Source organism: Coregonus clupeaformis, chromosome 20 (genome assembly GCF_020615455.1).
Source record: "Coregonus clupeaformis isolate EN_2021a chromosome 20, ASM2061545v1, whole genome shotgun sequence".
NCBI classification, from domain to species: domain Eukaryota; kingdom Metazoa; phylum Chordata; class Actinopteri; order Salmoniformes; family Salmonidae; genus Coregonus; species Coregonus clupeaformis.
In genome coordinates this window covers 39,092,896-39,296,018 of record NC_059211.1, presented here as the reverse complement: position 1 = coordinate 39,296,018, position 203,123 = coordinate 39,092,896, and the positions used below count along the sequence as shown (strand labels likewise).

At 43.9% G+C, this 203,123-nt stretch overlaps 1 protein-coding gene across 1 annotated transcript; it reads left to right on the top strand.

The window, feature by feature from the left end:
* The first annotated feature begins 1,377 nt into the window (after window positions 1-1,377).
* LOC121533381 (inactive N-acetylated-alpha-linked acidic dipeptidase-like protein 2) lies at window positions 1,378-201,281 on the top strand. Its single transcript, XM_041839270.1, has 13 exons — window positions 1,378-1,871; window positions 39,309-39,582; window positions 53,241-53,360; window positions 76,414-76,564; window positions 101,983-102,126; window positions 107,487-107,579; window positions 109,922-110,127; window positions 110,986-111,114; window positions 153,681-153,827; window positions 169,761-169,850; window positions 191,534-191,627; window positions 194,905-195,103; window positions 199,615-201,281. Exons 1-13 carry the CDS (start codon window positions 1,381-1,383, stop codon window positions 199,799-199,801), a joined length of 2,325 nt encoding a protein of 774 aa, XP_041695204.1. The 5' UTR covers window positions 1,378-1,380; the 3' UTR covers window positions 199,802-201,281.
* Window positions 201,282-203,123: the final 1,842 nt, after the last annotated feature.

Here is a 203,123-nt window from a genome sequence, read left to right as displayed (position 1 = left end):
ACGCTATGCCAGTCCACATGGGGAGTGGCATTGTGTGTGTGTGTGTGTGTGTGTGTGTGTGTGTGTGTATGTGTGTGTGTGTGTGTGTGTGTGTGTGTGTGTGTGTGTGTGTGTGTGTGTGTGTGTGTGTGTGTGTGTGTGTGTGTGTGTGCGTGAGTGAGTGTGTGTGTTCTGAACTACTGGTCGACGAGGGTCAGTATTAAAGTGAACTTTGTCCCTTGGTAGAGAGGGGATCTTTTATCTGACTCCATGCAGAAATAATGGACGTTTAGTAGAGCATTGAAGATTGATGTGGGGAAACTCTCAGGCTAATCTATGCTTCATTCTTACCATCAATCAATCAAATGAATTTCTAAAGCCCATTTTACATCAGCAGATGTCACAAAGTGCTTATATAGAAACCCAGCCTAAAACCCCAAAGAACCACATGATGTCAGATCCAGGCATGTTCTTTTTAAGCAAGGAATTAGCTTTTCTTCCTCCTCTCCCTGAAACACCCACACAAAATTAAATATCAATTCTGACTACAAAGTATTCAACGTTAAAGGGACCATGTTAAAATGAAATACATTTGCTGCTTGTGTGTGAGTGTGTGTGTTTTGGTGTGTATGAACAGAGACAGAGTACTAGTAATGGATTTGCAACTCCAAATAGTTTCATTTGAAGTGAGATATATATTCTTCTCTTTTAGATAAATCTTTCTCTGAAGAAAAGTGTTGCTCAGAGAGATCACTTAGTGTTCTCTTGCTGCTCAGGGTGGTGCAGTATAACTTTCATAGCAACAGATTTCACTCTAATGTCTGCTTAAAGAAAATCTTTAAAGCAATGTCTTTGAAAGAATAAGTGGCTTTGGTGTATTTTTGAGTTTCACAGCAGTTTGGATTTTTTGGTTATTATCGATTGGGCTGCTGTTTGGAGTTTGATAGCAGTGTCAGTAAAAGGGACAGTTAAATTTGATGGTATACTAAGACACTGGACTCCATTTTATTAATTTGATCCCACTCAAGTCATCTCCGTTAATGATCTACTTTAGCAGCTGTAGTGAACTTAGCATACTCTTATTGGGCTCCGTGTGAATGCTCTTTACTATTTAGTTAGGGCGCTGGAGTTCAACCCCTGGGTTAGCAGCCACATAAATACATCACCTTTGAATTGTTATGGTGATGAAAGCCCAGGAAACAATGTGTGTGCCGTGTGTGTCAGTGGTAATGCAGTGCATAGGTCCAACTGCACAGGCTCTCTTAGTGTAGGCCTGTATGATATAGTGAAAGGTTTAGTTCATCAGTTTGGTTGATTAGCTGTTAACCAACCCCTCATTCAGTGCTCTTGTTAACCTGGGTTAACCTCTGTGTAATCTGTATGTATCCAGGTCTTGAAGGCATGGCGTACAGGAAGGTGCGTGCGGCCCACGCAGGGTCTCTAGAGCGGGAGGAACTGCAGGCATCTGCCTTGGACCTGGAGTGGGACATGGAAAAGGAGCTACAGGACCCCGGACTAGGACTGGACCGCTTCCAGCTGGAGTGTGTGGAGCATCGGACCGTGGGCAGCGCCAACCGTGCTGATCCAGACCCAGACCTCGAGCCCATCCAGCCCTCTGTGTCCGTCTCGCCCCACGGAAGGTTTGAGCGGCTGCAGGAGGACCCCAACTACATCTCCCACTTCACCAGGGCTCCACCCAAGGGCCAGCGGAGAAGCAGCTGCAGCCTGGTAAAGTACCTGCTAGCGGGTGTAGGGCTCTTTATCCTGGGGCTGCTGATAGGCCACTACGCCCACAGCACGGACCAGCCCACTCCTGAACCCCCAACCGACACAGACCTCCTGGAGGAGCTGCTGAGGGACATCACAGCTGAGAAGATCCAGGCTCTGCACAGGTAGGTAGGCCTTTTCACACATATACCAATTACCCCGTGATTCCCTGTTTTGCCTCAATGCCTGCAAATCGTTTAGAGAGAGAGTGTATAATATTACAGGTAATGCATCTTCTTAGTGTGGAGGCATTATGCACAGCAGCAGCAGAACAATAAGCAGGCGAGGTGAGAGGATTTGTATGAAAATTACATTCATTTGGAAGTGTTTCTCTGAGAAGGAAGCTCTCCCAGGTCATGCAAAGGTGATTTAGAGCACATTAATTGCTGCCGATCTCTCAGCCAATAAACCTGCGGTCCATTCTGAAAGCCTTCCTCTGTCTGTGGAAGTTAGACATTCTTAGGAAGCAGATGTGGGCTTTCCTGGAACAGTCTCTCAGGGACCTGCATCCTTCTAGCAAAGACAGTCTCCCAGCCAAACACTGTAGCACACTGTATCCCCACTAGTGACAAGAAGGCCTTGTTCACTCCATGCCCAGCTGTGTATAGCTGACAGGCAGGGACAAGGCCCAAGCAGGTACTAATGTTAAATTAAATGCAGACAAACCTCTGGTGGCATGATATTGTTTTGGTGCCAAGGATCATGGAATACATGTATATTTGTGTCAGAAAGATAACTTAGTTTCCACTGAACTGAGACAATCTGACTCCCAAACAGGCTTTGCTGTTTTTTTGTATTTATTATTTATTTAGTCACATTTATTTTTCAGGCGGCAGGGCCAACAGCAGAGCCCAGATTCTCTTGGAGAAAGACACAATATAGTAACCTCAAGTAACACTATGATCATGCATTCAGCCACCAACTGAAAATTCTCAGTATTCAGACCTTGGATGTTGTTTACCAAAATAATTGCATTATTTACGTTTGGGGCACAGAGCTTAGCCGCGGGAAGATGTTTGGGGGTGAGGGCTATATCAGCCCGCTAATATGGGACTAGTAAAGGCCCAGTGCACTACTTTTGTGACGAAAAATAACACTATTTATTTTTTTTTAAATCAGGGTGTGCTTCAGCACCTTCAGCACCCCTACTTCCCGCGGCTATTGCACAGAGGGAATCCTGCAATCTCTCTCACAAAGTGATGCTAAATGGGGAGAGGGGATATTGTTGCAGCTCAGAATGTTTAGAAAATAGAATAAAATTGGTAAATGAAATGGTTTTATCCTCAGTAATTCTCCCAAATTAACTAATGGCATTCTGTACTGCTTGGATGCCTCACCTCTTTCCACTTTATTTGTGTCCACTCAGATTTCTGCAGGATGCTAGTAGGCTACAATTAACTTTATTTAGTCAGTGTACAGTAAGTTTTTGTGTGCTTGGTGACTAGCTATACATAAATAGAAGTGTGGGATTGAGTGTGCTATTATGAACTGCAGTATGTAATAGTCCTACTGATGTTTGGGTATTTTCTCCATTGTGCTCCTGCCAAAAGACCATTGTTTTCTCCTGAATAGACTCTTATGCTGAGACGTGAATATTTATTTGGCTCATCACAGTATGCGTTTTCTTGTTTTACCATTTACACTTCAGAGAAACGTGCAGGCGCAAAAACAGTCTCAGTGAAATTGGATTAGCCCAAAATCCCTGGAAGAAGTGAATTTCCCTCTGTTTGTGTCTCTCTAATGCTATTCTTTATCTCCCCGAGACACTCACACACCAATTATGCCCTGTAATTGATACAGTCCAGCATGTTGGGAGCAATTCTCATCCCCACCAATTGAAATAAATAATCCCAAAGTCAGATTAAGGGTCATGTCTACAGACGGATAAGGAAGGGGGGGCTTGTGTAGAAAAACATAAAAACTGTTTGGACATACTGGTTACTGTAACAGAGGAAACATGTTGGCTCTGGAAGACCTAAGAAGATATTGCTAGGGACCTTTGGTCTCCTGGTCAATTCCATCTCCAAACGGAGAGGGAGGCTACAAACTGTCTAGGTTTAGTGTCAAAGATGGTTGACAGCTTATAAAACAGGCCAGAACACAATACACATAGTACCATGCCCAAATACTGTAGCTACCCACAGGGCACAGACGTTAATTCAGCATTTATTCCACGTTGGTTCAACGTAATTTCATTGGAATTATGTGGAAACAACGTTGATTCAACCAGTGTGTGCCCAGTGGGTATGGTCATCATGAAGAATGGCTTTCTGCCACCTTTGGGCTAATAGTAAAGATATTGTGTGATGTGGTGTTATGGGTCATTGACCTAGATTGCCCATAACATTGTCAGTTCTTCTTCTATTCCCCATGGAGACCATTTGAATGAAAAGACCCGTGGATGAAGCCAGACTGTTTCTCTGTGCAAATGTAGTCTGTTTTGGGTTGGTGCCAAATTGAATTTATATAGACAATCTTCCATTAATCATCAACTGGAGCCATATTAACCCACCTGGTAGGGTGCCAATCAGAGACGCTACAGGAGAAACTTGTGAGTAAGCACAGCGTTTAGAAATTATTAAGTTGATTCTCTAACAGGTGGAGCAGCTGTAAAACATGATGTTATCTTGACATATGACAAATAGATACAGTAAGATTCTTCACGTATTGTACCACAAATGATCTTTCTGATCTACCTTTAACACATTTGGGGTCGTAGTTCTATGAATATAGAACGATGCCCAGAAATGAGACTCACACCTCCATATACTTGTGGACAAACAATAACTTGTTCACCCTACGTGGGTGTTATGGCTTTTGTAGCTCTGACTAGAATACATCTCTTTCTCTCTTTCTCGCTCCCTCTCTCTCCCTCTCTCTTCATCCCTCCCTCTTAATCCATCTCTCTCCACTGGGGGGGCTGTGAATGGACTACACCACAAGATAATCTGGGGCTTCTATTATGACCTGGTGATAGGACTGGTAACATTCCTTCAGTAGAATAGTACAATACTTAGACTTATTGAGGATATTATGCATTCTTTAACAGACATGTCATTATGATTGAATGCTTTTGAATAAATAGAACGGAATATTGTCGTGGGAATGTAGTGTCATATTATGAGAAATGCTTGAGCTGCAGTCTCTCCATGGGTAACATCCATGGGAATTGAATAATGACCTAATTGGGTGTCAACATGAACCATTGCGAAGTCGGCATAAAGCTATTATAGTTTGACACTTATATCAATAAAAGTATGTTTGGTATACCGAATAATGTAGGATGTAAATACAAATCTAAAAAGAGATTTAAAGAAATGGAATGGAAAGATGTTGTATATGGCCATATACAGTATTGTCTGCATACTTTTTTGTGCTGTAATAATTCTTAGTGTGCTGTAAGGTATGATCTGTGTGTGTCTATTGTGTGTGTAAGAGAGAGTAAGAGAGAGCATGAGAGACTGTGTGTGTATGCGTGCCCGCATGCAGCTTTTGCTGAATCTGTACGACCACTGCTCACTCAAGGCTAAGACCCATTGTTAGGTACAAGTTGAGATCGATTGCCGTAGAATGAAATTGATATTCCCTGGGTGTGTGAAACAATATTAATTGCAGTGTGTTACAATGACCATCAATAAGCAGGAGAGTCCTCTAGTCCCACTGCCACTCCCAGGACAGCGGGACAGCGCTTTCTTCTTCTTAAAGAGATACTACATTTGAGCAGACAGATGGATTATGGTATGTTTAAATTGCATTATATTTTCTCCTGGCACAGCTCCTACTTCCTGGTGGAGCAGGATGTAAAATAAAGTCAAACGTCATCCATTTGGTGAACATGGACCTTGCATAGTTGTCGTCTGATGGGGGAGGGAGGCAGTGACATGATGAGGCAGGACAGAGACTGGTCAAACTCTCTCCAATGCAAGAGTGTAGAAATAATGAGGACTTGAAAAGTATTGTAAGCCAAAATGGCACTACCAATATTTCAACAATCACCAGAAATTACCAACATCTCCCTCAACATTCAGGTCAATTCAGGTCAATTTTTAGAAGCAGTGAAATTATTTTTTTAAATAACTTTTGGCAACAAGCAGGATGAGCCCTCGCATGCACGGCTTTGGCTCACTCCAACCAAACTTTCACGAGTGGGAAGCCCAGCATGCTGGTTTGTGAAAAGCAATTAAACTAGGGAGCTGGTCTCTGTGGTGCAAGGGAGCAGTAGGCTACGGGTGTCAGGAGTCAGGAGTCAGAACCACGGCCCATCAGCCATGCCGGACGGATCCACTGTGAGCCTATGATATTTAAAACAAACAGTGATTAAGCAGGAGATTACCAAAGTGACTCTGGCTGCTGAGGTCATTTTGGTCATTAGATCGTTTTGGGTGACACCAAGGTAATGACTCCCTCCTGCCTGCTGCACGCCACACTCAAACACTGCAGTCATATTTCACTCTGCCTCCTCTGCCCTACTCCTGCTTTCTGTAAGCAGTCCAGCCCTTCCCTGCATGACAGCACTCACATATTTAATAATCGACTGTACCTCAGAATTGGACCAGACAACATTACAGATGGCAATTACTAAACAAAACGTGTAACTTCAATTGGACCTTTATGATATAGGCTAAACTTCACATAATTGTGCCAGCCATAGTCTCTGACTAGTAATGCAATGATATTATATAATGTTCAGGGGGAAAACATATCCTGTGTGAGCCAGAGGGAAAGTCATCAGAGTGCTTCCAACTACCTCTATTCAGCTGTGGTCACGAATGGTAATGTGAAGAGATGAGAATAAGTCTTTTTTTTATTTGAGTGACCTTCATGTTTGTTTGCATCCGAGTTCATGTACATTGCAGTCCAGTTACCTGTCCTGACGGTACTACATCAGAGAGAGCGAGAGAGAGAGAGAGCGAGAGAGAGAGAGAGAGAGAGAGAGAGAGAGAGAGAGAGAGAGAGAGAGAGAGAGAGAGAGAGAGAGAGAGAGAGAGAGAGAGAGAGAGAGAGAGAGGCACAATCACCATTTGGTGTCGCAAAGTATTGGCAAGGTAGTATGGGTTGCACCTGCATCACTCGGTCGCGTCATTGCCATTGTTATCAACGTTCTACAGACACCACACCAAAGGTATAACGGGGGCTAATGACTTTGAAAAGGAGCTAAAGACTGTTTCGCCAGTGATGTATTCGAGTCACTAAACCTTGTGTCCGAATTGAGTCCCAAGTCCCCTTTGCTCGAGTCCAAGTCTGAGTTACCAATGGTCGAGTCACAAGTCGAGTCACGAGTCCCTATGGCTGAAGTCGAAGTCCCAGTGCCCAGCTCAGTGGCAAGATCAATAAATTGTTTGCTATCCCTTGTCCTTTCTTTCTGTGGAACCACATTTTTGCATATAAGCTATTGGTAATGTTACCAGGGCCACATTCAGTTGAAAAAACATTATCAAACATTGCAGATAGAAATACATGAATAGAGACAACATTATTCCTTATTCAACATGTCAGAGAGGCATGTTTGTTCTACATAGCATATTTCCTTCTGAACGTTCCAAGAGCTTGTTAGCTATAGTTAGCTAATAAGGTAACATGACTGAACAAGATATACCCTAAACAAATGGTTAATGGTCAGGTCCACAAGTACCCTACGGTTAGAACGACCTGCGTTATGCTTAATGAATGTGGCCCGCCAATGCACGATAGAAAGGTTGCGCCGGTATTATTGGTCATGTCTTTTGAACAAGAATCAAGCAATTTTTTCTGAGGAAAAGAGGGAGTCTTGGCTACGTTGGCTACAGACATGTACAGTACCAGTCAAAAGTTTGGACACAGATACTCATTCAAGGGTTTTTCTTCATTTTTACTATTTTCTACATTGTAGAATAATAGCGAAGACATCAAAACTATGAAATAACACATATGGAATCATGTAGTAACCAAAAAAGTGTTAAACAAATCAAAATATATTTTAGATTTTAGATTCTTCAAAGTAGCCACCCTTTGCCTTGATGACAGCATTGCACACTCTTGGCATTCTCTCAACCAGCTTCATGAGGAATGCTTTTCCAACAGTCTTGAAGGAGTTCCCACATATGCTGAGCACTTGTTGGCTGCTTTTCCTTCACTCTGCGGTCCAACTCATCCCAAACCATCTCAATTGGGTTGAGCTCGGGTGATTGTGGAGGCCAGGTCATCTGATGCAGCACTCCATCACTCTCCTTCTTGGTCAAATAGCCTTTACACAGCCTGGAGGTGTGTTTTGGGTCATGGTAGCCATGCTGGTTAGGTGTGCCTTGAATTCTAAATAAATCACTGACAGTGTGACCAGCAAAGCACCCCAACACCATCACACCTCCTCCTCCATGCATTACGGTGGGAACTACACATGCAGAGATCATCCATTCAACACACCGCGTCTCACAAAGACACGGTGGTTGGAACCAAAAATCTCAAATATGGACTCAACAGACCGAAGGACAGATTTCCACCGGTCTAATGTCCATTGCTTGTGTTTCTTGGCCCAAGCAAGTCTCTTCTTCTTATTGGTGTCCTTTAGTAGTGGTTTCTTTGCAACAATTCAACCATGAAGGCCTGATTCATACAGTCTCCTCTGAACAGTTTATGTTGAGATGTGTCTGTGACTTGAACTCTGTGAAGCATTTATTTCGGTTGCAATTTCAGAGGCTGATAACTCTAATGAACTTATCCTCTGCAGCAGAGGTAACTCTGGGTCTTCCTTTCCTGTGGCGATCCTCATGAGAGCCAGTTTCATCATAGTGCTGGATGTTTTTTGCGACTGCACTTGAAAAAACTTCTTGAAATGTTCCGTATTGACTGACCTTCATGTCTTAAAGCAATGATGGACTGTCGTTTCTCTTTGCTTATTTGAGCTGTTCTTGCCATAATATGGTCTTGGTCTTTTACCAAATAGGGCTATCTTCTGTATACCACCCCTACCTTGTCACAACACAACTGATTGGCTCAAACGCATTAAGAAGGAAAGAGATTCCACAAATTAACTTTTAACAAGGCACACCTGTTAATTGAAATTAGTTTCCAGGTGACTATCTCATGAAGCTGGTTGAGAGAATGCCAAGAGTGTGCAAAGCTATCATCATGGCAAAGGGTGGCTACTTTGAAGAATCTAAAGTCTAAAATATATTTTGATTTGTTTAACACTTCTTTGGTTACTACATGATTCCATATGTGTTATTTCATAGTTTTGATGTCTTCCCTATTATTCTAGAATGTAGAAAATAGTAAAAAATGAAGAAAAACCCTTGAATGAGTAGGTGTGTCCAAACTTTTGACTGGTACTGTATATGAAATGCAGTGGCAAAAGTGGGAGAGTTAAGCGAGATTACAAATTCAAAGACAGACTACTTCTCTCTAACCATAATCAAAGGAGAGAAAAACATAGCAGGGGGGAGGGGTTTCTAAGCTGACATGGAATTGTTTTAAGATGGTCATACTAAGGATCATTTAGCTATTTGATTTTGAATTTTAGGACCCCTTTAGGTATAAAAAATAAAACATAAAAAAAATTATTTAATAAAATATTGATTTTGGCCTTTCCTACTATAGCCCAGAGAAACGCATTGAATAACACATTCATAAATGACAAAAAAGACAGTAAAAAAATAAATCATAATAAACAAGGTTTTGAAGTGTTTGTCCTATATCTATGAGATATAAGAAAGCTCAGAAAATATATATTTTCTTTTTTTTACACATATTTAACCCCTTTTTGGGTAGGCACAAAACTACCTTCATACTCCCATAAAAAAATTTGAACCGGTACCTGTTACCTTCAGACGAGTCCCTAGACACTTGTGGGGGTTTTAGAGCAAAACGTAGATCAAACCGTTCGGATGCTACAGACGTTTTCGTGAGAAGACCGATTTTCGGGATGTCTCATGGTCTGACAAACACCGCTTTAGCTCTGCCACCTTTCACTGCAGATGCAGAAGTGCGACATAGGCGGATGCGGTGGATTGAGGCATCCAATGCAAAAATACAGATATCTCTACCTTAAACTGACAGATTTTAAAAGGGATTATTTTTATTTTTATGTTACTTAGATTGATGCCTAGTTATAGTTTTTTCTGGGTCTATTTAGTCAGGCATAGTCTCATCAATTGCCACTGAAAAATAGGTGTTTGACAAATATAGTAGTGACAAAAATTTTTGGGATGAAATTAACACTGCACTGATTCTCATCCCAATTCCAACATAAGGACTGTCCCTTTGTAACTAAGCTAATAAAGTTTCCCAAGAAGACATGAATAATCAGGGTAGTTTAATGCAGTTGAATGTACATATCTATACTGTATTAGGGTGCTCTACTTCATATCTACTTCTTCTATACTGCATGTCCGCACAGACCATCAGGCAATTACTGTGACTGGGTCTAACTGTCTGGTGACATCCTGGTCGATATTTCCATTAGGGGTTAACGTGAAGGTGCATCATGGGATAGAGGAGGTCATTAGATCTACACAAGTCTCCTGATTACCATATTTGTGATCATAGTCAGATTTGATTGTCCATTGGAAGTCAAAGGTCACCATCACAGTTATAATCCATCCCAGTGAGTGGAAGTTCAAAAGTTCATGAGTAATAATAATGAGGTGGGTGAACGGCGCCAAGAGGTTGGGGAGATGTTTTATTGAAGATCTCGCTCTGAGGTTTTTATAAAACAGGTCCCAATGCAGCTCAGGTACCACAACGACTGAGTGAATGACAGTTCTAGCTCTACACAGCTGTGTGGGGGTGACACTGCTGGGGTGATTCTTACACATACAGTAGCAGACTTTGAATACATTTCAAACTCTCCTCCATTTTAGCTGCACCATTTACTGGTTGTATTTTACAGTGCCGAAGCCGCCATGCTTTAGAATGGCCATTCATGATTCACCGTAAACTATTGAAACCAAATGACAAAGTTTTAAATATTTTAGTGTTGAACGCTCTTATTCTAATTACAAAACATTAAATACTAGATTTGAATATCTGTTTTCAAATCATATTAACCATCTGTTTGAATACTCTTTAATCGTGATGGGCATTGAGTGATATGTTTTCAAACTGAACATTTGCCATCTTTTCCTTTTTATATTTTATTTTGTCTTCCTCTCCTCTTTCCTACTACAGCTACTCTCTCCCTCTGTCAGTTGACATCCATAAAGGCTGTTAAGGGTGGCTATCCTGACAATGTCTTTTTTCAAAAAGGGATGACTTGATTATTGTTATTTCCTGTGGTAGTCAAAGCCTCTGTCAGTCAAAATGGTGTAATTATCATGTTCAACAGACTCAGTTTATCAATAGATGATGACGTCAATGGTTTTACTTTCCACTCTGCCAGTGCTGTCTCCTCTTCTCTGTGGTAGGAGATCATGTAGACGGTGGTCAGGTTGGTGACCAATCTTACTGCTGCTTGCTCACTCTGTGACTGTAGTGGTGGAAGGGTCAATGTGATGTCTCTGTTTTTGTATCTTGCTTGCCCTTTTGTGTACCCCGTCCAGTGCAGCTTGCTGCTTCTTTGTGCAGCCTAACAGCAACACACTGGCATACTCCAGGCATGGTTGGATCAGAGTGGTGTAGATGTCCACAAGTCAGGAAATGTGAGACGCCTTAAAGCCTTTTTCACTGCCTGGGCAATGTGTTGGTCCCCACTGAGTTGGTTGTCCAAGTGGAAGCCCAGATTTTTTGTGCTTGTTACAACTGGAACAGCCTGTCTACCCAGGATTAGTGGAGCATGTTTGGAGAAGGGGATTCTTAGTTCAATGGGCTTCTTTCTATTTTTTTTTTCATCTTTAGTTAACCAGGTAAGCCAGTTGAGAACAAGTTCTCATTTACAACTGCGACCTGGCCAAGATAAAGCAAAGCAGTGCGATAATAAACAACAACTGTACAGTGTGTGCGAATGTAGTAAGTTATGGAGGTAAGGCAATAAATAGGTCATAGTGCAAAATAGTTACAATTTCATATTAACACTGGAATGAAAGATGTGCAAAAGATGATGTGCAAATAGAGATACTGGGGTGCAAATTAGCAAAATAAATAACAATATGGGGATGAGGTAGTTGGGTTGGCTAATTTCAGAATGGCTGTGTACAGGTGCAGTGATCGGTAAGCTGCTCTGACAACTGATGCTTAAAGATAGTGAGGGAGATAAGTGTCTCCAGCTTCAGAGATTTTTGCAGTTCATTCCAGTCATTGGCAGCAGAGAACTGGAAGGAATGGCGGCCAAAGGAGGTGTTGGCTTTGGGGATGACCAGTGAGATATACCTGCTGGAGCGCAGACTACGGGTGGGTGTTGCCATGGTGACCAGTGAGCTATGATAAGACGGGGATTTGCCTAGCAGTGATTTATAGATGACCTGGAGCCAGTGGGTTTGGCGACGAATATGTAGTGAGGGCCAGCCAACAAGAGCGTACAGGTCACAATGGTGGGTAGTATATGGGGCTTTGGTGACAAAACGGATGGCACTGTGATAGACTACATCCAATTTGCTGAGTAGAGTGCTGGAGGCTATTTTGTAAATGACATCGCTGGAGCATGTTGTTGTCTGCCGCACATTCCTCTTAGCTTTAATTGTTTACCAACAGAGAGGTGCACCCTACCGAGCAAGCCTTAACAGACCGCTCTGCCGCTATATTCTCTTCAGTTATTTTTGTTAGGTGCCCTTCCACTCAACTACATGGCTATATCCCAAAGGGGAGATAGTTGGCATGCAGAAGTATTAGACAGGGAATAATGAGGTAGTTTCACTAGAGGGCACTGTCTCAAATATAATGTATGCCTACATGTGGAAAGTATACATCTTTGAACAAGTGCCATTGAGAATTCACCCATTTGCATTAACTATCTTAATAATAATAATTAGGTGGATTCTTACATTTGTCCTATTTTAAAAAATACAGCCAGGGATCAGCTATTATTGAAGGCGACCCTGGAGCAATTAGGGTTAAGTGCCTTGCTCAAGGGCACATCAACAGATCTTCCACCTAGTCAGCTCAGGGATTCGAACCAGCACATTTTCAGTTACTGGCCCAAAACTCTTAACCGCTAGGCATTACATAGGCATTATGTCTGGGTAACTACTGTATAAGGGAATACCTGATAATTGTATGTCAGTTGTGAAATAACAGGTTGATTACCATACAGAAGAATTTGTGCTACCACTGTTGAGTTTCCTCCCAGACATGCTTTGTTGAATCATCCACTCTGTGCCGAGGTAAACGATGACAATGCTTTGAGTTTTAGATAGGGAGTGACTAGCAGGGAGCAGGCTGCTCAGCATGGCAGCGCTAACTGTGCTTGTTTGGTTTATTTTACAGCACTGTCGAGAGACAGTCCAGCGGATAATAGTCAATGGGCCTCTGGAGAGTTACTGTGAGTGACAAGCATTGTCTCAACGAACAACTCCACTGCACTGTGGGTAAATTGTCTAATCCTTTCATGGCCTAACTTTAGAGGCCAGGAGATAGAGCCAGGAAAGGAAAGGGGGATACTAGAGGTTCTCGCTGTTTCGTTGCAGGGCCATGGTCTAAATGGACTGCCTGGAATACAGTACAGTATGTGCAGGGTTGTACTCCCCCCTCTAAAGAGCCTTTTACTGCAGCTGTGCTGTGGCAGGGAGAGAGGCGTTGGAGCTGAACCCTGAGCCCCATCAGGCGTCCTGCGTTTGTGTGCATAAACACAAAGCTCTTCAGATAAGAATCGAGACCCTGGCCTTCTATGGCTAATCGTGAGCTGAAGTCAGCCTTGAAGAAACAGTCAAGGTGCTGTCATCAGGATCTGTTTTATCCTCCTGCGAACACACTCTGGGAGCAAGGCCCTGTGCTATTTAGAGACAGCATGTTAATAAAACATCATGCTGTTCATTTAAGTTGAAAGGCAGCTCGACCCCATTTTAAGTTGAAATGCCTTAAAAGCCCCATCACACATTCTTATACATTCTTGGTACAAAGGATGAAGTACAGTGTTAGGCTTTGATTTGTCATAGCAGGGTCTTAGAAGTAATTCTGAAGCTGCAATGAGTTGTTAATATCACTGTTTGTTTACCTGTCTTGTTTATTTGGGGAGGTGAGGCTCTGTGATAATATTATGATGAAATGAGGTGTCAAGTGTTTCTGTACACTGTTCCACAGAACGTATTAAGGATATGTGTTGTTTTATGCATGACTATAGCCTAAAGAGCTCAGCATTGCATTGAGGAACTATACTGGGAGCACACAGAGGACCCACCTCATGTTTTGTGCCAAAGCCAGTGGAGAGAGATCTTACATGGGGCTTTTTGAAGTTAACTTGCCTTCAGTGCCAGAGAAATTGAAAATAATTAACACACACATCATGGCAGGTAGTTATTTTCCTGTTTTATCCAGCCAGGAAGAGGACATTACATATGCTTTCTAGAGAAACTACTTCAGAGTTCTGCCTTCAGAGTTGTTTAGATACTGTAACATCAATATGGTCGCAGCTGTAAAAAAGTTTTTGTAAAGGGATTTAAATATTTTAGGATTATAGATTATGAAATTGAGCCTGAAGTTATATTTTTCTGTTTTAATAACATAATTTTTTTGTTTTCTTCAATAATTTACATCGCCTTGCATGTGTGTCTCTGCTTATGCAAATGTGGGAAGTCCATATCTAATTGAAGCCCATTAATGTCCTGCAGACATAGCTGCTCCTCTGAGCACACCACATTTAGACACACATACTCTGTTGTGTAGAGGGAGTAGGCCACCTGGTTCCTGCCTTTTAAAACAGTGAGCTTCCACACCACCAACGACAGGTACAATAGTGTGTGTCAGACACAGACCAGACACAATCCCTATCATATTTGTGTGGCAACAGCATTACAAAATGTCCCTCAATACACAATACACTCTAAACAAAACCGTCTTCACACATTGGATGTTGAGATAAATTCTGTCCTCTTTCCAATGTAGCCCATTGCCCTCAGATATGATAATCTCTTTCCCTTCATCACATAGACATAGTGCTGTGATGTTTTTGCCATAGGCCTCTGCCACATATCAGCTGCAAATGTTCCTCCTTGCTGCTTTTTCTTTTATCTTCACCACATGAACTGAGTGCCAGTGATTTGGAGCAGAGTGAGAGCGGTACATGTGTGCCGTGGAGAGGTCCCCTCCCTGTCAAGGTGGCAGTGACACACGGTTGTCTCGCTCAGGCCATTCCATTTGGGACAGCACTGTGGACGTTTGCCTTCAGATGTCACCTTGGCTCAGATGTGAGCTTTTGGCCTAGATTTAGTAGGCTTGTTGCTGCCTGGCACTGTTCACACACACCCACCCTACACACACACACACACACACACACACACACACACACACACACACACACACACACACATACACACGCACACGCACACTCACACACACACAAAAATTATCTTCTTTCTCCCTGGCTCTCCTCCCTTCCTCCATCCCTCTCTCTTCCCTCCCCACCTGGAGACCTGGCCTCCCCTGTAACCCTGAGTTTTAATTGCCTCCCCTAGATTATGATTAATCCACCAGACCACTCCAGCAGGCTCCCCCAGGACTCTGACCACTCTAGGACCTTTCATCCCTATGTACTGGAATGCACTATTGTGTAAAAACTATTTAAGGCTTCTGCATAAAATAAAAAGTTCCCATTTGATCATTGACTCCATTGTAATTGGATACAGTAGATTAAACTCTAAAATATATGTCTTTGTTGAAATTCAGTTTGTCATTGATACTACATTGCGTTCAGATGTCAGGTCAAATTCAGAGCTCTCTAGCCCCCTATTTTCTGTCAGCTTTTGTTTTGCCTACATTTACCATAGAAGCCTTGGGTGGTTTGGGGATTAATGAAAGGCAAGGAATTCTAAACATTAATTTATGTCTGGCACAATACAATGTACAAGCAAGTGTCTTCACTGACATTTTCAACCTCTCCCTGACAGAGTCTGTAATACCTACATGTTTCAAGCAGACCCCCATAGTCCCTGTGCCCTAGAAAGCGAAGGTAACCTGTCTAAATGACTACCGCCCCGTAGCACTCACGTCAGTAGCCATGAAGTGCTTTGAAAGGCTGGTCATGGCTCACATCAACACCATCATCCCGGAAACCCTAGATCCACTCCAATTCGCATACCGCCCTAACAGATCCACAGATTACGCAATCTCAATCGCACTCCACACTGCCCTTTCCCAACTGGACAAAAGGAACACCTATGTGAGAATGCTGTTCATTGACTACAGCTCAGTGTTCAACACCATAGTACCCACAAAGATCATCACTAAGCTAAGGACGCTGGGACAAAACACCTACCTCTGCAACTGGATCCTGGACTTCCTGACGGGCCGCCCCCAGGCGGTAAGGGTAGGCAACAACACATCTGCCACGCTAATTCTCAACACTGTGGCCCCTCAGGGGTGTGTACTTAGTCCCCTCCTGTACTCCCTGTTCACCCACGACTGCGTGGCAAAGCACGATTCCAACACCATCATTAAGTTTGCTGACGACACAACAGTGGTAGATCTGCTCACTGACAACGATGAGACAGCCGTCAACGACCTGGCAGTGTGGTGCCGGGACAACAACCTCTCCCTCAATGTGAGCAAGACAAGGAGGGCCGAACAGGCCCCAATTAACATCGATGGGGCTGTAGTGGAGCGGGTCGAGAGTTTCAAGTTCCTTCGTGTCCACATCACCAACAAACTATCATGGTCCAAACACACCAAGACAGTCGTGAAGAGGGAACAACAACACCTTTTCCCCCTCAGGAGACTGAAAAGATTTGGCATGGGTCCCCAGATCCTCAAAAAGTTATACAGCTGCACCATCGAGAGCAACCTGACCGGTTGCATCACCGCCTGGTATGGCAATTGCTCGGCATCCGACCGTAAAGCGCTACAGAGGGTAGTGCGAATGGCCCAGTACATCACTGGGGCCAAGCTTCCTGTCATCCAGGACCTACAGTGGGGAGAACAAGTATTTGATACACTGCCGATTTTGCAGGTTTTCCTACTTACAAAGCATGTAGAGGTCTGTCATTTTTATCATAGGTACACTTCAACTGTGAGAGTTGTAAATTAAGTAATTAATTTGCATTTTATTGCATGACATAAGTATTTGAGACATCAGAAAAGCAGAACTTAATATTTGGTACAGAAACCTTTGTTTGCAATTACAGAGATCATACGTTTCCTGTAGGTCTTGACCAGGTTTGCACACACTGCAGCAGGGATTTTGGCCCACTCCTCCATACAGACCTTCTCCAGATCCTTCAGGTTTGGGGCTGTCGCTGGGCAATACAGACTTTCAGCTCCCTCCAAAAATTTTCTATTGGGTTCAAGTCTGGAGACTGGCTAGGCCACTGCAGGACCTTGAGATGCTTCTTACGGAGCCACTCCTTAGTTGCCCTGGCTGTGTGTTTCGGGTCATTGTCATGCTGGAAGACCCAGCAACGACCCATCTTCAATGCTCTTACTGAGGGAAGGAGGTTGTTGGCCAAGATCTCGCGATACATGGCCCCATCCATCCTCCCCTCAATACAGTGCAGTCGTCCTGTCCCCTTTGCAGAAAAGCATCCCCAAAGAATGATGTTTCCACCTCCATGCTTCACGGTTGGGATGGTGTTCTTGGGGTTGTACTCATCCTTCTTCTTCCTCCAAACACGGCGAGTGGAGTTTAGACCAAAAAGCTCTATTTTTGTCTCATCAGAACACATGACCTTCTCCCATTCCTCCTCTGGATCATCCAGATGGTCATTGGCAAACTTCAGACGGGCCTGGACATGCACTGGCTTGAGCAGGGGGACCTTGCGTGCGCTGCAGGATTTTAATCCATGACGGCGTAGTGTGTTACTAATGGTTTTCTTTGAGACTGTGGACCCAGCTCTCTTCAGGTCATTGACCAGGTCCTGCCGTGTAGTTCTGGGCTGATCCCTCACCTTCCTCATGATCATTGATGCCCCACAAGGTGAGATCTTGCATGGAGCCCCAGACCGAGGGTGATTGACCGTCATCTTGAACTTCTTCCATTTTCTAATAATTGCGCCAACAGTTGTTGCCTTCTCACCAAGCTGCTTGCCTATTGTCCTGTAGCTCATCCCAGCCTTGTGCAGGTCTACAATTGTATCCCTGATGTCCTTACACAGCTCTCTGGTATTGGCCATTGTGGAGAGGTTGGAGTCTGTTTGATTGAGTGTGTGGACAGGTGTCTTTTATACAGGTAACGAGTTCAAGCAGGTGCAGTTAATACAGGTAATGAGTGGAGAACAGGAGGTCTGTGAGAGCCGGAATTCTTACTGGTTGGTAGGTGATCATATACTTACAGTGGGGAAAAAAAGTATTTAGTCAGCCACCAATTGTGCAAGTTCTCCCACTTAAAAAGATGAGAGAGGCCTGTAATTTTCATCATAGGTACACGTCAACTATGACAGACAAATTGAGAATTTTTTTTCCAGAAAATCACATTGTAGGATTTTTAATGAATTTATTTGCAAATTATGGTGGAAAATAAGTATATGGTCACCTACAAACAAGCAAGATTTCTGGCTCTCACAGACCTGTAACTTCTTCTTTAAGAGGCTCCTCTGTCCTCCACTCGTTACCTGTATTAATGGCACCTGTTTGAACTTGTTATCAGTATAAAAGACACCTGTCCACAACCTCAAACAGTCACACTCCAAACTCCACTATGGCCAAGACCAAAGAGCTGTCAAAGGACACCAGAAACAAAATTGTAGACCTGCACCAGGCTGGGAAGACTGAATCTGCAATAGTTAAGCAGCTTGGTTTGAAGAAATCAACTGTGGGAGCAATTATTAGGAAATGGAAGACATACAAGACCACTGATAATCTCCCTCGATCTGGGGCTCCACGCAAGATCTCACCCCGTGGGGTCAAAATGATCACAAGAACGGTGAGCAAATATCCCAGAACCACACGGGGGACCTAGTGAATGACCTGCAGAGAGCTGGGACCAAAGTAACAAAGCCTACCATCAGTAACACACTACGCCGCCAGGGACTCAAATCCTGCAGTGCCAGACGTGTCCCCCTGCTTAAGCCAGTACATGTCCAGGCCCGTCTGAAGATTGCTAGAGTGCATTTGGATGATCCAGAAGAGGATTGGGAGAATGTCATATGGTCAGATGAAACCAAAATAGAACTTTTTGGTAAAAACTCAACTCGTCGTGTTTGGAGGACAAAGAATGCTGAGTTGCATCCAAAGAACACCATACCTACTGTGAAGCATGGGGGTGGAAACATCATGCTTTGGGGCTGTTTTTCTGCAAAGGGACCAGGACGACTGATCCGTGTAAAGGAAAGAATGAATGGGGCCATGTATCGTGAGATTTTGAGTGAAAACCTCCTTCCATCAGCAAGGGCATTGAAGATGAAACGGGGCTGGGTCTTTCAGCATGACAATGATCCCAAACACACCGCCCGGGCAACGAAGAAGTGGCTTCGTAAGAAGCATTTCAAGGTCCTGGAGTGGCCTAGCCATTCTCCAGATCTCAACCCCATAGAAAATCTTTGGAGGGAGTTGAAAGTCCGTGTTGCCCAGCGACAGCCCCAAAACATCACTGCTCTAGAGGAGATCTGCATGGAGAAATGGGCCAAAATACCAGCAACAGTGTGTGAAAACCTTGTGAAGACTTACAGAAAACGTTTGACCTGTGTCATTGCCAACAAAGGGTATATAACAAAGTATTGAGAAACTTTTGTTATTGACCAAATACTTATTTTCCACCATAATTTGCAAATAAATTCATAAAAAATCCTACAATGTGATTTTCTGGATTAGTTTTCTCATTTTGTCTGTCATAGTTGACGTGAACCTATGATGAATATTACAGGCCTCTCTCATCTTTTTAAGTGGGAGAACTTTCACAATTGGTGGCTGACTAAACACTTTTTTTCCCCACTGTATGTCATGCAATAAAATGCAAATTCATTACTTAAAAATCATACAATGTGATTTTCTGGATTTTTGTCTTTTCAGATTCCGTCTCTCACAGTTGAAGTGTACCTATGATAAATATTACAGACCTCTACATGCTTTGTAAGTAGGAAAACCTGTAAAATCGGCAGTGTATCAAATTCTTGTTCTCCCCACTGTATATACTAGGCGGTGTCAGAGGAAGGCCCAAAAAATTGTCAAAGACTCCAGTCACCCAAGTCATAGACTGTTCTCTCTGCTACCGCATGGCAAGCGGTACCGGAGCACCAAGTCTAGGTCCAAAAGGCTCCTTAACAGCTTCTACCCCCAATCCATAAGTGTGCTGAACAATTAATCAAATGGCCATCCGGACTATTTACATTGATCCCCCCCACCTTTGTTTTTACACTGCTGCTACTCGCTGTTTATTATCTATGCATAGTCATTTTACCCCTACCTACATGTACAAATTACCTCAACTAACCTGTACCCCTGCACATTGACTCAGTACCGGTACCCCCTGTATATAGCCTCATTATTGATATTTTATTGTGTTACTTTTTATTTTTATTTGTACTTTAGTTTATTTAGTAAATATTTTCTTAACTCTATTTCTTTAACTGCATTGTTGGTTAAGGGCTTGTAAGTAAGCATTTCACGGTAAGGTCTACACCTGTTGTATTCGGGGCATGTGACAAATACAATTTGATTTGATTTGAAGTCATGATCAATGGGAGAAGCCTTGCCTCGCTTGAGACGGGTGACATTAACAGTCTAGGAGCCGCGTCTCTTTCTGCAGGTGGTTTGCCATTTTGAGCTCATTCTCAGTGTGTGTGCAGATGTCTTGAATATAAAAGTCTTTAGAAATCCCACAGGTGGTTATGCCAGCTCTGTCTATAGCATCATTGGAGCATTCTCATTGGAGCCCAGCAGGTCAAATAAAAGGGAAATTATGTTCTGCCAACCTGAGCCGAACAAACATATATATTTTGTATTTTAGAACAGGAGCTATGTCGGCGGCACAAAACACATCCTATGTGGTGTTGTTAAAGTCATTGACATTTCAACTGTGATAACTAATATACCGGATGTAATCTTATTGTGTTATTTCCCTCCTTCCTCCGTGTAAGCCAGGTCAGGTAAGGATAACAGCGGATGACTCACATGGAAAGATCAGTGCGATGGTTGTGCGTGAGTATTAGCCTCAGAATGAGGGTCTCACCCCCTGAGAGCCCAGTGGAGAGACCCTGGACCCGTGGGGGTGGGGGGTGCAGCTGTGTGTGCTATCTGTTAGTCTGCAGCCAGGGAATAGCCCTCTTCTCCCCTGGCTCCTGCTGCCTGCCTGGGCCACATCATGCCCCCACCCACCAAAGACGCTTCATTCTCCCTTTGCCAGGCTCTCGCCTGTGCTTTGGTAAAAATGCATTCTGTCCCGATAATCATATTTCACCTCTGTGAAGGGGAGCTGGTTAACGTTAAAGACCTTACTCGACGACGACGCAGCGAGAAAGGAATGTGTTAGAAAGTGATAAGGAGGGCCCATCTAATACAGGGGAGTGCATTTCCCCCGACAACCTCCTTACCTTGGTGCTAATCTCCCCCACTATTTGATGTTTACACTCTGTGTAGAGCCTCCATCTCCTGGTTCATGGGCTATTAGTTTAGTCCTAATCCCCCTTTGCATTAGCATTGATCCCCAAATAAAGTCCCTATTTAGTGCACATCCTACAGTCCCCAGTACACCCAGGTTTAGAAAACACTAGTCAGTGTGTAGTGAAGGTACTTACAGTTGTGCTGCACAGTGAAGGAATGGTGGGGGCAGATAACTCAGTATGCTGAGTGGAGGAGGCTGCTCTCTATGGAGCAGAGCAGAGCCGAGCAGGGCTGTGTGGTGTGTGTAAGAGAAAAGGCATGGCTTGTCACTGACTCAGATGCATTGCCCCAGTAAGGCTGTGTGTTTACTGCCGGCTCCCTCAGGGCAAAGCACACAGGGCTGCAGTGCCTCCGCTATCAGTCATGCAACCTGCAAACACCCCCGTCCCCACTACGATACGCCACAAACCCACAGTGGCACCCACAATCCATCTTAGTGCAGGGGACGTGCTTTGCATCAAGGGTAGCCACATGTCCCAAATTGTACGGGACATTCTGACTCTTTGTCCAGCAACCAAATAATCATTTACATTTTAGTCATTTAGCAGACGCTCTTATCCAGAGCAACTTACAGTTAGTGAGTGCATATAATAATAATAATAATAATATGCCATTTAGCAGACGCTTTTATCCAAAGCGACTTACAGTCATGCGTGCATACATGTGCATACATTTTCATGCTGGCCCCCCATGGGAAACGAACCCACAACCCTGGCATTGCAAGCGCCATGCTCTACCAACTGAGCTACACAGGGCCAATCATGTCACGCATTTTATCAATAAATTCAAACACCACCAATTTAGAACAAAGTTTGATTTGTCCAGTATTTCAGTCAGACATTCCAACCTATCTCTTGCAATCACGTTGCGCTTATGAAAATATATATAGCCTATCATTAGTATATGGTAGCCTACTGGTGATGTTAAACACTTCTCCAATCGTTGCTGAGATCTGATATTCTGCGCAGCGAAAGACGAGACATGGGCCAATGTCATAGACCTATCATCAGCCAATCACATTTCTCAAATCCTTTCGGCTAAATTCCAGCTAAACTTGGAAAGGACAGTTGCCTAACTACTTACAAAAAGAGTGCTTCTGACTAAGAGTTACAAAAGTAAGTAAATACGCGTATTAGACTGAAAGATATAAGGTAATTTCGTCAAACTTGTGAGGTTCTCCATCCTCATTAGTTGCTCATTCAACATATTTGCTGATACTTCATCCCGTTTTAAAAGTCTCCCTTCCTAACTGTTTTACATTCCCTGGCAGAGACCAACCAGAAAGGTTTCCTTGGCCAAATATTCCCAGATTTTCAAAACACAGCCACATATGTGGTCTCTCGTTTCTGCATCACCAAATTTGGCTTCAATTAGCTCTGCAAGGTCAATCCGACGTTTGCTGTGGCTGTACAGTAGAAGTCAGAGCATTCATACTTCTTCAAATCAAATCAAATTGTATTTGTCACATACACGTGTTTAGCAGATGTTATAGCGGGTGTAGCGTAATGCTTATGCTTCTAGCTGCGACAGTGCAGTAATATCTAACAATTACACAACATATACCCAATACACACAAAAAAGTAAGGAATGGGATTTAAGAATATATACAGTACATATATGGACAAGCAATGACAGAGCGGCATGGACTAAGATACAGAAGAATATTATAGAATAGAATGCAGTATATACATATGAGATGAGTAGTGCAAGATATGTAAACATTATTAAAGTGACTAGTGTTCCATTTCTTAAAGTGGCCAGTGATTTCAGTAGGCAGCAGCAGCCTCTAATGTGCTAGTGATGGCTATTTAACAGTCTGATAGCCTTGAGATAGAAGCTGTTTTTCATTCTCTCGGTCCCAGCTTTGAGGCACCTGTACTGACCTCGCCTTCTGGATGATAGTGGGGTGAACAGGCAGTGGCTCGGGTGGTTGATGTCCTTGATGATCTTTTTGGCCTTCCTGTGACATTGGGTGCTGTATGTGTCTTGGAGGGCGGGTAGTTTGCCCCCGGTAATGCGTTCGGCAGACCGCACCACCCTCTGGAGAGCCCTGCGGTTGTGGGCGGTGCAGTTGCCGTACCAGGCGGTGATACAGCCCGACAGGATGCTCTCAATTGTGCATCTGTAAAAGTTTGTGAGGGTTTTAGGTGATAAGCCACATTTCTTCAGCCTCCTGAGGTTGAAGAGGCTCTGTTGCGCCTTCTTCATCACACTGTCTGCGTGGGTGGACCATTTCAGTTTGTCGGTGATGTGTACGCCAAGGAACTTTAAGCTTTCCACCTTCTCCACTGCGGTCCCGTCGATGTGGATAGGAGGGTGCACCCTCTGTTGTTTCCTGAAGTTCACGATCATCTCCTTTGTTTTGTTTCTTGCGCTTCTTGGTTTGCACCGCACCATTTGTAGTGATTCAGGGCTAATCTATAGCCATCCAGCTAATTACAAGCAACTGGCTAAATGAAAAGCCAAGACCTTAACTCTTCTGAGATGTTGGAGTCTATTTCCCTGTGCTTGACATGGGAAATAGACATGCACCTTTTTCCCACCTGCATCTCCATCCCGAATCTCCCCATTGCCCCCCTGCAAAATTACCCTACATTTAGGCTATTGTTTATATGTGTGTTTCACACTATGTTGAGGGACATTTTAGTATAGTGCTTGTATGGATGTCAACCCCAATACATGTTCATGTCATCATTCTACAACTCCCGGAAATTGAGCTTCTACTTCAAAAAATCCACCTTTCCAGAAATAAGTCTCTCACTGTTGCCGCTTGCTACAGACCCACCTCAGCCCCCAGCTGTGCCCTGGACACCATATGTGAATTGATTTCCCCCCATCTATCCTCAGAATTCGTACTGCTAGGTGATCTAAACTGGGATATGCTTAACACCCCGGCCGTCCTACAATCTAAACTAGATGCCCTCAATCTCACACAAATTATCAAGGAACCTACCAGGTACAACCCTAAATCCGTAAACATGGGCACCCTCATAGAGATCATCCTGACTAATTGACCCTCTAAATACACCTCCGCTGTCTTCAACCAGGATCTCAGCAATCACTGCCTCATTGCCTGCATCCGTAATGGGTCCGTGGTCAAACGACCACCCCTCATCACTGTCAAACGCTCCCTAAAACACTTCAGCGAGCAGGCCTTTCTAATTGACCTGGCCCGGGTATCCTGGATGGATATTGACCTCATTCCGTCAGTAGAGGATGCCTGGTTGTTCTTTAAAAGTGCTTTCCTCTCCATCTTAAATAAGCATGCCCCATTCAAAAAAATCAGAACTAAGAACAGATATAGCCCCTGGTTCACCCCAGACTTGACTGCTCTTGACCAGCACAAAAACATCCTTTGGCATACTGCATTAGCATCTAACAGCCCCCGCGATATGCAACTTTTCAGGGAAATCAGGAACCAATATACACAATCAGTTAGGAAATCAAAGGCTAGCTTTTTCAAACAGAAATGTGCATCCTGTAGCACTAACTCCAAAAAGTTTTAGGACACTGTAAAGTCCATGGAGAATAAGAGCACCTCCTCCCAGCTGCCTACTGCACTGAGGCTAGGAAACACTGTCACCACCGATAAATCTACGACAATCGAGAATTTCAATAAGCATTTTTTTACGACTGGCCATGCTTTCCACCTGGCAACCCCTACCCCGGCCACCAGCTCTGCACCCTCCGCTGCAACTTCACCCAAATTCAGATAGCTGATGTTCTGAAAGAGCTGCAAAAACTGGACCCCTACAAATCAGCTGGGCTAGACAATCTGGACCCTTTCTTTCTAAAATTAGCAGCCGAATTTGTAGCAACCCCTATTACTAGCCTGTTCAACCTCTCTTTCGTATCATCTGAGATCCCCAGAGATTGGAAAGCTGCCGCGGTCATCCCCCTCTTCAAAGGGGGTGACACTCTAGGTCCAAACTGTTACAGATCTATATCCATCCTGCCCTGCCTTTCTAAAGTATTTGAAAGGCAAGTTAACAAACAGATCACCGACCATTTCGAATCCCACCGTACCTTCTCTGCTATGCAATCTGGTTTCCGAGCTGGTCATGGGTGCACCTCAGCCACGCTCAAGGTCCTAAACGATATTATAACCGCGATCGATAAAAGACAGTACTGTGCAGCCGTCTTCATCGACCTGGCCAAGACTTTTGACTCTGTCAATCACCGCATTCTTATTGGCAGACTAAATAGCCTTGGTTTCTCAAATGACTGCCTCGCCTGGTTCACCAACTACTTCTCAGATAGAGTTCAATGTGTCAAATCGGAGGGCCTGTTGTCTGGACCACTGGCAGTCTCTATGTGGGTGCCACAGGGTTCAATTCTCGGGCCGACTCTATTCTCTGGGTATATCAATGATGTCGCTCTTGCTGCTGGTGACTCTCAGATCCACCTCTACGCAGACGACACCATTTTGTATACATCTGGCCCTTCATTGGACACTGTGTTAACAAACCTCCAAATGAGCTTCAATGCCATACAACATTCCTTCCGTAGCCTCCAACTGCTCTTAAACGCTAGTAAAACTAAATGCATGCTTTTCAATCGAACGCTGCTTGCACCCGCCCGCCCGACTAGAATCACTACTCTTGGCGGGTCTGTCTTAGAATATGTGGACAACTACAAATACCTAGGTGTCTGGTTAGACCGTAAACTCTCCTTCCACATTAAGCATCTCCAATCCAAAGTTAAATCTAGAATCGGCTCCCTATTTCGCAACGAAGCCTCCTTCACTCATGCTGCCAAACATGCCCTCGTAAAACTGACTATCCTACCGATCCTTGACTTTGTTGATGTCATTTACAAAATAGCCTCCAACACTCTCAGCAAATTTTGTAGCTCAGTTGGTAGAGCATGGCGTTTGCAATGCCAGGGTTGTGGGTTCTATTCCCACGGGGAAATCTTGTATGAAAAATAAAATGCACTAACTGTAAGTCACTCTGGATAAGAGCGTCTGCTAAATGACTAAAATGTCAAATGTAAATTGGATGTAGTCTATCACAGTGCCATCCGTTTTGTCACCAAAGCCCCATTTACTTCCCACCATTGTGACCTGTACGCTCTCGTTGGCTGGCCCTCACTACATATTCGTCGCCAAACCCACTGGCTCCAGGTCATCTATAAATCTCTGCTAGGCAAATCCCCGCCTTATCTTAGCTCATTGGTCACCATAGTAACACCCACCCGAAGTATGCGCTCCAGCAGGTATATCTCACTGGTCATCCCCAAAGCCAACACCTCCTTTGGCCGCCATTCCTTCCAGTTCTCTGCTACTAATGACTGGAACGAACTGCAACAATCTCTGAAGCTGGAGACACTTATCTCCCTCACAAACTTTAAGCATCAGTTGTCAGAGCAGCTTACTGATCACTGCACCTGTACACAGCCCATCTGTAATTAGCCCACCCAAATACCTCATCCCCATATTGTTATTTATTTTGCTCATTTGCACCCCAGTATCTCTATTTGCACATCATCTTCTGAACATCTATCAATCAAGTGTTAATACTAAATTGTATTTATTTTATTGCCTTACCTCCATAACTTACTACATTTGCACACACTGTATATAGATTTTCTATTGTGTTACTGACTGTATGTTTTGTTTTTCCCATGTGTAACTCTGTGTTGTTCTTTTTATCGCACTGCTTTGCTTTATCTTGGCCAGGTCGCAGTTGTAAATGAGAACTTGTTCTCAACTGGCCTACCTGGTTAAATAAAGATGTACCGCTCTCACCTACCGTCAATCAAGCATGTCAATGCGGAGCTATGCTGAGCTCACCGCATTGTTAAAACATTTGGGAGGCGCACGGCATCACTGTACGGAGCTCGATTTGGCCTCCGAAAGCCTCCAGAGGTACTGCCATTGCGTCACACCTTCTGTACGGAGCATCCGGACCACTTTTACAGATCAAACATAAATTGGCTGGGCCTTCCCGAGTGGCGCAGTGGTCTAAGGTACTGTGCCACTAGAGATCCTGGTTCGAGTCCAGGCTCTGCCGCGACCGGGAGACCCATGGGGCGGCGCACAATTGGCCCAGCGTCGTCCAGGGTAGGTTTGGCTGTCAGGGATGTTCTTGTCCTATAGCGCACTAGCGACTCCTGTGGCCGGGCGCAGTGCACGCTGACTCGGTCACCAGCTGTACAATGTTTCCTCCGACACATTGGTGCGGCTGGCTTCCTGGTTAAGCGGGCACTGTGTCAAGAAGCAGTGTGGCTTGGTAGGGTTATGTTTCGGAGGACGCACGCCTCTCCCGTGTCTGTACGGGAGTTGCAGCGATGGGACAAGACTGTAACTACCAATTGGATACCCTAAAATTGGCTTTTAGGGTGTAGTGCTGCTGGAGCTCAAAGGAAAACAAAATACAGGATAGCTATATAGTTTGTTAACACCATCTGCTTTAATTTGCTCACGAAAAAGTGATTGAATAAGATCTAAATGCATATTCCCATGAAACGGATTGAGATCAAATGATTGGCATGCAGATGCAGTTTGGACATGAAGAATGTGGCCAACATTTTGTATTCATATAGTCTACACTGTCCTGCGAATGTCCTGCAAAATCATCCTGTTGTCCCGCATTTGGGTACTTTAAATGTGGTCACCATAGCGTAGCTCCAAGCCATATCCAAAATCCCAGCTTGAGTCTTTGCTCATTCTGATTTGAATAATGTGGGGAATATGGTTTAGCAGGTGGCTGTAAAATGTTGTTTTTCATTGATCATCAATCATAATTATCAGTATTCTGCACTATGACACATGGCACAATGATTATGGGAATTGCAATAAGCCACTTGCTGTTCAATCATAGCTGATTCAGCCACCATATGCTTTCTGATTATTTAAAGAATGTAGTGTCCTATATGTCAATGACAAGGGCTTCTACTGCTGGCTGGACAGCCACTGAAGGCTAGTGTCCCGTTGACATACTGTGTCTCTGAATCCCAATTTACGCTCCAGTCATTTCACATCTCCTTTGGCAAGGCTCCAGCATGCAGCAGTCTCTCAAACCCAAGTCTCTGTGCCAATGAGAGTCACTCTGATAGATAGGACTCACGACAGAATGAGGAGAAACCCATTATGAGAAACTCAAGAGAGTTGAAATACAATACTGGATGATAAGTTATTCTCCTGGAACAATATGTTGGATTTGTTCCAAAGTTAGAGATGGTTGACTGCCTTGCTGATCTCCTTGTTGGTCTTTGCTATTGGAGGGTTTGGTTGTTGGTGGGTTCATGGTCACTGGGTCCTACTTCTGATGATTGGAAGAAAGACTTCTGAGGCTAAGTAGCCACTCTGGAGGCATTCAGCTGCACAGCACCAAGACCAGGGCTAGCGTTACTTCCTCACAGGCAGCTTTGAATTCCAGAAGCACAGAGTGACATTCAATCCTTATGTGTGTGCCTGGGCAGGGTGTGTGTGCCAGAAATATGAAAGTGAAGCACAGCTCCTGAATCCAAGATTATTCATCTGTCTGCAGAGAGGAGTTTCTGTATCTGGCAGTGGCCTCTTTCTTTACCAGGCAACGCAGGCCTTCCTTCCCAGTGCTGATATGAAGCTGTCCATGTTAATGTATCCGTTTCACACACAGAACATTAATGCAATGTGAACACATGACATGTGGTAGGGGTTTGGGTCAAGCCCCATAATGCAAAAGATTGATGTCATGGATCACTGGGTAGACATGGTTGTTAACATGGCGTACAGTAGGCCTGTCTAACAATGTGCAAATGTCAAATTGTATTGTTAGTCATAGTGTATCATAAAGCCAGTGGTCAATGCAGTGAAGCAGAAACAAGCTGTGATTAATCCTTGAAGATCCGTGCACAGTATATGTATTCATAAAGAGGTCTGCAGCCCTCCCATGGGATTCAGGCAGCAGTTGGCAATTCTATCTTTTAAAAGACACCTCTTGACCGCGGACAGTTAAAATATGGGGTTCAAGCTCTGCTTCTCATCTTCCGTGTGTGGTTCACCACTCCACTGGGTAACATCTTATCCTACGGGTCAGTTTGACCTCATCACATTTAAATAATGAATGATGAAAAGCATAATTTTTTACTATCAGATTTGAATGAATATCTTATGAATTGCCAAATTGACCAGTAATGCCATGTGGTTGTTTCTTTTATGTTTTTTTTTAGACATAATATGAGAGTTAAAGAGGGAGAGTACATCTAGAGACACCATGTAGTGATTCTTCCCTCTTTCTCTCTCTCTCTCTCTCTCTCTCTCTCTCTCTCTCTCTCTCTCTCTCTCTCTCTCTCTCTCTCTCTCTCTCTCTCTCTCTCTCTCTCTCTCTCTCTCTCTCTCTCGTTCCCTCAGTCCCCTCCCTCTGTAAAGCATTTCTATTACATTCACCTGCAGAGATGACTTTCTGCCAAGCGGAATTCCTGTGCCCATTTTTTATTTTAATTAGGGCGGTGGGATTTGCTTTCTCTGATTCCTTGAAAAAAGGAGTTACATTGTTACTCTCAATAACTTCCTTCCTCTCCTACAGACTTGTCGGCCTGATTATGTTGAAAGAGGAAAGAAAGACTACGTAGGGCTTTGAGAGTGGTAAAACCGGACACGTTACCTAAACCCAACATGATTTTGTGTTCTACGTGCATTTGTGGTCATGTTTTATTTCCCTCCCTTTGAGCCTCTGTGGGTTGAGGCATTGAGCAGTGTGTGTTGCAGAATGCTAAGTCCTCCACTGGAGTTTCTGTGAGGGGGTGGATTTGTGCTAACAGCCAGAGCCAGTGATTAAAACACAGAGGGGCCAAAGAGAGGCTAAAGGGCAGGAGTTACTGTAATCCAGGGAAAAGCGACCTCCTTACACACACACACATGCTTGTCCTGATGCCAGTTTACTGACGGCCTTTTGGACACTAGAGAGTCCGCGGGGAGTGGGCAGCTCTGTTGGGTTGATACAGGAAGGGTACATCTCATTGACAAACTGACACAGCTCTCAAAGGCTGTGGCCCTGAGCCAGATAGTCCACTAGGAGTGAGGTAGTCCTTCCTGCTTGGTGGAAGAGAAGGCTCTTCACCAAGGCCATATCTTCAAAGATGTGTCTTCTCAGCATTGATTGTCAAGGGAATTTGTCCTTGTCCTCCTTACTTATTTGCTTGCTTACGGTGACGAATGTCTATCCAATATCTATCCAACCAGGCAGATCTGTGTATGTGTGCACGTGCGCTGTGCATGTAGGCTGCATAAGTGTGTGAGCGCATCCATGCTTTTATGTTGGTATGCTTGTTAGGAACATAAGCATATTATACATGTGTTACTTTGGTGTGCTGTGTACTGTGTGCTCATGTGAGGTTTTAGTTTGTAAGGGTTTGCAGTAGTTTCTAAGGCTTGTCTCTCACCAAGAGTAGGTTGTCTTACTTTATCTTTAGAATCTACCTCTGTTCCTCTTCCCTGCGCTCCCCGGCTCACTGAGCTACTCCAGATGAATAGAATCTGTGGATAACTTCCTGGATTGGAGATAAGATATTCTCCCTCTGACAAAAACACTGGCAGATCGGTGGAAGAGACTTTCACAGCAAAAACAGATTTAGTTTTTCCTTGTTCCTAGCTGTGTTTCTAAAATGCTATTATTGGTGCACGTCTCAGCAAATTGGGCACACTTTAGTATAAAACACTTTGTGCCGTTAGGCCTAAATGTTTGTTAGGAACACTGACACTGAAATGGTGACATGCAATGGTGTTAACGCTACACTTAGACATCTATTATACCATATTATACCATATTATGCTATATTATGGTAAAGCAGGGTAGAGCCAATGGAAAGGGATTTTATTGGTGTGCGTGAATATGTAATGCAATGCAGCACAGTATTTAATGATGCATATATTTGATTTACAATACATGCTCTACAACCATTTATTTTGATACATATGTACATACAAACGGGCCACGTATTTCATGGTGATTCTGTTCCCTGTAATCAAACACAGCCATATTCACATGAAACAAACACATTGAACAATAGTTGTAGTCGATGAAATGTGCATCAAAATATGCATTATGTTAGCCTTTTAATTGTGTAAGAGAAATATTGTATGTCTCATGCCCCAGAACATAGGAAACACACACTCTACGCTCGCATTGTAGTTCTACACCTGAACTGATGGCTTTTATCGCCAAATATGGATGTTCCCTTTGTTCAAAGGAGCTGTCTGGCACACCCTTCTTTTCTCTATCTCCATCTCACTAAACACAGTGTTGTCACCTCCTCTCAGGTTGGATGGATCCATTTCCAGCTGCAGGATGTGATCACAGAGACGCTTAAGCAATGTCAGAGGAAGGCCCTCAAAATTGTCAAAGACTCCAGCCACCCTAGTCATAGACTGTTCTCTCTGCTACCGCACGGCAAGCGGTACCGGAGCGCCAAGTCTAGGTCCAAAAGGCTTCTCAACAGCTTCTACCCGCAAGCCATAAGACTCCTGAACAGCCTATCATGGCTACCCGGACTATTTGCACTGCCCCCCCCATCTTTTTACGCTGCTGCTACTCTGTTAATTATTTATGCATAGTCACTTTAACTCCACCCACATGTACATATTACCTCAACTACCTCAACTAGCCGAACATTGACTCTGCACCGGTACCCCCCTGTATATAGCCTCCCTACTGTTATTTTATTTTACTTCTGCTCTTTTTTTCTCAACACTCTTTTGTTGTTGTTGTTTTATTTTACTTTTTTATTTAAAATTAAATGCATTGTTGGTTAAGGGCTGTAAGTAAGCATTTCACGGTAATGTCTACACGTGTTGTATTCGGCACATGTGGCAAATACAATTTGATTTGATTAGATTTGATTGTTCTACATTACCCATGCAGATGTGTACGTTATGTCAGGAGCTTATTTTTGGGGCTGCGTGCTGAAAGACAAACGCTCGCCTTCATCTGAAGGGTTCATCAGGAGTTTAAGAGCAGTCTTTTGTTTCCCTCCTACAGGCTTTGACATCAGCGTCTGTGGATGATTCCGGTCCTCTCTGTCCATTTCTGTGTAGTATTGTCAAGGACTAGGCTATTATTTGTTCATGATATCAGTTGTCATGGCTCCATTTCAACGCAAATGTGACGCCCAGTTCAAAATTATGATAATAACAGATAATAATCTTTCTGTTATCTTTTTCTCATTATGCCCTAAGTACAGATTTATACCAAGTCTTGTAACTAGACAATATCCAAGTATGGCAAACTAACAGCAACTATGCTGGAGGAAAAGTCTAGCACAGTGGTCACCAACCTTTTCTGAGTCAAGATCACTGTCTGAGTCAAAATGCAAGCCGAGATCTACCGCTCAGATATTTTTAAAACATGACTTAAAAAAATGTAAGCCTAAGCAACATGGACCTATTAAAAACGGTTCTGTAGCAATGAGGTTTGTGCAGTAGGCTACAGGCCCAATACATTATCACTGCATATTGGCTATGCTTGAATTGCCCTGCCAATGTTGTTCTTCTCAGACCACTTTGAAATTATATTTCAAAATTTGCGGTATATGATCACACTGATAATATATCATTTTGAGAGCTTGGAACTGTAAGGTTCTATCTGCAAAAAGATGATTCTGAGATAATTGGCTTTAAAGTTCCGAACCCTCATTGGTTTGAAAAGTGTCAGCAATTTTTATATTTTATTATTTTGAACTTTATAACATGAATTGGGGTATTTAGAGCACTATATAGGTAGAGAACATTGAACAGAACACAGCTGTGTCAATAACTCAATTTGGACAAAAATGCAGATAGAACCTTAGTCCCAAGCTCTCGAAATGTTGTTGTATTACTTGTGAGTGAGCATAATAATTTGCTTTTTTTTTTAATTTTACTGGACTGATGGCCTGCATCTGATGGTCCATCTGAGGGGAGGGAGGGAGAGAGCAGCGGAGAAGCTGCCTCTTACCGTCCCTCCGCTGAGACTGACCAAAAAAGGCACACAGTCTTCCAGCTGATGGCGAAACTAAGTCACACTGCATTATTTCTGCATTAATTCATGTTGGTACTCCTATGACCAGAGAAAGTGAATTATTCCTCGATATTAAAAAAGACACAAGCCGCTAATAATAACAACGCAAGCTTATCGATACACTTTGCTACTCATTCATTGCAGCTGCAGTGCTGGTTGTAGCGTGAGTGGAAGTAGGGAGAAGCACGTTTTATGGCTTATAAAAGTGTTGACAATGAAGTGCTGAATAACAACTTAAACAGTAACTTACTCATAAAAACAGCAGCTGTTCATTGTATTTTATTGACAGTTTCTCTCTAGTAATGGTTTTAAAAGATTGGAAATCTCACAGTAATAACTTTGCTGTACGTTCGAGGAAACTGCAGACACAGTGATCTGAGCTATCTGATTGGCCAGTGGTAGGCCTATAGGTGCACTTGATTTGCTCTCTGGGCCTGCCGGGTAGGCAGAGTTTTACCTTCAGACACATTAAATGGTTAAAAATGGGAACACTTTGCCTTCCTGGTGCTAGAGCAGCTGAATCATGTGCAAAACAAATAAAAAAAGAGTGTGAAATGAAAACAATTAAAAATAGGAACATAAGGCTTTATCGTTGGGTTTTTTACAGAAATGTTTGGTGATCGACTAGGAATGCCTTGGAGATCGAACGGTTGGTGACCACTGGTCTAGCATTTTAATATGCAGTACGGTCGATCACCTCATCTTAAGGTGAAATATAGAGGAGTCAGACACTCTGCGTTGAAACACAGGTGGGTATAGCCGGCCAGGTAGGGATATCTCCCATCTTTTCCTTTGTCAGCGCTTCAACAGTGAAGCCTCTCTTGGGACCCAGATATAGAGGGGCAGGGAGCTATAGCACTTTTTTAAAGATCAGGGGCCGGTCCTGCCAGCATTATCATCCATAATAGCATTATGCCACGGTTCAACAGCCACAAAGACAGTTTCTATCAATTGGCCAGGCCCTGGTCGACAGTACCCCAGATACCCCCGGTGACCATATCTACCACAGACACGAATCCACCAGCTGTCAATCACCGTCACTCAGATGCATTTAATTAGGAGAGCAAGATGGCAATAACAGTGAGCCAGGAGCCAGGTCTTATTTTGGGTATTTATTTACTCAAATAGTGGTCTGGGAGGATAAAAATGCCTCCAGTAAAGATTGTCCAAATACAATCCCACACAAACAGAAGCTTTTATTTTCCCATAACGCATTACAGTATTTGTGAAGGGAAGTTGTGAATTTTGTAGGATTAACAACCCCAAGTGACAACTCAATAACCCGGCTGACTCTAAAGTAGAGTAGAATATTGTTGTTGGGGAGAATGTTTAGTGTAGGTCCTAGTCTGCAGGGTGTATGTATCTATCTATAACAGTCTCCCTAACAGATGGCCCAAACGGAGCTCTCTGCCATCTTCTAGTCTGCGGGCCGAGTGCGTCTCGACCATCGCCAGGAGCAGCAGCCAGTGCGTTTGTGTGTGTCAGAATCCCAGCTCTCTTCGCCGGCTGTGAGGAGGCTTCAGTCAGCCAACCAAGCTGTTGAGTGGCACCCTGTGGTGTGGGACTTGGGCCCCAGTCCTGTGAATCATGTTGTCTCAAGTGGTGCTGTGTGTGATGACATCAGGTATCCTACGTATCCCACCTCTCCTCCCAAATGGTATTTAACTACCACTGTTCTAGGAGACAGTGACCCAGGCCAGGTAGTGGTGTACAAAGATGTGGACTCCTCCACCTAATAGTGATGTCTGAATGACTCGTTCCTAACCATAACTGCTGCGAGGCTGGTTTACCATGATTATTGGGAATTGGAATACAGTTGTGACTGCAACTCCCCATTGATGACAGCAGAATGTAAGAAATGATCCATATCCAAACCTAGGTATTCCTTTGGATTGTTGCAGGAGTGCCGTCTTTGTGTTTAGTGGCCAACATGTTCAGGATTCAGAGAAAGTGGGATGTTGACGGTCCAGAATTGACATTTTGGAGGAAACGCATGGCAGAGACACTGATGAAGATTTCTGGTATCTCAAATTAGGGCCACTTATCTATTTAGAATAGCCCAACGTACTGTATCATTCGGAGCTCAACCAAGTGTAATAGCATGTATTTGGGGCCATTCTAATGCTCATGAATCCCTGGAGGCGTTTGACTGTTGTTCACTCATCTTCCAAGCTGGGTGGTGGATGTCATTTTCAAGGTGTTCAGAGATCTGTTTATGACTGACTGGTTTATTTATTACTGTTTTCCTCCTAAACTTGCCCTTTCCTAGGGTCAGGAACAGGGGGTCTTTCTGTCTACGTTATTTTGATGTGTCACTCCTGAGGTCAAAACAAGAGATACTGTTTGGAAATGTCAAACCAAATAATGTGTAGAATTGTAATGTAATGTCTTTATATTCAGTGACACAGAGCTAGTTTCAGTGTAATGCTCTGGTACTTCTTACCTTTAATGGGATCAGTAAAACACAATATGAATACTATGGTTAAGAGAATTGTCCTTTTAGCCAGTCTCTTTTGGCCTTTATGACGTGAGATGTGTTTTAGTTGTCAAATAAACAGACTTTTATGCAGACTCCATTAGATGTCTGTATTTGATGGGGACATTGAATAATGTCCTCAGAACCTTATCTCCCAAACAGATAGAGTCCTGTATTTACCCATTTCAGGTTAACCCTTCTTGTTAAAAAAGTTGTCAATGTGCTGTTCTTCCTCTTTTTTCATTCATCGTCTTGGAACTGGAATTGATTATTTATTTCTAATATCACCAACAGTGGGTGGATAAAGTGAATTTCTCCTTGTAATATTTAAAACAAAAAAGTTCAAAGCTCAGACTAAAATCCCAAGTTAATAAGAGGTCTGGGTAAAACGTTTTGGTTTTATTTAAAGAAAACTAAATTCTGCTTCAGTCTTTTATTTCTGTTCTTTTGCATCATAGTACTGTGTCTCTTGGTAGATGAACATGAACAAATTGAATCAGTCATGATTTAGACGATAAAATACATCAGTATTCCTTGAATGTAAGTTAAATGTGGTTTGGCTCAGTTATCTGCTTTTACATCATTTTGGCATGATCAATTACAGTGCCTTCGAAAAGTATTCAGACCCCCTGACTTGTTCCACATTTTGTTACGTTACAGCCTTATTCTAAAATTGATTCAATCATTTTTTTTCTTTCATCAATCTACACACAATATCCCATAATGACAAAGCAAAAATAGGTTTTTAGACATTTTTGCAAATGTATTAAAAACAAAAAATTGAAATATCACATTTATATAAGTATCAGACCCTTTACTCAGTACTTTGTTGAAGCATCTTTGGCAGCGATTACAGCCTCGAGTCTTCTTGGGTATGACGCTACAAGCTTGGCACACCTGTATTTGGGGAGTTTCTCCCATTCTTCTCTACAGATCCTCTCAAGCTCTGTCAGGTTGGATGGGGAGCATCCCTGCACAGCTGACTAGTCTCCCAGTCCCTGCCGCTGAAAACATCCCGACAGCATGATGCTGCCACCACCATGCATCACCGTAGGGATGGTGCCATGTTTCCTCAGGAACAGGGGGTCTTTCTGTCTACGTTATTTTGATGTGTCACTCCTGAGGTCAAAACAAGAGATACTGTTTGGAAATGTCAAACCAAATAATGTGTAGAATTGTAATGTAATGTCTTTATATTCAGTGACACAGAGCTAGTTTCAGTGTAATGCTCTGGTACTTCTTACCTTTAATGGGATCAGTAAAACACAATATGAATACTATGGTTAAGAGAATTGTCCTTTTAGCCAGTCTCTTTTGGCCTTTATGACGTGAGATGTGTTTTAGTTGTCAAATAAACAGACTTTTATGCAGACTCCATTAGATGTCTGTATTTGATGGGGACATTGAATAATGTCCTCAGAACCTTATCTCCCAAACAGATAGAGTCCTGTATTTACCCATTTCAGGTTAACCCTTCTTGTTAAAAAAGTTGTCAATGTGCTGTTCTTCCTCTTTTTTCATTCATCGTCTTGGAACTGGAATTGATTATTTATTTCTAATATCACCAACAGTGGGTGGATAAAGTGAATTTCTCCTTGTAATATTTAAAACAAAAAAGTTCAAAGCTCAGACTAAAATCCCAAGTTAATAAGAGGTCTGGGTAAAACGTTTTGGTTTTATTTAAAGAAAACTAAATTCTGCTTCAGTCTTTTATTTCTGTTCTTTTGCATCATAGTACTGTGTCTCTTGGTAGATGAACATGAACAAATTGAATCAGTCATGATTTAGACGATAAAATACATCAGTATTCCTTGAATGTAAGTTAAATGTGGTTTGGCTCAGTTATCTGCTTTTACATCATTTTGGCATGATCAATTACAGTGCCTTCGAAAAGTATTCAGACCCCCTGACTTGTTCCACATTTTGTTACGTTACAGCCTTATTCTAAAATTGATTCAATCATTTTTTTCTTTCATCAATCTACACACAATATCCCATAATGACAAAGCAAAAATAGGTTTTTAGACATTTTTGCAAATGTATTAAAAACAAAAAATTGAAATATCACATTTATATAAGTATCAGACCCTTTACTCAGTACTTTGTTGAAGCATCTTTGGCAGCGATTACAGCCTCGAGTCTTCTTGGGTATGACGCTACAAGCTTGGCACACCTGTATTTGGGGAGTTTCTCCCATTCTTCTCTACAGATCCTCTCAAGCTCTGTCAGGTTGGATGGGGAGCATCCCTGCACAGCTGACTAGTCTCCCAGTCCCTGCCGCTGAAAACATCCCGACAGCATGATGCTGCCACCACCATGCATCACCGTAGGGATGGTGCCATGTTTCCTCCAGAATTGACGCTTGGCATTCAGGCCAAAGAGTTCAATCTTGGTATGATCAGACCAGAGAATCTTGTCTCATGGTCTGAGAGTCCTTTAGCCACCTTTTGGCAAACTCCAAGTGGTCTGTCATGTGCCTTACTGAGGAGTGACTTTCGTCTGGCCACTCTACCATAAAGGCCTGATTGGTGGAGTGCTGCAGAGATGGTTGTCCTTCTGGAAGGTTCTCCAATCTCCACAGAGGAACTCTGGAGCTCTGTCAAAGTGACCATCGGGTTCTTGGTCACCTCCCTGACCAAGGCCCTTCTCCCCTGAATGCTAAGTTTGGTCGAGCGGCCAGCTCTAGGAAGTGTCTTGGTGGTCCAAACTTCTTCCATTTAAGAATGATGGAGGCCACTGTGTTCTTGGGGACCTTCAATGCTGCAGAAATGTTTTGGTACCCTTCCACAGTACTGTGCCTCGACACAATCCTGTCTCTGAGCTCTACGGACAATTCCTTTGACCTTATGGCTTATTTTTTGCTCTGACATGCACTGTCAACTGTAGGACCTTATATAGACAGGTGTGTGCCTTTCCAAATCATGTTCAATCAATTGAATATAATCCATTTTAGAATAAGGCTGAAACGTAACAAAATGTGGGAAAAGGGAAGGGGTCTGAATACTTTCCGAATGCACTGTATATCCTTTCAGGGTACATACATCTACCTCTGTGCCACATTTGGGGCTTTTATCACAAGGTTTACTATTGGGTCCACATTTTCAATTTAGCCGCACACCACTAGTATACAGAGGAGAGATACTTTTTTCAGTCTTCCATATTAACACAGAAATTCTGGTAAATTGAGTTTTTTTTGTTGGAAACTAGTTGCTTGACAAATTCATTTTTTTCTTGTTGAAATTATGACATTTTTGACCTGTTGATGCTTTTGGGTTAAGACCAATTTACCAAGACTGGTTCAAAATACATCATGGAAAAAAGTAGACTTTATTCTGTCACAGATATCCTGAACACCGGTAGTGTGAATAATAACTAAAATTAACTATGTGTTAATTAGCCAAATTGATAATGAGTAATTGCTTTGGTAAATCTGTTTCCAAAGCATCTGCCAGGATTCCTGTCACACTCAGTAGTAAACAGACATGCATAACTACATCTCTTTCTCTGTCTCCCATCAGGGCTTTCATTAGCATATCAGACGACAGCGATGAGGCCAGGGCTAAGCACCTGTACCAACAGTGGACAGACCTGGGCTTGACGGACGTCCAGCTGGCCAATTACAGTGTCCTCCTCAGCCTGCCTGGCCCCTCCTCCAGCAGAATTGTGGACCGGGCCAGCCATGAGTGTTTCCTGCCAAGCGGGAGTCAGTGTGACCCCAGGAACCACAACAACAACCCCACAGCAGACCAACACTTCTCCTACGCTGCCTACTCTGCCACAGGCAGTCTAGAGGTACAGCACACTCACCCTGTCTTATTCTCTGGTGGACAGCAGAAGGCAGTAACCCCAGGCTGGTTAATGCTATGTTCCCCAGTCATCTCCTGGTTCTCCACCACCAACTATTGTCACCATCTGTGTGTGCGGTATTCCCGACTTGGACGGTAGTAGCAGCCCTGCCCTCTACCTGGCTGGTTCCAGTTAGCTTTGTTTCTCATCCCTGCTTCTCCATCACAGCTGTGATCACCCAAAAGGCCACAGCGAAAGGTCAAAACTAAAATGTTAAAGTTGGTCCACAGTTCAGGTATATCAAAATCACAGCCCAATTTTCTGAGTCACAATACACATCCCTTCTCTGCAGAATATGAGCGCACTGCTGGCTACAGTCAGAATATTTACAAGACACAGGCGCAAATGCATCCTTGAGATTGAAGGTTAATCCAAGTCATTATGCAAATCTGTCCACACACTTGCAGACATAAGAAATATAGCAGGGCTATTTTTAGAGGTTATGCTTTCTGTCTCCAGGGCAACACAGAGAGAGAGGGTCTGAAGGAGATGGCTGTTATCCCCTTGAGTGCTGAGTGGGCTAAAGGCACAGGAGAACAGTTGGAGAATACAAAGTCTGAATGCAAAGTACACTCCAAGCCTAGTCCTCTGCATCTGTCTCCCCAAAACAGGAGTCAAAGTCATCCATCACCGGCCTGGTTCCATGCACTGTTCAGTGTGCTGCCTTGAATTAAATGGCATTTGCAATATCTAAACGTCAGTTTAGAAAAACAAATATGGCTAGTTTGATGGATGAAAGGCCTGGGGACTCCATAGTAATGTCCTGGGCTGAGGCTCCACGGGATCTGTCATCTCTGAGCCTGTCGCGGTGACAGAGGGGTCAGTGAGCAATTCGCATTATTCCACTCCCCATTCTCAGCATCACAGAGAGAGAGAAAGAGTAAAAAATGCACCACCTCTTACAGGAAAACATACTGACAGTTGTAACCTAATTGAACATATATGAAATATACATGCATTAAAAGCCTACCTTAACACAAGCCAGCCATCAGAGGATGTATAGAGAGAAATAGAAGTTCAAGTGGCAATGGAGATCAAATTCACTGTGCAGCTATACATTTTTAAAGAGCGGACATTATGAAGTTAATCACAAAGATCATGCTGTTCCACACTCAGTCTTTTACTAATGGCATAGAAATAGATTCTGTTTCATGAGTTTGTGGGGTTCATTTGGTAAAAGTCCTATTTAAAGCTGGGCAGTGACTATCTTTCTCTCAAACAGAGAAAATATGTGATTCTCTCTTTATCTTAGTCATCCAACTGTACTTTACTGCCTTGTCACATCATCTCTAACTTTACAATGAAAATTACTCTGGAACAATATAGCGAAGGAATGTAGACCGGAAGAAAACAACATCATCAACATCATTAACAACATGGAGTATAACGTGACCATTTTAGCTTGGTCGAGCTGTACGTCCTCAGCAGTCAGACCAAGATTCTCCTCAGGGTAATCAGGCTCTGTTTGAAGAATGAATTACCATTTTTTGAGCCCTGCAACACATTCATAAACTATACTCTTAGAAAAAAGGGTTCCAAAAGGGTTCTTTGCAGAGAGATAGGGTTCTACCAAGAACCGTTTTGATCTGAAGAACCCTTTTTAAAAGACAAAGGTTATTTTTAAGGCAAAGGGTTCTATGTATAATTTCTTACATCCTAAGAACCATTTTTGGAAGAAAGGGTTATTTGATGATTCTTTGGAAGGCAAGATGGGTTCTACATAGAACCATATACAGTGGGGAAAAAAAGTATTTAGTCAGCCACCAATTGTGCAAGTTCTCCCACTTAAAAAGATGAGAGAGGCCTGTAATTTTCATCATAGGTACACGTCAACTATGACAGACAAAATGAGGAAAAAAAATCCAGAAAATCACATTGTAGGATTTTTAATGAATTTATTTGCAAATGATGGTGGAAAATAAGTATTTGGTCAATAACAAAAGTTTCTCAATACTTTGTTATATACCCTTTGTTGGCAATGACACAGGTCAAACGTTTTCTGTAAGTCTTCACAAGGTTTTCACACACTGTTGCTGGTATTTTGGCACATTCCTCCATGCAGATCTCCTCTAGAGCAGTGATGTTTTGGGGCTGTCGCTGGGCAACACGGACTTTCAACTCCCTCCAAAGATTTTCTATGGGGTTGAGATCTGGAGACTGGCTAGGCCACTCCAGGACCTTGAAATGCTTCTTACGAAGCCACTCCTTCGTTGCCCGGGCGGTGTGTTTGGGATCATTGTCATGCTGAAAGACCCAGCCACGTTTCATCTTCAATGCCCTTGCTGATGGAAGGAGGTTTTCACTCAAAATCTCACGATACATGGCCCCATTCATTCTTTCCTTTACACGGATCAGTCGTCCTGGTCCCTTTGCAGAAAAACAGCCCCAAAGAATGATGTTTCCACACCCATGCTTCACAGTAGGTATGGTGTTCTTTGGATGCAACTCAGCATTCTTTGTCCTCCAAACACAACGAGTTGAGTTTTTACCAAAAAAGTTCTATTTTGGTTTCATCTGACCATATGACATTCTCCCAATCCTCTTCTGGATCATCCAAATGCACTCTAGCAAACTTCAGATGGGCCTGGACATGTACTGGCTTAAGCAGGGGGACACGTCTGGCACTGCAGGATTTGAGTCTCTGGCGGCGTAGTGTGTTACTGATGGTAGGCTTTGTTACTTTGGTCCCAGCTCTCTGCAGGTCATTCACTAGGTCCCCCCGTGTGGTTCTGGGATTTTTGCTCACCGTTCTTGTGATCATTTTGACCCCACGGGGTGAGATCTTGCGTGGAGCCCCAGATCGAGGGAGATTATCAGTGGTCTTGTATGTCTTCCATTTCCTAATAATTGCTCCCACAGTTGATTTCTTCAAACCAAGCTGCTTACCTATTGCAGATTCAGTCTTCCCAGCCTGGTGCAGGTCTACAATTTTGTTTCTGGTGTCCTTTGACAGCTCTTTGGTCTTGGCCATAGTGGAGTTTGGAGTGTGACTGTTTGAGGTTGTGGACAGGTGTCTTTTATACTGATAACAAGTTCAAACAGGTGCCATTAATACAGGTAACGAGTGGAGGACAGAGGAGCCTCTTAAAGAAGAAGTTACAGGTCTGTGAGAGCCAGAAATCTTGCTTGTTTGTAGGTGACCATATACTTATTTTCCACCATAATTTGCAAATAAATTCATAAAAAATCCTACAATGTGATTTTCTGGATTTTTTTTTTCTCAATTTGTCTGTCATAGTGGACGTGTACCTATGATGAAAATTACAGGCCTCTCTCATCTTTTTAAATGGGAGAACTTGCACAATTGGTGGCTGACTAAATACTTTTTTTCCCCACTGTATCATATTTCCCCATGCTCTATTTACATTTTCATTTACATTGTCGTCATTTAGCAGATGCTATTTTTTTTTTGGGGGGGTGGAGTAAGGAGGGGTAAAATGATTACTTTATCCTATCCCAGGTATTCCTTAAAGAGGTGGGGTTTCAAGTGTCTCCGGAAGGTGGTGAATGACTCCGCTGTCCTGGCGTCGTGAGGGAGCTTGTTCCACCATTGGGCTACCAGAGCAGCGAACAGTTTTGACTGGGCTGAGCGGGAACTGTGCTTCCGCAGAGGGAGGGAGGCCAGCATGCCAGAGGTGGATGAACGCAATGCCCTCGTTTAGGTGTAGGGACTGATCAGAGCCTGAAGGTACGGAGGTGCCGTTCCCCTCACAGCTCCGTAGGCAAGCACCATGGTCTTGTAGCAGATGCGAGCTTCAACTGGAAGCCAGTGGAGTGTGCGAAGGAGCAGGGTGACGTGAGAGAACTTGGGAAGGTTGAACACCAGACGGGCTGCGGCGTTCTGGATGAGTTGTAGGGGTTTAATGGCACAGGCAGGGAGCCCAGCCAACAGCGAGTTGCAGTAATCCAGACGGGAGATGACAAGTGCCTGGATTAGGACCTGTGCCGCTTCCTGTGTAAGGCAGGGTCGTACTCTGCGAATGTTGTAGAGCATGAACCTACAGGATCGGGTCACCGCCTTGATGTTAGCGGAGAACGACAGGGTGTTGTCCAGGGTCACGCCAAGGCTCTTTGCACTCTGGGAGGAGGACACAACGGAGTTGTCAACCATGATGGCGAGATCATGGAACGGGCAGTCCTTCCCCGGGAGGAAGAGCAGCTCCGTCTTGCCGAGGTTCAGCTTGAGGTGGTGATCCGTCATCCACACTGATATGTCTGTCAGACATGCAGAGATGCGATTCGCCACCTGGTTATCAGAAGGGGGAAAGGAGAATATTAATTGTGTGTCGTCTGCGTAGCAATGATAGGAGAGGCCATGTGAGGATATGACAGAGCCAAGTGACTTGGTGTATAGCGAGAATAGGAGAGGGCCTAGAACTGAGCCCTGGGGGACACCAGTGGTGAGAGCACGTGGTGCAGAGACAGATTCTTGCCACGCCACCTGGTAGGAGCGACCTGTCAGGTAGGACGCAATCCAAGAGTGAGCCGCGCCGGAGATGCCCAACTCGGAGAGGGTGGAGAGGAGGATCTGATGGTTCACAGTATCAAAGGCAGCAGATAGGTCTAGAAGGACGAGAGCAGAGGAGAGAGAGTTAGCTTTAGCAGTGCGGAGAGCCTCCGTGACACAGAGAAGAGCAGTCTCAGTTGAATGACCAGTCTTGAAACCTGACTGGTTTGGATCAAGAAGGTCATTCTGAGAGAGATAGCAAGAGAGTTGGCTAAAGATGGCACGCTCAAGTGTTTTGGAGAGAAAAGAAAGAAGGGATACTGGTCTGTAGTTGTTGACATTGGAGGGATCGAGTGTAGGTTTTTTGAGAAGGGGTGCAACTCTCGCTCTCTTGAAGACAGACGGGACATAGCCAGCGGTCAAGGATGAGTTGATGAGCGAGGTGAGGTAAGGGAGAAGGTCTCCGGAAATGGTCTGGAGAAGAGAGGAGGGGATAGGGTCAAGCGGGCAGGTCGCAAGATTTCATCTGGAGAGAGAGGGGAGAAAGAAGTCAAAGCATAGGGTAGGGCAGTGTGAGCAGGACCAGCGGTGTCATTTGACTTAACAAACGAGGATCGGATGTCGTCAACCTTCTTTTCAAAATGGTTGACGAAGTCATCTACAGAGAGGGAGGAGGGGGGGGGAGGAGGATTCAGCAGGGAGGAGAAGGTGGCAAAGAGCTTCCTAGGGTTAGAGGCAGATGCTTGGAATTTAGAGTAGTAGAAAGTGGCTTTAGCAGCAGAAACAGAGGAAGAAAATGTAGAGAGGAGGGAGTGAAAAGATGCTAGGTCCGCAGGGAGTCTAGTTTTCCTCCATTTCCACTCGGCTGCCCGGAGCCCTGTTCTGTGAGCTCGCAATGAGTCGTCAAGCCACGGAGCAGGAGGGGAAGACCGAGCCGGCCGGGAGGATAGGGGACATAGAGAGTCAAAAGATGAAGAAAGGGAGGAGAGGAGGGTTGAGGAGGCAGAATCAGGAGATTGGAGGGAGAAGGATTGAGCAGAGGGAAGAGATGATAGGATGGAAGAGGAGAGAGTAGCGGGAGAGAGAGAGCGAAGGTTGCGACGGCGCATTACCATCTGAGTAGGGGCAGAGTGAGTAGTGTTGGAGGAGAACGAGAGAGAAAAGGATGCAAAGTAGTGGTCGGAGACTTGGAGGGTAGTTGCAGTGAGATTAGTAGAAGAACAGCATCTAGTAAAGATGAGGTCAAGCGTATTGCCTGCCTTGTGAGTAGGGGGGCGGTGAGAGGGTGAGGTCAAAAGAGGAGAGTAGTGGAAAGAAGGAGGCAGAGAGAAATTAGTCAAAGGTAGACGTAGGGAGGTTAAAGTCACCCAGTACTGTGAGGGGTGAGCCATCCTCAGGAAAGGAACTTATCAAGGCATCAAGCTCATTGATGAACTCTCCAAGGGAACCTGGCATGGAATTTAAATGAGGAGATAGACAGATGGGTCAGGGGAGAAAGAGAGAATGTCCACTTGGGAGAGATGAGGATTCCTGTGCCACCACCCCACTGACCAGATGCTCTCGGGGTATGCGAGAACACATGGTCAGACGAGGAGAGAGCAGTAGGAGTAGCAGTGTTTTCTGTGGTAATCCATGTTTCCGTCAGCGCCAAGAAGTCGAGAGACTGGAGGGTAGCATAGGCTGAGATTAACTCTGCCTTGTTGGCCGCAGAACGGCAGTTCCAGAGGCTGCCGGAGACCTAGAACTCCACGTGGGTCGTGCGTGCAGGGACCACCAGGTTAGAGTGGCAGTAGCCACGCGGTGTGAGGCGTTTGTATAGCCTGTGCGGAGAGGAGAGAACAGGGATAGACAGACACATAGTTGACAGGCTACAGAAAACGGCTACAATAATGCAAAGGAGATCAGAAAGAAATGAACTAAACATCTGGGAAAGTGAGAGAAAGGGGCCTCCCTCACTTACGTTTCACTGAAGCACCCAAATACAACTCTCCCAACTTCCACCTCAGAAACTATAATTGTTGTAAACTACAGCGGTTCAATGTTTTCTAGGAATAGACTAACTTAGTTTATTCAGCTAGCTAACTTGGTACATTATTCTTCTGTGAAAACCGTCCAGGGCACCGAATCCTATGACGCCACAGCCAATTAGCATGCCAGCCTCCAACAACACGGTTTAGCACCAATACTCAGCCACAACAAACCACCAGTGTGTCAACACGCCAAGCAGATCATTCGTGTCCGTGTCTAACGTTGTGTAAAGTTCTGGGTTAGTCCCGACAGCTTGAGCGAGTCCGTTGTCAACTTATTCAGCCAGTTAGTTAGCTAGAATAGTTTGCATACTAGCTAGCCATTGCTCTCTGCCCCCAAAAAAAAAAAAACTCCTCCCACGGCACGAACACACAGAGAGAGCCAAGCTAACGTTAACTCGTCACCCATGTCCCGAATTCCCTTGAACGACTCTGGTTACCAGTATGTAAAAACAAAACACAAATGTAGGTTATAACTTACCCCTAGCAGCTACTGTTAGCCAGCCAAGTGCAAAGCTAGCCACTGAATCGACTTAGCCAGTTCGCGTCTGTTCGCTAGGTCGTTCCAGCTATTGTTTAGTTAGCTATCCAGGTAGCAACAAGCTAGCTACATTGTGTTTGGCACTCGCTATAGGCGGCATGCATTTTTTGTTAAGAAATGTCATTTTAAAGATGAAAACATTCTGCCCACACCTCAACAGAAATGTGATCACATTTGCCATTGCGCTTTCTTTTAGCAACTATCATGGCTCAGTTCCAACATCTCCAAATCACACAGCAAATGAAGGCATTGTTTTTACCATAAAAAGTAAATAGAGGGCGTTTTCCAGGCGGGGTTGTTCACGAACGCACAAATATAGTTTATCAATAAAACATGCAAATCAGGGCCGGACTACCGCATTTGGGCCCCCAGGAAAAAATATAAAATAAAACAATTGCAGGGTGATTTTCAGAATTGTTTGTTTTAACATTTTTCTGCATGTATATTGATTGATTGATACATTTTATGCTACACAACGATACATTACATACATTTTTGTAAACTAAACAAGTCTTTAAGTAGTTGGACTTATTGCACCTATTACTGAGATGGTTGTTCCAATTTAGATCACTGAGGTAGTCTCAGTATTTAATCTTCCCTACCCTGGCAGTCATTCTAAATGCAGGTTGCTTGTGATACAACATTTCGCTTGTTGGATATCTTAACTCTGGCTGGATTCCGATAGGAATTACACATCATTTTGCAGGTCAGCATAATGTGTCTTGCAGGCCTGATGTGGTCTGTAAACCAGCAGTTTCCTAACACCACTGTGTTAGGGTATAACTAGGCCCTCAACAAAAGGCCTTATGACATGCATTCGGAAAGTATTCAGACCACTTGACTTTTTGCACAGTTTGTTACGCTACAGCCTTATTCAAAAATCCATTAAATAGTTTTTTCCCCTCATCAATCTACACACAATACCCCATAATGACAAAGCAAAAACAGGTTTTTAGAAATTTAGAAATTTTAGCTAATCTATAAAAAATACAAACCGAAATATTATATTTACATAAGTATTCAGACCCTTTACGCAGTATTTTGTTGAAGCACCTTTGGCAGCGATTACAGCCTTGAGTCTTCTTGGGTATGATGCCACAAGCTTGGCACACCTGTATTTGGGGAGTTTCTCCCATTCTTCTCTGCAGATCCTATCAAGCTCTGTCAGGTTGGATGGGGCGTTGTTGCACAGCAATTTTCAGGTCTCTCCAGAGATGTTCGACCGGGTTCAAATCCGGGCTCTGGCCGGGCCACTCAAGGACATTCAGAGACTTGTCACGAAGCAACTCCTGAGTTGTCTTGGCTGTGTTCTTAAGGTCGTTGTCCTGTTGGAAGGTGAACCTTCGTCCCAGTCTGAGGTCCTGAGCGCTCTGGAGCAGGTTTTCATCAAGGATCTTGCCGTTCTTCTTTCCCTCGATCCTGACTAGTCTCCCAGTCCCTGCCACTGAAAAACATCCCCACAGCATGATGCTGCCATCACCATGCTTCACCGTAGGGATGATGCCAGGTTTCCTCCAGACGTGACGCTTGGCATTCAGGCCAAAGAGTTCAATCTTGGTTTCATCAGACCAGAGAATCTTGTTTCTCATGGTCTGAGAGTCCTTTAGGTGCCTTTTGGCAAACTCCAAACAGGCTGTCATGTTCCTTTTACTGAGGAGTGGCTTCAGTTTGGCCACTCTACCATAAAGGCCTGATTGGTGGAGTGCTGCAGAGATGGTTGTCCTTCTGGAAGGTTCTCCCATCTCCACAGAGGAACTCTGGAGCTCTGTCAGAGTGACCATCGGGTTCTTGGTCACCTCCCTGACCAAGGCTCTTCTCCCCTGATTGCTCAGTTTGGCCGGGCGGCCAGCTCTAGGTAGAGTGTTGGTGGTTCCAAACTTCTTCCATTTAGGAATAATGGAGGCCACTGTGTTCTTGGGGACGTTTAATGCTGCAGACATTTTTTGGTACCCTTCCCCAAATCTGTGCCTCGACACAATCCTGTCTCGGAGCTCTACGGACAATTCCTTCAACCTCATGGATTGGTTTTTGCTCTGACATGCACTGTCAACTGTAGGACCTTATATAGACAGGTGTGTGCCTTTCCAAATCATGTCCAATCAATTGAATTTACCACAGGTGGACTCCAATCAAGTTGTAGAAACATCTCAAGGATGATCAAAGGAAACTGGATGCACCTGAGCTCAATTTCGAGTCTCATGGCAATACTGAATACTTATGTAAATAAGATTGATGAGGAAATGTTTTTATTTAATCCATTTTAGAATAAGGCTGTAACGTCACAAAATGTGAAAAAAGTCAAGGGGTCTGAATACTTACCGAATGCACTGTATATAATGTATTGTCATAAATAATTACATTTTAAAGGCTAATTAGGCTGGTGGAACCGTTCATAGAGGGTTCTAGGAAGAACCTTTAGATGATAGAATGATTATTGGTAGAACCCTTCATAGATGGTTCTCGGTAGAACCATATACAGGGGGTTCTATGAAGAACCCTACATAGAGGGTTCTACCTAGCACCAAAAAGGGTTCCCCCATGGGGACAAACTGAAGAACCCTATATGGTTCTACTTAGCACCTTTGTTTTCTAAGAGTGTACACTACCTGCCTCGGCCTCACTCATTAAAGTACTGTATCATCAGTCACATGGAACTGCCTAGAACAATATCCTAGATATTCTCTTATCCATGCACCGGTACACTAAGACAACTACAGTAGACCAAAATCATATGTCGCTGTCTCTTTTTAGTGGGGATTTCCATTCATTTGAGATTTGCTCCTCTGAAGGAAATAGTGTAACAGTACCTGTTTAAAAATGAATGCATGGCCTTGCCTCATTACACTTTCTGTAAGTCGTCTTGTGTTAATATTTCATAGCATGGAAATCTAATTTCATATAGACACAAAGACATTTAATTCAGCCGTTGTTTCTGTCAAGCTGGCTCTGGAGAATTGCAGTGTTTTTAATCTGAGCAAGGAGCAGCCAGAGCAGAGCAGGGTGGAGAAAATAAGGCATACTGCCTCTTCTGGCTCTGATTGTGTTAACTCCACATAATAGCTTTTTAAATACATGAGCCTGTGCCAGGATGTCTCCTGCTGGACCCAGAGCAAACAAAGACATCCACCAAGGGAATTGATATTCTTACTTGTTCAGCAGTACTTCTTTGGACAAGTGGTGTTTGAGTCCCCCTTCCAGTCTCCCTGTTTTAGTAAACAATCCCAATGTTTATAATGTTTGTAATGCTCTACTGTTGCATGTAATGCATGGCTCTCGTTCTGGTATGATTATGTTACAGTAGAAGTGTTCAATTTACATTTCATTGAGAGGGAATTGAATTTGCAGGACATGTTGCCACCCTCTCTGTCTGAGGCATAATAACAGCCCCTGATTGAGGTGGCAATTCAACTCCTCAACATGATAATAGTTAATTATTGGGGGATTTTTGCTCCTTTCAATCAAGTGATGGAAAAACAAACATTGCCTCCCTCATCCACCACATAGGCCAGATGAATAGTGAACGGAGAAGAATTCATCTGGTGTACAGAAGAAATATGCTCAGTGCAGCAAGCAACATCGTTAATTTAATTACGTCTGGAAAGAAAAAAGAGATTCTCAGTCAGACTAGAAATCTCTCTGCATTTCAATTTGGTGTCAGTTCCGTGGAGTTTAACGGAGCGCTTTTATGATGCAAATGCTGACAAGGGTGATAAATCTCCCACTCCCCTGTTCTCCTCATGCAAACAAGATGTACTCTGTGTCACGCCCTGGCTCTGGGGACTCTTGTATGTTGAGCCAGGGTGTTAGTTTCGTTGTGTAGAGTCTATGTTTCGTGTTTCTATGGTATGTTCTAGGTTATGTGTTTCTGTGTTGGCCGGGGTGGTTCTCAATCAGAGGCAACGAGAATCAGCTGTTGCTTGTTGTCTCTGATTGGGAACCATACTTAGGCAGCCTTGTGTGCACTTGTTATTCGTGGGATCTTGTTCCGTATTTGGTTTGTGTTATTGACCGAGGACTTCATGTTTCATTTTGTTGTTTTGTATTTTGTAATCATTGTTTAAGTTCTCATTAAAGAGATGTACGCATATCACGCTGCGCCTTGGTCCACTCATTATGACGATCGTGACAGAAGATCCCACCAAAACAGGACCAAGCAGCGTGCCCAGGAGCAGACAGCCTGGACTTGGGAGGAGATCTTGGACGGGCAGGGCTCCTGGACTTGGGAGGAAATCCAGGCCGGTATGGATCACCGTCCGTGGGAGGAGACGGTGGAGGCGCGCCATAGAGAGGAGCAGCGGCGCCAACCGGGCCGACGTCGGACACGCAAGAGGCAACCCCAAGAAATGTTTAGGGGGGGGCACACGGCATGGACGACAGGGCTGCTGGAGGCAGCTACAGGGCGAGTTTGGGGATTAGGAGAGGAGGCCACCGGGTTTGGGGGGCTGGAAGGGAGGTTGGCGGAGCCTAGAGGTAGAGCAGAGCCAACTCCCCATACTCAGGCTAGGCAGTGTGAGACTGGGCAGGTTCCGAGGTATGCGGAGCTGCGTACTGTGCTGCGAGTGGTCCGGCACAGTCCGGTACGTCCTGTGCGAGCACCACGCACGTGTCGTGCTAAGGTGGGCATGCAGCCAGGACGGAGTGTGCCGGCTCAACGCTCGTGGCCTCCAGTACCCCTCCTCGGTCCCGGATATCCTGCGCCAGTGTCACGTGCTGTAGTGCCAGTGCGAGTACACAGCCCTGTACGTCCTGTGCTGATGCCTCACACAGAGTGTGTAAAAATAGGCATTCAGCCAGGACGGGTTGTGTCAGCTCTTCGCTCCAGACCTCCAGTCCGTCTCCACAGCCCGGTCCGGCCTGTTCCTGCCCCTCGCACCAAGCCTATGGTGCGCGTCGCCAGCCCGGCCCGGCCTGTTCCTGCCCCTCGCACCAAGCAAATGGTGCGCGTCGCCAGCCCGGCCCGGCCTGTTCCTGCTCCCCGCACCAAGCCTATGGTGCGCGTCGCCAGCCCGGCCCGGCCTGTTCCTGCCCCTCGCACCAAGCAAAGGGTGCGCGTTGCCAGCCCGGCCCGGCCGGTCCTGCTCCCCGCACCAAGCCTATGGTGCACGTCGCCAGCCCGGCCCGGCCCGTTCCTGCTCCCCGCACCAAACTAATGGTGCGCTTCGTCAGCCCGGTCCGGCCCATTCCTGCTCCCCGCACCAAGCCAATGGTGCGCGTCGTCAGTCCGGTCCGGCCTGTTCCTGCTCCCCGCACCAAGCCTGTGGTGCGCGTCGCCAGCCTGGTCCGGCCCGTTCCTGCTCCCCGCACCAAGTCAGTGGTGCGCGTCATCAGCCCGGTCCGGCCCGTTCCTGCTCCCCGCACCAAGCCAATGGTGCGCTTCGTCAGCCCGGTCCGGCCCATTCCTGCTCCCCGCACCAAGCCAATGGTGCACGTCGTCAGTCCGGTCCGGCCTGTTCCTGCTCCCCGCACCAAGCCTGTGGTGCGCGTCGCCAGCCCGGTCCGGCCCGTTCCTGCTCCCCGCACCAAGTCAGTGGTGCGCGTCGTCAGCCCGGTCCGGCCCATACCTGCTCCCCGCACCAAGCCTGTGGTGCGCGTCGTCAGTCCGGCACAGCCCGTGCCCGTTTCACCGGTGCCTGGTCAGGTACCGGTCAGCTGCTCCACACCGGAGCCTAAGCAATCCGCTCCACCGATGTCCAGTCCAGCTCCAGCCAGCGGGGCCAGACCAGACCAGGGGCGCTACGGGGGGGTTGTTAGAGGGTGGTGGTCACGCCCGGAGCCGGATCCGCCTCCGAGGAGGAATGCCCACCCGGCCCCTCCCCTGTTGGGTTTATGTTGGCGCGGTCGCAGTCCGCGCATTTGGGGGGTACTGTCACGCCCTGGCTCTGGGGACTCTTGTATGTTGAGCCAGGGTGTTAGTTTTGTTGTGTAGAGTCTATGTTTCGTGTTTCTATGGTATGTTCTAGGTTATGTGTTTCTGTGTTGGCTGGGGTGGTTCTCAATCAGAGGCGAGAATCAGCTGTTGCTTGTTGTCTCTGATTGGGAACCATACTTAGGCAGCCTTGTGTGCACTTGTTATTCGTGGGATCTTGTTCCGTGTTTGGTTTGTGTTATTGACCGAGGACTTCATGTTTCGTTTTGTTGTTTTGTTGTTTTGTATTTTGTAATCATCGTTTAAGTTCTCATTAAAGAGATGTCCGCATATCACGCTGCGCCTTGGTCCACTCATTATGACGATCGTGACACTCTGCTTACCGGCATCGCGTTTCATTTGCCCCCAGGCCACATGAAAAATGAATTGGGCCCAGGTAATGCAGCAGGAGAGTCCCACTCAGAAAAAGCATCGCTGCTGTGACTCCTCGCTCAACTCCACAACTTTTCTTTAACTTTCAGTCTTGCTCCTCCAGCACACAGACAGACGTTTGTTCATTAGTCATTATTGTGCCTTCCAAACCCCTCCACAGGTGTGATTGTGGATGCCATTTGCAAAATGATTGCACCTATTATTCCGATTCAGTTGCAGTTAATCTTTTCTGCCTTTTGTACCAATGGTTTAAAATAGTCTGATATTTATTTTCTCCTTTCTCCATTTAAGGCTGTGGTAGTGGATGTGCAGTATGGAGGTTTGGAGGACATGAGAAGAGCCAGAACTACAATGAATGTCACCAAACAGATTGCACTATTAAAACTTGGACAAGCGCCCTTACTTTACAAGGTAAGAATCAAAGGTTGGACATCCATCAAATTTCCTTTTCGATCAATATCTAATAATTCAAGATACAGGGGCAGGCTGGTTGGTATGTGTTGTGTTGACCCCCAGGGTGTTGTCAGTTTGCCTGACGACTCATACTGAATTAAATGCCACTGCTTTATCTATCGCTATGTGGAGAAGAAATGCTAGTGGGCATGGCGTTTGGCCGGAGCGATGTGGTTGGGTAGCCAGGCTAGATGGCAGTGGTCTGAGCAAAAGGATAGATCTCTGCTAAATGACGAAAATGTAAATGTAAATTGTAATACAGAATCTCATATGATGTTTGCTCTATTACAATGATATAATTTGTATCTCTCTATTTTTACCCAAGATGGATGTTCAGTATTTGGCTGCTCCATGGGCATGTAGGAAGTCTCAAAGAGACTGTGAATAGCGTTGAACCACATCCAATAACCGAGCCATGCCAATGTCAGTCCAATGTCAGGTTGACGGTTTACTGATAATGACACATTATTCATCATGATTAATGCAATGGAAGGGTTCCTTTTTGTATGTCTTATTTGAGAAAATGTTTTGAATTCAGAGAAAGTAGCCTAGTGATCAATTGTAGCTTTTAGTAGAATATTTATTGCATTTTTTATTTATTTTTTACTTTAAAAAATATCAACCATAAACCTTGTACAGTATCTTTTTTATCACTTGAGTTAACTTGTTTTAGGACTTATGGTAGCTTGTTTGTTCTGTGTTACCTTGTTATTGTTGTTGTGGTATTCCGTCTGGAAAACAAGTGCCACAATATGTTCTTTGCACAATGGACTATTTAGATAGAAAAAGTAGCAGGATCAGTAAATGGGGTCCAAATTGTGACCTTAAATTTGAACTGTTAGTTTACTGATGCATTTGGAGGATTTTCTCAGAACCTCATTGCTCTGTAATCACCCAAAATGAACTGTTCCTGCTTTGTTTAATGTTGGGGTGTTACTAGGAGATTAAGAACAAGCATCTCATCATATCCAGCACTGTGAAAGTGTTTACCCTTTGCGCCTCTTTGAGCAGCCCATTTGCATGGAGTACCTTGATTTAATCTGTTCCTCTCCAGATGCAGCATCATTTAGAGTGCTGTATGTTTGTTTACCTAGCATGCCCCCAATTTTCAGTCCTCTCCGCTCAAAACATCACACGTGTTGGTGTCATTATTGATTTTCACAGACTAGTTACAACCTCATTGATAAATGGATAAGATAAAGCACATGTGCACCAGCAGGCTAATTGTACATATTATCCTGTTTTTGAATGTCTAAGACCTTGTATTTGGTCATTTAGAAGAAAAATGACCACTGAAGGTTGATTGACTTATCTGAGGTGTTTTCACCCTGAGATATTGTGGCGGTGCTAATAGCTTCCTGATCAGTACCTAGCCATTTATTGTGTTTTCCTCTAACTGTGAGATAGGACTGTTGCCTTAGTGATATACACAGTATAGTGGATGTAATTTCAGGAAGCTATGGCAATGTAATTTATTTATAGTTTTCATATATGTAGACCGCCATTCGAGATAACAGTTCCCTGACAATATAAAAGCAGCACACTCAATTTTCTGTAAAATCTCTTTCCTTTTTTGGCAAAATCAGTCTCTGAATGAACAGCACGTAATATCGACCTTTGCATCATTTAACATCTTGTTTAAATTCTAATGATACACACAACACTGAGGCATCATTTGTTTGGGAAGGATTATTGATCTTTAACAGTGAGTACGCACCAATGGAGGCTGCTGAGGGGAGGACGGTTCATAATAATGGCTGGAATGAAGTCAATAGAATGGTATCAAACACATCAAATACGTGGTTTCCATGTGGTTGATACCATTCCATTGACTCCATTCCAGTACAACATGATAACATGAAACTCAACAGGAAATGGAAAATACTGGAAAATAGTCTGGCTTCTACCTTGCCATTTAGAAACACCTTTATTTATTCATCAGAGGTGTAATAATCCTGAGATTCTGAGCTAAAAGCTTCCTGATCAGTATCCCATTCACATGTTATCCACTACAGATGTAGAATCTTAATTTGATCACTCTTTTGATGCTGAGAATGCAGGAAATACTGATCAGCTTCATGATTTACATAAATCCACTGAAACCCCACACTAAAACACGGTTACATTAACAGTATTACACTTTTTATGTAGCCAGCTAATGGCCTAACCATCGATCAAGCAACATTATGGACTAAACGTTCAAATCCTGTTGCTGCAGGATTATTTTGATGTGACAATATACACTCAGTGGCCAGTTTATTAGCTACACCCATCTGGTACCGGGTCGGACCCCCCTTTGCCTCCAGAACAGTCAGAATTATTCGGGGACTCATGCTGCTTACGCCAAATCTTGACTCTGCCATCAGCATGACGCAACAGGAACCGGGATTCGTCGGACCAGGCAATGTTTTTCCTCAATTGTCCAGTGTTGGTGATCGCTTCTTCTTGTTTTTAGCTGATAGGAATGGAACCCGGTGTGGTCATCTGCTGCAATAGCCCATCCGTCATTATTTGCCTGTTTGTGGCCCGCCTGTTAGCTTGAACGATTCATGCCATTCTCCTTTGACCTCTCATCAAAGAGCTGTTTTTGCCCACAGGACTGCCGCTGACTGGATGTTTTTTGTTTGTCGCACAATTCTCTGTAAACCCTAGACACTGTCGTGTTTGAAAATCCCAGGAGGCCGTTACTGAGATACTGAAACCGGCACGCCTGGCACTGATGGTCATACTACCCTCAAAGTTGCTTAGGTCACTTGTTTTGCCCATTCTAACGTTCAATCAAACAGTAACTGAATGCCTCGATGCCTGTCTGCCTGCTTTATATAGTAAGCCACTGTCACGTGACTCACTGTCTGTAGGATGGAACCATTTTGGTGAATGGGGTGGTGCACCTATTACATTGGCCACTGACTGTAGCTCAAATTTAAGATCCTACATCTGTGGGAGGACTGTTATATACCATATGGTGTTGATAGATGGCATAGCATAAAACAGGTACAAAATGTACAGCTACTGCATACACTCTGATCATACCACAGAGCCTGTGAGAGGTATAGTAGCACTATAATAATATGCCATTTAGCAGACACTTTTATCCAAAGCAACTTACAGTCATGTGTGCATACATTTTTACGTATGGGTGGTCCTGGGGATCGAACCCAATACCCTGGCTTTACAAGCGCCATGCTCTACCAATTGAGCTACAGAGGACCACACTATCCATGCTTTGTCAAGCCTCTCTCCTTTCTGAAAAAAGCAGGTAAATGACTGACTGATTGGCAAAGTTATATTGATGTTTGGATCATTTAACATCTTGCTTAAATTATAATGGCACACGCAACACTGAGGCATTATTTGCTAGGGAAGGATTATAGATTTTTAAAGTGACTGCCCGCTCATACTCCATAAGGTTCCATTCTATACTCACCCTATTAGATAATCATAACGCAACGTAACATAATCTACAATGTTTAGGTGACTTTAATAAACACTAAAGAGTCATTATCAAGCGGATCATGCACGATAGTAGATGACACGGATGGGTGTCAATGACAGAAGCCCCATTGGTATCTCTCTCCCACCAGCCTTTTCCCTGTTATGTAAGGGTCAGATATACAGTGGGGTCCATAATTATTGGCACCCTTGATAAAGATAAGCAAAAAGACTGAATAAAATAGTACAAATACTGAGCTATATTGAATACTTAATTGAATACTAAATTAATGATATGTGTACCCATTGATTCTTGAAGAATAACGTATAAATGCCTCATGAGCTTAGTTTGAATGTCATACCCCATCAGAACCCAACATATAAACTTGAAAAAAGATATGGATCAAAGTGATTGAAAACCTGTGGTTTGAATTAAAGAGGGAAGTCCAAAAGCACAGATTAAGAATATCAAGGATCTGGAAAAATTCTGTATGGAGGAATGGTCAAAGATCGATCCCAACGTGTTCTCCAATCTCATAAATAGAAAAAGGCTCACTGCTGTTATCCTCGCAAGGGGAGCCCACTGGGAAAAAACTGTTTGATTCAACTTTGATTCCACGTCATTTTAACAAACAAATGCAATGTGATGATGTTGAATCAACGTGGGGAAATTATTGGATTTGCAAAAAGTCAATTTAAGGGAATGTGGTAATTTTCCACCCAACTTTTAACCTAAATCCAATGACATGGTGCCAACTCCACCAAATGTAAATCAAAACTAGAAGTTGAACTGACTTCTTTGCCCAGTGGGAGGGTGCTAGAGTATTAAAAACAGGGCTGGCAATAATTTTGACCCCTATTTTTTTTAGATTTGTTTTAATGACTTATTAAACAAAATCTCTTTCTCTGAGCAATTGTATTATTAGTATAAAATAATATAATTTCCCCAAAAAATATATCATACAATATAGCTCAGTATTTGTATTATTTATTTTTATACAGTATTTTTTAAATCATCTTTATGAAGGGTGCCATTGATTATGGACCCCACTGTATCCAAGCCTCACCTCCAGGCTGTGATTACCATTCATTGGCTGCTTCTCTCTCATTAGCCCCAGACATTGAGCTCTAAATGATTGAGCATAGAGGATGCCTGTCTTCGAACACCCTAACCCTTTTTCTCCCACAGATGTGATTAGATTGTGAAGCCTGCAGGATCAGGTGTAATTGGCACACTGCATGGCAAGGGTTATATGCGTTTATGTCCAATGCCCTCAGGGCATCATGTCTCAAGGACATTAGTAACAAGACTGAGAGGAGTGTGAGGGTTCCATGCTTGACTTAAAGGTCATTTTCCTCCCAATGCCACTCTTAAACAGTGAGAAGTAATAGCAGATATAATAGAAGTGGTCCTTTCTATCTATATTAGGTGCATGGACTAATAGATGTCGATGTCTGTTAATTTGTGGTTCTGGTGAATGATGGAGAGGGAGTACTAAAGTTCACATTGCAAAGTAATGCAGAGTGCTGCATTAAAGTATCCTGATTCTCCATTTCAATGAGACAGGCATACTGGGTTTAGCATTCTCTCTCAATGAATGCTTTTTGTGCCAATGAGAGCAATTACTGACGAAGTGCACAGCTTTTAAATATGTGGTTAAATGATGCTTTACAGGTTGAAATAGTATCAAGGGATCATATGTTAATGAGACTTGCAGGAACTAATCATGCATATGTTTTCTTACTTTCTCATTCTTATGGGGAAGGAATATTTACATTTTACTCATTTAGCAGACGCTCTTATCCAGAGCGACTTACAGTTAGTGAGTGCATACATTTTCATACTGCCCCCCCCCCCGTGGGAATCATACCCACAACCCTGGGTAATTATCTGCATCATTTCCAATCCCCCATATATTTTGTTGTAAATATATACAGTACCAGTCAAAAGTTTGGACACATTCAAGGGTTTTTCTTAATTTTTACTTTTTTCTACAATTGAGATGGTTTGGGATGAGTTGGACCGCAGAGTGAAGGAAAAGCAGCCAAGAAGTGCTCAGCATATCTGGGAACTCCTTCAAGACTGTTGGAAAAGCATTCCAGGTGAAGCTGGTTGAAAGAATGCCAAGAGTGTGCAAAGCTGTCATCAAGGCAAAGGGTGGCTACTTTGAAGAATCTTAAATCTTAAATATTTTTAGATTTGTTTAACACTTTTTTGGTAACTACATGATTCCATATGTGTTATTTCATATTTTGATATCTTCACTATTATTCTACAATGTAGAAAATAGTAAAAATAAAGAGAAACCCTGGAATGACTAGGTGTGTCCAAAATGTTGACTGGTACTTTATATATATACATACAGCGCCTTGCAAAGCATTCATCCCCCTTGACGTTTTTCCTATTTTGTTGCATTACAACCTGTAATTTAAATTGATTTTTATTTGGATTTCATGTAATGGACATACACAAAATAGTCCAAATTGGTGAAGTGTAATAAAAAAAATTACTTGTTTCAAAACATTCTAAAAAATAAATAACGGAAAAGTGGAAAGTGCATATGTATTCACCCCCTTTGCTATGAAGCCCCTAAATAAGATCTGGTGCAACCAATTACCTTCAGAAGTCACATAATGTGTTAAATAAAGTCCACCTGTGTGAAATCTAAGTGTCACATGATCTCAGCATACAGTGGGGAAAAAAAGTATTTAGTCAGCCACCAATTGTGCAAGTTCTCCCACTTAAAAAGATGAGAGAGGCCTGTAATTTTCATCATAGGTACACGTCAACTATGACAGACAAAATGAGAAAAAAAAATCCTGAAAATCACATTGTAGGATTTTTTATGAATTTATTTGCAAATTATGGTGGAAAATAAGTATTTGGTCAATAACAAATGTTTCTCAATACTTTGTTATATACCCTTTGTTGGCAATGACACAGGTCAAACATTTTCTGTAAGTCTTCACAAGGTTTTCACACACTGTTGCTGGTATTTTGGCCCATTCCTCCATGCAGATCTCCTCTAGAGCAGTGATGTTTTGGGGCTGTCGCTGGGCAACACGGACTTTCAACTCCCCTCCAAAGATTTTCTATGGGGTTGAGATCTGGAGACTGGCTAGGCCACTCCAGGACCTTGAAATGCTTCTTACGAAGCCACTCCTTCGTTGCCCGGGCGGTGTGTTTGGGATCATTGTCATGCTGAAAGACCCAGCCACGTTTCATCTTCAATGCCCTTGCTGATGGAAGGAGGTTTTCACTCAAAATCTCACGATACATGGCCCCATTCATTCTTTCCTTTACACGGATCAGTCGTCCTGGTCCCTTTGCAGAAAAACAGCCCAAAGCATGATGTTTCCACCCCCATGCTTCACAGTAGGTATGGTGTTCTTTGGATGCAACTCAGCATTCTTTGTCCTCCAAACACGACGAGTTGAGTTTTTACCAAAAAGTTATATTTTGGTTTCATCTGACCATGTGACATTCTCCCAATCCTCTTCTGGATCATCCAAATGCACTCTAGCAAACTTCAGACGGGCCTGGACATGTACTGGCTTAAGCAGGGGGACACGTCTGGCATTGCAGGATTTGAGTCCCTGGCGGCGTAGTGTGTTACTGATGGTAGGCTTTGTTACTTTGGTCCCAGCTCTCTGCTGGTCATTCACTAGGTCCCCCTGTGTGGTTCTGGGATTTTTGCTCACCGTTCTTGTGATCATTTTGACCCCACGGGGTGAGATCTTGCGTGGAGCCCCAGATCGAGGGAGATTATCAGTGGTCTTGTATGTCTTCCATTTCCTAATAATTGCTCCCACAGTTGATTTCTTCAAACCAAGCTGCTTACCTATTGCAGATTCAGTCTTCCCAGCCTGGTGCAGGTCTACAATTTTGTTTCTGGTGTCCTTTGACAGCTCTTTGGTCTTGGCCATAGTGGAGTTTGGAGTGTGACTGTTTGAGGTTGTGGACAGGTGTATTTTATACTGATAACAAGTTCAAACAGGTGCCATTAATACAGGTAACGAGTGGAGGACAGAGGAGCCTCTTAAAGAATAAGTTACAGGTCTGTGAGAGCCAGAAAACTTGCTTGTTTGTAGGTGACCAAATACTTATTTTCCACCATAATTTGCAAATAAATTCATTAAAAATCCTACAATGTGATTTTCTGGATTTTTTCTCTCTCAATTTGTTTGTCATAGTTGACGTGTACCTATGATGAAAATTACAGGCCTCTCTCATCTTTTTAAGTGGGAGAACTTGCACAATTGGTGGCTGACTAAATACTTTTTTTCCCCACTGTATATACACCTGTTCTGAAAGGCCCCAGAGTCTGCAACACCACTAAGCAAGGGGCACCACCAAGCAAGTGGCACCATGAAGACCAAGGAACTCTCCAAACATGTCAGGGACAAAGTTGTGTAGAAGTACAGATCAGGGCTGGGTTATAAAAAAATATCTGAAACTTTGAACATCCCACGGAGCACCATTAAATCCATTATAAAAAAATGGAGAGAATATGGCACCACAACAAACCTGCCAAGAGAGGGTCGCCCGCCAAAACTCACGGACCAGGCAAGGAGGGCATTAATCAGAGAGGCAACAAAGAGACCAAAGATAACCCTGAAGGAACTGGAAAGCTCCACAGCGGAGATTGGACTATCTGTCCATAGGACCACTTTAAGCCGTACACTCCACAGAGCTGGTGGCAGCATCATGCTGTGGGGATGTTTTTCATCGGCAGGGACTGGGAACTGGTCAGAATTGAAGGAATGATGGATGGCGCTAAATACAGGGAAGTTCTTGAGGGAAACCTGTTTCAGTCTTCCAGAGATTTGAGACTGGAACGGAGGTTCACCTTCCAGCAGGACAATGACCCTAAGCATACTGCTAAAGCAACACTCGAGTGGTTTAAAGGGAAACATTTAAATGTCTTGGAATGGCCTATTAAGAATCTGTGGTATGACTTAAAGACTGCTGTACACAAGCGGAACCCATCCAACTTGAAGGAGCAGTTTTGCCTTGAAGAATGGGCAAAAATCCCAGTGGCTAGATGTACCAAGCTTATAGAGACACACCCCAAGAGACTTGCAGCTGTAATTGCTGCAAAATGTGGCTCTCCAAAGTATTGACATTGGGGGGTGAATAGTTATGCATGCTCAAGTTTTCAGTTTTTTTGTATTATTTCTTGTTTGTTTCACAATAAAAAATAATTTGCATCTTCAAAGTGGTAGGCATGTTGTGTAAATCAAATTATACAAACCCCCCAAAAATCCATTTTAATTCCAGGTTGTAAGGCAACAAAATAGGAAAAATGCCAAGGGGGGTGAATAATTTCGCAAGCCACTGTATATATATATTTTATTTATTTATTATTTTCTCCTAACCCTACCACCCCTCCCTTAATTGGGGTAAACTAATGGACAACAAAAACACGTAAGCTTCTACTTCCATCTTATACATACTATATACATTTTACGGACACAATGTATTTCACAATAGTTATCTTTTGTTTGTTTTTAATCCCATCCTTCAGCTACTCTTAACCCCTCCCATCTATCTCTGAAGACCATCCAGTTTGATTTCTGTTTGCCATATAGTTTTAACTGTGCTGTTTCACGAAAGTTCTGAACCTATATAGATTTTATGGACACAGTATATTTTACATTAGTTATCTTGTTGTTTTTAGTCCCACCCTTCAGCTCCACGCAACCCCTACCATCTATCTAAAAAATGTATTTATATTTGTCATATATTTTTCTACTGTGCTGTGATGTTTCACAAAAACCTAAACCTTTATATTCTCATAGTTTCTACAGATTGTAAATTAAAGAAACATTTTTGCTAAAAGTATTGTTATATTATTGATCGATTGACTATCACTTTTCAAATCACCCAGCAGTGCTATTTGCAGAGTTAGCATTCCTGGACCTGCGACCAAAAACAAGCTACATTTAGACAGAACCAAAACAAATTATCTAATGATTCTGTCTCTTCGCAGAACAATCTACAACCAACATTCTATTGGTTGTAAGAATTTTGTATAATAATTTCAATTGAATCGGTACATAAAAATTCTCTTCCCAACTATTTTGTAATCTATATGGCACAGCTGTCATTTTTTTGGTCCTTAAATGAAACTGGTATACTTTTTTATTTATCATAATTTTCTTTAACCAATTTTGGTCTTTAATGCAGGGCCAACAGACAAGTTCCTTACTTTTTCCCCCTTCCACTTGCCTCTTCCATTTTTGCGGTAATGATGCAATTAGTTGGTTGTAATTTTGGGTAGAGAAGACATTTCCATATATTTTTGTTAGCTGCTTGTGTGACCGAACACAACCAGTCCTATTTATGATATAATTTACAAAGATTATACTTTTTTTTTTTATTATTATATATGACTTTTTTTTATTATCAATTATTATATTTGAGTTTAACATAATATTTGTTGTATTATTTGTTCTGTCTTTTCTGGTGGATTAAACTGAAATTACAACCAACTTTCTATGGCTTGTTTTAAAAATAGCTATATTTTGGAGATGATGTCATTTTCAAATAACCAAAAGTGAGAGGTTGTAATCTGAATAAAGGGGAAAAGGCCATTCTTGAACATGGTGAGACAATCTTACTAATCTGCTAGAGAACCAGTTCGGATTTAAGTATAATTTTTGTATGACTGAAGCCTATAGTGAGAGGTCTAATTCTTTGATATTTAATCATTTCTGCCCTCCGAATTCATATTAATTATATAAATAGGCCCATTTAATTTTGTCTGGCTTGACATTCCAAATAAAAAATTTTTTTTTTTTGCTCATATAATTTAAAAACAGGTCGCTAGGTGTAGGTAAGGCCACAAGCAAATAGGTAAACTGGGATATGACTATAGACAGGTATTTTCCTTTCCATGGTAGCAAGATCTTATCTATTTTTTTCTAACTTTCTATAAAATTGTATTGTTGTGAGAATGTCTTTCTTTTGGGATATGAATATTGAGTATGTCCAAGTCACCGTCAGACCATTTTATTGGTAAACTACACGGTAATGTAAAAGTTAAATTTTTTAGTGATCCAGTACGTAATATAGTAGGTTAGAGAAAGTATCTAGATCCTCTATGAGGCTATGGAGGTATCCAGATTGTGGATTTAAAAGAAAACATGAATCATCAGCATATAATGACACTTTTGTTTTTAAGCCCTGGATTTCTAGACCCTTGATATTATTGTTGGATCTGATTTTAAAGCTAACGTTTTGATGGCCAAAATAAAAAGATATGCCGACAGTGGACAACCTTGTTTTACTCCTCTTGACAGTTTTTAATACTTTCTGAGAAGTAGCCATTATTTACTATTGTCACGATCGTTATAAGAGGAAGACCAAGGCGCAGCGTGGTAAGCGTACATACTTTTATTTAATTAACGTACTTGACACACGATCAAAACAAAACAACAAACGATACGTGAAGTCCTAGGTTAAACACCAAAACAAACCTTACGGAACAAGATCCCACAAATAACTAGTGCCAACAGGCTGCCTAAGTATGGTTCCCAATCAGAGACAACGAGAATCAGCTGCCTCTGATTGGGAACCACCCTGGCCAACATAGAAACTCCACACCCTGGCTCAACATATAAGAGTCCCCAGAGCCAGGGCGTGACAGTACCCAAAAGGCGCGGACTGCGACCGCGCCAACCAAACACAATAGGGTAGGGGCCGGGTGGGCATTCCGCCTCGGCTCCGGGCGTGACCACCACTCTCTCTCTACCCCCCCGTAGCGCCCCTGGTCTGGTCTGGCCCCGCTGGCCGGAGCTGGACTGGACATCGGTGGAGCGGATTGCTTTGGCTCCGGTGTGGAGCAGCTGACCGGTGCCGAACCAGGCACCGGTGGAATAGGAACGGGCCGGACTGGGCTGACGACGCGCACCACTGGCTTGGTGCAGGGAGCAGGAACAGGCCGGACCGGGCTGGCGACGCGCACCACTGGCTTGGTGCGGGGAGCAGCAACGGGCCGGACCGGGCTGGCGACGCGCACCACTGCCTTGGTGCGAGGAGCAGGAACGGGCCGGACCGGGCTGGCGACGCGCACCACTGGCTTGGTGCGGGGAGCAGGAACGGGCCTGACCATACTGGGAACACACACCACTGCCTTGTGCGGGAATCAGGAACGGGCCGGACCGGACTGGTGACACACACCACTTGCTTGGTGCGAGGAGCGGGTCTGGGTTTCCACATAATCCTCCGCTCCCTCTGCTGCCTACTCAGTTCCTCTCGCCGTGCCTCCACACTATCCTTCTCCCTCGTGACCAGTGACCCCCGTAACCTGGCGGCCTCCTCTGCCAACCTGCTGAACCGCTCTATCGCGGCCTCCCGCTGCCTCGTCGTCCACGGCGTGAGCCCCCCCTAAATTTTTTTGGGGCTTGTCTCTCCCCCATGCTCATGGCCTCCATCCCTCTTGCCAGACTCTCACTCATCTCCTCCCAGGTCCATCCTCTCTCCTCGTCACGCTGCTTGATCCAGTAGAGGTGGGATCTTCTGTCACGATCGTTATAAGAGGAAGACCAAGGCGCAGCGTGGTAAGCGTACATACTTTTAATGAGTACTTTTCACCAACAACAAAACGATACGTGAAGTCCTAGGTTAAACACCAAAACAAACCTTACGGAACAAGATCCCACAAATAACTAGTGCCAACAGGCTGCCTAAGTATGGTTCCCAATCAGAGACAACAAGAATCAGCTGCCTCTGATTGGGAACCACCCTGGCCAACATAGAAAACACGAACTAGAACAAAACATAGAAAATCACACATAGAAACTCCACACCCTGGCTTGACAACTATTTTACACCTAGGGTTACTATACATAACTTGAACCCTTTGTATAGAGATTCTCCAAAATTGAAATGTTCCAGGCATTAATGTATAAAGAACTTCTTTCAAAATATTGTTTGGTGAATCATGGGTGACTCCGTCATTTGTAACAAGTTTCAGTAAATTCTTTTTGGTAGCATTTTTCCATCCAGTTCGCTTAATTTTTTATAATATATTACACTTGATCTTTCTTGAATAAGTTCCTCCATTGCTCTGTAACTTATTGTCGAATGTCAACCCAATTATATTTTCATTTAAATATGTTGCTTTTGAGGAAACATACACACTTTTCTCCAGAAAGTCCTTAGCATGCACGCTTTTCTTCAGATTATTTTTTATTTTTATTGAATATTAAAACATACAATCTACTTGCAGTGAAGCCGCTCAACATTTACATTACATTCAGTCATCTAACAGACTCCCATCCAGTACGACCAACAGAAGCAACCAGGGTCAACGCCCTGCTCAAGGGCACATTGGCAGATCTCCCACAAGTTCAAAAACGGGGACCCGAACCAGCGACCTATCAGCCACCGGTCAAAGCTCCCAACCGCCAGGCCACCAGCCCTCCAAGATCCCCCAAACAGTTCCCCCGTGGGCTGCCCCTCAACCATCCGAGACCCCCCACTCCCACTTGTCTTCAATTCCACATCCCATTCCTCAGCTTCCCTCAGCCCATCCCACCTACCTCTGCTGGCCACCCTCTTCGGATTTCTACGCACCATGTATCTTTCAACTATGCTGTGATGTTTAACACACAATTTGAATCTATCTAATCAAATAGAATCCACAGATTGCGAGTTGAAGATAAATACTTTTACTAAGAGCATTAGTATATTAGTAATTGGTGAGTTTGTTAGTATAAGTCAAATGTTATGCTCCTTTCTCTTGAAGGACAGGTGGTGGATGAAAAATAATGGCTATGGATGGTCTCTAGAATTAACAAAACATAAGCTAACTCTTCTTATGAAGACCTTTTTCATAATGCATTGTAGACTCACTTGCCTTTGATCCATCCATAGTCATAAGAACAAAGGCACTGCTTTTGCAATTAAAAAGCTTTTATCAGCCACACATCAGGTTGTCATGTTGCCGAAGCACTCTCTGTTTTCTCTCTCAGCACACAAGGTGTTAGAGGTTGTTGCCATTTAGCCAGATGCCTCTGTGATCCATGAGCAGGTATTAGAATGCCAACAAGGATTTCAAACGTTATGTCTGTCACTGATTTCTCTACCCCCACAAGTCAAGCCTTTCCAGATCCATGCAGGAAGGGAAACTACTGTACCCTGCTAACATTTCCCTAGTAGCAGACTACATTCTGTTTGTATGCTACTACAAGTATTGAAGTACACATGTCTGTAGACAGATAGGAAGGGCAGATAGAAAGCCTTGGCTCTGTGCAGCGCCTAAATAACCTGATGAAAGGGTACATTGAAAGGGACAATGACATGACATGATATGCATGCCATTGCAATTTTCCTACAGTGTATATTAAGTACATATGCAATACAATCTTCTAATAGGCTATTGTCATGGTTCCACCTGTCACCAGAGGGCAACAGAGACCGTCCTAGAGACTATTATGACACTCAGGTGTTTTCTATTTTCTAATTATGAGTTCCCTTTTAAGAGAGGTGTATTTGTTTCCCTTTGCAGTAGCTTAATTTGTTAGTCATGTTAGTCATTTGCCTCCTGAGTAAGTTTTCTAGTCCTAGTGTTTGTTGTTTTCTCAGCGTTACTGTAATCCTGCTGTTACCTATTCTCAGTAAAGTACTTACATTAACTTTTACCACTGATTTCTCGTTTGGTCTATTCTCTGCTCCTGTGTCCAACCTCATGATGTCACAGCAAGCTACTTCCACCAACATGGACCCAGAAGAGATCACCATCATCAAGAATGTTATAACCCACCAAGGAGCACTGTTGGGATGGCAACAAGAACAACTCTCCCAAATATCTGAGACCCTTCGGGCACTTACCAATTCCCTCCTACCACGGCCCAACCCCAACCCAGGGGGAGCCAATGCCCAAGTCTCATCGCCCAGTACTACAGGCGTTGCCATTGTTCTTCCAGGGAACCTGCACCGGGAACCCAAGATCCCTGCCCCCGAGCGGTACGACGGTTACCCGGGAGGATGCAAGGGGTTCCTTACTCAGTGCTCTCTGGTGTTTGAGTTACAGTCCTCCTCGTTCCACACCGATCGAGCCATGATCGCCTACATCATCTCTCTACTCTCAGGCTGGGCCCTGGCATGGGCTATGGCGGTTTGGGAACAGCAGACACCATCCTGCAGCTCCATACTAGCCTTCACTGCCGAGTTGCGACGAGTCTTTGACCACCCAGTCGGCGGACGAGAAGCAGCAAGCCGACTGTTCAGACTCCGCCAAGGGGACAGACCAGTGGCTGACTTCGCCATTGAGTTCTGCACCCTCGCCGCTGAGAGCGGGTGGAATACGGAGGCACTGGTTACCACTTTTCACCAGGGTCTGTCTAATCCAATCAAGGATGAACTGGCTGCTCGAGAACTGGGAGAGGATCTCAAGTCACTGAAAACACTGGCAATCAGGAGTGACAACCGCATCCAAGGACGTGTGAGACAGCGCTTTTTTGACACTACCGGTATCCCGGTTTCCTGAGCACCCCAAGCCTCTCGAGCACAGCATTGAGGAACCCATGCAGCTGGGACGCACACGTCTGAGCCCACAGGACCGTGACAAGCGCATGCGCAAAGGCTGCTGCCTCTGTTGCGGAGGTCTCGGCCATTGCCGTGCTCCATGTCCACAGTTGACAGGAAATTCCAGGGCTCGTCAGGTCAAGGGGAAACCCTGACGGGAGTTGCTGGAGGCAGGGTTCATTCACCCTTCTATATCCCCAGCTGGTGCAGACTTCTTCTTCGTGGGTAAGAGGGATTGATTACAGAGGGCTGAACAGGATTACTATTAAGAATTGTTACCCTCTACCCCTGATGTCCGCCGCCTTGGAGTTGGCTCAAGGGGCCCAATTCTTCACCAAGCTGGACCTCTGCAATGCTTACAATCTGGTGAAAATCAGGGAGGGTGATGAATGGAAGACTGCCTTTAACACCCCTAGTGGCCACTATGAGTATTTAGTCATGCCCTTCGGATTATCTAACTCACCGGCCGTCTTCCAAGCATTGGTCAATGACACGCTTAGGGATATGTTGAATCGGTTCGTCTTTGTTTACCTCGACGACATCCTGATCTTTTCCAAGATCCTTCCGGAACACATCTTGCATGTCCACCTAGTCCTGAGGCGTCTCCTGCAGAGCCAACCATATGTCAAGATTGAGAAATGTGAATTCCACGCATCCCAAGTTCCTTTCCTGGGTCACATTATCTCTACCGCCAGCATCCAAATGGACCCCGTTAAGGTTAAGTCCAGCGGTTCCTCGGGTTTGCCAATTTTTACAGGCATTATATATGCAACTTTGGTGCGGTGGCAGCACCTCTCACGGTCCTAACCCGCAAGTCCAAGACTTGTTTTTTCTGGAACCCTGAGGCTGACAGGGCATTCATGGAGCTCAATGGACGTTTCACCTCCAGACCCATCCTCATTCATCCTGATCCTACTCGTCCCTTCGTGGTAGAGGTGGACGCCTCGGACACCGGAGCAGGGGCGGTCCTTTCACAGCGGTACGCAACTACGATGTAGGCAACCGGGAGCTCTTGGCAGTAAAGTTGGCTCTTGAAGGGTGGAGACACTGGTTGGAGGGGGCACCTCATCCTTTCGTTATCTGGATGGACCATAAGAACTTGGCCTCCATTCAAGAATCCAAGAGGTTGAACGTTCGCCAGGCTAGTTGGGCTCAGTTTTTTAACAGGTTCAACTTCACACTAGCCAAGAATCAGAAGGCAGACGCCCTGTCCTGTCAGCACGATGTCTCTAATGAGCAGAGGGACTCCGAGCCTTGAGACCCTGGTCCGACAAGCCCAGAACTGAGAACCTGACCCCGATGGGGGTCCCGCTAACAGGCTCTATGTTCCGCGATCAGTCCGGTCGCAAGTACTACAATGGGGACACATCTCTAAATTGTCTGGGCACCCAGGGGTTAATTGGACACTGGAGTTCCTGAAGCGGATATTCTGGTGGCCCAACATGACTGAGGATGTGAGGTCCTTCGTGACAGCCTGCACCACCTGTGCCCAAACTAAATCTTCACGACAGTGATGGCTGGATTGCTCCAACCTCTGCCTATCCCCAGCCAGCCCTGGTCCCACCTGTCTGTAGACTTTATCACAGGGTTACCTCCTTCCCAAGGGCTGACCACTATCCTGGTGGTCGTTGATCGGTTCTCCAAAGCAGCCCATCTCATCGCTTTGCCCAAGTTTCCCTCAGCGAGGGAGACCGCTAATCTCTTGATTACCTATGTCTTTCGATTACACGGACTTCCCCAGGACATTGTCTCGGATCGTGGACCCCAGTTCGTGGCGTGGTATTGGAAAGCCTTCTACTCCCTGTTGGGGGCGTCGGTGAGTCTCTCCTCTGGGTTCCACCCACAGTCGGAAGGGCAGACTGAGCGGGTCAACCAGGAACTGGAGAAATTCCTCCGCTGTTTTGTCTCTTCTCAGGCCGTCAACTGGAGCAAGTTCCTCGTCTGGGCGGAGTATGCTCACAGCACACTGCCGAACTCATCCACTGGACTGTCGCCGTTTGAGTGTCAGTTCGGGTTTGCCCCCCATTTCCTGAACAGGAGGCCGAAGTGGGGGTGCCATCAGCTGAGGAGTTCATTCGCCGACGTTGCGGCACCTGGATCAGAGCATGACCCACCTTGCTCCGCTCCTCTGTCTGACATCAACACCAGGCAAACTGACACCGAAGGCCTCTTCGGCTCCTCCAACCGGGTCAACGGGTATGGCTGTCCACCCGTGATCTTCCCTTAAAGGTGGACTTGCGGAAGCTCGCTCCGTGCTACGTTGGACCATTCAATATTCTGAGTCGCATCAACCCGGTCACCTACCGTCTCCAGCTTCCCAGGTCTATGAAGGTCTGTCCATCCTTCCATGTCTCCCAACTCAAGCTGGTACGAACCAGTCCCTTCTCTCCCCCCACACCTGCCCCTCCGCCTCCTCGACTTATTGATGGCCACCCGGCCTACACACGTCTGTTGGAGGCTCGTCGGGTCCGAGGTGCCCTGCCGTACCTGGTGGACTGTGAGGGTTACGGTCCCGAGGAGCGGGCGTGGGTGCCTGCCCAGGACATCCTGGGTTCGGGATTTCAACTAACTCCGTGGTGGTCGCCCTGGCTCCGCAGCTGGAGCCGCTTCTAAAAGGGGAGCGGGGGGGGGGTACTGTCATGGTTCCACCTGTCACCAGAGGGCAACAGAGACCGTCCTAGAGACTATTATGACACTCAGGTGTTTTCTATTTCCTAATTATGAGTTCCCTTTTAAGAGAGGTGTGTTTTCTGTTTCCCTTTTCAGTAGCTTGATTCATTTGTCATGTGTGTTTGCCTCCTGAGTACGTTTTCTAGTGTTTGTTGTTTTCTCAGCGTTACTGTAATCCTGCTGTTACCTATTCTCAGTAAAGTACTTACATTTACTTTTACCACTGATTCCTCGTATGGTCTATTCTCTGCTCCTGGGTCGAACCTCATTATGTCACAGATATAGATAGCATGGTTACAGATTTAACACTTTTAAACAGTATGGGCTCTATTTTTGGCTGGTGTTAAGCAAGCACAATTGTCAAACGCATGCCCGTTGGCAGTTTCAACCTGTTAAAGACAACGCTGTACTATCCTTGCGCCAGGATTGGTAATTTACCTGTCTTATATGAGCTCGCTTGCGCTGAGGTGGGAGTGGTGGCAGTATCTGAGGTGTGTCCTTAAAAACGTGTGCCAATTTCAGGCAGAGCTGGTGGGGATATTTAAGACCAACCAAAAGCTGGTCTTAGCAGTAACATGGTTGGTTATGGCATGGATTTTGACAGTGGAAGCGTAGCCTATTCAGCCATGACTCACAGGGCCATATGCGCATGGAACAAGAGAGATGTGCTTTTTGTGCCTGTAAACCTCGTATTTTAGAAACATTTTATTAAAACCCTGCCTCATCAAACCTCTCAATGAAAACTTTTTTTTTTGTCCTGCCCAATGCATTTACCAAGTAGTCAAGACTATCAATAAAGGGTTTGGCTCGTGAGACCGCTTTGAAATAAATCTTAATCACCAAAGCTTTATTAAAAGTTCATGTTTGGGTGCAGCAAAACAGTGAGCAGAAATTCCCTTTTAATCTATGTAATTTACATTATTTTAGCCAGTTCCTAGTATTATTTTTGATGTGCATAAAAATAAAACTCAATATAGGCTACATGTCCATCTGGAACGACAGATGAGATGAAGCCGGTGAGGTGACCCATGTATTTAGAAACATTAAGATATATTTCTGTAACAATTGCTTTTTTTCAGTTTCATTTAATAAAAAAACAAGCCCCCAGTAGGCTACCCTTACCCTACTGTTCAACAGCAATGAGTTGGGTATCTTTCTTATACTGGCCATGCATTGGCCAAGTAGCCTATCCATAAGGTTTCTATATGTTCTACTCGTGAGGCTTTGCCATCATGCTTTTGCATTATTCACAATTCACATAGGCTTACCTGCAGTGCATACTCCATTCGGCTAGTATCCATCCCCATTTCCAAAGAGCACCTCTTGTCTGGTTACGAAAGACGTGCTCCACCAAACATATTCAAATTATTCAGTCCTATAACACCATATCAACGGACAATGGTAGGCCTAGGCTATATCCTGCCTAGGCCTACCGTTGCCTCACATATATAATTACATTTCCGGGAACCTAGTATTTTTAATTTGAGGAGAAGCCTATCCTCATTTAATTCAATTACAACAATGTTGACTGTCAACACTCCAAACATATTGAGCAAAACAAATTTTTTTTGTGTTGTTATTTCTCTTTACTGTAGCCTATGCTATTTAATAAACTGTATAGTATCAATCCACAATATACTAGGACAATAATATTATGTGCTCCCAGCCGAATTGGAGTTGATGACAGTGCAAAGGCAGTCAGTTACCTACAGAGCTTGAGACAAAGGATTGCAGTATTAAGCCATGAAACGCGTTGATTGGCCAGTGAGTGGACAAGCCCTCATCACGTCTACTATTTATTTATTCATCAAAACCTTGCCCTTTTGCACAACCGTCAGCTATTGCGCTCATAATTCCTGCTGTGAAAATAGCAAAAATATTTCTGACACATCCCTGGACCTATAATGCTACTGCCAGCTCTAAGATTACCATTGCGTTATGTTTGTTAAAATAGAGCCCTGAATGTACCATTTACATTCTGCGTTGCATATGCTGAATTTCAAATGTTTCAAAGGCTGAGACAGATTTGGCCTAGATACGCAGCCTTCACCTCAGTCTGAGCCTCTGGCATAGTCTTGCATACGTCAAATCATATCAAATTTAATTTGCCACATGCGCCGAATACAACAGGTGTAGACATTTCAGTGAAATGCTAACTTACAAGCCCTTAACCAACAAAGCAAAGTAACAAAACAAAAAAAAGTGTTAAGCAAAAAAACTAAACTAAAAAAAATTTAAACTAAAGGGGGGCTATATACAGTGGGGAAAAAAGTATTTAGTCAGCCACCAATTGTGCAAGTTCTCCCACTTAAAAAGATGAGAGAGGCCTGTAATTTTCATCATAGGTACACGTCAACTATGACAGACAAAATGCGAAAAACCAATCCAGAAAATCACATTGTAGGATTTTTAATGAATTTATTTGCAAATTATGGTGGAAAATAAGTATTTGATCACCTACAAACAAGCAAGATTTCTGGCTCTCACAGACCTGTAACTTCTTCTTTAAGAGGCTCCTCTTTCCTCCACTCGTTACCTGTATTAATGGCACCTGTTTGAACTTGTTATCAGTATAAAAGACACCTGTCCACAACCTCAAACAGTCACACTCCAAACTCCACTATGGCCAAGACCAAAGAGCTGTCAGAAACAAAATTGTAGACCTGCACCAGACTGGGAAGACTGAATCTGCAATAGGTAAGCAGCTTGGTTTGAAGAAATCAACTGTTGGAGCAATTATTCGGAAATGGAAGACATACAAGACCACTGATAATCTCCCTTGATCTGGGGCTCCACGCAAGATCTCACCCTGTGGGGTCAAAATGATCACAAGAATGGTGAGCAAAAATCCCAGAACCACACGGGGGGACCTAGTGAATGACCTGCAGAGAGCTGGGACCAAAGTAACAAAGCCTACCATCAGTAACACACTACGCCGCCAGGGACTCAAATCCTGCAGTGCAAGACGTGTCCCCCTGCTTAAGCCAGTACATGTCCAGGCCCGTCTGAAGTTTGCTAGAGTGCATTTGGATGATCCAGAAGAGGATTGGGAGAATGTCATATGGTCAGATGAAACCAAAATATAACTTTTTGGTAAAAACTCAACTCGTCGTGTTTGGAGGACAAAGAATGCTGAGTTGCATCCAAAGAACACCATACCTACTGTGAAGCATGGGGGTGGAAACATCATGCTTTGGGGCTGTTTTTCTGCAAAGGGACCAGGACGACTGATCCGTGTAAAGGAAAGAATGAATGGGGCCATGTATCGTGAGTCTTTCAGCATGACAATGATCCCAAACACACCGCCCGGGCAACGGAGGAGTGGCTTCGTAAGAAGCATTTCAAGGTCCTGGAGTGGCCTAGCAAGTCTCCAGATCTCAACCCCATAGAAAATCTTTGGAGGGAGTTGAAAGTCCGTGTTGCCCAGCGACAGCCCCAAAATATCACTGCTCTAGAGGAGATCTGCATGGAGGAATGGGCCAAAATACCAGCAACAGTGTGTGAAAACATTGTGAAGACTTACAGAAAACGTTTGACCTGTGTCATTGTCAACAAAGGGTATATAACAAAGTATTGAGAAACCAAAGTATTTGGTTATTGACCAAATACTTATTTTTCACCATAATTTGCAAATAAATTCATAAAAAATCCTACAATGTGATTTTCTGGATTAGTTTTTCTCATTTTGTCTGTCATAGTTGACATGTACCTATGATGAAAATTACAGGCCTCTCTCATCTTTTTAAGTGGGAGAACTTGCACAATTGGTGGCTGACTAAATACTTTTTTCCCCCACTGTACAGGGGGGTACCGGTGCAGCGTCAATGTGCGGGGGCACCGGCTAGTCAAGGTAATTGAGGTAATATGTACATGTGGGTAGAGTTAAAGTGACTATGCATCAATAATAAACAGATTAGCAGCATAGTAAAAAATGGGGACGGTGGGGGGGCAGTGCAAATTGTCCGGGTAGCCATGATTAGCTGTTCAGGAGTCTTATGGCTTGGGGGTAGAAGCTGTTGAGAAGCCTTTTGGACCTAGACTTGGTGCTCCAGTACCGCTTGCCGTTCAGTAGCAGAGAGAACAGTCTATGACTAGGGTGGCTGGAGTCTTTGACAATTTTGAGGGCCTTCCTCTGACACTGCCTAGTATAGAGGTCCTGGATGCCAGGAAGCTTGGCCCCAGTGATGTGCTGGGCCGTACGCACTACCCTCTGTAGTGCCTTGCGGTCGGAGGCTGAGCAGTTGCCATACCAGGCGGTGATGCAACCAGTCAGGATGCTCTCGATGGTGCAGCTGTAGAACTTTTTGAGGATCTGAGGACCCATGCCAAATGTTTTCAGTCTCCTGAGGGGGAATAGGCTTTGTCGTGCCCTCTTCACGACTGTCTTGATGTGTTTGGACCATGATAGTTCATTGGTGATGTGGACACCAAGGAACTTGAAGCTCTCAACCTGTTCCACTACAGCCCCGTCAATGAGAATGGGGGCGTGCTCAGTCCAATTTTTTTTCCTGTAGTCCACAATCATCTCCTTTGTCTTGATCACGTTGAGGGAGAGGTTGTTATCCTGGCACCACATGGCCAGGTCTCTGACCTCCTCCCTTTAGGCTGTCTCATCGTTGTCAGTGATCAGGCCTACCACTGTTGTGTCGTCGGCAAACTTAATGAAGGTGTTGGAGTCGTGCCTGGCCATGCAGTCATGGGTGAACAGGGAGTACAGGAGGGGACTGAGCACGCACCCCTGAGGGGCCCCCGTGTTGAGGATCAGCGTGGCAGATGTGTTGTTACCTACCCTTACCACCTGGGGGCGGCCCGTCAGGAAGTCCAGGATCCAGTTGCAGAGGGAGGTGTTTAGTCCCAGGATCCTTAGCTTAGTGATGAGCTTTGAGGGCACTATGGTGTTGAATGCTGAGTATGTGAGTATGTATTTGTGTGTACGTGCACGCACATGAGTATGTGCACGTGTCCTAGTGAATATGTTATTCTGCGTGTTACTGTTATTCCTTCTGTGCATCAAATGTCACAGATTACCTCCGGTTTAACCTACATTTCCACATACCTACTCTCTTTAAGTAATGTGCCACTCTCCCCCAGCATCCGGTTATATGATCAATGCATTTCAGTGCTATAGCTCCATCTCTAGGGCACTGTCCACATTGATGTGCATGGAAATGTCTGTCTGTATCTGTCAGAGCTATCTTGGTGTCAATGTTATACAGTATTGAGATGCTAAGGAAATGGGTTAGCCTGTGTGGAGGTATAATAGTCAGTCTGTTTTCTGTATGTGACTTTGAATCTGTTTCTTTCAATGATTGCCTTTGTCTATTGTAGAACATAACCGTTTTATAAGACTGCTGTGTGTATTTCTCTCCACAGATTTCTTTCCTGGCAGAGATGGGTTTTGGGGGTGTACTCCTCTACGTGGACCCATGTGACAGCCCCAGTGACCAGAGCATGTGGCACAAAGCCTTTGGGGTCACCCTCAACCCCGGGGGAGACCCCTCCACCCCTGGATACCCCAGTATTGGTGAGTGAGTGTGCTGTACCCCCTCTCTGAAGATGATCCTGGATCAGTATGAGGTGAATCAATAAGTCATGACCGTCAGACAGTTCAGAGAGTGACCACAGAACACCCTATTCTCTACACAGTACATCCTTCTCATTTTAATAGGAGCTCCTCTGGATTCCCTCTCTTATATTTCCTCTTTAGATGCTGAAGCATCTTGCGCCAAATTTGATCTTGCGCAAAAGTCTAATGCGTGCACAAAGTCCTCAGAGGCCCTCTGTGTTGATAATATATATGGTGTGTGTGTGTTTGTGTCCGGGTGGAGTACAACCAGGGAGAGAGAAAGAGAGATTGAATAGATAAGGCATTCAAAAGTTGCTTTGTTTGTTTTCAGATAGTGACTTGACAATGAGGTTTAGGATTAATAGGAACAGAACAGTGGAAACTGAAACTGTAAAGCCAAGAGAATGTCCAAGTAAACAATAACAGTATCTAAGATATCTATTACAAATCCCTCAGAAATTGATACAAACATAATGATAATACTGCATATATTCTTGCATGCATGATTCTGTTCTTAACGCTCGTCACTGGTACAGAAAGCAGAGGCTCTTGAACCCTCCTTACCGGTCTCATATCGCGTGAAGAAGACATGGCTGCCATGTTAGTGTGAGGCAAATTCACACCCCTCTCTAGACTCTATCATCACTCTCACTTCAGCCTGTCACTGGGGGGCCTGTGTCATCATCTTTAGTAATCACTTCAGATGTCTAGCACTCAGCACGCCGACCAGCATGTGGCTTATCATTACACACCAACCTGTCTTTAATGTCTCATATCATTATCAATAGCAACGACTCCAGTGTCAACTCCTGCAGCTAGCAAAGGCCTCACGTGACTCGCATTCTCTCATTAAAATACTCCTCTCAGAAACCTGAGAAGAGGAGAATTGATTCAATAAGCATTACAATGCCATTAAGAGCATACACAGCTTATTCTCTGCCTTTTCTGCGTAGCTGCATAATGAATAATGGTGATATGATTGTTTCCATGATAATAGAGAATAGTTTCTTTACTCAGTTGATTTGTGTTAGTAATGTTGGCTACATCTGGCCAGAATCTAAATCACAGCACATTCTCCCTCTCTGAGTCACTGTCCATGATCCTGGTCTACTGTAGTTAAATTCTCACCACATGACTGTGGTCCTCTCTGGCTCCCTTTCTATCTGGCCTCAGCCTCCTGGCCTGCCTGCCTGCCCTGGCTGGCTGGCTGCTCGTTGGGGACGCATCATTACTGCTGAAGTACCTTTGTCCTGCTAAGGGTCTGAGTAACACGGTGGCAGGACACAGATGAGGCTGCTAACAGATGCCTGGCCAGATGTTGGATGTCTGCACTTTCACCAGTACCACCGGTTGCTGCATCCAAGTGCACCACCTGGAAGATGAGGAGGTGATGGGAGAGGACACTTTACTACTCCTTACGGCCATCCCACTGGGCACGAACGTCATTCCAATGTCTAGGTTTGATTTACATTTGGTTGAGTTGTCAACCAACGTGAATTTATCGTGAAATCAACAACAAATGTCACCATGTCATTGGATTTAGTTAATATAAATAATAATATAATATGCCATTTAGCAGACGCTTTTATCCAAAGCGACTTACAGTCATGCGTGCATACATTTTTTTTTGTGTATGGGTGGTCCCGGGGATCGAACCCACTACCTTGGCGTTACAAGCGCCGTGCTCTACCAGCTGAGCTACAGAGAACCACGTTGTGCTGTGTTAAAAGTTTAGTTAAAAGTTGTGTGAAAAAAAAACTACATTCCCTTATGTTGACTTTTTGCAAATCCATTTTCTATGTTGATTCAACGTCATCACATTTATTAAAAATTTTTGACGTGGAAATAACGTTGATTCAACATATTTTTGCCCAGTGGGATGCTGTCTTCCATAAAACACATACTATAATAAATGTTTTGAGCAGATTAAAAAAAAATGTTGCTAAACCATTTGAATATAATCCTTTATTCTGTCCATATACTGTAATGCAGATAGAAAATATGGTCTAGGCATAACGTTACAGCCTTCTATTTGTCCTCGAATAGCCACAGCAAGTCATTTAATATTCATAAATCAATAGACTGTAGTGGTATTCAATACTTTTCATTTTCTGTTTTTGCTTTGATTCCGTAGTTCATTATTCATCAATTGGCATGTCAGTAGTCTGTGTGTTGATTTTTTATTAGAGAAATCCTTGTAGAATTATCGCTGTGCTGTATTGTCACATTGCCTGCTGGGAAAGGCAAAGTAAATCAAAGCACTCTCTTTTGAAACATGCTGTTTCTCAGTTTACTCCTGAATGTGAAAGCTGCGGTTGCTCACACAGAGGGAGCATGTGTAGGGAGGGAAATTGAGACAGATCTGCCAAGACCCACCAAGCAAATTGTGTTTGCTTACATATGTACAGCAGGTGTTCCTGGGCTGCTTTACATTACACTGGCATGGGATCCATCCCTGCACTGAGAATTGTAGTTGAGCTTTGATACCCATGGGTTGGCTGTGTTCTGAGGGCAGTGGTTCTGTGCAGAACATACCTACATTTACACTGAGTGTACAAAACATTAGGAACACCTGCTCTTTCCATGACATAGACTGACCAGGTGAATCCAGGTGAAAGCTATGATCCCTTATTGATGTCATTTTTTAAATCCACTTCAATCAGTGTAGATGAAGGGGAGGAGACAGATTAAAGAACGATTTTTAAGCCTTGAGACATGGATTGTGTATGTGTGCCATACAGAGGGGTGAATGGGCAAGACAAAATATTTAAGTGCCTTTGAATGAGTGTGTCAAGAACTGCAATGCTGCTGGATTTTTCAATCTCAACAGTTTCCCGTGTGTATCAAGAATAGTCCACCACCCAAAGGACATCCAGCAAACTTGGCACAACTGTGGGAAGCATTGGAGTCAACATGGGCCAGCATCCCTATGGAATGCTTTCGACACCTCGTAGAGTCCATGCCCTGACGAATTGAGTCTGTTCTGAGGTTAAAAGGAGGGGGATGCAACTCAATATTAGGAAGGTATTGTTAATGTTTTGTACTGTCGTTGTACATTTATATTTTAGTCATTTAGCAGATGCTCTTATCCAGGGTGACTTACAGGAGCAATTAGGGTTAAGTGCCTTGCTCAAGGGCACATCGACAGATTTTTCACCTAGTCAGCTCGGGGATTCAAACCAGCAACCTTTCACTCTTAGCCGCTAGGCTACCTGCTTCAACACAGTAACAGAGTGCACTGTGAACCAAATGCACAGAATATTTGCCCATTCAGACTGTTCCTGTGTTTGAAAGGGACATATTTTGACATTTTTCCATGAACTGAACTGATGACTGGGTAGAAAAACAAAACAAAACAAAAACAAGAAAGGCTGCTGCAGCCACCTGAATATTTATATGCAAGTGAGGCAATAATTGATTTAGACATTTTTATCTGAAGCGTCTTGTCTTTTGCCAAGCTGTAGCAATTTCCTCATCCATTTGATTCAGTTGCCATGTTATTTATGTTGTTTGGTTTGGATGAATTTTCAGCTCTGTTTACCAAATGATGACTGCTGCAGGCCACAAAAACGGCTGTGTGCATTAAAGCCCCACGCTCTTTATTAGTTGACTGCTGTGCTTTTGGGGAGAGGGGGTTACTGATCGCATAATTGCATTAACCTTTAAAGTGAAGCTGATGTTCCCTCTCTTCTCTCTCTTCCTCCTCCTCTCCATATCTGAGAGAAAGATAGCAGCACCGAACAAGTGGGAACTTCAAACAATTTTTACATGTTAATTTCAATTCGCTGACAGGTGGGTCTATTCACATGGAAAGAATTGTATCCCTTGGGTTATTTAGAAACCTTGTTGAAGTCAAAAGAAGCCTTTGAATAGAAATGTAGTCATTTGCATATTTATTTAAATAGGCAGCTGCTATGGTACCAATGTTTGAGGCTTTAATGAACAAATGGCTGCCATCGCTAACTGGGAGGTACGCGTTCTCCATGCAATGTCACTTATGGCCATCACAATGTGTCTAATCTTTTCCCCTTTTCACTTCTTTCTCTACAGTCCCATGTAGCTCAGTTGGTAGAGCATGGCGCTTGCAACGCCAGGGTTGTGGGTTTGTTTCCCACGGGGGGCCAGTATGAAAATATATGCACTCACTAACTGTAAGTCGCTCTGGATAAGAGCGTCTGCTAAATGACAAAAAAGCAATGCAAATAGTCCGGGTAGCCATGATTAGCTGTTCAGGAGTCTTATGGCTTGGGGGTAGAAGCCTTTTGGACCTAGACTTGGTGCTCCGGTACAACTTGCCATGCGGTAGCAGAGAGAACAGTCTATGACTAGTGTGGCTGGAGTCTTTGACAATTTTTAGGGCCTTCCTCTGACACTGCCTGGTATAGAGGTCCTGGATGGCAGGAAGCTTGGCCCCAGTGATGTACTGGGCCGTACGTACTACCCTCTGTAGTGCCTTGCGGTCGGAGGCCGAGCAGTTGCCATACCAGGCGGTGATGCAACCAGTCAGGATGCTCTCGATGGTGCAGCTGTAGAACTTTTTGAGGATCTGAGGACCCATGCCAAATCTTTTCAGTCTCCTGAGGGGGAATAGGCTTTGCCGTGCCCTCTTCACGACTGTCTTGGTGTGTTTGGACCATGATAGTTTGTTGGTGATGTGGACACCAAGGAACTTGAAGCTCTCAACCTGTTCCACTACAGCCCCGTCGATGAGAATGGGGGCGAGCTCAGTCCTCTTTTTTTTTCCTGTAGTCCACAATCATCTCCTTTGTCTTGATCACGTTGAGGGAGAGGTTGTTATCCTGGCACCACATGGCCAGGTCTCTGACCTCCTCCCTATAGGCTGTCTCATCGTTGTCGGTGATCTACAACTGTTGTGTCGTCGGCAAACTCAATGATGGTGTTGGAGTCGTGCCTGACCATGCAGTCATGGGTGAACAGGGAGTACAGGACGGGACTGCCCGTCAAGAAGTCCAGGATCCAGTTGCAGAGGGAGGTGTTTAGTCCCAGGGTCCTTAGCTTAGTGATAAGCTTTGAGGGTACTATGGTGTTGAACGCTGAGCTGTAGTCAATGAATAGCATTCTCACGTAGGTGTTCCTCTTGTCCAGGTGGGAAAGGGCAGTATGGAGTGCAATAGAGATTGCATCATCTGTGGATCTGTTAGGGCGGTATGCAAATTGGAGTGGGTCTAGGGTTTCTGGGATAATGGTATTGATGTGAGCCATGACCAGCCTTTCAAACACATCATGGCTACAGACGTGAGTGCTACAGGTCAGTAGTCATTTAGGCAGGTTATCTTAGTGTTCTTGGGCACAGGGATTATGGTGGTCTGCTTGAAACATGTTCGTATTATAGACTCAGTCAGGGACATGTTGAAAATGTAAGTGAAGACACTTGCCAGTTGGTCAGCGCATGCTCGGAGTACACATCCTGGTAATCCATCTGGCCCTGCAGCCTTGTGAATGTTGACCTGCTTAAAAGTCTTACTCACATCGGCTATGGAGAGCGTCATCCATAACAGCTGGATGGTGTTGGGTTTGCACCAGACATAGCGTTTTCCTTGATGGCCAAAAAGCTCAATTTTAGTCTCATCTGACAGGAGTACCTTCTTCCATATATTTGCGGAGTCTCCCATATGCCTTTTGGTGAACACCAAACGTGTTTGCTTATTTTTTTCTTGAAGCAATGGCTTTTTTCTGGCCACTCTTCTGTAAAGCCCAGCTCTGTGGAGTGTACGGCTTAAAGTGGTCCTATGGACAGATACTCCAATCTCCGCTGTGGAGCTTTGCAGCTCCTTCAGGGTTATCTTTGGTCTCTTTGTTGCCTCTCTGATTAATGCCCTCCTTGCCTGGTCCGTGAGTTTTGGTGGGCGGCCCTCTCTTGGCAGGATTGTTGTGGTGCCATATTCTTTCAATTTTTTTATAATGGATTTAATGGTGCTCCGTGGGATGTTCAAAGTTTCTGATATTGTTTTATAACCCAAACCTGATCTGTACTTCTCCACAACTTTGTCCCTGACCTGTTTGGAGAGCTCCTTGGTCTTCAGGATGCTGCTTGCTTGGTGGTACCCCTTGCTTAGTGGTGTTGCAGACTCTGGGGCCTTTCAGAACAGGTGTATATATACTGAGATCATGTGACACTTAGATTGCACACAGGTGGACTTTATTTAACTAATTATGTGACTTCTGAAGGTAATTGGTTGCACCAGATCTTATTTAGGGGCTTCATAGCAAAGGGGGTGAATACATATGCATGCACCACTTTTCCATTATATATTTTTTAGACTTTTTCTAAACAAGTTTTTTTTTTCTCACCAATTTGGACTATTTTGTGTATGTCCATTACATGAAATCCAAATAAAAATCAATTTAAATTACAGGTTGTAATGCAACAAAATAGGAAAAACGCCAAGGGGGATGAATACTTTTGCAAGGCACTGTAGATGCACACAGTTTTCTGTTTGGGATAATTCATCACATATGTAATTCTCATCACTTTGCCTAGAAGCGCAGTGAGTGGAGATAATGTTTTGATTTAGGTGTAAAAATAAGTCCTTATGAACTCCACTGACATTCCCAGTCCTTCTCAACCTTATACAACTGCAGATCACAGTATCTGCTGCTGTTACAGGTCATGGTCATTAGAAACCTGTCAATGGATATGAATTTACGTGTGTGTGTGGGTGTGCATCACAGGAGGCTGCTGAGGGGAGGACGGCTCATAGTACTGGCCGGAACAGAGCTAATGGAATGGAATCAAACACATGGATATATGTGATACCTTTCGACTAATTACACTCCAGCCATTACCACAAGCCTGTCCTCCCCAATTAAGGTGCCACCAACCTCCTGTGGTGTGCATACATGTCTATGACTCATAAATGCACTAGAGTGGATGTGGGGTTGCACTGGACTTCACTGGACATAATATTTCCTAAGGGCAATCCCTGGTTCACAGTGTCTAGCTTTCCTTTCTTAGCTCCATTCCAATGTTTAACCAATGAGCATTGAATGTGCATTCAAGCTTCAAATTGGCTTCTCTTCCACAGCCATCAAATCAAATCAAAATCAAATTTTATTTGTCACATGCGCCGAATACAACAGGTGTAGACCTTATAGTGAAATGCTTATTTACAAGCCCTTAACCAACAATGCAGCTTTAAGAAAAATAAGTGTTAAGTAAAAAATAGATAAGTAAAAATAAAAAAAGAAGAACATTTGAAAAATAACAAATAATAATGGCCCTGCGGCCTTGTGAATGTTGACATGTTTAAAGGTCTTACTCACATCGGCTATGGAGAGTGTGATCACACATTCGTCCGGAACAGCTGATGCTCTCATTTATGCTTCAGTGTTGCTTGCCTCGATGCGAGCATAGAAGTAATTAAGCTCGTCTGGTAGGCTCGTGTAACTGGGCAGCTCGCGTCTGTGCTTCCCTCCGTAATAGTTTGCAAGCCTTGCCACATCCAACGAGCATCGGAGCCGGTGTAGTACGATTCAATCTTAGTCCTGTATTGACGCTTTGCCTGTTTGATGGTTCATCAGAGGGCATAGCGTGATTTCTTATAAGCGTCCTTGAAAGCGGCAGCTCTACCCTTTAGCTCAGTGCGGATGTTGTCTGTAATCCATGGCTTCTGGTTGGGGTATGTACGTACGGTCACTGTGGGGACGACATCATCGATTCACTTATTGATGAAGCCAGTGACTGATGTGGTGTACTCCTCAATGCCATCGGAAGAATCCCGGAACATATTCCAGTCTGTGCTAGCAAAACAGTCCTGTAGCTTAGCATCTGCGTCATCTGACCACTTCTGTATTGAGCGAGTCACTGGTACTTACTGATTTAGTTTTTGCTTGTAAGCAGGAAATAGGAGGATAGAATTATGGTCAGATTTGCCAAATGGAGGGCGAGGGAGAGCTTTGTACGTGTCTCTGTGTGTGGAGTAAAGGTGGTCTAGAGTTTTTTTTTCCTCTGGTTGCACATTTAACATGCTGGTAGAAATTAGGTAAAACGGATTTAAGTTTCCTTGCATTAAAGTCCCCGGCCACTAGGAGCGCCGCCTCTGGATGAGCATTTTCTTGTTTGCTTATGACCTTATACAGCTCGTTGAGTGCGGTCTTAGTGCCAGCATTGGATTATGGTGGTAAATAGACAGCTACGAAAAATATAGATGAAAACTCTCTTGGTAAATAGTGTTGTCTACAGCTTATCATGAGATACTCTACCTCAGTTGAGCAAAACCTCGAGACTTCCTTAATATTAGATTTTGTGCACCAGCTGTTATTTACAAATATACACAGACCGCCACCCCTTGTCTTACCTGAGGCAGCAGTTCTATCTTGCCTATGCACCGAAAACCATTCGATGGTTATAGGATGGTTATAGGAATTAATAGACATGCAAATACCACACTGTGTATATTTTACCTGGGATAGCAGTGTGGAGCTCAGTCAATAACATTATGGAAATGCCGCTTGATTTCTCCGCCGTTTGAGTTTGATAACAATGCAGTCAAGAATCTGAGGACTACAAGCAAGTTAGTGAAATGATACTGGCCGCTGCCATGTTTGCATTGTCACATTATCACCCAACAACTAGACCAATGCAAGCTATCAACTTTTCTGCTGCTGCTGCTCCCATCTCATTTCCTTTCCATTTCCCAAGTCACTCTCTCATGAGTTATACATGCAGCCGTTTAGGTATTAATCATGGTTGTGATGATCTACACATACAGCAGAAAATTGTGTACATGTTGACATACAGCACATTAATGTAAAGATAACTACTGTACAAACACAGCTCCATGTGGCACCTGTTTTCACTGACGTTAATTTATGAGATATCACCTCACCGTTTGTACAAAAGCCCCTTAGCATGTAGGTTTCAAAGGTAAAGAAGGTAATAAATTAGATTGAGCATATCAGTGAATTTTCAATTAATCTCAATAAGATGTTTACTGTAACAGAAGGTACACATGCTGTGTATGTATTAGAGAATTGTCCAGAGGGGGTTTGAGCAGCAGCTGTTTTGGACTCAACAGCTATCCCCGGGAGACAGACAGAAATAGGCAGACATACGCTGTTCACCAGGTTATGCTGCTCAGCCACATCTTGGAAGGGGATCAGCTCTGGACAGTTTCACAAAGCACAACAGGCATAGAAAATCGGAATTTCTTCACACACGCGGGTGTCTTGTTATGCATTTAATGGGAGAAAGAGAAGCCTCCAGAAGGTCACCACTATTCTCAGCCTTGGCGTGAGCACTGCACCGCTCCGCCACCCTCTCATCCCCCTCTCATCCACTCTGCCTGGGGAGGGCTGGGGCTACTCTATTCTGCTCTGTGTCAGACAGTGCTGACGCCCCCTCCTGCTTCTCTAATGCCCTGCTGTGAATTTGTTCCCCTCAAATGGCTGTGCTGACCCTCATTTTACTCTGAGGTGCTGCTGACTACTGCTGGAGGAGCCTCACCTCATCACCATGCAAAGGAGGGCAGCAACAAACTCAATGTCTACTCCAGCTCTTCATCTCCCCCTTTCTTTTCTCTCTCTCTCTCTCTCTCTCTCTCTCTCTCTCTCTCTCCTCTCTCTCTCTCTCTCTCTCTCTCTCTCTCTCTCTCTCTCTCTCTCTCTCACTCTCTCTCTCTCTCACTCAAACACACACACATATGCACGCACACACACATGCACGCACACACACACTGTACATCAGCAGCTTGACCACAGGTGTTTCTGTTGTCTTTCCCCTGTGGACATCAAGGTTGGAGGTGGAAATATTAGAGGGAACAGTATTAACTCATTATTTACTTATTTTCCCTTCTCTCTAATTAAACTGTTGTCTGCCCCCCTCTCCCTACTGGCCCTTGGCCCCTGTGTTTTCTCTGAGACATTACCATAGTTTAGCCTCAGCAAATGCCGAATTGCTTTACTAGACATGGAATTTGATGTGACTCTCTGAGAGCCCCCTCTGGTCCTAAATTGGTTGCTCTTTAAATCTGAGGCGGGGGAGATTATTGCCTGTGGTTGGTTTAGGATTTACATTTGACTCCAGCCTGAAGATGGAATTGTAATGAAGCAACCAGACTGCCTGGTGGTTGATTGAAGTAGGCAAACTAGAGGCAAACTGGTGTTCTCAGTGTCCTGCCTCTTCAAATGATCCTTGTGCACTCCGTGTGGGTGATAAGCTTAAGAGCATACTGTACAGCAGGGCCACCTTGAGGCTGTGTAGCCCTGAGGCAGGAAGGCCAACCACACATGTCAACACTGTACTGTAGCCACACTGTGAGGAAGCCCTGAAGCTCTGCAGTGAGTTGTCAGGGGACAGAGGGATATGACTGGATGGGGGAAACAAGTGAGAACATCCAATCATATCCCTAGAGATAACTTCCTTTATGTTAACATTTCCGCTGAAGTGGAAGTAAGAACGTGTGTGTTGGCCTCTTTATTATAATTTCTATATGATAAATTATACATAGTTGATCATTCAAATCATTGCCATGCTAGGTTAGCTTAGTATGCAACCTTTGCCATGTATTGTGTTATTCCAATCAGCTTTTAGGACATTTCTCACAGGGCACCAGAAATAGACCAATCACATATTATGGGTCATAACCTTGTTATGACCCTTGTTCTGATATGTCTTAATTTCTTATCCTTTTTTTTTACTTTTGGATTATGTGTGTATTGCTATTGAATTGCTAGATATTGCTGCATTTCTGGAGCTAGAAACATAAGCATTTCGCTGCACCTGCGATAACATCTGTAAAACTGTGTATGCAACCAATAAACGTTGAATTGATTTTTAACCTCATAAGAAGTACCACATTATTCCAGATAATATCCACAGCACAACACAATATTATCAAAATGCCCAAATACAAAATTATATCAAACTCTCAAACTCACATTTTAATAATCAATTTAACTTATCCATCTCTGTGACATTGGTCCCAAAGTAAGTCTGATGTCTGTGAGTAGAGGCATTTGTTTGTAATGTTTTGGTGTTGCCCTAGTGAGTACATGGGCGGGGGGTGAGTGTCATTAAGCTATCATTAAAATGCCATCATCATTAAGTGAGGATTGTCAAATCCCCAGGTCTGGTTATATTGCATCATATGTGCATCAAAACACAATAAAAGTCCATTAAAAACAATGCATTTTAACTGTCCCAAAAGAGCCACAGCATGTGAGAGTCACCGCTGAGGTGTTTAAGTACCTAGTTTAGCTTTAACTTAAAGGACCCTTGTTTGTGGATGTGGTATAAATACTGCGCATATACTAAGTATTAGACAGGAAAATGGCTTTGTGACAATTTGAACCTGAATGAAAAAGAGCAACCTCTTAAACTCTTTTGTACTTATAGCATTTGCTTTAAGCTGCACAACACTCCCTTATTTGTAGCAGTCCATCTGCTGTTCTTTTTAGCTCTCATTCCAGCTCTTTGCTGATTTGTTTTGAGTTCATTTGAGATCATTCAGTATACTTTATAATAACTCTAATGTAATATTATGAAAGATGTGATGAATAACTGGAACTAAAGACCATTACATCAATAAATAAGTGAATAATAAACGTTTTACATTTGCTTTATGAGTAGTGCATGACCCTAGGGTGGCAACACATACATTCTAAGTGATTTCAATGGGGCTTTCTCTATTCTGATTGTTTTATACTGTTCATTCAAACTTCAAACAAAAATAATTTTCTTGCATTTTCAGCAATTTCTGCATTTCCTGCAGTCATTTGAGGTCATTTCCACACTGCCATGTAGGGCTGCACGATATGGGCAAACAATATAAGCCTTATTTTAAACCAAATATTGTTTGCGATTTGACTTGCGATTTTGATCAAAACACTTGGTGAAATGTTGGAATCATGGAAATAGATTGATTATTCTAATTCTATAGTTAGACTATAATAACGGGCACTTTGACATGACAACGACTGAAAAATCCAGGGAGGAGTTATTTGTGTTTCCCAGGGGACCCTAATTAGATGTAAGCTATATTAAACAAACCAAACATTGAAATACCGTTTTAGAAGGTAAAGTAAAAACCCAAACCGTTCCATGCATTGATAACGGTATATAGTAAACTACAGTATACCGTGCAGCCCTAGTTACAGCACCTCCAAAATGGAAGCTTTATTACCCCATTTCAATCACAGCAGTTTTCTTTGTCTTTGATTGGTATTATCCTATTGTGTATGATATTATCCTATTGTGTTGCTTTGGATATCATTACCACACTGCACCTTGTTTTATTCAGGAGACCAGCAGACAAAGATGCAGGTGAAACGTATCACACACACAAACACATACACCCTTACACTTCAGAAGGGTGTGTCTTGCCGGTTTCTGCTCAACTTTGCTTTTTTATTGCTATGTTTGCGTTAATTATGACTTTGTTTGCTCAGAATGTTTGTGTAATAATTTCCTACAACCGACAAACAATTCTGGATCATGAATCGGATGACAAATTCCGCCGAAGAAGAGGAAGGAAAGGGGGACTCCAAGCTAGGCTAAAAAGACTGGCTACACGGCCTCCTCTTCCTAGTATCCTAATGTCCAATCACTGGAAAAGAAACTTTTGAATTGAGCAAGGCTTCAATCGCAGAGCGATATCAGGGAATGCTGTGTCTTTGTTTATTCAACCAGACGTCTTTTCCATTTCCTGTATGTATCGGACAGGGGCTTCCTCATCAACAATTCCTGGTGTACCGAAGTTGAAAACATCTCAAGCTCCTGTTCACCCGACCTGGAGTTTCTGATGCTAAAATGCTAACCCCACTATATGCAGAGGGAATTTGCGTGTTTTATTATCATAGCTGTGTACATACCGACCCAAGATAAACACCAAGGCGGCACTCAGCGAATTGTACAAGAACTGTACTCAACGAACTGTACAAGATCAGGCAGTGTCAGAGGAAGGCCCAAAAAATTGTAAAAGACTCCAGCCACCCAAGCCATAGACTGTTCTTTCTGCTACCACACGGCAAGTGGTACCAGTGCACCAAGACTGGAACCAACAGGACCCTGAACAGCTTCTACCCCCATGCTAAAATACTGCTAAATGCTAAATAGCTAATCAAATAGCTACCCGGACTACCTGCATTGACCCTTTTTTGCACTGACTCTCTTGCACTGACTCTATGCACACACTGGAATCTATCCACACACTGACACGTACTTACACTGACACCCCAACACACATACACTACCGTTCAAAAGTTTGGGGTCACTTAGAAATGTCCTTGTTTTCAACGAAAACATACATGAAATGAGTTTGAATAGGACATATAGCAAAATGCATAGGAAATGTAGTCATTGATATAAATATAAATAATAATTGTGTCCTTCAAATGTTGCTTTCATCAAAGAATCCTCCATTTGCGGCAATTACAGCCTTGCAGACCTTTGGCATTCTAGTTGTCAATTTGTTAAGGTAATCTGGAGAGATTTCACCCCATGCTTCCTGAAGCACCTCCCACAAGTTGGATTGGCTTGCGTCTCACAAATGTTATTCTTTCTGATCCGAACACCTAAATCTTCGATTTGTCTGTCCATAACACTTTTTTCCAATCTTCCTCTGTCCAGTGGCTGTGTTCTTTTGTCCATCTTAATATTTTATTTTTATTGGCCAGTCTGAGATATGGCTTTTTCTTTGCAACTCTGCCTAGAAGGTCAGCATCCCGGAGTCGCCTCTTCACTGTTGACATTGAGACTGGTGTTATGCGGGTACTATTTAATGAAGCTGCCAGTTGAGGACCTGTGAGGCGTCTGTTTCTCAAACTAGACACTATAATGTATTTGTCCTCTTGCTCAGGACAAATACTGAGCAAGAGGTATTTCTGTTCTGGTTAGAGGTATTTCTGTTCTGGTTAGAGCCAGTGTGCGCTGTTCTGTGAAGGGGGATAGTACACAGCGTTGTACGAGATCTTCAGTTTCTTGGCAATTTCTCACATGAAATAGCCTTCATTTTTCAGAACAAGAATAGATTGACTAGTTTCAGAAGAATGTTCTTTGTTTCTGGCCATTTTGATTCTGTAATCGAACCCACAATTGCTGATGCTCCAGATACTTAACTAGTCTCAAGAAGGCCAGTTGTATTGCTTCTTTAATCAGCACAACAGTTTTCAGCTGTGCTAACATAATTGCAAAAGGGTTTTCTAATGATTAATTAGCCTTTTAAAATAATAAACTTGGATTAGCAAACACAACGTGCAATTGGAACACAGGACTGATGGTTGCTGATAATGGGCCTCTACGCCTATGTAGATATTCTATTACAAATCAGCCGTTTCCAGCTACAATAGCCATTTACAACATTAACAATGTCTACACTGTATTTCTGATCAATTTGATGTTAGTTTAATGGACAAAAAAATTGCTTTTCTTTCGAATACAAGGACATTTCTAAGTGACCCCAAACTTTTAAACGGTAGTGTATATACACACACACACTACATACACCCACACACACATAACATGAGCACACATGCATACTGACGCCACACACACACACACTCACACACACACACACACACTTTCACACTCACCACATACACTGCTGCTACTGTCTATTATCTATCCTGTTGCCTATTCACTTTACTCCTACCTATATGTACATAGCTTCCTCAGTTACCTCGTACCTCTGCACACTGACTCGGTACTGGTACTCCCAGTACGTAGCCATGTTATTTTTACTCGTTATTGTTACTTGTTATTCACTGTGTATTTATTCCTTATGTCGCTATTGTTTATTTTATTTTATCTTGAACTCTGCATTGTTGGAAAAGGACCCGGAAGTAAGCATTTCACTGTTAGTCTACACCTGTTGTTTACGAAGCATGTGACAAATACGATTCAATTTGATTAGCCAGCAAGAATCCTCTAAAAAGAGTGAATACTCACAAAGAGACTGGCCCAGATGGCATCCCTGGCTGCGTCCTCAGAGTGTGTGCTGACCAGCTGGCGGGTGTCTTCTCAGACATCTTCAGCCTTTCCCAGGCTGTAGTTCCCACCTGCTTCAAGGAGACCAGCATCGTCCCAGTGCCCAAAAAAATCAAGGTGACATGCCCAAATGACTATCGCTCTGTCGCACTCACCCCGGGCATCATGAAGTGCTTCGAGAGACTGGTCATGGCATACATCAATGCCAGCATGCCAGGCACACTGGATCCACTCCAATTTTCTCCCGCCCCAACAGATCCACGGAAGATGCCCTTTCCATCACTATTAACATGGCTGTAACACATCTCGACAAGAGTAACACCTATGTGAGAATGCTGTTCATTGACTAAAGTTCAGCATTCAACGCTATTATTCCCTCCAAGCTCGACACCAAGCTCAGAGCCCTGGGTCTGGACACCACTTTCTGCAACTGGATCCTGGACTTCCTGACGGACAGACCACAGGCTGTGAGAATTGGCAACAACACCTCCTACACACTGTCTCTTAACACAGGGGCCCCCCAGGGGTGTATCCTCGAGCCCCCTGCTGTACTCCCTGTTCACCCATGACTGCGTGGCTTTGCACGACACCACAGTTCTAGGCCTGATAACCAACAGTGACAAGTCAGCCTATAGGGAGGAGGTAAGTGAACTGGCATTGTTGTGCCAGGACAACAACCTCTCCCTCAACATCAGTAAAGCAAATGAGTTTATTGTTAACTTCAGGAAGCAGAGGAGGGAACATGCCCCGATCCACATCAAGTGGACTGCAGTAGAGAAAGTCGGCAGTTTTATGTTCCTCGGTGTCCAATTCACCAAGGAATTGACATGGACCAACAACAACACCACTCTTGTCAAGTGGCCTGGTAAGGGAATTTCTCAGTCGACGACCGCAAGGCCCTCCAGCAGGTGGTGAAGATGGCCCAGTACATCACTGGAACCGTGCTAGCGCCCACCCATTCAGGACATTTATTAAACTTAAACGACTAAAAACAGATATAAGGTATGTAGAAAAGATAATGGAGCAATATCTTTTTTAATAAGATCACCCCCTCTTTCTGACACATTTAAATGCAGTCCTTTTCTCTGCTTTGATCACTCCTGGAGCTCTGATGTGTTCCGCCCATTTCTTTAGCAGGGACTGCTAGGACATCATTCTGCCTTCATCACAGTGAATGGCCAGTAAGTGGGTTTTTTAAAGTGTGTACTTGTTTGGCATGTGGCTAATGAGCCTGTGTGTTTCCTGTGTGCTGGGCTTTCCACTCTTGAGACACACAGGTACTGAGGCAAGGGCCAAGGCTAAGTCATTTTCCCTGTCATCTGCTACATTTTCACTTGTGTCCTCATATTTTCAAGAAGGCTAATGAACACATGAACAGGTGTGCTGGATACATCTTTAAATTGTCAATATGCTCATTGACAACATTTGTCTGAATATTGGGCAATTTACTTATTTCATCACATTCTAATGTTGTCACTTGCAATGATTCTGAGCCTATTAATTGACATTAAGGGCCCTGGCATTGTTGAGGCATCTTTCATTACTGTTTGGTTTATCGTGGAGGTTGTTGGCAGTATTGATCCTGGAGTAGTCCTTGCTTTAGTGAACACCATTGGAGAGATGGTTATGTGAGTTTGACCTACACACTATTCAACCTCCTCTACAGCTTGTTAATACTCTATCATGTCTGACCACTGTGTCAATACTGAAGTATGTTGCTGCTGTGGTAGGTCTTTCTTTATGTTTTACAAACATGTTCTGGTCTTTGTATGTTATCACTTAAATACATGGAGGGTCAGAATAGGACAACTGTCCACATATACTTTTTTAAAGAACACTTTTAGAGTGAGCACGTTATTTCCTGTTGTATTCATGCAATTTTCAAGAGGCAACAGATATCAACATACTAGGCTCATCCATACTGAGAATGCGTCATCTAATGCGCAATTGCACACGTGGGTCTCGAAAGACGATTATCTTCTTAAATACTGTGTAGCGAATTCTACTAGATGAAAAGCCAAAATGAGTATGACATCCTGGCATTTGATGCATCCTACATTTTCGAAATTTCACATTGAAGGGTACAGCAAAATGTGTGTAAGCTTCTACTAGAGGCTGTACATGCCACAATCATATACTAACAATGACCTGTATTAATTGGGTAATTATTAACTATGATCTTTAATAATCAACTAATAACCAAGCTGATGATGTCTTAATATTTTGTCCCAACTTATTACTGTAGGGTTCAGCCTAGAAAATGAGGGAAGGGTGAACCTAAGAAAGGAGAAGTGTAATTAGAGACATGAGGGGTGGGGGGGAAAGACAGATGGCCAGTAAAACGACTGGCGTTATTTTCCCACTGAGATAAAATACCACTCACACATTCCTTCACTTGCTTCCCAAGATTATTATTTGAATGCTCCTTTGTGAAATGTATCTCTTTCAGACATTCCCAGACACCTGCAATCTTGTTTTCGCCTCTGTTCAATGTCATTCATGTTTTTGCAGCACACACATGTACTTGTTCTGTATTAACCAATCAAGTATCAATCTGGTAAGTCAGCTGAGGTGGGAGCTCTTAGGGTCTCCCTTGTTTTAAAGTTAATAAAAAGGTGTGATAGCTTACTGATTTGAGAATAATACGTTTCCGTATGCTGAAGTATGCTGTACTAATGAATAAAGGCTTGCCATCCTAAAGAAGAAAACCCAATGCACAATGCTACCCAGACTATTTACATGCGCCCCCATTAACTCAGTACCCCCTGTATATAGCCTCGTTATTGTTATTTTATTGTGTTACTTTTTATTTTATTTTTTACTTTAGTTTATTTAGTAAATATTGTATTTATTTATAATAATAATATGCCATTTAGCAGACGCTTACAGTCATGTGGGCATACATTTTTACGTATGGGTGGTCCCGGGGATCGAACCCACTACCCTGGCGTTACAAGCGCCATGCTCTACCAATTGAGCTACAGAGGACCACTGATGAACTGCATTGCTGGTTAAGGGTATGTAAGTAACCATTTCACGGTAAGGTCTACACCTGTTAATTCGGCGCATGTGACAAATACAATTTGATTTGATTTGATTTGCCTTGTGTAGTACAGTATTGTACAGTTTGATACTACATGGTATGGAATCTGGTTTACAGTCATGCAGCGCATATTATTATTTCACACTGTGCCTTGCAGTAGTAGTGACAGAGGGGTGAATGTAGCACCATTGGTATCAATAAATATACACGTCCACACCAGGAAGACCAGCCACTGTCAACAGCCACTTGGTATTGATTTCACATTTAATGAAGTAGAGATGCAGGCGGGCCTCACCAATAACCAACCAAACTATCCAAGCGTTTTACAGATGAGGCATGGCTACACATACTGAGCTCCTGGTGTAGTTATTATATAGAAGTCCTAGAGCCCATTCAAAGAAGAAATCATCACGTCATGTCTAAGTTTATTCAATTTTTTCGCCACATAACTGTGCATTTCATATGATTTTTGTACTGTGGAGATATGTAATGCAATATGTAATCCATTCATTTATTCTGCACAACCATGTACCACAATATCTCATGCCTTGGAAGTGCAAATGAGAAATCCATACACCAGCTTACCCAATACAGCTGTAGGCCTACTGGATACAGTACATGTTGGCATAAATCAGATCTGCAATATTATGCGTGATCGTCAATGTCTCCCAGGGCTAGTCCTGACAGCAGCTAGCCGACAGTATATCAGGTATGGATGTGTCAGTGTGTTTGGTCTGCTTGTCTGCCTTGGGAAGTCATCCTGTTTTAAAGTAGAAATGTACTCCGTGATCTCAACTCCATTCCCTCAGTCTCGTGGTTGGATCAATTCAGCCACTCTGCTCATGCTCGTGATATTGATGGAGATCAGAGGGTGTGATGTACAAATGACATCCTCACAGGATTCAAAAGAGAATGGATTGACTGCCCGATGCAAGGGCCATGTGGGGTTTGTTGGAGGCACAGGGCGGCAGGTAGCTTAGTGGTTAAGAGCGTTGTAATCCCCGAGCCGACTAGGTGAAAAATCTGTCGATGTGCCCTTGAGCAAGGCACTTAACCCTAATTGCTCCTGTAAGTCGCTCTGGATAAGAGTGTCTGCTAAATGATTTAAAAAAAAGAAAAAAATATGTACAGGTTGCTCATCGGTTACAGAAGGTCTCCTGAAATGCAGAGCAAAATATGGATACGGATTGAAAAATACAGAACATCTAAGTAATGTTAGTATGATGTTTAATGAATGTTGTTTCAATATTGGGCAAAGCACAAAATAATTGGCTAGCAGCTAGTTACATGATCTACTGAACGTTCTTTATCCTCTTTAAAACCCTGTGTTGACGAAACGCTAAGAATGAGGATGTACCAATATGACTGCCTTTCTTATCTCATTTGAGTCATTTAGCAGACACTCTTATCCAGACCGACTTACAGGTGCAATTAGGGTTAAGTGCCTTACTCAACGGCACATGGACAGATTTTTCACCTAGTCGGCTTGGGGATTCGAGCTAATGACCTTTCGGTTACTGGTCCAATGCGCTTAACCGCTAGGCTACCTCCCGCCCCAATCTCTTCTTTTATCTTAACTTTCTCTTTCTGTGCACAAGACTTTCTGTCTAAATATTTTATACTATTCACTCCTTAAAACCAGAGTACCTTTCCCCAGAAAACGTTGCTGAAAAAAAAGCCAAAGGAAGACTAAATGGCTTCTCTCACAGCTGAAAGATTAGTGCAACACGCATCCCGTAACCGTTGCATGCGGTGCACGTCTCAACATGGCAGGAAGAGACATACTGTATATATTTTTCACCTGGACCATTAATCATTCCTATTGGTGAGATTGCTTCTAGACCAGTGTGAGAGCCAAAGCACCAATGAGATAATAAACGATTGCTATAGGAGGGAAGAGAGAAGACTGGCTCCCACCATACGTTTCCTTTACTGCAGACTGGCTTGGGGAGTGCCACAGTCACCAGGGGCATGCTGCCTGCCCTCCAGGACACTTACAGCGCTCTGTGTTAAAGGAAGGCCAAGAAGATCATCAAGGACCTCAGCCACCTGAGTCACGGTCTGTTCACTCTGCTACCATCTAGCAGATAGAGACAGTACAGGTGCATCAAAGCCGGGACCGAAAGACTGAAAAATAGCTTCTATCTCCAGGCCATCAGACTGTTGAACAGCCATCATGCCATCCCCTGTAGAAAGTGAGAGTAGTAAGTAGTACTTCAGTAGTAAGTAAGAGACAAAGATAGACTCACCAACACAAAGCTCATACACACGCAGACTCCGTACAGACATATACACACACACATGCATACGGCCATACTCACACGCAAATAGACACACACACAAACACACACAGCAATGCTGGGAAACATCTACATTAATGTGCATGCTACCGTAATTATGGATAGTCCTGAATTAATCGTGAATAATGATGAGTGAGAAAGTTACAGACCCACAAATATCATACCCCCCAAAAATGCTAACCTCCCCTGTTATTGTAATGGTGAGAGGTTAGCATGTCTTGGGGGTATGATATTTGTACGTCTGTAACTTTCTCACTCATAATTATTTATTTGCAATAAAAGTGTCTCCAAAATAATCTGAAACACAACCAAAACAAACAGCAAATGCATCCAACAAGTTTGTAGAGTCACAAGCTTGATGTAATCATTACATACTAGAAATATGGGACAAAATCCTAACCTTTTTACTACTTTAATACACATGTAAGTGAATTTGTCCCAATACTTTTGGTTCCCTAAAATGGGGGGACTATGTTCAAAAAGTGCTCTAATTTCTAAACGGTTCACCTGGTATGGATGAAAATACTCTAAAATTAAAGCTGACAGTCTGCGCTGATAGTAATTTTAACAGTTCAAATCCAAAGTGGTGGAGTACAGAGCCAAAACAATAAAACATGTGTCACTGTCCCAATACTTTTGTAGCTCACTGTATTTAGAGACATTAAAAAACGGGACCGTTTCTTTTATACAGTTTTTCACACTGTGTATTCATATACAGTATTCTTCATATAGCTCATTCTAATATACAGTGAGGGAAAAAAGTATTTGATCCCCTGCTGATTTTGTACGTTTGCCCACTGACAAAGAAATGATCAGTCTATAATTTTAATGGTAGGTTTATTTGAACAGTGAGAGACAGAATAACAACAACAAAATCCAGAAAAACGCATGTCAAAAATGGTATAAATTGATTTGCATTTTAATGGGGGAAATAAGTATTTGACCCCTCTGCAAAACTTAGTACTTGGTGGCAAAACCCTTGTTGGCAATCACAGAGGTCAGACGTTTCTTGTAGTTGGCCATCAGGTTTGCACACATCTCAGGAGGGATTTTGTCCCACTCCTCTTTGCAGATCTTCTCCAAGGCTGGCTAGGCCACTCCAGGACCTTAATGTGCTTCTTCTTGAGCTACTCCTTTGTTGCCTTGGCCGTGTGTTTTGGGTCATTGTCATGCTGGAATACCCATCCACGATCCATTTTCAATGCCCTGGCTGAGGGAAGGAGGTTCTCACCCAAGATTTGACGGTACATGGCCCCGTCCATCGTCCCTTTGATGCGGTGCAGGAGACTAAAAAGATTTGGCATGGGTCCTCAGATCCTCAAAAAATTATACAGCTGCACCATCGAGAGCATCCTGACTGGTTGCATCACCGCCTGGTATGGCAACTGCTTGGCCTCTGACCGCAAGGCACTACAGAGGGTAGTGCGTACGGCCCAGTACATCACTGGGGCAAAGCTCCCTGCCATTCAGGACCTCTATACCAGGCGGTGTCAGAGGAAGGCCCTCAAAATTGTCAAAGACTCCAGCCACCCTAGTCATAGACTGTTCTCTCTGCTACCGCACGGCAAGCGGTACCGAGTGCCAAGTCTAGGTCCAAAAGACTTCTCAACAGCTTCTACCCCCAAGCCATAAGACTCCTGAAGAGCTAATCATGGCTACCCGGACTATTTGCACTGCCCCCCCCACCCCATCCTTTTTACGCTGCTGCTACTCTGTTAAGTATTTATGCATAGTCACTTTAACTCTACCCACATGTACATATTACCTCAACTACCTCAACTAGTCGGTGCCCCCCGCACATTGACTCTGCAACGGTACCCCCCTGTATATATAGCCTCCCTACTGTCACTTTATTTTACTGTATATATAGCCTCCCTACTGTCACTTTATTTTACTTCTGCTCTTTTTTTCTCAACACTTTTTTTGTTGTTGTTTTATTCTTACTTTTTTTGTTTAAAATAAATGCACTGTTGGTTAAGGGCTGTAAGTAAGCATTTCACTGTAATGTCTGCACCTGTTGTATTCGGCGCATGTGACCAATACAATTTGATTTGATTTGATTTGAAGTTGTCCTGTCCCCTTAGCAGAAAAACACCCCCAAAGCATAATGTTTCCACCTCCATGTTTGACAGTGGGGATGGTGTTCTTGGGGTCATAGGCAGCATTCCTCCTCCTCCAAACACGGCGAGTTGAGTTGATGCCAAAGAGCTCCATTTTGGTCCACAACACTTTCACCCAGTTCTCCTCTGAATCATTCAGATGTTCATTGGCAAACTTCAGACGGGCATGTATATGTGCTTTCTTGAGCAGGGGGACCATGCGGGCGCAGCAGGATTTCAGTCCTTCACGGCATAGTGTGTTACCAATTGTTTTCTTGGTGACTATGGTCCCAGCTGCCTTGAGATCATTGACAAGATCTTCCCGTGTATTTCTGGGCTGATTCCTCACCGTTCTCATGATCATTGCAACTTCACGAGGTGAGATCTTGCATGGACCCCCAGGCCGAGGGAGATTGACAGTTCTTTTGTGTTTCTTCCATTTGCGAATAATCGAACCAACTGTTGTCACCTTCACACCAAGCTGCTTGCCGATGGTCTTGTAGCGCATTCTAGCCTTGTGTAGGTCTACAATCTTGTCCCTGACATCCTTGGAGAGCTCTTTGGTCTTGGCCATGGTGGAGAGTTTGGAATCTGATTGATTTATTGCTTCTGTGGACAGGTGTCTTTTATACAGGTAACAAGCTGAGATTAGGAGCACTCCCTTTAAGAGTGTGCTCCTAATCTCAGCTCGTTACCTGTATAAAAGACACCTGGGAGCCAGGAATCTTTCTGATTGAGAGGGGGTCAAATACTTATTTCCCTCATTAAAATGCAAATCAATTTATAACGTTTTTGACATGCGTTTTTCTTGATTTTTGTTGTTGTTATTCTGTCTCTCACTGTTCAAATAAACCTACCATTAAAATTATAGACTGATCATTTCTTTGTCAGCGGGCAAACGTACAAAATCAGCAGGGGATCAAATACTTTTTTCCCTCACTGTATCTACTACTGTACATTGCATTTTTGTTACACTGTTTATACACACCAAATATTTATATGCTGGATTCTTATTTATATACTGGATTCTTGACATAGCTAATATATCTACTGCTGTACATATCATTCTAAGTATATATTTTTGGTTTATATACACACAGATTGCATTTGGATTACTGATACAGTGTTATTTGGGTTGTTAACTGGCATTCGTGATTTCTTGTTTTTTAGTTTTTTACTAGTATTTGTGAACTTCTTTGACATTTTTACTGCATTCTTAGACCTAGTAACACAAGCAATTCGCTGCACCCTCTATAACATCTGCTAACCTGTGTATGTGTACCAATAAACTTGATTTGATTTTATATTTGATTTTATTGTGAGTCAGCCATGGCCTCAGAGAGCCAGAAATCAAATTATCATATTTAATGATAGATAATTAATCTTGTTCTCAAGTGCCCATAAGTCACTCTTCCTGACCAAATAGGATATGTCAGTGTTAAGGGCCCAAATAGACTAAAATCACAATTTGTTAATATTCACATTCAGATGTTGTAATTAGCAAGACTAATCACTTCACACTGCAAGTAACCTTGAACTCTGTCCTGCTGTGAACGATTTCCATTGAGAGACCAACTCATTATCTAGCATTGTGACCGCCAATGAGTCAACTCTTCAGAGATAATGCAGAGGGAGCCCTTTTAATTCCATTCAGATAACTGTTCAAATAATTATATTTTGTTTGAGAGAAAAAACGTTTATCTGGAAAACACCATCAGCAGGAATAGTGTGGAGTTGAAGAGGCCAGTTTGCTACATTGTTATCCGAGTATGACTGTTGCTATCACCCCAGCCGAGCGCCGGCAGTGGAAAATGTAACCCTGCAAAATAAATGTGTTCCTAAAGCAGGATTAGGTTCACAGTTTGCCTGTTTTAATGAGGCTGAATCAATGGAGCATTTCGCCCATCTAAATCCCCATTGGTTTGCAGAAACCATTACTTCCAACTTAAAATCCACCAGCCTATTAGCGGGTAGCCTGCAAGCCTCAATCAGAGGTGGAGGGCTTTGATACGAGTGGAGAGAGAGAGAGAGGTCTTCTGCTGCCCTCACTGTCCTTCTCTCCTCTCCTTCAATTTCCATTTGGAGCCTCAGGTGCCTGCCTGCCACACTCTCCTCTCCTGCTTTAAAGCTAATTTCCTGCAATTATACACATTTTACCATTGGGTGGAGAGAAGATATGGCCATTTTAAAGCTAATTCCCTATCAGTTCTACACATTTTGGCATGGGGCTGAGAGAAAATGTGCAGTTTTAAAGCTAATTTCCTAGAAATCTAGACATTTTGCCATGTGGCTGAGACATAATGTTTCAGTTTTAAAGCTAATTTCCTGCAACTTTACACATTTATCCATGGCTTATGCCATGTTCTTATGCTATTGGAGTGACTCAAACATTATAACAAAACCAATTAGGCCCATGCCATGACAAAAATACTCCTGAATGCATAATTCTTTGAATTTTAGATTCTCCTAGACTGTCTAGCTTTTATTTTGGTGATTGTTAGTTCTCAAAGATTATCTTATTTAAAAAATATATGAGTCTATTATCTTTTCTAAATACTTTAAATATGGTATTAGTCTTTTAGGTTTACACCCCTAAAAAAATCCCACCCCAATGTTTTTTTTCAAGAATAAATCAATACTAATTATATTTGTTTTACTGCTTTGACTAAGGTGGCCCGAAAAAAAACACTTAGGTGACACGCCCAAGACTTTTCCAACAGACTGACCTTGTTAGTGTAGGGGGAGGTTTATGAGTGTGAAGCTCATACAGCCAGAACAGATCCTAAGCCAGTGACCAGGGATGTAGCTCAGTTGATAGAGCATGGCGTTTGCAACGCCAGGGTTGTGGGTTCGCTTCCCACGGGGTGCCAGTATAAAAAAAAAATTAAAAAATAATATGTATTCACTAACTGTAAGTCGCTCTGGATAAGAGCGTCTGCTAAATGACTAAAAATGTAAAAAAATATGTGTTCCTGTGTTATTCATTGCAGTGGGGATCTACAGGGAGGAGCGGCCCAACCTGACGTCTCTGCTGGTCCAGCCCATCTCTGCCTCCCTAGCCAAAAGGCTGCTCAACATCCAGTCTGTGGGACTGGGGAGTCCCTGTACCCCTCTGGCCATGCCTGCTGCTTCAGGTACAGTACTCCCTCTGTCTCAACCCACTCTACAAAGCATGTACTGCAGGTACCTCCTACTCTAGCCCATTTCCCCCTGGACAAACAGTGCTGTGAGGGGATGCCCCTAATGTTCCTAGTTGCATATCCTCAGAGAAACAGTCAAGAGTCCCTGTCTGGATGGACAGGAGGAGGATAAATGTTTCAGGTGCAGCAGGAGTCTTCTCCCGGCCTCTACATTAATCTTCTAAATATGATATAATGAGCCATTGAGCTCAGGAAGGAGACACAGCCAAGCTATTAGAAAACATTGGCCGGCCCTTCAGTCCAATTGCAGGAGTAGCTAGGTATGTGGCGAGTAAATGATGCTCCTTGATATACGTTCTGTGGAGGGAAGAGGAACTACACTGCAAAGTGGGTCGTTATGGCCCTGTGAATTACAACGACCCTCAACGTGGTCTCATGGTTATACTCGTCTTAACAATATATATATTCCAAGACCATTACAATTGTCAATCAGCCTCACTCATGCTATACGCCTGGGATTTATCTGAATCCAAGAGTGGATGACTAGCGGAGCACATTAAAGTGCCCAGGCACCTCAGAGGTCACATTTAACAAGGAATCTGGTTAGCACCGCCATTATTGAGGACTGTGGCTAAATCCATAAAAATGTCAAATTAGAAAAAATATTGGTAAGTGTATAATTGGATTTAAATGTGAGGGGCTTCAGTGAAAGGTCATGGTTCATATTGAGATGATGTTTTTAATCTGAAAATATATATAAAATGTATATAGTGTCTAATTTCCATTCAACGTGGTGACCTCTTATCTCCTATAATGTACAGTACCTCTAATTGTCTCACCTATGATCCTTTTACTGTCACTCATCAAACGTCAACACGAGCCCTTGATTGGACGGCTCTTTGTCACTTCAGACGTTAGTAGGCAATTAGACCTGTAACTGTTTACCTGGAATATCTCCCTAGTACAGCAGGCTGTAAACGCCCTGCCAGGTTTACACACATTAACAAGAGGAGTTGAATAGAGAATCAACCATTCTCTTTGCAGTGCCATCATGCTCTTCACCAGTCAGTTGAGGTAAAATGAGGTACATGTTTAGAGGAGTAAAATGGAATGGTGCTTTATAACCCCGTCACAGCAACACCAGACCCTCTCCAGGAGGAGAAAGCAGTTGCATTAACACTTTTTTAAATGGGGGGTATTAGGCTCTAATTCCTGCTATTGACTGAAAATCCCCTCTTATCTTTGCATCATCACCCAGGAGACCTAGCTAGCAAGTTCTGCAGTGCAGTTGTCTCTGGTTGATAGACAGTAGAGGATTTTGGCTCCAACGACAAAATGAAGGAAAACTGGCTTAAAGTCAAATCCCTTGCCAAATTCATAATAAAGAAGGTAAACACTCATGCTATCGGGGTGATTATGAGGCACATCTGATGTTGTCTTGGATGGCTCTACATTCTGCTCTTTTGAATCACCTCCAAAGGCAGAAAGGCATCTGCCAAGGATTTCAGCAGACAGTCAGAAGTGAATGTATGTGTCTGTGTGTGTCTGTGTCTGTGTGTCTGTGTGTTGGAGTATGTGCATGGATGGGTTTTGCTATACATGGCAATTTTGTCAACTCACCGTTGATATCCAATATATTACAACAGTAAATGTGGCAAATGATGGTGTGCATCATCTCTGAGAGGACCCCTGTCCTGCTGTTGACAGAAAGGCATAGAGGAGTTGAAGGGGTTAAGAGGAGAGGTTTCTTTAGATGTCTGCCTGGCTGGGTGAGGCTGTCTGCACCAGTCACTTCCCATTTTTCTATGTGTCCAAACCCCCCTGATTACTAACTGGAACAGCACCCTCCACGGCAGGCAGGCATCCCCCTGTCACGCTGCAGACACGGACCCACCGACCCAACGAGCCGCACCGCCACACACTGACAATCAATGGGGACAAAAATACCAGTGGCCACAACATGGTTGCTATCGATCCCTCACCGAGAGAGGGGTCCCAGATGTGCACCTTTTCAGGGCCGCTTACAAGCCTCCCAAGCATGACCTCCTAATGCCAAGCCCTGAAACGGACCACAGCAATGTTCCATTAGTTTGATCAAACAGGGGAGCACTGGTAATCTGTTCTCCATCGATTGGGCTAAAGCACTGACCACTCCAGAGATTTCAAATCATTTGTTTCCATCTGTCTGCCTCCTCTTTTTTAATTCCCATTCAATTAAGGCTCACTGTATTGCTTGGCCATTCTCTAATTGCATGCAGCTCTGCTCCATGGAAACAAGACATAAACTGCGAGGCCATGAGAGGTTTAATGGTTCTACCTACCTGTGTCCAGTTGACGTCATGCCTCTCTCAGCGCTCTCCAGCCGCTCCGGAGTGGATAATGCATTGTTCACACCATTGAAGGGAGCAGCACACCACTCAATGCATTTGAGAGGGACTTATTCATTATTGTGTGTATTTTTTCCCACTGTAGACAGGACTGGCAGGGCGATTTCATCTCTCTTTTATTCACCATAAAGAATTTGATACCAAAAGGAGAAGCCCAGACAAATTGTGATTTCAGTGAATTACCACTCCCAGCCGCATACACCCGGCTCTCCCAGGCCCCAAACGAATGCCATAAGTGTAACAAATTTTCAGAGCAATTACAGCTCCGCTGCAAAAACCTATTTGAAATAACTTTATAGAAACACTCTGGGGCCTTTAATTACAAAGCTATTGATTGCTAGGTGGAGGTAGGCCAGTCCATATTGGTTTCCCTCCTCTACTGATTAAGCTCTGTGAAGAAAAGAACAAAGCGACATCTACATTTTGATTTGCTGGTAAATACATTTAAAAACCCTCAGTTGTGATTGATATATGAAGTATATTTGCCATAAAACACTTTGTATATTGACTCTTTTTGCACTAACTCTTGATTCATCACATATGCTGCTGTTACTATTTATTATATATCCTGTTGCCTAGTCGCTTTACCCCTACCTAAATGCACCTATCTACCTGAATTACCTCGTACCCCTGCTAATCGACTCGGTACTGGTACCCCGTGTATATAGCCAAGTTTATTCCTTGTGTTATAATTTGTCTATTTTTCTATTATAAAAAAAAATGTCTCTCTGTATTGTTGGGAAGGGCCCGTAAGTAAGCATTTCACTTTTAGTCTACACCTGTTGTTTACGAAGCATGTGACAAATACAATTTGATTTGATTACATGCATTTTGTATAGTATTGTATTGTACGGTACTGTAGTATCTGTTGATGGTTCACGAATTTGAACCTGCTAGCTATAGAGAATGATAATGAGCTGCAACACTTAGGTACTTGATCAATACTGTAAGCTAGAGGTTCATAAACCGTCTGTGAAACTACCCAATTTCAACCTTAACTTTGATTCAGTCAGACAATTGACTAGATTGAAATGTAAATAAAACCATATAAACATGATTTCAAGTTAAGGTAACCCATTACCTTCTGCTACCCGGTAGTGAAAGCCCTATACCTACATGCCACAGTTTTAATATACTTCTGTAAGCTGCGTGTTCATCTTCTGCTCTTTAGCCAAAGTAATTTGTGCTGTTGTCAAAAGTGATAAATGGGAAAGTGTGCTTGTGAGAAGTCCACTGAATTTTTATACGAAATTAAATTACTCATAGAGGGGGAAAATGCTCTGTCAACTAAACAGTATATACTGCGCCCCTCCATCCCACTATTTGTGTCCAGGGCTTACATCTTCACTGGCACTTCATCTTAATTTTTGCATCCAAGCAGCCTAATAAAAAAGTAATTGCCTGTACTGTATACCCCGAGGCCAACACATCTGGATGCTATCTGGGAACCTTTCTTTAAACAGAATTTTCAATCCTGCATCGCCTTCCTACCTGCGGAGAGCCCACATCCTCAACACAGAGAGGCTCCCGTTTGAACTCCCAAGGTGCAAAGTCACAGAAAGTGACTCTGAGGAGGGGAGAGAAGAGAGGGAGGAGAGGAAAGAGGAGAGAAGAGGACAGGAGAGGAGAGGAGCAGAAAGGAGAGGAGAGGAGGGGAAGGGGACGAGAGAGGAAGAGGAGGGAGCTCTTCCGGGTTGCCTTTCATCTGCCGGTGTATTGATATAATTTATATTCACGCCCACACCCTGACCCTTTGTTCCTTAATTGGCTAGAATCTCAGACTGCAGAGGAAAGGAAATGTAAAGGATTCTTCATGAAAACCTCTGGGTGATTTTCCTCTCTGCACCAACCCTTCAACTGCTCTGTATACTTCTACTTTTAAAGTACAACCAGACTGTATACACTTACCAATATTTTTTCTAATTTGACATTTTTATGGATTTAGCCAAAGTCCTCAATAGTGGCGGTGCTAAACAGATTCCTTGTTAAATGTGACCTCTGAGGTGCCTGGGCACTTTTAGCAGACGCTCTTATCCAGAGCAACTTACAGGTGCAATTCGGGTTAAGTGCCTTGCTCAAGGGCACATCGACATATTTTTCACCTAGTCGGCTCGGGGATTAGAACCAGCGACCTTTCAGTTACTGGCACAACGCTCTTAACCGCTAAGCTACCTGCCGCCCGATTTGGCTTTAATCCCCTCTGTTTTGGTTCTTGGGCCCAAAGTTTGATAGGGTGAAAGACATTTTAGCATGAACGTAAGAGCCCCGGACCCACAGCAAGACCTGAGAAGATAGAAATATAAGCATAGATAGAACCAAAGCATATAGCCTATAGCTGGCTTAAAGTATATGTTTTGTACATGTACTGTAGAAATCTGTGCAATAGTAAATTATGTGCTGATTCAGTATGTTAGAAGAACAAACATACTCCCTTCACTAAGCCCTCCTGGGGGTCTTGCACTCATGTTGGAGTCTTACAGTGTCACTACACACTCTCCCCGCTGCCCTTAAATGATTACAACTGTCAACAAAATGTCATTTTGTATAACCCACTTACCTGCTTCCAGTGTGTGTGTGTGTGTGTGTGTGTGTGTGTGTGTGTGTGTGTGTGTGTGTGTGTGTGTGTGTGTGTGTGTGTGTGTGTGTGTGTGTGTGTGTGTGTGTGTGTGTGTGTGTGTGTGTGTGTGTGTGTGTGTGCGTGTGTGTGTGTGTGTGTGCGTGCGTGCGTGTTGGCCAGTAAGATTGACATTCATTTCTCTACCTGGCTGAGGGACAGTGACATTAATGAAGATGAAACAAGTGTATACAGGAGGAGGAATATAAAATCACTTCTTTCTTCTTTTTTTTGTCACCTGGGTGATGAATTCTGTTTACTATCTTTTTGGAAGCCATTATGTTGTTTGTTGTTGTCCTCAGAGGGATAGGGAAGAATGACCTAAGGCCTGTGTCTGTCTTATTGTTTTACAGAGAGGAGGAAGATACAACTAACTATTGGAACCCACTCAACATACAAGACAGTAAACAATGTGTGTGGATACTTGAGAGGAAAGGCCAATCCAGGTAAATATATATATTTTTTAGTAGACAACTGAGTGCACAACAACCACACTAAATCCATAATGACTTTGAACATTATGCAATCATGTCGATATGGAAGTAGTTGCCTTATCTCAGCCACCTTTAATAACAAGAGGAAGTAATCTTGTAAGACTCACAGACTAAGCATGAACACTGGCACACTCCAAAGTATAATCTCCAAGATAACTGCTTATGTGATTAGTCCTCCCCGCTGTGCCCTCTTTGTTTCCTGAGGAGAGAACCAACTCAGGAAGTGTGTGTGGAGGAAAATGGAACGTCCAGGTGCTGAAACAGCTTTTTTGTCTGTTGTGTAAAACTGCTTCCTTAAAACAATGTCTGCCATCGCCATCCTGGCTGGCCCAGACGCAGGTCATTTAGCGGTTGGAAAAGGCCTTTAAATGACGGTCCTGCATTGGTGCCTTTAGGATGATTTCAGTAAAGTCCCTGGTGCAGAACAAGCCTTTAATCCAGGGTTCTTCAATCCTGGTCCTGGAGGGCCGAAACACTTCTGTTTTTTATTTCTACCTGGTAGTTAATTGCACTCACCTGGTTTTCCCAGGTCTGAATTAGCCCCTGATTAGAAGGAGAGGATGAAAAACAGAGGTGTTTCGGCCCTCCAGGACCAGGATTGAAGAACCCTGCTTTAATCTCTTCCCTTCCCCAGAACGTGTCGTGCCAGGACATCTACCTGTCTAAATTACTGAGCAGATTTAGACATTGACCAGCTTCCATACTCATTTGCGTAGACTATCTAATTAACATTGAATAGTTTAAAGTAATTCCTCTAACTTTTCTTACACAAGGAAATTTGGTGTGAGGTTGGGTTTATTTAGGCTACATTGACATCTGATTTGCCTAATAAAAGACACCATCATTTCAACGTGTGGCTAGGTATACTATAACTCGTCCATGGTTGATTTGATCTTTGGAAGTTTAGAGGTAGTTACCATTAGCCCTGTCAATATGATGCCAAATTCATGATATTAATAATACACTTTTACTTTTTGATATTGTCTTAAGTTTGACCCCATTTCAATGTTTACAACACTGGTTGAAATTAGATGAAAACAGTATTGGTTGATTACTTTTTTCAAATCCAATGTATTGCACGTCACAATACAAATTACGTTGAAACAACGTTGATTCAACCAGTGTGTGCCCAGTGTGATGCCTGTTTTATTCTGTTTGTGTTATTGGTCTCCAACACTTTGACTTTTTACTCATCCGTCTTTCACAACCCTTGTCGGCTTTCAAATGCTCCCCACCTACACTCTTCTTTTTATTTTTTATTTTTATTTTTTATTTATTTTTTATTTTATTTTTTTTTGGGGGGGGGGGATGGATCAGCTTAATATTGCAGATAGATTGTATCTTCTATCAATGTAATTGTCTGCATCACTTCCAATCCCCCATGTTTTATTTTATTTTTTATATATATATTCCCCTTTATTACTTTTCAACCCCACCATCCTTTCCCTACTTGGAGTAAATTAGTGAACAACAACGCCCAGGCCTCTACTTCCGGTCTATACTTACTATCTACACCTTATGGACAGAGTTAATTTTACAATAATTCTATATCTATATATATATATATATATTTATTTATTTTTTTGCTCCTGAACTTCTTCTACTCTCAACCTCTCCGATCATTTTCATGATGTCCATCCGGTTTGCTTCTAAATGCCATATCTTTCTAACTGTGCTCTTTCCCAAAAGCTCCCAACATACAACCTATATACTTATTATGGACACAGTATGCTTACATTATTAGCTATCTTTGTTATTATTTGTTGTTATTTGTTATTAGTCCCATCCTTCAACTCTATTCAATACCTCCCATCTATCTCTTAACACCATCCATATAGGATTTCTATTTGCCATATATATTTCAACCGTACTGTGATGTTTTACAAAAGTTCTGAACCTTTCTATTCTCATTGCTTCTACAGATTGTGAATTAAAAATAAACATTTTTGCTAAAAGTATTATTATATTATTGATTGATTGACTATGACTACACTCTTCTTACCCAAGAAGGATATAATAGACTATATCTTGCTAGCTCTCCTACACAAGATCCTGGAAACATTTTAGTTGTTTTTCAAACCTCTTCTGCCTCTCAAACTAAATCAAGTCCAAATAAAGAACTCCATTACAACAACAACTCCTCTTTGTGTAAAACCTTGCCGCGAGCAATCTCTTTTATTCACACACACAAGTTTTTGTCTTTGCTAAACAGACAGTCAGACAGAGTCTCAACCCTTGTGTGTGTGTGTGTGTTCTGTCCTCTGGGTGTGTCCCTCTCCTCTGTCTGTGCACAGATCGATACGTGCTGGTGGGCAGTCGCCATGACAGCTGGCATAAAGGGACAGCAGCTGATTGGCGCGGCGGCTCTGCCATGATGACTCAGATCATCACCTCGGTGACCAAGCAGGCCCGGAGAGGCTTGGAGCCCGACCGCACCACTGTCTTCTGCTCATGGGGGGGATCAGCGCTCGGCAACATCGGCTCCTTTGAGTGGGGAGAGGTAAACCTGCATGAATCCCTTGTCCCTCCTCTGTGTGAACCCGAGTCTTAGCATGGAATTACCCTATAGCGCTTATATACTGTACCTGCTAAAAGTACTGTATACACATGTGTTTCAGTGTGTTTATGTACTCTATACATGTGTATCAGTGTGTTTATGTACTTTATACACATGTGGATCAGTGTGTACCAAAGAAGTGCTGTATGTGTTTTTCCCTGGTGAAGCAACATTATCTGGTTTAATAGGAGGTCAAAGGTACTGTATTTACTCACACTGTGTTCACTTCAGCTCTGCACCACAAGAGAAAAACAGGGCTTTCTGTCAGCCCTTAAGGCTTCAAGCAATGGAAAATAAAAAAAATAACACAAAAACAGCTCTTGACTCTCATACGTCTTCAACAAACCATGTTGGAGATTCTAAGGGAAAGATTGGAAGGCAGTAGCTGCAGCCAAGCATTAATAACATTATCCTGGCAGTTAGTATGTCTCAGAGTGCAATGAGGACTATTGAGTTTAAAATTCAAAGTCAAGTACTAGATATAGCAAGATTACTAGAAAAACGTTGCCACAGGCGTTTTCTATAATAATTCTGTGGAGTACCATCTCAACCAATGTGTAGGCTATGATGTGCTATTTCCTGTTTGCTTCAATGTACAGTTTATCCGGAAGGGGACCAATGTCAGACATAATGTGTATCAAAACAATTAGTTTGTCATTTGCTATTCTGTACACATTCACGGCCTTGATTTTCCTAGGAAATGTGAAGACCTTGATGAGGATTCAGATGCTGCACAGATCCTAGTGATGTATTGTATTGTATTCCAGAGCTGAATCAGCATGTTGTGTTGTGTTGTTGCAGGAGAACCGGGTGGTGCTGCAGAGCAGGGTTGTAGCCTACGTCAGCCTCCACAGTCCTGTCAGGGGGACGGAGACCCTGCGCTCCACTGCCTCTCCCTCACTGCTCCAACTCACCTCAGACATCCAGAAGGTACAATGTTATTCTATCCCTCCACATTCTCTCCTTTATACTGACCAATCGGTATAATTTTTTATATCCTATCTTTTACATAGGTGACTAAAAAATAGACAGTTACCACATATTATTCTCTTTGAGGACTTGAGGAATCCTCACAGAAAAGTAGAGATGATCGGTCAAGCGGTCAAAGTCCATTGCTTCAACCTGAGACACCTTGCAAATTACTGTATTTTAGATTTTGTTTTTTTCTCTCTGGGGAATGATTCCTCTATCTGCTGGTTGCTACCCTGAATAATTGTACATTGTGATGGAGGAGTGTTGAAAAGGCTAACTTATTTAAACATTGCCAGTATTCCCTTGTTCTTGGTTAGGGAAGCTACATGGGGGTGAGAGGGTGGACTCTCATGGCAGAATGCTCCATTATTTCTCCTCTTGCCAAAATCCTGTTAATGAACCTAAATGCCAGTCCACTTGTGACATTTGAGGAGTAATAAAAGCGAGCAGACCTGCCATGGCAGCATAGAGCTTAATCACACAGAAGGGTATAGCTCACAGAGAGAGGAAATGACCTCTACTCTACACACAGCAATATATTTATTTTTCTTCCTTAAATTTGTGTATGAAGCCAGGTAAAAAGAAAAACATAGTTATTTTACAATTAAGCCAGGTTTTCAAAGTGATTTATGTCCCAGATAGGCTACTGTAACTTTTTTGTGGACCGTTGACTGTGCTGTTTGTTTTTGGTCTTACACTCTCCTGATTATTACTTTTTTTTTGCCCTCTGGCATCAGCAAAAGCAACTAGACAGTTTATTCATTTTTCACTCCTTCATACAGACAACTACCTGTATAATGTGTTACTATTGTCATCTGCTCCTTCAGAACATTTTAATGACTTATGGTAGCAGTAGACAATCAGAGCAAGGGAATATAACTGTCAATATTAGCATGCTAATTGAAAGAAATCCCATCAAAACAATGCTGCCAGGTCGTCTCTATATGGCTGGCGTTTGCTAATTGCCATTGACTCATTAGAGGGTACAATTCCAAGGATGGAGTAAGTGAAAGGTGTCTGTTCATTGTGCATAGTGAAATATGTAACATCAGCTTCAACAGCAATAGTTAACAGCAAAACTAGGATTTGTGAAACTACAAACTAGTGTTTCTTCTCCATCATTTGTGTAATGTGTTCATGGGAAGAGCTGCTAAACTCCAGTGTGGTTTGGTTGCTCATCATGCCACACACATGCATCCTCGTGCTCCGTGTCTCTTTGTCCTTATTGCTCATTCCGTTGCAGCCGAGTCTGTGAATAGCTCCAATCACACTATTCATCTTTTCAAGTAGCACTCTGAGGCACCAGGTAGGCTCACCGGTCTCTATATTTTGAGACACATAATAAATCATGTTTTTGCTTGCGCGGTAACACTTTCTACTTATCTTACTTTGCAGCTGTCTTCAAAGCAGAGATGCCACAGTGTTGATGTGTTTGGAATGGGTGCTTTGGAACCAATTATAATACAACAGATACTTCTTTGGGGATTACAGAGCCAAGCATACAAAATAAATTGGGAGACTTTCATCATTTAATTGGGCATTGTTGTAGCGATGTGTGTGTTTTTCGTTCTATAAATTTTAAACTGAAGCTTCGCAGCGGATTGGCCGTTGCTGGAATGAAATAGGAGCAGTGTCACCCTCATCAAATATTCCTTCAAAGTAGAATCATCCACCAACCATTTCTGGAAATCTCCAGAGTTTAGTTTTACGTATGGGGACAGGTGTTTGTTGTGGGACATTTAATCCACCATTTGCAGTGTGTGTTTAAAATGACCATATATTGGGTCATTCGGATATAACCAAATGTTTCCCATGGAGTCCACAAGGCTGTTTGTTCTTCAGTGCCGTGGATCTCCCACAGGAACCCAGTTACTTTTATCTGTTGCTGTGATTGTGCTCTGTGGACACTGGGGCAACGCAATAAATGTGCCCGTCTCGGCATGCTGTCTGTCTGATTCTAGATTCCTATCGAAGATAGGCTGCGCTAAACCCTGTTAAGCCTTAATAATCCACTTTAAAGTTCCCATCTATTGCATTTTACCAGGGAACAAGAGATTGTCTGAATTGATTCACTGTATGTTGTGGCCAGTGAGTGCTCAACCTTATCCATGAACAAACAAGCCGGGAATGATTAGATCACAAAGATTTTTGTGCCAGAGCTGATCTTATCGAAATATGGTTGCCATAAAAGTCTCTCCCTGCTGGGGTTCAGGAATAGACCACAGTGGCATAAATAATTTCAATTACAATTGACAAGTAAATCCATGAACCATTATTCGTAAATGTCGCCTGAAATATACATAGATATACTGATGCATGCATTTTTATATTTAGTGGCAGGGACACCAAGTTTCACTACTGAGTAGAGCTGCACCTTAGGATTCAAATGACTCTCTCTCTCTCTCTCTCTCTCTCTCTCTCCCCTCTCTCTCTCTCTCTCTCTCTCTCTCTCTCTCTCTCTCTCTCTCTCGTCTCTCTCTGTCTCTGTCTCTCTCACTCTCTCTAGGCTGTACATAAGTGACCTATATAGACCTTGACAGTCTGATAGTATTCTGATGGAAAATCCATTTAGAAAAGCAGTCTAACTTGTAATCCTTTCAGAGAAGTCGCTTCTGATTAAAACAGGTGTAGCAGTACACAAGCTTTCAAAATGTGTTTGTCAATGCAGAACTCAGCTGTGGGGATTCATATTGGAAATAGTTCATAGATGTTGGGCTGTTAGATCCATTCTGCACTCCTACTAGTTCAATCTGTCCAGAGAGAAATTACACTATTGCCCATATGAGTATTATCTACACAAGATATCTCTCAAATTCACTCTGCTTAACTTAATAGCCTTGACATAGGATGTATAGATTGCAGAACATAGAAACTGCAAGGAAGAGTGATCCATTTGTTTGTTTTGCATACATCTGTCTTGAAATGTGGAAAAGCTCATAGTAAATAATTTGGATGTGTCTGTGAGTTTATAGCCATGGTATCAGTGTTGTGGTTTAGAATCAGTATGTGTCTGAATTACAGCGGTGCTGTGAAGGAAAACCTTGTTCAGGAAACTCATGAATTCCAAATACCAAACAGAGAGCATCATATTCTATAATTAGCATAATAATCTTTGTATCACCGTCAATGGGTGTATTTTTATTAATCTAGGCTATTTCACATCTGCTGCAAATCCTAAACACAGTACTGCAAATGCTAATATCTGTCATGAGTGGAGAATGAACACGGTTATTTCTCTCCCACAACATTATTTATGGACCAGGGCTCGTATTCATAAAGCCTCGCAGAGTAGGAGTGCTGATCTAGGATCAGGTATCCACTGTCCATGTAATGTAATCTTATTCATTATTATCTAAAAGACAAAACAGATCCTAGATCAGCAGTCCTACTCTGAGAAGTTTTATGAATACGGACTTGAATACCAATACTCAATACTATGCTTTTACAGTAGCCTACTTTATCTATGGAAATAGCAGGCTCATTGTTATACTGTAAGGAAACTCAGGCACTGGCAAGTCATTGTAGAATTCCAGAAGAACAAGCAGCCTTAATTATCACTATTAAAAGCCCAATTACTCATAATGGATTTAATACATTTTCATTCAGGAATGCTCTCCCTTCTTTAGTCATGCATGCTATTGCAAAGATTAGTGTGTTTTGAGGGATTTTATTGATCATTACACCTTGAATTGAGTGCATTTTATAAACATGGTAGCCCTTTACACTCGTACCCCGTATACTGGTTGAAAATGGCGGATTTGGCTGTACAGTAACATGCTATAAATGATGCCAGAGCTCTGGCTCTGTGCTTCACAGCGCTTTATGGATTTTGACTGACAGCCGTTCTGAACATGAACAACTTGCACGACAAGAAGTCGCCCCCATCCCTCCCACTAATTGAGCAACTTTTGCAAATTGTTGGTTGTATGATTGAGGGAAATGCTGTAAATTAAGAGGATACATTTTGAAAGATGAGACGTTGAGGATTATAAAAAATACCACTTTGATGTCATACAAGCAAGCCAAACAACCGTGCGTCCAAATGTACACTCACATTTCCATATCATAAAACTCATGTCATATACACTGAGTGTACAAAACATTACATAGACTGACATAGACTGACCAGGTGAATCCAGGTGAAAACTATGATCCATTATTGATGTCACTTGTTAAATCCACTTCAATCAGTGTAGATGAAGGGGAGGAGAAAGGTTAAAGAAGGATTTTTAAGCCTTGAGACAATTGAGACATATATTGTGTATGTGTGCTATTTAGAGGGTGAATGGGCAAGACAAAATATTTAAGTTCCTTTGAACTGGGCATGGTAGTAGGTGCCAGGCGCACCAGTTTGTGTCAAGAACAGCAGCGCTGCTTGGTTTTTCACGCTCAACAGTTTCCTGTGTGTATCAAGAATGGTCCACCAACCAAAGGACATCCAGCCAACTTGACACAACTGTGGGAAGCATTGGAGTCAACATGGGCCAGCATCCCTGTGGATCGCTTTCGACACCTTGTAGAGTCCATGCCCCTACTAATTGAGGCTGTTCTGAGGGCAAAAGGGGTAGGTGCAACTCAATATTAGGAAGGTGTTCCTAATGTTTGGTATACTCAGTGTACAGCGTCAACGTTTATGATCATTATGTTTGATGTACAGTTACAAGATGACATGGCGTCATACCCTAGATTGTTCTGAATAGAATAAGCCTATGTTTGTCTATTATGAAGAAAATTAGCCGCGGCACACAGACCTGAATGCACTCATGACTTCATTCTATGCACACCAAAATTATGATCTGCTTGTGAAAGCCTAACACTGTAATATCTTATTTTATAACTTAGCTCATGTTGGCAATAGAACAGGCTTTCAAATGATGCCCTCCTGATCCAGATTGCGATTTACAATGGACTGTTTTTGGATTGCGTAAACAGCAACAGTAATTGTGTGATGGTGGGGATGCAGGGTTTTGTTCCAAATAAAACAACTACAAGTGTAATTGCTCTAGTTCCTAAACAACACAGCTAGGAGAGCTAAAAAAAAGCACCTTATATTTGAAGGCTCTTTCCTTGAGTCATAAAAGTGCATTGAAATGACTAAGGAATTGTGCACACTATGGAGAGGTGTGTGGCCACTTGGAGACACCAGTTAGTCCTCTCACTCAAACCCTTGTCATTTTTGTCCTGTGTCGCACCTACCACATATTTTCCAGGAATATTCTTATCATGTTACTGAATGTATCCAGAGTACTTTCTGATTTCGTATTCAACAAATGTGGCGAAAAGTACAGTAAATGTAAAATGCACATAAAATCAACAGTGTAATGTTTGGATTCAGTCTTGTGTTAGGTGAACCGTTGTGTCCTCACCTTTGGTCTAATAATTTTCTCATAATCTTCAAACTGTTCCCTTTCAATTCCTACCATGGTTATGCATTTCACATTTCTTCTGTAAGAAACATTTTAATTTAGCCCTATCCATATAGGCCAATTCCCATGAGTGTAAAGGGTTAATTATTGTCTCTAGTACGGTAGCGTACTATGAGAAGCTCTAATTCCCCCTGACTTTGTAATTTTTTCCTAGCTATTTTCTCAGCTTCTCTAACCGGAGGGCCTGGATGTTGCAGAATAGATTTGGAGGTGTTTGAGCAGACCCTGATTACAATTGACTCAATTTGCCAGTGTACTGTCACACTGCACATAGTGTACTGTAACACAGCACAGACAGGGGCACCCCAGGGATGTTCACAAACAGGGAGTCATGTGACCACGTCTGTCTGCTGGGGTGGAAGTGTTCTGGAACTGTCTGTTCTCTCTGCTTGTAGGAGGCTGTCAGTCACTCAGTTATGACATCAACGCTGAAGCTGATGACACAGCATAATGGGAGGATCTCAATTGCATACTCCTCGCATCCTCTCTCCTCGCCTCCTTCTTAAAACCCATTGGATGAGAGAGCCATAGGTCCCTCCCTTCTGACCTTCTCCTCCAATGGGTTTTGAGAAGGAGGAGAGAGGAAACGAGGAGTATGCAATTGAGATTCTCCCAATCTCATCCTCCTCCTCACTCCTACACGTTATACTGTAGTGTAGAGTAGACTATGTTTCACTTGGACTCTGGAGAGATAGTGCTTCTTCATTGCACAGCCTGTGACTCAGCAATTATTAGCCATTAAAGAAAGGCATAATATCTGAGAATGGATTTCTGCTTGACATCGCTTTAATGATTCCAATTCCAATCTCATTCCATTTAATCTCAATACCTTTGTGGCTCGACGTCCATAGACGAATGTCTTTCATTTACCCTTATTGCAAAGAAAACCCCTAGTTGAGAGAGTCAAGTGCGTTCTGTTCTTCTCCATCCTATTCTATTCCCCTCATCAGGCATTCACATCTATTTATATCAATCACATTCTCACAAACACACACAGGCAGCTGCCTACTGAGCTATTCTTCACAGACAAGAATAGGGTGCAGCGAGCGATCATAGTTCAGTTTCTCCATACAAGATGAATCACACGTGGAGTGTTCTGCCTGGAGATTTAATGGTTTACCCCAGTATTTATTAAAATATTTAGTCAGCCACCAATTGTGCAAGTTCTCCCACTTAAAAAGAGAGAGGCCTGTAATCTTCATCATAGGTACACGTCAACTATGACAGACAAATTGAGAAAGAAAAACCCAGATAATCACATTGTAGGATTTTTAATGAATTTATTTGCAAATTATGGTGGAAAATAAGTATATGGTCACCTACAAACAAGCAAGATTTATGGCTCTCACAGACCTGTAACTTCTTCTTTAAGAGGCTCCTCTGTCCTCCACTCGTTACCTGTATTAATGGCACCTGTTTGAACTTGTTATCAGTATAAAAGACACCTGTCCACAACCTCAAACAGTCACACTCCAAACTCCACTATGGCCAAGACCAAAGAGCTGTCAAAGGACACCAGAAACAAAATTGTAGACCTGCACCAGGCTGGGAAGACTGAATCTGCAATAGGTAAGCAGCTTGGTTTGAAGAAATCAACTGTGGGAGCAATTATTAGGAAATGGAAGACATACAAGACCACTGATAATCTCCCTCGATCTGGGGCTCCACGCAAGATCTCACCCCGTGGGGTCAAAATGATCACAAGAACGGTGAGCAAAAATCCCAGAACCACACGGGGGGACCTAGTGAATGACCTGCAGAGAACTAAGACCAAAGTAACAAAGCCTACCATCAGTAACACACTACACCGCTAGGGACTCAAATCCTGCAGTGCCAGACGTGTCCCCCTGCTTAAGCCAGCACATGTCCAGGCCCGTCTGAAGTTTGCTAGAGTGCATTTGGATGATCCAGAAGAGGATTGGGAGAATGTCATATGGTCAGATGAAACCAAAATATAACTTTTTGGTAAAAACTCAACTTGTCGTGTTTGGAGGACAAAGAATGCTGAGTTGCATCCAAAGAACACCATACCTACTGTGAAGCATGGGGGTGGAAACATCATGCTTTGGGGCTGTTTTTCTGCAAAGGGACCAGGACGACTGATCCGTGTAAAGGAAAGAATGAATGGGGCCATGTATCGTGAGATTTTGAGTGAAAACCTCCTTCCATCAGCAAGGGCATTGAAGATGAAACGTGGCTGGGTCTTTCAGCATGACAATGATCCCAAACACACCGCCCGGGCAACGAAGGAGTGGCTTCGTAAGAAGCATTTCAAGGTCCTGGAGTGGCCTAGCCAGTCTCCAGATCTCAACCCCATAGAAAATCTTTGGAGGGAGTTGAAAGTCCGTGTTGCCCAGCGACAGCCCCAAAACATCACTGCTCTAGAGGAGATCTGCATGGAGGAATGGGCCAAAATACCAGCAACAGTGTGTGAAAACCTTGTGAAGACTTACAGAAAACGTTTGACCTGTGTCATTGCCAACAAAGGGTATATAACGAAGTATTGAGAAACTTTTGTTATTGACCAAATACTTATTTTCCACCATAATTTGCAAATAAATTCATTAAGAATCCTACAATGTGATTTTCTGGAGAAAAAAATTCTCATTTAGTCTGTCATAGTTGACGTGTACCTATGATGAAAATTACAGGCCACTCTCATCTTTTTAAGTGGGAGAACTTGCACAATTGGTGGCTGACTAAATACTTTTTTTCCCCCACTGTATCAGAGCAGGATAAGAATGAGGAGCATTTTTTCACTAGTATTCACAGCACAAGGACATCCTTTTATCTGTAACACAAAACCATGTCTGTCTGGAAATGCTTATTTTGTTTTTGAGCTTCAAGGTTTAGAGAAAATGTGCACAGTGTCTGTGTTATGGCAAAGGTTTATGACAAAGCGTTACCAAGGGATACCAATCTTGATTTCATTAAAACAATCTATATATACTGTATATTCCTGCTTGGTTCACTCAACAAACCAGTAATTTGTTGTTACTTGTTTTATTTTGTTTTTTTTATCAATGGTGTTGTTATGTTTTTCCGGGTTAGGCTTGTAATGGTTGTAGCATGTGACTATAGGAGATCAATCACACCAGCAGCATGCCTGCACAGTAGAGACGCCCCTCTTCCAAGGCAGCACCGTGGCATGTTTTATAACCTATGTCAGTCATCAATTAGTCCACAATCAATAAACCCTCGCTAGTAAACCAGCTCGGCTGACAAATTTAAACAGGGCCTCCCTTCCTCTCGCTCCTCTACCCTCGCTCTTGATCTTGCTTGCTTTCTCTCTCCTCTCTCACTCTCGACCTTGCTCTCTTTCTCTATCTTGCCCTCTCCCTCTCTCTCTCTCTCTCTCTCTCTCTCCCCCCCCTCTCTTTCACTCTCGCTTTCTCTAACTCGCTCTTTCCCTTTACCTTCTCTAGGCATGGAGTTTGTTTGCTTTTGAACTCACCAGTTCAACAGAACCTTGATAAGAAGACATACTAAATAAGTGTGTATGTTGAATCCTTTGTGATGACGTTCTTAGGAAAGCAGTTACATATACCGGTACTTACTATATAGGATCAAAAAGCATATTTTTAAAAGAGCATATTAGTCCTCTGCAAAGTACTGTATGTCAATCTTTTAAAATATTTACAATTCTTTGGATACAACAATAAAACTTGAGTCTATTTTATCTACCTAGAAAGAGGTACAGTACATTGAGTACTTTTGATAGAAAGATGTTGAACTGGGTCAAGTTGTTTTCATTCCGACCTACAGAAAAATTGTCTAGAGAAATGGTCGTGCTTTGCCAGCCTGGTCTCATAGGGGTGTGGATACTTCAAGGGGTGTGGATACTTCAAGGGGTGTGGATACTTCAGAAAGTATCCACACCCCTTGACTTTTTCACCCATTATTTCAAAGTGGAATGATGTTTTTTATAATTATTTACAAATTCATTAAAAATGAAAAGCTGAAATGTCTTGAGACAATAAGTATTCAACCACTTTGTTATGGCAAGCCTAAATAAGTTCAGGAGTAAAAATGTACTTAACAAGTCAAATAATAAGATGCATGGACTCACTGGGTGCAATAATAGTGCTTAACATGATTTTTGAATGACTACCTCATCTCTGTACCTCACACATATAATTATCTGTAAGGTCCCTCAGTCGAGCAGTGAATTTTAAACACAGATTCAACCACAAAGACCTGGGAGGTTTTCCAATGCCTCCCAAAGAAGAGCACCTATTGGTAGTTGCCGGAAAGGAAGGAAACCGCTCAGGGATTTCACCATGGTGACTTTAAAACAGTTACAGAGTTGAATGGCTGTGATAGTAGAAAACTGAGGATGGATCAACAGCATTGTAGTTATTCCACAATACTAGCCTAAATGACAGAGTGAAAAGAAGGAAGCTTGTACAGAAGAAAATATTCCAGAACATGCATCCTGTTTGCAATAAGGCACTAAAGTAAAACTGCAAGAAATGTGGCAAAGAAATTAACTTATGTTCTGAATACAATGTGTTATATTTTAGGCAAATCCAACACAACACATCACTGAGTACCACTCTTCATATTTTCAAGCATGGTGGTCATGGCTGCATCATGTTATGGGTATGCTGGTCATTGGCAAGGACTAGGGATTTATTTATTTTTTAAACGGAATAGAGCTAAGCACAGGCAAACTCCTAGAGGAAAGCCTGGTTCAGTCTGCTTTCCAACAGACACTGGGAGACAAATTCACCATTCAGCAGGACAATAACCTAAAACACAAGGCCAAATATAGACTGAAGTTGCTTATAAAGACGTCATTGAATGTTCCTGAGTGGCCTAGTTACAGTTTTGACTTAAATCGGATTGAAAATCTATGGCAAGAAAATGGCTGTCTAGCAGGGACGGCTTGTTCAATAGGGCGATATGGGCGACGCACTGCCAAACGGGAAAAGGAAGGGATTTTTTTTCTAATCAATTATTAAAAAAAAAAATTAAAAAAAATATAATTTTTTTTTATAAATTTATAAAAAATTATATCACGGCAACAGCAGTTATCAGTGTTCACGTCTGATCTGCCAGCCACTAAATGTCAAATCAGGCTAAAGTCGTGCTTCAAATGGCCCCCGCCGCTTTTTTGGGCGATTTCAGTCAGGTTGAAAATCGCCCAGAAGTCTCTCATAGCCTGTCATGTAAAATCTATTTTTTCACATTTCAAAGCTTTCAATACATTCTCTATGGGTGTCTGTGTGCATGCACTTACGCGCTTTCGTCATACGTGACGTAACGTTGAACGTAACTAAGACAATGGCGGCTATCAGCGTCTATGTTGCGACCTGCAGTGTGGCGTTATTTTATGTTTTTAATTTGTAGACTTAGTTTACAAACATTCTGCAAACATTCTGCTTTGGACTGATCTTCGGTTTTGGACTGATCTTGTTGATCGTGTACATACCCGCTTACGAACGGACTAAATAATGAAAACGCTGCTGGCAGAGAGGTGGAGCCGGCCACCTTCACCCTGGTCAGAGCGGACCGCGATCCTGGTAAGAGAGCGACTGTACCCCGACATTGAACTGCTTTCTGTGTCATTGAACCTTACTATTGTTGATAAAACAAGTTTACTGGAGAACGGAGAAAAAGTAGAGACTTTTGGACAAGGTGGATAATTGTATAATATAAGGCAGTTTATTCAGAGGTAAAGATATCTGCAATCGCGTTCACGGACCCGTTCGTCAAACTCTTAGGGAGCTATAAATCAAGCCCCCATTACTTACCATATCAGATAAGAGAAATTGCTGCAGCTACATATATTTTACATCCTGGCCCTACATAGTTCACTATTTGCATCACTTACCAAAATATTACATGTGGTCATATATGCTTGGAAAGTGGAGATGCCATAGAACGTCAAAAAAAGTAAACATTGCTGGAGACACATTGCGTTTGCTAGCGAAGAGATTTGTTGTGGCAAATGAACTTGGGCTGGGAATTGCCAGGAACCTCACGATAAGATATATGCATCAGCATTGCGAGTCTCATGATTCTATACGTATTGCGATTCGATACTGTGATTTTATTGCGCACCATATGTCTGTTGCAGAGGGATCAGAAAGCCATGAGAACGAGTTTTGATCAGTCATGGAAATAAAAGTGCTGAAAACAAATTGGCTCCCAATGTGAAAAGATTGAGAACAAGCTATGAAGGAACAATAATGGTGTTTTGGTGCAGGTACAGCCAACTAGCGCTAAAATATTGCGATATTGTCAATACAGTATATCGTAAAGTATCACTATGTAACTCGATTTCTTTCACCCCAATCCCTCAAATTAACGGTAAATAACTGAATTGTTTGCCCCACATTTAGCTAAGATGATTAGCTAGCCAGCTAAAATGTTTTATTTAGTTAGCAGTCGCATCTACAATAGTTTACTGTCAATAACATGTCTCCAAAAATGACGTGGTGTCTCCAATTGTGTTGACATTTTACAATTGCAATGCGCATCCATGAGTATCCACTTTCTGTAGCTCAGCTGGTAGAGCATGGTGCTTGTAACGCCAAGGTAGTGGGTTCGATCCCCGGGACCACCCATACACAAAAATGTATGCACGCATGACTGTAAGTCGCTTTGGATAAAAGCGTCTGCTAAATGGCATATTATTATTATTATTATTATTATTATCTGAAGAGAGCCCCGAAACATTGTGTGCAGACATTTTATGCAATAAATGAAGTAGGTTCAATCTAGTAGTTCTGATCTTCTGATTGGTCCTGATGAGTTGGGCGAGGTCCCCCTCCAGGCTACTGTCACTGTTGCATTGGCTCTGAGTCGGGTTCTCTGTCTTCAAATGTTCAGCCTAAGAGAGGGGATTTTTGTGTGTGTGTGTGTGTGTGTGTGTGTGTTTAACAGTGATGATGTGTGTGTGTGTGTGTGTTTAACAGTGATGATGTGTGTGTGTGTGTGTGTTTGTGTGTGTGTGTCCTCAGAGCAAGAACTCGTGAGTTGGAAGAACTGAGAGGCCTATGGCGTGGGTGTTGTCCTTGGCCACCTGCTGACAAGGCTGACAAGATAGGACCCTTTTGTCCATTGTTATTGGATAGGAACATAACTTATAACCAGCTCCTGACCTAAATAGATCTTAGCACAACATTTTACTCAACATATCATATTCCATATTCACTATAACAAATATATTTACTACGACATTAGCAAGAACCGCCACATCCTCAGCCGGCTAATCCAGTGTGTGAAGTTTTGCGGAGTGTTTGAGTTAGCTTTGCGAGGCAAAGATGAAACTGAGGGCTCCACCAACCCTGGTAAGCCAACACTTTTGAGATCAGTCAATAAATGCTTCTGGTATTGACTTATATGCTGCCCCTGTCTTCATGTTGTTGCTGGACATATCTTTTTTTAAATGTGTGTAGGTCACCTAAATCATCAGAAAAATTGCCCCTCCTGAGAATTTTTTCAGGAGCCGCCACTGCTGTCTAGCAATGATCAACAACCAAATTGACAGAGCTTGAAGAATTTTTAAAATAATAATGTGAAAATATTGTGCAATCCAGGTGTGCAAAGCTCTTAGAGGCTTACCCCAAAAGACTCACAGCTGTAATCGCTGGTGACACAGGGGTGTGAATACTTATGTAAATGAGATATTACTGTATTTCATTTTCAAGAAATTTGCAAACATTTCGTTTTCACTTTGTCATTATAGGGTATTGTTTGTAGATGGGTAAGAAAACAAATATATTTAATCCATTTTGAATTCAGGTTGTAAAACAACAAAATCTGGAATAAGTCAAGGGGTATGAATACTGTAGTGGGGTGATATTTGATATGTGTATATTATATTTACCTCACATGCGACCCGTGATAAGACTATGCAATTAGCCTATTCAAATGTTTATCTGACTCCATAAAGATCATACAAATATGCAAGAGACTATAGTTGAGTTACGGTAATAAGCTATCAAGAAATGTCTATTTAATTACTTTGTAAAATGAATGAATTCACATACAAGGGCATACAGTTCATCCGGAAAGTATTCATTTTGTAACGTTACAGCCTTATTCTACAATTGATTAAATTGTTTTTCCCCTCATCAATCTACACACAATAGTGACAAAGCAAAAACAGTTTTTTAGACATTTTTGCAAATGTATAAAATTACAAATTTAAAAATATGACCTTTTACTCAGTACTTTGTTGAAGCACCTTTGACAGTGATTACAGCCTCGAGTCTTCTTGGGTATAACGCTACAAGCTTGGCACACCTGTATTTGGGGAGGTTCTCCCATTCTTCTCTGCAGATCCTCTCAAGCTCTGTCAGCTTGGATGGGGAGTGTCGCTGCACAGCTATTTTCAGGTCTCTCCAGAAATGTTAGATCGGGTTCAAGTCCGGGCTCTGGCTGGGCCACTCAAGGACATTCAGAGACTTGTCCCGAAGCCACTCCTGCATTTTCTTGGCTGTGTGCTTAGGGTCGTTGTCCTGTTGGAAGGTGAACCTTCGCCCCAGTCTGAGGTCCTGAGCGCTCTGCAGCAGGTTTTCATCAAGGATCTCTCTGTACTTTGCTCCGTTCATCTTTCCCTTGATCCTGACTAGTCTCCCAGTCCCTGCCACTGAAAAACATCCCCACAGCATGATGCTGCCACCACCATGCTTCACCGTTGGGATGGTGCCATGTTTCCTCCAGAAGTGAAGCTTGGCATTCAGGCCAAAGAATTGAATCTTGGTTTCATCAGTCCAGATAATATTTTTTCTCATGGTTTGAGAGTCTTTAGGTGCATTTTGGCAAACTCCAAGCGGGTTGTCATGTGCCTTTTACTGAGGAGTGGCTTCCGTCTGGCCACTCTACCATAAAGGCCTGATTGCTGGAGTGCTGCAGAGATGGTTGTCCTTCTGGAATGTTCTCCCATCTCCACAGAGGAACTCTGGAGCTCTCTCAGAGTGACCATTGGGTTCTTGGTCACCTCCCTGACTAAGGCCCTTCTCCCCCGATTGCTCAGTTTGGCCGGGCGGCCAGCTCTAAGAAGAGTCTTGGTGGTTCCAAACTTCTTCCATTTAAGAATGATGGAGGCCACTGTGTTCTCGGGGACCTTCAATGCTGCAGACATTTTTTGGTACCCTTCCCCAGATCTGTGCCTCGACACAATACTGTCTCGGAGCTCTACGGACAATTCCTCATGGCTTGGTTATTGCTCTGTCATGCACTGTCAACTGTGGGACCTTATTTGGACAGGTGTGTGCCTTTCCAAATCATGTCAAATCAATTGAATTTAACACAGGTGGACTCCAATGAAGTTGTAGAAACATCTCAAGGATAATCAATGGGAACAGGATGCACCTGAGCTCAATTTCGAGTCTCATAGCAAAGGGTCTGAATACTTATGTAAATAAGGTATTTCTATTTTTTACATTTAATACATTTGCAAAAATTTCAAAAAAACGGTTTTCGCTTTGTCATTATGGGGTATTGTTTGTTTTATCCATTTTAGAATAAGGCTGTAACGTAACAAAATGTGGAAAAAAGTCTAGGGGTCTGAATACTATCCGAATGCACTTTTAGAAAGTATTCACACCCCTTGACTTTTTCCACATTTTGTTGTGTTACAAATTGGGATTAAAATGGATTTAATTGTCTTTTTTTTCAACGATCTACAGAAAATACAATAAATACAAATGAAGATAAATGAAAAATAAAACACTAATATATCTTGATTAGATAAGTATTCAACCTCCTGTGTCAATACATGTTAGAATCACTTTTGGCAGTGTTTACAGCTGTTAGTCTTTTTGGGTAAATCTCTAAGAGCTTTGCACACCTGGATTGTACAATATTTGCCCATGATTCTTTTTTAAACTCTTCAAGCTCTGTCAAGTGGGTTGTTGATCATTGCTACACAGCCATTTTCATGTATTGTCAAACCGATTTAAGTCAAAACTGTAATTAGGCCACTCAGGAACATTCAATGACATCTTGCACTGTAAATCACATACACAACATAAATCATATACAATAAATAAAATAAATAAAAGCATAAATCACATACAATGCATAAATCACATACAAAGCATTAACAAGCATTACAAGGTATTATTCTAAGCATGATCAGAGAGGGAGAGAGTGTTAAAGCCTGAAAGGCCGTGCCCCAAGAGTCCTTGGAGTGGAGAGAGAAAGACAGGTGCATTTATTAGGTTGTTCCAAAATTCATTACAAGTTAAAATTTCCAATCAATTTGGTTAAAATTCAAAACAATAAAGAATACAAACAATAAGTATTCAATCCAACTTAAGCTAATCAAATAAAAATATACAAATGCTTTCAATTAAAAAAACAGATAGCAATAATCAGTCCATCAATTAGTTAGTCAGTCAGTCAGTCGTGGTTGGTCTGGTGGAGTGGTTGATGGTGTGTTAGTGTCTTTGTGTTAGGGAAGCGGTGGGGTCTGGGCTGGCAGTTGCTGGATGGAGGTGGTAGTTGTGGTTGGTCGGTGCTGTGTCCAGGGTTGGTGCTGGTGTTGGGGCTGGGGCTGGGACCAGGAAAACCTGGGTTGGTGTTGGGGCCGGGTTGAAAATCATGCTGGTACCAGGGCTGGAAACCTGGGTTTGGTGCTGGGTCTGGTGCTGGGTCTGGTGCTGGGACTGGGGACTTCGGAAAAAACAGGAACCGGGAACCGGGAACCGGGAACTGGGGCTGATGATGGGTTGGGATCTGTAGAGGGGGGGAAGGACAACCTGAGGAGCAAGCAGACACACAAGGGAACCGTAGGTCAATTGTGCCACTCCCCTGTGGTCCGCTCGCTCCAGGTGAATGTCTGTTGCTTGGCCCCTCCTCTGAGCCTCTTCCGGTGTTCTGGTGTTGTGACTGGGTCTGATGCTGGAACTGGGACTGGGACTGGGGTTGGGTCTGCAGAGGGGAGGAAGGACAACCTGAGGAGCGAGCCGACACACCTGGAAGCACAAGACCCGGAGGTCAGTGATGGTACTCCCCTGTGGCATGCCCGCTCCGGGCGTGGTCTAGAGCTTTTGTCGTTCCTCCGCCCCTCTTGTGGTGTGGTGATGAATGGTGATACTGGTCTGGTTTTGGTTCTGTGAGAGGGATAAGTGTAGATGCAGGAAGGGGGAAAGGGATGGAGAGGGAGCAGGGGGGTGGGAGTTGTGGAGGGTATGTCCATCGGCCTGGGCTGGTGTTGGAGGAGGAGGCTGGAAGACAGAGGGAGCAAACAGGGCCCAGACCCACCTGGCCACGGAGCACTCACAAACAGTTGATGGGTGTGTTCAGTACCTACGTGAGGGCAGTACCCTGTATGTACCTTGTGTCATCTATAGATGGATTCCCTAGTGGGAAGGCTACCATGAACAGCCATCTGAGGAAAGTCCTTCTGTTCATAGTGTGTTGTCAGGGTCATGATGAGGGTTTATTGGGGGGGTCCAGGTCTGATAATTTCATTGCAGATTTGGATGAGGGCCTCTAGCAGGTCATTTGTGTTGTTGGGTGGTTCTTGGCTGTTCACAGGTCTTGACATGCCTCCCCACTGACTGCCTGGTGGCCCCCTGTACTGACTTGGTTGTAGACTGGGGGATGCTGGGAGGGGTGAAGGCGGTTCGGAAGGTCCGGCGGGTCTGGACTGAGGCTGGATGGCTTGCTGCTGTGTGGGATCAGGGGTAGAGTGGGCTAAGGGGGATGAATATGGGTCGCTAAGGAGCAGGGGGAGTAGTCAGGGGCAGTAGGGGGTATGGTAGGGGGGTCATGGGCATTTGGTGGTGGGGGTGGGGAATCAGGGACAGTAAGGGGCAGGGAGGAGTGATCAGAGGAAGTAGTGGACTGATGGGGGTTGCGGGATCTGGGAGGGGGAGACAGTTTTGCGGAAGGGAAAGGGTGTTTGGTGGGTCGTGTTTGTTGGCGTCGAGGTTTGGGTTCTGTGGTGGTCTTCTGGTCTGGTCTCTTATTGGTCTGTTGTTTGTCTGGTCTTTTCCGTTTGGTAATTTTTGTCCAGTTTGGTTCATCGTCGTCTAAGAACTGGAGTTGTGAGGCGAGGGGGTCTTCCGTTTGTATGGCCTCTCTCAAAACCGGCTTCCCTTTGACCAGGAGTTTAGAGGGGGTGGTGGAAACGAAGGGATTGGAGGGGCCGGCAGGGGTGGGGGCTGTTTCTGAGACATCTTGGGTGGTGGGTTGGGCGGTGCCTGTGGAAAGGTCTGAGTCTGAGTCTTCATTGTTGTTGCCTGGTGAAGGGGGTGGGGGTATAGTGGGTTTGGGATTTGGGTTAGTGGGGTTGGTGGCGTTGGCCCTTGCCCTGCTGGCGTAGGAACTGAGGTTCTGAAGGAATGGCCCCCTTTCCCGCACAGGTTGCATGAGCGCGTGGAAGTTCAGTCTGAGGTGGGATGGTTGTCTTTACAGAGAGAGAAAGAAAGAGTGTAGGTATCTCACCAGCGCAGGTCAGCAACAATAAAGAGAACGAGACAATGAATCTAAGACCCTTTTATAACATCTGAGTTGTTTGGATTTAAAATCTGAGTTGTTGACCAATATTATTACTGTAAAGTTTAACTCCAATCAGATATCAGACCTGCAGACCTGTAAAGACAACAGACCAACCCCCATTGTCACAGAGGTGTGGCAAGGGGGTTGTTGAGAATCTTGAATTCCTAACACAACACAGAGGAATCCTTACATACAGTGTAACGAGTCACTTTGGGGGCTGGGTCGCCCTATATAACACTCCCTTGAACACATCTGATTCTGCATCAGACAGAAGTGTTCAAAACCGGATGGCCAGCACTGTAGTCACTGTAGACAATATTCAGACCAGCAGTTCATGGACCTAGTAGCATCAGTTCAGAAATTTCCTTTTGGCGGGTAGCATTTTCTTCATCTTTAGACATGCAAATGTCCTTAGGTAAGCAAGCTAGAAAGGAATGCTCCTTTCTTCTTTGTAAGAGCATAACACAGAACTGAAGGTACACCAACACATCACAGATTAATTTACATTAATTTACATTTTATTGAGTGTAAAATTGTATTTTATCTGATTGGATTAGTCAATAGCGACTTCAGATGTGGTTTTATCAAATTAGTCAAATATACATAAAATATATCAAAGATCGCTGCATCATAAAAACAGTATATTTGAAAATAAAATATCCAACATTTTGAAGTTAAATCAAAACAACTTTCAAGCAACTGGTTTCACAAGCAATTTGAACTTAAATATATTAGCATCTCAGTTTACAGCACCCAACATTAGCATACCAATGGTGAAGGTTCTAAGGCCATTTTGTGAGAAACAAAAACTGTAGTGGAAGAATTAGAGAAGGTGAAACTCGACTTGCAGGCGCCGAGGCCCAGGGTGATGACTCAATTACGAATTATGAAAATGTTGGGATGGCTGACCATCTGTGAGCTATCACAGGGGTCAAACACACCTTATCTGTGGCTTTCTCCAGGGAGGGACGTTCCCACAGAACCCTGGGAGCACAGACACCGTAGGAGGTGTGAAGACAGATGAATACGTGAAATCGACTACGTGAATGTTAATGTGTGAATGAAATTGTCATGTTTGGATTGTTTCAAGAGTCCATAAAGAGCTACGAATGTTGATGTTTTATTGTACTGTAAGTGCTATGGATTTATTGTTACATGGAAACTGTTATTTTGTTTGTCGGATGGCGTATAGTTCAAAGAAGAGCGACACAGGGGTGTGCTCCTATCATTTAAATCGAGTTACAATCTGGGGGCCTCCCGTGTGGCGCAGCGGTCTAAGGCACTGCATTGCAGTACTTGAGGCGTCACTACAGTCCTGGGTTCGATCCCAGGCAGTGCTGTTCTGTACCTTGTCACACCACCCTGGATTACTGACATCTGCCTGCCCTTGACCTTTCATTTGCCTGCCCCTGTTTTTGTAATAAACTTTTGTTACTTCGACACTATCTGCATCTGGGTCTTTTCCTGAAACGTGATAGAGGGTTTGGCCGGCCGGGATGTCCTAGTCCCATCGCACTCTAGTGACTCCTTGTGGCGGGCCGGGCTCATGCACGCTGACTTCGGTCGCCAGTTGTATGGTGTTTACGCCGACACATTGGTGCTTCCGGGTTAAGCGAGCAGTGTGTCAAGAAGCAGTGCAGCTTGGCAGGGTCGTGTTTCGGAGGACGCATGGCTCTCGACCTTCACCTCTCCTGAGTCCTTACGGGAGTTGGAGCTACCAAGATTGTAACTACCAATTGGATATCACGAAAAAGGGGTATCACACACATATTTTCTTCTCTTAGAGATTATTCTGAACTGAAGACACATATATATCCACGTTAAGTTTAGCCTATTGGTGAGAGTAATTTACTATGAGCATTTTGTAATGTATCATGTATTTCATTAACACTGTCATTGTTTGAGTGTTCATTATTTCGTAACTAATACATTCTATTAGTTGAATTGAGTAAATTATTTGATTGACTGTACGCTTACAGTGAGGGAAAAAAGTATTTGATCCCCTGCTGATTTTGTACATTTGCCCACTGACAAAGACATGATCAGTCTATAATTTTTAATGGTAGGTTTATTTGAACAGTGAGAGACAGAATAACAACAAAGTAATCCAGAAGAACGCATGTCAAAAATGTTATGAATTGATTTGCATTTTAATGAGGGAAATAAGTATTTGACCCCCTCTCAATCAGAAAGATTTCTGGCTCCCAGGTGTCTTTTATACAGGTAACGAGCTGAGATTAGGAGCACACTCTTAAAGGGAGTGCTCCTAATCTCAGTTTGTTACCTGTATAAAAGACACCTGTCCACAGAAGCAATCAATCAATAGTTGGCCACCAGGTTTGCACACATCTCAGGAGGGATTTTGTCCCACTCCTCTTTGCAGATCTTCTCCAAGTCATTAAGGTTTCGAGCCTGACGTTTGGCAACTCGAACCTTCAGCTCCCTCCACAGATTTTCTATGGGATTAAGGTCTGGAGACTGGTTAGGCCACTCCAGGACCTTAATGTGCTTCTTCTTGAGCCACTCCTTTGTTGCCTTGGCCATGTGTTTTGGGTCATTGTCATTCTGGAATACCCATCCACGACCCATTTTCAATTAAGTTGACACCGTCAAACATGAAGTTGTCCTGTCCCCTTAGCAGAAAAACACCCCCAAAGCATAATGTTTCCAACTCCATGTTTGATGGTGGGGATGGTGTTCTTGGGGTCATCGGCAGCATTCCTCCTCCTCCAAACATGGCTTAGTGTGTTACCAATTGTTTTCTTGGTGACTATGGTCCTAGCTGCCTTGAGATCATTGACAAGATCCTCCCGTGTAGTTCTGGGCTGATTCCTCACCGTTCTCATGATCATTGCAACTCCACGAGGTGAGATCTTGCATGGAGCCCCAGGCCGAGGGAGATTGACAGTTATTTTGTGTTTCTTCCATTTGCGAATAATCGCACCAACTGTTGTCACCTTCTCACCAAGCTGCTTGGCGATGGTCTTGTAGCCCATTCCAGCCTTCTGTAGGTCTACAATATTGTCCCTGACATCCTTGGAGAGCTCTTTGGTCTTGGCCATGGTGGAGAGTTTGGAATCTGATTGATTGATTGTTTCTGTGGACAGGTGTCTTTTATACAGGTAACAAACTGAGATTAGGAACACTCCCTTTAAGAGTGTGCTCCTAATCTCCGCTCGTTACCTGTATAAAAGACACCTGGGAGCCAGAAATCTTTCTGATTGAGAGGGGGTCAAATACTTATTTCCCTCATTAAAATGCAAATCAATTTATAACATTTTGACATGCGTTTTTCTGGATTTTTGTTTTGTTATTCTGTCTCTCAATGTTCAAATAAACCTACCATTAAAATTATAGACTGATCATTTCTTTGTCAGTGGGCAAACATACAAAATCAGCAGGGGATCAAGTACTTTTTTCCCTCAATGTATAATTTAGTTGGTCTATTGGTAGTTGTTATATACACTGTACACATAGCATATGCTTGGGTACCACCTTGACATCCCTGATCTGTTTGCCTCAATAAATTAATGCTAGAATATTGGTCGCCAGGATTAGCTATTTGTATCTAGTCTCTTAATAATTGCATAACGGTGCAAGTTAGACATGTTCATTATAGTCACACTCGCTACCTTGACTAGATCCTCAAGAGACGCACAGGGCCTGTTGCATTTATTCACATAATATTGGAGTCAGATTAATATATGTAGTTTATTATTATATTTAACATAATTTCTAGATCTTGTTTGGATAATTTCCATCCAACTTCAATACTTTCTGAAGGCACTGTAGTAAATGAAAATCCAGGACACTGAAATTAGTATGATATGTTACGTTTGGTATGGTTACATAAGACAGAAGGTTACTTAAGGCAAAAACGAAAGTAGGGTGGTTGGTCATGGTGGATGGTTGGGCGTATAATGCGAACGTTTGGCAACCCAAAGGTTGCGTGTTTGAATTTCATCACGGACAACTTTAGCTTTTTAGCTCATTAGCAACTTTACAACTACTTACACAGTTTTTGCTACTTTGCAACTACTAAGCATGTTAGCTAACCCTTCCCCTAACCCTGACCTTAACCATTTAACCTAACTCCTAACCCTAACCCTAACCTTAACCCCTAACCCCTAGCCTAGCTAATGTTAGCCACAACAAATTGGAATTCGTAACATATTGTACGACTTGGAATTCATAACATATCATACAAATTGTAATTCGTAACATATCATATGAATTCAAAGTCATGATGTTGAATCAACATGGAAACCTGATTGGATTTGAAAAAGTCATCAACGTAAGGGATTTTTTATTATTTTTTAACCCAACTTTGAACCTAAATCCAATGACATAGTGACACTTTTTGTTGATTTCATGTTGAATTTATGTTAGTAAGACAACTCAACCAAATGTAAATCAAAACTAGACGTTGAACTGATGTCTGTGCCCAGTGGGTTGAACATCCTGGATTTTCCTTTACTATGTTTTTTCTACCCCTGAGTCCAGGTTGGCTTTGCATAACAATATCATCCTGCTATTATAGCTTTCTTGTTACCAATATTAGGTTAGCACAAAGATGATGCTTTATATTGAGCCAGGGAGAGTGGATTAATTGTGCAGGGCAGAAAGAGACTTGCAGCATCACACAGCCTGTGCTTATGAAGCGCTATCAAGCCACTCCCTGGCTAGTGTGACGCTTTTCACTCATACTGTACATATTGATACCTATTCATATTCACTTTAAATAACTCCCTCAGTTTCTCTATGGTTTGCCTTTGTCTTTTAAAAGTGTAATGGATGTTTTTCTATTCAAAAGATACAAATACACTGCTCAAATAAATATAGGGAACACTTAAACAACACATCCTAGATCTGAATGAATGAAATAATCTTATTAAATACTTTTTTCTTTACATAGTTGAATGTGCTGACAACAAAATCACACAAAAATTATCAATGCAAATCAAATTTAGCAACCCATGGAGGTCTGGATTTGGAGTCACCCTCAAAATTAAAGTGGAAAACCACACTACAGGCTGATCCAACTTCGATGTAATGTCCTTAAAACAAGTCAAAATGAGGCTCAGTAGTGTGTGTGGCCTCCACGTGCCTGTAAGACCTCCCTATGCTCCTGATGAGGTGGCGGATGGTCTCCTGAGGGATCTCCTCCCAGACCTGGACTAAAGCATCCGCCAACTCCTGGACAGTCTGTGGTGCAACGTGGCGTTGGTGGATGGAGCGAGACATGATGTCCCAGATGTGCTCAATTGGATTCAGGTCTGGGGAACGGGCAGGCCAGTCCATAGCATCAATGCCTTCCTCTTGCAGGAACTGCTGACACACTCCAGCCACATGAGGTCTAGCATTGTCTTGCATTAGGAGGAACCCAGGGCCAACCGCACCAGCATATGGTCTCACAAGGGGTCTGAGGATCTCATCTCGGTACCTAATGGCAGTCAGGCTACCTCTGGCGAGCACATGGAGGGCTGTGCGGCCCCCCAAAGAAATGCCACCCCACACCATGACTGACCCACCTCCAAACCGGTCATGCTGGAGGATGTTGCAGGCAGCAGAACGTTCTCCACGGTGTCTCCAGACTCTGTCACGTCTGTCACGTGCTCAGTGTGAACCTGCTTTCATCTGTGAAGAGCACAGGGCACCAGTGGCGAATTTGCCAATCTTGGTGTTCTCTGGCAAATGCCAAACGTCCTGCACGGTGTTGGGCTGTAAGCACAACCCCCACCTGTGGACGTCGGGCCCTCATACCACCCTCATGGAGTCTGTTTCTGACCGTTTGAGCAGACACATGCACATTTGTGGCCTGCTGGAGGTCATTTTGCAGGGCTCTGGCAGTGCTCCTCCTGCTCCTCCTTGCACAAAGGCGGAGGTAGCGGTCCTGCTGCTGGGTTGTTGCCCTTCTACGGCCTCCTCCACGTCTCCTGGTGTAGTGGCCTGTCTCCTGGTAGCGCCTCCATGCTCTGGACACTACGCTGACAGACACAGCAAACCTTCTTGCCACAGCTCGCATTGATGTGCCATCCTGGATGAGCTGCACTACCTGAGCCACTTGTGTGGGTTGTAGACTCCGTCTCATGCTACCACTAGAGTGAAATCACCGCCAGCATTCAAAAGTGACCAAAACATCAGCCAGGAAGCATAGGAACTGAGAAGTGGTCTGTGGTCACCACCTGCAGAACCACTTCTTTATTGGGGGTATCTTGTTAATTGCCTATAATTTCCACCTGTTGTCTATTCCATTTGCACAACAGCATGTGACATTTACTGTCAATCAGTGTTGCTTCCTAAGTGGACAGTTTGATTTCACAGAAGTGTGATTGACTTGGAGTTACATTGTGTTGTTTAAGTGTTCCCTTAATTTTTTTGAGCAGTGTATAATCACCAATGATCACCCTCTTGGAATTATCTACACAATGCAAGGCCATTTCTGTCTCTCTCACATTGTGAATAGATGGCATTGTGTTTCTGTGCAAACAAAATATATAAAGGATTTTAAAACTTGGACGCCTTTCGGCAGCATGACCTTCATCAGGGAGTACGAAGACTTTGTACACCCTGACGAAGGCCGTGCTGCCAAAACTAGTTAGAGTTTTAAAATATTTGTTCCGTTGACCATGCCATACAAATAAAGGCATTTTAAATGGAAATGTCACCGCTGCTCTACTTCACTATATATGTCCATTAAAATGTTATTAACATATCATATGTGTCATAACATTTGTGCATTTCCTCACTACACGCAAATACGAGTGTTTGTGCAAAATGTCTGTGTTTGTAGTCAGAGGATTTCTCTCAAGTCTCAATGGATGGGGTTGCCATGTCGTCGAACATTGAAAAGTTATGCTATTCCATCAATTTTCCCCTTCACTTCAAAGAGGAAGGCATCTGATCAGCCAACATCAGCGCAGCAGAAAATAAGTCAAGCTGGGGTAACGTAGCTAACCAGCTAGCTAGCCAGCTAACTGCATTTGTTTATCTAAACCAAGATCTAGCTAGCTAGCTTTCATAATACGCTGGTTAGACATTCCAAAGCATATCAATGTAATTAGCCAGCTGCTATCTGGCTATGTGATTTGTAACTTTGCAAGACAACCTTAGCTTCGTTAGGTTACGTTAGCTAGCTAACTAACTACCACAGAGGCTAACACGACTAAAGTCTGATCCCATCAACAGTGGCATCAACATCAAGCTCAGCACCAGGAACTAGTGTAACGTTCTAAAATCAACTGTCACCTTCTAAAATCTTACTAAAATCTACTAAGTCTTTCCATGACTCCATGATGAGTAAATAAATATACTGGAGCTAGGCATAAACATGGTCCATGTCTTGTTGTCATAGTTGATGTGTTTACAAGTAGGCTACAACTTCTACTGTAGTTATCTTTGTATTATGGAGGCTTAGTTGATTGTTCATGCAGGCTTGAAGTCTAAATTTGAGAAAAGGATGTACAGTATTAGTAAGGAGGGGGATGGTGTGGGTGACTGGCTGGTGTTGGGGGTGGGTGTTGTGTGTGAAGGTTAGTATGCATGATCTATTGACATGAGGAGGGTGGATGGCAGAGCATGTGAGCGGAGTTGAGCGGTTGGAAAGGACATGGCTCCATGTCCTTTCCAACTGCTATGCTAAAAATCGCTCCTCCCTCACAGGAAAAAAAACTGCCACTCCAAATTCGCTCCATTCATTAAAATCACAAATTAACCAACACCCATCTATTTTGGTGACTACCTGGACCTACCATTTGGTTTTGAAGTATTGAAACCAAACCATATGGATTTGAATGAAAAGTATTTGAATAAACATGAAAAGGTGAATGTAAGAAGCGCACATCATTTCAAATAGCCTACATGTCATATTAAACAACATATAAATACTCTTAATAGGTCAGGAGCCAGACAGGGAGCCTAAATAATGAATGATTTAGGCTATATTATATATATTATTTCAAGGCTATAGCCTACAAAGAAATACATTGTGAAGCATTTGTGAGTGCGACACAATAGGCTGGTAGGTACATAAAGCGCTCAGCATTTAAACAACATTTCGTTGTATTAAATCATTATAGTCTGTAAATTGTGCATATAGGCTGTGACTTACTTAGAATTAAATACAAATTAAACGAAAAAGGACTTATTAGTGCCTTTGAATCCATTTTTAGAATTCATTTTTAGAAACACGAGTTTGGCCAGTCTGTGGCTTCAGGCTCATGCAATTTTGCCTGAAATGTAGGCCAGCAGCTGAGAATACCCTCGCCGCTGTCATGTCTCCTCCCTTTGCTCCCCTCCGGCACACTGATTCGCCGGTCTACTGAGCCACCGGTCTGAGCGCACCACCTCGGCAACACTGGAATGGAAACCCAACGCACCTTAATCACCTCCAGCGCACCTGCACCTCATCATCTCATCACCACCCCTATTTAGCCCTGGACTGTTCTAGATTATGTTGTGTGTGATTGTTTAGCTTCGTGTCGTTTACTCTATCTTTGTTATTTCTCTTGCTCATTGTTAAGTAAACCTTGAACTTGTTCATTCCTGCATCTGCGTCCTGCCTCTTCGTATACTCAGTACGCATCACAAAATCACACACCAAACGAAAATGGATGCAGCAGGAGTTTCCCAGTGCCTCGACCAGCACCAGCAGCAGCTTGCCCAGTTGAACGCCGCCATGCAGGAAGTGCTCCAAACTCTGCATAATCTGCCCAGCGCTCCGGTTCCACCTCAGGGAGCGGCGAGTGCCCCCAATCCACCTGTTCCCGTGCTATCACCAACTCCTGCGGGAACCCTCGCCCTACCGGAGCGCTATGACGGTAGAACTATTAAATGTAACGGCTTCCTGCTTCAGGTTTCCCTTTATCTGGCGCGTCAGCCTGGGGCATATCCATCTGACCAAGCCAGGATAGCGCTGGTGATTTCGCTTCTTAAAGGAAAGGCGCTGGATTAGGCCACGGCAGTCTGGGAAGGAGAGGAGGCAGTGGCACTACCCTACCCCCACCTTCCTCGCTAGGTTCAGGGCAGTGTTTGATCATCCCAAGGAGGGAAAGGACGGGGGCGTCTCCTCCATCTACAACAGAGAGAGGGGCTCGCGTCCGAGTATGCTCTGAGCTTTCGCACGGTGGTGTCGGCTTCCGGCTGGAATGAGCATGCTCTGCGCACGGCCTTCAGGAGAGACTTACGGGAGGACATCAATACGGAACTCGCATGTCGGGACGACGAGATGGACCTTGATACCCTCATCACCACGTCCATCCATCTTGATGACATGTTGAGAGAAAGACAGTGTTCCCAACACCTCCCGGAGCCTTGACGCTCACCCCATCTGAGCTATGGAAGCCACCCTGCTTCTGAGTCCTCACCCATGGAGGTGGGCAGCACCCCCTACACCACCACGGACCACAGATCTCCTGGCGGCTCCCTATCTAGGCGGTATGACTCCCGTTGCCGCTCCGTGAGTGTTACGTCAGCTCCTATCACAAAACCATTGTTTTTAGTTCCCATAACGGTGACTGGTTATTCCTTCTCTTCCATTTCTACCGCAATGATAGATTCCGGATCAGTGGGGAACCTTATAGATAGGGAGCTGGTCTCTGAATGGGGTTGCCCACCGTGCCACTGCCATCTCCGCTACACAGCACCTCACTGGACAATAAACCCCATGGATCAGGCACCATTACGCACGTCACCCTCCCCATCACCATCACCATTCCCACACTACCGGAGCACCACGAGGAGCTGTCATTCCACATCGTCACGTCACCCCTTCACCGGATTGTCTTGGCATTGCCCTGGCTCAGACTACACAAACCCACCATCAATTGGGGCACCAAGAGGATCACAGCCTGGTCCACCTCATGCCGGAAGACCTGCCTGCCGGTGGTTTGTTGTTCCACGTCAGTGGAGAGTCCGGCGTCCACCCTCCAGCCCAACATTCCACGTGAGTACGCAGATCTCTCCGATGTCTTCTCTTCATTAAAGGCTATGTGTCTCCCTCCTCACAGGCCCTGGGACTGCACCATTGACCTGCTGGAGGGACAACACCCCCCGAAATGTTGCATTTACCCCCTTTCCATGGCAGAGACTGAGGCCATGGAGAAGTATGTGGCGGAGACCCTGAAACAGGGGTTCATCAGATGCTGTACCTCTCCTGCCTCCACCAGCTTCTTCTTCGTGGCCAAAAAAGACGGAGGACTGAGACCATGCATTGACTACAGGGGGCTGAACGCAGTCACCACCAAGTACCGGTACCCCCTCCCTCTGGTTCCGTCGGCCATCGAGCAGCTACGAGGGGCCCGGTACTTCACCAAGTTGGACCTGAGGAGTGCCTACAACCTAATCCGAATCCGGGAAGGAGACGAGTGGAAGACGGCATTCAGCACTACCTCAGGCCACTATGAATACTGTGTCATGCCCTACGGCCTCGCCAACGCACCTTCTGTGTTCCAGTCCTTCGTCAATGACGTGTTCCGGGACATGCTGAGTAGACAGGTGATGGTGTACATCGACAATATCCTGATCTACTAGGCTACGTTCGAGGAGCACGTCAGGGACGTACGAGCTGTCCTACTCCGCCTCCGGGAACACAGCCTGTTGGTGAAGGGGAAGAAAGCGAATTCTACCAACAGGCCATCTACTTCCTGGGATACCGGATCAGTCCTCAGGGGGTGTTCAGGGAAGGAGTGAAGACGGAAGCCGTCAGGTCATGGCCAGTTCCCACCACCATCAACGGCCTACAGAGCTTCCTGGGCTTCGCTCATTTCTACCGGCGTTTCATCAGGTCCTTCAGCTCCATAGCCGCCCCACTCACCTCTCTCCTGAAGGGTGGGCCTCAGAACCTGGCCTAGAACCCTGAGGCTGACGTTGCCTTCAAGAGGCTGAAGGAGAGGTTCACCACAGTGCCCATCCTAAAACACCCAGATCCATCTCGTCCTTTCATCCTGGAGGTGGACGCATCAGAGGAGGGCGTGGGTGCGGTCCTCTCCCAGCAGCACGGTAAACCAGAGAAAATGTATCCCTGTGCCTTTTTCTCTAAAAAGCTTACCCCCGCAGAGAGGAACTATGGAGTTGGAGACAGGGAGCTGTTGGCGGTGGTCCTTGCTCTGGAGGAATGGAGACACTGGCTGGAGGGTGCAGTCCATCCATTCCGGATTCTTACTGACCACCGGAATTTGGAGCACATATGGGCAGCGAAACAGATGAACTCTCGTCAAGCCAGGTGGGCCCAATTTCTCACTCGCTTCCAATTCATTCTGTCCTACCGCCCAGGATCCCAGAATGTGAAGGCCGACGCAGTTTCCAGGATGCACCATACCGGAGAAAGGAAGGATCCTATCCTGCCGTCGTCTCTCATCGTTGCTCCTGTCTTTGGGATGTGGACGAAGACATCCGCCTGGCGGCTCAGGACGACCCAGCACCTGCCAACGCCCCTCCAGGACGCGTGTAGGTACCCACCAGTGTCCGTGACCGCCTGCTGATCTGGGCGCACACCACCCTTATGGCAGGGCACTCTGGTATTACGCGCACTCTGCATTCTCCAGCCCAAAAATACTGGTGGCCCACCTTGGCTTCTGATGTCTCCCGCTACGTCAACTCCTGTTCCGTATGTGCCCAAACGAAGACACCTCGGAACTCCCCGCCAGGCAAACTAGTTCCTCTCCCAGTGCCTCAGCGACCTTGGTCACACCTGTCCATAGACTTTGTCACTGACCTTCTATGTTCTGACGGCTTCACCACAGTCATGGTGGTCGTATATCGGTTCACCAAATCATGCCGTTTTTTGCCACTAACTGGTCTTCCTTCTGCTCTCCAGGTTGCTGAGGTCCTGTTCCAACATGTCTTCCGGCATTATGGACTCCCGGAGGACATCGTCTCGGACCGTGGTCCCCAATTCACCTCCCGAGTGTGGAAGGCTTTCCTGGAGAAGATTGGGGCCATGGCCAGCCTCACTTCCGGGTATAGGCCTCAGTCGAATGGGCAGGTGGAGCGCATGAACCAGGAGCTGGGGAGGTTTCTTCATTGCCACTGTAAGGACCGGCAGGGTGAGTGGGCGAGGTGTTTTCCCTGGGCAGAATATGCCCAGAACTCCCTTGTTCACTCCTCCACGGGGCTCACTCCCTTCCAGTGCGTCCTGGGGTACCAGCCGGCCCTGGCCCCTTGGACACCCAGCCAGACCGATGCGCCCGCTGTCGACGAGTGGTTCCACAGGGCCGGACAGGTCTGGGACGCCGCCCATTTCCATCTCCAGAGGGCCATTCATCGGCAGAAGGACCAAGCCGACCGCCACCACAGTGAGGCCCCTGTATTCCAGCCTGGGGATCATGTCTGACTGTCCACAAAAAACCTCCCTCTCCGCCTGCCCTGCAAGAAACTGAGCCCCCGGTTTGTGGGGCTGTTTAAGGTCCTTCAGCGGATAAATGAGGTATCATACCGGCTGCTCCTTACCCCTCACTACCGTGTCTCACCCACTTTTCATGTGTCTCTCCTCAGGCCGGTGGTTCCTGGTCCTCTGGGGTACGCCTCCTCCGCCCCTGGACATTGACGGGAGTCTGGCGAATGTGGTGAGGGACCTGCTGGACTCCAGGTTCCGTGGGGGAAGGCTCCATTACCTGGTGGACTGGGAGGGGTATGGTCCTGAGGAGAGGAGCTGGGTTCCGGCTGGGGACGTTCTGGACCCCAACCTAATTCGGGACTTCCACCATCGCCGCCCTGACCGGCCCGCTCCTCGTCCTCGGGGTCGTCCTCCTGGCCGGCGACGTCCAGCGGCTGGAGCTGCGCGTCCGGGGGGGTACTGTCACGTCTCCTCCCGTTGCTACCCTCCGGCGCGCTGATTCGCCGGTCTACTGAGCCACCGGTCTGAGCGCACCACCTCGGCAACACCGGAGTGGAAACCCAACGCACCCTAATCACCTCCAGCGCACCTGCACCTCATCATCTCATCACCACCTCTATTTAGCCCTGGACTGTTCTAGATGATGTTGTGTGTGATTGTTTAGCTTCGTGTCATTTACGCTATCTTTGTTATTTCTCTTGCTCATTGTTAAGTAAACCTTGAACTTTTTAATTCCTGCATCTGTGTCCTGCCTCTTCGCATACTCAGTACGCGTAACAGCCGCACTTGCAGAGCCACTGGGGACGCTAAACACCCTTTTGGCCACTCTTGGCAGGCTAGGCAGAGATGCAGAGTTGTTTTTATTTTTTTCTATAGGTAGGCCTAAAGGTTTTTAGGCAAAATAACCCAATCAAAACGGAAACGTTCTTGAACGTGGGAATATGCCAAGCCTATTGGGTGCCAAAATCAATTATAGCTATTGTATAGATAATAGAACAAAAATGAATGAAATGTTTAAGAGATTTTATTTTTTGTCTATAAATACTTTGCTACAATGACACATTTAGTTATCTACCCACCTTGTTCTTTCTTTTAGCTTGTGCACGTAGTAAGTACACCATCATGCTTTCGGGATACGTGTCTTTTCAGATTCCACAATTATTCTTTAGTTGTGGACACTACATCACCATACTCTTGCTCTTGGTCCTCATCTTTGTAAGTCAACTTGATTTAGCACCTGTGTGTTTTATCTGTTTCTTTATGAAAATATTTAGCGAACTCCATGACAGTAGCTAAAGCAAGGGGCTATAGCAGCACACAAGTAGACTACAAATGCATGCTGGACTGGGCATGCCCTGAGCTCGTGAAGTGCGCGCTACTGGAGTGAAATTGGAGGGGGCGAGAAGCCCAAAGCTCCAGCCTTTGGGAATCTCGCTCCAAGCTCCAGTCAAATTGGGCAAGCTCCACTGGTCCTCCGCTCCGCTCACATACTCTGTTGGGTGGATATAGTACCTTGTTTGAGTGTGTATTGATGGGGACAAAGTAGTAAAATGTAGGCTAATCACTGACTACTGTGTCCTACAAAGTCACAATTTTGCAAGTCTTAACCTTCGAGTCTCGAATCAAGTCCCAAGTAATAACGGGCAAGTCTCAGGTCGAGTCAAGTCACAAGTCCCTAATTTTGGGTTTTGAGTCCTTAAGTCAATGGTTAAGTGTTTTATGTCAATTTCATTGCAATTGCAATGATTCTGGACCCACATGTTTTACATACTGCATCCCTTTTTCCTCCTCTGCCACATTGTCTTTGAAACCAAACGCAACAATTTTTGGGACCAATGATGCCCTGATGCAGAGGTGGCACCACAGGTCTCAGGGTGGTGGGGCAAAATGTTTTCCCTGGGGCACGGAGCTTAACTCTATAGGGTCTGACAGTGATTAATTAGTTGTGCAAAGGTTTTTATATGGGCATATGATGGGAGTGGGACCAGATTTACATTTTAGTCATTTAGCAGACACTCTTATCCAAAGCGACTTACAGGAGCAATTAGGGTTAAGTGTCTTGCTCAAGGGCACACCGACAGATTTTTCACCTAGTCAGCTTGGGGATTCTAACTATTGACCTTTCAGTTACTGTCTAGGTTTAAATATATTTTCTAAACAGGTAACATGGTTTAAAAGACATTCTGGAAAAACCTGTCCCTAGGGAGGATGAAAACCCTGTCAAACTGCAGCAACCTTGTACTTGTTCATATTAATTATATTTTTTAACTTTCCTTTACACAGACACAACCACTGCAATTGGACAGTAGAGCTCACAGGGCTGAGCTTGCTTTATGCAGGTTTGCATTGTATAGGCCTATGCAACTGCAATTAAAAAGTTACGCACAGTCTATTTATGTAATTAGTATTGTGTTTGATTCATTTCAGTTAATAATTTATTAACTGAAATGATTTAAAAGGTCAAGGTAGCCTAGCCAGCCAGCCCAAGTTTGAATATAGCCTTAACCAAATTTAATCACATTCACATTTTCTCCTAATACAAATGGGCTATAAATAAGTTACATAACATTACCACTTTGTTTACCCTGACCAGAGGGCAAGAGGGGACAGGGCGCATTGGCTGTAGCCTATGCAGCAGCGTACTGCAGGTGTTATCAGTAGCCTAGTTGATCAGACTGGAAAAATGGTGTTGTTTTCTTCCCATACAGTTTAGGTGTAGGCTGCTGCAACATTTCTGTGAAGAGTTCTTGCTTGTGTCTGTCGGGAGTGATGTGTTATCACGTTTGCTAAATAAATACCAGAGGACAGTGGAGTGGCTTACACTTTGCTAGATGACGTGCATTGTGCCCAGCCTGCGCAACCTGTGATTTCAGTTAATCAGATAGGTCAAGACACAGAACAGAACACACAAAACCTGCAGCACTCCGATATAAAGAACAGATAGGCCTACTGTCACGGTTTCGGCCGAGGCGGCTCCTCCTCCTTGTTCGGGCAGGTTTCGCCGGTCGTCGTCTCCGGAGTACTAGCTGCCACCGCTCTATGGTTCTTGTTTGATTGGTTTTGTCTGTTAGTCACACCTGTTTTGTGTTATGTCTCATTTAGCACCCTATTTAGTTTCCTTGTTGTTAGTTTAGTGTTGTGTGTAATTGGTCGTGTCGTGTTGTTGCGCTACCCGTGTCGTGCACGCTATTTTCATAGCTTCCTCCTTGTGTTTAGGAGAGTATTTTCGCACCTGTGTGTGCGCTCGCTTATTTACGCCTGTGTGCGTCCTTTTGCCTCCGGGCTGTTTGGATTATTTTTGTGTGCTCTAGTAAAGTCTTGTTGGACTTATCCTCTGCTTCCTGCGCCTGATTCTACACCACACCAATCCACAGCAACGTGACAGAATTACACACCACACATGGAATCAGCAGGAGCACCCATCGACATCATGGAGGAGCGTCTCCTTGGTCAAGAGCACTGAATCAACCAGATCGGGCACGCCTTGGAGGGCGTCATGGACACCCTTCGTCGATGGGAAACCAGCGGGGTTCCCACAGCCCCACCTATCGCACCATCACCACCGGACAGCCAGCCCGTCCATCGACCGGAACCCAGTGGGATTCGGCTCTCGCTCCCGAGGGCGTACGACGGCACCGTTGCCGGGTGTCAGGGGTTCCTCTTACAAGTGGAGCTCTACCTTGCCACCATACACCCGGCGCCCTCGGGATACGAGAGCGTTTCCGCCCTCATCTCCTGTCTCACCGGCAAGGCGTTGGAGTGGGCCAACGCCGAATGGAGGGGAATAGACGCCGCCACAGTCACCTATGCGGAGTTCTCCCGCCGCTTCCGTGCAGTCTTCGACCATCCACCAGAGGGGAAGGCGGCGGGGGGAGCGTCTATTCCACCTCCGACAGGGGATGAGGAGCGCTCAAGAGTTTGCGCTGGAGTTCCGGACTCTAGCGGCTGATGCTGGGTGGAATGAGAGGGCCCTCATAGACCACTTTAGATGTAGCCTTCGGGAGGACGTCCGCAGGGAGTTAGCATGCAGGGACACTACACTAACATTTGACCAGCTGGTGGACATGGCCATTCGACTGGACACCCTGCTTGCGACCCGCGGACGTCCCAGGTGGGGGGCCTCCCATTCCACCCTCCAGCGCCTCCGAGCAGAGTCCGATGGAGCTTGGAGGTGCTGGCGCTAGAGGGAGAAGAGGTAGGAGCCCGAGGGGGGCAGTCTCCTGCACCAAGTGTGGCCGCGGAGGGCACACCGCGGCTAGGTGCTGGGGAGGGTCCCCTGGTGAGGGAGATGGCAGGTCATACAGTGGGGAGTCCTCCCAGGTGAGTAGGCGCCCTACTTACCCAGAGCTTTCTGTCGTACACATTACATTACCTGTTTGTTTCCCACAGGTTGCACCTCGTTCCCAGCATAAGGCGCTAGTCGATTCAGGCGCAGCTGGGAATTTTGTAGATCGGAAATTCTGTGTTAAGTTAGGGATTCCCCTCCTTCCAGTCGAAAAGCCCTTTCCTGTACATGCCTTAGATAGTCGTCCGTTAGGATCTGGGTTGATTGGGGAGGTCACAGCGCCACTTAGGATGATGACGCAGGGGGGTCATGAGGAGACGATTCAACTCTATCTGATCGACTCTCCTGCGTATCCGGTGGTACTGGGGCTTCCCTGGTTGATTACCCATGATCCTACTATTTCGTGGCGAGAGAAGGCTCTTAAAGGGTGGTCTGCTCAGTGTGAGGGGTTATGTCTGGGTGTTTCCGTAGGGGCGACCTCGGTGGAGAGTCCGAACCAGATGCCAGCACTGCACATTCCTCCTGAGTATGAGGATTTGGCGCTCGTGTTTAGTAAGACCAGAGCGGCACGGTTGCCACCTCATAGACAGGGGGATTGTGCGATAGACCTCCAGACAGGAGCCGCGGCTTCCGTGAGCCATGTGTATCCTTTGTCACAGGAGGAGAAAAGGGCAATGGAAACTTACATTGCCGAGTCTCTGAGACAGGGATACATACGGTCCTCCACTTCTCCCGCGTCCTCGAGCTTCTTTTTTGTGAAGAAAAAGGATGGAGGTTTGCGTCCGTGTATTGATTACCGCGGTCTCAATCAGGTAACTGTGAAATATAGTTATCCACTCCCGCTGATTGGGACCATGACGGAGTCATTACACGGGGCACGGTTCTTCACAAAATTGGACCTCAGGAGCGCGTATAACTTGGTGCGCATTAGGGAGGGCGATGAGTGGAAGACAGCATTTAGTACTACCTCCGGCCATTACGAGTATCTCGTCATGCCATATGGGTTAATGAATGCTCCATCAGTCTTCCAATCGTTTGTAGATGAAATTTTCCGGGACATGCAGGCGCAGGGAGTAGTGGTGTACATAGATGATATTCTTGTGTACAGTTCTACTCGGGCCGAGCATGTAGCCCTGGTGCGCAGGGTATTGAGGAGACTGTTGGAGCATGACCTGTATGTCAAAGCTGAGAAATGTCTGTTCTTTCAGGAGTCAGTTTCCTTTTTGGGTTACCAGTTGTCTGCGTCAGGGGTGAGAATGGAGGTGGACCGAGTGGCAGCCGTGCGTAATTGGCAAACCCCAACTACGGATAAAGAGGTGCAGCGGTTCGTGGGTTTTGCGAATTACTACCGGAGGTTTATCCGGGGTTTTGGACAGGTGGCAGCTCCCATAACGTCTCTTCTGAAGGGGGTCCGGTGCGCTTGCAGTGGTCGGCTGAGGCGGACAGGGCCTTTGGGAGACTGAAGGACCTGTTTACCTCGGCTCCGGTGTTGGCGCACCCGGATCCCACTTTACCCTTCCAAGTTGAGGTGGACGCGTCTGAGGCCGGTATCGGGGCAGTTCTTTCTCAACGATCCGGTACACCACCTAAGCTCCGCCCCTGTGCTTTTTATTCTAAGAAGCTCAGTCCGGCGGAGCGGAATTATGACGTAGGGGACAGGGAGCTGTTAGCCGTAGTACAGGCCCTAAAGGTGTGGAGGCATTGGCTTGAGGGGGCTCAGCACCCTTTCCTCATTCTGACCGACCATCGTAACCTGGAATACATTCGGGCAGCTAGGAGACTGAATCCTCGCCAGGCTCGATGGACTATGTTTCTCGCCCGGTTTGTGTTCAAGATCACTTACATCCCTGGGTCCCAGAACGGGAAGGCAGATGCTCTGTCCCGTCGGTATGACACGGAGGAGAGGTGCGTGGAGTCCATTCCCATACTACCGGAGTCTTGTCTGGTGGCACCGGTGGTGTGGGAGGTCGATGCGGAGATCGAAGCGGGCGTTACGCACCGACCCTAGTCCTCCACAGTGTCCGGTGGGTCGGGCGTACGTCCCGCTCGAGGTCCGGGATCGGGCTGATTTATTGGGCTCACACGTCCCCCTCCTCTGGACATCCAGGTATTGGCCGGACAGTGCACTGCCTTAGTACGAAGTACTGGTGGCCAACGTTAGCCAGGGATGTGAGGGTTTATGTCTCCTCCTGCTCAGTGTGTGCCCAGTGTAAGGCGCCCAGACACTTGCCCAGGGGTAAATTACAGCCCCTGCCCGTTCCACAACGACCCTGGTCTCACCTCTCGGTGGATTTTGTTACCGATCTTCCTTCCTCACAGGGGAATACCACCATCCTGGTCGTTGTGGATCGGTTCTCGAAGGCCTGTCGTCTCCTTCCCATGCCGGGTCTTCCTACTGCCCTACAGACCGCTGAGGCTCTATTTACTCACGTCTTCCGGCATTACGTGGTGCCCGAGGATATAGTGTCCGATCGAGGCCCCCAGTTTACCTCCAGAGTCTGGAGAGCATTTATGGAACGTTTGGGGGGTCTCGGTGAGCCTTACCTCGGGTTACCACCCGGAGAGTAATGGGCAGGTCGAACGAGTCAACCAGGATGTGGGTAGGTTTCTGAGGTCATATTGTCAGGGCCGGCCGGAGGAGTGGGCGAGATATGTGCCCTGGGCCGAGATGGCACAGAACTCTCTCCGCCACTCCTCCACGAGACTAACCCCTTTCCAGTGTGTGTTAGGGTACCAGCCGGTTCTGGCACCGTGGCATGAGAGCCAGATCGAGGCCCCCGCTGTGGATGAGTGGGTGCGGCGCTCGGAGGAGACGTGGAACGCTGCACACGTCCATCTGCAGCATGCCATACGTCGACAGAAGACGAGCGCCGACCTACACCGCAGTGAGGGGCCAGTGTACGCACCTGGAGATCGAGTCTGGCTCTCAACCAGAAACCTGCCCCTCCGCCTGCCCTGCCGGAAGCTGGGTCGGCGGTTTGTGGGGCCTTTTAAAGTCCTGAGGAGATTGAACGAGGTGTGTTACAGGTTAGAACTACCTATTGATTACAAGAATATTAACCCCTCGTTCCATGTGTCTCTCCTCAGGCCGGTGGTAGCTGGTCCACTCCAGCACTTTGAGATTGAGGAGACTCCTCCGCCCCGTTGGACATCGAGGGGGCTCGGCGTACACTGTTCGGACCATCCTGGATTCGAGACGCCGGATGGGGGTCTCCAATATCTCGTGGAGTGGGAGGGGTACGGTCCGGAGGAGCGGTGCTGGGTGCCGAGGAGGGACATTCTGGATCCGTCCCTGATGACCGAATTCCATCGTGGTCATCCTACGCGCCCTGCTCCGCGTCCTCCTGGTCGTCCCCGAGGCCGGAGGCGGCGCACGGCTGGAGCCGCGCGTCAAGGGGGGGGTACTGTCACGGTTTCGGCCGAGGCGGCTCCTCCTCCTTGTTCGGGCAGGTTTCGCCGGTCGTCGTCTCCGGAGTACTAGCTGCCACCGCTCTATGGTTCTTGTTTGATTGGTTTTGTCTGTTAGTCACACCTGTTTTGTGTTATGTCTCATTTAGCACCCTATTTAGTTTCCTTGTTGTTAGTTTAGTGTTGTGTGTAATTGGTCGTGTCGTGTTGTTGCGCTACCCGTGTCGGTACGCTATTTTCATAGCTTCCTCCTTGTGTTTAGGAGAGTATTTTCGCACCTGTGTGTGCGCTCGCTTATTTACGCCTGTGTGCGTCCTTTTGCCTCCGGGCTGTTTGGATTATTTTTGTGTGCTCTAGTAAAGTCTTGTTGGACTTATCCTCTGCTTCCTGCGCCTGATTCTACACCACACCAATCCACAGCAACGTGACACCTACATTGTGCGCAAGATGACAAATCGAGTCTCTCGAGTCATACAGCTCAAGTCCAAGTCGTTTGGTAATTTTTTTTTCTTTTTACCAAGTCTCAAGTCATAAAATTTGCGACTCGAGTAGTACTCGAGTCCAAGTCACGTGACCCTTGTCCACATCTCTGAATCCTGCTGCTGATGACCTTGACTTTAGTAGTACAGAGCCTGTAAACCCATTGGATGAAAGATTTCAGCCTGAAATAAACTCAAGATCAACATAATCTGATTTTGAAACAAGCCAGGATAGCCAAAGGTATTTATGAAAGCACAATACCCTCTTGAGAAAACAAAATCACCAATACACTAAACTGTCTACAAGACAAGTGCTCCTCAAACTTTTCACACCCTTGCAGTCAGTTCTTTGGCATGGGAGAGAGGGGTGTTAGTATACTCTTCTAGCCTATTCACTCTATTGCTGACAGTGCTTGTCTACTCAACAGCACAACTGTAGGTGCTCGTACACAACAATACACCACTAGACTGTCTACAGGTCAAGCCCCCCTCAAACTTTTAAATCTTTGCTACTAGCCTGTCTCAATGCCCCATTATTGACTCTAAGTGTAACAAAACACATACCAGTCTACTGTACCTTTTTTGTTTACAGATGAACATGGTTTATTGTAAGGTTACACATCCTCATGATCAGTCTTCATGTTTTACACATCTTCATGAACAGTCTTCATGTCTTTCCAGGAGACTTGCAGTACATACAAATCTTCTGCAAGAGGTCGAAGCAGTGGGTGGTGAAGAACATCGCCACAGCGCCAAAACATGCTAAACCAGCTGCCATTACCCAACACAAGAAGAGGTTCACCAGCTGAAGAACATTCTGGAACCTGCCTGGAACATTCAACCAACACAACATCCATATTCAGTTAGACTGATGATGTTGTATAATATAGAATGCCTAGTATGCTCACAACTTCATTGTGGTATAGATATTGCTAGAAGTTGTACATACAGTATGTATATAATGGTGTTTTATATCATATATTTTTTACAAATGTACTGACAAGTGACTAAATTATTCCAGCTGCGTCAGAAACCAGACATATATACAGTAGACTAAAAATATACTACTAATGCTTATAATAAATACTACAGTACTACTTGCATATGGTGTGTTTGGGTGGTGCAGTGAGGTGTTCGGAGTCACTTTGATACAAGGGGAGATTGTTGTTATGGGACCTTTCACATCTCTTGAGAGTCATTGACTTCTTTGTATCCAAGCGGTATTGTCTGTGAGAGAAAGACGAAAACACTATTAGACATTCATGGCCAATCGTTGTGTACTGTCTGTATTCCTACTGTAGCAGCATGGTATAGAATATGAGACATCCCACAGACTCATGGTAGCTAGCTAGCTAGCTACAACACCATGTATAGTTACTCCAAGACTAATATGAGTCATAAAGCCAAAGTCATTCCTTTACGCTCCGCCATCATCAAAACATTTCTCCAGTTTTGTTCCTAACGAGAGGCACTGAGGCTAGCTAGGCTAACTAGCTATAATGTTAGACTACAGTACATTTTAAGTATAGCAAACACAGCTAGCTAGCTTTTTAGCTAAACTTGGCTAGCTTGGCATGTAATGGTACTAGCAAGCCCCATTATGGCCGAATTGATCACCAAATTGTACTGTACTGAACAACACTGCCTCGTGTAAAAACAGAGGTTATATTGCCAGCTAGCTACCAACAGCAAAACAAATTACTTGTTTGTAATTTGCCCTCATGAGTCCTGGTCCAGCTGGTCTAGGCTGCCGCCGCTGCTTGCTGGTCTCGCTATTTATTTTCTCGCTGTCTCAACTCTTCTTCAGTGTATTCTGTCTTAAATAAATAGGGCTGTATGTTCCTATGTAAAAGAACACAAAACATTTTTTGTCGTCCAGCTCTTCTTGTAAAGAGGAATCATCAGAAGCAGCCATTGTAGCTAATTATTTAGCAATCTCGGATAGACAGTGCACGGTAACAACTCCAGTGAACTTGTAAACTAGTACTGCCCCTGTTTTGAAAAGCCTGCCTTCGAGGGTGGGAACAAGGAAGCAGGGCTCCCGTCAGGCTGTAGTGTTTACAAAGCCAGGGAAAATATATATCCTGCAATGTCCTGGCAGATATGAACATTATTGCGACAAGTCCAATGGCTCTATTGAACAACAACAACCATATCTACTCACTTCTAGCATGATCATGCAATCGGCAAAACACAAAAGCCACAATAATTGCTACAAAACATGCCTCCATTTATTTTTATATCAGGCAGTAGGCTCAATCAACCAATGACGCAATTGATTGAACTCTCCCACCACGAAAATGCAAAAATACAGCTATAGTGCATAATTATTTCTTAAAAACCCTCTCATCATTCACCTTTCTTTTTGATGACCTATATACCCCTTTTACCAAAGAGCACCTTCTATTTACAAAGACCTACTATTGTCTCAAAATGTATCCCACTTTTCCTTGAAGTCAGAACTAGGCCAATGATTATGCTTTTACATACGTACAAAATATATGCCATTTAGCAGAACATGTCAAAACATTGACATTATCTGAATGCATCACACATGGCCACAGATTCTACTGCCCATTTCTTTATGTTGTTCCCCCACACTGTCTTTTTGTTCAGAGTCAGACAGCATGTCCATGTGCATCACAGTGATCCAGTTAAAGTTGCCTATTTAAGGATCCATTGATCAGTTAGCCCTCTGAGGCCTGGGTTCACACACTGCAGGGCACTCTCCAGTCTCTATGAGTTGATTAGAGGTGGACTGCAGAAAATACACCTCCATTACAAGATTTACAGCACCTGCACGTGGAAAAAACCTTCTCTAATCGCCATTACATACAGGGATAATATATGTAAACATTCATAACAGTATACATTTCCATCCCTTTAGCAGAATGCCATTATGAGAAGGAGTCAGCTGTTGTTGATTTTTATCTCTGGAATGGGAAGCACTCTATAACAGCTTCTGCAGGGCAGGACAGTGTACTCTGAGCATTGTCAATTGATAAAATCCTGGTTAACTGATGGTTACAGGCGGTGCTGCTGCTGCTACAGCGTGGTCTAATGCATCGTCTGGGTAGTGTACTGTAGTACAGAGGAGTGGACGCTGCATGGGGGATGGCCCACAGCTGCTCTGGCTGCATGCCAAACTCCTGCCTCCTCAAGGCGCAGGATCATTTAAGCACAAATATATGAACAATGATTTCACTATCTCGTTATCATAGCAGACAAAGAAATTAAATATTTATTGGGAGAAGGAGGGAGGCAAGGCAACACTGGGCAGAATGACCCATTCTCTCCCTTCTCTCCTCTCAATCTCTGTGCTATTGAGTTTCCTTTCTCCAAGATTCTTAGCTTTATCTGGAATTTAATGGCCTCTGTTGCCCTTTCATTCAGAGTCTCTTAAGGATGTTGGATATTTCCTCTCAGATTCTGTTTCTGTTTGAGTATTGTTTCTGTAATGTTGGTACTGTGTAGTCCCCCCTGAGTTACCTGGTATAAACATGATGCCAAAGGTCAAATTGAGATCCCATTTAAAAATGCTCATTCTTTGTACAGTAAGATCTGTTAATTGGTTTGGATTTCTGTTTGTTCCTGATTTGTCTGGTATATTTGGTACATGCTGGTACTTTTAAAATGTGTGCTATTCATGTCCCCTTTCTGCTTTTAAAATTTCTAGAGGCCCATGTTTATTCCAAACTACCTCCTCATCCTCCCACAGTACATCCAGGGGGACTGTTACACCAAGCCACAGTCAATCTTTAATCTTAAACCTTCATTTCAGCTTTTTCAAAAACATTTATTAGAAACTGTTCCCCACAGCTTCTGTTTCAAAGCCTCTGGAGCTGCATTCACAAACAGCAGCCGAGGCTCAGCCTCTGCTACCATATAATACTGCCAGATCTACAGTATCTCTCTGACTATCTGTCTCTCTGGCTTTCTCTCTGCATTTTGAATACTATTGTTGTAGTATTGTTTTCAGTCTTTCCCTTCCCCTCTAGTCCTTGTATTCTGCTAAACTCATTACTCTTCTCTATTTAATGACAAATCTCTTTCACACTCTCTGCCCCCCCCACCCTCTCTATCTCTCTCTCTCTCTTTCTGTCTGTCTGTCTGTTGTTACCTTTCAGAGGCAGCTGCTGAGCTGTATTCGAGGTGGAAACTGCCCTGGACCAAATGTCAGCTCCCTGCAGATCCCTGGGGACGTAAGCTTCTTTGCCAACCACCTCGCTGTCCCTACTATGGAGTTTGCATTTGAACAGACCAAAGCAGAAGAGGTACTGAGACCCATGCACAAACAGAAGCATAACATTTTATGATAGGGTCTAGTAGTAATAGATGATTGCTCCGTTATTTATAAACAACATTACAGGTGAATTAAATATTTTCCTCCTTATTGACTAGTTTGTTAAAAGTCCAGTGTTATTGTCTATTGCTATGTCTATGACACCTGGTTTAAAGGTATTATCCTGAATTGGGTTGTGTGCTAAAATTGAGGGCATATATTTTTGAGGAAACGGGATGTGTATCACTGTAGGATTTCCTATAAGCAAACATGTAGATGCTAGGTACCCTGGCACTAATGTGTTTGGAAACAAGCAGATGTTCTGTACCAGAATGACTGGGATTGTGACAAGAACGTGGTCCAGTGCACATTTTGTACTGCCGTTTAACATCTGTTGCCTCATACAGTTTCCTCAAGTACACACTCATTACACAGTCAGTATTTAAGGCTGTTGAGTCTGCCTCCCAGTATGCAGCTCTTTACACGATGATCTGTCTCGAAAGTTTCCTCAGACATTTTTGTGTCTCTTGTTCTTTTGAGGAGGAATACTTTTGGCATGTTTTCCTATGAAAGTCAGATAATACAGCAACCACATGCTATCTTTCTGTTTTCAGAGTCTATGTCTGGGAGTGGTACTGACATGGTCAGAAAAAAAAGAATACACTTTATTTGTTCCCCTTTGCTGTTGTTTAGCTGCTTCTGAAATAGAGCGTGGCGTAGTGTTTGAAATGGCACACTCTGTCTCGGCAACTGACCCAGTCTGCAGATAGAATGTGATAGATACAATCTAGTCTAGCGTAGACTCTCCAGATGTGCTGTATACCATATAGATCCTCTGAAGTAGGGGTGTCAAACATATGGCCCGTATTTATTTATTTTAATATTAATTTCTTTGGGAAAACAAACTCAATATACTTTAAAATGACTAAAACCAAATCGAAACTGTGTACAAAATAATAATATGGACCTACATTCATAGAGTTTCTTGACTGACCAGCTCACTAAGAATCACCAAAATGAAAGCTAGACAGTCAGGGAGCATAGAAAATTCCCAAAACGGACATTTTGACGGCGAGGAAATATAACCCATTTTCAGTGCGGCCCCCTAGACCTCGTTGAAGACCGAATGTGGCCCCTTGGGCAAAATGAGTTTGACTCCCCTGGTTTAGAGACTATTTCTCTACAGGACTACTTTACTCTGATTGATATTTACATTTACATTTTAGTCATTTAGCAGACACTCTTATCCAGAGCAACTTACAGTTAGTGAGTGCATACATTATTATTATTTAATTTTTTCATACTGGCCCCCCGTGGGAATCAAACCCACAACCCTGGCGTTGCAAACGCCATGCTCTACCAACTGAGCTACATCCCTGCCGGCCATTCCCTCCCCTACCCTGGACGACGCTGGGCCAATTGTGTGCCACCCCATGGGTCTCCCGGTCGCGGCCGGCTACGACAGAGCCTGGATTCGAACCAGTGAGCTGTGGGTGCTTGTCACGTTGTGATTGTATGCTATATGAAATACGGTTTAGACAAGACCTGAGGTACGTAGGGAATCCAATTGCTGTGTGAGAGATAGACCCCCACTGACAATTACAGGTTGAAGGATTCAGGCCAGTCATGATTTATTTATTTATTTTTCTGAGGGTGGGTAACTCATTGAGACTGATTGGCTAAACCCGAAATCGACTCACTAACCTTCCAACGTATGAATAATGCACTCTACAAAACAGTAGATGAATATACCTATGTCCCACAGCCAAAATGTAGGGAATTGTTGTTCTCTATTTATCTTTTGGCATTGCAATATCGGACTTATTCGCATGAGAGAAACATGCCTCGGCCATGCCATCTGTATGGAAATATAATGCATCAGTTTTTGTTTTTGCTAGAAGACCATTTCTATCTGTATGTTATTCTGTTAATGTGGGCATCTTTATTCAACATGCATTCTTGCCTCTTTTACAACGTAATTTCCCTATCCAAATGATGCAATGTATCTCAGTTCAGCCACATACATGTCTATGTGACTGTCTGTCGCCATCAGACCCTGTCAGTATGACACCTGCCACCAGGCCCCGTCTTGCCTCCATTTCACGCCTCCTGTTGATGAGTGGTGGAGATGAAGTCATTTGCATCCTCGGCTCACACATCTGGTGGACGCATGACTCTGGTGCTTTACACGTTAATGATGCAGACTCCTCGCCGTCTAAACAGCGCTCACCTGAAATAACTTCCCCAACTTTAAAAAAGGAAGATGATATCTTGTTAAATGTCTGCCACTGGCGGAACTGACTTAAGTTTTGAATGTCTTGAAATCACTGAATACTAGCTTCATAACTAGTTATGACACGGTCATAACCATGTCATAATATGTCATAACAGCTGACATAACTTGTCATAACCTTTTATAATATTGTCATAACACTGTCATGACACATATATTTAGGCCTGTTATGACATATTTTGCATTATTTTATGGCTTGTTATGACACCTACATAAGAGTATCAAAACCCACAAAACCTACCACACAAAGCAAAAAACATTCCATTACACCATAGCCTACGTGTCAACAGTAAGTTTATGTTGTATATATATTTGTATTTATTTACTATATTAAATGATCATTGTAATTGTGCACACATTGATGTCAGACATCCCAATCCTCTGTTGCTGATGACTGGGATGAATGCAGGAGCTGATTTCAGGAGCAGGACAGGACACGTTCTTTTTGACTGATGACTGATAAAAGGACATGTACGTGATAGGCCTATCTGGCTTATATGATTATGATGGTCATAATGCTTCTTGACAGTGTCATAAAGTGTATTTTCTACAAGTTATTTAAAATATTACGAAAAAAACATGACTGTAAAGAATTCATTACAACAACAACAAAGGATTTAAGAAACAAACTTTCAAACGAAAGGAAACTTCTTAGCAAGGAAGAAACTCATTTGAATAAATGTGGGTTTTGACACTCTTATGTAGGTGTCATAATCAGCCATAAAATAATGCAATATATATCACAACAGGTGTAAATATATGGGTCATGACAGTGTTATGACTATATTATGACAGGTTATGACAAGTTATGTCAGCTTTAATGACATATTATGACATGGTTACGACCGTGTCATAAATTGTTATGACACTGGGTGTCAAGTAAAGTGTTACCAAACATTTATTTACTTTTCATCACCCTCAGAGATCAAAGTAAGAAATATCTGGTGTCTGCTTATTATTTGGGCCTCTGCTGGTTTTAACCAGTTGATATATGATGTTAGGGTTTGAATATAATTATTCACACTCACTGTAAAACATATTACATCTTTCCTTGTCTCCTATTTTACTGTGCATGTACTGTAGAGTGCTGAGTAAGGAAGCGAAGTTTATAAACAAATGGAGTGCAAAACTTTTCCCCCGTTAGGGAGTGCAGCTGTGCACACTGCACAGTGATGACACTTCCTCCATACTCATTTGTACATCTGTCTCTTCCTCCCAACATGCCTGGCTAAGCATCAGCCCAGTGACACTGGTGTGCTTTAAACTGTAAAAGTAACCTTTTCCTGGCATTCAACACATCGGGCTGAATTAGAGCGTGGGGCAGTGAGACTGTTGGGAGGAAAGATCCCTGAGCCACAGACTGCAGTGTAGGACCAGGCTCATCACAAGGCTCTCCTGTGCAGCCAACAGCTTGAGGATGCATCTGAGTCAAAGCCCCCAGATTTGAAATGACACACTAGCTTAAAGGCTCTCCTTGGCTTCATTTTGTTTGTGAGTTAATAGTGTGTGTGCGTGTGCGTGTGTGTGTGTGTGTGTGTGTGTGTGTGTGTGTGTGTGTGTGTGTGTGTGTGTGTGTGTGTGTGCGTGCGTGCGTGCGTGCGTGCGTGCGTGCGTGCGTGCGTGTGTGTGTGAATTATGGGTTAGTGCTGAGCGATTAGTGCTTTTTGAGGTCGGTTCGGTTTCGGTTCGATTAATAAAAAAAGAATAATGGTTTTTGATTTGAGGTTCGATTATTTGGGTTGAATGCTGTAACAACACAGAATAAAACAAATAATAAAAGCCTGCCCATTACACTTATTAATCATAATTTATTCACATTACTTTACTTTACAAAAATATTTCAGTTGTCGTGTATATTACATTTGTTTTATTTGATAACTTTATTATTTCATTCCAAGTCATCATCTCATGTCTTTAGAGTTACTGTCTGACAAAATCACTATTTAGTAGTTCTTCAAAGTAAATAATGTACCTCGCAAAGCAACAGCTGCTCTCCATATCCCCTCACCATCACCATTCTTGTCTCTTCTGTAACAGGCGTAAAAGAAACACAGACCGGACAAGTGGATGCGCAATGGATTATGGTCATTGTAGTCAATTACCACATTTTATGCGCTGAACTACGTAGACTATTGGCCTGTTGGAAACTACAACTCCCTACTTCATCTCACAGTTCAGGCTTGATCTTATTTTTCTCTAGAGAAAGGTGCAGTGTTTGCATTGAGCTCACAGAAAAAAAACGAACAAAATGGAATTCAAATAATTGAACCACGTGCGTGCATGCATGTGTGCCTTCTGCATTCCCTACACATAGTTTGATGTCCAATGTTGAAAATATAGCTGACAAATTACAACAACATATAACAATTTAAATCATTTGTAAGAATGCATCAAAATGGAATCAACAAACACCATTGCCAGCTGTTTTATCATATTTTCTGGTGTTTAAAGAGGGCTTCAAAATACCAACACAATCTGTTTTGGGCAAGATTACCAGCTATATACACTAGCTTGCATCTGTGTTTTTTCAGAATTGCACCCACTCTAGTCTAAGTGGATGTGACTGGTCAGGGAGCCTACCCAGGCTCCTCTCTGCTCCAGAGGCTCTCTCACCAGATGGCTCCAATAGACTGACTGACTGACTGGGTCTCAGTCGCCCTGCTCTGGAGGTCACTATCGATCACAGTCCAGAAGTGTGGCATGCCAAAACCTGTCAGCCCATTTTCACTCCCTGAGTCCTGAGAAGGGGAATCAGTGCTGTCCACACACCGCAAATGTTATGATACCAAGTAATGTGATTTTCAGCCTAGCTAGAGAAATTACCCTTAGAAATGTCAAACAAGGGCACACTCTGGTTATACTGTTTGGTTTCTATTTGTGTGGACTGAGACCCTCAAACACAACCATCAAACAGCATACTGTGTCCAGTCATCCTCCTATTCCCCTGGTTCTCCCAAGCAGGCCCATGACACATCCCCTCATTATGACACACATGCAAACGCCCCTCTCCTCACGCCCTCTGACATTGCCCGGCTCTTTGGCTGCGTTCAGGTAGCCGGCTGCAGCAGTGTTACAGCAGTGTTCAGATTCCTGTCCTGAGGTGCTTTACCAGTGTACGCTGAGCTAATCTAATTAGCAGTGTGAAGTGGCTGCAGCTGGATGGGGCAGGGAGGGAGGGAGGCTACCCCCAGTAGTCTGTTGATCAGATGGCTCTGCCTCTGCTCCGGCCCATCCGCTGCTCTACCTCATTGCAGTGACAAGTAACTGGGCTGGGCTTGGCTACTGCGTATCCCACCATCTGGCTCTAACACATGGAGGTGATCCTGTTACTGATAACACTCTTCTGGTATGAAACACACACTTTGGTCTTCTTAGATGGAACATCATGCCTTATCACACTTTCTTTCATTGTCCATTGACATCTCATGACAATCGAAACCAGCACGCGTGTGAGATTTGGTTCTGGGTGCCGATATTACCACTGAAAATAATAATGTAATGCCATTAGGGGTTAGGGTTTTACAAAGTGGTCCATATAATGTTGTAGACTGTTGATAGGATTCTGGACACCAGTCAATATAGTAGGTCATTGCATTTAATGCACACCGTGGGATAGGGCCAAAGGGAAGGGAAATCAATGGAGTCTGGGCCTGGGCAATTCAAATTAAGATTGGACAATTAATGTGTAATCGAAGAGCAATCAAAAGTAACCTATTGTTAAAAGCAGCTGCTTAATGAGTCTATTTTTCACTCAATACAGAGAAAGGGGTGTCTGAGCTGCAAAGGTACAAAAAAGATTGCAAATACCTGTTTAGGAATACAATGCACCATGTAAACAACAGATGAGTTGTGTCTAAAACAATAGGCCTTACTGAATTAATCTTCCTCTTGTTCTTACCACAGGCAAACATACAACCTCCTGTACTCCTACAGAAAATGTGTTCTCCTACACAAAATGCAATTATTTTTTGGTTCCATGAAAGAGGAGAAAAGCATTTAACATATTTAATCCATTTAGGTGCTCTCGTTTCAAGGTCTAGCATGTCTTGAAGGTTTGTTAGAGGAAACTACCTTTTTTTCTTAAATTGAAATATTATCTTCTATTATTGTATCTCTTAATAATTTCCATTGGCCTTGAAATGGGGCCAACTCCAGAAATGGGAGAGTTGTTCCATTGGGACGTGAATACTCTGGGGAAATACACAATTTGTCCTTATTTATGGAAATTAGTCGTAGCTTGTCCCTTTTCAAGGAACATTTTAAAGTAGAAGACACAGCCATGTCAATTGTTTCACGGTTTTCTATATTTTATCTGATCCTACTGCCTCCATTTCCAAATTTGAACTAGGTAGCACTTCTAACAGTGTTGTGTTATTTTTCAAGCTGTTGAATGTGATTACTATCTTCTTCTTTTTTAGAGTCCTTCCTTCCTGACATTTAGAGTGTTTGACTGGAGCTAGAATCATACTCCCTCATGTATAGCCATTACCCAAGTCACAGCCTGCTCTGAAGTACTCTTTTTGGGGTTTTCTTTCTGTAAGCAGGCTGCTGTTTCTTCAAAAGCACTTGTCCTCAACGTATGCTAGCTAACCCCAGAGTGGGCACAACGGATGTAAAAAGATCATAAATGAGAGACAGCATGCAAAACGACCCAGCTTCCATGTTGTCTATGTATGGCCACATCACAAAGTAGTAATAAAGGATGACAAGCATAGCAACATCTGCTGTGTTACATTGTGTTTTAGCCAGTCTTAGCTAACACACACACGCATGCACGGACACAGGCATACTGTCACACCCTGATCTGTTTCACCTGTCTTTGTGATTGTCTCCACCCTCCTCCAGGTGTCACCCATCTTCCCCATTATCCCCAGTGTATTTATACCTGTGTTCTCTGTTTGTCTGTTGCCAGTTCGTTTTGTTTCGTCAAGCCTACCAGAGTTTTTCCCCTTGTGCCTGTCTTTCTCAAGTTCCTGTTTTCTAGTTTTCCCGGTTTTGACCATTCTGCCTACCCTGACCCTGAGCCTGCCTGCTGTTCTGTACCTTGTTACACCACCCTGGATTATTGACCTCTGCCTGCCCTGTCCCTGAGACTGCCTGCCGTTCTGTACCTTTTGGACTCTGATCTGGATTACTGACCTCTGCCTGCCCTTGACCTGTTGTTTGCCTGCCCCCTGTTTTTGTAATAAACTTTTGTTACTTCGACACTGTCTGCATCTGTGTCTTCTCCTGAAACATGATAGTACGAACTGGCCATGACTGACCCAGCAGACTCGGACCAGCTCCGCAACGTTATCTCCTCCCAAGGAGCCACCATTGGAAAGCACAAGGAGTTGCTTTGTGTTCTCATGGAAGGGTTCCAGACCTTGGCCAAACGCCATGACCGAGCGTTTAACACATTGCTGGAGCAATTCCGCAGGATGTCTGTTAGGCAGCCTACCACGACGGTAACCTCCCAGCCCCTGTTTGCAGCGCGGCCTTCCCGCCCACCCCGATTTCCCGAGAACCCCGCTTACCTCGCCCGGAAAGCTTTGCTGGAGAGTCTGGAACCTGTCGGGCATTTCTCGCTCAGTGTTCGCTCATCATCGAGCTGCAGCCCTCCTCCTTCCCCTCAGAACGCTCTAAGATAGCGTACCTCATCACGCTGATGTCCGGGAGGGCTCTCGCCTGGGCTTCGGCAGTGTGGGAACAACAGTCGGCTGTATGCTCCTGCTCTACAGGAGTTCATGCAGGAGGTAAAAAAAAGGTTTTCGATGCTCCATTGTCCGGGAGAGAGGCTGTCCGGAAGTTACTCCAGCTTCGGCAAGAATCCCACAGTGTGGCAGACTAAGCAGTGGATTTCCGCACGTTGGCAGCTGAATGCGTCTGGAACCCGGAAGCGCTGTTTGACACGTTCCTGCACAGAGTATCGGAGGAAGTAAAGGACGAGCTAGCAGCCCGGGAACTACCGACTGATCGCGACTCGCTCATCGCCTTGACCATTCGGATCGATGGGCAACTACGGGAACGTAGGAAAGAGAGGAAGTCCGATTCCACCTCGCCTCCGAGGCATCCCGGAAGTCCTACTCGGGTTTCCCTGAGAGTCTCCGAAGTCTGCCGATCCACCTCTTCCCGAGCCGATGCAACTAGGCAGAACTAGGCTGTCTCCAGCCGAACGGCAATACAGGCTTCACACAGAGTTGCCTGTATTGCGGGACTACTGGACATTTTGTCCACCTCTCCGCCATTCCCACAGAAAACCAGGACCTCCGGGAGGTGTTCAGTAAGGCCCGGCCACTTTGCTTCCGCCTCACTGACCCTACGACTGCAGAATCAACCTTCTCCCAGGCATCACTCCGCCCCGGGGATGACTGTACTCGCAGACAGGTCCGGAGACCAAGGCTATGGAGACCTACATTGAGGACTCCCTAGCTGCCGGGTTCATCTGTCCTTCTGCCTCCCCCGCCGGCGCAGGGTTCTTCTTTGTGGAGAAGAAGAACAAAACCCTGCGCCCATGCATCGACTACGGGGCCTCTACGACATCACGGTGAAGAAACGCTACCCGCTACCACTCATCTCCTCGGCCTTCGAGCCGCTCCAGGGGGCCAACATGTTCACCAAGTTGGACCTACGGAACGCCTACCACCTGTTGCAGATACGGGAGGGGGACAAGTGGAAGACTGCCTTCAACATGGCCAGTGGTCACTACGAGTATCTGGTCATGCCATTTGGCCTTACCAATGCTCCAGCTGTGTTCCAGGCCCTGGTTAATGATGTTCTCCGTGACATGTTGAACCGGTTCGTATTAGCCTACCTCGATGACATCCTCGTCTTCTCCCGCTCCACCCAAGAACATGTGCTTTACGTCCGACAGGTCCTCCAATGCCTCTTGGAGAACCAGCTTTTTGTGAAAGTGGAGAAATGCGAATTCTATTGCTCCACCATCCCCTTCCTGGGCTACATCATCGCAGCAGGGAGTGTACAGATGGATCCCGGGAAGGTGAAAGCGGTGGTGGATTGGCCCCAGCCTACATCCAGAGTGCAGCTGCAATGTTTCCTGGGATTCGCCAACTTTTACCGCCGGTTTATCCGGGGTTACAGCACCCTGGCTTCCCCCCTCTCTGCACTCACCTCTCCCAAGGTTCCATTCACATTGTCCCCAGCCGCTGACCGGGCGTTCCAGGACCTCAAACACCGTTTCACCACTGCTCCCATCTTGGTTCATCCTGACCCGTCCCGCCAGTTCATGGTGGAGGCCGATGCTTCGGATGTTGGAGTGGGGGCGGTCCTGTCCCAGCGTTCGGCCCTGGTCCTCAAATTACATCCCTGTGCCTTCTTCTCCCATAGCCTCGACACCACGGAGAGGAATTATGATGTAGAGCATCGTGAGCTTCTCGCAGTGAAGATGGCGTTGGAAAAGTGGTGGCACTGGCCGGAGGGTGCGGAACATCCGTTCATTGTGTGGACAGACCACAAGAACTTGGGATATCTCCGCACCGCCAAGCATCTCAATTCCAGGCAATTTAGGTGGGCCCTGCTTTTCACCCAGTTCAACTTCTCCCTCTAATACCGACAGGGATCCAAGAATGTCAAGCCAGATGCGTTGTCACGCCGCTATAGCTCCACAGTTACACCCCCGGAATCTGAGACCATCCTTCCCACCTCGTGCTTGGCGACGGCACTCAGTTGGGGAATAGGGAAGCAGGTCCGGGAGGCACAGCGTTCCCAGCCGAACCACGTGTTCATCGCCACCTACACGATCTGTGCGCAGAACAAAATTCCTCAGCAAACTCCGGCTGGTCTCCTCCAACCTCTGCCTGTTCCTCACCGTCCCTGGTCTCACATATCCCTGGACTTTGTCACAGGTCTTCCCCGTCTGATGGCAACACCGCCATCCTGACAGTTGTGGACGGTTTTCCGAAGCTGCCCACTTCATTCCTCTCCCCAAGCTACCCTCCGCCAAAGAGACAGCCCAGCTCATGGTGCAGCACGTCTTCCGGATCCGTGGTCTCCCAGTGGATATGGTCTCCGACCGGGGTCCTCAGTTTTCATTCTGGAAGGCGTTCTGCACACTCATTGGGTCGTCGGCCAGCCTGTCCTCGGGTTTCCACCCTCAGTCCAACGGCCAGTCGGAGCGAGCCAACCAAGACCTGGAGAGACCTCTGCACTGCCTGGTCCGCCAACCCCACCACCTGGAGCCAGCAACTAGTGTGGGTCGAATACGCCCGCAACACTCTTCCCTGCTCTGCCACGGGTCTTTCGCCCTTTGAGTGTTCCCTGGGTTATCAGCCCCCGCTCTTCCCGGAGCGAGAGGAAGAGGTTGGCATACCCTCAGCCCAGATGTTTGTCCGCTGCTGTCGTCGTACCTGGAGGAGAGCCCGGTCGGCTCTTCTCAAGACCACTTCCAGGTATCGACGACAAGCGGACCGCCACCGGACCCCGGTTCCCCGGTATCGTCTCAGGCAGAAGGTATGGCTGTCCACCCGAGATCTGCCCCTCCGGATGGCGTCCCGCAAACTTTCCCCCCGGTTTATCAGCCCTTTCCCATCTCCAAGATCAATAGCCCCTTTGCTGTTCGTCTTCTGTTTCCCCGTACCCTCCGTATACATCCCACTTTTCATGTGTCTAGGATCAAACCCATGTTTCACAGCCCGTTGTCTCCTGTTTCCAGTTTCCGGTTTTGACCATTCTGCCTGCCCTGACCCTGAGCCTGCCTGCCGTTCTGTACCTTGTCACACCACCCGGGATTATTGACCTCTGCCTGCCCTGACCCTGAGACTGCCTGCCGTTCTGTACCTTTTGGAATCTGATCTGGATTACTGACCTCTGCTTGCCCTTGACCTGTTGTTTGCCTGCCCCCTGTTTTTGTGATAAACTTTTGTTACTTTGACATTGTCTGCATCTGTGTCTTCTCCTGAAACGTGATACATACACACTAGGGCTGGGCGATATGATCTAAAAATCATATCTCAAATCTTTGTAATGTTTTCGCTGAATAAGCTTTGTTGTACAATTAAAAGTAAAATACATTGCATTGCAAACAGTCAGGAATAATCTAATAAATTCAGGGCTTGTGAAATTATACCTAGGCTACAAATAAGACTTTCACAATCATAAGACCCACTAATAATTACATTATTTTATAAAAATAGTTCAACCTGCTTTTTTGTAATAAATACTGATCTGGCTTTCAAGTCTGTTTATGAAAAAGCCCTTTTTGTTACAAATTTAACCAGGACTATGCATAATGCACATTCACTAATAATGACTAACTTCTTGTAGCAGCCAGGCATTATAGAAAATGAACACAGCTAGATCTCATGAACAATCTCTCAAGCACAAGCTCAGGTACTAGTGAGTAGCCAGCTAATCTTTATATTTAAAGTCTTGAATCTATTTGCTAGCTAACAAGGTAAAACAGTTTAATTGTTATGAACACACCCCTCTGTCTGTCTCCAACTGTTTGAACAGCATGCTAGCCTGTCCACTTTGTTGAAATCAAGTGGCCTAGCTTATTTCGCAGAATGAGTTGCCTATTCCTTATATCATTGTTTTTTATGCTCATTGCACATTTATAAAACACAGACTAGCAGCTAGTATAAAAGTCAGTTGCTAAAATGCTGCTAGCGGTACGTGTGACAAACTGAGCATTCATTTTCCAGAATCAATGTTCATTGATACTCCCATTTTTGTAGTGTCTGCTCTTCTCACAATTTGAAGAGTTGAGACATAAAAAGGGAATGGTTAGAAAGGTTATGTTTTCCTCTATTACAGTAAAATAATGACCATAATAGTGTCCATATGAGCCATTCTGTTGGACCAAACCTCAAATGCAAATAGGGAGTTGAAACTGCTTGTTGTCAGAGTGGAAGAAGTGATCTTTCATCTTTGTTGTTCTGAGTGGCAGGGGGAGGAGTTTGGTGTGTGTGTGTAAGTGGGGAGGTGCACAGTCAAAGTAGAAGGAGCGAAGGAGATGAGACCAAAAGACAACATGAGAACAAGCAGACAAACACTCATAAAAAATGAAACATTTAAAAAACCTTGATTCTTGTGATAAAGGCATTTGGAATATCGTGCTAAAGTTAATCAAATTAATTGTATATATCGCCCAACCCTAATACACAAACACTGGGCCTGAACATCTGGCTGAGTGGAGGTGCTACAGGCCGCTAATCGCTGTGGCGTGTGTTTGTTCTCCGAAGGGCCCAGGATGACCCAGGCGAGTGCTGTTCCTATTGGAAGTCCTACTAGTCTGAACTTTACCACGGGATACTCATCTGAACTCTTCTCTGTCTCCTCAATCTTTCTGTTGAGATGTCAGTGTTTCCTTGCAAATCCTCTACGCATCACCTTGTCACAGATATGATGCCTTCATTCATATACTGTAGAATGCATGCCACTAGAACCCTGTAGATGTGTGAAGCTGGAGCTGCTGTAGTAACCTTTAAATAAACATGGAGGGAGGCAGCAAAGCCATTCTCAGAGGGGAGTTGAGGAAGTTGGGTCTTGCATGTCCCACTACTCCAACAGGACAGATAGGCCCTCAGACTGACAGTCAGTCACATTCCCCAGACAGACTGCAGTACAGTCTGACACTAAGACTTTCTCATCTCCTGCACACCCAGTGACACCCAGTGGCAATTTCCTTTTCAGATGGAGCCAGCCGAGTTCTCATCAAATCAAACCCAGCTCAGTGGGAGCTCTGGCTGAGTCGAAATGAACACAGCACTAGCAGACCTGCTCTATTGATTCAGAGGCTCTCTCTGAGTCGGTGTAAAACAGCATCCGGGCAGGCAGGCAGCACCCCTCCCTCCCTCTGCTGTGTCTCCACTCTGCCCAGGCTTCCTGGGGACCGATCAGATAGTGGGCGCTGAAGGGGAGTGTGTGTGTGAGGGGATAGAGAGATCATTAACTCAGCTCAGCTTGGCTCTTCTGCCTAATCACCAGTTAACACTTTCCAGGCCTGTATGGAACAGTGTGTGGGCAGGGAGCTCCTCACGGCAGGGGCCTGGCTGCTCTCTGAGCCATGGGGCGTCAGAGCAAAACCTGGCTCAATGGATGTTGATGTACTGAAGAAGTGTCAACACATGAAGATGAACTCCTCAAAATGATTTTCCTTTGGCATTGGTTTCATATTGTATAAATTGGAATGTCCGCCACAAGTGTTTAGAATCTGTGCAAATTATTTTAATCATCATGTTACCATGTTCCATAGCTCCCCTGTCTCTGTGTTGTGGTGCACGTTTTGTAATGTCTGTGTGACAATGTCACAGTGTCACATCCTACTTTGTACTGTGTCAAAGGTTTAACGAGCATTTGCTTCAGTTAATGTGACTGTGTGTTTTTGTTGGCAACACAACACAACAGCCTGTGTAAGACTCTAAAATATTAAAATTAATGTATTCTAGTTGGTGCTTGTTTTCCTTGCCAAGGACATCCTCATGCTGAATATCAAATGCTACCCAAGTGCTTCCACAGTGTTTGAACACCCCCTTCAATAACCTAGAGGCGTTTTAATGTCGAACCACTGCTTATCCAATGGTCTTTATTTGGTCCCTCTGTTGCTGAGAGAACATAGTATAAGCCCTTAGCTCTGCATTGATTATTCGCTCCTCGAGCGAATAGGTTCACCTTTTCTTATGGAATCCTTATTTCACTTGAACTCACTACATTAACTTTTACTTTGTAGTTCCCGGTTGATGAAATTAGTGATAGCTGCATGAAACGACAGCTGATACCGCTCTCCTCCCCTGCCTCGCTGCTTTAACACCTCTGATTATTTCCATCTCTTTTAGGATGAATATTCATGTACTTGTTGTTGCTAACAATAGACCATTCCCAGCTAGCACATTTGGTTCCTTGGAAGTTGTGGGAACGTACGTTTTTGGTTTCCCTTTGAAGCCATACATTTCCTGACCGGTAAAACCGTTTTTTAAACTTTCTGAGACCGTTAGGTTGCAGGGAGGTTCTGAGAAGGTTTTATTAACGTTCTGAGAACGAAAAACATAACGTGATTGGGAGTCCCAGGGTTGTGGGTTTGATTCCCACAGGGGGTATGAAAAAATAAAATAATAATGTATGCACTAACTGTAAGTCGCTCTGGATAAGAGCGTCTGCTAAATGACTAAAATGTAAATGTAATGAAACAGCTGCCTGTGTTAGCTGCCGAGTTAGTGCAGTGTATTTAGCTAGCTAGCTTCGTTTGGCTGGCACTGGCAGTATGAGATTCTAGAGAGTGAATTAAATTGTTTCTTCATCATCTTGCTAGGTAGTTATCTAGCTGTGGCCATCTGGCTAGTATCAACAAGGGCTTTCTACAAAATAGCAACATTAGTGCAGATAGCTTGGAATCTAGACCAAAAGCAATACGCACAGATATGCATTTCCAAACAACGCTACTGCCACCTTCTGGTTTGGAGTATTTTAACAAGGCTGAGTGGCTGACGACTTCCAAGGTCTTTGCTATGTGAACACAAAAGAGATTGACTGCCGACACTCTGTTCAGAGGTGCTAAGTACTGTCAGTAGGCAAACATTTGACAATCCTACCATTTGTGTCTGAGCTTTAAACTGAACTCAGTGACCCCCTTGTGGTACGGTCAGGAGGAATGCCATGGCTGAGGGGGACAGAGCCACTTCAACTGTTAGCCTGGCTCTGCTCTGGCTGATGACTCGTGTGACTCACCTTTTTCTCCCCCATAACCTGGGGATCCTGCCTTAGATGGCTGGGGGTGGAGACTGTGATGCATTTTATAATCCTCCATTATTGGCTACTTCCTCATGCTGCAAAGGGGTCTGAAATAATTAGATGTTTAATCAGAGCTGCTGGTGATGCTGTATGGAGAGGCTGCGGCTCTCTGTCAGGTATTATTTGAGTGCCACTTCTGACTATTGTATCTGACAGCAGTACAAAAAGACCTGACAGTGGTATGTCGCTGAAAGGGTTTGGTGTTATCTTGGAATTAATGGCCTTAAGAATTGTAGTGTGACAAGAGAAAATACATTAGGGTCTGCCTCAGATCATTGCAGCCGTGAAGGGAGATCCGTGTGGCTGTTGAAAGTGGTTTGCTGATTAGCGTAGAATAGTCTCAGAATATTCTCAACCATGTTCATGAGACAAAGTCACATAACAAGTAAACACCCTATGGCAGGGTGCCCCAACTGCGGGCCTGCCTACAGGACGAATTTAGCCCGCGGGGAATTTTATTTGGCCCCCAATTTATTTAAAATGTTTTGTGTTGGACATAAAAGACTGTATAAACACCAGCAATTCAGCTCCAAGTGAATTTAATTTAGGAAATCTGTTCCAAAGTATTTCCACACATAATAGAGAGATAGATATATGTGATCGTATACAAATGTAAGCAAGGTTTGAAATTATGCTTTAGTCAAATGTTATATCTGTTTGGGCTTCTTGCGGTCAATTTGCAGTCTACAACTTATTTCTAATTATATTCCATCCCCCTGACCATCCGCTCAAGAAAGAATCGGCCCGCAGCTGAATCTAGTTGATGATCCCTGGCCTATAGTATGAAACTGAAGTAACAACATAGTGTGTAATATGAAGCTGTGAATATTTCAACCAAATCCAATAGCTGTAAGTATCAACATCAATAATAGTATGATATTTGGCATGTTATTTTCTTTCCCCCAGAAAAGCAGTTTTCTCTCTGAAGCCCTGTTTTCTGCTGAGTCACCGGAGACCTTGGATCCCCTCTTCAAATTCCATGAGACTATCGCTAAGGTAAGAGAACATCTCTCAACTCACAGCACGATTGTCATGAAGCGCTGTTATCCTTACAAGAGCTTTTAAAAAAAAAACAATTCATTAATTCATGGAGTGGAGTAAGGAGCGGAGATTAATTGAGACTGGCAGGTAGTGTGGATGTGGAATATGGTTTCAGAAGCCTTTTCGTGTGGTGTCAGACTATTCTGTATTTAGCTCTCTAAGCCAAACCTTGAGGCAGTGGCTAGTTAGGAACAAACCTTGATATACAGTGTGCATCCTGCTTACCGTTCAGCTCTTCATTTTAATGCAAAGAAGACATTAGGCTTAAGGCTGAATTGCTCTCCCGTCATGCTCACAGACTCTCATTCATCATCCCCAATGTGCCCACATTTCTGTCTCCAAAGTGTCAAACTGGTGTGCCGTTAGTATACTTCAATATTACTGTAATATGTGGACGTTTTTTTTCTTCTGTTTCCCTCCCATCTTTTTCTTTTGAACAAATTTCATATTTGTTAGAACAAGATAACAACTTTAAGATACTGTAGGGGAAAGGTGTCTAAAGGAGTTTGACTCAATATCCAAAACACAGCGGTTTGTGTTGTCTTGCAAATGTTATGCTCTCTTTCTCTCTCTACTCCACAAATACAGTGGCTTGCGAAAGTATTCACCCCCATTGGCATTTTTCCTACTTTGTTGCCTGAAGTTGATTTTTTGGGGGTTTGTATCATTTGATTTACACAACATGCCTACCACAAAAGAACAGAAAACTTGAGCGTGCATAACTATTCACCCCCCCAAAGTCAATACTTTGTAGAGCCACCTTTTGCAGCAATTACAGCTGCAAGTCTCTTGGGGTATGTCTCTATAAGCTTGGCACATCTAGCCACTGGGATGTTTTCCTATTCTTCAATGCAAAACTGATCCAGCTCCTTCAAGTTGAATGGGTTCCGCTGGTGTACAGCAATCTTTAAGTAATACCACAGATTCTCTATTGGATTGAGGTCTGGGCTTTGACTAGGCCATTCCAAGACATTTAAATGTTTCCCCTTAAACCACTTGAGTGTTGCTTTAGCAGTATGCTTAGGGTCATTGTCCTGCTGGAAGGTGAACCTCCGTCCCAGTCTCAAATCTCTGGAAGACTGAAACAGGTTTCCCTCAAGAATTTCCCTGTATTTAGCGCCATCCATCATTCCTTCAATTCTGACCATTTTCCCAGTCCCTGCCGATGAAAAACATCCCCACAGCATGATGCTGCCACCACCATGCTTCACTTTGGGGATGGTGTTCGTGGGGTGATGAGAGGTGTTGGGTTTGCGCCAGATATAGCGTTTTCCTTGATGGCCAAAAAGCTCAATTTTAGTCTCATCTGACCAGAGTACCTTCTTCCATATGTTTGGGGAGTCTCCTACATGCCTTTTGGTGAACACCAAACATGTTTGGTTATTTCTTTCTTTAAGCAATGGCTTTTTTCTGGCCACTCTTCCGTAAAGCCCAGCTCTGTGGAGTGTACGGCTTAAAGTGGTCCTATGGACAGATACTCCAATCTCTGCTGTGGAGCTTTGCAGCTCCTTCAGGGTTATCTTTGGTCTCTTTGTTGCCTCTCTGATTAATGCCCTCCTTGCCTGGTCCGTGAGTTTTGGTGGGCGGCCCTCTCTTGGCATGTTTGTTGTGGTGCCACAACTTTGTCCCTGACCTGTTTGGAAAGCTCCTTGGTCTTCATGGTGCCACTTGCTTGGTGGTGTTGCAGACTCTGGGGCCTTTCAGAACAGGTGTATATATACTGAGATCATGTGACAGATCATGTGACACTTAGATCGCACACAGCTGGACTTTATTTAACTAATTATGTGACTTCTGAAGGTAATTGGTTGCACCAGATCTTATTTAGGGGCTTCATAGCGCCACTTTATTTATTTGGTATAATTTTTTTAAACAAGTAATTTTTTTCATTTCACTTCACCAATTTTGACTATTTTGTGTATGTCCATTACATGAAATCCAAATAAAAATCTATTTAAATTACAGGTTGTAATGCAACAAAATAGGAAAAACGACAAGGGGGATGAATACTTTTGCAAGGCACTGTATACAGTACCAGTCAAAAGTTTGGACACACCTAGTTTTTCTTTATTTTTACTAGTTTCTACATTGTACAATCATAGTGAAGACGTCAAAGCTATGAAATAACACATATGGAATCATGTAGTAACCAAAAAAGGGTTAAACATGTAGCAATATATTTTATATTTGAGATTCTTCAAAGTAGCCACCCTTTGCCTTGATACAGCTTTGCACACGCTTGGCATTCTCTCAACCAGCTTCATGAGGTAGTCACCTGGAATCCATTTCTATTAACAGGTGTGCCTTGTTAAAAGTTAATTTGTGGAATTTCTTTCCTTCTTAATGCGTTTGAGCCAGTCAGTTGTGTTGTGACAAGGTAGGGGGGGTATACAGAAGATAGCCCTATTTGGTAAAAGACCAAGTCCATATTATGGCAAGAACAGCTCAAATAAGCAAAGAGAAACGACAGTCCATCATTACTTTAAGACATGAAGGTCAGTCAATCCTGAAAATTTCAAGAACTTTTAAAGTTTCTTCAAGTGCAGTCACAAAAACCGTCAAGCGCTATGATGAAACTGTCTCTCATGAGGACCGCCACAGGAAAGGAAGACACATAGTTACCTCTGCTGCAGAGGATACGTTCATTAGAGTTACCAGCATCAGAAATTGCAGCCTAAATAAATGCTTCACAGAGTTCAAGTAACAGACACATCTCAACATCAACTGTTCAGAGGGTGCTGCGTGAATCAGGCCTTCATGGTCGAATTGTTGCAAAGAAACCACTACTAAAGGACACCAATAGGAAGAAGAGACTTGCTTGGGCCAAGAAACATGAGCAATGGACAATAGACCGGTGGAAATCTGTCCTTTGGTTTGAGTCCAAATTTGAGATTTATGGTTCCAACCGCCGTGTCTTTGTGAGATGCAGAGTAGGTGAACGGATGATCTCCGCATGTGTGGTTCCCACCGTGAAGCATGGAGGAGGAGGTGTGATCGTGTGGGGGTGCTTTGTTGGTGACACGGTCAGTGATTTATTTAGAAATCAAGGCACACTTAACCATCATGGCTACCACAGCATTCCGCAGCGATATGCCATCCCATCTGGTTTGCGCTTAGTGGGACTATAATTTGTTTTTCCACAGGACAATGACCTAACACACCTCCAGGCTGTGTAAGGGCTAGTTGAACGAGAATGAGAGTGATGGAGTGCTGCGTCAGATGACCTGGCCACAATCACCTGACCTCAACCCAATTGAGATGTTTTGGGATGAGTTGGACCGCAGAGTAAAGGAAAAGCAGCCATCAAGTGCTCAGCATATGTGGGAACTCCTTCAACAATGTTGGAAAAGCATTCCATGTGAAGCTGGTTGAGAGAAAGCTGTCATCCAGGCAAAGGGTGGCTACTTTGAAGAATCTCAAATATAAAATATATTTTTATTTGTTTAACCCTTTTTTGGTTACCACATGATTCCATATGTGTTGTTTCATAGTTTTGATGTCTTCACTATTATTCTACAATGTAGAAAATAGTAAAAAAAAAAGAAAAACTAGGTGTGGCCAAACTTTTGACTGGTAGTGTACATACACACACACACACACACACACACACACACACACACACACACACACACAAATATACACACACACACACACACACAACATGTTGGGATATGTTCCAGGTAGCCTCCGAGAATAACATCAACGAATACATGGATACGGTGACTGCGTTTATTAGGAAGTGTATAAGAGATGTTGTACCCACTATTATTACTAAAACCTACCGTAACCAGAAACCGTGGATAGATGGCAGCATTCGCGCAAAACTGAAAGCACGAACCACCTCATTTAACGTTGGCAAGGTGACTGGGAATATTGCAGAATACAATCAGGGTAGTTATTCCCTCCTTAAGGCAATCAAACAGGCAAAACGTCAGTATAGAGGCAAAGTAGAGTCGCAATTCAACGGCTCAGACACGAGACGCATGGGGCAGGCTCTACAGACAATCACTGACTACAAAGGGAAAACCATCCACGTCGCGGACACAGACGTCTTGCTTCCGGACAAGCTAAACACCTTCTTCGCCCGCTTTGAGGATAACACAGTGCCACCGACGCGGCCCGCTGCCAAGGACTGTGGTCTCTCCTTCTCTGTGGCCGACGTGAGTAAGACGTTTAAGCGTGTTAACCCTCGCAAGGCTGCCGGCCAAGACGGCATCCCTTGCCGCGTCCTCAGAGCATGCGCAGACCAGCTGGCTGGAGTGTTTACGGACATATTAAATCTCTGCCTATCCCAGTCTGCTGTCCCCACTTGCTTCAAGATGTCCACCATTCTTCCTGTATCCAAGAAAGCAAAGGTAACTGAACTAAATGACTATCGCCCCGTAGCACTCACTTCTGTCATCATGAAGTACTTTGAGAGGCCTAGACCCACTTCAATTTGCTTACTGCACCAATAGATCCACAGACGATGGAATCGCCATCGCACTGCACACTGCCCTATCCCATCTGGACAAGAGGAATACCTATGTAAGAATGATGTTCATTGACTATAGCTCAGCATTCAACACCATAGTACCTTCCAAGCTCATCATTAAGCTCGGGGCCCTGGGTCTGAACCCCGCCCTGTGCAACTGGGTCCTGGACTTCCTGACGGGCCGCCCCCAGGTGGTGAAGGTAGGAAACAACACCTCCACTACGCTGATCCTCAACACAGGGGCCCCATACGGGTGCATGCTCAGTCCACTCCTGTACTCCCTGTTCACCCATGACTGGGTGGCCACGCACGCCTCCAACTCAATCATCAAGTTTGCAGACGACACAACAGTAGTAGTATTACCAACTGTCACGTTCGTTGAATGACGGGTCAGACCAAGGCGCAGCGTGATATATGTACATGTTTATTTACACTGAATAAACACACGACAAAACAACAAACAAACGAAACGTGAAGTCCTAAGGTTGTACATACAACGAACCTTACCCGGAACAAGATCCCACGACACACTAGTGCCAATAGGCTGCCTAAGTATGATCCCCAATCAGAGACAAGGAGCGACAGCTGCCTCTGATTGGGAACCACACCGGCCACCATAGATCTATACATACTAGAATAACACCCATTGAATAAACACCACAAAGAATATACACACCCTGACTCAACATATAAGAGTCCCCTGAGTCAGGGCGTGACAGTACCCCCCCCTCCCCCCAAAGGTGCGGACTCCGACCGCACCAACCTGACATGACAGGGAAGGGTCCGGGTGGGCATTCCGCCTCGGAGGCGGATCCGGCTCGTTGCTTCCCCTCTCCTTCCTCCCACGATACGCCAGGCCCTGTCTGGACCCTGGTGTGGGAGACCCCGAACCTGGAGAGGGGCTGACGTCATGGTCTGGACTGGAGCCACTGACCGGAGCCGGACTAGGCACCGGTGGAGCGGACTGCTTTGGCTCCGGAGTGGAGCCGCTGACCGGAGCTGGATCAGGCACCGGTGAAGCGGACTGCTCTGGCTCCGGAGTGGAACGGCTGACCGGAGCTGGCTCAGGCACCAGTGGAACGGGCACGGGCCGTGCCGGACTGGACAAACGCACCACCGGTCTGGTGCGAGGAGCAGGCACGGGCCGGACCGGACAAGGAACACGCACCACTGGCTTGGTGCGAGGGGCAGGAACGGGCCGGGCCGGACTGGCTAAGCGCACCACTGGCTTGGTGCGAGGAGCAGGAACAGGCCGGGCCGGACTGGCGACGCGCACCACTGGCTTGGTGCAAGGAGCAGGAACAGGCCGGGCCGGACTGGCTACGCGCACCACTGGCTTGGTGCGAGGAGCAGGAACAGGCCGGGCCGGACTGGCGACGCGCACCACTGGTTTGGTGCGAGGAGCAGGAACAGGCCGGGCCGGACTGGCGACGCGTACCACTGGCTTGGTGCGAGGAGCAGGAACAAGCAGGGCCGGACTGGCGACGCGCACCACTGGCTTGGTGCGAGGAGCAGGAACAGGCCGGGCCGGGCTGGCGACGCGCACCACTGGCTTGGTGCGAGGAGCAGGAACGGGCCGGGCCGGACTGGCGACGCGCACCACTGGCTTGGTGCGAGGAGCAGGAACGGGCCAGACCAGACTGTGAAGGCGGACTGGAGGTCTGGAGCGGAGAGCTGGCACAACCTGTCCTGGCTGGCTGCCCACTTTCGCACTACACGTGCGGGGGGCTGGCACAGGACGCACTGGGCTCGTAGAACTGGCGCAGGATATGCGGGACCGAGGAGGCGTACTGGAGACCAGGAGCGTTGAGCCGGCACACCCCGTCCTGGCTGGATGCCCATCTTCGCACGGCACGTGGCACAGGACGCACTGCGTTCGTAGAACTGCCGCAGGATATGCGGGACCGAGGAGGCGTACTGGAGACCAGGAGCGTTGAGCCGGCACACCCCGTCCTGGCTGGATGCCCATCTTCGCACAGCACGTGCGTGGTGCAAGCACAGGACGTACAGGACTGTGCCGGCGCACTGGCGACACAGTACGTAGCTCCGCATAACACGGAGCTTGCCCAGTCATACGCTTCCTCGCGTGAGTACGGGGAGTTGGCTCTGCTCTAACCCTAGGCTCCGCCAACCACCCCGTGTGCCCCCCCCAAAAATTTTTTTGGGGGCTGCTTCTCAGGCTTCCTCCTCGACCGGCCTCCTCCGTGTTGCCGTTGCTCCTCTCCTGCCTGGGCATCTACCTTAGCCCATGGTCCTTTCCCCGCGAATATCTCCTCCCATGACCACAAATTGGCCACCTGTGACATGGCCATCCGCTCCGCCTGGACACGCTGCTTGGTCCTCGTTTGGTGGGATCTTCTGTCACGTTCGTTGAATGACGGGTCAGACCAAGGCGCAGCGTGATATACGTACATGTTTATTTACTCTGAATAAACACACGACAAAACAACAAACAAACGAAACGTGAAGTCCTAAGGTTGTACATACAACGAACCATACCCGGAACAAGATCCCACGACACACTAGTGCCAATAGGCTGCCTAAGTATGATCCCCAATCAGAGACAACGAGCGACAGCTGCCTCTGATTGGGAACCACACCGGCCACCATAGATCTATACATACTAGAATAACACCCATTGAATAAACACCACAAAGAATATACACACCCTGACTCAACATATAAGAGTCCCCTGAGTCAGGGCGTGACACCAACAATGACGAGACAGCCTACAGAGAGGAGGTGAAGGCCCTGGGAGTGTGGTGCCAGGAAAATAACCTCTCCCTCAATGTCTACAAAACAAAGGAGCTGATTGTGGACTTCAGAAAACAGCAGAGGGAGCACGCCCCTATCCACATCAACTGGACCGCTGTGGAGCAGGTGGAAAGCTTCAAGTTCCTCGGCGTACACATCACTGACAATCTGAAATGGCGCCTCTTCAACCTCAGGAGGCTGAAGTAATGTGGCTTGGCACCTAAATCCCTCACAAACCTTTACAGATGCACAATTGAGAGCATCCTGTCTGGCTGTATCACCGCCTGGTATGGCAACTGCACCGGCCGCAACCGCAGGGCTCTCCAGAGGGTGGTGCGGTCTGCCCAACGCATCACCGGGGGCAAACTACCCTGCCCTCCAGGACACCTACAGCACCCGATGTCACAGGAAGGCCAAAAAGATCATCAAGGACAACAACCACCCGAGCCACTACCTGTTCACCTTGCTATCATCCAGAAGGCGGCATCAGTACAGGTGCATCAAATCTGGGACAGAGAGACTGAAAAACAGCTTCTATCTCAAGGCCATCAGACTGTTAAATAGCCATCACTAGGCGGCTTCCACCCGGTCACGTAACCCTGCACCTTAGAGGCTGCTGCCCTATATACAAAGACATGGATTCACTGGCCAAATTAATAATGGAACTCTAGTCCCTCTAATAATGTTTACATATTTTTGCTTTACTCATCTCATATGTATATACTTTATTCTCTATACAGCTCATTTTGTCTTCAGGAGGACAGGTTGCTGGTTGGGGAGCAGAAAAAGCCTTTCAAGCTTTTCTAAACATTTTTGTCTCCGGCGAGGAAGGCCACAAATATGACGGCAGAAAGAAATATGGCTGTCGTTAGAGCTCCTCATCACGGCCTTGGAGATAATGTAATGTGCCACACGTTGTTTGTGTGGAGTGTTAAGAGCTGAGGAAAAGAAAAAGCAATGACATAAAACATTCAGCAATGGTAGTACAATGGCAAGTGATAAAGGGGGTAGTGAAAATGAAAAGAGGCAGTCCGAGATGTTATTCTAAAAATTAAATATTCACATGGTGAAGGGTGAGCATTATTTTAACTCCAGTGTAAATTGGTCGTTGGGACTATTTGAGTGCAAGAGCCGTCGGCTGTGATTTAGAATTCTGAGGACATGGTTGGAGATATACCGTATGTCAAAATATCATATATTTCAGCTGTATGGCGGAAGGTTGAGAAACTTTACTGAATGACAAAGAGAAAAGATCTCTCGCTGGTGACTGTGACACCATACACACACACACACACACACACAAACACACACAGTACAGCCACAGTGATGTCAGAAAAACTTTGGAGAGGCAAGATTGTTTTATCAGGGGACTTCTCCTGATCTCGGGGGATTACACAGCCATGTGAGAGACTGATCAACAACTACAGGAAGCATTTGGTTGCAGTCATTGCAGCTAAAGGTGGCACAACCAGTTATTGAGTGCAAGGGGGCAATTTACTTTTTCACACAGGGGAATTGGGTGTTGTATAACTTTGTTAATTAAATAAATAAAATAAGTGTACCTTTTTTTTTGTAAACTCAGGTTCCTTTATCTAATATTAGGTATTAGTTGAAGATCTGATAACATTCAGTATAAAAAATATGCAAAAATAGAGAAAATCAAAAAGGGGTTAAATACCTTTTCACGGCAATGTAGTTGCTACAGAGCTCATTCAAATAATTGTAAATACAGAGCTCATTCAAATAATTGTAAATACAGAGCTCATTCAAATAATTGTAAATACAGAGCTCATTCAAATAATTAAATAATCTTAGTTTTCAATGACTTTATCTTTTATGATTGCAGGGACAACAGTACAAAATAACTGTTTATAATATGACATTCAACCAATTAAATAATTACATAAAATACACTGTGATTTTGACTACTGGGCAACAATGCTGAAAACCATTAAATCCATGGCATACAGTGCATTCGGAAAGTATTCAGACCGCTTCCCTTTTTCAACATTCTGTTACGTTACAGCCTTATTCTAAAATGGATATAAAATATAAAAAAATCCTCATTAATCTACACACAATACCCCATAATGACAAAGCGAAAACAGGTTTTTAGAAATGTCAGCAAATGTATTACAAATAACTTATTTACATAAGTATTCAGACCCTTTGCTATGAGACTCAAAATTGAGCTCAGGTGCATCCTGTTTCCATTGATCATCCTTGAGATGTTTCTACAACTTGATTTACCTGTGGTAAATTCAATGGATTGGACATTATTTGGAAAGGCACACTCCTGTCTATATAAGGTCCCACAGTTGACAGTGAATGTCAGAGCAAAAACCAAGCCATGAGGTCGAAGGAATTGTCTGTAGAGCACCGAGACAAGATTGTGTCGAGGCACAGATCTGGGGAAGCGTACCAAAACATTTCTGCAGCACTGAAGGTCCCCAAGAACACAGTGGCCTCCATCATTCTTAAATGGAAGAAGTTTTAGAACTACCAATACTCTTCCTAGAACTGGCCGCCCGGCCAAATCGGGAGAGAAGGGCCTTGGTCAGGGAGGTGACCAAGAACCCAATGGTCACTCTGACAGAGCTCCAGAGTTCCTCTGTGGAGATGGGAGAACCTTCCAGAATGACAACCATCTCTGCAGCACTCCACCAATCAGGCCTTTATGGTAGAGTGGCAAGACGGAAGCCACTCCTCAGTAAAAGGCACGACAGCCTGCTTGGAGTTTCCAAAAGGCACCTAAAGGACTCTGACCATGACAAACAAGATTCTCTGGTCTGATAAAACCAAGATTGAGCTCTTTGGCCTGAATGCCAATCGTCACGTCTGGAGGAAAACTGGCACCATCCCTACCATCCTATACTGTATGCATGATGCTAAAAGAAGGTGAGTATAATACATGTGAAGGCAAAATTAGTTGTGATGATTCTTATGTGCACATTTCATTATCCCCATTTCCCTCCTGAGCTCTCTGTGTCTGGGGCTTGTTCCCTGTTGCAAAGATGCCAGCCAGGTCTACCTCATTCTCTTTGTCTCAAAGGAGCTTTCTCATATTGTTCGCCAGGTAGCAAGGGGATTCTGTGCATAGCTTACCGCTCCCCGTCCTCATTTGTCATGTGTGGTTTTGGCTTCAGCTGGTAAGGGGTGGCAGTAGGACTCTGTGCAGGTAATTTTTAAAGTATGAGGTGTGTTTGAGTCTGCTCCCCTCGAGTTGGCATGGCAGGTTGGCATCGATCATGCGAGCCCCAAATGCATATACACTCCATCACCCCCGCCAGTGTGTCCCCACTGGAGGCTGCACAGCACAGCACAGCCACCTTAGGGCTGGAGAGACCAGAGGAACAGCTCTGGGCCACTGGGGCTCTCTGCATGTCCGCTGGGTCAGCTTGGGAATTTCAGAGGAACTTTATGGGCTAAGAGAAAATGTCGAGATTGGGCTAAAATGCTTCAGTATTGCCGTTTCTCCATTAGAAGAACCAGAAACAGAACTATAAACTGTGCTATTTTTATCAGCATATGTAGAGAATACTTTTTATTTGTGTCAAAACAAACTCTTTGGTTCTAGTTCTAAGGGAGAAAGAAATGCATCGCATGAGTAACCATGTGAATGCAGCGCAATAGAGACTAACTAACTGCCATGGATCCATTCTCTCAGAGAGGGCCAGATTGATGGAGACAGGGAGCTGAGGATTAGTAGAGCGTGCAGATTCCCCCAAGGACCCTCAGGTGCTCCGGCCCCTCACAACCGGACAGACGCTGCACTTACCTCATGTCACATTCCGCTCTGTCCCGTGTTAGCAACTGATATGTACCTGATACCTCCAGACCATGGAGAAGAAAGCACAGTGTCCTCTCCCGCTGTAATAGCATGCCATGCATCCTCTGTGGACACAGAGATAGAGGAATGGAACTAGAATAGATATCTCGTACATGACTACAATTATCTTGTACACATCTGAGGAGGAAATAACTGCCCCAGTATTTGAAATAGGACAGGACAGACTTGATGATTAACCCTGCCCGTGGGTAAAGAACCCAACAATCCTTGTGGGACTGGGTTTACTGAGGAAGGACAGCAGAGAGCATCAGTGGAAATGAAGCAGTGGCGGACACAGAGAGAGAGAGTGAGCTGGAGTCGTTCTGAAGGTGACGTGTTTAATTGAAGCTGCCATAGACTCTCTCCCAGGCAGCCTGGCCGTCTGAGGTGAATGGAACAGCCCAGCAAGGTAGAGCAGAGTGGGATGTACAGTCGGTGTGTCACTCAGGAGACGGGCTGTCAGGGGCTGCATGGAGATGAGGAGGAAGTGGGGGAGGCGGACTCCTAGGCACATTCTCTTCTGAGCCAGCCAGGAAGAATTTAAACTAGCCAGTTGTTTTGGTATTTTTAAAAGTTAAAAGTGAAGGGTCTGCATTGTGCATATACAGACTGAGTAACGTGGATCGGAGGGGGAACAGGGAGAAGTGGTGGGTAGCCCTAAGTCAGTGTCCTAACCCCAAGTCTGACAATCCTTCCTGCAATCGAACCCATCATACGTTAAGTGAGGTTTGGTCATACATTTAAAAGTGGCATCAGAAAATGAATCTGATTATTCTGACAAGGGGTGGGTTCGTTTCTAACCCAGTGGAGCAGTGGTATAATATGGGAGAGAGGAAATTAATAGAGATTGTGTAGGCATTGAATAGAGAACTGGAAATTGCCATAGTTTGCATCACTAAATACAATTGCTTTACTGGTTTGATCCTTTCATGTACTTCTTACCTTGAGGGTATAGCAGGAAACTGAGAGTCAATAGAGAAAGTGTCTGTCATCTAGTTGGGGTTGGGGCAGCATGTAGGTCTGCCAAGGTGTTATAATGATAGGAGACAGAGTGCCATCTTGATTTCTCACCCTCTGGCTACCAGAGACACAGCGGCACACTGAGACCGCCGCTGGCATGCCAGGCCTCCCTCCATCGCTCCTCTCCCTCTGTATGCAGCCTGACACCTATGTCCACAGATCGACTGGGGAGTAGTGGGCTGTGTTAGGAGGGTTATAGAGAGCTTGACATGGCAGGTACACTAAGCTGCGGCTAAAGAAATGTGATCGGAGTGCCAAGCTCATCTATGTCTAGCTATGTGAGGCTGACACACCAAGGCTGGACACCATTGAAAGAGACTCATCGTTATCATCTACAATTACCCTGGAAGATCCCTAAGGGGCTAAATGTGAAGCGCAAAAAAGGGATGAAAGTGAGTTTTTTTCATTTGGATCAAACCTTATCTCATGTATGGATAGCTCCAGTTGTCAGGATAAACTGTTTGTTGTGTCTTGGTGGAGATAAGAAATTCACACTTGAATGTCCTGCCATAACTTCTCTTTCTCATACCATAGAGGCTGCTTCTAGCAGGTCAATACATAGCAAGAAATAAGGTTTAAGGCTTTAGCAGAGGAAGGTTAAGTAGCAAGTAAGACGATCTATATGACTAGCAGCCTGTCACAGATACAATATTTATTGCCCTGGCTTCTGCCTTATTAGTGCAGCTTTGTTTTTCATGTCAGGAAATCATATGCATTCTCACTTTATTTGAGCTCCATTTTAGCCAGACAGGTGCAGTAGAGGATGAAGCCAGTCTCTCTCACTAATATAAAGTGACTATTAATATGCGTCAGGGGTGCTCTGTCAGACTTACTCTCCTAATTGTCATTTATTGGTTTCTTTGTCAGTGCTGCCATGTGTAACTCTCCAAGATGTTCATTAGACAGGGAAGGAGAAATCACAAAAGCTTCACTTGTGAATTTGATATCTGACCGTGTTTGGCTTTTTCCTCCACAAGTAGTCAAGGGAAATATTGGGCCTGATTTCTTTAGGAATGTGCTGTACAGTCAAACGTGAGTCTGAAATAGTCCCATTTAGATTTGATAAAACTTGCAATTTCTTTGTCGTTTCTAAAGTTGTCCAATGTTTCTCTCTGACTAGGTTTCATAAAACCCTGAATGGAACTCTGTTTATGTGGAATCCATTTTTACATATGTCTATTAAAACATTCCCACTTTCAAAATGGAGCTGAATATGCAGTTCTCTCCTTAAAAATGTAGATTAATTCCGTGACCTCTGACTAATTTAAGAAATATCGGCTGTGCAATGAAATGTGCTAGCAATAGCAGTTCAGACAGGAAACGCCACGTATTCGTTTAACCATTTACTAGATAAGATTACAATACATTCAATACCTTAGTCTTCGCGTCAGGCTCTGCTCCTTCGGGGTATCTCACTGCCAGAGCGTGCATTATAATTATTACAGGCAGTGGGCAAGGTACACTGTACCAATTCCCCTACAGGAAGGAAACAAAACCAAACAGGTGGTGGGTGGGTGGGTACAAGAAAATGCAACCGCATTCTATAGAGCAACCAACAGCAGGAGAGGCAGCAGAACATGTGTGTGTAAAACTGATCAGCTTAAAAAGACCGCCATATTAAAGCTGCAATATGTAACTTTTTGACAACCCGACAAAATTCACATAGAAATGGGAGTTATAGATCTGTCATTCTCATTCAATGCAAGTCTAAGAAACTGTAGATCTGTTCTATGTGCGCTATGCTTCCTGTTTTTTTTCTTCGTTTTTGCGTCTTTTACTTTCAGTTTTGTACTCTAGCTTCAAACAGCTGAAAATAATATATTTTTGGTTATAGAAAATATTTTTCACAGCAGTTTTAATGGTACAATAATTCTCTACACTATACTTGCTTGTTTTGTCACATACATTGAAATTAGGTGAACTCTTAGAATATTTGCAACCAGGAAATGGCGGTGCGATTTCTGCATAGTGCATCTTTAAGGTAGGAAGTGTTTGTAGAATACGATTGGTGTGACGTCAGCTGATGTCAATCCTCGGCTTTCCTGTCTGAACCGGCTGCGCTTGATTAATATCAAAGCCTCTGTCCACTCATGTAGGCTACAGTAGATATAGGGTAAATAGTGGGCAAAGGAGAAACCATGGAGGATATCAGACCACTTGCCTGGCTTACCTCTTTAAGAAAAGAAGCAGGAGTTTAAAGGATTCCAGGGAGCTGGAGACTGTGGTGAATTCTTTTCACACTACCTCTCAAGCCGCAGCCTAAATGGGGGAGTTTATTGCACCCTAATATATAACATGACGAGGTGTCAAGGAGTAATTTTCCCTGACACACTGGGGTTTTACTCTCTGTTTTGATGGCAGTCTCGCCGACACGCTCCTTTATCACCTGGCTAACACAACTATGAGAGCTGACACAAGCCCATTTGACGTGCATTGTAATGGAGGAGTGTAATTTGTCAGCAGATCCGGTGCTGCCCAGACATCTCTCTCTCAGCAGAGTGCAGCGGCAGTTCCCTGGGCAGCCCAACCTGGCCTCGCTGTTCATCCATCACAGCTCCTGATTAAACATCACCCTGCTCTCTGCTCTGCTGAGGCCTCTTCATATCTTCACACTGAAAGCCAAAAAATCAAGACAAGATGACACGTAAAGGAGTTATCCTGGAACATTTTTGAGCTTCAAATTTCTTCACCAATTCCCAAAGTCGTTTTTGTTAGGACTGTTCTTGTTTGAAATGCTGGTGTGCATACCTCAAGACAATGTGCAAGAACAAAATAGATATCATTTCTACCCACAGGATCTGTTATTATATGAATACTTGTTCATTAAATGAGAATTAGAGCTGTGGAAAGAGATGTCTTGTGGCTGTGGGGCATTTTGCTTCAGGATTTCGACATACACTGAGTATACAAAACATTAAGAACACCTGCTCTTTCAATGACATAGACTGACCAGGTGAATCCAGGTGCAAGTTATGATGCCTTATTGATGTCACTTGTTAAATCCACTTAAATCAGTGTAGATTAAGGGGAGGAGACAGGTTCAAGAAGGATTTTTAAGCCTTGAGACAATTGAGACATGGATTGTGTATGTGTGCCATTCAGAGGGTGAATGGGCAAGACAAAATATTTAAGTGACTTTGAACGGAGTATGGTAGTAGGTGCCAGGCGCACCAGCTTGTGTCAAGAACTGCAAAGCTGCTGGGCTTTTCACACTCAACTGTGTGTGTCAAGAATGGTCCACCTCCCAAAGGACATCCAGCCAATTTGACACAACTGTGGGAAGCATTGGGGTCAACAATGGCCAGCATCTCTGTGGAACACTTTCGACACCTTGTAGAGTCCATGCCCTGACGAATTGAGGCTGTTCTGAGGGCAAAAGGGGGTGCAACTCAATATTAGGAAGGTGTTCTTAATGTTTTGTACACTCAGTGTACATCAGAATAAAGATGATTGTCTCTGATTATGACCAAGCTGATTTACACTGAAATCTATGGTATTTGTTGTTTATGTGATAATACATAAGCAAAGCTTTCTTTTATATTCATGTTAATTATTCTTTCGAATTGGGACTAGGGTTCTTTGATTCAAGCAAATGCTGTCTCTATTTTCTCATACTTGAAATTCTTCTTGTTTCTCTGATCCACTGTATTAGTCACTTCAGCGATGGACCCTGCAGTGTTTTTAGAAGTCCAACAAAAGCCAATTAAGAGAGCCTAAACCACATTTATAATTGGGCAAAATGGCACTTAAATTGAAATTGTTAAAGATATATGCAAACCTAAATCCTCATCATGAGTTCACCCTCTGCCTTTGCTCCTGAGGGGGAAGCAGTGGCTGTGCTGTCAGATTGAGCCCGTTGCGCTGGATTCGGCTCTCAGGCATGCAATGCCTTCAAAAACCCATCAGTGATTAATAATTAATAAACATAACGCAACTCTTCTCAATCGTGTCCATGCACACTATTGGATGAATACATACTGTATAAACAGCCCATTGCTTTTATTAGCGGAGCTCCCTCTTTGTTAGTGCTGCTTTGTGATGTTTTCTTCCTTTTTTCCCTCTATGCAATTTAAATCTTCAAGATATCTAGACCTTAGACATCGCATCACAAGATAAACAAAATCAAATATATATGGTTATTACCATGTAATCAATAGTACAGTATCTGAGCCAATTAAAACATTGCTTCTGGCTACAACCATCTCTGTTAGTCCAACCGACTCTCATAACAAAGGAGAATGGAACACTTGATTGGGTGAGGAAGATGCTAGCACATCTACAACTGACTTAGCAATGGAGGGTTAGTCAAATCAAACCCTGGCCTATCCTGATTGGCTCATCCATCATAATTGTCTCTGGGGGCTGTGGTGTGATGGGGTGGGTGGGTGGGTGAATTGGGAAAGTGGCTTGGACTCCGAATCAAAAAAAGAAGCAATCAAGCACGGATGATTGGCAGTGGGCAAAATGGTGCCATTTTATTGTGTTTTTAGGAAATTATATGTGAGATTGGGTCATGCCACTCCTCTCAGGGACCTGTCAGCTATGTTTATTAAAGAATTCTGTCATCACGGCTCCTCCTGCTCTCTTGATGTCTCATGATTGTAAATGACAGGAGCAATGGCATGCAGGCCCTTTCCCTTAAGGAGATACACACATGCACACGCCATTATCCACCTCACTACTTTAACACTCACATACTCCTCTGTTTGATGTGTACAGTCATTGCTCCCCAAATGCTGTTTAGCCTTATGCACAGAAAGGATCTCATCAAAAGCTGCCAACGTTCTTCATCCACTTCCCTGTGGGTTTAAAGGTATTAGTCCATGCACTAGTTTGGGCCCAGCATTTAGAGACAACCATTAGCATAGACGTCCTTGCTGTGCTAGCAACACACTTTGAGATGCTGGGCGACCATATGGTTCTGGGAACCACAAAGTGCATTTGATCCTTATAATACCAACCTTTCCTCTGTAGTGGGAAGAAGAAAAGAGACTTGGATTATAGTCCTGGCTTAAACCCAACTCCAAGTTCTCTCTGCATTTTAAAGCCTGCATGCCCTTCACAGTCTTTAGCAGATGCTTGAATTATGCATATTCATTCTTACTGCTATTATATCTGCTCTGAGATTCTGTCCTGTTTGGAGAATTTGGTAAGAAAATGAAAGACCATTTATAGATACTTGGTTAGCCTTTACTTGAACCATCTGTCACAATGCCTTCATAATGCTATCCTGGAACTGTATATATGTCATTTAGGAGTCATAACAGTGGATATTAGTTGTAGTTGGATATGAGAAATTAATTAGCTATGATGCTGTCATGTTGGGTGTTAGGGACGGATTTAGCTCATTATGAAAAAATGGTGAAGTTGTGCGAAGTTGTTTTTCTTTTATAAATTAACTTTGTTAGGTCTTGCGTATTTAACAAACCTATGGAGTTATCCGAAATACTCTCTACACTTCGATTGCACAGGTCCAGGTAGGCCTACGCTTGTTTTCAGAACTTCTTAGCATACACAGTTAGCTCTCAGAAACAACCCCCAATCTGTCTTCCTTATTATTTAACCCTTAACAAACTCTGTGCCATCTGCTATCTTAATAAAGGGAGCAGAAGGCTGCCAGACGTAGAATCAATCTTGCTGGAAATATCGCATGCATAGACAAGGATCTGCAATGATCCACAAACCGTTAATTAATTAAGTGCTGTTTCTGGTAGCCCTTACTTTAAGGACCAACCAATAAGTTCCATTGAGTGATCTAACAGGGCTCTGGCAGATAAAAAGCACTAGCCGGACACAATCACTGGCTCAACCAAGTTTGTATCCCAGCGCATGACCAGCCTAATGATGAGGTTGTCTTGGGGACTGTAGAACATGATGTGAGAAATGCTATAGTGGTACTGGAAGGTGTTTACTTAAAAGCATCTGTCACTCTGTTGGTGCTATTGGTGGAAGTAAAGGTAATTTCCTTTCAGATATGCCAGTATTTAGTGAATTTGTCTGGACAGTCTGCTGGCGTTGACCGACTCCCTCTTTATGATTTCCTGTCATTTTGTTCAATTTAAATATGGCTAAAGGAATTTGCAGAGGATATCAGTTATTTGCCCAATCAAATGTTTGACTATTGCTTAAATGTGTCTATGCATTTCCCTGCAGAAACGTTGCCCTCAGGCTGTTCTGGGCTCTACACTTAACTGATGGAAACTGTACATTACTAGTATCTACCATCTGTTCAGCCATCAACATGATGAAGCTGTGTGAAGATATCCTCAGTCTGAGACCCTTCATCATGGAACTGATTTAGCATCCTCACTCGAACGCAGGTATCGAGTGCCTAAAGACTGTGTTAGCCCACTGAGCTAACAGTCTTCAGGTCCCAAGCAAGGTTATATGCACTGTGTGAGCATAGTTCATCCAACCAACTCAGGTACTAATGGTTCAGTTGCTTAGATACTGTAATTATTGATACAGCATTGGTCTTGGAGATGCCTTCAACTTCTGTTGTTGTCAATTTAATGTCATATAGAATAAGTGAATAGGCTTAGATTATTGTCATAAAATTAGTAATTGTGTGAGGCTGACCTCCTCTGACTGTGCAGTAGAAACCTGTGGCTTAGATTGTTTAATTTCTTAGTTGGACTTATTTTACAATACAGAGTATGTCACTGTCTATGACAATGCCGTTCTTGAGCTAGAATTCAATTATATGGTTTAATACATTCTGGTCTTACACTAAACATTATTTTTATTTTTTTCTCATGTTTAATCAGTTTTTTGTACTCATAAACACGGTCGAGTGCTGCACACTATATTCTTGCATATAGATTAAATTGTTTTAAGTTAAAAACCTGCGCAAGCAAACAAGCAACAAAATAAAATACCCATGATGCTCCTCTGCAGTGGTTTCAAGGGTCAATGTCTCTTGTGTAATAGAACCATCAAGAGATGAGTGGCTAAGAATAAAACAAGTTTTCGTACCAGAAAAGAATGAAGCATTGCTACTGTAAATGTCTCTGAGTGTTTGTGGAGTGCACAGGAATGTGTGGAATGGATCTCCAGTGAGGATGAAGAGGTATTGGCTGGACTGAGAAACAAGGGAAGTTAGGTGTGTCTTAGTGTATTGTGGTGAGCCAAAGAAACTGGTATTTTACCACTGTACATTCTCATGTGTTATAATTATGTGCCAGTATGCAGTGTTACATCATTCAGTTTTAATGTTTTATTCAGAGAATGCACTGGATGTCAGTTACCAGTTAAGCTCTATCAAGCCCTTTGGTAACTAGGCCAATGAGTCAGGAATTACAACCTATTCTCGCAGCTGACACTGATCAGTACAAACATTGTTACGGTCAGCAGTGACTGATTTTAAATAAGCCGACACACGCAGTAGTACTCATCTGTCTGACTGTGATGTGTGGGTTGACCCCTGAAATGGGTTACCACAACACTAGAGACAAATGTCCTCAACAGTATGTAGCTGAGCTCTGAGCTTTATTGGTGCTGTCTGCTCTGCTGTGAATTAGCATGGTCCTCTGTAAGCTTCTCCTAGGGAGCCCTCTGCTGTCAATAACCACTGGGTGCTGCCTCCCTCTGCATGGCCTCCTCCTCCTCCACCTCCTTCTCCTACTCTGTAATGTACACAAATATATTCCCCCACAAAGCCCTGCAGTGCCTGGCCATGTCCCGGAGAGAAAGGCAGGCAGGATTTAAAAACCCCAGTACAGACAAACTGACAGCTTCTCAGGGGAAGGTAAGCAATCTCACTCAGCGCTGGAGGGGAGACTGAGAGGGAGGCAGGAGAGTAGAAAGGCCAGGCAGCAGTGTTAACCTGGTGCAAATATAATAATAAAGTTTGGTCAAACGAAGTGGACCTAATTGGGATTTCAACTTATATCTACATTTTAGGAAAGACAATTAGAGTATTCAACTGGTCTGTCATTGACATTCATATTTAGTAACGATAGTATTATTTTGGGGCCAATATGGGATCATTGGATGCTAAGCCTATAAAATATTATTCCAGACTGCCTGCATCGCTGATGTCAGCATTCCAATGAATGTTAGGCTATTTCTTTATTTTGGGAAAGAATGTCACATTCTCTCTGTTTTCAAATACTGTATATCACTAACCTACCCCAAAAGATTAATGTGGAAGAATAATGAAGTCAGGCACTAGTGTATTTCACTTCACTTTTATGAAACTCTGGGGGAAAGGAATGGAAATGTAACCAGCTGGTTTGGTCTGCTGTCTTCCAGGCACTTCACATTGTCATATTTTGTTCCTTCACTTTTCTTTACCCGTCTTTTATGTTGTATGCTTTTGTTATGCCATCCGTAGAGCGAGGATCCAAAGATAAGGCCATAAATAAGAAATCCGCGGTTTTTCTGTCCTGGAACATTACACAGGCTTGATGTATGCTTATTATTCACTCCACTCAAATCAATGGTCTAATCTTTTCCCTCCGTGATTGATTTCCCAGCAGCCTACAGAACTTACACTTTAATAAACACCAGAAAAGTGCTATAAAATAGGAATACTCAACTAGAATGTTAAAACACCATCCTGGGTAGTATACAGTAGTAAAATACAAGTGTCATTTGAGATTTTCTTTACAGCAATCGTTCATTTCCAGATGTATGTTTTAGTCTCTCTAGTAGCTCAAATGTAAGCACATTGTGTTTAGCTACAGCTTCCAATCTTCTATGCCCCACAGTCATGGTTCCAGAGGTCCAGCCCAGAGTTGGGAGTGTGTCCAGCCCCTAGTTATCCCCAGTAATGTGGACTGAAGACAGAGGACTGTGGTGTCCAGCTTGGGTCTATGGACCACCCATAGAGAGGGGGTCAGTGGTCTGGCTGTCCCCAACCTGGGTGACCCTGTGGGCGTGTCGGGGGAAACAGTAACCCTCAGCACCCAACACAGGTGTTTGTGTCACTGAGCACACTAACTGGGGTCAGCGTCTAACAGACTCCTCACAAAGAGGCGGGCCAATTGCTTTTCTCTGCTAAGGCCAGAGGAGGTCAGGCAGAAGAAACACTGCTGATAAGTGACCTTTTCTCATTCCCTGCATTCTGCTGGACTGGGTCGACCCATGGACTACATGCAGAATGCTGACTGACTGAGTGCATCTCTGATATCAGTCAATGTAATACTCAGTGGGATTTGAGTTGCTCAGTAAAGGTTGATTAGGTAGGGTGGAGGTCAGCCGTGTGAGTATTGAATTCTGATACTGTCTTGTGTGTCTAGATATGGAGCAAGATATGGAACAATGTGTTGCCTTGTTGCATCCATTGCAGAGGGCTTAGAAAGCTACCATCTGAGAGTGGAACCAAATCAATGAGTATATTGGCAATGGCAGTCTAAAGCTGGTAAAGGATATAATGGAACTAATAGTTATGGTTCAGTGCATTGATGAGCACACTGTTTCTTGCAGGGAGTAAAACAAAAACAACAAGAACAAATACAACAACAACATGGGATTCACTGAAGTTGTCATTTGTAACACATTTAACTGTGTTTGGGTCCAGTATCACAAGCTTTAAACTGTGTTCTGTTGTTTATTTAGATGACAGCAGAGGTCATTCTTCGACTCGTCAATGATCCAGTACTTCCATTCTATCCCCTTGATATCGCACTGGACGTCCAGAATAAACTCAAAGGTAAGACACAGTCTTGTTTATTCTGTCCTTTGGCGTTTCATGATATTGCATGAATGAAGGACTTTTTTAGCCATCATTGAATTTGTACTACAATGAACAATGTTACTATTGTGCATTACCCACATCGGAGTGAAGTGAATGAAGCATCTATTGGTGCTCTGGTTGTGTTATGCAGTGACATAACTCATATCTGCAGTCCACCCAGCCAGCCAGCCAGCCAGCACCAGGCCACGGCAGGTCCCCCTCTCCTCCTCTCCCTCCCTCTCTCTCTCCTTCTCTCTCTCTCTCTCCCATAAGAATGATTTAGTGGCAGATCATCTGTTTAGGTGGACATATCGATCGCCTCTATCACGTCTCATGAGTCCAATGCCAAGTAACCTTGATTTTTGCATTTGTAAAATTTAAATCCTAGCCGGGTCATCTTTCTTTTTGCCAGCCTTGGACTCGACTGCCTCTTTCCTCTCAGACCTCAGTTCTGTTATGTCACACAGGATGAGAATGATCATTTGACAAAGCCAGGAAGTGGTATTTTATCTCACCACCACTTCATCAAACAATCCAGCTTGGGATTTCACTCTCTCCCTCCCTCCCAAAGGCTCAATGTATTTTTAAAGGAAGTTAGAATTGGATATAGGCTATACTTTAAAAGCAATTAATGATAATGCAGACTTACAGACCTCTTTGGTTTACTTTACTGTCACCTTTCATGGACTTGTAGAGGTGACTGATAAGTGGGACTTCCCACCCTCATCCTGACTTTGTGCATCAGAGGTGTCATTTGGTTTTAATGTTAAACATTCATGCAGACAGAGCGAGCATAGGACAGGTGAGGTGCATAATCACCACATAATCTTGTCTCTCCTGGCTCAGTGTCCAAAAAACGGTGTCCTAGTAGTCATATATCAGCTCAACCATATTCCCATTGCTCTGCATAGTCACTGTCTACTGAATTACATGCAGGTGCATGATTAGAAATGCTATATCATTGGTTTCAAATATTTGATTACTTTAAGGTAGTTTCGGTTATTGTAATAATTTCACACAAAAGGTATAACATTTCATTTTCCATATTTTTGTCATACAGTATTTAATTGAAGGTACCATTTTACACTGAGTTAACATTTTCTTGTCCCAATGTAGTGCTCATAGAGCCATGGTACTGTAGATAATCTGTTGATACAGTGGGTTCTCATCATGGCCAGTAAGCATTCAAACCACAAATGAGGTTTCTATCTCAAAATTCACTCTGCATTGCAGGCAGCTGCTAAGACTGAAACACATTTGTATAACTTACTCAATATAGGCATGATGCCTCATTGTGGTAAGCACTGCGGTTCCGCTTCTTTATCCAAGACTAATGTCCACAAACGAGGCGGCTCTGTGATTGAGATGGAATGATTGCCTGGCCGTGGTTTCTCCCAGTCGCAAACAGGTTGAATTAAATATAGAATGCTTTTATCTTTGTGGTTAAAAATAAAGAAGGGAGATGGGAGAGAGGTAAATAAATAATTTGAGGCTTCTGGGTTGATCCCTGGATTTTAGCGCAGCCCCATGCTGTTTTGGGATTGGAATAGTAAATGGATTTTCAGAGACACCACATAAAATTGCACTATTCATGAGGACAGTAATGGATTGTCTGAGATCAAACAGGCATGGCTAATTGAAACCTTCAAAATCTTTTGTTCACTTTTTATTCAAAATGAACAATTTGGTAACTTGCATTTTTTCAGAGGTAGCTGCACTGTGAAGCCAATCAGTTCTAGAAAATGAGAAAATTGTGTGTTTGTGTGTGTGTGTGTGCATGTGTGCAAGCCAAAACATTTTGAAGGTGGCTTCCTGCATTGTGTTAAGTTCTCTCCATCAAATCTCAGCCGGGTCTATGCCAACACAATCGTCCCTCCACGTCCCTCCGTGTCAGAATGTGTGATAGATTACAGCAATCCTCCCACATATTTCATAACCCTTATTCCCTCAGTAGGGAGAAAGACATTTACATTTGTAGAAGGGAACAGCTTTCTTTGGATATTTTTATCCTGTCTTTTCTCTCCTTTATTCCCTGAGTAGTCGCACGGTGCACATATTCTCCTGTGACTCTCCCACTCAATGCCATGCCCCAGCCTTGCTCTCATCTAACAAACACCAAAGAGAAGTGAAATGGAGAAAAAGCAGGCTTTAATGGAGTCACACAAGCATGCAGCACATGGCCACAGTCAAGGTTATTTCCACTCAGGCATAATGGAACGGAAAACGTATTAGCTTATTAGCAAACACTATTTAGACATGTTGTGACATTCATATTTCCCGCGTTTTTCTCTCTAGTGCTTGACTAGGATTCATGCATATAGTGTTGAAACAAGATTATGGTTTGTCATTGTTAACGTGATATTTCCTATGTGTTACAGAAATACTGAGGCCAACGTTTTTATAATAAATATCTTTCTGTGTAAGGGAAAATCTCAAACCACTTAATTTGAATGTAATAATTGGCACATCAATTCTTCAGCCATCCACAAATGTTGTTGACATGAATCAAAAAACAGAGCAAGAGAACTGTGTCTGTACAGGTGACAGCTGAGGACAGTGCATTTTTGGAAGTCTATAATTCAATGCCTAAGAAGCAGCCATGTCATATTGTTCATATGGTTTGAATGTAACTCATAAATGGTGTGCAGTGCAATCTAACCTGATGGTCGTTTGAATGTAACTCATAAATGGTGTGCAGTGCAATCTAACCTGACGGTCATTATGTGACACTGTAAAGATGTTCATATAATTAACCGAAATGTAGTTGATTCATAATGACACATGTAAATGTGTCGCTTTGTTTTTATTTTCTAATGAGCATATCATTCTCTGAGTAAGTTGTAATTAGTGACACTGTCAATTAGAGTATCCCTACATACATGGCATGAGGGGCTTTTTAATGAAGCTTTAATTACTACTGAATAATTTAATGTTCTACTGCTATGTCGACTCTAAGCAGTGACGTTGCCTTAATGTCCAATTGGTTCTGGCTGTTGTAAGACTCTGACTAACAGACCCATATCCATATTTGATTTTGTGGCAAGCGCAGAGTAAAATTTATAGAAAATAGTTCTGAACTAATTTTACTTTGATGTAATTGAGTGGTGAGATCGGGCTAGGGATAAGGATATCGAAGGTAGTTGCGGTAGTGTAAGAGAGGTTTCTTAGATTTTAGCCAACCAAACATCGTCCACCTCCACCTTGCAACCGTAACAACCAATCCCTGCCCTGTGTCTGTGTTGATGTACTATAGATGATCCCCTGAGGACCCCCAGACTGCTGGCAGCAGCTGCCTCCCTCAGAGAGAGCTCAGCTTTCCTCCAGTCTGAGACCATGCGTCCAGCCAATGACCCCAAGGAGAGGGACCCCTCCCATGTCCGCATGCTGAACGACGTGCTCCGGGACCTGGAGAAGAGCTTCATGGTCCCCCAGCCCCCTCCAGGGGTCTACAGGTAGGTGTAGCAGATTGTACTGTATGTGCTGGGCTAGCATACCATCACTCTATTACCTGAGGACATTTTGTGAAGGTAAGGGTGTGAGCTGCTATGAAAATCTGGGCACAATATGCTAGCTAATTACAAAGCTCTCAAATGCCTTGTGGCATTAATGAAACATATTATCTATTAATTGTGATTAGTCAATTAAGTCAATTATGGTGACCATGGGAACTATACATTTTAAACTTTTTATGAAGTCACTTTTCAATCCACCTGGAGCCCATCTATTGAGTGTGATTATAGTGTGCACCATTGTTTCTTATTGAATGGAAGACCAGCGAGGAACATTACCAACAGCACATCACTGTGAATGTCTATAATTACCTTTAGCTAGCTAGTTTTCCATGAATAGGTCTGCCTCCCTGTGAGCCAGCACAGCTGTAGTGTAGTGTAATGTAATGTTTGTTGTTATAATTTGAATGCACATCTAATTGCAATAAGCTGCCATTAGAACCAAAGCACAAATATTGAATTAAACTGTTCAATAATCCTCAAGAAACATTGCTGTTTAATTGGCTCCCTAATAACGAAGTATTCTTTTCCCAGAAATCTACAGTACATGCCACAATCTACATTTGTCTATTTCTTTGTTTTGTCTGAATGTAATTAACTGAGCTAACCACTGAGGTTTTACTGGCTTTAGATCAGTCTAATCCTACAAAAAGGCAGTATAATGACTCCCTTCCTACTGCCTCTGGAGCTGGAGACAGTGCTGGGAGACTTGGTGATGCTGGGTTTGATGTGAGCCTTGCACAGGAGTACGTTTATATTGGAGGAGCATATACAGTGCCTAGCAAAAGTATTCATCCCCCTTGGCGTTTTTCCTATTTTGTTGCATTACAACCTGTAATTTAAATGGATTTTTATTTGGATTTCATGTACTGGACATACACAAAATAGTCCAAATTGGTGAAGTGAAATGAAAAAAATTACTTGTTTCAAAGAATTCAAAAAATGCAATAACGGAAAAGTGGTGCGTGCATATGTATTCACCCCCTTTGCTATGAAGCCCCTAAATAAGATCTGGTGCAACCAATTTACGTTCAGAAGTCACATAATTAGTTAAATAAAGTCCACCTGTGTGCAATCTAAGTGTCACATGATCTGTCACATGATCTCAGTATATATACACCTGTTCTGAAAGGCCCCAGAGTCTGCAACACCACTAAGCAAGGGTCACCACCAAGCAAGCAGCACCATGAAGACCAAGGAGCTCTCCAAACAGGTCAGGGACAAAGTTGTGGAGAAGTACAGATCAGGGTTGGGTTATAAAGAAATATCCGAAACGTTGAACATCCCACGGAGCACCATTAAATCCATTATTAAAAAATGGAAAGAATATGGCACCACAACAAACCTGCCAAGAGAGGGCCGCCCACCAAAACTCACGGACCAGGCAAGGAGGGCATTAATCAGAGAGGCAACAAAGAGACCAAAGATAACCCTGAAGGAGCTGCAAAGCTCCACAGCGGAGATTGGAGTATCTGTCCATAGGACCACTTTAAGCCGTACACGCCACAGAGCTGGGCTTTACGGAAGAGTGGCCAGATAAAAAGCCATTGCTTAAAGAAGAAAATAAGCAAACACATTTGGTGTTCACCAAAAGCCATGTGGGAGACTCCCCAAACATATGGAAGAAGGTACTCTGGTCAGATGAGACTAAAATTGAGCTTTTTGGCCATCAAGGAAAACGCTATGTCTGGTGCAAACCCAACACCTCTCATCACCCAGAGAACACCACCATGCGGTGGGAATGTTTTTCATCGGCAGGGACTGGGAAACAGGTCAGAATTGAAGGAATGATGGATGGTGCTAAATACAGGGAAATTCTTGAGGGAAACCTGTTTCAGTCTTCCAGAGATTTGAGACTGGGACAGAGGTTCACCTTCCAGCAGGACAATGACCCTAAGCATACTTCTAAAGCAACACTCGAGTGGTTTAAGGGGAAACATTTACATTTCTTGGAATGGCCTAGTCAAAGCCCAGACCTCAATCCAATTGAGAATCTGTGGTATTACTTAAAGATTTCTGTACACCAGCAGAACCCATCCAACTTGAAGGAGCTGGAGCAGTTTTTCCTTGAAGAATGGACAAAAATCCCAGTGGCTAGATGTGCCAAGCTTATAGAGACATACCCCAAGAGACTTTCAGCTGCAAAAGGTGGCTCTACAAAGTATTGACTTTGGGGGGGGGGGGGTTAATAGTTATGCACGCTCAAGTGTTCTGTTTTCTTTTCTTATTTCTTGTTTGTTTCACACAAAAAAATATTTTGCATCTTCAAAGTGGTAGGCATGTTGTGTAAATCAAATGATACAAACACCCAAAAAAATCCATTTTAATTCCAGGATGTAAGGCAACAAAATAGGAAAAATGCCAAGGGGGGTGAATACTTTCGCAAGCCACTATACAGTACCGTAGATAGGGGAGCTGTTGTGCTGATGGGTGGGTCATGGTGTGAGTGGAGGGCAGGGCAGGATTTCAGATGCATTAGAATGTTCATGGCATTACTGTAACTTGCATGAGGATGAAAGGTCAGTTAAGATGCTGCATGACACAGAGCTATAACAAGAGGTGACTAATCAACATACATAGACATGTAGCATACATTTTCCCAATTGCAATATTTTTTTCCTGTGAGTGTTGAACCTGTCTGACTGCTACCAATCGTGTTGTTGTTTGTTTAATTACTTCATACAGACGCCGGGTATACCATACGAGAAACTGCAGTTGTCAAAGTGACGTGATTGTAATCAGATGGTAATGAGCATATCCTGGTGTGATGTGATTAAATTAGATGAAGGTGTATGAAATAGATCAGGTGCTCTGGGCCCTTACAAGCTAGTATCTAGTCATTACCGCACTCTGAGCACATTCCCTGTTGCTGCTGGGAAATAGTCCCAACTGACTTGCCCCTCTGTTTCCCCACTGTGCTGTGTGTACACTTATTACCCAGACCACTAATGGGAATTCATGCCCTTTGTCTGAGAGAAACGTAGCTGAGTGGTGTTCCTAATAGTTAGAGGAGAGGAAACCGAAACACCATGCCAGTAAGCTCATAGTGAAAAGGATGAGCTGAACTTCCTCACCTCAGGTTTCGTAAATAATCAATTCCTGTCAAATGCAATCACCGATTTCATCACGGTTCAGAATGACTTATTATTAAGTTATGATTACTAGGAAACGGATACTGATACATACAATACTGTACTGTCAATCTGGTATCCCCCAAAGCATTGTGAGGCAGTGGAGACAGCTGTGAATTATTTGACCAGGCTGAGACAGAGGAGATGGATGGCATTAAAAAGCACTCTGTAAGGCCTGAGAGAGTGTCTAAAACAAACGTCTTCATGCTGTCAGCAAGGAATTGATGTTCTGTGACTGACACCGGAGGAATAGACTAGTGTAGTTAAACCCAGTTTGTTCTGTTGTGCAGGAGAATTCGTTCTCCATTAAAAAGTATGCAGGGTTACAAGGGACTTGAGATCAATATTAGATATCCTTACACATTCACCATGCAGCCTTTCTGACAACAAGAATGCCTTACAATTCCAAACTGCTTAGTCCTACGGTATAACAGTAAGCGTCTGCTCAAGGGCAAGAAATAGTATAGAGGGCTAACCTCTTATGTATGTGCATGTGGGTGCGTGTATGTAAAGTGAGAACCAATTGATATTCCCATTTTTAACTTAAGAACTTTAGTGAACTCGCTTGTCCTTGGCACTGCAGCATGAGTGGCCTTGAGATATGGATCAAGTTCTGCATGAGACCCTGTGCAGTAGTTCACTCTTCAGTCAACAGCCTCATTTATTTACATGAATGGAGCTCAACCATACCTTTTAGGGCAACACAAAATGGTTCTCTAATTATTCCTCAGTCAGCCTCAACAGGACCTGAAAGTTAAAAAGCATTTCTCATCCACAGAAAAGAGGGGCTTAATCACTGTATAAACTCAAGCCTGAAGGTCATGATGCTAGCTAACCTGTTTACAGATGAAGAATTGCCTTACTTATTCTGCTTAGGGTCTGTGCAGCCAGCTTCCAAAGAAATCAATGTGCGATTCAGACGCGTGAAGAGGAACGATCCAAAAGCAGCTCATTTTTTTACCTACAAATGACTGCACAATGGCCTGTAGCATGAAATGTATCTGACTGCTGTTTAGTTTGGGGATTCTCATTTAGATTGATTCCTGCTACAGTGTGTGTCCAGATGGGGCCAAGGGGATGTGTGAAGGATGGAGAAACAGATAGATAGACAGGGAAGGTTTTGTGTTCCCAACAGTATTATGTAACCTATATTTGACAGAAAACAGGGTGTGACAAGATCATTTTGTATGTACAATATCTTTCACAGTGTCAAACAATTATATAGTAGGTATTATTAATGAAGAGGATTTTTTTTGACAGGAAAATCAGCAGTTAGAGAATGTGAATACTTACCTGTGGTCTGTTTGTTCCCCTGTGATCCAGGAACTTGTTGTACAGCCTGAATGGGAAGGTCCCCCAGTTCTCCATACTGAAGTACCCCCTGGAACCTCTAAGACACAACGCTGTGAACAAGTCTCTGTCGCTGATAATAAACGCTATTAATTCAGCTGAAAAACTCATTCGCTGTGGGCTTGACCTCTTTGAAAACAGTCCAGATGACACAAATTGACCCAACGAATCCAATCAGCCAAGGTTAGAGGCACTGTGTGGCTGCGCTGCCTATACCAATGGTATCTGCATACGTGCCTCAGATACCTAAGTTCACTCTGCACAATGAAGTGTGGCACATTTTTTTTTTTTTTACAAAGAGATCAGACTAAAGCAATATAAAGAGACCAGGACACCTTCTTGCACTACTCTCCTTGAGCGCCTACTGTGTTCAGGTTTATGAAACATTCAATAAGCAATGTTGATTTCTTCTTGATCCTTCTGGCTGTCAATGAAAGTGCTGGGCTATCCATAATGTCCTACTGCCTCATTCTCAGGGGGAACAACGCCAGACAGACAGACACATATAAACTGAGAATGTGAAGAAGCACTGGAACACAGGAGTGAGTTAAACTACAAGATAGAGAGATTCACAACCACGCAGAGCTTGATAGATAAACATGCATTTTGAAGTGAGTAATGCGTCATTGACTACAGCATGTTTTTACATGAGTGGATAAACACTATAAGGCCAGCTGGATGTGTTTATGCTCATATGCACTATTGGACAATCTCTGCCTCTGCCTAAACTTTCAAACAAAACATACAGTATGACGCCATTCAATGCTCTTAGTTTTGCTGAAAGCACAACAACCCTCTGCTCTGCTCTCATTGTGCCTTGTGATTTTCTACAGGCAAGGCTAATGTGTATCTATGATAGAGCAGAGGAGAGCATGATGTTTGGATTACAGTAAGTATGTGAGAAATTAACTATATGTACAGAAGCATGATTGGCTGCAGACCCAAGCTGGCTTTAAGGATGCTTAAATTTGATTTGATTTTGATTTTATGTCCCTGAGAACTGCATTTTGTATCATTATATTTTTCAGTGTCTCATGCACTATATGATTGAATCCAATAACCGGCACAGTAAAGTGCTCTACCAGATGTGTGCTTTGATTGGATGTTTTTTTTCTTCTACTTTGATGTATTGAATAATAATAATTAATCTTTGATGTCTCGTACCCAAAGTGAAATGTGATATCCGTATTTTTCTAATAACTCTGAATTACGTGGGTCCTCCAATGGTCAATGTTATTAAAAACAAGTCTCTGCAATACTTTGATATAGAAGCAATGGCAAAACCAATGGACAAGAGTAGTGTGGTTGTCTACAAAACAAACCCCACTTTCCCTGTTTGTACATACAGTAAGGATGGACTGATGATGAAATGTGTAGTGTTACAGTAGCTGTTATTTGCCTTAATTTATTTGTTATGCTTTGTTCATGATAGACTTCTGCATGTGTTATTTTTGGATGCACGTTGACATTTATTGGGATGAATCTTGTCCTGGATGCAACGCTGAGCGATTTCCACTAGAAGGGCCAACTGCAAAGTCAAGATTATCTTTATTATATCGTACAAATTCATGAGAAAAAAAATCCCTTTTTGGTCTTAATTTAAGTTTAGGGTTAGGCATAATATTAGCAGTATGGTTAGGGTTAGGTTTAAAATCTGATTTTATTACATTGTGGCTGTGCCAGCTAGTGACTACCCTGCAGAGCTGCCTCCAGTACATGAGTCATACCAATAAATACCAACCTGCAGATTGCAATGTCCTTCAGTTGTTTTGCTTATTTTTGAGGGTTTTAAATTATATTTTCTCATTCAGTCGGAGTAATTTCAATTGCAGGGTTATGTAATGCTGTTATGTCCATCTCAAGGATAAATGTGGATTTTGAAGGTAGTGGAACTGTCCCCAAAAGTCTCCCATCCCAATGTAATCCTTTGTCCATCATCATTATTTTCATCATTATAAGACATTTGCACTAGAGATTGTGTTTTTGATAACGTTTTTACAAATATGTGATATAAAGGTCACTGGAATTCATAATGAGGGTTTAATGATGATATTTTGTAAAATAATTTGTTTAATTGTACTTGACTTACCTTTTTAAAATAAATGGAATGGCTATGTAGGAACACTTCATTCAGGGACTACAATATTAGCTAAGCTTTAAATTATGTACGTGCCTTTATAGTCATGAATGCTTTAAGTAAGGTTCTTCGGATGATGTCAATAGTACATGTGTACATTATGTGATTTTGCTTGAATAGAGGAATCTGTTTGATTTCGATACCAAAAATTAAGTGTGTGCTGTATACAACCCTATTAGTTTAGGATTAATTCAACAACAGTATGCCTACTACATTTTTAGTGGCGTGAAAATAATGAGAAATGATAAAAAGCCAGTTGTCTCATTCCTTCAAATTGCTCAATTAATAATCTTCCGAGGACTTCTTCAGAGGACCATTACATAACTTTATTACAGGATTTTTATTAATTTATTTGATCATTAAGAAGATGACATTGTTCATGCATAGTAGCATATAAAATGCCATTTATAACAGGTGAATGCTTTTTTGTTACATAAAAGTAAGGTTTTTGTAATATAACAGCAACAAGCCTTTGGTGTGAGTTATCTGGTAGCATGGTAAGTATGGAAGTAGTTCCATCATTCACTGTGGTATGAAATGCCAGCTTGTTATGCTCTTATTGTACCTCCAAATATAGTAGGTTTTAGTTGGACCATGAGCTTTAAATAGGCTATATCAAATGTCTTCAATTGTACAGTTATTTATGTGATGCTTTGTACAATCATATAATATTACACAAGTTAGATGTGTTGCATGACGTGTTGCATGACATATTGCATTAACTGTTGCATGAATATTGCATGTATTTGCACTAAGCGTCTTGATTGTGAGTTTATCCAGTCTTATATTGTTGTACATTGTGATCATGTCTCTAGTCTCTTACTAAGTAATAGGTATCAGGGTTTTGCCCACTTTAAATTCCATTGGGATTTTTCTATTTTAAATATCTCTTAATATCGCTGGTCAAGCAGGAACTGTCATGTAATGAATCCCCATGTCATTGGTATCATATGCAATAAAAGCTACGTGGGCATGATCTTGTTGTTCTCTGACAGTATTTTAGATGTTGAAGTGTTTTAAAGACAGGGAAAATTACTGCCATCATCAAGGATGTTTTAGGAAAATGGCAGTTTGAGGAAGTGCTTAGTTGTATTATTGTGTAGGCTATCTGTTTATCCTATGGAATGGTTGACATCTACATGGAAATAGTTCAGTTTCAGTTTTTGCACTATGCATTATTAACTGAATTCATTAATCACTGTTGTGAAATGTTTGTTACCACTATACAATTCCTCAATTATTGGGAATTATAATGGTTTGGTATTGGGAAAAGTCCATTAAGTCTATTGATAACTCCCTTGGTATGATATTAAAAGTGTATTAGTATGTTGTAAATATTCTATAT

Excerpts from the sequence above, each read along its gene's own strand:
- LOC121533381 (XM_041839270.1), top strand. The coding sequence starts at position 1,381 with ATGGCGTACAGGAAGGTGCGTGCGGCCCACGCAGGGTCTCTAGAGCGG. Across the intron at positions 1,872-39,308 it reads AAGATCCAGGCTCTGCACAG|GGCTTTCATTAGCATATCAG; the intron begins GTAGGTAGGCCT and ends GTCTCCCATCAG. Across the intron at positions 169,851-191,533 it reads TCCATGAGACTATCGCTAAG|ATGACAGCAGAGGTCATTCT; the intron begins GTAAGAGAACAT and ends TTGTTTATTTAG.